At 36.9% G+C, this 259,728-nt stretch overlaps 11 protein-coding genes and 2 long non-coding RNA genes across 18 annotated transcripts; 6 read left to right on the top strand and 7 right to left on the bottom strand.

Moving 5' to 3' along the window:
* Nucleotides 1–56,994: 56,994 nt before the first annotated feature.
* LOC128885847 (unconventional myosin-XV) lies at nt 56,995–144,701 on the top strand. 3 transcript variants are annotated; one of them, XM_054140162.1, is made up of 35 exons: nt 56,995–57,402; nt 66,645–66,748; nt 76,594–76,704; nt 85,007–85,095; nt 85,163–85,226; nt 85,312–85,421; nt 86,014–86,298; nt 86,830–87,007; nt 87,081–87,359; nt 88,168–88,497; nt 88,744–89,031; nt 89,112–89,269; nt 89,533–89,910; nt 90,386–90,729; nt 91,162–91,833; nt 92,009–92,280; nt 92,349–92,525; nt 92,843–93,296; nt 93,551–94,341; nt 95,428–95,532; nt 96,335–96,810; nt 97,221–97,505; nt 97,591–97,802; nt 97,984–98,179; nt 98,405–99,047; nt 99,383–99,736; nt 99,949–100,191; nt 137,191–137,567; nt 140,485–140,788; nt 141,883–142,278; nt 142,624–142,808; nt 143,136–143,268; nt 143,479–143,683; nt 143,902–144,038; nt 144,471–144,701. In XM_054140162.1, exons 2-35 carry the CDS (start codon nt 66,728–66,730, stop codon nt 144,699–144,701), a joined length of 9,483 nt encoding a protein of 3,160 aa, XP_053996137.1. In that variant the 5' UTR covers nt 56,995–57,402; nt 66,645–66,727. The 3 variants fall into 3 exon arrangements, with proteins under 3 accessions (XP_053996137.1, XP_053996136.1, XP_053996138.1); XM_054140161.1 differs by having other exon boundaries at nt 93,533–94,341; XM_054140163.1 differs by lacking the exon at nt 95,428–95,532 and having other exon boundaries at nt 93,533–94,341.
* On the top strand, nt 119,981–121,614 carry LOC128885873 (uncharacterized). Of its 2 annotated transcripts, none has more exons than XR_008459684.1 (4): nt 119,981–120,291; nt 120,461–120,746; nt 120,844–120,873; nt 120,943–121,614. It is a non-coding gene; the product is annotated as an uncharacterized LOC128885873 (long non-coding RNA). The 2 variants fall into 2 exon arrangements; XR_008459685.1 differs by having other exon boundaries at nt 119,981–120,393.
* A 2,102-nt stretch (nt 144,702–146,803) lies between the features above and the next one.
* On the bottom strand, nt 146,804–154,037 carry LOC128885857 (uncharacterized). Of its 2 annotated transcripts, none has more exons than XM_054140173.1 (7): nt 153,761–154,037; nt 153,055–153,117; nt 152,462–152,588; nt 152,097–152,194; nt 149,950–150,169; nt 148,663–149,227; nt 146,804–147,131 (listed from the first exon to the last, which is right to left on the bottom strand). In XM_054140173.1, exons 2-7 carry the CDS (start codon nt 153,091–153,093, stop codon nt 146,810–146,812), a joined length of 1,371 nt encoding a protein of 456 aa, XP_053996148.1. In that variant the 5' UTR covers nt 153,094–153,117; nt 153,761–154,037; the 3' UTR covers nt 146,804–146,809. The 2 variants fall into 2 exon arrangements, with proteins under 2 accessions (XP_053996148.1, XP_053996147.1); XM_054140172.1 differs by having other exon boundaries at nt 153,055–153,228; nt 153,761–154,035.
* A 1,953-nt stretch (nt 154,038–155,990) lies between these two features.
* Nucleotides 155,991–158,873, top strand: LOC128885867 (probable RNA-binding protein 46). Its single transcript, XM_054140187.1, has 2 exons — nt 155,991–156,114; nt 157,242–158,873. Exons 1-2 carry the CDS (start codon nt 156,036–156,038, stop codon nt 157,763–157,765), a joined length of 603 nt encoding a protein of 200 aa, XP_053996162.1. The 5' UTR covers nt 155,991–156,035; the 3' UTR covers nt 157,766–158,873.
* Nucleotides 158,874–159,362: 489 nt separating this feature from the next.
* LOC128885856 (adenylosuccinate lyase) lies at nt 159,363–196,357 on the top strand. The gene is made up of 6 exons (XM_054140171.1): nt 159,363–159,629; nt 193,820–194,023; nt 194,368–194,650; nt 194,881–195,032; nt 195,166–195,564; nt 195,875–196,357. The coding sequence occupies exons 1-6, from the start codon at nt 159,474–159,476 to the stop codon at nt 196,136–196,138; spliced, it is 1,458 nt and encodes a 485-aa protein (XP_053996146.1). The 5' UTR covers nt 159,363–159,473; the 3' UTR covers nt 196,139–196,357.
* Nucleotides 160,341–163,341, top strand: LOC128885858 (uncharacterized). The gene has a single exon (XM_054140174.1). It carries the CDS (start codon nt 160,624–160,626, stop codon nt 161,986–161,988), a length of 1,365 nt encoding a protein of 454 aa, XP_053996149.1. The 5' UTR covers nt 160,341–160,623; the 3' UTR covers nt 161,989–163,341.
* Nucleotides 163,512–172,373, bottom strand: LOC128885850 (uncharacterized). The gene is made up of 13 exons (XM_054140165.1): nt 172,140–172,373; nt 171,980–172,070; nt 171,277–171,486; nt 170,566–170,741; nt 168,459–168,601; nt 167,996–168,131; nt 166,702–167,481; nt 165,753–165,836; nt 165,553–165,631; nt 165,000–165,077; nt 164,819–164,917; nt 164,662–164,757; nt 163,512–164,324 (listed from the first exon to the last, which is right to left on the bottom strand). The coding sequence occupies exons 1-13, from the start codon at nt 172,298–172,300 to the stop codon at nt 164,250–164,252; spliced, it is 2,208 nt and encodes a 735-aa protein (XP_053996140.1). The 5' UTR covers nt 172,301–172,373; the 3' UTR covers nt 163,512–164,249.
* Nucleotides 174,669–180,228, bottom strand: LOC128885869 (uncharacterized). The gene is made up of 4 exons (XM_054140189.1): nt 179,889–180,228; nt 178,135–178,346; nt 177,740–177,925; nt 174,669–175,036 (listed from the first exon to the last, which is right to left on the bottom strand). The coding sequence occupies exons 2-4, from the start codon at nt 178,222–178,224 to the stop codon at nt 174,806–174,808; spliced, it is 507 nt and encodes a 168-aa protein (XP_053996164.1). The 5' UTR covers nt 178,225–178,346; nt 179,889–180,228; the 3' UTR covers nt 174,669–174,805.
* Nucleotides 180,562–186,798, top strand: LOC128885874 (uncharacterized). 2 transcript variants are annotated; one of them, XR_008459687.1, is made up of 3 exons: nt 180,562–181,330; nt 186,461–186,551; nt 186,664–186,798. It is a non-coding gene; the product is annotated as an uncharacterized LOC128885874 (long non-coding RNA). The 2 variants fall into 2 exon arrangements; XR_008459686.1 differs by lacking the exon at nt 180,562–181,330 and adding an exon at nt 185,856–185,894.
* On the bottom strand, nt 188,348–189,873 carry LOC128885872 (uncharacterized). Its single transcript, XM_054140193.1, has 4 exons — nt 189,372–189,873; nt 188,688–188,778; nt 188,573–188,617; nt 188,348–188,479 (listed from the first exon to the last, which is right to left on the bottom strand). The coding sequence occupies exons 1-4, from the start codon at nt 189,516–189,518 to the stop codon at nt 188,367–188,369; spliced, it is 396 nt and encodes a 131-aa protein (XP_053996168.1). The 5' UTR covers nt 189,519–189,873; the 3' UTR covers nt 188,348–188,366.
* LOC128885871 (protein snakeskin) lies at nt 190,008–193,179 on the bottom strand. Its single transcript, XM_054140192.1, has 4 exons — nt 193,024–193,179; nt 191,285–191,491; nt 190,751–190,870; nt 190,008–190,526 (listed from the first exon to the last, which is right to left on the bottom strand). Exons 1-4 carry the CDS (start codon nt 193,072–193,074, stop codon nt 190,422–190,424), a joined length of 483 nt encoding a protein of 160 aa, XP_053996167.1. The 5' UTR covers nt 193,075–193,179; the 3' UTR covers nt 190,008–190,421.
* A 1,189-nt stretch (nt 196,358–197,546) lies between the features above and the next one.
* LOC128885870 (uncharacterized) lies at nt 197,547–207,507 on the bottom strand. The gene is made up of 3 exons (XM_054140191.1): nt 207,345–207,507; nt 201,709–201,871; nt 197,547–201,281 (listed from the first exon to the last, which is right to left on the bottom strand). Coding segments are annotated over exons 1-3 (486 nt in total). The 5' UTR covers nt 207,347–207,507; the 3' UTR covers nt 197,547–200,960.
* A 5,154-nt stretch (nt 207,508–212,661) lies between these two features.
* Nucleotides 212,662–238,971, bottom strand: LOC128886280 (mucin-19-like). The gene is made up of 14 exons (XM_054140989.1): nt 238,916–238,971; nt 235,873–236,244; nt 230,422–230,565; nt 224,619–224,764; nt 224,368–224,540; nt 222,167–222,437; nt 221,486–221,608; nt 221,241–221,411; nt 220,650–220,810; nt 220,310–220,563; nt 217,856–220,126; nt 215,520–217,504; nt 215,042–215,149; nt 212,662–214,817 (listed from the first exon to the last, which is right to left on the bottom strand). Exons 2-14 carry the CDS (start codon nt 235,931–235,933, stop codon nt 213,630–213,632), a joined length of 7,056 nt encoding a protein of 2,351 aa, XP_053996964.1. The 5' UTR covers nt 235,934–236,244; nt 238,916–238,971; the 3' UTR covers nt 212,662–213,629.
* Nucleotides 238,972–259,728: the final 20,757 nt, after the last annotated feature.

The raw sequence follows: 259,728 nt of genomic DNA, 5'->3' as shown, positions 1-259,728 counted from the left end.
TTGAAACGATGACTAATTGTAAGCTTGATATTTGCCGCCAAAGTTCATGGGAATATGTATGAAATGATGAATGAGTGGTGCACTGTATTTACATGTTTAAATGCGTTCCAGAATGGACGGTAAAGTGCGTGTAATAAAAATGTATGGACCCGTTTTAAATCAACGTCTAATGTTCTCCTTTACAGTATCAAATAAAAATATATGAATGAGTGTACTTACATATTATAAAATTAAGTGGACCTATAACATGGTACAAAAGTGGTTCTAGAAGGAACTTCCACTTTTATTAATTTGATACCAATAAGAATCATGCATTTTTAATAATCTCTCAAACACTTATTGTATATTAATTATTTAAATTATATTCAACGAGTCCTATACTATATCGTACAAAATAATTTTATTACTTTAAGATCGGAAGACAAAAAATTTCAGCATCACAAATATCATGTTAATTGTTACTTGTTTGCATTAGAAAATGAGTTTCTTCAAAGATTTCCTAATTATTATACATATATCGTAGAATTAAAGTTAGTTGCGCACGTGCGCCTTTTTGACAAGAGCCCGAGTCTACTCGCGCCACTTGTAACTCTGCGGATAAGTGATGATCCAATCAGCTTCAGGAATTATCGTTATACTGCCTGCGCACGTGGAATAAAGTAAGACATTTAGTGCTTGTTCTTGCGACCTGCTCGTTCCGTGTCACATTTGCCACACAACGATTGCTGCGTAACATCCTCATGGGTAAATAGGATAATATGCTTTCGTCGGCGTCGTTGAAATTTAATCGCAAAGATCAAAGTGATTTACATTCTCAATGGGGCATTAGTGTCTTCGTGGCGCACGTCTTGTTGATTCAACATTTAAACGAAAGAAAAATTCTTGAATAATTATAGTCGAGTGTCTTTTTAGAGAAGCATTCTAGTATTAAACATTTCTCTATTGTAATATTTTGTATTCTCTATTATTGTAATATATAGGGAACATTGGTAGTTTTTAAATATATTCAGCGATGGACTGGAGTGGTAAAATAATTTTGGAAATAAAACTTGCTCTCCAGATTAATTTATTTAATACAGTTTAAAGATCGTTATATTCTTCATAGAAAGAGAAGAAATATTATACGTAAGTATAAAGATTTTATTTACAATTTGATTTGTAAGTATACTTACACTTATACACATGTTTATTTCTTCGCAAATATTTCAAAAAATGCACGTATTTCCAAATCATAACTCTCTTAGGCTCACGTATATCAACATATATCACTCAAAAGGATATCCAACAAATGATAAATAATGCGTTAATAAATACGACATCGAAACTCGCGTTTTATGTGCAATATCATTCTCGCTTAATTAATCCCAAAGACTTTGTAGTTACATATCACTGTCACAAATAACAGCTTAAACGTTAACTTCTTCACGAGTGGTTGCCACACGTGAATACCAGTAAATTTTTAGAAAATTAGATCTTCCGTCTTTCTTCAACGTCTACGGAATCATTAAAATTTTTCTAGAAAACCATCTATCGTTGCATAGCGATTCCAACTGGAGGATTGTTTATCACGCGTTATTCGTAATAAACGATCATCGCAACCGATGCGGACGATCGAATAAAACAATTAATTTTCTCACCGAAGAGAGTCTTACGCGCGCCATAAATTGACTGACAGTCGAGTTACCTGAAGGTATAATTACACAGAATCCTTGTAATTAACCATACTGCGCAACGAACGTGTTATTAACATCCAGTAGAAAAAATATCGGTATTATTTCGCGCGAAGGCGAGGGCTTCACTTCGAAAGTTCTACAACGATGGCAATTTAGTTCGGCATTATGTTAATTATTGACACGTTGCTGGGGCTAATTAATTTCTTTGATGGTTCAACTCGTAGCAACAAACACAGGTTGCCCTGGATAGATCGTAGCTCTTCGAAAGGGGTTGTTTTTAATTTTGAATTTTACCTTCAAGTTGTGGTGACGAAAATTTAGCAACTGGAGAGGGGTAAACATTTGAGTGAGTGATACATAACTGAATAAATGATGTAAAACGAAAAGTTAAATTTTTATTTGTGCGCCTTAATTGTTTTATGCTGTAGTTAAAATTTCTATTTCTATTTAACGAGTAGTGGCTGGTATGATACCTAAATCTCCTAATGGTTCTTTTTCATTTTTATTGAAAATAATATGGAAAATTAATCCCTTTACTATCTGTTAGTTTTAACTAAGGATTAATCCGATGCAGAAAATAATGCCGAAACAGATCTGAAATATAAACTTTTATCGTAACAACGACAATTACCAGAAGAATATACAGTACATTTACATTCTAATATTATCTAATTCGATACGAATCTTTCCCGTTTCAGATACTCAAGCTGTTACACTTTAGAAATAGTCATTACCGTCGCACTGCACAAGAAAAAGAAATTAATTTTACACCTCGACGTGGAACAATTGGTTGGAACAACGAGGTGTTACCTGCTGCTAAGATTATGCAAGGTTGCTAATCTATCTACATATCTACCCATTACCAACCGTATCATTAAAGGATCATTTTCGCATCACGCAAGGAGTTTCCAAAACATTCCAATTTCGACACAGATCCACAATGCACGGCAGAATGTACAATGAATCAAGTTAATGACTAGCCAAGTCAATGTGTTAACCCTCGATGCTTTATGATTCCCGCGCGTTTTTGACGCGCGCACGGTGGATAAAAATCCGCACGGCGGATAGACAGCAATGACTGAATAATTAGTACGTGCGGACGATAGAGTCGTAACCTGTTGTGCGCCGGGTATCGGGTTTAAAAGCGAGGCTGCAAACACGCGAAATAAATGGAACATCTATTTTTGCCACGTTCGAGGAGTCGTTTTTTAAACATTCAAACCGGATTTACACGTTTCCCCGCGGCACAAATTACCGCTGACTGCCTCCTGCAAATTAGAGTTTCTATAAATCATTCTTCTAATTATACTTCTATAAATTACTCTCATTAATTATTGTTGGTTTATTCTCACCAATGTGCTCTATAACGGACATTTTATTTTCCACGCGCGCGCAAACAACTTCTTTTTTCGCGAAGGCGTTTCTCAATCAGGTGTTCGACGCCATCGACAGGTGACTGCTATTTATTTAACGGTTAGGGTCGTTAAATGTGGTTCGATGTATATGGATGATTCGATTAACGCGAATCAATTCCAATATATTCGAAATAATTTCGAACGTCTCGTCGTTACTGATGATTTCTACTGAAACCTAAAAAGAAACATCATTTTGTAAAAGCAATGCTTCAAGTAGTTTATTTCGAAATTCTCCAAACAGCTCAATTCATAATATACCATACACACGTGCAAATGAAAGAAGCACAATTACAGTGAAACAAGTAAAGAGAATGCATCGTTTTGAATACACAAATGAACGCAATTTTTATTTGTTTAATTTTCTTTCGCAAAAACCACGTGTGGTATAAGTCAGACACGTCGACTGGTGCACGGTCGAATCTCGCAACGCTTCTCGAGCCTCGAAGAGACTCCCTCGAAGTGGAACCCTCCTCAACGAGCGCCCGAGGAACGTCGTGACAAGTTTTCGAGTAGCCGCGTCGGGTCTGGAAGAGTGGAACAAAGTCGACATAAGGGAGAACGATGGTTTGCGGTTTCCCCGCGAAATTTATGATGATTAAACGCTCGGTCCAGCCCGGAGGTGTGCGACGACTTCATCGGTCTGGCTGCGTCCGTTGCGGCCTCCGCCAGACAAATTGGATTACGATTTTACGCTTACTCGCGACGATGCCACGAACCTAACCGCAACGACTATTGAGACGCAACTTTGACGCCGTGCCTGATCGTTGATGAAATAAGTGTATGGAATCTGGAAAAAGATGGTTTATATATAACTATGACGGAGTAAAATTTATACCTCGTGTAGAGTTTAAGTTCTGTAGGATAAAGAAACAATATTACGACATTTAACACTAAAATGATTAAATCAGTGATTCTTTCTGAAGTCACTACAATTATTAACAATAATTTTACTGCAAGTTTTAGATACAAAGTACTGTACCAGAGAAGTAATTTGATTTACTAGGTGGTCTTATTTAAAACTTCTCATTCAGTTGGAAATTTTTGTTATATTAAAAAAAAAATCTGTATAATTTGTATCTTATTTATAAATTTACAGGGATTACTTGAGCACTAAAAATATTCGTTCAATAATTCAGAAAACAGACACGATCTTTTACTTCATTCTTTTCCCATTGATTCGATAATTTATTAGAAAAATAATGGTTTTCATAACTTTATATATAGCTGCGATTGCTATTTGTAATAATTATTTTAGCTAATATTTTAGTTCCAATATCATGTTAATTATCCTCAATAATGTCATAAATAAATAAATATAGTTTTGGAAGGAACATTGTGACATAAATGTCAGAAATACATATTAAAATACATGTGTTATTATTTTGAACCCATTATTCTGTTCCCACAAATATGACAATAGCAAATGTTTACAGTAAAGCAACCTGTTGTCTTAGTTTGTAGAATAATATGTAATAGCTTCTTTGCTAATAGTTTAGAAGTTTAACGAAGACACCGCGCAGTACTAATTGAATCCATCCAAAGTTTCATCAATCTCGAACAAGATGTTCCGAGGAAATTGAAGAAGGTACAGAGATAGATAGCGCGGACGAATTCTTTGGTCGATAATGATAGCTCTGGGAAACCGAAAATTACTCGAGGAGAAGGGTCAGGTCGAAAATGGTAAGAGGGATGCGGAAAGTCGGAAGGGAGGGTTCTAGTTAGCCACTACTATCAGTTACACTATTATCCCCAGTAGCTACTAACTATGGGGAAATGCTATGATTGTATTTTCTCTGTTCACGTTATATAGGGTGTTTCAGGAATACTTTAGCACAACGTGTAGAATATTCATTGCACCTATCACGTATATAACATAAAAAGAAACGTAAACTAATTTAAAATGAATTCTATTCTTTCATATCAAATTGCATTTTTCGTTTTCAAACTTTAAGAGCTACCCAGCTTATAATTAATGCGTACATAATAGTTTCATGAGACCCATAATGATGAGAATTATTTATTTTTAATTAAGTGTTATCCCTTTAGTCATAATAGTTTATGAAACAACAGGGATCTAGATTAATGCAAACGTACAATTTATGAGTATTACATGGATACATACGTACACTTATTTATTTGTTCTGAAATGTACGTGTTTCTCGATCACAACTCTTTTAAGTTCTTAACAAATAGTGAAAAATGTGTTAATATCTCATATAATTAATCACAAAGACTTTATATTTGCATGTCATTATCACAAATAATAGCGTAAACGATAACTTCTTCACCCGACGTTGCCTCACGTGTATGCCTAAACATTTTCTAAATAATAGGTCTTCAAATAATAGGACAAAAGTCAACAAAGATACGATCATCGATCTCAAAGGGGTACTTTCTCCGCACTCCTACTTCCAACCCTTTAAGTAGAAGGCCCCTAAATAACGCCCTAACTCAAACGGAAATCGCGAAATCACCGTAGGCGACCTCTCGAGTATCCAAATTACATGATTTCTTACGGGTCGACACTGCGAAAATCTCATTAGTAATTTGCACCGGAACAGTTCCGCAGTAATTAACGTATTTGCAGAGGCGCACAGTTCGCCTCTCGCCGAGACAGATTCGGATATCATTTGAACGCGATCAGTACACCCGTTATAGGCGTACCTATGGCCGGGAAGGGATGAAGGTAATTAATTGCCATGGCAACGCCGAGCGGAGGCATTGAACGCCACCCCCGCACGCTTTAACTGAAATATGGCGGCCCGTACGAATTCCTCCTGCCTCTCGGGACATGATTTTCCTATAAACCGCGGCGTCGTTCTACGCGCCGATGCACCTCGCGAAATGGGACGTTCTCCATCGACGAGCAGCCTTTGACGATCGTTAGAAACCGGAAATATAACGTTCGAGAAGAGATTTAGAAGTCGGTGGAACGCTATCGCTTAAGAGGAGCACGTGGTTGGTGGGAAATTTATGGATTTTAGTTTCCGTACTTTTTCCGTGCGTAGTCACAAATACCGTTGATGCAACTCGCGCCACTCTTGGGGTTTACTTTCGGGGTAATTCGATAGCTCGCACGATCTATCAGCTTCGAATTTGGATTTGTGATATTAATTAGCAAAATAGGGGAGGAACTAGTGCTATATTATAAAAAATAATATTATCAGTGCTATTATTAGAAAACTATATTATAAAGTGATACGCTTACACTAAGTAAAAATATGAATGATTAGTCTTGTTCTATAATAAAAATTTCTTAAAACTGATTATGAGACTGCGGATTTTAAGCATTTATGGTATAAACTAATGCGATAAACACATACTAAATATAACCAAAAGATATGTACACTTATACAAAATGGAGTAACAACATTATTATATTTATCGTAGAATAATATATTCAACGTACATTACAAATATTTTATTTATACATCACACACAAAAGCATTCAACTAAGAAAGTATCTCTGCGTAGCTATTCAAAAGCAATAAAATTAGGTTGAAACATGATTAAACTGATTGTTTAGATAAATTGAATATTAACTCATCTTAAACATAACATCATAAATTGTTTCTCTTAGACAGTAAGACTATACCGAAGAGATGAAGAGAATGCCAATAAATGGAATTTAATTTTGTTGTTAAGAATTTTTGAAAAATGTTATTTCACCTTTGGTCGGGATTTCGTATCACTAATGACATTACTATTATGAGAATGCAATTTATGAGCGAAAGGACTTCCTTCGCATTGCGAACATTACTCAGGGACTTTACAGCTCCTTACAGTGATAGAACATTACCAATAGGAAACTGTCAACGTTAATGTTAAGGACACCCCATCAACTATCATAGAAAACATGGCATCTAGTCAAGCGGAACACACTAACATAGAAGTCTCACACTCTGATTCAATATTAATGCTTAGTTGTTTTTGTCTGTAAATACACGAAGTTCCTGTTTCAGCTGTCGTGAACAGCAATCTGAGTATATCACGCCTAATCATCATCTGTATACGTCAGAACTAATTGTGTTGTAGTCCAGGAAGCTTGCACATTGGCTATCGTGGCATCTGAAAGCCATTTGAATTCTAATCCACAGGAGAAAACATATATATATATTTGAAATCATTCTTCACGGACGTGGCTAATTATCAATGGTTAATATTGTATAATTTGTCTATACTTGTCCTGTCTACATCCAAACAGTGCTTGCACGGGTGATGACCCGTCTTTGTCAGTACAAAACACCTAATCGTCTCTACACATCGAAATTTGAACTGAAGTTTGCGGTATAACGTCGTTTCTTAAAGTAACAAAGCAATCACGAATTTCGTTTGTAATAGATAAAAAATGATCTTTGAATTTCATCCATATAAGGCATATACAAGAAGGAAAAGTATGCTAAATAATTTGATTAGGAAGTTGTAGTTCCAAAGTCCACAAGAGTTTACAGGATAGTCGATAAATACATTCGTAATTGTTACCTAAAATCATACTTTATTTTGCCTGATCAAATAACATCCCTCTATTTATACAATATTATATTCATTACAGGTCCCTCTTTTATTTCTGAACGAAGCTTTTTCTTTACTGCTAATGTTTCAACACTCACACTGTACAATACAGTGATTTCATAAGCACGGTGTATTAAGAATTTTCCAATAATCTTTCCAACCCCCAGGCAGCACCTTCCTGGTAACCACCCTCATTATCAATCCCCTCGCTCGGCAACACCCTTTTCCCATCCATCATTTTAAACGATCGATCAATCATCGCCAGCTCAAAATTTCGCTTTCATCCAGTCCAGTTCTAGAATGAGTCCCTGTACATATTGTCGAATCAGGCCACTTTTGGCGGATCCAATATGGCGGATCAAAATGTGAGAAGTGATTCAATTTGGATAAAACTTGGTACACGTGGGTGTTTGTGGTCACTGATTCCAAATCTAAACTCAAAATTTATAAATTCAAAATGACGGATCCAATATTTCCGGTAAAAATACGAAAAGCGACTGGATTTGGATAAAACTTGATATACAGAGGTTTTTGGAGCGTTGATTCGAAATTTGAAAATCAATAATGAAAAGTGAAACGTTTCCATCCTCTCTATAAGCGTATCGATCCTCTCCATAGTTGTTCGTGAAAATTGTCTTATCCGAACGCTCGCATTCCTCGCTTATGCAGTCTCTCAATTTGAGCAGCCGAGATTCCGTGAAAAGTTGGACCAACAGCGGTACATTGTCGGCGTGGCGGGCCATGAGAAATCCAACTCGAGCAGGAGAACCGTTTGGGGGCGGAGGATGTTGCGGAACGGGGGTAAACGGCGAAATGGGAGGAGGTGGTGGTGGAGGAGGGGAGAGAACGAGCAGCGCGTTGCCGGGACATAAAAGCTACCGTAGTGGTGCTGGGACGTATAACGTTTAACATTTAAGCCTTTAGAAGGTTGTAAGGTTGGCTCCCTGTAATTATCGCCGAGGCGCGGCGCCTTGAGGTCTTCATTATGGCGAGCATCCTTGTTATTTCTCTGTACCCGAGCATGTACTCGTGCGCGCGCGCGCGCCCGTCTGTACGTGTGTGCACGCCACGAAGAAGAAGGCTCGACAGAAAAAAAACGTTTCGACGTCATAAAGATGAAGAAGAAGCCGAAGAAGACGACGAAGAAGATGATGAAGAAGAAGAAGAGCGCCGAGGTTCTTAATGTTTCTTTTACCTGTCCGCGTCGTGTGTCCCTCGTACTTGGAACACAGACGATTGCTGGATGAAGACAGACATTTCGCACTGAAGAGAGAAAGTAGTTAAAGAGAAAGAGAGACTGCGATGCGGTGTTACAGGATTCAGTAGACCCAGATTTTTAAAAACGACTTTATCTCGCTGCAGTCTTAAGGCTAATTACTGGTAATCATAACTGGCCGGGTACTTGATTATAACTGACTCCATCATGACTCTGTTACTCCTTTTATCTCGTACCTTCAGCTTCAGAGAAGCTTCTCTTCAATCTTAATTAGCCTGGTTAGTTATGCGAGTTACGTTACAGGGTCTTGTTTTACTTTTGTGTTGTTGTTAAATTTTATTTCTGTAGAAGTGGGCAAAATTCTTATCTGGATAAACAATAAAAGTATAAAGTAGTATAGGGTGTAGAAGTACTACACTGTTGCCTCATCCTAACTTAAGTTATATTACTGCTATTACTTTTAGATACTTTTATCTGCAAGAGACTGATAATGATTAAAACCGTAATACGCTGTATTATTCGTGCAAACCACCTGACAAACGTTACTTTTCGTCAAATAATAAACAATCATCAGGTCACGCTGCTTTTGTAAGACACCTACCGTCAATGAATAATACAGCATCACCGAAAACGTGATCGAAACCACACGATCACTCTTCCAGAATACGTAATGTCTCCATTATCCAGGAAGACGGGCGCAGACAATCTTGCAGATCGAATTTAAACCTATAAAATTCACTTCAACCCTGGCTTGAAAGTGACGCTAACGAAACCGAATTGAAGATGAATAATTGCACGTCGACCGACCGAGCGGACGATTCAAGTCTTAAAATAACATCTGCCCGCGGAACAACCATATTCCCCGAGTGTGGTGAACCCGGAGAAAAAGGATGAAGAGGAAAACTATGAGGAAGAGGAGAAATAAAAGCGGCACAGCCGGACAGAACAAAGGAACGGCTGGCGGTACCGCGTACAGGAAATTAAAATAAACGGCGGCAAGAAAGCTTGCTTTTACCCTTTCTTCCTCCCTCTCGCCATTTCAGTCGACCCGCTCCACGAATTTTATTGTCGTATTTAAGCCCCTTCGCGGCTATGGATGACCGCTCGCAACTGCGATGATTCCACTGGCATTTTGCGAAACGGAGTTACTTCTGACCGAAGAAGGGAACAGCGTGAGTTTAGGGCTGATGCACAATTTATGAGTGATTAGCAGAGGAAAGTGACCAAAGTCGGACCCCTAATTGCTTCTTCTTGTATAACTTTTTCATATTAACGATAATATTCAATTTTCAGCTGGAGGTTCTCCAAAGCCTGCTTTGGCAAAATTCACATGAAACATTACAGTGGAAAATATTTTCGGATTGACGAAGAAGTGCTAGAAAGGAAAACTGAATATCCTTCTAACTTTCTTCTGAAATATTCAGGGGCCCAGACAGTAGAATTGCTCCAACATGAATGTAGAAAGTAATAGCTTACTTTTAATAAAAGCAGATTGAAACTTTTTCTTGAACACAATTTTTTATATACTTTGAGGATTATTAAAAGAAAACTCTTAGGTAACCATGTAGGTAGATGACAAATTAACATTATATCTCACTATATCAATTAAATTATTACCTTAACCAAGTCAGTGAATACATTATATACAAACATATTGTATACATACAAGGTTACTTAACAATTAATTAATTAACTTATCCTATACAACACAGGCGACGATTAATGAACGAGGAAAAGGTTGAAGACATAATAAAAGAAGAGGTTCGAATTTATGCAACAGGAAACACAATGCTTCGGCCAAATAACTCATTCACGCTCAACAGGATATCAATTGCAGGAGTAATCCATATTCCTCGAAACTTCGTCTTCCAACACAACAAATTAATAGCCTTCCTCCAGCGGCTATTCGATTCGCTTATAAGGAAGGGGGTAAGGGGCGAAAGGGAGTTGAACGCTGTAAATTTGGTGGATTCTTTAGTGGTTAAGTTACTCACCGACAAGAGGGGGAGCGTATCCGAGAAGAAAAGAGGTGGCCAGGGTAGAATGAAAGGATGCTTGTAACAAATGGTCGTTTCCTCGAGGGGTGCCATGCTCCAACTCGTCTAACAAGGTGTCGGACGCCCCGGGACGCTCGGCTTTCATCTCGACCGACCGGGAATCGACTTTATCTTCATCTCGATGCCAAGACTCACGCCGGGAATCCCGAGTGAATCACGTACTCGAATTGATATTACCGCTGGATTCCGTCTTCTTCGTCGTCAGGTGTCTCTATCGCGGCCGCTAAATTATGCCCGGACGTAATCGATTGTCCTTACACCTAGGCCATTATTGCGGCTTGATTTATTTCATAGCCGGATTAACGCTAATGGTCCAACACTGTTTCCCCCTCCGATGCAAATGCATTGTTTCGACGTCTCTCGTTTGAGGCGTTGATTACAATTGCGAGAACCTTTTGACGTTCGCTGTTCCTGCTTTCTAATGTTGCAACTTTCTAGCGTGTAATTTATTACATACACTTTAGTTTTTATTTTGCTTATCATGTCCAACGTCTTTCACGTTGGAAATATTTATCGTTCGATAAACGTGTCGATCTTCGAAGAAATTCAAAGAACCGCTACCCAAAATGTACGACAGCAAACGCGAGAGGCATACTTAAATGTATGCAGAGCATGTTTGAGCGTGTGTAACCATTGCTTTGATATAATCACAAGGGGCGAAGACTGCAGTTATAATCGCAGTCGCGTTTCACCGTAATTTGCCTTTCACGAAAATCGGAGATTACTTATTAATGTGGTAACTAGTGGTTTACGTAACGATGAAACTGCAGACTTCGAAATAATGTAAATTAGGGGGAGGGCCAATGATTATTTGCGGTCCATTGGAGTACGGGGAACGAATTACCTCTAGAAAAAAATCGTTTCTTTAATTTAAGAATTATACGTTGCACCTTATTAGAAGAACGTATCATTAAAAGAAGTACGAAATTGTTTGAAAGGAAAATTTTTAAATGTCTAAGTTCTAAGACGTTCTGACTCCAATCGTGATTTCAAATAATTTCGTAATTGTAAATATATACATGTGCGAAGTTTATTCACCTACATAATTATAATGAAAGAAATTGATTTGGAAACTTGAAGCCTATCATTCAAATTAAACTGTATAAAATCGTTCTGTAGAACCACAATCATAATCGATATAGGCCAAAACCTTTCCAATCAGAACCTTCATATAACAATTTAAAAATTCTATTTAAGAAGCTTCCCAACCTCTGAGTGCATATCAGTACCAAAGACGAAAAGCAGCGAAACTTAAGTTGATTAAGTTAAGAAGATTACAATTTCTAGCGTCAAACTATTGCTGCATGGACCTTGTATGGTCCTCGCGATTTTAGACAACCCAAAACCCAGCCCCTGAACGAACATGTGGCGCAGCTCGGTTCGACGCGCGTATCGCGGGGGTTGCAGCTCGGCCCATTCGGACAGGAGCCACCTCGTAAGTAACCTCGAGTAAATCAGTACCCAAGGTGGCCGTAAATCTGTCCCCCCAATGGAGCAGCGTCGCAGCGTGGGCAACACGATGGAGGAGAAACGCGTCGCGCACACCCCTTGTGCCGCGGCCTGTAAGGGCTCATAACGGCCGGCGGACAAGTGTTATGGTATGGCTTATAAGTGAATGCCACCCCCTAATCGGAAAATACGAGCTCGATTGTCGAGCGAGGGTGGAATGTCGGTTCGTCCCTTTCGCTCCTGTACCATGTATATACCGCACCCTTCTCCTCCCCCCCCCCCCATTTCTTCTCTATTCCCGGTTTTTTAAGCGTCTCCTTTATGAAGCTCGCTCCTTCTCCGTCTCTCCTCTGTTCGCCAATTTTTTTTTCCCTCCTTTTTCTAAACGGTACGCGTGACCCAACCGCTCCGAACGCCCTCCTTTTATGGGCGAATTTGTAACTTTAAATTGGCGGGCTCGCGCCACCGCCGTGCCCCGATCCGCAGAGGTCTCCGTGCCGTGAAATTTCGTGGTTTTTTTTACGGCCTGATTTACTGTATCGCCCCGGCGTAGGGGAAGGGAGAGCGACGGTATTCGAGTGCTGCGATTTCCGAGGATTTACGACGCAGCGTCTTGACGATCCTGAGGATCATTAATACGAATGCTGATCCCGCGGTGCGAGGAAACGATGTTTCGAAGAAGAGGAAATCGATACGGGAAATTTTTCAACCCTTGTCCATTTGTAAATATTTGTTGAGTTTTATTTTGCATTTCATGCGTCATATTGTACTTGTGGCAGGTGCTTTTAGCTTTGTTCGTATTGTAATATCTGTAATAATTGATTAGTTAGTCTGTGGTGTGTGTAGAGAGACTTGTGAGGATAATTTATAATAATAATACATGTATCATATTTACTTTTAGGCCCCAGTTTTCCATTCTAATATTATTAGAATTCAATATTAAAATATTAAAATTCCTCTCTATTTAAAGCACCACTCCGTTTCCTAGAAACCTATACTTATTGTACTAATAAATTTATAACATGTTTTCATTTTTGATCAATTATATAATCACCCTCGTTATCAACAATCTTTTGCCGTCTAGTGTGCAAATTTTCAGCACCTGATCGATAAAAATCAATTGGTATACAGTGAGCTGATAAACAAATATTGACATTCGCAGAAACGACTTTACATTCTGGTCCCCCAATATTTTACCGTACAATAAGCACAAATGCAATAACATCACGAATTATACCATGCATATGGAATTTAAGAATCTCCTAACAGAAATTCTCAGAACTCGAACCGATACATTGACCTGAATATAAAACCAGATTCATAACATGCGAGAAATCGCAATAAGGCAAGAGTGTCCCGACAATATCAAAAGCTACTCCGTCTTCGGTAAATCCTGGTAATTTGATAGACTAACAGACGTCATCGGCGAAAGGACGCCGAGGCCTTAAGCCTGAATTAGCGTCGATATTGCGAAAGAGACGACTTAGAGACACGAGACGTGCAAAAGGCACGGTTTAGCACCCTCGTTCGAGGCAGCGGTAAGCTGGTTGGGGTGATTTGCTAAGCCCGCTAACAAATAGAAGGATAGATGGCGGCATTCAAACCCTACCAGACGTCGGCAACCCCGGAACAACCGTACAGCCGTAGCAACCCCCGATGATACGACGAATTACACGCGGATCAGAGCCACTTTGAGCTTCGATTCGATACAGTCGACTATAACATTATGCCGCATCGAGTGGTCCAGCTCCTTATGGCCCCATAAATGACTGTAGGATAAAGGTATCGAAGCGGGATTCCTCGATTTTATTGCGTAATAGGGCAGGGATGATGTCACATTTTATATTACTGTTATTCTCTGTTATTGTCACTTTTCTTGGTATTGAATTGTAACGATATGGTTGCGTTCCTTTAAAACAATTTACAATTAGCTGAAACATGAATGTTTTACTACAGCGAACCTAAGTGATTTTTGATCGCTGGTTCTTTATTTACTTAGCAAACTTTTCTTATAAAATTTCAGACACTACCGCCATTTCTAAACGTTGATCCGATAGAATATCATTAGCATATGTTGAATATAAAAATTTTAAAACGAGAAATAAACAAGAAAAATCGTCAGAGAAGTCGTTGAGATTACCTCGCAAACTAAGAAGATACTAGAAAAATCGATACCTGGTAGACTACATGGTATAATTAATGCTAAAACATCCACAGAAAAAATTGAGAACGTGTTTTCTATTTTAAAATTCAAGTACTTTCATAACACTTTCCAACAAATTTATAAGTTTTTTATTATTTGCAATATCCCAAATATCCTGTATGATATAAATTCAAATAAATGTTGTAGAATGCATAAATACAGACGTAGCTTTCATCTAACGGCATATAAAATTAATAAGAAAAAATAGCTAAGAAATGATCGTCAGTAATGTTACAATTTTTATGTGACTGGTAGAGTTAATCGATTTGTACATCGAACGGCTCATATTTGTGTCCCAATACATTTTCGAGTAAACAATTTCCAATATCGATCTGCTTTCGAAGGAGTCAGGACTCACGTACGCACAACGAAATGACCGATCGAAGAACGGTCCCTCTAACACCGATCCTCGAACGTCGTCTTCCTCGGCTACGGCCCGGCGTGATTCGCGTTTTCACTGATCCTATCGCGTATGAAATATTCGCGGAAACCCTGAGGAGAATTCTCGCGCGTTCCTTCAGGTTCGCGTGCCCGTAATTGGCTCCTCGCTGGCTCCTCTCCTCGAGGTTGGAAACCGGTAACGAGGTGGAACTTTTTCGAGAAGGAGATCCTTCACTCTCGCGCCAGGGACGAGGCGAGAGATGCCAACGTCGAATCGGTTGCGGCTCGCTCTATTTGCGTTTCGGTACACGGCATTATGCGGCGCGTTTGCACGTAGAGGCGGATAATTTAATACCGGCTGGTATCACCGAGGGGCCGCCGAATCAACCGGGAATATGGAAATCGTCGACACGATCGTCCGGAGTATGGAAAACCGTTCACGTCTCACGGAACGAGTATGAATATCGTTCAGCGTACACCTTTAATGAGAAACGATTTCTTTCGAGAGTTATCGTTCGATACTACTTTTCATAATTTGTCTACTGACGTTTCGATCGTAACACGTTGGTCGACATGTTATTCAGAAATGGATGGCTTTTCATGAAGGAACTGAAAAAATTAATTCTGTAACTTTCTGCTGTCTTGCTTCTCTCATGCACTCTACACCTTACTTTAATTATCTCAATTATATAGCATCTTTCAAGTAATTCACCGTCTTTAACTCTGACTCTCTCAACAACTCCTAATCGACTAAAGAACAAACTAACCGCCGACTAGACGCTCTTCAATTACACCGCACTCTTAAGAGTCTCAACACATCGTATACCTCACAATTCTAATTAAACGTCAATCATAGATAGTCTTAAAATTTCTCCTGCACGGACTCGAGCTTCCATTCGCACCTAAAATTTAAATAAAATAACTGGATGTGTTTTTATTGCCTTTGGAGCAATCCAGGAATATATTTTTATTCATCAATGTCATCAACGAAGCATCGTTGTTGATTGTTCAAAATTTTAAATTAAATAAAATAGAAAATATTGAATCTATATCTTCAGCTTGAATATTTGACGACGAACCTACCATTACATTTTTCAGCTCACTCCGTTCGTTATCTACCAATGAGGACGATAACTCAAAGAATCATGGAGTGTATCAGCTCAAGACCAAAGATTTACCGAAACATAATGAGACGCACTAATTAATGCCGACACCGTCGTGTCCTGCAGCAATTAGCGCCGAAATTAATTAGCCCGTTATCTCGTAACAGGGTGGACTCCGAGGGCGACAGAGTGTTCTTCAGAGATTACGGTAAGAAATATTTGTCAGGCCCTTTTTTTCGTCGTGAAGGTAGAGTAGAGATAAGCTATACAAAATATGCTTCCTTTATCGATCATTTTTTTTTTCTGTAAACAAGAACGAGCAGCCATTTCTAAATGATAATCTAGATACAACGTGGACGAGGGAGAGAAAAAGTTACAACCAGGACGGGACAAGACAGGCTCCTAATTAATGCAGGGTGGGAGAAAATGATCGATTTGTTGGTAGTTTCAACACTTTGTGTTCAATTATTCACATAATATATAAAGGAGAAATGATTTAAAAAGCAAATACAGTAGATTGTAACTTTATATGCAAAAGTTCAAACATTAGAAAGGAGTGTCAAATACATTAATCGACATAACATTAAGAAGCGATTCCTATTAAAAATGAAATATTAGCAGAGACTATTAATAGTTGTTAGAGAAAAATATCTACTAAATATAATATTTATTCTTTGCCTTTAATACATTACCTCACATTTTACAAATAAGTTATTGTATAATTGCAAACATATATCTTTTAAATGCCTATTATTTTACTGCCTTGCTTTCTACAGTTGAATTAATTAATATTTTTTTTTACCCTCTTTTATCTACAAAACAGCATTCAAATTTTGAACGTATCTCTGGACAAATTACCTGTCATCTATTTTCTAAATAAATATAATTTCATCGAGACCAACAAAACGGAGTTTCCATGTCAATATTTCACGTGCTAGTGCTAACCGTGTTCCACCACTACCCTATCACGATTCGCGCGATATCTAAACGTTTCTCGCGCGGCGCACGAAACGCGGACATTATAATAATTAACACGAATATTTCCCAGCGCGGCGAACTTTCAATTACGAACACAAACGGGTGTCCCGCGTAAACGAGCCGCGGTGAAACGGTCGATGAAAGTTAATGAAGTGATAGAATTTGTAAATCGAAGCCGGCGCACGGAATTCCATTTCGGTGGCCAACAGGAAAAAGGAAACACGATTATCGTTAAGTTTTGACACGCCCCGGGCGTGCCGACCAAGCGAATTCAACTTGTGGAAATCCCAACAGATTGCCACGGGGTTTGTCGCCTGGCGGTCGGTCCCTTTTCATGGTGGTTTCCTCATAAATAAAAATAACCATCGCACCCCCCGGGGGGATACGTATACGTGATATCGCTTTCCGTGTCTCCTCACCCTGCCCGCTGGAAATCAGAAAGAATCGTTGCGTTTTCTTTCTTTGTTTCCCGCTTTCCGTCTTCGTTCCTCCAGCGTTACAGATGTTTTCCACGGTATATGTATACTACCCACGAATTCGTATTGATGGCCATGGCGTCCTTTGCTTCATGTTTTTTTCACGTCTGAAAAAACATCAATTTATGTAAATCTTGGTTTGCCAAATTTATAGAAAACTCTAAACTAGCTAGGCGATGAATTCTTGCGATGTATTGGAGATAGTATTTAATTATTGTTTACTTATCGACCCGTGAATAAAGACAATATGATAATGGAGAAAGTTGTAGAGAAAATTTGTTTTAGAATTAGTTTTTCGAACTTTCGAGCAGACTTCTTCTTATATACAGTCAGTCCCGTAAGTATTCGTATCCTCTATGTTTATTGAAGAACTCTGTCTAAATTAAATGATATGTTTAATATTTTCAAATAAATGATTCATTATGCATATGAACACAAATAGATTGTACACGTTTATACAATCACAATAAAAAATTTAGATGGAATCCTTAAACCTATCATTTAATTTAAACAAATTTTATTAATAGACCTAGATGGTACGAATATTTATGCAACTGACTGTATGTATGTTAGTTATTTCTAAACATTTTAATAGATATTCTAAAGAATTCTTATGAAAAAGTAAATGTTAGATAGGAAAGGTTATCACTTATAAAGAGATAATTGGCGAGGGTTTAATTGTTTCCTCTTTGGTTTTTATTATAATAATCAATCCTTGTTTCCAAATGTTCTTTTCCTTCTAAATGATTCATTACTCTGTCCTTGTGGAATTCTAGATACTCACATATTTCATTATGCTCTACAATAAAGTCTAATTTCATAACATCTCTACTTCATTTCATCTGTCCAATTACCCCTTTCTTCTTTCTATTCTTATTATATCCACGACTGGCATGTACGCAATCTTGTATATAAATTCTCTACATGATCCGATCGAACAATTATATTCCTCGACCCTTTCCAACCTCGGAGCTTTCCAACAAGATCAAAAGTATCCAGGACCAAAACATTCGGCCGTATAAAATCGTTTAAAAAGCAACCAGCCCGAACCACGGGGTTGTCTTTAACGCGTATGCACTTGTCCATATGGACCCGTTGGCTCGTACACGATAACAGGAAAGGGGACCCGTTATTCTCGTGGTCCTAGCGTCCCGGTGTCAGGAGGGTGGAGACGCTCCCGTTATGGGGCCCATGGGAATTCGGCCGCGGGCTACACAACGAATTCGACCCTCTCCCTCACTCTTTCGCTATGTAGATACACGTATTACGGGATTTTCGGGGTGATTCTCCACACGAACTTTTGCTGTCGGGTTCCACCTCGATACCCGCCCCCTACACCCTCGCTTGCAAGATCCCTCTAATCTTTTCGTTTCTGTGTCCATCTCTCTCCTTCATCCTCATCGCTTAGCGATCGAGATGTTCGTCCTGTCTCCATCCCTCTACGTATCTTTCGCGCTTGTCCCTCTCCTTTGTCCTGCTACGAATGCGTTTACTTGGCGGGTCGAACTCCTGTCAAGACCGCAAGGATAACATCCTCTAGGGAGAAGCGTCGACCAGGGGGTGGCGATCCCCGCGGTCAGCCACCGATACCGCACACCAAAAGCCAGAGAATTTGCCAACCTGGCGAAAATATGTTTGGGATCCGTGGCCCGCAATTCCTGAACACGGGGCTTGCTAGGGTGAGACCGTCACGAAATCGACTTTACGAGTTGGTAGATTGAACCATTTTCCAATGGTCAAGCGGATTCTCGTGCGCTTTAGGGATTGGGTTTTCATGAGAGGTTCGTGTCGGTGAAAAGTTTCCTCGGTTTCTGCGAGGCTGCTCGGTGTTTTCGATTTGTCGTAGGTACTTGTTTATTGAACTATGTTTGGTATGAATTCGGGAAATAGCAATACGTATGCTAATGAAGATATTTTTGGATTTTTTCACTTCTTTGTGCCACCGTGAATATTCAGTTTTTCAAAGAGATTGTATGCGATCACTTGTTGTCCGTTTAATTTTGATTATTTCCAACAAATATGAAACATGCATATTCTTAATATATGAGTAAATATGTGTGCAAACAAAATTATGAAAACTCTGAACTGGTAATGATAGAGACACCATAGGAAACATGAAAATAGTAAACTTCATAAAAATTGTGTTTCGTCATTTATTAAATAACATAGTAATTTAGTTTCTCAACTCTCCAGATATACAACTTTCATTTTTAGAACCTCAGTTATTATTCAAATAAGAATTTTTGTTGGTGGTGGGTAAATAATTGATTATCTATTCGTTAAAGATAAGTTTTCAAGATTATGCAATTCTATCGTTATTCATTTTTTATATGTTTTGAAGATTATGCTTAAATCCGGGTATTTCAATCTAGATATCACACGTGAAAGCTTAATACTGTTTTCTAAAATCTGTTACCGAGATCTCGCTATTTACTTGATGAATAACCAATAACCATTTAAAGAAGCTATCGTTCCAAATACATCAATCAAAAATTTTCAAGGAAGTGATTTTTATAAGAGCACTCTTACTAATGACAAAATTATGTGTATTAAATTCTTATAAAAGAATTTTATATCTACAAACGTAATCCTGAAAGTATGAAGAACGTGTTCCAGATTTGTAAAAACATGGATTGTCATAAAAATATATCGTAGTTATTTATACTGTACAGAATACTCACTTGTAAGTTTGTTAAATTTTCACGAGTTTCAGCTTGACAGTCAACGTGTTAAGAATAAACTTCCCTTCCCCGAGTGTCCAAAATTAGTCAACCTCAATATCGAATCCGGCCGTCCCCGGGAGTCTCGCGGGGAAGCGTGCAATCAAAGCAGGCATAGAAAAATTCATTTAATCTCGGTAGCACCGTAGTCCGCGGAGGCGTCGCTAGGCGTAAAAGTCGCGCGATCCACGAAAAGCAACGTCGCTGTGGGCGTAGTCGAGCCAATTTAAAAGGCTAATTCCCTGACGGAAGCCCGTGGGATCCTTTTCCGACCTCCCTTCGTCGCCCTTCTTCGTTCACCGAGGAAACTCGCCCCGGCCAGACGACGGGGTGGCTTCCAGCTCAAAAGTAAACCAATTTCGTGGCTTGTTTAAAGCCGAAGCCAGATAGGACGTCGACGAGGCCACGGTCCCCCGAGTTATTTCGCGTAGGTAACGCGCCGTGAAATTACGATGATACGCGAATCAATGGACTTCCAGAGACCCGCTCTCCCTGCCCTTTTCGCACGCGTGAGAATGGCTGGGAATTTCGATGATCGATCTGCGCTGGCCTCCTTCGGGGAGACGCGGTCACGGGTCGATGATCTGCGGGATATTTCGCGAGTTTATAGGGTATTTTATGTGAAAGCGCCATTCCCTTGCGCCCCTCTTACAGATAGGAAAATCGCGGGGATACCTGCGAGCGTGACTGAGTCCGCAATTTTTGTTGGCGAACGTGTACTGTGCGGAGCTCAGAAGTTGGGTAGTTATCTACGAACTGAACGAGGCAGGGACGAGGAGACTAGGATGTTTCTCTAACTCGTTTTCATCAGAGTTTCCCACTCTTAGATTTTTAGCAGTTACATAGTAGGATGTCCAATATTCATGGAAATGTTGGGGATTTTTCTGTATTAGCAAACTATAATTTCGTTTGTATATTCTTTTCAAAATTTAAAAAAAGAAATGAGAAAGCATATTTTACGTATATTTTTATTTACTAGTCAATACAAATTATATAGGGTATTTTTAATTTCGCGAGTTGAAATGAATTTTCTGTTTTAGCAAACTATAACTTCGTTTGTTTATTCTTTCCAAATTTTAAAGAAGAAATGAAATAGCACATTCCATCTAAATTTTTATTTACTAGTCAATACAAATTATATAGGGTATTTTTCATTTTACGAATTGATATAAATCATTTTTTAAATTTTCATGATCATTATTCTAGTGAAGGTCAATAATGAATTAACAGAACCAAATATAACGAAAAATTTCTTCAACATCCAAACAAACCCCGAAAATTATATTTTCATCCAACTTAAATTTCCTTCGAGTTCTTCAATAAATTGCAATAAAACTCCACTTCTTCGAACGCGTTTAATTTCCACGTTCGATTCACCGAGCCTCCCCAATTATCCGTTTCGCTATCAGGGCTGTGGCATTGAAGATGAGACGTCACAATTTCGAAAATCATCGTCCTGTCACGGTGCTCCTTTTTAACGCAGGAAATATCGAGAGGTAGGCCCTATTTTGGCAACAACGGAGGGTCGGGAGAGCCACTCGACTTTCCCATTTCCTCGACAAACGGGCATCGTTCGCGAGGCGCGCATCGCGACAATGGGCTGTCATCGATGTGGCCCACTTCGACTGCCACGTCCGACCGGAAGTCGAGGCTAATGTGTTTGATCAGGACGACCCCGGCACGAGCGGCGGATCCTCCGGTCTCGTTAGCCAGAACTCGATATCCGCTTAGCCACGTTTCTCAATTTCTCACGTTCGAGGGCTACCAGCAAAAATATGCCGGTGGAACGCGAACGGAGACAGTGCTGCTGGTGAAACGTGATCGATACGGTTGCCATAAATGAGGTGCCAGGTGGCGATTGTGGGACGAGAACGTGGTTGAAATGGAAATGTTCGTGACCCGCTTATCGCCGTAATTGATGAGAAATAGATTTCACTATGGAGTTAATTAAATCTGGACTTCGGTCTTTCTGACTCTCTAATCTTCCGAATTTAAATCTGAGTTGATTCGGATTGGCATTATCACCCCAGTTTCGTAAGGAACGAATACGGGAGACATTTCGCTGATTAATTAATCACTGTCAGAAAAATGTAATTATACTTACAAATAGACATCGAAAGTGAATGAAGTAGTAAGAGGTCCTTCGGAATAAATGAAAAATTTGTATATAAGATTTCTTTTAATGTAGGATGCGGTTGGGAGGGTGCCGAAAAAGACGGTTCGTACTCTAAAACTATTTATTAACAATAATAATAATAATGAATATGGTGAATATGTGTGAATTCTTTTCCCGTCACGACGCGCGAGGTTTCGATTCCCATTAACGACTGCCGATCACTTCCGATTATCGTCCTCTCACACACACGCACTCTCGCATACACTACTCGCTTGCACTACGCCGCATGCATCTACGCATAACATTCACTCATGTAGTTATCTGAAATTATAAATTGAAATACACCCCGTTTTATAATGTATAATCCACAAACGAAGAAGATATAGAATTGACGAAATGCATACAAGAATAAAAGAAGTCGCATACGACCTGTAAACATTAGTCTTCCACCCCTCAGTTAACCCTTATAGAGCAGAACTTCCTGGGCATTTTTTTCACCTTTTCTGTGGATGAGAGTAGAAACTTAAAAATACAAAATTCCCACCCCTTTGTTAGTGCTCCAAAACTTTGGAAATTAAATAATTCGAAATAACGGGGATCGGAGGTGAAAAATCGACAGGATTGCCTGGATCGAACTTTTTCCACCGGGATAGTCCGCGGAGAATCTCGTTTTCGCCTAACCGGAGAAGAATGGTGGCGATCGGCCGCGGACGCTCTAACTCCTTATTTATTCCCGTCTAAAATCTCATTCCGGCTGAAATATTTGCTCTATACCCAACGGTACGTGCATTCTCCGTATGATTTTTCATTAAAGTGTCTCCCGCAGCTGAGATATGGCCGGCACATTGAATGTAGCTACTCCCATGAGCGAGAGAGACGCGCGTATGGGAAATTCGCGGGTTGAAACGCGCGCGCACGATGAGAAATATAGCAAAAGCGGCGGGGAACAGAGGGAGAGAACGGTGTAGCCGCGTTTTGCACAATATTGCGGCGGTGATCTACGGCCCAGCGTGGTGTTCCCACGAGTGCGATAAAGATGGTGGCATGCAAAGTTATGCAGCACGAAGAGAAATGGCGGAATTGCCCTCCGCTTTTCTTGCAAAATTCGTTTCGTCGTTACTAGCCCGACGACCACTCCTATTTAAGCGCACTCTGGATGTTCGAGGTAATCAGTTTCGTTCAATTTTAAGTGTTACTTCTTTTTGTATTATTAACACTTCGATCGTGGCGCTTTTTTTTTTCCTTGAATACGTTCGGCCTATTAAAGAGATGTCTCGTTTCTATCTCATCACCTGTCCTCGATGTGTTAAAATAATCAGTAAAAAATACAGTACCTGCCCCAAAATGAAACTTGTATAGCCTTTCGACCCCACGTAGAATTTCTTTCCACTGTGACGTTTGATTAAATCCTCACTGTTATTCATACAATTCGTTTCTCGTTTCTCATTTATCCTGACTAAAACGAAAAAAAAATGGCAGAGAGTAGTTTTGCGTGTTATCCGGAGAAGCAAACGAGCAAATTGGCTATATCGATGTAAATTTTAATGTAATTTTTAATTTGCTCCCTGCAATTTTTACGAGGATGAATTTTACGACCAGCTGGGAATAATTATTCACGAACGCTCCACGTCTTTTGTTTCTTTTCTCGAGTAAAACCCAAAGTTACGCATGGCGAATCCCGAGGAATATGTCCCAATGATCGCTAATTAAAAATTTATTTATCGAACGCTCGCTCGCTACCGTTATTATCGGCGTATTCCGTTTACCAGCTAGATAATTCCCAGCGCGATATCAAATTCGATAAAGGGGGTTATTCTATTTACAGCTTACGTATTCGCGTATAAGGCCATCGCTTTACTCGCTCAGGAATATTGCAAATCTATTGAAAATAATTTTATGTGATCGCGAGAATAGTTTGCGAATTATTTGGTAGTTAAATAGATAATGCAACATGTCTCGTATTTTAATATTCGTTGACTGCAGATATTGTAATATACAGCATAATAGTTTATTTTTGTTGAAACTGTAATAATAATAAATCGCAGAATCACAAAGCTTCGCTTAATTACGAAGTTGGATCTGCTCGCTTAACATTGAAACCATTTAAGAGGTCACTTCAGATCGATAATTAAACTATTATAACTATATTCAGATATTCAGATCAATAATTAAATCTTCTTCGTGTTTTTAATTAGTTGCAAAGTAATTCTAAGGAGGTATTTCCTCTTTCAGCGGTTAAAGCATAACTTCGTCGAGAGGATACTTCAAGAAGTTAAAAGGACAAGATTCGTTTTCGCAGTCTAAGAGATGAGCGTTGAAGAAAAAATTTTCTTTAAAAATGTATGAAACATGAGCAATGAACGTAATAGAATATTGTAATAGACTTTTGTTAACCGTAAACCTAACTGTTTACACCCTCAACATGACGAATAGTTTCGTTTCTCGATAATTTAGCGTAATATGCCTGACCATCAGTAATCCCCATAGTGATATCACCATTTTAAGGTTCACATTAAATTCTCAAGAGACTCATGCATCCAGTTAATCGTCAATGGTCCCACAAACTTTGTTATACCAATACTTAAAGTACAATATCTCCAAACATCTAAAGAATTTTCAGGTTATTGCCGTGTTACCATTATACCATGGACAAATTTCCATGGCGTAAAGAAAACAGTTACCAACAAACTAAAATCGACCAAACGATGGCGCAGTAACAGCCAACTACACAGTTCACCGTCAACTATCAACCATCAGCCATCTTCCCAGCACCTCCCCGCGTCTCATTACCATCGTTATTACCATGGTACGTCACGGCGTCGTTTTCCAATTCCCCCCAAAAGGGCCAACGAGTTCTGACGCTGCGGCCAAGAAGAGAAAAATTAGCTTATCGCGCACAATAATCCCAATTCCCATGGGACGCTGGCTGCGAGGAGTTCTAGGCGTGCGGTCGCGGATTAGGGAACATATTTCGTAATCCGCGATAGATACGGGCGTGTTCCGCCGCCCCTACTTATGCAGCGACAACCCCATCTGCACTGAACGGGGGTGAACTCGAACAGGACGAATTATTATTACGAAGATCCTCATGTATCTCAATGACGCATCGCTTCGCACGGGACTTAAGGTTTAATGGACCGTCGTGGATTTCGCCCACGTGTTTTTTCCAGGCCCCGGCTATCCCCACCCTCTCACCGCTTTGGCTTCGAGGGAGAAGTCGAGGGTGAAAGACTCGCGAAACACGTGAAACGCGTGAAATCGTTGCACTCTCGCGACCGCGAAAACGAACGTGACGGGCCTGACACGTTGTCGAGGTTGAATCTGTAACGAGCTTGAGGGGCGATGTGAGACGAAACGGGTTCCTAAGGGGGCGGCTTTTGATAGGAGGGATCCGTGAGCCGTGGGACTATCGGGATGAATCGGGTGAGACGATTTTTTATGCGTCTTTCGCCCTGTTCCTTTTAATTAGATTTAACTGGGTGCGAGGATCGGAAGTAGGAGCAAATGCTGAGGTTCTCTTCGGATAATTTAGTTGTGCAAGAGTGACGAGGTTGATGTCTGTGTTATTACTAAGTGTAGGATTATTCTTGATTATACTGGCCCGTTTTACTTATCGATATTTCTTTTCATTCACTCCGAACAGGCAAATTTTATATCGTTTATCAATTTCTGGTTATTAATTACTTTCAATTTCATAGTTAAACTAACTATTTCGCTGTAACTATTTTACTCGATTATTTCTAATTTTAATTACTTCTAGTTTGTGATATCTTTTTCATTCTACATTTTGCGGTTAAGGTATTTACGTGGCGGCATCAAAACGTCCACAATCGAATTTTCAGAAGTATCATTCGAGGGGAAAAAATACCAACGTGAAACAAGCAACAAATAATCACGAACCAATTTCCGTCCCCTCGCGTCGCAATGCCCTCCAACGATCGAGCGTCCAATCTAAAAATTCGCGGACCGAGGAAGATAATACAATTACCGGTATCGTGTTAATCAGCGGCCACGGGGAAATGAAACGATCCTCTGGTTCGCCCAGGGAAGCCAGAGGGGCAAAGAAACGTTGCTGGCCGTTGGTATTAATCCATACGAGAGGCAAAGGAACACCGGAGCGACTACGCCGAGAGTCTGCGGTGCCTTAATTAACGAGATTTTAAAAATGCGATGACAATTTCAATCCAGCCCGACTAACTTCAGCTCCGAGGGTAATTCTATTAGGCAGTGGCGTAGCATCGTAAAGGGTTGAGGGTAAGAGACGGACCGGCAGACAAACAGAGAGAGAGAGAGAGAGAAAGAGCGAGGGTATATAGACGGAGGGAGAAGTTGAACACCGACGATAATGGCAGGGGTGTACTGCCCCCTGGGGCACCCTCACGCTAACTGGCTGCGACTGTGGCACGGACCCCTTTACGATTCTGACTTAATTTATGTATCATCCGAGAGTTAAGTAATTTTTCCTCACGAATTACCTCCATCTCGCTGACTGAACGAATTTCTTCTTCTTGTTCTTCTTCTTCTTCTTCCGTTGCTCCCTTCGTTGCACGATCTTCGAGACCGTCCTCTTCTCGCGCGCGGTGACACACGTGACGAAGGTCCGAATGCTGGTTTCGAAAAATGACTTCCTTTGGACGTTTAACGACGCTATCGATTGGCGTGATTAATTTACTTGGAGCTTATAATTCTTTGAAACTGTAATGAAAGGATCGCTGACGGTATTGGCGAGTTAATCGATGATGATCGTCAATGAAGAAAAAGAAAATAAAAGTATTTACAATACACAACTACATATACCTAGCTACGCCATGTGATTCAAATTAAATAGGTATTCCATAAGTAATGTGACATGAATTTTATTTTGTAATAGTTTGTAATAGTTTCCGAAATATTGGACCACATAAGTTATGTCCCGCTAGATCGCTGATCGCTAGATCACACTGTGCGCCCTATTCTTTATTCGCTATCCTTCTCTACCTTCATCGCATTTCTCCTCCACTTTTCAAGCTATATAACGGGACATATTTATTCTGTTACTAGAAACCCATTTCATCGCCTCACAGCATTTTTCACCATATAAACGGATATAAATTTCGGCTGTTCGAAAATAAAAAGATTTACAATCTTGAAACAAAATCCTCTTCGGAAAACCCTTCATTCTGTTTGCATTCCAAAGGTAATATCGAACGCGAAGTTAAAATCATTTAATAATAATTGGGAACCATGAGTAAAGCAAGATATTTTAATTAATTATTTCCTCTGCTACGTCCGCTGGCCTTGGGCAGTGAAAGATCGAAGAGGCGGATAGATTATTTAAAATTTCCTCGAACACTCAGCGTACGAATTCTCCTACGGCGCACGGTCGGCTAATTAAAACGCGAGAAACTTTCGCGACGGCCCCGAGGAAACGAGTTTAAATCTGTTTCAGACCAGTTTCCAACGAGCGGTGCCTTAGTGGCTCCCCCGTGGACCGTTTCCAACGTGACTGCACCCCCAGCACTTTATTACGAGTCTAATCTATCTCGGCGTGAACCAGCGGCAGCCGCTCGGTCAAAGGGGGTTGGTATTTAACCCCGAAGCTAATTGCTCCTTTCGAATTTCTCGAGACGCGAAAACGAAATCTCCGTCGACAGCTTCCGGCTGCAGAGTTTATTTTAGCACTCGTGTATCGTAATTGCGTTTCAATGTTGAAAAAACAAGTAATAATTACAGGACTCGTCGTGACTGTCCAACAATCACCATATCGAGTATGTTGGGAGGATCGATTTTATCGAATGGGTCCTCTTATACTTGAGAACATTACATGTAGTACTTAGAACTTTTAAATTCTAGTCTCATTTACTATAAATTCCACGTAGAAAAATAGTTTAATAATTTGAGGTGTAAATATCATATAATTTGAGTATATAAATATTAGTTTAAGGTCAAATCAGTTCTCTTTTAGCAGTTTTACACAGGGCAGATGAAACAAAGGGATCCAGGGGAGCACTTTACGTTCACCTGCTGGATTGAGTTATTTGGGGCGCGAGGTGGTGTCGTTAAATGATTTAGGCAACGCGAGATCGAGATCAAAAATTGGCGATCGAGGGTCGCCGGCTATGATCCACGAAACATGTGGCGAACGAGAAACGTGCTCGCTAGGGATGCGCCTGTTACGCTCGTAATTGCATCTTACGCCAATGAGCAACGAATTACCAGGTAATATATTACCTCAAATTATAGGTGATAACCGACGGGACATTACGATCGCCACTTCGGCCAGATGGGTCGATCGGTCCGTTTTCGGTGGCGATTCGCGCCGCGGCATATGGAACCCCCATAAATATTCGAGGGCTTCCTGCTCGTCGACACTGGGCCCCTTTGATCTCTCTCTCTCTCTCTCTCCCTCTCGTGAGCGGTCAGTGACGCTCAGAATTCTATAGACACGGAGTTCGAGTACTTGGCAAACATCTCGGTTACGTTCTTCGAACTTTTCCTTTCGTATTCTGTTACGAGAATTCGGTCGAATCGATGGCTAGGAAGGAAGGTTTATTTATCAAAGGAAAGTCGAACTTAAAAGAAAATAACATAGGATTCACGTATAGTTGTAAACATATATACTTTGTAAAAATACTTTGTCAAGTAGGAGACTCTCATGTTGACGCAAAGAAGAATGGAAAATTAATAATTGACGTGAAGCATGAAGTTGGTAATTTTCTTTAATTATTCTGAATAATCTTGATCAATTTAAACATTTATGAAGCTACGAAACGAAAGATTAAATTAATGTATAATAACGCAACAAAATTATCAAATCAATAGATTACAAAGGAAAATTATTTAAGTAACAGATAAAAAGGAAACCATTTCAAAACATCCTGGAATTTTCCCAAAACCCAGTATTTTAAAAAGTAGAAGATAAGCGTTGTTAATATTATCTTCTCAGAAAGAAAAATTACTTATTCTTCGACGCTCCTATTAAAGTATGCCCATTTCATAAAGTATCACGTATTACAAAAGAAGTAGATCGCGGTATTTGTATCACGCACCCAAGAAAAAAGTGTCTTCGGCGTCTTCAACGATGTTGAAAACTTTATAACAGACTCGTTAAAAATTCTTCAGCGTCGCTTCGCGCTTTACAGGCTTTCCAATTTCGTCCTTTCGTTTTCCACGTTTACTCTTTACAGACTCCGGAGGTAGTGGGGGTTAACTGCGACTTTATTACAGGACGATTATAGTGGAAAGCTAATTTCCAACTAGCCGAGCGTCCTCGGCAGAGCTCTCTCCCCCATTCCGTGGCTAACTTCGTTAATGTATAATCCGGTGTGGCTCCCCGGGGTTGCGTTGCCGTGATATAAAATCAGTAAGCTTTAGTAAATTTCGTTTAAACAATCCAGTAAACAATTTTCCGCCGCTCTGCACGGTAAAGTAACGGCACCCTGGTGGCACCTGTACGCCTGCAACACTTTCTACCCTGTGGCGTTTACCCCTATCGTCGGCCACGTTCAGCCACCCCCTTTTACACTTCGACGTCCTACTTCGTAGGAGAATGTTTCTGGGTATCTGTCAACCGGGGATTAATCTGGTTAAATGTTCCCTTCAAGTTCTACGCTTTGTACTGTTTTATCCGAATTCGTCGCAGATTTGCATACTTCAACTGGAATTAATTAATAATTCCACGAATTGGGATTGTTAGAAGTTTACTTTGTCATTGGCAAACAGAAAGTAGTATTAAATAGTAGTTGTTTTAGAGGAATAATGATTTTTCAAGAAGATTTGAAAGATGTACGTTGATAAAAATATTTTTAGGGAAACTACTCGTTGCAATCAGATTTTTTAAATCTGCTTAAAGAATGACTATAAATAATTCATATATATTTATATATATTTAATTGATGTTTTCATTTGAACAAACAATTACAACCAGTACCCACACTTTCATTCTCACGAAGCAACACTCCTCTCAGAGTATCCGCAAATATAATCTCTCGCCTTTCCCAATCCCTACAAAAAAATTCGAAGATTTAAAACGACGTACAACGGTCGGCGTCACCAAACATTGAAAGACTTCACATTTTCGCCATCCCCCGTGCCCGCAGCTCTTCATCCATCACGCCGATCTTCCTCGATGCGGCAATTCTCCGCAAATTTCCGTCTCCAATCGCGGCCACGTAAATTACGCCGCAAAATTCGTTTCTGCTGGGAACATAACTCAACGCCCCGCCTCGAAGCCGCGCAAACACCCGAATTACTATTTATTCACGATGCTTTCGCGCGGCGCGGGAGGATAGCGCTATCGGTCGGAGATAGTGATAAAAGTATCTATAACTCAACGAAAATAAAAAAAAAAAATGCCTCGGAAAAAGAGGTACAAATCATCGGTGGAGACGGTGCGGTAGGGGCAGGAGTGAGGGGGGAGGGGTGGTCTCCCGGGGGATATCGAACATGGTCATAAATCGCAAATCAAAACGTGTCAAACGGGCCGGCCGCGAAATTAAAAGTGACGGGCGAACGGCGTGTATTGTGCACGGTTGCATATCGACGCCGTGAAAACCGGCCCGCCATAATTGTGAGTTACGGTGATCACGCACCGGCATTTATTTATTCGCCGATGCGCTCGTTATTTATGACGAAAATGCATCAGAGGCTATATCTGCGGTACCGCAGGAGTCCCTCTGTACGCGTTCCTGTCTCGGTATCGATGACGCGCCGATATTTTATCGGAATTTTTAAAAACGGAAAACCGACGCGCTACCTTCGCGATCTAGCCACACCTTCGAAGGCAAATGAAATTCGAGCGTCCCTTGGTCGTCGATACCCTAGTCAAAAAGGTTGTGGAGGTGTGGAAGCTGATGAGTTGGATATTGATCGGATTTGTGATCAAGTGTCTTTCTTCGACACTACTCGTGTTCCTTCGATTCAAAATCATAATTTGAACGTCCCTTAGTCACCACTAAGGCAGACACTAACAGAACGCAGAAGATTCAAAATGGTCAAAAGATCATTCTTGGAAGATTTAAGGATAGATTTAACTGGACATAAGCAATTGGCGACTTCTTAATGAATTCTTTGAAGCATTCAACGAAATAGTGCGTTTAAATAGAGCAAATGGTTAATCAGTAATAGCATCGAGGGGAATCCAGCGCACCTAAAAGTTACGAAACCCGTTAAAACCGTCGCCCCGGCGTTGGCAAATATATTTTTCATCCCGAAGTTCGCCAGCAAGTTCCGATTGCCTCGCGTGTCTCCGAGGTCCATTGACCCTCGACGTCTTGCGACGACCTCGCCGTGTCGAAAGGTCCCCAAAAACCCTTTAACGAGGAAACTTTCCACGAAACGAGCCACTTGGACATTTTCGAGGGTAGCTTTAAATATTCGAAAGCACAGTTTTCCCTTCTTCGGGCGGTCCCTCCTTCACCCCCTCACACGGACGCGTCCCTGTTACTCTTCGAGTCCGCCATGACGGTTCTAATTTAACGCTAGCTAACGACGGAAAGGGGAGGCTGGTTGGCCCCGTCCTCCCCGCCGCCGTGGCGCACACGGTAACACACATTCGGCCACTACAATGTACTGTTTCGGGACAACGAATAAACAAAAAACACCGATTCTCCATCAAGTTGATTGGCAGCACGCCGGAGGATTTACGATGCGGACTTTTGGCGAACACGGTCCACCGGCTACTTTTTCAATGGCTCCACGGCGTTTAGACGCTCACGTTAAAATAATTTAAATTACCCGGCGAAAATTGTAATTAGCGTCCCACGTCCCGTGTAATCGCGCGTGCAGAAAATTGCGAGGAAGGAACGTTAATTATGCGGACGTGATATAATGTCCCTGAAAACGACTTCGCTTCGCTGAACGCGCTCGCGATTATTTTTAAAACGCGAACGCGTCCCGTAATACGAGACACCGTTTGACGAATTGCTCACGAGCATTGCGTACAGTTAAAAGCTGACGATAATCATTGTTAATCTGGGTTAAATGTGAACGGAGATTTTCGAAAGAACAGGATTTTGGGGGGATTTTTGATAGGGTAATCAAAAGGAATCAAAAATGGGATCTAGAGGTTGAAATTATAATTTAAGATTTGCTTAAGTTTGAGGTAATTATCAAATTTTGTTTATTTATTATGATAACTATTAGTTAAAGTTATTTAAAAGATTTGTATGAAATGCTCTTTTCATTGGTGGTCAGTCAAATTGTAGTTAGAGAGTATTGCATAAACTTTTTTAAACAAACTGATTACACCTATTTTACATACTCAGAATCTTCATTTATTTTACAAATTCAGAATTCCTTGACACTGTCGACTTTCAATTCGAAGATTGCAAAGTAACTCAGTTACACACAAATTCTACTGTAATACATAAAAAATTTCTATAAATAAATTATTTTCTAACAGAAATATTGGAATTTTATTTTTTAACAAGATCTTTTAACTTTCAATCAAAATAATAGAAAAAATCTATTTCATCCCATTTATATCATACTAGACAAAAATATCTTAAACTCCTTTTATAACACAACATTTTCAAGAATAAATTCTTGGTAATAAATGGTTTACACGAATATAGTTTGAAAAAATTACCTCGACAAAGCGACTTGACTTCCTCGTTACAATAATAAGGGATGAAAATGGTGTACCAAGAAATGGGTGTCCCTCCAGCACATTAGCAGCTGCATAAACCTATAACACGACGTCGTTAAATAACTGATTGAACTCGACAAACGATGCTATGGTCGAACGCGAAACGCATGCGTTGGGTCCGTCCACGTTAGCCATAATTCGTGCGAGCGTATTACGCAAGATTCGAAATTCCATTTCGCGCCCATCGAGGCGAGAAAGGTGCACGTACGCGTCCGACAATAATGAAAATTTTCGAATTTCACGCTCGATTATCCCCAGGGCCGCGTACGCCACCGCCATTTGGAGCATTTACAATCGTCAATCCCTTGGAACGTTTCACCCTTCGGCCGTTCGTTCATCGCTGCCGAATCGTCTCGATTTTACATGCATTTGAAAAGATTTCAAAATTTATGTACATAAAGTGGTCACATAATTTCCGCCTAATTAACTATGCGTAGGAGGTGTGGAAAGGGAATTTCCAAGCGACAGTGTACACGTTTGAAACAGTGGTTCCCAATTTTTCTAAGAAGAGCAGCCTTCCAATAAATAAATAAAAACGTGTATTGTTACCTAAAGTGTGTGTGTGTGTGTGTGTGTGTGTGTGTGTGTGTGTGGTAAGTTTCACACCTTTTAAAATTTTTTCAAAAATTAAATGAGTAAAATTTGAATTTTCACGTTTGTACAAACAAGTAAGGCGAATTAAATAAAATCACATAAAAATTGAAAACTTTAGACACGAGCTTCGACGGAATTCGTTATCACGGAAGTCATATCGTATCCAAAATTCGTTCGTTTAATCGCGCTATTGATTATTTCGCGTGTCGCGTTTCGCCAAAACCAATCTCGCTCTTCAATATACGAAACAGAGTGGCTCTCTGGGCGCGAGAGCGAATGAAAAACCGGGCAGAACTCAATCTACGAACCGTCACAGCCGGGCATAGTGAAGCTCGTTAAAAAATCATCACCGAATTAAATCGAGTCGCCTTTCCGCCGTGTAAACAACCCCCTTCGCGTATAGATTCCGAAGGGACAAGGGACGAGAAGGGGGGGAGGGGGAGCCGACTTTCGGGACAGCGGCAGCCTGACCCTCGATAATAGATGGCACCCCTGGGTACCGCAAATGAACCACGAAATGCTGCCGGTGCCCAGGACCAACCTGTCATAGGCCCTGCCCGAGACGCTGCACCATCTGTCCATCGCTCGAATGCAACGATGCACTTCGAAAGATAACGCGGAATTCGAAGCTGCGGGCGACGATCTCGCTTCACGACTGTGTTTAATGTCGTTTCGACCGATCGTTTATGATGGACGAGGCGATGAAGGGTGAGTCGTCGGCGGTTGAGCGATTAGGTGCACGCCAAATGGCAGTCGTTCGACAAATGTCGATGTGCCGTCAAGGGAACACGTTTATCTTTGGTAAGAAAGTAGATTGTATTTGTGTATATGGATGACGACTGTATTTGGATAGTTGCGACACGAGGAATCGACTTCAAGACAATCTCAAGAACAGTCTTTACCTTGATGTCATTTTATAAACACTTATATAATATCTTTGGTTTCGTGTAATATAAAAACATTCATATAGTATATACAGAATTATATTGAAAAAATTGTAATTCAACTGTTTAATTCATATTGGTTGGTCACAGAAATTGTCTGATTACTGTAAATAAATGATATTTTTATGTAATATTTATGTCATATTTGTTTGATTCGAAGGTTTTAAACTTGATTAGTTAACTCATAAACAGGTTACAACAGTAACACGTATTATTATTTATAATCTTCGAAATTGGATGCCATTTCATGCGTGTCACACGTTTTCTTTTATTTTTGTTAACGCTTTATTCACATTCATTGAGTAGGACAGTTGTAAATTTATCCAAATCTTGTATAGATGTATATTTAGTTAAAAAATACATTCTTCTTTTATTCATATTCTTATTGCCTCTTTTAAACATTTTATATTGTACGTGTATACAACGATTCAAGCTTTGTATCGATTACGAGTTACGACCAAACGTACCAAATTTCTAAAGTTTATGTCGATTACATTGCCCGCAAAAATGTTGCCTCGGAAATATAAAAGTCCATCCCGTTAAATCACCGTCATCGTGACGCCGGCCGCGTAATCGACGCTTCGTGTCACGTTCATTACCATCGGTGCTCATTACATAGGTATCCACTTAAGCGAATTCCCGCGGCAGGTTATTCAAATTTCCGCAAAAATCTTATCGAGGAACCCGCTACCCGATCAACGTCGCAATTTCAATCTCGGTGGACAAAAAGGAAGAAGCCATATCCGAAAACACGACGATCGCGGGCGAGATAAACGACAACTAATTAAAAACGAGTAAATTAGGGCAACCAGCTGGCCGAGGTAAGGTTCGTGTCGGTGTCGGTGCGACCACGTAAAGTCCCGGAACGCCGGTTCTCCGTTCTCCTTCGTTGTTGGTCGCACTGGGATTCTCTTGCTCCTTTCGCGGGCCTTTTTTAGCCGCGTCCCTTCCGAGGCTCGCCGCCGCCTACGGGCGTTTCATTAATCTCGCGTCTCTCAATTTATTTTGTACGTCTTGTTAGGTGCCCAGACCCCGTTCTCGGCTGGTTATGTCTCACTCAAGGAGAGAACGCGCGATCCCGTGCTGGGTGATAATGAAAAGCGGACGACGGGACAGAAGGAAGCTCGCGAGGAGGATGGGGACCACGTGGTAAATAGGAAACGAGAGTCGTGGTAGTACTGCCTGGGACGATCTGCACGCTAGGGTGGGATGCAGGAAATTATTCTGTGACACGGTATTTTGAGTGGAAATGTTGCAGCATTGTTGACATTGTTCTTTGTAGCAGGTAAGCTTAGTAATTCTCGGTATATAAAGCTCTAGATGAAATGGAGTGACTGAGTCTATATGGTTTTGTGCTTTATTTGAAGAAAATTCAGTCAAGATTATTTTTAAATTGTAGGATATAAGATAAATATCTCCAGAGAATTTGTCTGGCACAATTTTTCTAGTACAAATGATGCTGCAACCCTTTCATGACACTGATTTTTGTAAAAAGTGTCGCATTATATCTACATGAGGCTGAAAATGAAATGGAGTGACGGGGCCTTTTATGGAACTCCAAGAACTCTATATGATTTTGTGCTTTATTCGAAGAAGATTCAGTGAAGAATATTTTTAAATTGTGTAGCGTAAGGGAAGTGTCCAAATCAGGGTGACAATTCAGAAAACAAAAGGAAAAGAATAAATAATTTCCAAATCACCATCAACTAGTATATACAACATAGTTCAACGAATGGCGTTTAGAAGCCGTTATTACTAAAATCAAGTTAAGTATTATAATTCTTTTATTCAATAGAGACAATTAGTTAATTATACTTAAAAGTTTGCGTGTTATTTGTAATAATGTATAGATTGTGATTTTACTTTTCAATATTAACATCTGTTTTCCCCACGGATACCATATTGCGAGCAAGTATTCTTCAAATAGTAGGAAAATTAAAAAATTTCCAAATAAGGAGTTTTCGAAGGGTCTTCCTACACGAATGCCCGAAGCTACAGCTTTATTAGTACCTTGGCTGACCCGTTGCTGATGGTACCGACAATTTTCAGCCCCCGTTTTCTGAATTGGACGCGCAACAACGCGCAGATTACCGTAATTCGGCATGTAAGTGTTGTGGTCGCTTCAGGTGAGCCACGGCTCACCGTTATTTCCAACGTTACTGTTAGAATGTTTACCGGGAACATTGCGTAAATACGAACAAAGCCTCACCTCGGAACAATGAGCTCGACGACCAGAGGCTGCGAAACGTCCCCATCGTGGCTCTTCAAAGAGGGCCACGTCAGCGGTACAACACGCCAGAGTCCCCTTTTTCGGTCCTGTGGGACGAGCGCGGGCAACCACCTCGGAAAGATCGATGGGAACGATAAGAACAAGGTTTTTGATCGGCCGCCACATCGCGTTAGAAGATGATCACGATGATCGGACACGTTAATTACGCGATTCCTCCGATCGAGCGATCTCTGACGGTCCGACAGAAGCGTTGTTCAGGGTGATGTCTCATGTTGCGATTCGAGCATTCAGTCTTAGTGAACATTAGATGAATGGGTGAATGATGCAGGTGTGGTTGCGTTTAGGTGAATCTTGGACATTTGTTGTAGGGGTTAGTTCTCAACGACTATGATAAAGTTATCGATTGACTTGTTCGAGATAACTTTATCGCGCATGATTCCACGGTATAGCTTTGGAATGAATTCATTTCTTAGTAAAAGTTAATAGAATCCAATTCCATTTTTCTTTTAATTATACTTTGCAATCTTTTATATTTTTAAAATTCTGAACATCCTTGATTTTGTTAAGTTTGCATGTTTTTGTTGCCATCAATAAATAATTAGTAGATCGATTATCATTGGTTTAGTTATTCGATTCTTCGACTCCCACGAGGATGGTACACATTTGACGGTGACAAGGAATCGATCACTCTTAACTGCACTCGAACGTTTTCCCACTCTTGCGTTGATGACGGGTCATTTCGCAAGACAAATAGTCTGTCTTGGAAGTCATTTCACCCCTCGGTCGTAAAAGAAAATACTAAAATAGAAGTAACATGATTTCGATCGACGTCTGAAATTCTATAAAAGTTATTCGTTGAGTTGAACATGAACCAGCATCGTACGAGAAACCAATTGACATCTATACGTACACATGAAAATTGACACTACACAATCAAGAAATTAAAGAAAAACTAATTAAGTACTGTTTAGTGGTGCACAGTATTGTTTGTTACCGTACCAAACGAAATAAAATAATATTTCCTGCACGCCATGTTTTAGGACAAAGATAAAATAATTTATTTCGATTCAAAATAATACCAATTTCCAAAAATATCAGGAAAATATACTTAAATTTTATAGTAATACCAAAATTCTGAGTGATATTTGAAATATGTCTCTAATAACAAAAGAAACAATTGTTTTAAAGTACTTAATTTTTTTTTAGATTTCATTTGTCATCATTTTATTTAGTATTCTTTACAGTTTGACTAAAAGAGGACCATTCTAATCAACTAATTTCTATTAATCTCTTCAAAACACCAGAAACGTTTCTCTTTTCTCAAAGCGTACATAGATAAGACCAAATATTTTTTAGATAAATCAAGGTCCCTGAAACTCCTTTTTCCGAAGAGACAACAACACCGTAGGCAAGAAGTAATCGACGTTGCATCCCTTTTCAATTGGAAATCGCGTTAATTAACTCTGGCATAATTACCGGTTACAAGACGATCGATTCTCGGCCAAGGAAGACACGAACGTATTAATTCGCCGCAGGAAGACTGGGCGAGTCTCTATCACGGCGTTCTGGATATTCCATTTCCAGCTCGTTGCATGGTACCACGGTGATATAAATGCTAATTCGTGACGGGCATCTCCGATCGAGACTAGAGGAATCCGTACCTAATTTTCCTGCTGCCAAGGGATTCGCCGCGCATAGAGACAGCTGTTTCTCTGCGAGAACACGAGGAACACGTCCCACTTTTCGCGCCAAGTTTGACACACGCGCCGTGCGCGACGCTTTAATTGCATCCTCATCATTCCCAGCGCGATATCGTTCGATCGACTTTCATTATTCGCATTATTCATCGGTGGCGGTGTCCTTTTTCCATTGGTGACTTATGGGACCCATGGCTGAAATCGAAGATTCACAATTTCGGCACACGATGACGAGTGAATCGATGCGTCATCCTGCACGCCTGTGGTCGGGAATCTTTTTCGAATGTAGATCTGATTTCACGAAGAATACTCTTTTCGCGAATTTTTCGCTTGGATGGTACTTTTTAATATTTTAGTAAAGTTGGAGATATTTACGGAAGTAGGAACGACGAGGAAATACTGATTCGTACAAAAACAGTGGATTGACGAATGGTTTCTTCTTCAGTCGAAGGTAAGAATAATAATAACAAATCATGCCTCTCGTTAGAATACTTTATTTGAAAATCTTGTGCCTTGATGGAACATTTTAACACATTAATTGGAGTTAATAATCGAAGTAGAAACGGCAAGAAAATGAAATAGTGATTAATTAATTCAGAAAAGTATTGTACAGGAATAAAAAAATTATTCCTTTAATCAATAAAGATAAAACAAAAAGAAACTGAATTTGAATAAAAAACAATGGAAAGAACATCTTTCAGATTTTTATTTATCAGTATGTATCAACATTTGGAAATATGAGAAAGGGGAATATGATTTTTTTTTTCTTCGATGCATAAAACAAAAATGAAATAAAAAGACAAATAAGAACTGGCTGAAACAGGTGTGTATTGAAAACGGTACGGTGGGAACGAAAGGGTTAACTTCTTTCTGGAAGACATAGTTGCATATCAAGAAGGAAAGGAAACCAATCGCGGCGCTCTTATTGCAATAAGTCAAACAGGTTCGAGGAAACGTTCGAACCGTGTTTTCGAAATGGACAAGTTCGAGACACCTGCGATGAAACACGACAATCGGAGGAATCGAGGAAGGAATATTAAGGCGAGTCCACGGGTAATCTGTACTCCGTACGAATATCACGAAGTATCGCGTGAGAGAAGCCCTCTTTGCCTGTCGGTTGCATGAGCTAAACTCGTTACTGGTTTTGTCCACGTTAATTAATTACCTAACACCATTTGTTCTGTTTCGCAGCGAATAAACGCGTATACAAGTTGGTATACGTCAATCGGACGTATAGTTTGTTTCTTGAATACATAATAAATTTATGCTACTTTTTATTGAAATATTTCTGCCTTAAATTATATTTAACATTCGCAGGTAAAACATTTACTGTCGTTGTTATTGAAAAAAGAGCGTATCTACATTTTTATTACAAAATAGAGTAGTGATGTAGAGAGCGGTGGTAGAATATTTGGAGGAAATGGTATATTTCATGTCAATCATTTTTTGAGAAAGAATTTTTATGAGAATTACAATTAAATTACTAAGCACTTTTATAGTGAAATATGTGCTTCAAGTTCTGACCTCTTTGCTATTGTTTTATGTTATAATTTTAATGATCATATAATATTTACATTATTTGTAAGCAGGAGCCGTCTAAAATTATTAATATTATAATTTTCTACCATTCCCTTTCTTCTTTACCATACGAAATTACTTAGAAGCTTGATAAATTATAGGTGAACTTAATTAGAATCTATAATACTATTAATATAAACCACATTCTGACCCCTAATCTCAAACCCTCAAATGAGTACAAGTCTCCATCAAATTCCAATTTCCATCAATACATTCCATCAACACTACATTCATTAACCTTATCAATTACTTCAACTTTTTCTGAAATATCATCCTTTTCTCACATTTGAGATAGAATATTTTACCATCAAGCATAGAGTGATGTAATTTCTATGAATCGAGCAGGCTCCCATTGTGCTCTACATCGTCAATTCGACGGAGCTGAACGCAAAAGATTTACCAGTCTTTCCACGAAAACCGATTACCAGGAAACTTGTGTCCTATTATCGACCACCGGGGCAGGCAATAAATGTCGATATGCGCCTATCGGCACATGCGCGCGTTAATCGAATCGCCGTATGTTTCATCCTATCAGAGCCGTCGTAGGCAATAACACCACCGCCATACGCGAAGACTCCGTGAAGCATATTCGTGCGTCTTCTATCGCCGATGGAACCGTAACGACTCCGTTTGCAACTTACTTGCGCGAGTAAATCATTCTGACGAGTTTCATTTTTTATACGTTCTTACGATCCCAAGGAGCGCCCAGGTACGCTAGTGTTAATCTAATCGCGTGTCTCGTTTGATCGAGGCGGCCGAGGACGATGAAAGAAACGGAAATGAAATCGTAGATTGAGCGATTCGATGAAACGATGTATAACTGGCCGGAAATATACATGGACGTAATAGACTCAATCGAAGAAATCGTCAGACACGAAGAACGAATTAACGTTTCTAAAAAGAAAAACTTAACTGAAAGGTTTTTCATCGATGGTCTAACCAAGTCCCTAAGTATCATGAGATTGGCGGAAGCAAACTTTAATGAGTGAAATAATCAGAATTTACGTGGTTTCGGTATGAACTTAACGTCAGCAGTGTTGCGTGGATCCTTTTTCCTTATCTTGAGATAGCCAGTGTTGATCTGGACATGAGAATCATGGCACGTGCGTTGGTAGAAACAATAACTCCGCTCGAGACTTCTGAGTATGTTCACGAAATGGAAGTGGAAAATGTAGGGAAAACTACGATAGAATTGATGCTGATGAGATTAACTTGAGGAGATACTGCTACAAAGAGCACCTTAGTTGTACCCCGTTCTTTCGGTACAATTTTCAGCATATTGTTTTACGTATTTATCTTATATGGAAATTTTTACATATAAGATAATAATGTTCAATCTAGCCCTGACAATAATTTCAAATATTTAACGTCTGTTATTTAGTAAATACCACAGACCATTTAGAGATGTAGATATACCATACATTTATTCAGAGATACATATCCGTCTATACTATAATTCTGGATCTCTTATTAGCGCTATAGGTAATTTCAAGAGACTTCAACGTCAGTCAATCTATTCAATTTTGCGGTAATTGGGCTTAAAAACATTACACCCTCGGTAAAATGTCATAGAAGATGTTCATAACGATATATATTCGTTACGATTTAGTAAACTGAGAATGCAAATAGAGCGCTCAAAACTCACATAATTCAGTAAATTCCACGAAATGCGTTCTTCAACAGATGGTACCAAAATTTACAATCTTCTTTTTAAGAACATTTTACGACATCTTTTTAAGAAATTCATGAATTGGGAAGCCAAACACTAGCAACGATATCATGTATGTCTTTCACTATTTGTCTGACTAATGGCAGTAACAATCTCCTTCCACTCCATGTTTTCCATTTGAACGGTTCAAATTAGTTTTAAGAAATTTTAGCAAGACTTTTGTCATAAAATGTTGTATTTCTATAGTTGAAATTTACGAATTGAAAAGTCAAACACTGACAACAGTATAAATGTGTGTCTCTCACGACTTGTCTGACTAATGACAGTACCAATCTCCTTCCACTCTTTTTTTTTCCATCAAAATGATTCATATTAATTTTAAGTTATTTTAGCAAAGCTTTTGTCATAAAATGTTGTATTTCTATCGTTGAAATTCATGAATTGAGAAGCCAAGCACTGACAACAATATGAGGTGTATCTTCTCTATTTGTCTAACTAATGACAAAACCAATCTCCTTCCACTCAACAACCAGACTATTTTTCTTTCTCCACTCGAATGTTTCAAATTAATTTTGTAGATATCACAGCAAATCCTAACGGACATCTGAAACGACAACTGTTTATTCGATCACCTACCAACGACAGGGTCCTAAATCCTGCCACGCACCGCAATGAACGTGTTAAAGGGTCGTGTCGCGAAACGAGACGATTCAGGAGCCAGCTACGGAGGAACGAGCGTCCGTTTAATTTGTAGGACGAGTGGACCTAAGCGAAAGGTGGTAAAACTGAAAAATCAAGGGGTCCCGGACGCGTCGAGTCGCGCGCTCGGCCGCACCGGTGGGGGTAATAACGTGAAATTAGGAGCTAATGTGGATCGATGTGCCCCGCCGACGTCGTGGCTCGACTGTTTTAAGAACGATAATAAAAACGAAACGATTTCGCAGAGGCTTCGGGCCGACATGCACGACGAGGGGTACGAACGGCACGCGGGCGGAAGAGGCGTTTCCAACGAACAAGCGACTTCTTCGTTCAACTTTCGCTCCGCCTACGCCTCCACGTTCCCTGCCCCTCTTCTGCCTCCCACCAGGATTCCCCTAGAGAGAGGGGTAGCTCCCCACCGCCGAGGGTTTCGATTGCCAACCGACGCGGGCGAACCTTCGCCTGGCGCAAGTCGCCATGGAAACCGACGAAAAGCGTCGCCCGGGATTGTTCGAAACAATTATCCGGCGCTCAATTCCACTCGCGCTAGTTCTATATGTCTCTTTGGCCGCGGTGCCTCAGCCGGTTTCTCTTCAATCCTTCCACGACGAATAAAAATTCCTCGAGGCGACCGAGATTCTTGATGGTTCTGACCTCTTTTCCATTGGAAAAGATCAGGTGATCTAGTTATTGGAGCTAATCGTATTACTAGACGTGGAAAGATGTCCATTTTAGCAAATTTTTAACGATTTAGTTTGAACGATTGAGGCGCGATACTCGGTCAACTTAATCGTGTGATTTTAAGTAGTTCAAGTCAACGTGTTACAGACCTGTTTTGTCAGATTTGGGGAGATTAAAAGTCTATCTGTGTGATGAAATTGAAAGGAGAGTTATAAGGTTTAATGTCATATGAATTAGTTGATCTTATTCTAGATAGACGTAAATTGCTTGCTAATTTGTTGGATTGGTGGCGTTGATTCTGATCAACGTGTAATTCCAAGTAGTTCGTGTCTATATAACATGTTACAGATTAGGATGCTGTCAGTTGCTAATTTCGACTCCACTAATATTGTCACCATGGAAACCAATGAGCTAGTTCTGCGTATCTCTTCCTCATGTAGAATTCCAATTGCGCTAGTTCTATCTACTTCTTTCGTCTCGAAGCTTCTGTCTGATGCCTTTCCCTCTTTCTGTGACAAGAAATTAATAGTCTGGTATCTGTAATTTTATTTGACGTTGAATCTTGAATGGTTTGAGCTCTGTAGTTAAAAAACTATGCGACAATTGAAGAGTTTGTCCTGATTGTGTCACTGACTAATAAAATGTAGCTACAAGACTTCGAATTGGATTTATTTTGAACATAACTGTTAACGATCGAGATCGATCAGAGAGAGATGCTGCGTTGAGATGAATGATGTTATTGTATAACACATTTCCAAGGAGTTCGGGTATCCGTAGCTTGTTAAGAACGAAGATGCTGTGTCAGAGATGGAGAGTTTAAAAATCTATCGCGGTATGGCGATTGAATGATAAAGTGTAGTTAACAGGCTGCCATTTCACCGATGGTTGCTAAACCGTCAGGGCAAACAGTGCTTAAAACGTTCGTTGCGTGCATGGCTATTGACCTGATATCTGAATGAAAACTTTAATTGGTGTGTCCACTGGTTTATCTACGGAACATCACGATATGACTAAACAAAACTCTTGGCAGATGTCATACTTCAAATAACCGAGATACTCTCGAGATGAAAAGAAACTGATGCCTCATGCTGATGCTAAGTTCAACTGGCATGTAACGTTGGCCTATTTCAGTCTGAATGCTACTTCGACTAATGGTTAAATCTATCGACTAGCACATTGTATTTATTGTACAATATGTGAAATCACTGGCTCGGCGACAGAAACTGCCATAAATGGTATTTTCTAATTTCGTGTCTTTATTACTCGTTACTAATGAAGGCACGACTATTCCGTCAGTTCGACAGGAGGTATTATGGAGCAACTATTACAAGAATACAATTGAAGCGTAACAAATTGGTAAAAAGATTACAATCCTATTTTCCACGTTAGTGGCATATTCCACGATTCATCCCATCCTACTTTGAAAAAATCTTGAAACAGAATGTTTTTATAACCGGCTCAATAGATTGTACAAAATATTGCAACTCCAGATTTTTTTGTTTCAGTGCAGTTTTATCGAGTCTCGCTCGACATAAGACGGCAATGGGTTAAAGTAATACATAAAATTGCCTGAATAAATTAAATAAAGGAATGCAATTCTATCTTCAACGTTATTATCAATTTCCATAATTCATCCAATTTTGAAAAATTTCATCAAAGCAATGAAATTACTAAAAAGTGACAAAGCTGACAAGTGACAATTTGCAATTGCTTTCAGTCGTTTGCACGATTAAATTAATTATTCTTCGCAGTATGTGTCGAATAGATCATAATGGTGAGACAAATGTTTCGCCAAATCGGCACAACACCAAACGTAACGTTAACCCACGCTTTCTCGTGATATTTCAAACGATCCACGCGGAATATGGGAAAAAGTATTCCGCAAATGTTTTTCCGAAGAAGGCTGAATAGTAGAATGTATTCCGCTCGAGTTTTACTTTAGCACACTCATGGACGAATTCGTGGTGTGTGTAAGAGCTTGCGTGGTTAAGGGTACCGCGATTCGAGCAAATGTGTTTCACGCTCCGCTAAGCGACGGCTCGATTGGAGATCAGAAAGATGTACGGCATCGCGACTGCCTCCACGGAATATAAAACTTTATGTACAAGCGAAATGAAAAATTCCGTACACTCGTATCTAAAAATCGAAGCCATGGGTCACTGGAAATCTCCAACCATTATGGTTTCATCTGTCGAAGTCTTTTTGTAGAGATTCTACGGATAATGGTAAACTAATCTGTGTGTTCGCATGATGTTAATTATATTTTTCAACATTTTTCTACACTAGTTTATCTTGTTTTCAATATTTGTATATGTTAACATATGTCTGATAAAGCTGGTAACTTTGTATTTTTCATTACACACAAATATTATTTATTTATACTTCAATTGTTTGATTTAGTGTCATCTTCATTTTTTATATACTGATTGTAGTAAATTCTTATTACTCCAAAACGTAGAGTGAACATGAAAATGAATAATAGCTTGTTCAAGACTGCAATTCTTTAATTTACATATATACAAGCTTGTCTGTATATCAAATAAAAAATACAGAAAATATTCATATTAAAAAACAGAATATAGAAGATGACTACATAACTGATTAAAAATAGAAACTTATTAAGAATATATTTCTTCGAATTTAATACAAACAAATGACATTACTTTTCGGTCCCGCTAATATTATTTAACGCATCGAATTTTTATCTAGATAAGAATATTTTTCATTTCCGATCTTTATCCATCGAAAGCAGAAGAAACGTTCCGTTGGCGAGGACGATACGACTTTCTGCAAGGACTGTATGCGAATCCTCTGTTATTTTCGCGTACATCCAGATATCGTTTCCGCATCACGTCTCCGCTATTCGCCTCGGTTCACCTGGAAATAAATATGTTTCCCTTATCGTTCCCAGCCGACCGATCGGGGAACAGCGATTCCTGGGGGTTCGGCGGGGAGGCTAGGAAGAAGGATAGGCGTCAGAAAATTCTTATTACAGCGTGCAGCAGATAGGAAACAAAAGGCTGAAGCGTATACCGCACACCTGGACCCTTTGTTGTTGGACACCGAGAACTTTTGACCCGACGAAATTCGCAGCGTCACGCTTTTTCGCGAATGAAGTTGTAATTACGTTTATCTGAAACGAATCAGACGCGAAGGGGACGATAATTAAGACAACCGCGCGTTCGCCACGTCGTTTTTATCTACATCTCGCTCTTTTCACGTCGGCGTCAATTAATAATTTCGGGGGAAAGGATTGAAGGTTGAGGATCGATCTCGCGCGATGATCGCGCTGGTAGATTAGGGCTGTAATTAATTACGCGTCCCTTTGCCAAGTGCGTCCTCGTTTTTCGTAATTAATTGTCGCGTTGCAGGAGTTCCCAAAATATCCAAACTGCAATTCGCGGTAATTAGAAAAGCATTAAAGCTGTGAGTACTTATAATTATGTCTTTTTCTAAATCTACCAAGTAATACTCAACACTAGATCTGTAAGAAAATACTGTGACTTACTGAATTTTTATACAGGATATCAGCATCAATAAAATCACTTGACATTCGAGAGAGGAAAGTGTTAATACCGGTGCTAAAGCAAAGAATATGAATTCAACGGTAATTCCGTGAGGACGACGGCATCGAATGATTCAGACGCTCATTGCCATGAAGCTGCAGTAGGTACCGTTCGGACATCAATAACGTCTAATCACCCTGACGTAGAACCGATCCTGCTTGGTCCTGCGGTGCAATTTCGTCCTCTAAGCGTCCGCCACAAATCACACCGGCACGATTTGGAAGCCTTCCCCCGTTCGACATTTAAACTCGGCCCGGATTATGGTCCAAAGCCTCTTGCGCGACCGATAATTAATCGCCCAGATCCGTTTTACGATCGCCTCTGATCACGCTCACGGAAAGTGTTTAAAGAGCTCGAAGCGCATTTCCCGGAGATTCGCGGAGAGCTAATTCCTTTTTCAGAGACCATCGAATCGGAATAGCCAGAGTTCCGCGTGAAATTAAACCACCTCTGCGGTTAAGTAGTAACTGCGAATTTGTAAGTGATATCAGCTCGTTAGTATTCCTTTCGCGGTTTGAATAACATTTTTGAGGGAAAGATAAATTTTAGTCTTTGGATATTCCAGAGTAGTCTCTTTCTTCGTACGATTTGGATACAATTTTTCAGAAGCGATAAATTAATCGTTGGACTTTGCAGAACAATTTTTTTTTCTTTGCTAATGCAACTTTCATCTTTTGGAGCAACTCAGGAATTTCTAAATATGATATTGCAGATATTAATGAGATTGCAGATATTGATTTAATAGATTAACCCTCTCTAAAAGTGAAATATGCAATTTAAGTTACATTAGGAATACATAATAAAATATCAAATATCGAAATTCATAAATAATATTGTATAATACGAGATAACATTGTTTAAGTTTCGATATCATTACAGAAGTGAATAGAGGTCATAGAGGATAATGGTAGAAATTATAGGGAACTACACAAAGAATACATCTTATGTATCAAATTTAGAAGAAAATTGGAAAAAATATTAAACAAATAATTATTGAACGCGTAGTGATTCAAAGAATTCTGTACTTTTATAATAATTAACAGTTAAAGATAATAAATATTGATAAATATCCATGACAATTCTATAACATATGATAACACAGTGAATGAGTACAAAATTTCAGCTCACAAATCTTTCCAATTTCAATTCCTATTGTCCATGTTCAATATTTCCACAATACCACATGGCAGAGTATTATATAAGCAAGTAACAAATTGAAACAAATAAAACGCCGTGGAACAAAAACCTCGTTGTTAATCCACTACTAAATTTATTTATCGTTTTCAAATTCATTTTGTCTATAGGTATTTTAGAACGAGTGACAAATAAAGTTCTTATTGTGCAATCCGTTTTTCCACGTTCTTTCGATCGTGGGCATACGTTATCCGAGAAGTGCCTATAATTCCCGGCCATAACTTAATTTTGGGGGTGGTTTATAGCGAAAAAGAAGGATGACGTTGCGAGGCTGGATCGTACCTGGCCGATACCGGTAACGTTCGCAATAATTCTCGTTTAACCATGTGCCGGAAATAACAGGGAAATAACGATGAAATAACGACGACGGAAACGTCGTCCATAGCAACGCGAGATAAATATGCGCTTAATGTGGCCAACGATCCATTTATAACCGGTGCCGGTTATCTCTGGTTATTTCAAAAAGAGACTCTGTCGATCTGCTGATTCTTTCTCATTACCGTTATCAATCTGCGTTACGCTAAGCGAATTAATATATTCGTTTACAGTTTTTTGCGAATTGCATAACGATTACTTATTTTTCCCTTTCGGGTCAAAAGAAAAGATTTGCCGAGTGATTACCTTTTAGTGTTAAACATTTTAGCCCTTAAACAAAAAAGACAAAATTGTCTACATTACCTACACATAAACTCGACCAAAGATTAAATTTTGAGCATTATAAGGAATAAACGACTCCAAAATGCCACTAAATAAAATTACCTAAGAACTCAGACCCAACCGAAGAATGAACTAAAAACTAACCCCTCAGTGTCAGAGATGCTGAAATTACCTTTCCAAGGTGAGCTAAAATTGCCTTCAATTAGCTCCTCAAACTCGGACAGGTTCATATTCCGCTCTCATCGTCGGTAGCTCCAATAATTCTACGATACGGGCGACCAAGAAAAAACGAAAATAAACTATTTGCCCGTTTCAATCGACAACAAGAGAAAGAAGCTCCGTAGCGAGCTGCGCCGGGTGGCTGGACTCGATCAGCCAACGAACAGCAAAAGAGGGCAACGGAGAGAAGAAAAAATAAAAGCGCAGTCGATAAAGTCCTGGAGCGACGCTGGCAGCTTTCCGAGATACGTGCCTCGGATTTCCGAACGTATCTCAATTACCCGGTGGACTATAATTAACAAAAACATTGGTGCACGCCGGGGCTATTTTGTTATCGAGCAGCACAAAAACGGTCGGCGAGTGGAACCGCGCAATTACCCGCCGCAGAATGTACAGCATTCGGAATAGCTGCACGCGGAATCGCGGTACAGATTAATTGTAACTGCATCGTGGCTACCGATTTGCCTAATTAATTCGGTTACTAATGGCCGCCGCGGAATCCTCGACTTCGGAGGATCGAACGTGCCCGCAGCGCCATTCGTGTCCGACGCTATCAATGGAATCGAGAGCGGATCCGAGCAGGAATTGGGGGTGGTTTCCACGGCTGCCACGAGCGACGACGGAAACTCTGCCACGGAATTAAATCGCCAGAAATCTCGGGGCTAACCTGCACCGTCTCGTACCTCTGAGGTCTCGATTAATTCCACTCGATTCCGACGACCTTCTCTGGAGCTCCTTGATCTCCGTTCCTACGTTCCGATTGCTTTCTTCGGGATTTACCATAATATCAATTGCATTCGACTAAATGTAAAGAGAAAGAGAGAGGGAGAGTAGATGCCCGCTGGGCATGTTTGTAACGCGTACGAACTCTCGGAATTTATTCCTTATCAAATGAATTTCGTAGCGTGGTTCTCGATAGGAAATATTGAGTGGAAGTAAGCTATGTTATTTTAACAAACTCAATAGAATTTTATGAATGAATGTTAAAAACGCGATCATTATAGTTTTTAATACGTTCTCGAATATTGCCATGGTAATCATTAAGACACCCTTAAGACTTGTTCCTTACGAATTTGTTTATAAAATAAAATTATACTTATCATTGGATGTTATGCTGACAAAAAGGTAAAAAGTAATTATTATTCTCGTAAGAAAATAGAAGCCTTTGCTCATACTTCATAAAATTCTCTATCTTCTTAAATGTAGACAAAAAATCTAGTATCAGATAAAGCGATGATTACCACATTGGTAATCTACAGTTCCTTTGAAGATCGAGAAAAACTTTAGTTATACATCCGATCTCCAGGTGTTAAAACCCATAAAACAATATCGCAATTGCCATTCCCTTATTCTCTTATCTTATCTGTAATTCCATACACTGCCCAAGGCATGGAACCCATCGATCGTCGCAATCCGCAGAAAAATCCTCGTCGAACGAATCAATTAAAAACCCCGGGCAACATCCTATCGCCAACAGCGGATCGTTCGAGCGGAAACAAACAGACAGCGCGCACCGATACCTTGCATCTCAATTTATAATGCAATCGCTTCTTCCTCCGAGGTTTTCAATGGACCCGCCGATCTTCTCCGAGCAACCATTTACGACGTGAAACCGCGAGGCCGACAATTTCACCGAAGAGGAAAAAGAGAACGAGGAACAGAAACAACTAAAAATAAAATAAAAAAAGAAGGAGGAACACGCTTGTCCCTATCCGAGCAGGGATCTTTTGTGGTGGCTCCTGGTCTTCGAAGCTCCGCAACGTTCAAAGCTGATATCTTTTGATCGACTACCTTCCTTTCAGCGAGATAGACTTCTCTGACGCGTCCTCCTTTGCCTCCCTCTTGCCTCGATTCTTCGCCCTTTTCACATTCCTCGATCATGTCCTCGCGGTTTTGTTCGGTAAACAAACCTATGATTGTTGCGGTTGATCGCCGTTTATCCGGATAGCACGGCCATTTCGCGGTCGCTGTGACGAATTCATTAACGTAACAAATTACTGATGGGGAACACTTTGAAAAGACGACTATAAGGCTGCTGGGAATGAGAGAATTATAATAACGGGTGCGAAGAGACGTTTGGAATAAATTATTAGGTTGGTCGTTAAAATGTTCGAAAGATTTTTACATTTCTAGGATGTTTTTAATTGCATTATCTGTATATAAGTCGTTATATTGAATTTGAAAGTATTATTGGTTTAATTATCAGAAACGTTGTGTTTCCTGTTTATGAATTAGTAGGGATGACAGCATTCTTTTCATCTATCATATCATCATTTTTATAAAACTATATTAAAAAGGAAGAAGTGGTTGTAAGCTTCCAATGATTACGAGTTTATGAATGAAGTCTCGCTCAAAGTTGAACATCTTTCAAACCAAATCATCATTCAAATATAGTAATTTCTCACCTGTGAACACCTGAAAAAGACAAGTTATTTTTAAACATCGGATATCTTTTAAACGACCGCATCTTCGAACTGTGGACATCCTCCAAGTAATATCCCGCTCAAATTGCGACATCATCCAAATGGAATCATCTTCGGACCACGAATACATCCCAAACAAGCTCGCCGTCAGCCTTGTACCCAAAATCAGTACATCGTTGGAATGTTGGCACACGATTTTTCAGAAACGTCCATCGGCAAAAGCGGCTCGGAGGTACCCCGAAAATGAAAATGAGAGGGCGGCGTCGGCGAAAGGATAGCGTGTCGCGGTTAATACGGGCCCTGGAAAAATTAAAATAACGTCATGATTTATCGTCGAAGTTCTCACGGTCGAGGAGCGAAAAAGTTTCGTCAGGACAGGGATGAGGTATCACGACGGCCGTCGTCGTCGTTGCCACGAGAAAGGAAGTTTCCTCTCTTTCTCGGACCGGTTAGCACCCCCTCCGCCTCTCGTTCGTCCGGCGCCGTTCTTTATTCAAAGTTGTAATAACGTTTGGCAGATGTTACTGATATAGTGGCGAAGCCCAGGCCCGCTTTATTCCGCGAACTTTTATCGAGTCAATTTAAGTTGCTGCCAGAGACTGGCGCGCGTCTGCTCACCTCCCTTTTCTCTTTCTACTGCCACCCCCGCCTTGCCCCTCGTGTCTCTCCACCCAACGACCGCGGCCCGCTTTCTTCCGGAACTTTGTATTCATATTCGTTGCGGCTTCTTTCCGCCTGGCCTCATCGCAAATAAAAAGAAGAAAAAAAAAAAAGAAAAATAGGGGAACACGAAGTTTCGGCATCGCGGATAGATTTTCTTAATTTTACGCCGGCGAGCCCCGCGCGCAACTTCGGGATTAGTTTGGCGTAACGTAGGTGAAACGTGGCGGAGGGTTGAAGGCGTTCTTCGACGCTTATTCGCGAAGGTAATGCTGACTGCGTGGCGGATAGTGTTTTCGTGATGGCGTTCGAACGTGTTACCCAAGATTTTTCACGCAGTTCGCAGCTGAATTTTTTGCGATTATTGGGGGGACTGTGATCAATTGTAACACGGACGAATTAACCCTCACGGACGGCTTTCTCGGAGGTGAAAAATGTTGTCTCGATAAAGTTATATTAAAAATAGTCCTGTGAATGTCAGTCCACCGTTGAAATTCCGAAAGTAACCCTAGAAACTCGATTATGTAGGAAATATATGCAAAGAAAACCTAGTTTATTATTATTGGTTACATTTAAATTTATTAACGTACATTGTTTGAGTGTTAGTAGAAACAGCACATGTAATAAAACTTCTATTTTGTTTAATCTTTTGCTCGTCATACATGAATTAAAAGGAGCGCGAATAAAAACTGTTCAATGCATACTTTTATGTTTATATATAATTGCAAATGTATATGTGTATAAATACTTTAAGAAAAAATTACGTAATCTTTCGCTCGTTGCACAGAAGTAAAGGCAAGATCGAATAAAAAGCGTAATCGTATTCATTGCATCGGATAATAATTTTATGCATGTCGTACACTAGCTTCCTGTAACGAGCGCCATATAAATTCTGCCACACTTATTATGCCAAACTGGTATCGATACGTAGGGCAAGCAAATATAGCGGGGGCTTAAACCTGCCGATGTAACTTTATTTCAGCTCACGTGCGAATCCAATCCAGGTATGATTTTCCATTTCAAATCGAGCGTATATCAAAAGTCGGTGCCGTCTCATCCATATCAATCGAAGAAGGGTATCGCCTTCTGTACTAGAATTACAATTATTCTTCGTATCTATATAAAAATTGTCAGCCTGCATGAAATATACATGAATGGAGAGACTGGATGTATTCAATTTTTAAACAAATTCTATTTTTTTGTGGTATCTGAAAACAATCCATCGGTGATATTACTTATAGTTTATGTAGGATCGTTTAATTAATTTCATAGGCAAATAATTGATGTGGTGGAGGATAATATCGATCAACTTTAGAACCGTTAAAATAATTTTGGCCACTTTACGGCTGAGTGTAATTCGATGTTAATTTTATCGTCCCATTTTGTGTGCACGGCTTTCCACTAAAGGGTTATTCAATATTTGAAATGCCCCTGATAAGAGATTTTGATAAACTTATCGCACGCTATATTATTTTTGGATAGCACTAAGCTTACTATTTAAATTGGAATGAGTTTTCCTTTTCTTGCTTCATGTTTTTGGAGTAAATGTAATAGGTAATGCAGCGTACATTAAATACATGAAAACAGGGAATATTTCTTTTTGTAACATTTACTATTGTTATTGTAAATAACAGATATCGTTTCTGAATACAAACATTCAATACGTTTCATATTCAAAATTTTCTTGAAATTGTTGATGTTCCAGTTGCAAAAAGTTTGAATTGTATAAAATAATTTCCAGATTTCTTTGTCTCAGCAGTTGTTAATCGTGCCATATTCTAGGCCCCTTCCTTTCCAACAGTCGCTTGAAATTCAAACCCTCTTCCTTTCCAATAGTAGCTTGAGACTCTAAGTCTCGTCTTTAGCAGTAACCGATAAATACGTGATCTACTTACCATGTATTCATCTTGCAGATTCCTAGTTGAGTATAGATAGATAAAGTAAGCTACAATCATTTCTGCATTATCAACAATAGATACAACTACGTACAAACTTTTCACATTTTAAAATTCCTTTTTAATTGATTAGATCAGATAGAACACAAAACAGGAATAGACAGTCTCATAATATCATTCTGAATATAATTAAATACTCGAAATTCAGATACTGTCACCTTACAAGAACTTGCACGAAGACTCTTTTAATTAACGCAGCATGTCCATTAACACAACTGTATTCAGCATATCATTCGTCCAAGAGATAGTACGAACGGCGAATGGAAATCCGTGATGCATTACTCGCATACCAGCACTAAGACAGCGCAGGTGTTCGTATTGCTGAGACGTGAGCAGAACTACGAAGCGTGCATTAACATAAAATAAAGTGATATACCAATGCGTTATTAACCTGTTTGAAGCAACACGCGTGTAGGTCGAATAATCATGTTAAACGCTTAGGTATTCATGGAATTGGTTACGGTATTTTCAACTCTTGTATTAATCACCTATTTGCTTGTGAAATAATGCCTAGTAGACGTTGACAATTATTTCGCAATTATTTGTGATTGAGTAAAATCTTAGGATTAGTTGTGAAATAGCAATTTACCAAATCCTTAACCTTTCACCATGATACTTCTATTTTGGTATACATCGTTCATTTTTTAAAAACTTGTAGAGAATATGCACGAGATACTTTCATGAAAACGAGATTTTACATGAAAACAACCACAATCTGAATTTATTTGTATTTATTTAATTTTCTACGTTCGGGCTTTGCAAATAGTGTTTTATTATTATAATTGCTTTGAAACCATGAAAAATAGAATCAGACTTACCGACATCGACCAAGACTTTATTTCAAACAACATTGCCAACAACTTTTTCATCGGAATAACTAAACTTTGACCTCAGTAAGAGGCTGATAGGTTGTTCAATCTGTCTTGAATAAATTCATTTCATCATCGACTTACGCAGGTGGGATTCGTCAAATAGTTTGTCGCCAGTACAATCTGTCCTAATCTTAAAAAAGAAAAAAATGAGCAATTTTAACATGTGAAGCAAATACATGAAGTTCTGAATACTCCGAGATGTTATTTCAAACCACACTTCCGACAGCTTTTGTATCGGAATGATAAACTCTGACATCAGTAAGGAGCTGATCGGTCGTTCAACCTGTCTTGAATAAATTCATTCCATTATCTACCTACGCAAGTGGGATTCTTCAAATACCTTGTCGTCATTAATATCCTGTCCTAAACCTTAAAAAGAAAAACATGTACAAGTTTGATATGTAGAGAAAATATATGAGATTTTGAGGATTGAAACACTTTACTTTAAAGAATACTTTCAGCAACGGAAAATCAGGATAATTTAAATATAATCTTAGCAAGGAACTGACAGATTCACTAACCACTATTAACAATTAAATGACCAGGTTCAATGTATGCCAGTTCTAGATACAACTATGTCTTTGTAATTAAAGCGAGGATCGAACTAACTTAGTAATCAAATTAATTTTGTGTTATAATCATTGTCTTAAAATATTATGGTAAAGGAATTATTAATAATTGTGTGACCTTAGAAAGAAGTGTAGGGTACATGAGTAAATTCTGAAGACAATGGATAAATTAGTGTTACATGTAAAGGAAATGCTGAAAATACCAATGATTTCAAAATTTTAATTCGAGGCATATTCGAGCAATTTTCCTAGGTATCACATGGCATCAGCAACGAGCCACTGAATCGTTCAACCTTTCTTGTGCAAATTTCTTTCATTTCTAGACACGCAAATGGTATTCCATAAATAGTGTCTTGCCATTAAAAGCTGTCCTAAACCCTGAAAAGAAGAATTCCATTCCACGTCTCATTAGCATTACCCATTTCCCTGGTTCCAAAGAACGAGACCCCTCACCGTTTCGTCCACACGTGCTCGCAGGAGACCCGGTTCGAGCAAAAGTGAAAAGCCCTGGATACCGACCACGGGGACAATGGCCGCTGATTAGACGACCTCTTTGGTGTACTCCTCTCGCAGACCTGCCCCGCGTACATTTGGAAAACGCAGCTAACGTTGCCAATTGTACATTTTTAAAAGTACACGTGCTCTCGCCGAGGTATTAGATGAACGTACTCTTACTTTTCCCTCATCGAAGTTAAATGTACTCTTTCTGAAACGAGGATACGAAGAAATCAAATTATTCGCAGTCCACTGGTGTCGATGTCGCGGAATACATAATTTGTAGCACGTCAGAGTTCAAGACTTATTTGTGGAGGCGTAATCTAGATTAACGAAGTGAGTTCATGAATTTTGAATTATGAACGTTTATAAATTTTTATGATGGATCACTTTTAATATGTATCTTTATATTCACAGATTCATAACTCTAATTTGAGTAGTAATATTTACTTGTCATTTTGTTACGTTACGGACCTAAATACATAACCCAAGTCTCAACCTGATGGACATTACAACATGTGACTGATGAAAGATTAAAAGTTGTATGACACGTAATTAATTTCTACATCTAGTAACAATTTTCTAACCCAAACTAATTCCTCTTAATCCTTAATTCTACCCCTCGTCGTTGAATTTCTGATCGCTCCGTCTAGAGATCACCTAGGGCTCGCACCATGTCAAATTTTTCTTGAAGTCTGCAGGATTTGAAGGCGGCAGTGAAACAAAATAAAAATGTCGAGAATTGATGACGTTAATGTAGTAGCACTATAAATAATAATAATAATAACTGAGTGCTATTAGCGGAGGTGTAACTTCGGCCATTCTTGTAACCGTTTCCACTACGATTGCGCGCGATAAATTAGTTATCCCAAATTTCTTTTATATAGAACTCTAGAAACTTGGAGTTATTAGTCACCTAGAGTTATAGAATTGGTTTTTATACAGAACTCCAGAGACTGTTAACTTTGTACTTTTGCATTGCCATTGAACAGTCCTGCAGGCTGACAAAATACACCTTCATTCACAAACGCATCGAGTGAGCAGCCCTTGGTCCCGGTCCTCCACTGGAGGACCTCCAGGGATCTTGTACACTCGTTTCACATGGTTCAGAGCTGGTAACCCTAAACGTGGATAGAAGAGGACATGCACCTGCGCACACCTGCGCCCTGCTGGTCGTCGGTGAGACACGGACGAGATCCCAGGCCAGGTACACGGCGACATCGACAGATCGCGAGAGGGGACTCGAAGACACGAGCCACCTGTAATGCGGTGTAACGGTACAGAGGTGCGGACGGTGGCGCCGATCGCTGGCGACGCGAACTAAAATCTCCTTAGGCGAGGTCGAGCGACCGCATACCACGTTCCGGAATCGCGGCTTGAACGCAGTCGGTGTCCGGTCGTCCGGGAACGCTCGAATTGCGAAGGTAAACGCGGTGGTAACCGCGTCCTGGAACTCGACCCTCCAGTGGACAGTTAAAAAGTGACACTCGTGACACTGTGCGACACGAAACGCGAGAATTCTCTTCATCGATCCTCCATCGATCCTCTTCACCGGCCGTTTCACTTCTCCTTTTCACCTTCTCTTTGTTCACCGCTCCCGAGCATCCTCGTGGCTCTGCCCGTGATCGCGTGCACCGTCGTGCATCAGTGACCCCTGGCTTGGTTCGAACAGTTCCCTCGAGGTGACGTCGTTCCAGCCTAAGAAGGGATCCACGGGACCTGACCTCGACGAGGACCTGGTACCGCGAATTCCGGGAAGGGAGCGTCTCCCAGAGTAAGTGGAGATTTCGTTTGCGCGTGCACGCCGCGCCGCTCGGAGACATCAACGCGCGGTCGGGGCATGCGCTCACGGCTCGCGTTGCACCGCTGGCCAGTGATTCGTGTATACTTTGTGGTTGCTCTTGTGATGATCGAATGTAATTGTTGGATTATTCGTTAATCGCAAGCTACTATTGTAATCTGCGATAACAGATCGACGAGTTGTATTATTCGAGGTTCATCGCGTATCTATTTTATGGATGCTTCTGTGATAATCGTTTGTGATTGTCGGATTAATCGCAAGCTGTTATTGTAACAAGCAATTGTAAATCGATATACTGTAGTCTGTCGAGGTTTTCTGTGCCTACTTTGCGGTTACATTTGTGATAATAGCTTGTAATTGTCAGATTAATCGTTCATCACAAACTGTTATTGTAGTCTGTAATCCGTGTATCAACAAGTTCTAATCTTTTGAGATTAATTGTGTCTACGTTGTGGTTGATTTTGCAATTCTGGATTGTAATGAAACACAAGCTGCTATTGTAATCTGCAAATCAATAACTCATCGAGGTTGATCTTGTTTAATTATTCGGTAATCGTCAATCACGATTGCTAAATATACGATAGGCTGCAGACTTTTAGTTTGCAGAAGTCTGGTAGGTTCAGTTCGCAGAGGCAATAGAAAGCATTGTTTTATGGCCGAGGAACAGGCAGGTATACCCTCCCCCGTAGACCCATGCCTTTTCAATAAAAGGTCCTCGAACTCTTGAAAGTGACAGATAAAACGGCAGAATTCTTATCTACAAGGTAAACACAACTCGATATCCGTTACTCCTCAAATAAAAAATTAGAGTTTGAATTATGGAATGACATTCGATCTCAAGTTAAACAAATAATTATTTGAATAATTATCCAACCAAATAAGTTTCGCAAATTGCATGCTTGACTTGACTCGTTAAGTATTGTTTGAGCAGTGTTCTATGCGTTTCTCTCGGTGAATATTTAGTCGTGGAAACAGCGGCGCGTGGAACCTTATCGCGACGATCCTGGTAGATCGTGGAACTCGCGGTGGATCGTTCCCATCGGTCGATCGATTTTAAAATGGCGCGGTGTACCGTGACACTCGCAGCAACGTCAAGTATTCTCTTCGTCCGGATGCTGCGAGCGGACGAATGCCATTGGACGTGTCTCACAGGCTCGTATCCTTTCCCTGACATAAACATGGAGTTTCGAGCACGCTCCTTCTGTCACGTTGTCGATCGAGGCAGACCAGTTTCTCGTCCGTAGACGAATGGAATTCTCACGATCTCGCGCACGCGCGACTCACCTGAAGCCTGAATTCACTCGTGGCCGCGACAAAACGTAATTGATTCGTTTCGGTGAGAATTGCACGTTGGGAAATGTACGATAAGTGACTCTTTTAATATTTCTGAGCGTTATGTAACTGTCTGCATTGTATGTCCAACTTTATCAATGAACTTTACTGTAATTGAAGTATTATTAGATCTTTTAAATTGTTTGCTAAATTTGTCGATGTTAAACAGGCAAATATAGTATAGATTTAATTTTAGTTACATTTTAAAAAGACAAATATTTGTTTTCAATAATTTTATAGTTTGGTGAAACTTCTTGATATATTCGAAGGGGCAAAGTTATTTATGAATGTAGGATTGTTGAAGAATTAATAACACAATTGCCAGAAATAATCTCTGAGGGGTTTGAATGAAAATTAAAAACATGAGAAACAAAGGTTTGAAAATCATTAGTACAGTGAGGTTTACAGAAAAATTTTAATACACCTCGATTAAAGTATACTTTGTGAACGTAAATTGAAGAGGAGTGAACTAGACAAATACCTGACGACACAGGAGTCTCAATATGTGAAGATTAAACGGAGATGAGTAAATGAGACAAATGTCTCTAAGCCAAGTACCTTATAAAACAAGGCAGCAGATGTGAAGAACCCATCCATTCGAGGATAGGAAGCGCGTAGATGATGGCGATGGTGGTAATCGATGTAGAAGAAATGTTTCTTGCTATGTGGTGGAAACTAAGGAGATAGCATTACTGCATTATTTACCTGTAAGTCTTGTGAGTCATAATAATGGACCGTGGTCATGTTTATTTATAATAGTGCGTGGAACCTGGCAGATTGAATTTTTTTTTATCGATGGTTTCCGTCGACGAATGGTAGTTGCAAAATTTGAATCTTTAATGGGAATATACTTTGAAGGCATTTTGAATCTCTATTGCGTTGTAATTTACTCAATTAAAAAGATAAGTATATGACAGAAAATTGGTGAACATGTTCGAAAAATTTACAGGTGTAAAAATAGCGGAAGTATTAAAGTATCGACAAACAGGGATTAATATATCGAAGGTTTATATTCATACATTTTAAAATTTTTTATTTACTTTTTATCATGACATTTAATATTTAATTTGCGCATCTTTGCATTCAATTTCTTCGGAACAAGATCCATACCCGACGTTCGATCTAGATGCCCGATTAGGCGAAAGTATTCAAGGACAGTGAATCGTGTGACCTCCCGCTGTTGCTGGAGAAAGATACTGTCCCGTTATTAACGTTCATTCATGTCACGCAAAACGGTCGACCGCCTTGGCAAGCTATTAACGACGAAATATTTAATTAATCGCTATTCGATGCAACGTTATAACTGAACGTCTAAAGGACACGAAATAATCTCCTCTATTTGCGCACGAAATTTAAATAATTTATTCATACACCCTATTTTTGTTTGTAGATAACGGTTTATACACGTGCAGGAAATATTAGGCTCTGCGTCACTAGTTAATTATATATATTATTGATCTTTGATATATATATTTTTGATCTTTATAAGAATTTAATCAAACGGTGATTATGAAATTTTAATACCTATCAGTTTATAAAATATTACGGCGCTTTTATGCATTTCTTTGTTACCATTTCCACCTTTCTGTACATCAGGTATGCTTTCTTTTAAAGATGTCTTTGCTAAAGAATTTAGTTCCTTTTTCTACTTCGGGAATGATTAATCTTTATGTCAGAAATACATTGTACATATATTATTATTATTCATATAGTTCTTACCAATCTTTATCATCGTATTTTCTAATTTTCAGCTAACATAAACTTCAATTTTATTTAATATCATACCAAATTTCAGTGACTAATTTCCAATTATCCAGATAATAATTTTTTAAATATTTAATGATGACGTCACCCACAACCCGGAATATAGTTTAAATATATTTCGTTCTCAACTTAAAAAAAAATGATTAACATTCTTAACAGAATAAAATAATTTCATCTACCATTTTATACAGCAGTTTCCTGCTGGATAGCAAGTTTCATTCATTCGCAATATGCGCGATCATATCCAGTTTACGTAAATGGAGAAATCAGTACAAGCCTGCATCACTAATTACTAACAATCTGAATATTTCCTGCGAGATCATTTGTGAAACGTGTCGCTTCGATCACTCCGCGGTGTTGAGTGATAAGGGCAGATTTATAGCATATTGTCAGCCATGATTAATCGCCTTAACTATTACGCCTGTCACTTTTGGCGGCTTCAATCGGTAAGAAAGTCGACTTTAGGAAGTACTTTCATCGTTTTCAACTGGTTTCTTATCTGACAAATGCAATCAAACTTTCAACGTCAGAAAAACTTTTTCCAATTACAGCCAACTATTAAGCATTTGCACAATTTCGAAAACACTTGCGAAATAATCCTTTTGTAGTGGAAACCGTACCTACGATTTAATTGCTTACAACTCTTGGTAAACAATAAAGTGTGCTAATTGGAAATCGCTACTTTAATTTATTCGATTCAATTGGATACGAAGTTTGACACGTGATATTATTTCATACAAGGAATTATTTACAATAGAACACATTGGAAGTTATGAGTTGCTATACAGTTAAAATTTGTGTTTTACGTGTTTCTAGAAGAATTACATTTATATGCAATAATAGTTACATCATTAGATTATGATTATTAGTAATAACTATACACTAATCAGATTATTACATTTGATTTTGGATAGCTTCTATGTATTATCTGTTATAAAAATTTAAAAGGTGTATTTTTTTTATTTAAGCATAATGACTGCAAGCATGAATAATGTTTGTTATTTTAGTACTAGTTTGATGTAAGTGTGTACACTTGGTACTTACGAGCATGTTCAGGAAGATAATCTTTTGCGTTTCTTTTGTTTCGATAGAGAGGAGAGGCGCGATTATGAATTACATAAGATCCTTGTATCACCGTAGTCGAGCTGCTGCTTTCTCTGTATGACCTCGATACTTGCTCGACGAAACCCCGATTCTCCTCAATGTTACATTCGTGCTTCCACCTTAGAAAAAATCTCTCGTAGATTCATCTTCGATATTAGATCTACCCAACGCGATTCTCATCTCGCACAAAGCCTTCCATTATCGCTGCAAATCTTTCAATCGGTGTCTCCCATTCTCTACTCTTTCATTGTAACAATTATACCGATATGATCTATCTGTAAATATTGAAAGTAAACATTTGTTACGATACTTACACCTATTCGATTGTATTAAGGTAACCAGCGCCAAGGTTCTCAATTTCGCTGCATATTGCTTGGAGTTTCTTTAAAATAAAACTCAATTAGAATGTCTCATACGTAATGACTATTTTAAAAATATATAGATCGCTGGAGATTTATTACTGACTTGATTAATGATCACTAAAAACCATTACTCCTCCTTCATAATCATTTGAATAATGAATTGTCGGTGATTTACGTACGTATGTTTTATATTTTATCTCACCTTTGACTTTAAAAGCTACAAAAATGTTCCTGTTTCGTAGATTCAACAGCAGATGATTTATTGATATGATCTTTATCTCAATGTTCCAATATCCTGTTTTATTATTGTAGTTATGGATTCCATACCATTAATTTTATATTTTTACAATTTATCTAAATAGGATCTTCTAATTTATTTATTTATATTTATATTCAAAGTTCAAAACCACCCTTCACAAGGGTCATTATTCCTAATGTACAATAAATATTCAAAATTAAATTTTCTAATATAAATGAATGAATGTGTAAGAATATAAACATATTCTACATTCGTTCCTAGCTGTAGTTAACTATGCTCTAACTCTAGTTGACTATATGTAACTCTTTCTGGTATTATTTATCTAGTTTTTCTACCAAACGCTTGACTCGTTATAACAGGAAACCATCCATAATAAAGTCCTGAACATTATAATAAATATCTCTGTATCAGGAAGCCCAAATTCCTGAATTAATCCTCCCATAAAAACTACCACGATGTCAACTCGAAGATCCGTTTTCTCCATCGAAAGAATTCCTGAATGAGTTCCGTGGTTGAGATCCTGAAAATCTACACATAAAACGTAATACATATTCCTTTCCTTCAAAGATAAACTTGTTCAGTTCACATCGATATTCGATGTGCGTTATACTCGTTAGCGGAGCATGTAAATCATACCTCCGCAAGAGGAACTGCTTGTCATCGGGACTTATGCAGATTAACCGACGAAACATTTCAACGAAGGAAGAGGGAAACGCCATCGTACGAAACGCGTAATAATAACGAGCGGCTACCGCGAAACAATGTTGTAACGAACGACGGTACATTTTTCTTTCCTCTTATTCCGCGGCGTTTCAAGTTTTGCGACGCACAATTTGTCTTGCTGAACGATTTGACAGGAGCAAATTATCCATTTCAACGAAACGGAAGGCAATTTATTCGGTGCCCTGAAAACTTATTTCACCGTATCGTACTAGCAATGACGATTTGTCGCTGTAATTCCGTATCATTTTCTGGGACGCGCCTACTGTTCCTCCTAAAGACCTTTTCATTCTAATGCCGTGAAATCACGAACTTTGAAAAAACGTCGGTAGTTTTCTTCCACGATTTGCAGCAGCTTTTCGCTCGTCTTGTCAAAGCAAAACGGTACAAGTGAAAATTAAATTTGTACTGGTCAGTGTTTGCGTTACGAGCACAGTTTTACTTAAATTTCTGGTGCTATTATGAGAATCGAGGTATTTATAAACATATGCACAAATGTATGTATTAATAATAAATAAATGAATATGTGTATATGAAAATATATATATATGTATGTATGTATATATTCATAACTATATTTATTAATATGTTACATATTTATTTATTATATGTATTTTATACTCATCACGTCAGGTTGATTAAAAATGAAAGGAAGTGTAAACATGAAACATTGGATCAATTTTTGTTGAAATCGCTTTAGTGGTCCCTCGATTATTGTACGCAACACAAGTTCATCTCAATATGGACATAAATGGGCACAATAGTCACTCCACAACCAGTGAAACTGGAGCAGAGAAATAAATGATAGTTCCAAACATAGGTACTGAAGACATACCTAACGAGTGAATCAAGACCTTTTCTTAGCATTGAGAAAAATCGACATTTATATGTACAATATTGTATAACAAAATTGAGGACAGAATAGAACGGTTATCATGTGCAAATACCTTTATACATGGTGTTTCGTAACTGGAATAATATAGTCACTTATAGTCACTATAACTAGAATGTACAATTGATTCTTATTATTTACTAACATGAACCACAATATTCTCAGGTTTATTTGTTAAGTAAATATAGACTCATCTTTTCGTAATTATGACTGCAATTGAGGGGCTCCAAAGGTGTCCCTTCTTGTTGGCTTCATTACCTCGATCATCGCAAGAATTCACGGTCCTATTTCCTCGCAACAATCAAGGTCCCACTATTATTCACTTCTCGAACGGAGGAAACGCTCAAATATCACGACGGTGAGATGATTCATTCTCCGCTCTCAGCAACCAGATAGAGGTGTACACGCCTGCGAGCATCGATCACACGGATAAATCCTCGAGTAAAAGTACCTACTGGCGTCCTTCTGCTGTGCTCACGATGGAATGTATTTCGCAATCTTATGCTAATTTGGTTAGTCACCCTCGGTAAGTCGGCTGCGTTCGTGTACAAACACTGTTGTTCGCGGTGTGTTCGTACCGGAATAGAAGAGGCGTAGTTGAAACGAGACGACGGAACAATGGCTATGGCAATTTGGCCTTTCGACACCATCGATTGTTCCCTATCCTTTCGCGACTTCTTATCCTTAAACACGTCCCATTGACTGCGGGTAATAGCGAAGATTGGTTGGGCCGACTCCTACAATGGGCGCGTCGCGTTTACGGTGACATTGAAATGTTTATAACGGTTCGTTAAAGAAAAGTGGTTTTGGGATAGTTAGGTTACAGTCTCGTGTTGTTGCGGAAGCTCATGTCTTTGTACTGGTTTTACAGAATTTTGCACCATACATTGCAGATAAATATCAGTACAATTAATAGAATTTTCGTAGGTGCATATTGTAACTTTTTAATTGAGGATGATGTATGCACCAGTATGTGCGCACTAGAAATATAAATACGTGTGTTCTACATACAGTCAGTCCCATAAATATTCGTACCCTTTGTTTATTGAAGAAAGTCTAAATGAAATGATAAGTTTGATGGTTCCAAATAAATTTTTCATATTTATAATGAAACATTTATTTGGAAACGATGATTATATTCATTATATTAATATTATATATAGTATAATTATTATTCCACATAGAAATGTGTATGAATAACCACAATATATTAATTCTAGTGCTCACTCTCATACTGCCATATTTAAAATAATTTGAACACAAGGTACACGCAATCGCGTATATGTACGCATATATTGTTTAAAATTTAATGATTAATTACGTTCATTGAATTAGAAATTATCTGAGATGCACGAAGAATACTCTTTCGATTCAAAGGTACATGTGCATGTATGTAAGTACATGTTTGCTTTTATATAATGTTTGTAAAAAGGTTAGAGACCAAAATGGCGTCGTATGCCATTCATTAAAGTGCATTTCCTAAAAGTCCTGTTATTTTTACATCGGTCTATGCTTCGTTGGTCCATTCTAAAATTATATACATTGTGAAACGTTCTGAATGAAAGATTCTGGCTAGTTCTATTAAAGTATCCTGAATATCTCCTCGCGAAATATGAAAGTATCGGACACACGGGGAAACTTGAACGCTGAAATATTCTATAAGCGTATCAAAATTTTACGCATCGCGGGTTAAACTTTTCTCCCACTTTCTCTCGGGCAATAAGCCAGCAGCGAAGGTTGCTGATCGTTCACGATCAGCGGCGCTCCAGGAAAGAGAGCAACGATCGCCGTTCCTTCATCTCTCTAACCGAAGGAGCGTTTACTCGCGACAGTTCTGGTATTCTAAGAACGCGAACCAGTCGATTTCAATGGCCGTATCGTTTTCCAACCGCGTCGCTCGAGCGCCAGGAATTTTTCGTTTTCCGCGTCTCGTTGATCCGTTCTGCGGCAAGGAAACGTGAATCAGACGAACGCAATGTGATACTTCAATTAACCGAGGCGAGGCATCGTTTCTTCGAGCAAAATACAGAACATTTTGCGACACTTCCGGTATTTCCGAAACGCCGCGCGATCGGTATCAAAGGCTATCCACGCGAACAGCGCAGGTAAACCTTGTATAACGCGGTGCTTTTATTGGGTTGTGTAATAAATCGGTTCGTATCTTATCGTTGGGGTATTAAATTTTATTTGGAACTTACCTAACGAATAATGCAAAAGCCATTTGATTCTATGACCTTACAGAGTAAGCCTTACACCATCTTTGGGTAACATAAATATTCCTTTGGTAAACAGTGTCAAACGACAAATAATTTTATTTTTTCCTCGCATCTCAAAATCCATCTTGAATGAAAGATTTAGTTTTGAACTTCGATCGAACTTTTCCTGTGGAACTGTCTTTGTCGTGCGTAGGATGTCGTTAACACCGGAAGTCAAATCAGACGTTGCACGTTGCTTCCGGTTAGACGTCGCGATTCACTCTTTCCGATCACGAAGCCTGCAAAGATCGTGATGTCGACCCGATCGTTCGTGATCCGATTTGTGTCTTGAGTGAATTATTACGCGATATTAGGTCCATGACCATTAAGCTGAAACATAAATTATAGTGCGACTGACTTTCTTTATTACTAATTATCATTTAAGGGGAGAGCATTCAATCAGTTGCAAACATCAATCGATTCTTCGGGGGAATATAATCAATATTTATTTTTGGATAATTTCTTTTTTGTATTTTTCGAAATTTATTTCTATTAGCAAATTAATAATAGTGTCGATTCTTTTACAGGAACCAAGGAACAACAATCTAATCCGCGGTGCAAAATGAGGGTAGCTCATTCTCTTCGAACGGGACTCTAACGCTATCTCAAGATGTACGCCGAGTGGCAAAAGGTGAGTAATAAATAATCTTGCCTACTCTTTCATCGTTAGTACAAATTTGTCGCTTCCATAATGTTCTCCTTACACGCGTACCAATCTGTGACAATGGTCCACAGAAATGGTATTACCTGCTGCAATATTTGTTTATATTTATTAACATCGAACAGGAAGATTATTACTTTATTAAAATTAATTATTCAATCTCCTGAAATAAAAAACATTTTGTGCCGCTCGAATAACCGAAATCCTACACTCTTAGATAAATTATCAAAGTATTAAAGTAGATTATCAGTTATCCTATGCAAAAAGAGCGCAGCCATCAAACGATTTCAACCGCTTATGTTCTCTCACTTATTATTCTTTCTACTATTCTTTCATTTTTATACGAAATTAAATCATTTTTAAAGCTGTGCTAACACATTCTGTATAAATATTCATTTATACGCCCCAGAAACGTTTTCGTTGCAAACGCTGGCAAACTTGACACCGAATGGTTTTTAACCTTTTACACTCCACTGGCGCCGCTACGACGACGTATGCACGTAAAATCTAACACAAGCCAGTTCGAGTGGCATTAATGGCAACGCAAACTCAATTCATTAGATTAATGAATGGAATTTAAATAGTATGCATTCACACATTTTTGTCAGAAAAAGGACACTTTTAGATTTTAGAGATGATACCACAAAATTGCCTTGCAGTCACTTTGTATTAAAATCAATTCTTGGAATATAAGGGAGTTCAATTAATTTCAATGAGTTCTTTAAGCATAATTGATTCACAAATTGTTACCAATGTTTAGGAATATTTTTATTATTGTCCATAATAAAAATATTGCATAATGTTTACGTGGTAACAGTTCTACCGTATTAAAAAACATTTTTAAAAATGTATGGAATGCAGAGAGTGTTTGTTTCAAAGAGTACTTCAGGCTCATTTGAACCGTGAGTTATTTGACATTTCTTGGGCATATTTTCATTGTCATACGATCAAGCTTTCACAGAGATTAATATGTCATAATAATATTTGCATAGTTAGAATCCTGCCGTATTCATAAACAGTTTTGAATATTCTTGAAATCCATTGGGCTAATATTTTAGCACATTTCTAGCACATTTTTCAAGTGCAAAGGATTAATAATCATTAATAATTATTAATAATACTTAAGATTGAAAATTTCTTGGGAATATCTTCATTATCGTACAATGAAGCTTTTACAGAGGTTAATGTGTCGTTGCACAATGTTTACGTGGTCAGGATTGTTCCAGGGATTGTTGCGTGGTCGGAGTCAATGATCTGTGCACACGCAATTGCGTCGTCGCGCAAGTCAGCCACTTTCGAATGCTTCTGCGCTTCGCGCTGTTTCGTTCGGCGACCTAATCGCACTCTATTCGCCGTGCATGCCGCATTTACTATTTTCCTTTGCGCTTCGCTGCTCCAGGGATAGCTGGAAAAAGTATAAAAAATCGTTGCGTAAAATCTGGCACGCTTTCGTACCGACAGAACCTAAGGAAAGAAAAAATCGCTAATGTAATATTTAATTAAACTATCACATGACAATTAGACAGGTTATTAACCATTTCATTTAAACTTTAGTCAAAATTATTGTAGACTCAATAAGGCCTCGATTATTGCAGAAAATCGAACCTGAAGGCTTTCGTATTAAGAAGGGAAACAGCTATAGGAGGCAAAGTATTAAGCGTTTTTCGTGATATTTTTTTGTACAGAGAAGAATTTATGTAATCTTTTTATCTTTAGGAATGTTTCAGCTATGATTTAAAGTACATTTAGTAATTTTTCAATTCACTTCACACGGAAATCTTTGAGGATGATTTGTTTTGACGATTGTAGAAAGCTGCAACAAATACAAAACTCACCGTCGTTAATTGTTCGACCGTGCGTTAACTTTCAAAGGTTTCAGTTACGGAACAAACGAAGGTCAATTATTTAATGAACAGTCGCGTGTGATCTATTCACTCGTGTGAAATCGTAATTGGACACAATGCTTCACCGCAGAAAACTACAAGCGGTTCTTAACAGTACCGTTTCATGCGAATGATAAATTATGCAGCGCTGTACACCAATTTGAGAACCACTGTATTAGAGGAAGAATTTGCGAAATCCGTGATAACCCGTACTATTTCCAATTACCACAAAAGGAAATGTGGCGCATTAATTATCGAAGCTTGAAGCGACGTGCCTTATATTACTTCAATTTTCTGTAATGCCAGTTACTTTACCCGGCGACGATGTCTTCCTCAATTATTCTCGAGCTCATTACTCGTGATTGGGCCCGCGTAATACTGACTCGAGTAAAAGTGAGAACGAATCTCTTTGAGACTGGGAAGCGGTTGCAAACATTTACTACGGTTACGTGTTGCAATCAAATTTATATCAAAATAATCTTGCTTCCCCAAACATGATTTTACTAGACTTTCCATCACACGTAATGCAATGAATATTTAAACAATTTTACATTTCGATTTTCTTTAAATGAATTTCGGTCTAATTTAAATGGATGCTTCATGTTTCAAAATAAATTTGTAATTGTAAATATATACATGTGTAAAGTTTATTCATGTACATATTTATAATAGAAAATTCATTTGGGTGCATGCAGCCTGTCATTTAAATTAGACAAATTTCTTCAATAGAAATAGAGAATACGAATACTTATGGGACTGACTGTATAAATATACATTTAAATCCAAACACTTCTTCAAGGTTTGCTCAACTTCCCTAGGATTCAGACCACTGTGCACCGCGCAGATCAATAAAAACAACGCATAATTCCAGCATTCGCGGAGCTTACAAATACCAACCCCTTTTATTGTTACATCTATTTAAAAAAAATCAAGGAACGATGCAATCCATGGCGAAACAATTGCCCGATCCCGATCAGTCCCGGCAGACTCGTCTGAAGGCGGTTCAAACGGTTCTGCGAGTGCAATCGCTTTTTACCATCGACAGCGGTGGCCTCTTCTGCAACTCGCCACGGTGGCTAGTTAGAGAATCGCTTCCCGTTCGTCGGCGGCCGCAACCTATATCCAGCCTAGCTCCATGTAGTCGTACGCGTATTTAGCGCGTAATTTATATAAGAAGAGAGGCACGCTTGGTTCCACCCCAAAGCACTTCGATCCACTGGCGCCAGCAACTCTCGTTTCACGTTTTCCATGGAAAGCGGTCGAATCGTTCGTTAGAACGTCTTCGTTTCGCGACACTCGTGCTTGTTCTGTGGATCCACGCGTTCGTATAATCGACAAACGTCAATAACAACGAAAGAAACGAAAAGGGGAAGCTCGAGGGTCGATTTCCAGGCAACGTGGTGCAGCGACCAATTAGCTATCACCTTAATTAAAAAATAGGTACGCCACTGCGAGCACGTAGCAATTGTTGCGGAGAGGAGGCGTATAACTTCCAGTGTTGCATCGAACATCCTCGCGTCCGGATCGCGGAACTCGATTCCTCCACGTCGATGGCAGCCAACTGCCTTTTTTTTGTTACGTGCCGATTTTCGTCGCACCTGTAATTCGTCTACGCGTCCTTCTGTCGTTTGGAACGTGCCCGTCCGAATTTCCGCCTGACCTGGTTTCGGTTTTCCGTAGAAGTGGCACGGACTCACGGAAACCCGACGTCTCTCGTCGTAAACGGGATTTTTCGTCGAGTCCACCTTCGTTGGCTCCCACGTGCGGCGTGGCGATATTTTGTAGTGTTTATTGTCGAACACGCGAGGACACGTTTGTGCGTGAAAGCAGCTTGCGAAACGAGTCGAAGGACAACGAGATCGGGAGAAGCTACGCGGAGAAGGAGAGGACAGTCGTTGAAGAATTCACCACGCGAACAGAAAACACCCGAGGCTGCTGGAAACCTTAGAATGCAAATTCTCGTCGGAACTGTAATATTCTTTAAAAAGGAAACAGCGGAATCCAGGTTACCGCAAAGACAAGAAGTTTCTCTGGTGACCGATAAGCGTAAGAACACGCACGCCTAAGAACAGCCTAAAGACCCGCGAATTGAAATTCTCGATGAAACATTCGAAATGATCGAAGAAATTCAGGTTCTCGTGAAGACAAAGAGATTGTCTAGCAACCGAACTGAGCAAAACACAGAGTGCCATTGAGCGATCGAACGAACAAGCGTCGCTTAATCATTGCACTACCAGCAACTCGAAATGCTTTCTTAGTATTCTACTGCCACGAATGCTAAGCTTACAATTAGATTGACTTCGAATTGAAATCTCTATTTTGAGATTTGAGAATCGGGTCACTTTTGCTTTACCGGCAATCATTTTATTGACACTTGGAGTCCCAAAGAAACGAAACCTAAATCGAGTGACTCGAAGGATTAAATTCAAAGAAACAGATGTAGAAAGGACCCCAGGAACCCGACAGCGCGATCGTATTCCCGAAACGTTTTATGAAAGACCGTTAACGAATTCGAGGCGACCAGCACGGATTTTTCGAGCCTGGTGACCCAATGTGCCGGATAGTAAACCGTCTCGGCGACCTCCTAACTCCTTTAAACCGAATTTAAAATGCGTAGCAGTGTCGCGTCGGACGATTGTCTCAAATCTCGACCGATCGTGAGCCGATTCCCAACTAAGGCGTGCTCCTGTCGTTCGATAATTGCTGGACGTTTAAACAGAGCATGTTCCCGCGAAGATTGATGACCCTTCGCAGCTGTCATCCTGTCCTTGGTCGGTGAAATCTTCGCCGATTTGAAAAGATAGAGAGCTACAAGGATGCACGGTTACTCGAAGGAGTGTCCGTTCCAAGAAAAGGCTAGGATCAACGTCGTGTCGCCGGCACGGAATGAAAGCAGAGGTCACTGACACATGGATTCGACTAGAGGAGGTCTTCTCTCGTCTTCATCGACGACTTTACGAGCCGAGTCGTGTTTGCGCGGGCTTTCTGCAAATAGAAAGAGCATCGATGACCGGATGAGGGGTGTCTGGTGCGCGTTAACCTTGAACCTCGAAGTACTTTGCAGCCTGTGACCACGCGAAGAGACGTAGCGCGCTGAGTACGGCTCGAGTCCGTTCGAAATTCGAATCGTCAGCGAAACGGGTTTCGAATTTAGGGAAAATTCCCGGCTGCTCTAGTTTCTAGCAGGTAGTGAACGAAAGTTGTGCGATAAGAGCCCGTTGAAAAATGTTTTCGACCGGATCGTGATAGCCAAAGGTGACACCGAGACTCGGTTTCTCGTCGGACAGGAAACTGGTCTCTGGCAAAACTCGTACCATTCGAGCAACAATGTCAGGTTCACGCGAATTCTCGGTACTCGGTGTTAATTGATGTTAAACGGAACCGAAGCTCGCTGAAAACGACGCTAGTTTTGCTGAATTACGCGCACCGTGGTTTTTTTGTGATTTAATTGGCGTTCCCGTTAGTGCAGTGCTTAAAACTTCAACAGTACATTCCGTTGTGCTGTGGAATTCCTAATCACGGGTTTTAACGAGGTGTTTACCTATGGCGAGCGTTCCGCGAATCGCCATCGGTTAGGGTGAACGGGAAGTGGAAGAGTGAGTGGCTGCGGAGGGGATACTGACTTTAGATTTTTCAAATTACGGACAAAAATGAAAATCTGATAGAGTGGTGTTTAGGTTGAGTGCATTTTTAAATTTCATTCTCCTAGGTTTGGGAGAGCAACACCTGAGTGACTATCTTCGGATGTCGATGCAAGATATATCATTGGAATCGAGAAACTTTTACGATTCTGATTGCAATGGTAATCTTATGCAAGTGGGGCCAGAATTTAGAAAATCATTCAGGAAAGTAAATCCGGAAGATTAGTTAGATCGAGTGTATTTGTATTCTCTACAATTCGCACCTGAATAACTTTTGACAAGTGTTAGCGCCAGATACAATGCCAAAAAGTAAATTTCCAACTCTCGTTGCCTAATATTCATACCTGAATGACTCTCAACAGGTGTCAATGCAAGACGCCATGTCATCCGAATCAAGTAACCTGACGCGCAACATCTGACGCAACCCGGCGTAGTCAGCGTAAAAATCGACAATGCAGATTAAAATCGAGCGTTGACCGATGCGCGCAACATGGAGTCCGCGGTAGCGTGCAACAAGAAGCCGGAGCGCAGGTCTACGCGATCGTCGACCTCGAAGAATCGGTTTTCCTCACGAAACACGCGCTCGGAAGCTTTCTACGCCGACGTGGAACCGTTATCCGTTCGACGCGTATTGCATAATTCCGCTGGCCCAGACCCAGATACAAATTCCGCTCCAAATTCCAGCGGATCGACGGAACGCTCTAAGAGATATCACACTTCCGGTCGCGCGAGGCACTCGGACGTCAGAAACGCGACGGAAATCGATCCAAGGGGTGGAAGGCATCCTCATCAAGAAATATTTTACACGATTCCTCGAGACGTGGCAGTCTCGCGGAAAGAAATCCTCAGAAAGTACAGCATAGAGAAGGAAGACAGAGAGTCTACCTCGAAATATGCCGACACCATGGGTCATCAATGGAAACGGACGGTGGATGTGGACAAAGACCAACGCGAAAGACCCAGAACCCTGCCCTCGATAGCCAGAAGATCGCACGGGGATTCGGAAAATATTACCCATCCTTCACAGGCATTCAGGAAGATCTCGAGGCAGGACATATTGCGCAGACGTGCCAGTGTAGACGGTCCGGTTGCTGTGGCTCGTGGTAGGAGTCATTGGAACGGGAAGCTAGAAAGTTCAGAGGCGAAAGGTGGCAGCTCATGCAGTTTCCCGAGGAACGTCCCGAGGCCGAGGAGCACTAGGTGGGGCAAGGAGGATGAGAGAGAGTCCAGGTCGGCCTGCGATTTCCTGACAGTCACTACCAAGCTGCAGGACATTAACAGCGGCCTTGTGCCGAGACCGTCGACCTTGCCCAAGATTGTTCACGCATCGAGGACACCCCGGGTAGTGGAGGAGTGGACTAGCCAGCCTAGGCTAGCTAAAGATGCGGTGAAGAAGGAGCCTCCAGTCTACGGAAGGATACGCAGGAGGAAAACTTCGCTGCCAGCCAACGCTGGGACTCTCAGAGGGTCTGCGTCTTCTTTGAACAGCCTCTCCAGGTACTCCAGGTCGGGTCATCAGCATTTCAGAGAGAGAGCCGTGGATGTCGAGTTCAAACCGACCACCAGGCACCTTCGAGATCCCGTTTCTGACGCGCCTTATCACTTGGCAACTCTACCTCACGTTGACATGAGAACGAATCCCCAACGAAATGCTATCTTCACCAAGGTGTCGGACAGAACGCCTAAAGGCTTTCGAAGTCATAATAACAAGGCTGATTCGAAGGAATCGGGCAAGCTCGAGGCAATAGACGCTGGTCAACGGACGATGTCGCGTAGAAGGATCATTGACAAGGTGAAGGATGCGAACGCCTACGAGGACCAGAACAGTTCAAGGACCGAAGACTCTGCCGACGTTCCGTCAGAATATCAGTCAGAAAGTCAATCGTATCGGAGCAAGGACTCCGAGGTATACGGAAGCAATGGCGATGGCGATGCACATCGGTTGAAGGATACGAATGGTTTGTCAAAGGTGGTCGGATCGAATACGTTCGATCATCGACATAACGGCGTTTGGGGTAAATCCATGGAGTCGACCAAGCAAAGGTCGAAGTCGCAGAGCAGACTGATCGAGAACTTTCGCCCAAGTAATCGCGATATCGGCGCGGTGACCAGGCTCGCGACCACTCTTCCAAGTTATGTGAAAAGTTCGAGAAAGTGTTCAACCGAGAAGCCGCCAGGGACCGAGTGTTACAGGAAACTGTCCATGGAAACTGGAATCTCGACGAAACAGAGCAAGGAGAGATCGAACTACGTGAAGAAGTCCGCTGCCAGGAACGTAAAAGCGTATAACGAGGCGAACAGTCGCTCGAATTCACCTGTGACGACGTCCTCGATTTTTGGATTCTGCACAGGGAAGAGAAAAGTGCACACGTCGAGTAATGATGCAACGAAGGTCGAGAGTGCGCCGTCCTATCCGTCGTGGAATGTGAAAACGGTTAGCATTGATGCAATGTGGTCTGATAGAAAAATCCGTGGTGGGAGGTATTGATCTGTGATCTATTGTTTGGGTGATCTAGATGTTCGTGTTGTTTGATAGATCAGTGCTGACTTGCGTGCAGTGAATGTCGATATTTAGGTGTTTTGTCGAATATGCTTGAAAGGTTAAACCATCTTGGAGATTTGGATTGGTTGTTGTTATTTAGGAATTAATTGCAGTGAACGTACAAGTTCGAAAATTTTGAGTTTGTAGTGTACAGGGAGTTTCGTTTAAATTGGAATGGTTAAATATCTCATTAGTGGATGAAGCTATAAAAATAATGTTTTCTTTTCGATAATTCATCTTTATTTCGAACAGTGACCTCATTTAGAACGATGCTTTCTCATAAATGACATAATAGTGTCGATGATTTGTGTCCTCCATCGAATGTTTTGGTTAAAGTTTTCTCACATTACTTTCATAGGAGTATCATTTTTTATTCGACACTTTTTTGTTTGTGAGATTGTTCCTCCAAGTATCATCAAAATCCTTCATCGACCTATAATGAATTTGATTATAAAATTCTAACGAAGATATTAGAAAAGAATGTTACTGGTAAATATCTTCCTCTACGTGCTTCTATAATACATTAGATGCAAATTAAGATCTTAAATTGACTATCTACCGTTCTCGAACTATAAACTGCAATTCAATCTCTCATTTGACTAATATTATCATTATTGAACCAGAGTTTATGCCATCAAGTATGATCAATATCCCCTTTCATCTAATAATAGTCTTGAATGTCAAGTACACATGATACCAAGTAAGTAACAAAGAAGAATTGCCTGTTCTTTATCTGCAAACTGCAATATAATCTTTTCTTTGATTACTAATATCGTTAGGAGTAAAATCATCAAGGTCGCCGATCATCTCATAATGGACTTTAGGTGCGATTGCTTCAATTAAAAATATTTATCAAACATTTTTATTTTATTTTGAAGTTAGGGTTTTAGGAAAATGAATAGTGTTCATTATCCGTGTAAAGAAAGTCCAAGAAGTGACAGAAACCAGGAAAAATGATAAGATCAAGGTTTGTTTTGACTGATTTTCATTTTTCTGGAAAAATTTGTTGTTTTTCTAAAATTCTACTGATCAGCTCAGATGGCATGTTTCCATTATTAGAGGTATAGGGTACACATGAGTGAAAATTTTCATAAAAAAAAATTCGAGCACTTTGGTTTCCATGTCTGCCAGAGTCCAATTCCAAAGATATTGTAACTGAAACAAAAACATTTTTAAAATGTTTAAGACAGGAGAAGTTATAGCAAAAACAAATAGACGAAAGGATTCTACACTCAGCCGAACGAAGATTGATGTATTAGACGTATTGCATGAATATTATTATGTACCTGGTATATTGAATACCAACCAAATTACATAAATGAGTCTTACGCATAGATGCCTTTCTCCACATTCCTCTACATTAACACTTAACCTGCATTTATGTGTTACCTGTGGAGAACAAAATATTCCTTTTTTAAAGCGTTTTTCGTTAACTCTTTTACGTTAGATTCGATTTAGATATTACGTACAGACTTTTTATTATATCAATTTTTGTAGAAATGTATAATATTTTTAATATCACTATTTTATTTAAAAACCTAAATAAAAATTACTTTATTATTATCCAATATATCTATAGGAAACACCAGTATTCAGATCATTCATTAAGACAATTGTTTTTGATCAAAAAATTCTTGAATGCAGCTGTAATTTTCACGCGTCCACGGTGGCTTAGCCCTCAAATCGTGTTAAATCGAAATGAAAATCCAAAGTTAGCCATATATTTATGCCCAACCCTTTCTTTTTCAGGGTGAATTGGTGTGGTTCGATCCTGGTGTCGGCCACGTGTTGCCGGGTGAAGTTTTGGAGTATCACAGAGCCGCGAACGTCCTCTCTGTCCAAGCGGTGATCGCTGGCAAGGTATGAAAGTCAATTTATTCTTTCCCGCGAGAAACCGGTGTCCTAATGACCCCTCTCGAATCCAAACGACGAGTAGAAAGGGGACACCGCACGGCGTGTAAATTACACGCCATTCAAACGATCGGTCGCATGAGTTACGCAAGTTCCGCGGTACGTCTTCGCTTATGATGCCCGATACCCGAACGCGTCCTCTTCATCGACGTTCGACTGCTCGTTTCATCGCTGGTTGAATAGGAATCGGATATTTACCGTTCGTTTCCATAGACAGACTAACAATGAAACCACACCGTGTGTTATTATCTCGAAAGGGATAGAGGAACAGGATAGAAGTGTGTTAGGCTATGCGCTAGTCAACAATACGGGTCCACTTCGAGGCCAACTAACAACCGGTTATTCTGCATTTCCTTAAGACGACGCACGATGCGATTGGTCGGTAAACGTTCAATGTTCCATTGATTTTTTGTTGAGACAATTTGACATAGACATAACAGGAAGGGATAGTTGGGTGGGAGTACTTATTACAGCCACTCGAGTGAAGATGTAGCAACGTTATGTTAATGTATGGTTGTCAGAAAGCGTTTAGTTATCAAAGTACTATCGGAGATAATAACTTCATTAGCAACATCAGCATCAACATTTTTTATGTACGTTTCTCTTTATCACATATTCTATCATCCCTAATTTATTGTCTTTTGGAGCACAAAATAATAGTAAAGTAAAGTAATTCCATTCAATTTAATTATTCATTTGCAGGATATTGATTTCTTATGTCATTGTTTTATTTCAATGCAGTACTTAGTTGTTATTAAATTTGTTTCATCATAAAAAAAAAGTCTATTTGAATAAGTATCGACAGCATTACTTCAAATAGGATTGACTTTCCATCTCATGAAAGCATACTACTTTTCTTTCGGAAATTTGCCTATACCTTTCGCAGCAAAAATCTGAAGTACTTGTTTAAAATAGACCACATTAAATGCAAATTCTTGCAATATCGAAAGCTGTGTAATTTCAGTGTCTAGAGAGAACGGTACTTTATCGAACCTCCTTTCTTTTCCGCAAACGGAAGAAATAAGTTGTCATTCTGGAAATGGTAGTATGGCAATGTCTAAAGAGATTAGTTAAAGACTTCTCAGTATTCACAGGCTCGTTGTATACCTTTCAGACTGCATTTCTTGTTTCTTTCTGTACAAACTGATTCATTTACCGAGGCAGATCTACATGTATCATGAAAATAATGAAGTTTAAGGACCTGCGAACAAACAAAAGAAATTGATTAATAATTCTTTGATAGAGAACAGACACTCGTACATGCATGCCTTAAAACTGACCAGACTAAACTATAAGGTACCCACAAGCAATACCAAGCTACGATAACTAAGGAAATGGTACTACAAGGAAGAATAGGACGGACGCAAAACACGGACGCGCGATCGCGAGATCCATATCGACCGATGGATCGTCGAAGAATGAGCTCTAGCCCCTCGTAAAGGCCACCGTTTAATGTATTTCTTTCTTTGATACGCATTATTGTCAACCGAACTTATGCGTCATCTTCCAAATATTTGGGGAGAAATTATAAAATTTCACCATTGTTTCTAAGATGTTACACTTATTTATTTTTATTTAGTATCGTTTTTATATCTATATTGTATTATATTGATATAAAACACATATTATATCGATTCGATCTAGACAAATTCGATGGATCGCGGGATGACAAGTAAACAATTATCGAATGGGAACAAGATTCCCGTTGCGGCCACCCGACGAAGTAGTCAAATGCATCGGGGCCCGGATAGAAAGTCGAATACCACGCATAGTTCGCGAAATACTTCCGCTAAGCCGGTCCGCGATGCCTTGGAAAATTACTCCACTGTAGCGACGTGTTGATCCCGGCGTGAAAGTGCATATCGAAAAGCGGCAGCGCGCCGGCTACTTGCAACACCTTCCTGCACTTTCAAGCTCCAAGGACATCGTATTGGCAACAATCGTGTCCCCGTGTTTTTCGCGTTCTCCGTCTTTCACTTTCGCGAATTCGCGACTCTTCTCTTCACGCACGTCCCCGCGAGAATGATGTGTCGATTCTGACGCTTCTGACGCCGATAAATCAAAGATGGCAGGAGCTATTTGTCACGAAATATGGATGGAAGGCTGGAAGGGAAGGGGTTCAGCATTTTTGTGTTTTCTAGGAAAAAAGGGAGGATCAAATTACATTTTATTAGGTTGTCCCAAAAGTTTCTTTTGTAATTTGCGCTCAATTATTATTGAGCGGTAATGTTTACATAAATAGATAATCTAATTTCTTAGATGTTGATGTTGTAACAGTAATGGAGCAAAATGAAATTCATTTAATGAATTGTACACAATTCAATAATGTAACATTAGACATAAAATATTGTGTATGTATTAATAGAACGAAAGAAATTTGTAGGACAACCTAACATATTCTTGACAAACCAGACCGTTTTCAGAGAATAAAACAATTTTTCGGTATACTTAGTTATAAGAGATAAATTAAAAATAATAGCAAATAAAAAAGTTTTGATGGCCGCTTAGAAGCATACGTGCTTGCCAGCATATTTTATCAGCGTGCTTAATTATTGAAAGCACATTAAATAGGGAAATTTGTATCATTAGGAAATTCCGTAGGTTCTGTGCCATAATGTCTAAACTCACTAATTATAAGCATAGCGTTGAAAAGCAGTCTTGTGCTGTACTTTGTAGTGAACGGGTGTTTATCTGTATAGTATGACTTATATAAAAAGGATAAACAAAATTTGTGTATTTATTTTATCAACGCTAAAAATTGTGAAAGTTGTGCGTTTTAAATTTTATGAACTTTAAGATTATCGCGAATTAAAAGGACGAGAACAGATTACGGGTAACGGAATTATGTACGCCAAATAATCTGGAGGAAATGACACAGATGAACTTCGAAAAGCGAAACGAAAGGGAGATTACACGATCTGGAATAGCTGATTAACCATAAGTATAAGATATTATTTATTTTTCATACATAAACAAACACGATTTTCTAAAACGGTATTAATTGGGACAACGTGTCATTTTTAAATGTTGATTGAATGAAAATAATATGTTTCTTCATTGCTCATAGTAAAATGAACTTAATATCGTCAACGTTTTTCTTTTTAAATTATTATATTATTATAAACGACAATTTTCACCATGTAAATTGAATACTTGATTTCAAAAGGCTAATAAATCGCATGATTTCCAATAGTGGAATCTTACTTTTCTATTATATTTCTAGGTATAAACACTTTCATTTTTCACAAGAAACTTTTCATACATTTTATTTGATACTTATCAACCAACTGCAATTTATTTTGCCAGCGATGGGGAACATTTCAATGAGTCGTAACTAATGAAATTTCTTTAGAAACAAATTTATATTATTGAAACTTAACCGAACCAAAATTGTTTTATGGAATAGATCATATATTTTGCATTCTAAATATTTTCTGAATAGCGAAACATTCATGAACCCTCTTAAGAAATTTAAAATTCTGTTCATGACGTAACTGCAAACTTGGTTCGCAAGCAAGAATTTGATCGATTTAAAATATTCCTGAAAAATTCCATGAAACCGTTTAGGAACGTATCGTAATTTCTCATTAGAACTAATCATACGTTTACGATTCCGTTATGAGAGTTAAATATAGATCTGAAGATATAGAACTTGATGTGTCGAGTTGATTTAAATTTAACGAGAGGTTTATAAGTTTATATTTCCACGTAGGATGTAAATACTGTCAGAGGGGTTATCTTCAATTTATTAACTATAATTTATTAGTCAGTATTACGTTAATATTAGCTTCATAATTGACACCTGAAGTCGGAGATAAATAATTACACGCTACAAACTACTATCATAAACAAAAAAATACATGTACCGTTGTATAAAATAATTCTGAATCATAATAACAAAAACTTGTACGATTATTCAAATCTCAATTATATATTCATACACGAATATTAATAGTAAACGATTAACGAAGCTATTAAATTCGACTACATTATTACTTTATGTTTAATGCAAGGATTTCATTGTGTCGTTACGTATCGTAAACTTCATTTTACTTTGAAATATTATAGAAGCATTACAACATTAAAACTTTGTAGTAAATGTATATAATTTAGAATGGTTCCTTCCTCGTTAATGTCTTTTAGCAAAAGTTATTATCAAGGATATATAGGAAGGTAAATGTTATTATATGTTATTGTTGTGCCTGTAGAACCGTGTTCTAGTAAAGACATACTAGAATATAAATAGAAATATGTAATATTTATGTGTTAATATCAAGAAACTGTACAAAATTATAATACGATAAAATTTATAGACGAAACAATAGTATGCGCATGAAGAACTCACGGGTAGTCTCATTAAGACGCGGAAAGTCTTAATGAGTAATTCATTAACAGTAACCGTTACTGTATATATGTATTATTTAACTACCTAAGGCATTAGTGCTACTATGTCAATAGGTCTCTCCGTTGTTAGGACTTTTATATTTGTTTATCTATGGACATTTTTTATCTACGCACTATTACCTCATCTAATAAACTTATCATTTATAATTTTTAAGTGATTTTTACTAATTCATTATTTATTATAATATCTATTAATACACTTGTAAAAAGAGAGTTGAATAGTCGTATATATCTACAACAAATTTTGAGAAAATAATTTTTGCTCGAAGATATTATACTAAAATAATGCATAAGAACGAGTAATTAATTGAATGTTTAGCAATTTACTGTAGGATATTTTTAAATGACTGCATTTCTTTGTGATCTATGTAGACATGTATTTTGAGTTAGGTGTAATTGGTCACGTAACATTTATTGACGAGCTTAGTTAGCAAATTCGCTCGTGGTTTTATTTTTATGAAACTTCGTCGCGCAAGCTTGACTCTAGCATTTGATTACTTTCTACGTAGTAGTAACGTCTTATGTTCGATTTCTCGAAGCATTGTCGTGCATTGGTAGCAGAGTGTTGTTCAACGGTGTCCCATTATAGATGACGATGCACACCGGCGTAGAAATAAAGGATTTATTATCGGGTAATCTTATTATTTAGCATGGTATATTTTATTCAGGAATATAACTATACTTTAGCCATGCAACTACCTGGAAAGGAAGTAAGAGAGAGTAAGATTCTGAAATGAATCCGAGGCTCGTGGTAAAAGACCTTTTATAAAACAAGTCGTGGAATACTGCTACTGATAACTACACAAAAAGGAACATTAAAAGAACATTGACACATTAAGAATCAGTGTCCTATTTATTCTAAATTAATCAAATGCATTGTGTGACTATTATTAAAAATATCAATATTTGAGTAATAACCAAAATTTAAGTTGCTCCAAACATCCTAGCTGTTTAATTTCCATTTGCATTTTTACTTTTTCTTTTCTATCGAGGACAGGAAACTTTCCCACAGCTACTATTAATAAGGAGAAGGATCGTTTAATAGATCCCTGGATTTACCAACGCGTTGTTCCGCTCGAAAAATTCACGAATACATAAATAATGACTACTTAATTACTTCCTAAAATCATAAAATAAAATGAACGCAACGGAGGGTTGATACGCGAGGCCGCGTAACCTTGGAAGACTTTCAGTCGTCGAATCAGTGAAAGGAGCTCCTAATAAATTTTCAACAATTCCACGAAGGACTGGGACGCCCATTAGAACCCTCTAACGGGTTCGATTTCTGTTTACTACGGCGAATCGAACCGGTGCAACGATATGCGAGTCGCATTCCCCGCAATCGCGCAGCGGCGACGCCAATGGAATTGCAACTGCAAACTCAGGCAGCCGGGTATCCGGTTAAGTCTCACATGAGTGGCTTTCGCGTCTTATGTGAATTCGCGCGAATCTTCCTTTTTTAACGCGCATTCTCTCTGCGGAGATCGGGTCGCAACCGTCGTGGAAATCAGGCAAAAAGCGGCTGGAAAAAAGACGCTGACAAGGAAGTCTCAGTCGGATGCACGAGTTAACAAGTCCAACCTCAGGAAAGTTTACTCCTGGAATCCATTGGGCCACGGAAACTCTTAGAAATGCATCTAAAAATGACGGAGGAATTTGCCTCTGAACGTTGGATCACGAAGCACCGACCAAATCCACGATTGCTAACAAGGCTAACCTTTAGAGTGTTCCTCCTGTAATGTTCTGACGCATAGACACAGAAATGGAAGAAATTGCCGTGAGCGTTAAACCGTGAAGCATCGACCGAGTCCAGGATTGTTAACGAGACTAACCTCTGGAAAATTTCCTCTGGAATCCTTTAGTCCAGAGAATCCCTGAGAAAAGGATCTAAAAATAGAAGACGCTGATTTAAAATTAAGATCACGAAGCATTTATCAAGTCTGTGACTGTTGAAACGAGCAACTTCTGACATCGTTTGTCCCAGAGAATCTTAAGTTCGTGTTCGTATATTTTGAAGAATGATTGATATATCAGTTTTGCTATTGCACTTAACACATATGTTCATAGGTAAAATGAATGGTAATCTTTGATCCATGTATTTAAAGATAAAAGAAGAAGTGATTCTGAAAGTTACACCAAGAAGTAACAATCAGGTGACTGTTAACAAATCGGTTAACTCGGGGAGTTTTTAACAAATAAATCTAAAAATATATAAAGGAGATACTGTGAGAGCTTGATCACGAAGCAACGAGTGAATTCTAGGACTGTTAATACAACTAACTTCTGCGGGTTTCTTCCATGGCTCAGTGAATTTTCATACATATAGATTTAAAAAAAAAAGAAGTTGCTCTGATAGCTAGATCACGAAACATCACTCAGGTCCACGACTATTAACGAGACTCTGATAAGTTCCACCTAGAATCACTTAACGCAGGCAATCTCTGACGAATGAATCTAAAAATAGATGTCGACTTGAGAGTTGGATCACAAAGTATCAACCAGGTCCACGAATATTAATGAGCCTGACACCTGGGAAGTTTCTTGAAGACCCCATTAGCTCAGGAATCTCTAAGACGTAGGGTCTCAAAAGTCCAGAAGTGTAAAAATTCAAGTGGCATCTCATAGCATCGATCACTGACAACAATTTCTCTAAAATCACCAGAAAATAATTCATCGATCCACCAGTCTAATTCCACAAAATGGCTAACACGGTTCACTACGACGTGCCAATAATTGGCCAAGGATCAACAGCTTCCTCCAAGGTACCTTCCCACTGGGTCATCGCGAATTCATCAGGATCTCCAACTTCGTCTGGCATCGATACGTTTCATCTTGATCAGCACGAGCCAGACAGATGTTTCGAGCCAAGCCAGTGTCGGAAATCCCAGGCAGAGCCGTGGTACGAAGTTCCTGTTCAAAAGTCAAGGTTACGCTCGAAAGAAAGTGTCTTCGACCTCAAGGACGAGGAGGTGTGTTCGTGCGCGACGCAGCAAGACTTCGTCGAGTGCCATTACAAAACGACGAGATCGGTGTTGAAGAGCTTAAAGCCGCTTCTTGGTGGTTTGAGCTTCGACGACGATGGCGACGACTTTCGTAAAGAATTCCTCGATAACTCGCCGGACTTCTCGACGACCTCGTCGACGTCCTCCCGCGAGTTCTTTCGCGTATATCCGAGAGAAGACGAGGAAAGCGACTCTGGCAGCTATTCGAGGAGGCAGGGTACCATCACGAGGACGATGCCTAGAGATGCGACCTTGAGGCCGAAATCGAAGAGGTCACCGGAGCCCTTGACGTACCTCTGCGTGCGCGTAATCGACGAAAATGTAATGTGGTGCGAGAAATTTTCGAATTTTTTTAGGACAGTGGTTCTTGGATTGTGGTCTGCTAATTTTTTAGTCGTCCGGGGATATTAGGAGTGCACACGATTAATAGAAACTTAGGGAGTTCATGAGAATGAAGCAACATGTGTGAAAGATAGTTTACTTTATTGAATTTTACGTTTGAGAAAGGGAGCGTTGTTTTTGAAAGTGTTATTGAATATTAATCGACGAATCACGTAAAATTATTATTAAATATTGTGAAATAAATGACAAGAAAAATACGAGATCGATGGAAATCTATTATCTTTCACAAAATTTATTTTTATGCGTGGAATAAAATTGCATTTTTCAACTATGAATTATTTTATTTGAGAAGTAATTTTATAATGTGGTAAAGAATAATAACTTTATTATTCTTTAAAGGTTCTTCTATATTCTTTCTCCTTATACACCAAGAAAAATTCAGAAGAATTTACAATTATATATTATAACTAAGACAATAACAAATGGGATATTTTATGTTCCAGCCTCAAATCTTCACCCTCACTAATTTGAGTGGCGTGAAACCGAGGCAGGATCTTGGACAAAATGGAATCGAGGACATGATACAGTTAAAGTAAGTTTATATCCTGTTATTCTAATCTACTTATAACATAAATCTAAGTGCAGTATGTAAATTACAGCGACCTCAACGAGGCATCTTTATTATGGAACTTGAAGATTAGATACGACAAGGAATTAATATACGTACGTTTGTGTTCTTTCTACTTCTCGTTAATGTCAACGATTCTTACCTGATTAAAATTAAACTGTTACTTTTTGTTAATAACAGACATACACAGGAAGCATATTAGTTGCGGTGAATCCATACAAAATGTTTGACATTTATGGCTTGGACCAAGTGAAACTGTACGAAGGGCGGATACTCGGGACACTGCCACCGTGAGTTTTATTTCATTTGAAAGTAAAGAACTATAATACGCATTCGTCGGTATTTTTCAAACTTTAATTTTTCGTGGACCCCTTAGAGTAAATTTTTATTCATTTATTATTCTAAATGAATATGTTTATTGTTTTCATATTTTTATTTAAAATGAACACATTAGTATGGGTATTCTGAAGAGCCATTTATTATTATGTCATGATAAATTAATTTCATTTCATAAATATTATATTAAGACTCATTGCTCGCTTCTCAAGTAAAGTTGATTTATTGCAAGACAAACATAAATTAATTAAATAAGATGAATGATGTTACTTCAATTTTAATTTCATATAATACAAGTCAAAATTGAATTGTATCAAAACATACACCAGTCGGACATTTTGCGTAATTCTATAAAACTTGTTCCTTCCTCGATGCCTATAATAATTGAATCTACGACCGTAAACTAGTCTTTCAGTAAAATTAATCATTCCACCGCAAAGGGTTGAATTATTCACAGTGTAACTCCTGCAATTCCCCATGCGATATTTTCACGCAATGTACCGTATTAATACTTTGTATCGAAAAAATGTTACCATGCAATTCCAGACACCTGTTTGCCGTGGGCTCGTCTGCGTACAGTCAAGTAACCGCTGCAAATAACGCCAGCGCGAATCAGGTGGTCGTCATTTCCGGCGAATCCGGTTCAGGAAAAACGGAGTCCACGAAACTCGTAATGCAATATCTAGCGGCGGTTAATCGAGCGCCGAACAACCTGGTCACCGAACAGATACTCGAGGCGACGCCATTGTTGGAAAGCTTCGGGAACGCGAAAACGCCACGAAACGATAACAGCAGTCGATTCGGGAAATACCTGGAAGTTTACTTCAGAGAGTGAGTGTTTACCGCTAGAAATTACTGTAAAATCAAACGCGATAGCCGTTGAATTACTTCCGACGATTCGATGGTCAATTTCTGATAATGGTGAACGATTCAAGATACTTTGGAGGATATTTGAGAAACGAAGTTCTTATGGTAGTAAATACGTCCAAATGATGAGCAGTTATGATTGTGTTGATGTTCAAGAAAGTTTCTTCCGACTGGCTATGGAAGATTAAAGTTATCGTTGAGAATGATTCGGCATTTTTTTAGGCTGGATTACTAATCGCGATGAGCATTCTCGGTGTTCTAGAGAATGATATATAAATGGGAAAGAAATTTGATATTGCAATATAATTTTGACAAGAATTAACGAAATTTGACAAACGAAACAAACTTTTAAGCTACTGAATATCTCACTCGAAAATAATTTGAACAATCCACTAATGATTTTAAGCACTGTACATTTAAAAGTGTACGAAAAAAAAACGCGTACTACTAAATTCTGAGCGAACAAAAGAAACAATTATAAATCGTTACTTTTAGCGGAGTCATCGTCGGTGGAAGGATCACCCAGTACCTCCTAGAGAAAAGTAGAATAGTCACCCAAGCGTCAGAGGAGAGGAATTACCACGTGTTCTACGAGCTCCTAGCTGGCCTCGACCAGCAACTCAGGGATAAATACGGGTTGCTCACGCCAGACAAGTACTTTTACTTGAACCAGGTGATTTGAACGGTCGGAATTACGCGGAACATCGTTCTCAATGCGCAGATGAAGTTACAACCTCAGCTTTCAGGGTGGGAACTGCGAGATCGATGGCAAAAGCGACACTCAGGACTTCAAAGCCTTGTTATCCGCCATGCAAGTGTTGGGGTTCACGTCCGAGGAGCAGGACACTATATTCAAGATACTCGCCAGCGTGTTGCACCTGGGGAACGTGTATTTCCATCGTAAGCAAATGAGGCACGGCCAGGAGGGCGTGGAAGTTGGCTCTGACGCGGAGATCCGTTGGGCAGCTCATCTACTTCAAGTCAACTCCGACGGGATCATCAGGGCGCTCACGACCAAAACAACAGTACGTGACAGAGAAATATAGTTTTAGTTTTAGTTCGTTTATTTTCTTGAAGTGCGTAGTCAATAATCATAGACCATTACACTTGATATACTTGCATGGAAGGTTTATTACAAGAGTGGTACGAAGGTAAGAGTATAAAAATAAATTGTTATAAATTCAGTAATAGATTTATGGAAGGCACTAGAATTCAACTAACAATATATATAGTTCATTTATAATACACATACATAGTACCTAAGGTAAAGTAGTAGAAGCATTATTTTTATATTGTTATCTCTATGTCATATTTTTAATAACTTTATTATATATAAACGTATCAAGTGTAATAGTTTGAGTTGTGTATATCTATATATATTGTTACATTTTTATTTTTTGATATTTACTATATTAAATATATTATTAGTCATCGGTTATTGTGTTATTGAAAATATTAATAATCCAAGGGGACCATGTGAGTGTAGCAAGTCGTAACTCCATTAGTAGTCTTGTCGGAGGAAAATATCAAAAGAATACGAATGATACAAAGAGTACTATCTTTGCATCAATCTTGCAACCTATCTTGCATTTATTTCTTATTTTTTGTTTTGATATTTTTTTCTAACAGCACTGGTAATGGAGTGTAAGATTTTTTACACTTCCTTAGTCTACCCTGTACATTGCTATTTGCTTCTGTCGTGAGAATTGACACGTTATTATTTAATAAATATCTCACATTGTCTGTCGTATTGTGATTGTTTGACAGAGAAATATAGGAATCACAGTTACTTCAAGTTTTCCTTGATCGACTGGTAATTAAATTTGTTTACAGGAGGCAAGAAACGAGAGAGTCTTCACTGCGTTGAATATCGATCAGGCTCTGGATGCCAGGGATGCCTTCGCGAAAGCTCTGTACAGTTCTCTGTTCTCCTGGTTGGTCGCTCGCGTTAATCATATCGTCTACAAAGGAACCAAACAGACGGCCGCCATTTCGATTCTCGATATATTCGGCTTTGAGAATTTCACGGAGAACAGCCTGGAACAGCTGTGCATCAATTATGCGAACGAGAACCTCCAGTTCTACTTCAACAAGCATATCTTCAAGTTGGAGCAGCAGGAGTACGCCAAGGAAAAAATCGATTGGACGACTATCAATTATACCGTGAGCAGAAATTCAATTTTTCTTATTAAAACGAATAGACTGAAGATTGCAATCTATCATTTTTTAACTTAATTAATTTTCAAGTGAATGGATTGTAATTATAGTAGAATGGAATTACCACGAACTGCTAAAATAAGAGTTGTTCTATTATGAAAAGAAAGCATCCGATTCTTTTATGCTGCAATTACTTTAGGAATTTATTCGCAATATATATACTTAATTTAATTGATGAAATTATTTTCTCAGGACAATCTGCCAGTGATACATCTCATCGCAAAGAAACCAGTCGGTATACTTCACCTGCTGGATGACGAGAGCAATTTCCCCAAAGCTACGGATCTCTCGTTCCTGGAAAAATGCCATTACAATCACGCCTTGAGCGAACTGTACTCGAGACCAAGAATGAATTCAGCCGAGTTCGCCATTAAACACTATGCTGGTCAGGTTTGGTATAACGTCGAAGGTTTCTTGGACAAGAATAGAGACACGTTGAGACCGGATGTAGTGGAATTATTAATAAGCAGCAAAATATCCGTGAGTTTCATTTCCTTTAACGAAGAGAATGTTTTATCGTGACTCATGGTCATTTGTAGTAATCTTTGATTCGTTTCTAGATGGTCAGTAAAATGTTCCAGCATGTAAGGACAACTCACGAGGCTAACAAAACTATGAATAAACCCAATGGTAGATTCGTCACCATGAAACCGAGAACGCCAACAGTGTCTGCGCGGTTCCATGACAGCTTACAGCAACTCTTGGATTCGATGTCTCAGTGAGTACTCGAATCCCTTTTCAGGAACGTTGTTTATGATTCCAATTAAACTTCAAACAAGAATTGATCGAAAATCTATTATTCAATATACTAGTTTAAATTAGTATTTTTATTTTCAAACTATATATTATTTTAATTTATATTGAAATACTTTGCCTATAAAGAGTCGTGAAAGTTGCCATCGAAAATATGAAAAAGTAGAGTACCTTTTAAAAACTGTTCGAAGTCAAAGCACTCGTTACGATATTCATTGAACGTCTCAGATGCAATCCGTGGTTCGTGCGATGCATCAAGCCAAACACGGAGAAGGCGCCAATGAAATTCGACATGCCATGCGTTCTCGAGCAGCTGCGCTACACAGGAATGTTGGAGACGATACGCATTCGAAAGACTGGTTACCCCGTTCGACTCGGTTTCGGACACTTCGTGGACCGATACAGATACCTCGTTTCCACGCATTTGCCCAGAGGAGCGCCCAACAAGGAGCTTTGTCGCATAATTTTGGACAAAGCTGCACCGAAGGAGGCTCAGTCCCAATACCAGCTGGGGCTCACCAGAGTGTTCTTGAGAGAATCATTGGAAAGGACTCTGGAGTACAATAGAGCACTGATTTTGGAAAGGGCAGCTATAACGGTTCAGAGGTAATGGAATATTGAAATATTCTGACTTATTAGGTGAACCGAAAAGTAATGTCGTTTCTGTGAATCTCAATACTTCTTTATCATTCATCAACTCATTGATTTTAACCATTTAGTATTAAATATTTGCACACTAAATGGAAAAAGGTTGTTGATAACGAGGATAATTACATAATCGATTAAAAATAGAAATGCATTATGAATGTATTTGTCTGAATTTAATGTAAAAGAAATGACATTACTTTTCGGTACACCTAATAGATAAACTAACACGTTGAACGTCATGTCACCCATATATGAAAATCTTGTTTATTTTATACACTATATATTTACAACATTTACATTTCCAAACATATTTTGTGACTTTTATCCTCGCCTTAACGATACAAATTTTCCATTGTCCAGCTTCAGAATTCTATTATTTTCTTGATTATAATCTGCCAGCTACTGATAATGTTTTTTAATCGTATGGTTGCAGATACACCAGAGGATTTCTTGCAAGAAGGAGATTCCTCAATATCTCACGAAGTACGGTGTTAATCCAAGCCGTTTATCGCGGGTATCGCGAAAGGAAAAAGTTCCGAGCGCTGAAAAAGGCGACACTCATGGCACAGAAGATATACAGGGGGAAGAAACAGCGCGAGAGGTTTAGTGTTCTGAAGGAGGAGATGGCGAAGAGAGCAGAAATCGAGAGGGCAAGCAAGGAACGAGCAAAAGCGAAGCAACAACGAGAGGAACAGGAGAGAACTTCAAGAGCTGTGGCTGGTGTCAATCATTTAGAAATCCCTGCTGAACTTGCGTTCATCTATAGCAAACTTGACGGTACTTAATAAAATAACGATCAAACATAAATTATTTCGAATAGTATATAAATTGTTTCAAAGTTTATGTCAGATACTTTGACTATGAAAAAGTAGAGTACCCCTTAACTTAACAAAATAAGAAGTACTTAACAACACATATTAAAATTGCAATCGTAATTCAATTTTATGAAGCACTGAGAATTTAATGAAAGTAACGACGAAGAAATACTAACACTATTTCAAGTTCTTCGCTAAAAATAAAATTCTCATCTAAATCTTCAGAAAGACTAATTTTCATAATAAAAAGAACTAATCTTATAATTAACAAAATGACTGTTTCAAATTTAAACAAACTGTCTACATATTTAATTGTCAGCCATACTAGATCATATCATATAAATTAACATAAAATTGATGTTTTCAATTAATTATTTTATTCATTATCTCGCAGACTGGCAGCCAACGCACACCGAAAGGAATCTACTGAAAGTCGTCGGTCAGGTGATACCCATGCATCACAATTACGGCCTGCCGCCTGACATTGACCAGCATCAGTTCTCAAAGTTCACGAATATCTACTTCAAGAGCCACATCTTCGGCATGAAACGGGAACCGATCAAAACACCTTTTCTGGCGAAGGCTCGAGACCAAGATTACACGGACTCGTTGATGATCTTCAAGATGATCTTGCGCTTCATGAACGAGAATAATTTAAGTGGCAAGAGGGAGCAGGCTCTGGGCGATTACATCGTGAACAAAGGGATCGTCAATGAAAAATTGAGGGACGAAGTTCTGTGCCAACTCGCAAATCAAACTTGGAAAAACGAGAACGACGCGAACAAAGAGAGAGGCTGGTTATTGTTATCGAATTGTTTGTCAGCTTTCCAGCCTAGTCCGACTCTGTTCAAGTATTTCCTCAAGTATGTATCCGATCACGCGTACGACGGTTACAAAGCCTACTGTCAGAGGAAGCTTCTGCAAGGGGAAAGAACGATATTCAGGATAATGAACAACAATCAACAAATCGTTCAGCACGTGCCGAGAAATTACCCGCCATGCGTGTTGGAATGGAGAGCGAACAGAAATCGCGTTAACATGGCGCTAAGCGTGGGATTCTACGACGGTAAGTGCTTTGGATCTCTTTCAAATATTTATTCAGCGATAAGGTAGCGCATTGTTGGGTCTTTCAATAAGAGCTAATGAAATTATCTTCTGCGAGATAAGAATTGGTAAAAGGGATAAGACGCGAAACAGAGCGGAGTTATCTCGACGAAATGGTTAAATCGAATTACTTTTAGGTGAGACAGTTACCTGTGCGGTGGATTCGTGGACGACGTGCGAAGAATTGGCCAACCTCGCCGTTCACAATCACGGCGTCGACAATTCTGGCTGGACCATCACTCTGTGGAATCAGTTGGACGGTCCAGATGCCATCGTGACGGAAACCAATGGTTTCGATTACGTTCTTGATCTGATCTCCGAGATGGAACTAGCTCCAGCCTTCCCAGCTGCTAAACACATGTTCCTAGAACAGCGAAAGAACAGTTTCCCTCCTATTAAAAAGAGAGAGGTAAGTACAATTGTCAAAGATAACGATATCAGTGACAATTTACGTAATACGACTTGGCGTGATTCCAGCACACGCAGATCATTCGAGAGTTAGAGCAGGAAATAGAGCCACCGGTTCTGAAGACATTCCAACCTCTAGAACGAAAATCAGTGCCGAAGCCTGTGGACAAACCTGTCGAACCGGAAATTCAGTCGCCTAGACGACCTGTCGTTCCTCCGCCGCAGCCACCTGTGGCGAAGCCATCGGTAAATTAAATTTCTTTTCAAAGTATCCCAAGATCAACGTGGAGTTTTTCAGAGTAATGTTAATTCTTCAAAATAAAATTTCTTAAATAGCAGTTGTCGTGACGTTACAATCAACTATTTTTCCACTTTTCAAATAATAATGATTCTGTATTCTTATATAATTTATTTAAACTTTAAACTATAGTAAAACGTACCCTAATACGTTATTCTTCTTCGCTATTTTGGTACATTTATTTAAAATGCTTAAAACTCAAATTATATCTAACAATTAACTCAATCGTACATTTCAATTTTTATTGAACGAGTGCTCCTTTCAGGCGAGGAAGCAATCCCACGAGGCTATGCTAGAAACAACAATGGAGACTGGTCTATCGCGGAAATCAGCCCTGAACGACAGATACTTCGAGAACGAGAAGCAACGCAGTCGTAGTCTGGATAACCTGCTTCAACCGGAAGTGGTGCCGTCCCCAGTAAAACTGGCGAACCTTGGATTATCGTCGTCGAAACTGAACGAACGGTACCATAGTCTCGAAAGGATTGGAGAAACATCCGCGGTTAGCAATGTCGAGTACATGACGAGGAACGAAATCGCCCAAGAGAGAAAGTACAGCAGGATAACGAGGACAACGGAACCAAACATCGAGGAAGAAGACTTAACGATCGACTTCGAGTATCCCGATATTCAGTCGGTCAGTCAAACCGGACGATCGGAAGATGACAAGAGCAGCTACATCAGGTCTCAAACTAGGTTCATCAAATCGCAATATCCTAGTAAGTGTCAAGGATTTGATAAATATCACAGTAATCGTAGACCCTCAATTCCGTATAGCATCTGTGACATTCAGAGTGATGATATTGTCAGATTTTCTTGCGTTTCTTTCTTTCTTGTTGCTTACTGAAGCTAACGTTCGCTGTAACTAATCGTAAATCGTTCCTAATAGAAAATCTGAATATTTCATTCTGTACACCCGTCATGTGTCTGTGAACATTCTTCCCTGAATCTGAAGGTAAACGAGCACTGCCAGGTAGTCAATCGAGTCGCGCCTACATCGAAAAGAGCGAGTACGGCGTGAAATCCTCCGCCATGTCTGACACGAGCGAAGCACCTTCCCTGGCGTCGCACGTGAGACGAGTTAGGGTGCCTAGTCAAGCTTCGGACGTGGATCAGTTCCTGGACGAGTTGTTCATGCCGGTTCTGGACGGAAATTTGGACGAACTGTCGGACGCCAGGAGTCTGGCGGCTAGCATCAAGGGCACAAGAGACGATAGGTCTCAGAGCGATGCTGTGATCCTGGAAACTATGAGAAACAATGACATCGAGGATCAGAATGACAGAGGGAGGATAGAAACAGTCGACGACTTCATGGAAATGATGCTGAAGGGGTCTGAGACTGAAACGATCACGGCGAAGGAGTTATTAAAGAAGATCAAAGGAGGAGGCAACATGGACATACCTAATCAGAATGCGAATTTTAACTTTGGCGCCATGACACCTGGCATGATGTCACCGCCTATGATGATGCCAATGTTCAGTTCACCGCAACAAGTGCCTCCTGTGCAAAGTAACAGTATGAACATGGGGCAAGGTTTCATGCCAATACCGATATACAGCATGCAAGGGCTCAGTCTTCCTCAGTATCCCAATTCACCGCCGAATCAAAACAACGATATGATGGCTTATCAGCAGAACCTGCAGAGAGCATTCTTGCAGAGTGCCATGGCGCAGAATATACAAATTCAGCAGCAACTGTTGGCGCAGAATCAGGCTCTTCAGCAACTGCTTGTGCAGAGCCCTCAAAACTCTAACCAACAACCGGTGAGAAATTATTATTGTTGATCGGTTACCGAGAATAATTACCAGACTGCCGATGTTTATGCATGTGCACATACAGCCAGTCCCATAAATATTCGTACCCTCTATGTCTATTAAAAAAACTCATTTAAATTAAACGGTAGGTTTCATGTTTCCAAATAAATTGTTCATTATATGTACACAAGTGTAAAGTTTATCCATGTACATATTTATAATGAAAAATTCGTTTGGTAATATCAAAATTATTATTTTATTTAATCAAACTTCTTTAATATACACAAAGGGTACGAATATTTATAGGGTTGACTGTATACTTTATATATAACTGTTATATCTATTTTATTTTATATAATTACAGTGTTAAATTAATATATTTCATTAACAAGGTTCGATGCGAAAAAAGTGGCAATTAACACGTTACATTAATAATGACTGTGATAAGAACAACATGCAGACAAGATCTAATTTTTTTTACACAGTCCCATATTTTTCCTGGTTATGCTTTTTTGCATATTTTACATGCATGAATATCCGCAGTCTACTAATTACATTGAAATCGTGGGACACGAGAAATCTCCTCGATTATCTTCTTGGGACGATAGACGTCTTGCTTCTCCTTGTATGATATGAACATTAATCGTAGATGTGTTCAAGACTACGTCTACTGGAATTTTCTCATTAGAGTTAACGACGATCGTTTAACGTTCCAATGGGTAATCGTAGAACAACCGCACATCTCGCCACACGACAATCAAGACACTTTGTAAAAACAGACATACTTTAATTCTTGATTGAATTCTTTTCTCCGACACTGCGTTACCTTACCGCACAGTAACACTCACGGTGTCGTAACGACCATAAACAGAGAATTGCATGTTAAATGTCATCACAGTGAACGGGATTGCCGTCATTCGGCGTGTCACTTTCACGATTCACGATCACATAACTAGTACTAACACGATCACTCTTGCACAACACTGCACGAGAGCAGCTTCAGTGGTTGCGATCGCTCCCGATGGAGGGATCGCGTCCCTTCGGAGAATCCTGTGGGCTTTTGAGCCGCATCGCGGCATGGGTGTGTGTTTCCAGGGCACGGTGGTGTCCGCAGGCCCCTCCAGTATGAATCTTGTCCCCCCAGCCCCCCCAAACGGTGCCCAAATGGGGCCCAATGATTCTATTGGACGCTACTCCAAGGTATCTACCGATTTCATCTAACAAATAAAATCACTGAATCATTCGCGTCAGTGACAGCTGCGTTCTACTCGAGCGTAACGATTAATCTGTTTGACGTTAAATAAACGTGTATAAATATTGTAACATACGTTGATTAAATTAACTGGTTATGGGAACGAATTTAATGAACGGATTCGCGAAGTTGATTTGTACAATGGCGTGAGGGAATGTTGGCTTGAAGAAAACAGTTGCTTAAACATCCTGGTAATATTTCACAGCGAAGGACAGTAATTATAGTATAGTAACGATTACACGAGTGGCCAATGACTCACACAGTTTGCGAAGATTGGTCTGCGATTATTTATTACTCGTAATGAAAAATTGTGTCATTTGCCTGAAGGACGCAAGATCTAAATCATGGGAATAATACTTGAAATTGTCTTCAATTCTCTCGAGCACAAATTATCTACACTTATTAAATGTTACTTTATTATACTGTATATTGTTGGTATTAAATTTCAGGTGAATAATTTCAATATAGAAATCAAAGAATTAATAAAGAAATTGTGTCAGAAATTCGATTATTATAAGTTCATCGTGTCCTTCAAGCACAGAAAACATCGCGAGCCTTCATTTTTTCACGACACTGTGCATAGCAGCAAAAGTAAAATCACTCGAAGCATGTTTACAAATTGTTCTTTTGTAAAATATTTTACATGTCACCCCGAACTCAACTGCGGATGCCTTCAGCGAGTTTTGACGTTATATCACTTCGAATATCGATGACGAATAAGCCCTGTTAAGTAAAATCCGGCATTGTTAGGTATCATTCAGGGAACCAGAGGACGCTGAACTTTGGTCAACGGAGAAACAAGTTACGCAAGTTAAAGCAGCGACGAACAGTCAGCGTCAAGAAGTGACAGTTAAAGCTCAGATCCATCGATCTCAGAGCCCACCCAGGAAGAACTCTGAGATCGTTAGGAAGACTAGCGTCGAGTATGCAGTTAGAAAGATTAGCGTCGATAGAAAAGCGGCCGACAAGAAATCATCCGGTCCGACTGATGCTAAAAGGACGAATTCCAATAAAAGTAACGTGCAAAGTAACTTCACGAACGTTCTGAGCGAGTTGAAGAATCGTAAGAGCAGCGTGGATAGCAATTTGTCCAGTTCGAGTAACAACAAGGGTGTGCCACCCCCACCACCGATGCCACCACCCTTGGAGTCGCACGATCCTTCAGAGTCGAGACCATTCCTTGATCCTTACGGAAGGGCGAAAACGGTTCGAATTGGCAAATGGAGGTGAGTAATAATTATTATTTTAATGATCAAGGACGTCGTTAACTCCTTCATTAACATACTGTAATCTAGTTACGTACTTTATACATCATTATGGAATTACAATAATGTTGAAAACCTGAGTTCACTGTGTTGCTTTTATTCTATACACAGTATTTTCTAATTATTCGTTTTCGAGTTCTATTAAAAATGGGCTCACAGAGAGTAGAGCACCCTCTTTAGTAATAACATTTTATTTCGGAAGAGAAGGTGACTTATACATATAGATCAATATCGCAGGGATTGAATCTGAACATGAAATATTAAACCAATGATGATACAGAATGTCCTGCCTAAACGTCACTTATTTATTTTCTCCAGCTAAAACATTTCAAAGACATACATGAACAAATTCCTGCACTTATACTCCTCAGATGGCCACCACCGAGTGACTCGAACGAGAATCAAAGCCAAGACAGTTTCATAGAGTTCAAAATGCGCCAGCAGCACCAGCAACGTAAGATTACGCCGCAATATCAAGAATACAATCAGGGCGACGGGGAGCAGAGCACAGAAGGAGTAGTCGAATGGGAAGAGTTCGAGATTGAAAATATCGTTGGAAACGAGGAGAGGACGATAATGGCCCACGCGTCAGTTTCCGTGACTAAACACGAAAATGGTTATAAAGAGGAAGGGGAGAAGAAAAAGAAGAAGTCAAAGTACGATAGAGTATTCGACTGTATGAGATATAGTCATTAATCAGTGTCGCAATTTTATTGTATTCTTTCATCGGTGCTTTCGCAGGTCCGCGTTAGAAGTGGGTGCGCAGAGGCCATCCCCAGGTAGCATTGGAAAATTGAAACTCAGTTCGGAGATGCGACAAAGATTAGAAAAGGTGACGGCGAATCACAGCGTTAGATCTACGAAAACTACTGAAAAACCAGCTCTTCCGAGGGAAGACGGTAAAGTGAAGCGTTTGGAGGACAACAGGAAGCTTCTTCTTGAGCAACAATTAGGTAACGGTTGACGCAAATACGCATGAAAATATCCCGAAACTAATGTATTAATATAAAGTCACAATTGTTCGATTTGTTAGAATCAGTGGATTAGATATAGCGTGATATTTAATTGTTTCGACCCTGCGGCAATTACAAAGATAACAATGAAGATTTAATAATATTACTTGGTGTTTTAAAGGAGGCCGATGGGACGATTACGCGTCTACGGCTGACGACACACAAAGCGTTACTTCGAAAGGCACGACCGATATGATGACTCAAGCTCAAGTAGTCAGAACGCAAATCGAAAGGATGGAGAGGCCTGTACCACCTCCGCTTCCGGTGACCCCACCACAACCCCCTAGTCCAAGAGGCGGAAGCATGTACAGTAATAGGTATTCCTTTCTATTCTTACATTTCATTCAATTGTCTTCGTTTGATATTTTGCATATTTTAAATTAAAATGTCTTTTTTAAAACTACTATTACTACTTTTTCCAAAATATATATATATATATATATTTACCTGTTTCACGAGTATTTGATACTCTACCTAAACTATTCAAAAACAGTCGAAACTAGACAAATAAACCTAACTTACAATATCAATAAAAATTTCAGTCAATCAGGTGTACCACAACCAAGGTCGCCGCCAGCCCCGATCGAACCAAAAGCTCGAGACTCCTTCAGAACGTCGCCAGACTCGGAGACTTTCGAGCATTTCTCCAAGAGCCAGCGCGACATGTTCAGCCACAGTCGGGATATATTCGCGTCCCAGCAGCATTTGCGAGAGAGTCACGAATACAGAAACGATTTCGATAAATCTCGCTCGCAGGATCAGAAATCCAAAGACTTCTATGGAAAGGACAGCACGGACATGGCCAGTTCCGCCAGAGACAGAAGCTCGGACTTCGATTCCCGTCGCGACTTTAATTCCGACATTTTCGATCCAAAGTACACCAGGGATATTTTTGAGAACTCAAGTTCGAAGAGGGACCCGTTCGGGATGACAAGGGATGTCTCGCCGAAGTCCAGAGACAGTTTTGGCATGCCATCGCCTCGAGACTTCGGTGTGATGCCTAATACGAGAGAGTCCTTCGCGGCTGCTCGTCAGGGTTTCAAGAAACTGGATCGCGAATCTGATAGGAGGTCCAGCGTCGCATCGACCAATCGCACCGATAAGATGGAGAGAATCGAAATCGAAGAATGGCCCGAGTTTCTCAGGCCAGTCCTGCCGCCAGCGGAGAAGCCAGAGATCGAGAAGGTCTGTTGAATAAGTAGACTAAGGTTACATTCGTATGTTTGAATTTTAGTTGTCCATGTAGATGTTAATGTATTAATTATTTATTTTAAACGTGAGAAATTATCAATTATTAATTTTAAACATAAGAAAATAATTTTTTGCAATGTTAGTCGATCGACTTCATTGTCGAAACCATCAATCTTTTTTCTAATTCTTCTTCTTGTAATCTTTCTTCTTTTTTCGACTAACTTCTTTCTTGGACGTATTGCTGCTACACTCTCAACATTTTTTAATAAAGACATTAATTGCGTAGATCACTTTAAAAGCCATTCACAAAATTCTTCATCCCCATGAAGGTCCAAGAGGTGATGAACACAAAGCTGTATCCTCAAACCTCCACGGCACACTTCACGTACAACAGAGTAACGTGGACTTTGAGGGTGAAGAAAGAAGTGTTCGCACCGAACGAAACATTGAACAGTCCTCTGGCGCTTCACTTGGTGTTCTGTCAGGTAGCTTACGACGTCCTCGCTACGTCCAGCATCAGGATCACTAAGGACGACAGGCAGAACATGCTGAAGATGCTGGACAATTATGGTATCACCTTGGACAACCTGCAGAGCACCCAGCACAAGATCACGATCAAGAAGAACGTCGTCGATATGGCGAAACAGTGGCCTCTTTATTTTGCTAGGATATTTCCAGTGTCGGTGAGTGTGTCCTGCAGATATTAATTATATTCGGTACGTTATTTTTCGTCCTTTAATTTGGAAAACTTGCCCAACTAGTACTATTTTTCGTTTGTTATCATTGATATCAGAGGTATTAACCGTTTGCTGTCCTATGTTGTACGAGACTCGACAGAATTTTACTGAAATCAGAAAATCTAGACTGCGAAGGGTTAAATTGGTTGTTTAAACAGATCGGGCCTCAACATCCAGAAACTCAGCACGTGGCAGTTTCCCATCACGGTCTTCGACTAATCAAACGTACTCCGAACGGCGACCTAGTCATCCTGGAGACTCTATCTCTGGAAGACATCGTTTCTGTGAGTTCTCCCCGTGTTGGCGTGTGTGTCATGCAAATTTCGTCTGGAGTCAGGCTACCGTTGCACACTAATCGAGCGCCACAGTTGACAGAAATGATCAGCACCTACATCAGACTGGTGAGTGGCAACTATTTAACTCCTGTTACTGATACGAATTGTGTAACAAGATTTGAATCCTCGACTTGAAGGATGGCATTGAGCTGACTCAGCTCATTGAGACTATACTTCAGAGTCTCCTGGGCTATATTCTCATAGGAAGATTTTAAACTGTTAGGATGAATTATTTTCGGTTTTCACACGAAAAATATAATTCGAGCACTAAATTAGGAATAATTATTTTCAGTGTCCATTTTAATACTTAATTTAAAAGGCGACTTCAGTTTCTTGATAAGGAATTTTCGAAAACAGAATGCTCAACATGCAAACAGTAATGACCTACTTCTCTTCTACTCGCATCGTTATCATTTCTGGGAATTTTCTGATCAGGAATATACATACCGTACAGTCAGAAAATATTTGGTTGCTTATTTTTGTCAGCATGCATCTAGGTTATAATTATTTCTTGACAAATAGGACGCACTCCAGGGAGTGTATAAAGAGAATTATGCGCGTTTAGAATTTCTGAGATGATCCGTGATTGGCCAACTTCTGCCTGTCGTTTCCTTCAGCGATTTCTAGGCGAAGTTGATCGATTGCTGTGTGTAACCGTTAGCTGCATCAAATTATTCGATTCGAACCAAGCTTAAAAGAAATATTCTAAATAGTAATAAATAGTTCACAGCAGATTTATTCATATCGATGTTTCGAGTGTAAATGGAGACCACCTTCAAGATAGTTTTACAACTTATTCTAGAATTAATCGAAATATGACAAATACGTTTCTTTTTTAATATCGGTATAGATAAATCTTTGGATTTTAAATTTAAAGTAACTTCAATTTTTTTGTCGATATAAACTTTCTTCTAGCTTATCTATATATTACAAAAGGAACGCCTTTTATCATAGTTTCGTTCATTTTAGGATATTCTTTCATCGAAATACTGTATATCCATTTCACAACCAAGAGAAAAGTCTTCGTTAATGTTTATATTTGCAATTCATCTGATATTCCTACGATAATGTTAATTTATTACACGCAAAAACATGGAGCATTGAATAACAATTGCACGAATCTAGGCTGAATCCCCAGGAAAGCTATTGACACGATTGTTTACATATTTATTACTTAATTAATGAAAAATGTACCATACATTCACAGCTCTTTTCCTTGATCTAGTTATCAAATGAACATTTACATTCCAAACCTAGTATTAAGAATGCAAAAATAATAAAGAATCTGGTCAACAACACGAAACATCGCAGACCCAATTATCTCAACAGCCTCCATTAAATCATTTCCATAAAATTAACGAATCTAGACTACTCGTCATTTATTTCATTGATAAGAAATCTCGGTATACCTAGTGTTAAAACAGTTCAAAACAGTTGTTCAATCATCGAAACAGTTCATGCTCTTTACTTCTACAGTTGGAATTCTCAAATTTTCAAAACCTCCATTCCTTTCAAACACTTCTGCTAGCACTTGCTTCTGAGAGATCTTCTAGATCCCTCCTTATTCGCCAGTCCTCTATCAGTCATCGGTCATTTCATCTCTAGAAGATAGATAAAAAATATTGACGTCGAGGTGTTTGCTTTTATCGATGGTTAGCCTCGTCTTCTCGCGTGAAACTGGTTGCAGTAAGCAAAAGCTATCAAATTACCAAAACCAATCGGTCAGATGGAATCGATTACCCTGTCTTGCTGACAGTGATGGATTCAAGTAGTAGAAGATTTACAGAGATCTAAACTTGATATCAGAACAGTTCAAAGCATCCAATCATCGAATCAGTTTATGCTCACGTCACCTAAAGCTGGAATACATAAATTCTCAAAATCTTCTTTCCTTTCGTCCCATTTTGGTAGCCTGTGCTAGAAATCTTCTAAATGTAGAGGATGTTGAGCATAGGATAAGTATTACTGAGCATCGAGGATGTTGACGTCGATGTGTTTGCTTTTATCGATGGCTCGTTTCATTTTCTCGCGTGAAACTAGTTGCCCCGTGCTACTATGCCGCGCGTACCAGCAAACTTGCTAGGATCCTCGAAGGTCGGCAGCTGCGCTGGATCTTGCGCAATCAATCGCGGACACGCAGCCGACGTAACGTGATCGCACGTGTGGAAATCGGTACACGGCTGTGTAATAAGCTGCCACAGAAGGATTACGACGAGGAGGGGCCATCGTTCGAGGCGTGTACGTCCAGCACCGACCACAGACAACGCATTCCACCGCGATAATGCGTGGGTAGCGGAAAGCAAACCCACGATATCCTCGTGACAGGATGATCCTGGCTATGCCGTGGGACGAGTCTGCGTGTGTCCTTGGCACGCTGAAAAAACGAACCGTGACCTCGAATTAGATAAGAGTGTTCTATCGGTTGTTATTGTATTATAAGTTTCGGTCGCGTTAACGTGCATATTTCGGGAAACATTTCATTTTAACGTCGTCCGTGACTAAGTTGACAGGCGTATTTCGTTAATAAGCATTCTTGGGAAATACACACGGTTTATGAGTAAGCTTTGTTTAATAAGATACAAAATATTTTATTCCTTATATAATAATTACATTATGTGTATTTTATAATATTTTTCTATTTACCGATGAAAATGGGATCTAAAAATTGTGCATATTAAACAATTTTCCACCGTGATCTTCAACGACGCGGCAAAAATAATTGCGATTTTGATTTGACGTTTTACCCCATCTATCTTTATCCACTATCCATTTTGTACGTTACACATTTTTAAAATGGAAAATCATTCTATCTGAATTTCTTTAATATACGAATATTTTCATTACCCAAAGATGGCAAAAGATCATAAAACAACGTAGCCGTAACCGTGACTACATGTTGTATATCATTGATCAGATAAGTCCTATGTAAAATTAACAGTATTTAATATTCCCACAATAAAACGCAAACGGACTTACAGCACCTAACAGTTAACTCCGTTAGGACGTGTCCAGTTCCGCCTAATAACGCGGACAGCGACGAGTAACTGGGTTGATTAAATGTTTCCAGATCGAACAGGTTGTTCCTCCAGGTTTTCCATTTCCTCGTTATCCTATCATTAGTTCGTTCGGATCTGAGGATGCTATTTAGGCGTACGCGATTTTATGGTCGCTTTGAGAAGCGGTTTACTAGGTGGTTCCTAAGTCTCTTATGTTCGGTGAAATTCCGAAGATGCCATAGAACCTGATACTCGGGTTTCAAGCAGTTAACAATTTACTAGGGTCGGAAACATAATTTTCTCTGTAAACGAGCACTGGGGTCTGTGGAAAGGATTGGGTTGTTCTTCGAGCCAATGCTCGTCGACGTCTGATGGAATTCTGTATCATTCATCTGCACTCTTTTGATGTATCTAGTCCAATTATTACCACATCATCTGTTGTAATAATTAAACAGTTATTTATAAGGAAGTACTTTTTATGTTTGAGACTAAAAAAATATTACAAATGAAACTTGAATCTCTCAAATTCATTAAGTACAATTACTTTTACTGTTTTATTAGCAGAATTTATTTTTATAAGTATAATTCTTTTTCTCATTCCTTAAACAAATGAACGATTCGTATATTGGATTTATTAAAAATTTCTAAAAATGTTTAACATATTTGGATTTAGAATTACTGGCCTGGCCAGAACCAACCCTTACCCTTATTTTATTACCTGCACTGTATAAGTTTCAATAATTTGAAGTATTGCGTTATTGCAAAGGACTTGTTCCAATCGGTCGATTAGAGCAATAATTGAATATCTGGAAGATAGGTTCCAGATGATTCTCTTTCCTCGTTCACTAAATTGCTTTTTCTTTCCATCTACATCTGATAGTATTTCTTGCATTATTCTGTAGCATATGTTACATCCAGCAAGAACTCTAATAGTGTTTGATGGCCCATAAAGCAAAGTGGTGTACGTTCATGAAAGTGGATTGGGAAATCGAGATTTCGTGCTCGATTCAACTGAAAAGGCTGTTCGTGCAAGTGTGTTATAAGTCAATGACCAAACACGATATGGGTAAAAGAGGAACGCTGGGGTTAATGAGATTCGTATGGGTTCTGAGACCTCTTAAACCACGAAATCGATCGGGTTATGGGAGGAGGACTCATCGTAAGGTATTTGGCATTCTCATTATTTATACAGATTGGCCTTAAAGAGAATAGTATATTTATAAATACATTCCACAGTGATATTTCTATAGTAATATTAGAAAATGGAAATGTCACTATATAGAGCTTTCCATACCGGATAATATTTTGAATAATCTACCTGCAAATTTATTTATCTCCACATTAAACAAAAATGTTGTCCAATGAATCATCTGACAGAAATTTAATATTACTTAAATGTCGTATTTATTAGTCGACAAATAATCGAATTTTTTGTAAAATGGTTTGTGTACCTAAAAATATCACTGTTACATGTATTTATAACAGTAATTCTATAAAAGTTCTAACTGTCACTTGTCTAAACTATTCCCGATTATACATTGTTAATTTGTAAAGTTTGTTTGCATTTCATGAAATATTGTTAGAGACCTTAATCTCTATCATTTCCTATACTAATTCTAATACATCGCTAGACTTCCAGCTTGCATCATCGGTGACTCGAAGATGCATCGATACCATCAATATGTACTGCCTCGTTATGTCTAAAGGAATTCCTCGCAAGAGACAAACCTACTTTACCTTCTACCCTGGCCGTCTTCGCGAAACTATTTAGTAAATCGAAAACCGTAAAAAAGGCACGATAATTCGCTACAGGAACTACAGTTGCGAATCGCAAACTGATCGTTCCAGCCTCAATCAATCAGGGCATTAACATTGTAACCGTTGATTTCTAACCGAAGAACCGTAATTCTAATCAGTTCTACGATTCACTAAACTGTTAGGTTCTGCTTGGTCGGCGTGTCAAATTAAAACACAAAATTTTTTTTTGTTTTTAATGGTTCTAATGGTCTTTTCTCGTCGCTTCGATTGCTCGGTCATTAGCGATGAATTTGACTGAATTATTACAAAATTCCCGTTGCAAAATGTTCCACGTAGTTCCCAAGTAAGGATTATCATCAACGTTACGAAGAAACAAATCGCGATGAGAGTATTGGTACCTGTGGCACGAAACTGTACGCAACAATAGCTTGTAATCTTGTCAGCTGTGGCGTGAAAGGACTACCGATTATTAATCATAAAGGAAGACTCGTAGATCGATCGACGATGAAGACTATCGATGCTTCGTTAAACCGTTATTTCGACATCGTTTTCGACCCCGACCATTCTTCGATCGTGAATCTAATTTGTCTCCAACGAAGATAATCCCCAAAATTGAAATTAGCTCTAATTGCAAAGATGTAGTCGAAAATGAGCCGTTCATTGCACAAATCGATTAACTTCATACAACAAAAAGTTGAGAAATGCAATGAAATAATGTAAATTGTTTTTTTAAAATTCCCTTTATAATATAAATTCAATTAAATATTGTAGAATGCATAAATATAGATGTAGCTTTCATCTAACGGTATATAAAATTAATAAGAAAGAATAACTAAGAAATAATCGTTGGTGATGTTACAATTTTTATGTGTACAGTGAACGACTGATATATGATAGATTTTAAACGACTTCGGTAGTTTTAGTGTCAATTTTATTTCTACCAAAGGAAGGACTTCCTGTCTAAGAACTAGAGTGGAAACTGCGTATTTATTTACGTCCGTAATTTTTCGCCCTTAATCTCCAGGTGTACCAATGTTGATCGCCGAAGAAATATGATTCTAAAGAATAGCCTGTATCCTTTCCTACCCGAAGGTATAGCTTGTCGTTGAACAGTAACACTCGTGCCACGATATTCGTGCGACACTTCAACCTCTACATTGAGTTTCATGGCGTTCGATGCGAACGTGGGACCAGTCAATCGATCAGCCCCTATCGTTTTACTTCTGCGATCAATGGCGTAGCGAAGCTACGACGGACAAGCGAATTTCTCTCGATAAAAACAGAAACTATTCATGGTTCCTCAAGCATGAAGTTCGTTAGAAGGTTTTCGACCTTTCAATTTCGGTCCTCATTAGCGACAAAAATATGTTTCTTGAAACTACATGCAAACAATTCAGGAAACACAAGCAAAAGAAAACGTGACACGAGAAAACATTTTAATAAATAACTTACAACACATAGGAAGTATTAAAGTTAATGGGAAGTATACGTACATCTGAATTTTTTGGTTTTGATATTTTTCGATTTTTTATGTTCTATGATATTTAGCGCGTTGAGAAACACGGGAAAACTATTTTCATTTTAAAATACCACGAAGTAACTGATAATCGGGTTTTCCATCGTATCGAAAGTATACGAACATATGTAATTTGCTCTGCTTGTGCTAAGTTTTGAATATGGCCGATGAACGTATTTTTTTGTAGCGTGTTTAAAAATTTTGTACGGTCTCCAATGAATTCAGAATTGCATAAAAGTAAGTAAATATACATAATTAATATATGACCTAAACTGTGAATTATCACAAAAATGAAACTAAACTATCGACCTGAACACACGTAGAAAAATACCTGAAGTAAACGTTAATGCCCCGGTTGCTCGATAACTCGAACAAGAAATGAACGAGGAACTCTTTCAGCAGTGGATAATAATAGTTAGAATTTCTCTCTAACCAAACAGGAACAAAACGCGCGAATAATTGTTGCTCTCTCAAGTGCGTGCCTCAACTTACTTCTTTTCAATTAAACACTTTCGATTTCCTCAAGATTCGTATCGCTTGCTTTCGTTTCACCGAAAAACAGCCACTGATTGCGGGTGAAACGGCGATATAATTGGGGAGGAAGATACCAACGAACTCTCAGGAATTTCGTTTTAATGTGTCCGAAGGTTGCGAGCTGTATTTGGAAAATAGAGATAGTTATCGGGTTATATTTTATCGGAGGCGATCAAAAACTGTCTACGCTGATGATAGGTCGTCGATGCGTTCCTCGAACGGAGGAGGAGAGGTAAAGGAAGAAGGAGGCATTGGCCAGCATATATGACCACTCACTGGAAACGCAATTTACACTAGGCGTTGCCCGAGGTTGCCTCGTTGCGTTACAGTGTATCGTGCTGTTAGAATTTCCTGGCCGATCGTCGCTAATTGGTGTCGATCGGTTGCGGTTCGATCGTTTGCGCGGAACAATTTCGCGAGCGCAGCCTCGCGAAAAGTCCGGTTTGGTTTCTGCTCAGCTATAAAATGTACCTGCGCGTGCCATCGGAAATACCTTGCGACATATTTTTCCGGGACTCCTTTTACTCGTCCTTTAATAAAAATGTACCGTACACTAAAAATTACATTATTCGGTATTAATTTCAAATTATAAAATATATTCACATTATTAAATATTTTATACGACGTCCAACTTTAGTTTTACAAGTTATGATGGATTTATAGAAATTGCACTGTCGAATGTATTTAATTTAAAAAAAAAAATTGATTGCGGGTATCGATCACGTATTGCATCGATTTTAGACCTTAAATTGTATGGACGTACCGTCGAGGATGACACATTGGTTATCAATTATAGAATCTCCGCTGCCGTTTAACAGGTGCTTCGCGCAGCGGCATTTATAAAATATGGCGTTCGAATTATTCGTCTCGGGAACGACGCGATATTGAACGAAACTTTCTTCCAGTGATGAATGGTTCAGGATACATTAAGAACTCTCGAAGGGGCTTTGCAAATCAGAAGAAAGATTTGCCGCTTTATAATTTTACGCAATCTCGCCATTCTCGTGTCTTCATTAATCAAACTTCTGTAACAGAGAAATTGTGCAGAAGGTAAACTGTGCTCAATCATGTATCGTTAAAAATATTCTTCAAACGAGACGAAGCAGTTTTCTTTCTTCGTGAAGTACGTTTACGAAGCAAAGTAGAGAATGTAGGTTCTATTTGTTAACCATTTGTATCCATGTAGCCGTTTTATCGTCATTCTCGTTAGTCATTTAGTTCACGTAACGTTTTTAATCTGAATCTGGGCCTTCCTCTTTTAAGAATAGAAAGTATGCAGGATCAAAATCAACGTTATTCCAAAGAAACTTAATACTTGAATTGTATATTTTATTCTCAAGATCTAATTACACCAATAATCATTGTTATCTCTTGCATTTTCTTGTAAACTTCAAAAAATGATTGAAATTCATCTTAAAGAGATTTAAATTCTACATTAAAAAGATGTTTAGGCTCTTTAAGATTTTAGATTTATTTATCTAACGTTTTCTAATCCCTGTGTGAACCTTCCTCAATATAAAAAAAAAAACCTATAACACATCAGTAAGATCACTGTAGCCATATTTTACCTGTTTAGGAAGATTGATAGTGTCAACTGTCAGTACTCCTACCTAACACAGATTATAAAGAACGTAATCCTATCGCAATCCCTCATTTCGTAGGAATGCGCGTATTGGCGAGAAGAAACTGATAGGTTAGCGACCGTAATTAAATTCATTAAATCGAACAAGTCGGATCTCGCGACAAACGTTGGGAATGGAAATGTAATTGGTTATTATTATGCGAGATTCGCGTAGTTCGTATAAAAAAACGTCATTTAAAACCTTCGACGACGCCGACTTCTTCCGGCCAACTCAGCCATTATGCGCGACGTCAAGCTTCGTGCACGATGTCGTCACTTCTCTCGTGACAAAAGAGGCGAGCAACAATTTGTTACCGGTTTTTCACCTTTCGAATGCCTTTTCCACTAACTAACAAGCGTGGGCTTGGAAAACTTTCGCGTTTCACTGTGACTCTTCCTCTGTCGTTTCGCTCGTTTCGCAATTAGAAAACTTTGATATTCATCGCGTATTTTGTATCGATTTGGTGCATTGTGCATTATAAATGAAGATTAGATGACTTTGTATAGACTCGTTTTGTTTATCTATGCTCATTTCGCGTAATAATTCTCTGATAGGAGGTTCTTGGAAACTATTTTATTTTGTGTATTCTATATACTTTATATATTTGACGTATCCTTGTTTATTATTGCATATTTACACTTGTCATAAATGCATAAATATCCGTAGTCCAGTCACGAGCATACGGATTTTATGCGTGTTTGGTACAAATGAATATACCATCACTTATTCATTTATGCAAAACGAACTATTGAAATTGTTATATTAATTAACAAAATGTATTCTACATATGTTTATATTTTCTATTTTCCGTGTTAATGTACGGCAGAGATGCATAAAATCCGCAGTCTAGTCGTGTATACCATCCTGGCAAAGGTGTTAAAAAGTAATAACACCAACTTTGATTGGAGAGAGGAAGAAACGAATGTATCCAGTCTCTAAACTATTGCACAAATTTTACAACAATCTCGATGTAACGACGTCTCCGAGTATCTCTCCTCGGATGGAACAGCGTTTACGACCCCGAATACCGTTCTACGGTTGCACAATTTACGATGCTCCTCGCAGCCCCATTTATACACCAGTCGCATCTTTGCATTCCATTACGCCACGAGACAAAGGGAAAAGGAATTCCCGTCAACGCGAGGGAAACGTCAATTCGTTTTGCAGCGACATCGTATCCAGTTTCTCTCGTAGCCTGGCGTAACCGCGCAATAGCCAATCCGCCGCGATTGTAAACGCTCGGTACCCGCGCACAGGTGCACAGGGCCCAAGGCGCCTCTTGAAAAATCCGATCTCATCGTAGATTTCTCTCCCTTGTAAAAAATCGTCTTGTCACACCGTCGACGCAATTACGCGACGAGGAAATGCGCGACCGAGCCGGCTCGGGTCAAACCATCACACATGGGAGAAGAAAGTTGCCTCTTCGTGCGTTCCGCGAGCATAATCTAGGGAGTATTACTATTAGGAAGAAGTAGCTATCGGAATCTTTTTCGATGAATATTTCGAAGAATGCAAATTGTGATCATTCGTAGACGTATTTGTCGATTGCTAATTCGAGTCACATATAATCAAACGAATTGGGTACGAGAGGCTTCATCTCGGAGATCCTACCACATTCTTATCTTCCACGGAAAATACTGAAACATAGCTCAAATTCTGTGTCTTACCATCGCTTTCAATAATATCATTAAATATTTGGATAACGTTCAACTAAATAATAATTATCTAAAAATAGGATTTCCATTCTTTAAAAGTATGTCAAGTGATTAATTAAGTTTTGCTCGACGACTAAAAACAATGTGTTACATATCGAAAGTGAATGAAAATGTTAGGAAATTTTCACCAAGAGATATTGGTATCAGCGAAACATAAAAACATATTAAGGGCACACAGTGAATTCTAGGTAATCAACTGCAAATAATAGAAATTATGCAGTCAAACGTATCATTTTCAAGTTTCATTTAAATGTTCATGTATATACATACCTTATATCCAGTCGAAACCCTGATATTATAAGTGTATCAATAAATGCATTATCACACAGTGTATTATGCTCTAAATACGGGTATTTCGAAAAAAGCCTTGTACAACGCCATTTTCTATTATTTTTTCGATTTGTTGGGTGTTAGGGTTCCTATACTCAGTCGCTATAATTTTATATTCAGTAACATAGGGTCTATATCAAAACTTTAATTTCCTCTTTTCTTGCGAAGCACTTTTGCGGATCCGATCCACACCGGCGCATTTGTGGTAGGCTTCTCGAATATTCTGCAGACGAAGAAGTCGAAGCCACGTAACGTTCAGGCGCACGGCTACTTAGGCTTCTTTCAAGCGATTCAGAGTTCAAGCAACTCGTGTTTACCGGAGGCAACACCTTCTTTCGCGCGTACACTATACCGGGGCATGATGGCCGGAAGCCGTTTGAATTGCTAATGGCCCTGGCAACGATCGTTATCTCCTTCTGACACTCGCCGTCTGGCCTAAATTCTCTCCAAGTGTCCTTCCCGGTTTCAGAGCCATCCTCAACAGTCGGGTGTCCCTGCTAAATGATCTTCAAACCTTTTGACCCAAGCCAACTATTATAACTCTAGATTGTCAAGGTGTCCAATTTGTCCCATGTATTGGATTGTCTAGAAAGTTGATGCAAATTTTTAAGAAAAATTCAAAGGCATATTTGAATTTTGATATATATTTACTAATGAGAAGGTTACTAATTATATTGGTAAATTGGTTTGCATGTACGCCCTCTAAATTTAATGATGTGATACAGTGTTTAATAGGTGCATAGGTGTCGATAGTAGGCGATTATAGTTCCAGTGTTAATCACGAAAGTTCTTAAAAAAGAAAAGAATGATTGTTGCTTGTCATATACTTGTTTAAAATAAGAACCAATATTTCACAGTCTGTATACAAAAATTATGCGATAGATGTGAGATGGTTAAGCTTCTTTTCTTCTATAGGTATACTTTCTCATACCTTTTTTGATTATATCTAAATTGAGTGAACAAGGTCATTGTTTGAAAATAAAATGTATTTAAGGAATATAATATATGTGTAATAAAATGTATTTGATACTTGGTGTCTGACACAGTTAATTAATAACTCTGAAGTAATGAGAGCAACCTTTAGAATATATGGTTCGTTTACCATCGTATAGGACGTCATCTTTTTCAGTTGAAATTTATTATGTCATAAAAAATGAGGTCACGAGAATTTCAGAAAGATGGACTTTCTGTATTACGTGACATTCTTCTGAAACGGTAACGCTTGACGTAAGCAAGAGGTTATATTATTTAACGGTCTGGAAAACAAGAATTCAGTTTTTGCAATTAATGCTTGATCTGGTACCGCAGACGAGGTCGTTTTTGTTTCGTTGAAATCGACTATTTTAGACAATATGAATAGAGAAACTCAAGGCAATTACTAAGTTTATGTTCTAATTAATTTGTCCAATATGTGTTGCTAAGATTAATCTGAAAATAATTTTGTAAGAAGACTAAAAACAAAACAAAAATTCATGGGGAATTTTCATAAATGGTTTATTTTTAATTAATCTTTCGATCTATCGTGTAGGCCTTCTTGAGAGAAGATGTAGAAAACATAAGGAAAGTCCAGATTTGTAAGCACAATTAGTGGTAAACGAAACATGTGAAGAACAATATAAAGGATTGGAGATGTATAACCTACTAACTCAAATTAGAGAGTAAGTAATGTGGATCGTGGATTGTTATCCAAGATACGTAAATATTCTTATTACTCCAAGTAGTGTTATTCAAATTTATTCTATGTGAATTGCTTCCTTTGAATTTCTAATTACAGGATGTTCTAATTAGAACATTGATAAAGTTATATTATATTTTGATAAGTGCAAAAATAAATCCATAGCACTACACGAATGTAGAAATATAGGAAATATAAAACAACAGAAAGATAAACAAATCTCTTCCATCTTACCTATTAAATAATATTCTCTTAAAACAATACTGCTAGCCATGAAAAACGAATCATGCAAAAAATTGGAGCATTGAATTGTATAATCAGAATTTTATCACCGCGTCCAAGTACGATTTCCCAAGTCCACGTAACGAATATAAATCTCCTCATTTTGTCTTTGTCGCACGAAGAAGGCAAGAATTCGACACCTGCGTCTTATTTTCGCGTGACACGGGCGCGTAACGCCGCGGAAAAAGGGAATTGCAAAAAAGTGGACGTCATAAATGGAAAATGTGACTCCTGTTCGCGAAACAGGGAGAGTTTTCTTCGAGTCGACTAGTATTTCCAGTCACGGCGAACGCCTTTTATAGTGCACGATCAAGCTCGGGGAAAAGATTTCGCCTCGATCGCCTCCTTTTCGCGACGTTGGCATGTATTACAGCGTTCAAAAAGGCTCGAAGACAAATGTCACTAGTTGGATAATTACCTGGTGGAAAAACGACAGGCGAGAAAGCGTTGAATGCGTTTCACAAAGGGTCGAACTGGATCGAGTTTCTCTCTCGGGTCTCTTAAATTCGTCAGATCATTGAAACTCCATTTTTCGATTCTATGTACAGTCAGTCTAATTAGTATTTTTATCTTCCATGTCTATTGAAGAAATTTGTCTGAATTAAGTGATAGGTTTGATATTTCGAAATCAATGTTTCATTATGAATTTGTAAAATTTTATTTGCAATCAAATAATTTATTTTAGACTAATTTCTCCAATAGATATAGTATATACTTATGGGTCTGATTCTATGTACCTTGTAAATTTCGCAATTTCGTAATTGCTAAATACACGAATCTGCCGTAATATTTTTTCTTCTTTCTTCATTAGATGTGGTTCCCTTTAAAAATTATATTTTTGACTACTACGCTTTTAACAAAAATTGATTTTAACATTTACAGAAGTATACTATATTTGGAGCTGAAAACATTATAAATCACAATACGTTATAATAAAGAGCTCCTCAAAAATATTTTAAATAACAAACTTCAAGGAATTACTTGTATATGAAAGTACATTGCGCTTTAATTTAGAAACAGAGAAAACTCTACATTTAGCGTACTTTCTTCGTGCAACGGATTGAACAACTCGGCAATTTCTCCAGATATTTTTCATATAACAGACTGGAAATACTGAAATTAATAACTGAATAAAAAATTTCAATAACGTTAGTTTATGATACATGGTTAGACGTGTAGAAAGTTTCTCTAGCTTTAGACGATTACGGTTCGAGTTGGATAGGAGAACTAGAAGGATTTCGAGTTGGAGATGACGGATCTGAAACTTAATTTGAATGTCCTTTTAATTGAACCGTCGCTTAAATATTTCGCACAGTAATTCCAATGAGAAGCTTAAAAGATTGACGCAGCGAATGAAGCTTCAATCGCGTTCGTTCCATACGTCGATTGCCTATATATTAACTGGTGAACTGCATAATGGCCGGTGAGCTCTCTGTCTCATCGCGATTGCTAAATCATCAATGATTTCATCGAGCAGAAAAGGAGAAAGATAGAGGTCGTAAGGTCGTGTACGTAGAACGTGGGAACTTGTCTTGTGCTCGTGTGTGGAGGGATCCTTGTTACTTCCGGCGGAAAAGGTTGAATATCATTGTTCGTGTTTCTGGAAAATTTTGGTGATACGTATATCTGTGTTTAACGTTCCTTGTGAAACACTTAGTCTACAATAACTGTTTGAAATTCCGTATGTAGGTATTTTGTACTTTCTATTTAGAAGAAATTAGAAGAAGAGTGATTGTTTTGCAAGGTTTTCGTGTTTGAAAGTATGTATGAATTGTTTGCTTGCTATTTTTGCCAATACTAGTGTCCGTCAATAAAAGTGCTATTAAAATTTAAAAATGAACTTTGGCTTTATCGACATGAATTTTTAATTTTATTAAAAAATTGAAGCCACGATCATTGTCACTAATTAAATCTTCTTAGACTTGAGAATTGAACCGTGTCGAGATTTTTATTTAGAATAATTTAAATGCTAATTGGGAGAAAGGGAGAAGATATGTCGTGACTTTTGGAAAATGGGAATGAAGCCGTAGTTTAACGATCAGACTTCACGACGAGGCTCGTGTATTATGGGACCCTGAAAAGGGCCCCAAGTGTAATCGGTCGTTTCCGTTAACGACAGGTGCGCCTGCTATTACACATACACGCATGAATCACGCACCTTTTGTGTAGCTTCATTTTCGTGTGGCGTCGATCGAGAATTTTAAATTATGGGAGGCCCTGTTCGTGGCACGACGAATTTGTATTGTTTGCGATGAAAGCTTCATAATGATACAAATTCTATTTTTTTTTATCGTTTTTAGAGTTGCTTTTATGTTCAGGCCTATAAAGGCTCATCAAATTTTCATTTTAATTTTGAAACTAAAGATTCTAGTTTAAATAGGATTTATTAATATTTATAATGAAATTTATGGATTGAATAGAATTAACAAAAATTGAAATTACGAGTTTAAATCTGAATACAATTCGTAAGAGGAGGAAATAATAATTTACTACAAAATATTTTAAAACACATGTTTCCATAAAACTTCTATTCTACAAATTCTAAAATATCTGATTCACACAAATTTTAAAAAAATGTTTAATAGTGTTATAATAATGGTTCCATCAAATTAAAACAAAACTCAATATTCTTTAAAGAAGAGATATGTTAATAGCTAATTACTATCTGAAGCATAAGGAACGTATGATTCCGCACTTGTAAAAACCGCAATGATAATAATAAATGCGCATACTTTAATATCGGTGGATACGTAGGTTACTTTCACAGAAAGAAATTTTTATTTTCGCTGAATGCATTCATCAAGTAAAAGAATTACAATGTTTTTCAGTAAACTACTATCACTTCCGACTTTTCCTGCGCCTTCCGGTTCGGATTTCTATTTCATTGCGACCTCCCTGTCTGTGTTGTCCTTATAAAGCGCTATTACGTTCACTAATCCTGAAGCAAAAATACCACGAGCGAGTTACTCGAATAAAATGATAATTTCCTGAATAATAAATGATTTCAACGTTTGCTTAATATAATAATTTAAAATGTTTTTCTTGTAAAGAAGATTAGCATCACGGTAATATTTTTTAGTAAGGTACATTTCCTTTAACAGAATACTTTTTAAAAGAACATTTATTAAGCAAAGCGTGACGAGTACCATTTACCAATTTTAAACGCTAATGTAAATTCTTACAAACGTCTAGATTAGAGTAACGTTCCTTAACTGCACATTGATCTAGAAACTAAGGCATTTATCAACTCAATTAATGTATCTTCGTGTAGATTAATTTACTTCCTGCCTTCTCTTTACGATTTCTCTTCCTCCGCTTAACGTTTGCTTATTGTCGAGAGGAACGGCCAGTAACCAGCTGTCGCCAATAAGAACTTATACCAATTAGAAGAACTATCTCTTTGACGGAACTTCAATATTTCTCAGATTATAATACTTTTTTTTTTACAAAGCTGTTTTGGAACACGTTAAAGAATAAATTATTTAATTTTACTCGAGTTAAAGATTAATTAAATGTTGACATTTCTAAAGGGTACAGCACTTCCTTTTCCGATTGCAAAAACCGGAGGCATTGAATCGGCAAGTATTACAGTGATACGTGAGCCGAATATTAACGAAACCATGTTACGTGTAACTTTCTGTTTCGAGATGAATAAAATCATCGGTGTTTAATGAAACAAGACGACCAGGAAATTTTCACTCTCTGGTTACGAAATGAATGCGCATGCCTGCAACCTCTAACTGGAACTTTTCCATTCCACATTCCTTGTTTTATAACCTGCATGCCGACGCAGGGCATTTCTCATTGGTGTTCGATGAGAATGCTCCACGGTGGCCGATGAACGATTAAGTCGGTAGGCTGTTATGCGTGTGGAATACTAAGATCTCGGATCGAATTCGTAAAGGTCTTCTCTTTGAGAGGCATCGTATGACTGACACATCCCTAATTTTATTCATAACGTGAAGCACGCAATTAAAACTGAATAACAGAGATTTCTATAGAGAATAATCGAGTCCCTTGCGTAATGTATAAGATGTCATCTTATATCCATAATTATAGTGTTATATCATCATCGTGCATTCGGAATAATGATTATTAAAATTCAGATGTATTGCAGATCGTACCAGACATATTAAAACATCTCCAATTCTAAGTTTTGAGAAAGAAACTAAATTTTGAGAAAGAAACAGAATAATGGACACATGTCTATGTAAAAGTATTTATATGTAAATAGTGACAAAAATACTGATAATAAAAGACCCTTAAACTTGTTATGCGATGCTCAGGACCCGTCTAAATTTTTTATGATTGGCAACGTACTGTCTCGTTTGCATAACCCAAGTGTCTCCCAGCCTAATGAAAGCAATGTATAAAACATCACGCATCCCGGTTGTAGTGTCGACTCGACATTGCAAATTACTACACTCTGGCCTGTTTAACATAAGCCACGATACTTTAAATTGGCCCGCGATTAAAGTGTCAACGTCTGAAACTATTAAGACGACTTCGACGTTTCAAATTGTAATTTAAAGAAATTACTCGTTTGCAGCGGAGCCAGAATGCGCGCGCCTGAATTCTTTTGCATTTAATTCCCTCAATTGGTATGGGAGAACCACGTCGAGTGTACAGTTTTCTAGTTACGAATGCATCATGCGTGCTGGCGAACTGGACGAGTGTTTAGCAGCCAACGGAGGGACGGTTAGCTTAGAGGCCAATTAACATAGGTCAGTGAAGCTTATGACATAACAACTAGGTTTCAGGTGTTTCGATTATCGTACACTTCGAGAGGCACGTATCTCCTTCAATTTCACGTGGACGCTCAGTATTTCGTATGCAAATTGTGGACACACTGAGTGTTCGAGTGTCGATCGTTTTAGACGTTCTGAGAAAAGTTTAGCACTCCGTGTTTGCAATGAATGGAGACATTAGATATTTTCATCGTTTCGGTGACGAATACCGGTTCGGATACCAATTTAATGTGGAAGCTCGATATTTTGGAAACACAATTTTTTCTTTTTTAATTACTTTATTTAAGGTCACATCAACTAAGAGGTTGTTATCAATATCTTGACTAATTTGAGTAATTCGTTTGTGTTGTTCAGGATTGTCTACATATTATTTAAAAGTTTCAACTCTATTCGATCGTTCGAAAAAAGTGGATAGTGCATGAATATGCAAAATCTGCGAAGATCCCAGAAGTCCTAGAGTAAACAAATTCTTTAGAAATCGAGAAATATTGTTATTCCAGTCGTTTCATTTATTAATTACTATTCAGGAATTTCTCTGTCAGTCCATAAGGATAACGTCTGAATCTCTATTACGATATTCTTCGTCGTTTCCCTCTGATAACGACGGATAATTTTCCCAATCTAAATACTTCGACCTCTCCGATTATTATGATCGCTCGTCTCGAGAGTTTCACTCGATTATCTTGTCGTTCCTTGAACAGGACTCAGGGAAAACGTTTTTACTTCGCATTCCTCGACAGTCAGTATGAGCATTCCAATCATAGTGTCCTTCTACTCTTTCTCAATAATTTAATATTTACTATTTATTTACGTTGATGGGTGAGTATTTTAATAGTTTAGCTTGAAGAGGGGCACTATATGGTCTGAAACTTCCTCTTTTATAGATACTAATTATTTTATATTTATTGCTTTGAGAACTCAATTATTTATCATTTTAACTGTTTGAAGCACACGATTTGAAAGATAAATAAAACTCAAGTTGCTCAGAGGAACAGTGTCAACAACTTATTAATGCGACTAGACTTCTATAAATTTCTGTTTTGATAACTTCATTAATATTTAGCGTTAGTTCTCAGAATTGGCGACTGGATGAAAAACTTTAAATGAAATATTAACGTTGAGCACTATTAATAAAGCTGTGGAACAGTTTTTGACGCACTTAACTCATGGAAGCTTGAAAGTTGGGAAGTATCGAACAGCATAAAGTTAAATCAAGTAACTGGAAAATAAACTGTACAACCGGATTCTTTTGGGTAATGCAAGTCGTGTCCTCGATTCTTCGACTTCGCAAGAATTATTACTGATACTAAAGTCTCAAGACTATAAAATGAATATCAATGCCAAACGAAGGTCAGACAAGCGATTTTTTGATTTTATTTAGAGGTTATTGCAAAAAAAAATGTTTAAAGCTGTTTGTATGAAATCCTCGTTCAATTCTTCAAACATTCTCTTCTAATTTTGATTAATTCTGATCCTAATAAGTTAGAATAAACTTGATGTTGCTTATACAGTAAGTGTAGAATATATTCGTACACCGATCAATTTACCAACATATTTTTATGTGAAATTGTAGTTCATTCACTTCTTTTTTTATAATCAATGATATTTTACATATTCTCAGGTGTCTCTAAGATAGATATAGTCCAAACAACATTTACTAGTTAATGTAATTTGTGAAATTAAAAAAAAAATGCGAAAAGTGGATAAAAGTATAGAAGCAATAAGTATTTGTACGATACTTATGACGAACCATTTACTAAGAAAACTCATAAAAAAAAATTTTAAACAACTTATTTATCAAGTTAACTTTAACTTTATAAATAAGTTGTTTAAAATTTTAATATTTACTATTTATTTACTATTTTTTTTCACCCAAAGAACTCGTTCTTTTTCTCAAACTTACAGTAATTTCACATTCCTCCGTTTTTGCGGGTTTTTCTTAGTTCACATAGAAGAGAAATGTATGAAAATGAAAATTTCTTTTGGTTTTTTTGTGTCAAACCAAAATAACGACCTGCATCTGTCCCGCCGATAGGAGATTTTAACTGTGAGGTGCTCTACAAATGTGCGTCACAGTCGACTCAATTTGAATATTCCTTGATGAAAAAATTTGTACAGACTACTCAAATATGTATGAAAATAGGATAAAAAGTTCGATAGAATTAATTATTTTTTTCTATCTTGAAAAAATTCACGAAGAACCGCTTTTTTTAGACCTCCTAATTCAGGATACCCCCTTAACACGTTGATCGCCACGTCACCCATATGTGGGTGACAGTGCTTTTCACTGAAGAACTAATAACATTAATTCTGAAAGTTAAGCTTCACAGGAAATGAATTTAAATGAAATTCGTGTATTTTGATGAAGTTACAAAAAATAAATACCACGACGGATGTTTGATTACGTAGCCTCTAATAGTCTGAATAATATTTAATTCTAGCAGAAATTTTCAAGAATATTTCTCTGGCAATCAACGTGTTAATGCTCAACCCTATCCTGGTCGAGACCAGCGCAGCCCCTAAATTACTCTGCCCCCTAAACAGCCTCTATAAGGCAGGTAATCGGTAACTCCCCCCTTTTCGGCGATTGATTCACTCGGAAACCCAAACGAAACCATACGTCGAGTGCCCATCGTCGCCGAGGAACGCACTCCGGCACACATCGGTGGAAAGGCTCGACCCAGATATCGGTGCTTCGATGGTACCGGCTAGCAGAGCGCAGCCAGTGGCGAACAGCGCTGTCTATCGGAAGCCGCACAGCTCTTCAGTTCATCGACTGTCGTCGTGCGGTGCGCTAACTCGCAAAGGTGCACACCGTGTTCTCCGAGTTACTCCGTGTGGATCGCATCATCCGCTTCGCGATCACGAGCATCGGGCACGGAGAGTACCACGACACGCGCACCAGGTGTTCCTATCGTGTTGATAAGGTGGTCAGTGAGTGACAGTGGCGAGATTCCCGCGTAGAAGTGTCATGTGAAGCATTTCGTACGGTTCGTTTCCCTACTATCCCCTTTTATCTTGAATGTACCGTGCCCTGTGGGCGATGCAAATTTTTTTGGGGGATGTTCGACGATCGTAGGGTGATCTAACGAGTTGAGTTGACAAATAAGTAGGAATCGATTGTGGATTATTCGACGGGTTTCGTTTTTCTTGTTATAGGGGTGGCTTTTGGTTTGTTTCTTTTTAGTCTGACGATGAGAAATTTTAAGGAGAGGAATACGGAACCCCAGGTTGATAAAAAATGAGATTTCTGGTACTCTTTTCTGTTAAAATTTAATCGATGTTCAATCGTAAGCTGCTAGAAAAATTGGAGTCTCGAGATTTATGCTCGTTGATTTCTTTAATAAAAGTAATAATAACAAGAATAATAATTAAATCTGAACTTGACAAATTCTAAATTGAGTATTTCTTCGATCTGAAAGTCGATAGAGACTTTTCATTTTGGGTAGGTATATTTATCAAATATTTCCTAAGATACGACAAATTGTATTTGAAAACTGTGGTTCAAGAACCGGTAATTTTCATAAATGAAAATTTTTCAGGAAATAACTAAAGCCGTTTTCTTTTACATGGTAGGATATACTCCAACTCAAAAATGGAAGCGATTAGTGGTTGCACCAAAATCTTCGTTTCTGTTTTAGAATATGATTATGTTACTATTTTTGTTGGACACCGTCTGCTACGCTTTCCGCATACTTTAGCAGAGTAATTTCTCTTGAGCAAACTATATCAGATTGCATAATGACTGCTAAGCATGGAGACCTTTGTTCATAGTTAGATCATTGGGTGCCGGATTCTGGTTATACCTGCCCGATGGAAATCGGAGCGGAAAGAGTGTCAAAGAAATTACCTAAGTAGCCAGAAAATTCTATGTATGAGTTACTCTAATTGCGAGAATTAAGAAATAAAGAAATACTAGGATTGCTTCGATCTATAAAGACAAAGATAACTGTCTCTGTTAACAGTGACATCCTATTATGGTATGTCATCGTCTTCATCTCACTTTGATTGATTTATGCCATTTGTCAATTAAAATTATTGTTTGCAGAATTCGTAAGTAGTAAGAAAATATGCAATTAAATGGTTGTAAAATTCTAGTCTATTCTTAGTTGCAGGAAATTAAACTGGATTCATTTATTGTATATTTCCGTGTTTATTCGTTAGGAAGAATAGTAAATTCTTCCTTATCTACTGTGATTGCTTGATAAAAATCCGTGTTTATCTGTGTGGCTGAAATGGGAAGTTTTTTCTAATTTATTCTGGATTTCAGATTTAATTAAAATGCAAAGATAATTTTAACACGTGAGAATATGTAATTACTATGTATTTTACCATATGTGTTGCATATGCAGACATAAATTATTCAAATGAAATGATGGCCAACTCTGTTCGTGAGTCAACTTTCGAAGGACTCTCGTTATTATTTTTCCACGGGACTCCGAATTCAGTCTATTCTCACGCCGGCGAGGTAGTGCTAGTCGCATTGTCCGTAACTATCGCTTTCCGTCCTTAAACAGAGGAACTCGTGAAACGAGTGCTTCTCTTTGTTACTCGTCATTCGATTACAGATTATTATCTTCGAAAGCAAGCGCTACGTGCGAAGGATTATAACAGTAACCGTATGGTAGCGTGAAATCAGCAAACGGTCTAGTAATTAATAGTGCATGACCTGGATAGTAAATCGTCTGGATGATACTTAGTAATACATCTGTCCTCTAATTCGAATAAAAGAATTACATTTAACTGTGTTTGATCAACTTTGAAAGTACATAGAGACAGAATTTTTGTCGTATGTGTCCTGAAAGTGGCTTTGGGCCTTAATAATTTAAGAAATAAATATTGTCTTCTAATATTATTATGTCAGTATAAAATTAAAGACAAATAACAATTTTCTGCCTAGACAAAATGTTCCATAAGAACCTATTACTAGAGATATTAAGAAGACCATATTTCGGATACATAGACAGATAGTATCGATGATAATAATCAGTGTTGATGTGTGTATATGAATGTTGGTCAACACACAGGTCGGTCGAAGATGGTACTCGTGATACATTCCTGCTAAAAACATTGTCGATGAAACGGTTGCTGATGATTCCAAGTAGACCTCATGCTGACTCCATATTTTCTATTAGAATGACTTGCCATGGTGGGTATATTATAACTTAGATTGACATAAAGAGGCAGGCAATTGTAGAACTAGTTTTGATTAGATACAAAAATCTCAGAGCCAATCATTGCATAGTAAAAGTTTCCATAAAATATAATTTCCTATACGTTTGCTTCCTTGAATGAGAAATACTTCTTCTTAGCCTTTTCAGGAGCAAAATTATTCCAGAATAAAGAAAATTTAAATGTGATATTTATATTTATTTAATCTGATACTTGTGATTGCCAACTTATTGGAAATTTAATTACGAATATTAAATCGCAATCGTAGTAATTACTTCTACATTACAGTATTTAATAGACAGTAGAATATTACAGGGACGAAACATTTTCGATACATGATTTTTTATATTTATAATCGCTCGACAGATATGAAAAAGTTTAACATTTTAGTAGCGGATATAATTTGTATTGTTAAATAAAATATATAGCTACTGCACGTATTAAAAAAAAAGACAATTTTCTTTTAAAATTAAACGTCTTAAAAGAAGGATAAGAAAACTTTTTCTTTCGCGTTCCACTTTAACCAACAAAATTAAACATACACGTGTGCAGCAGCATCCCTGAAGAGGTTAATTCAAGAAAGTGCCGATGTCTATGCAGCAGAGCGTGCTCCACACATTTTGAAGGAGATCGGGGTACGGTGAATGAACTGGCCTACACAGAGCCCAGACCTGAATTCCATTGAGAATCTTTGGAATATGTTATGATGATGCCTTCGAGCAAGAAATTACATGCCACGAAACTTCAGAGAGGTGAATGGTAAATCCAGCTACCTGGACCATGAACAGAGATAGATGAAATTCTCATCTAAATAAAAATGTTTAAAAACGAATGAATAACAGATTACTCGAGTAAATTTAAAACTCCTACTCGTACGTATATTATTCGAGAATTCCTACTCGTACGTATATTATTCGATTATAATTCGGTCCAACGCTGACCTTGAAGAGATGGTAAATTCGAATCAGAATACGTTTCGAAATAGTCACTAGCTGCGGGACACAATTTTGGAGCGTAAACATTAAACGAGAATTGTTTGGAGCGGTTTCAGGTTGCGGGAAATTATTGTGTATTTTATGAAATTTAACAAAATTATAGTTATTAAATTTAACATTTGAGAAAACTGTAAATTTACATATTTGTTGAGCTAAATTGTACAGAATGTATTCGAAAAGTTTTCTTGTAAAGACATCTACTAGCTCTGCAGATTCAGCCACTTACTGTTCAGTAATTAATTAGTTAACTACTGTTAATTACTTCGTGAAAAGATAAGTAACCAAAGCATAATTTCATATTTGAAAGGTAAAATAAATTTCATGTAGTGGTATATTAAGGAAATTAGTCAGGAATGCAAGTGCTCGTTCAAATATTTTCTCGCTCTTAAAATACACACACTTGTTGCAATTATTATGAAAATATAAGTCTATAGAAATTTTCTAAAAATTAGTGCGGTTACTAATTAACACATTCCGGTAGATGTGACCTTACAAATCAAAGTGAATAAATAAAGTAACACATATTAGTGGTAATTTGCTTGCTGACATTTAAAAAAACAACTCGTATTTATTGACATTAAGTATCTTTTCCGCGTATCAAGTGTTATATAAATCGTCTATACTTTCTTTCATGAAACAAAAACTTGTTTACGTTATGAACGCGTATTCATGAAATAAAAATAAAAATATATAAACACAAAAAGATTGACACTAATGTCAGTTAATGTCACTAATGTCAATACTAACCGAGCAATTTTGTAACATTTTAAGTAACAAAAATTAATTTATACTTCAACAATAATGCCTAACGTGACGTTGAAATAAAATAAATGATAATCAATGAAAGTAAGCAAAATAATTTCTAGATCATTACACATACTCTGCGCTTAAGCACATTACTCACAATCGAACAAAGCCATACCGAAACTCGATAAACCTGCGAAAGGCAAGAAAACTTCCAGTCGTTTCGATCAGCGATCGATATCGGCTTATCGATCGCTCTGAAATAACAAGATCGAAGGCTAGGGCACGTTCCCAAGCAATGTCACACATCAGCCTCGACTTCGGTTTCTTAACACCGCAGGGAAGAATGGTCTCGATCTCGATGGCGATTGTGGCGCAATAAATCGGTTTCGCTGCGCCAGTGTCATGGCGAAATCCCGGTATTCGTGTCGCGACGTTCAATTACGACTAGCAATGTTGTTTACCTCGGCCCGCCGCCGCCGCAAAATGCCCCTCGAGACCCGTTGGGAAATGTTTCCAGAACGACGCAACACGCCTCGTTTCCAGAATGCGCAACACGCCCCGGTAATTGGGCTCGACGAGACGCGATGGAGCCCCGAGCTTTCTGAAAATATTGATTACGTCCTCGAGCTGGCATCTCGGACGCAAACAAGGGATGACGTGTTGCGAGGTGGTGATCGTCATTGTTGCCGGATGATTACGATGGAATCCGGATTCCCTTGGTCAAGTTAATTCGAATTGGACGGTCCCAGGGTCAGGATTGAGGATTCGTGGTCTTGAGACGGAACAGGATATGCTTTTTCATGGTCGTTCGGGAGATATCTATAGCTTCTTCCTTTAACTCTACTGTGGCCTATTGAGATACATAGTTCTTTGCTTATTTGCAAGTTTAGGTATTGTATGCTGGTCGAAGCAAATTAAAAGTGTTAAATTAATGATGATAGGTGAAATTATTCGATAATGTTATGACTGATATTCTAGAATTCTCTGTTTTTCAAATATTATTTATTTAAACATGTACGTTTTGTAAGAAACTGACAAACAGTGGTCTCATTTAATTTCCATTGATTATTTGTACTTATATTAAAGAAATGGTTCTATTAGTATTACATACACTATTCCAATTTTACAAGAATCCAGCAAGATTCTATGCAGCAACCCAGTAGAAAGAGTATGGCGTATCGCTAGTTTTCCATCGACGTTTCTCGATGAAGAAGCCACCTCGGGGAACGGAAAAATAGGCGTGTGATCGTGATCTTCCTTACGCAAGCCTTCTGATCGCATGCAAGATCGTTAACAATCCCTCTGTACGCAGGTTTACGCGTTCCGTGGATAGTTGCGCAGTGCTTGCCAGTGGTACCAAGCCAGTCTCGGTCCTAGATATCGATCTTCGATCGAGCTGGGAATAATAGCCACTGATTAACCATAAATTCGTTTCAACTGCGCGCCGGGCGATGTAAATTAACGGTCGACCGCCATTATCATCGGGACGACCACACCGCAGAGAGAAAATTATTCTCGCGGAACGAACCTGACCGAGCTCTATAATTAAAGTAAGAACGAAATTGTTATTTAAGCAGCCTAAAAGTGACGACCACTTGAACCTGTCTCTCCTCGAAGACTTCCTTGAAGGTCGAAGAAAATTAATTAAATCGGCTAGTTTAGAAAACTATAGCATTAATTGTATTACATACAAAATATTTTCACGACAAATTCAAACATATATAGTTGAACAAATTGATCGATATTTTTCAATGTTCAGTATTTTCTATAATAGTACGATTTGTCAACAATAATTTTCTTACTTTATAGAAGAAAGTAAAGCGAAACAAGTAGATATCGAGAAATTTTCGACCTCCATTTAGATTTTTCGTCGAATCTTTGTTCGACTTTTTGTAATCAGCGGCAAGAAAGTAACACGTAACCTTATTAATTACCGTGCAGTCTTGACAACTATCTAATCGGCTTCGAAACCAGTGACTTCTATAGGAACGTCTGTTAACTAAAACGGAGTCTAAGCAAAAGAATAATGTCTTTTAATTAGCGCCATGCAACAGAGCGGAACAGGACAATGCTAATTAGCTGTTTCTTCGCCGATCGCACTGCATCCCTTCGCGGAATGAATATTCATAGAAATTACTTCTTCTTTCCCTACCAGACCAAAAGAACGTCGATTAATTAAGCGTCCTTGAAATCTTGTTTTTTATATTCGATCGACCGATTATTCGCAACAGCGTCTCACCTTGGAGAATATTTTAACTTAATCCCAAAAAATTGTTCCCGAGAAGCATGTCCCGAGTGACGCAAGATAAGATTAAAGTAAATTACTCGGAGAGACGAATATCCATGTCTTCGACTTGATCCTCGACGAAAGAACAGCACTCGTCGCGTAGCCTGTGATAAAAGGAAGCATAAACATGGCGAATTATCACTCAAGGCTAAAATTATAATTTCAAATAATCCTTGGGACAAGATTTACGTGACAAAGTTACCGTGGAGAGATGAATCGAAATCATCTGCATCATTCATTATACCTTCGCGTGTGGATTTGCGAGATGAAGACGTTTCGTGAACCAAAACCTGCTGGTTCCATTACTATAGCCGCATACTAATTATTTACGATTTATAGAAGTACTCTTTCTACTTCTTCCTCGGGTCAAGTTTTCGATTGTCGATCCTTGTTCGAATCTGTGATTTTAATTTCTACACTCTCCTCTTCCATGAGTTATACGCATAAATTCTTGAACTGCTGAAAAGGAGAACTTGACATACAAATTGACTTCTAAATTGATCAACTGCTTTGAATACGAGTTATTTCAGGTCTTGTGAATCAATTTCATAAAACGACCACTTTTTAAGATGGCACTGACTAGGTTAGATAAATATTCATTCTAGGAAAATATTATGGTATGTTCGAAGTTATGTTGGGAGCACTTTAGTTGAACCTTGCTACTTTTGTTCAATTGTGAGTATATTAGTACATTCATGTATATGTTTATAACTCTGTGTCAAAAATCCACTACAATGAACTAAAAATGTCGACTGTTAATCTTATCCTTTCAAACAGGACATGAATTGCGATTAAAACAGAATTGTGTTTTGGTACCTTGTCAAAACCCACTACTTGAGCTGTGACTAAGACTGCTGATTCACTTTTGATAATATTTATAATCCTACTCTTTCGAAAAGAAGAAGTCACTCGTATCTAAAAGAGAATTCGTTTCATAATTCTGTTCTATATTTTTAGCTGTGACTTGTATTGTCAATATACTTCCTGCGCTATTTGAATGCAGCAAACGTTGTAGATGATTATGTAGCAATCTACATACACACTATTCAGAGCAAACAAGTTGACTAGCACGTCAGATAACAGTACAGCCTCTTAGATTATACTATAGAATTTTATAGGATAGCGTAATCCGGGAGATTATACTGTTACCAATCCTGCTAACCAACTTCACATCCCGGAATAATAATTAAAACGGCGCTTTAAACAACCAAATAAAACTACCTGATCTGGTTTTCAAACCTGTAGTACATTTTAACTGTTTACACGTACTTGTATATCTAGCTATAAAATTGTATCATTCAATTCAACCTTATAAATTATTTCGTCAAATTGCTATTTAAAAATTAATGAATCACTGTTTACTTGTGTTTATTTAAAATTTTGTCCAATTTTCACTCGCCTTTATGAACTATCAAGGATTGTAAATCTCATCAGTAATATGTCTTACGAGGATATTAATTTGAGATGTATTGTATATCACTTTTATAAGTGAAGTTTTTACCCTCGAGTTTTTAGTAACAACGAAAAGAGCCCTTTTCAATGGTGGTCATACGATTAGGCGAGTTTCCAAGAAAGCAGAGGCCTTTCTAATTCGCTGACGGAACGAAGGAGAGTTCGTTAGCGCGAGATAATTGCAATGAAAAGTGTACATTGTTCTTCGGTCTCACGAGAGGCTTCTTCGTCGATCTTCTCACGGACCCCTGAAGAAGGACCTTCTTCCGTGATCCACATCCAACATTATCGTGCCACGACAAGGACAACCCTGCAATTTTCCTAACAAGTCGAATATCTTATCGAAGAATGCAAAGAATATCAAATGGTCACTAAAACGCAGGCATTGCAGAATCTCTACTTTCCCTTAAAGAGCCTCGCGTATTCTTCTCCTGACTCTTTAATAATTCGCTCAATTCCATTCTACGAATATTCATCAACGTTTCCCACGATTTCTTTCTCCTTTCTCCTTGGAATTTAACCGCTCTTCTTTAGTTCTCTCGAAATTTTATTCACAACTCCGAGTGAAAATGAATTTTTAGAGACGCATTCGATGCGTTCCTAACGAATCGAATTTCCGTTTGCTTGATCGTCCTGTGTGTAAAAAATATTTTACAATGCAAATGTATGCCGACCTTTGCTGCTGATGATTTTCATATATAAAACAGTGCTGAAATTCAAACTGGATTTCTGTAAACTGTTTACAATATTCTGAATTTATAAATGTGTGTATGTATTTTGATGCTTACCTTACATTTCATGAAAAGGTAACAAAAACATAATTAAATTTAATATGTTGACTTTTATATATGTATCAAACATCGATGACATTACATTTTTTATAACAGAATTATATTAAATCAAATTCGTTTTTTCTTCCCAGTCGTAAAATTGTTCTCCACAAGTTCAACTATCAAAAGCAACGAAACTAAGTATATTCGAAACTGATACAAAGGAACTTTCGCAACGACATGGCCCAGTTTTTTTTTCGAAATTATTGCAGAAGAAAGTTTATCCAATCAATCGACATTTTCCATTCAAGAACATCTTGTCTTTTCATTTCCACGCAATCGAGAGTTCATGAAACATAATTTTCACGACAATGTGCGTTGATAATTCATTCGCTTCGCAAGGACTCTTTTTCTTTCGTTAATTATTGAAGAAGTACTTTCAATTCGTAGTCGAGGAAAGTTCACGGTCGCGCGTAAACGATTCTTCTATGATTCGAAGAATCAGGGTCAATTGTATTCCTCGGGATATAATTTCCATACATATCGCTTCCAGGCATTCGTCGTGCTCGATAACGCGTGTTATGCGAACTGTGCTTCGAAAGTATCCTTAAAAGACGTTATTCTTGAAAGAGGCTATTCGTCATTTATAGAACGACGTATTTCAGCATTCATCGTCATTTCAAGTCATTGTTCCTTCGTATCGCAAAAGGCGAACACGACTTCTGTCAGCAGTTACTTTTTGTGTCACCGAGATCAAAAGGGAATTTAGCGAGACATTTAGTAGCCGATAAATATTTCAATCCACGTCATTCCTGGATAAATATCAGGCCATAATTTTTTACCAGAGCGGAAGATTTCTCGGTGAAGCCGTTCGTGGAATGCAAATACTTCTTTATGCAAAGTGTTTCGTCAACTATTTGCCAAATGCAACGTGGACGTTAAAACTTGTTATACAGGGTATCTCGCAATTTATGGGAAGTATTTCAGGAATCGATTCAGAACCTAAAACAATGAAAAAACTTCACATGAATAGGTGTTCAATTTGACCTAGTTTTTTGTTGTATGTTTGAGTTAGATTGTGAGATAGTTTTCTCTGCTAAATTATACAGTTTTCGATCTTTATTGTAAATAATGTTTTTAAATTATATATATATATATATATTGTAAATTGTAATGTATTTAAACAAAACAGTTTGTAATTTCTGTAACTAAGACAGAAATTTGAAACAAATTTCAACAGAATTTTCAATGCTTGCTCTTCTATAAAATCCATTTTAATTACTAAATAATATCAAAACTTGCTATAGATTAAAATTATATAATAAAGCCTGTGCGCACGGTACATTCAAGAATAACTTATATTAATTCCCCAAAACTACCATCTTTACTAAAACAGTATTACCTCGCTAACTGATCGAATATTTATTTCAATTAATTCAAGAAAACTAATAGGTAATATACAGTCAGCCCCATAAGTATTCGTACTCTCTATATCTAGAAACAAAGTCTAAATTAAAGGATAGGTTTCATATATCCAAATAAATGTTTCATTATAAATATGTACATGGATAATCTTTACACTTGTGTACATATAACGAAAAATGGATTTGGTAACATGAAACCTATCATTGAATCTAGGCAAATTTCTTTAACAGGCACAGAGAGTACGAATACTTATTAGACTGATTGTAACTCTATATAAGTTCCTAGTCGCCTTGTAATGTAAATACATACTTGAAACAGCAGCACATAAATTAATTAGCTATTTCTCTTTATCATTATCCCTGATGCTCTAACCTCTCCTCGTCGACAAATTTCAATATTTATCCAATAAATTTCTTCCTGTCCTAACATCACGAACGTCCACAACACAATTGGTTAGCAAGATAATAAGTAATTACTTATCAATCAGATCAACCTGTGACGCGCGCGAAATAACAATGATCGTACTATAAAGTGACTAACGGTCACCGAACTCTCCAAATGTGTTCAACGAAACTCGCCAAAGAAGTGTACACCGTCAACTGACAAAAATGGAAAGGGAGGTTTCGGACACCGAAGGAGTCTTTTCGAAAAGACTCTACAGCAACTGGGCCGATTTGCCGACGACCCTGAGGAAGAAGCAGAAGCACCGTCCAGAGATCCTGTCTCAGTTCTTCGACCCTTCCGAGCCCCCAGAAATCGATTCCCGGAAGAACGAGCCGAGAGCATTCAACAACGTGCAGCGAATCGTACGTAGATCCGAATTTCTGCGTAAATTGGACACGAACGAGAACGGGAGGAACCTGGACTACCGAAGGGACGCGAGGATCGAGAGGAGATCCACGCCGGACTACTTCTGCCGCGTCGACGAGGACTATAGAAAGCATTACGACGATCACGACGCGAAGCTTGGTCCTCGAAGGAAGAGTTTGAACAATCTCGTCGGAAAATTCGATCTCAAGAACTTCTCCGACGAAGATCGGAAGACGAACTCTCCTGACAGCTTGCTGGTGAAGTCCTCGGAGTCCGAGCTGAGCAGCGACGAATACGGGCACACCGACGATTCGGGGGCCTTCCTGGAGAAGGCCTCGAACCGCGAGAAGGGCTCGAAGTGCGAGCAGAAGAACAGGTTCATCAAATTCTTTGCAAAGGATGACTGGAGAAGGAAGAAAAAGCAGGAAGAGAGGAAGGTGTCTCCGGATTCCAGCCAGCTGGACGTAAACAAGAATAACGTGAAGCAAATCTCGAGGAGCCAAGAGTCGAACAAGAAGGACGCCAAGGTGCCTACTCAAAAGTTCGAATATGAGAACATACCGAGGATCGACGTGTCCAAGCTGGAGCAGAAGCCTTTTATGAGCTCGATAGCCTCGACGATTAATTCCCTGAACTCCAGCAATTTCGATCGGTCTCAAAGTCAACCGACGATCGAGCAGCTGAGATTAGAAGAAGGTTGCCTGCTGCGAGGTCAGCCTGGACCGAACAGGAACAATGACACCCACGAGACCATGTATCGAGCTCAATCCCCGACTACGCAGAGACAAGAGGATCAGCTGAACGAGCTGATCCAAGACTTCTATGACAGCGATCAGATCTCGGGTCGCATGAACGGGGACCGGAAGATGTCGAAGATGGAGACGATCACGGAGGAAAACGCCGACGGGAGCAAACTTAGTGTGAGAGAAATCCTGAAGAGGTTCGAGGAGCTGAGGACGCAGAACGAGGCGCAGGTCGAGGAGAAGTCGAATGACAAGACGCTCAGCACCATACAGGAGACCTTGAAGAAACTCGACGAAAAGGTCAAGAGCTACCAGGTCATGATCCCGATAAAATTCTTGTCCTCGATTAATAAATACTCGATAAATCTTGTCGGTTCCCTTGGCGAGATTCGATGTCCTGTTTACAATCTGCGGCGGCTTTCTTTTTCTTGGTTTTACGCGCTTTTTGATGAATGATTATGAATATTCAAATTATTTTTGGTCCGGGGGAACCGTTTATTGCACAAATCGATTAACTCCATGAAATAAAAAGTTGAGAAATACGATGAAATAATGTACATTGTTTTTTGAAATTTCCTTTGTAATATAAATTCAAATAAATATTATAGAATGCATAAATATAGATGTAGCTTTCATCTAACGGTATATAAAATTGATAAGAAAGAACAGCCAAAAAATAATCGTCAGTAATGTTACAATTTTTATGTGACTGATGGAGTTCAATTTGTGCAGTGAAGAGTCGGCTAAATTTTAATTGAAACGAAGATAAGAAATAATTATTTCAATTTATTTATTTCGTTCTGTTATTTTCAACACAGTTGTTTGAAATTAAAAATAATACGTTCGAATAAAATAATAGATTTCATTTAACCATTAAATATAACGAAAATTTTTTGTACACAAATCACAAAAAAACAATCTATAATTTGTTTCTTCCTACATTTTTAAAGATTCATTGATTTGGTTACTTATTATGAAACATAGAAAATGTTAGATCATTAAGTTGAGACAAATTTTTAGTTATCAAATTACATGTCCATAGCCTTCGTGACTGTTTTGCTGCCAGCTAATATATTCTGAATTAATTGCTACACGAATAGGAAGTTTATCGAGTTATATAATGCAGGCATTATATAAACAAGTTTTTTAATTATGCGACATAATTTACGGGAGAAGCCAGAACTTACATAAAATTAATATTCTCGCGAAATGCATACGATTTTCAATTAAAAGTGGCTCGGTGATGACAATACTGACAGCTGAATTGAGTTTTCTCATGCGAGACACGCTACCGATTTTGTACTCGGAATTGCAATTACTGGTGCATATATTAATCTCATTCCTTCTTGTGGAATCGTTACAATTATATTGCAATCAATAAACATCTGAACACTTTCTTATATATAGTCCTAGTACACAAGTTTCGAATATTTAAAACATTCATTTCCAAAATTTGGACTTGAAATAGTCTATTTCTTAGGCGCACATGGTTAAAGTAAATACGTCGAAATTAGTCTTTCCTGTTCAATGATTCTAACTATTTTTAGTATTTGTAATATAAGTAACTAACAAAACTGAATAGACCTAGAGTATAATATCACATATATTTGTTAAAAATGATTTCGTGAATTCCTGGGAGAAATTTATACCTTATCGGAGACTTTCCACATGCACGATTTAAAACATTCAGTTAAATTAAATTCACCGACATTTCCGTTCTGTAACAGACTTGTGGATAATTTACACGTAACTCCCTCTTCGCTTGAATTTCGAATGCATAAAAATAATCGTTCGCTCGTTTTACAAAAATATTTTCCGTCGTCGAGTGTGGTTTTCCTTCGCGGCGATTTGCATACGTCGCGAAAGACCGTCGAGGAATAGGGTCGTCAACTTGTACGCTTTACGAGCGATAAAGTTTCATTTCCTATTAATCGCAACCACGGCGTCCTTGATGATGCCGAGGTCTCGCTCGTCTCTTTCCGTTTCACGGTTCGACGTCGCGTGAAAATCAATTTTCAGACAGTTACTCGGCCAGCAGGCCGCGCAGCATCCGATTTCTGTAGGCGAGAAATCGTCGAATGAAAAAGCCTTTACCGTTGTTCGGACGATACGATGTGTCTCACATGGAATGCAGCGGTTGCGTTCAACGCATCCCGCATAATCAACCCTGTTTGCATCGCCACCATTCGCGGTTATTAAATAGTAAAACATCGGCGTCGCAAGGGTACCGTAATTGAAGGCTACGTCGAGTGTAACGAGCGGAACCATTAAAAAGTTTAAACAGAATTAATGGTGCCACCACAAGATCCGTTCTTCATCGGCCAATTAAGGTTAACGAAGAACGAATTACGATTTCATGACATCTGAAATGGTGCATTATTTCCGTAACAGGCATTGACATTGCTTGGGTGTCTTAATCTTTTGTCGCGCTTTATTTGGCGCTGCTGAACGTTTTCAGTTGAAGTGGGTAAAAAATGAGACAATTACATCGTTAGTAGTGACATTTAATAGCACAAACGTTTGCGCAATAATATGTGTAATTACAATAATATTGTGCAAATCACTGTACTATTTATCTACTTGAGCTTGGAGATGATACTGTTACCATGCATTGAAATCACTCGAGTGGAGTTCTGGTTAGAGAGTATTCTCGCTTCAAAGATAACTGGAGAATGAATCATTTCATACTTTCTGAAGACAAAAGGTTGTTTAGATTACGTGTATAAAAGTATATCCAAAAATTTACGAAATTAACAAAATTACCATGTTTTGAATAAAGTCAGGATTTAAATAAGGTTTACTGAATTTCGTGTTAAATGAGAACACTTCTTAATATTGCGATTGTATTTATAAATCAATTTTAAAAACAGATTTCGACACAGTGGAAACGAAATTCAGTTCGTAAACAAGGTCGAAGAAAATCGGGTAGATTGTTCTTATTAATACCGTACCGTAGCTATGTATGATCACGTCTTCCACTATACCGCGATGGATTGACGATTAAGTAGGTCAGGGTCAACATCTGCTTATCCCGCTTGTTCAGGTACAATCAGGTTTTGTCAGAGGAAGCTTAGTTATCGATATATCCTGTGCTGTCTTAATATACTCTTGAAATACTATACAGAATTCTTTAAAGTCATTTCTGTAAATTTTGAATGAATATCTACTAATAATTCTTCTCTTGAAAATGGCATTGTTTCAAACCACCGTCTCAAAAATAAATAATTTGAAAGTTGCTTATCATTATATTATTATGAATAAAAAATCCAGCTGCATATTCTTTTTAGAATCCACTCGATCGTTTTTTATTAAGATTACCACAACTTTTACGTCTCCTTCTGTAGCTTTCTCTTGAATGAAAGCCAAAATTAGGAGTGTTATCTATTAAAATAAATACAACACTATTATTTGTAATTTTAACTCGAATGTGGGACGCAATCTACAACTTTCTTGCAGCAATGAAAAGTCAAATGTGGGACGCAATGCATAATTAAGATGCAACAGTCATTTTATATTATAGAACGAGAAAGAAACGTTACTATCCTTTTTCACATAATTCTGATTTAAAGTGGGTTTCCCTGAGGCTCATAAAAATTCATAACGCGATAAATATTTTTTTCTTTCACGTATAATAGGTGGTATTTCCTTCGGAAATAACAGTAAATTGAGGGTCACGTTATGGCAATATCATTCATGCAATGGCAGCATGGGCCATGTAGTAAGGAGGAACGAAATCACAATTTACTAAATATATGTCAGAAGCGGCTAATAGAGGCAATCATTCGAGTCTATAAACTTCAACTTTCACGAGATTACGAATGTTTTAAGATTGCGGACGAAGAAAAAATGGTATCGATTTTCAACTGCGACTTCTGTAAACCGTTACTCCTTCATTTATATCTACAATTTACCCTATAATTTGTTGCCATAAGAAACACCATTACGACGCTAAGCTAGACAATTTCTTTTTTCTTACGAAATGATGATTTGGACTGTTAGAAATAACGTAAGAAAGATCTCAGTGTAGTTGCTTACTGTGCAAAGAGTTAGAAAATATAATGAACAAATTTAGATAATGTTTAAATTGATAAATATATTAATTTAAAAAAAATAGTGCACAAGTATTTCAAAGTAAAATATTTAGTTAATTTAAAAACAACTATTGTATGAGTATTACATATTTTAACTTTAAAATTCTTTATAGACAGCTACAGAGACCTAAACACAATTAAAAATGACGCTGTTTTGTGATGAAAGTAGTTTCTAGGTCGACATGAAAGTTTACATCAACATGGAGAAATGTCAAACGACGATCGTTCGCCGATAATTACTTTCTTAATTTTATCGAACCGTTTCGTTGAAAGAAGCAAAAGGAAATAAAATTGTATTCGGAACTTGCTACCCGTCTTGTTCTCCGCGTTCCTGAGTTTGTTCTCGATCGCGTGCAGGAAAACCCGTTTTCTCGCCCGCGAGATCGATCGAAGGATCCAAGATATACGTGACGGCGATGGTGAAAAGCAGGAAATGGACGCCGAAAGAGAAAATGAATAATAGGAAAGGTCGAGAAACCTTCGTGTAAATCACTTGCGAAATCAGGGCAACGTATCGCTCACATGCGAGGATCTTACACCAGTAATTTACTGACTCGCGTGAATTATCACGATCCCCCGATCATGATAATGAAACGGAAGAGACATGTCAACGAAAAATGAAATCCTATCTTATGACGTCAATGGAAGTAATACTTAGCGTACCATTCTCTCGGATTGTTTTACGATAGTGCAATATGATTCTCTAACTACCAAAGACGTTTAATTGTCGATCACACGCAATGTGTTAACGTTTATTTAAGGAATTTATGGAAAGTAGTTCCCGTTTAGATAATTCTAACTCTATTAGGGAAGAGTGAAACGTTTTTCTTTGACCTATGGTTCGAGGTTTTTTTCTCTTGGAAGTCGTGTGAAAGTATAACTTCACCCGAGATTTTCCTTGAGGACTTTCGTTTCTTTAATGGTGCTAGTGTTTATAAAAATAACCAATTTTTTGTTGAAGTCAAAGATATTCTTATTGGAGACGAATTTGCAGAGCATCTAACTCGAATACGTAGTATAAAATATAATTTTTCTAATTATTGACAAAATTATTCTTAATCCTTATATTAGAAAATAAGTGAATCGATTTAGGGCACAATCACAATTTCTTGAATCTGTGTACATGTACTAAGGTTTATTATGAGAATTATTAACACGTTTACAACATGAATTTTAAAATATGTAATAATTCTTTAATATGTTACACTCTCTAGAAAGTCTACATAAATTCCATTTGGAAAACCACTGTATCAGTTAATAACTAGCAGCAAAAAAGGAGAAACGAATTTTCTTTTATTTTGTACGAGAAAATATATTACTCGTTAAAAATAAGAGTACTTGGTGAGACTGTCCAGAAGTTCGAACAAAATAAATAACAAGTCCCGTTCCGTTTTCAGATCGAACAGAAGCCGCTGCACAAGCCGAACCATCACGAGAATCACGTGTCCCAGATCACGAAATCGATCCAGTCGCAGGCGAATCACGGTTCTCTGAATCACGTCCAGTCCCACGGTCAGTCTAATCACGTTATCTCGAATCACGAGAACCACGTGTCCGCGAGTCGTGTGCCTAACCACGTGTCGGCGGCGAACCAGACGAACCATCAGAAAAACCAGCAGAACCAGCGGCTCAGCCCTAACCAGGAATGGCGGCAACCGGAAGACAACGGCAGGTTGCAAGAAGATGGTATCTACGAGAGCGGACCGGTGGTCAACGATGGAAAACACTCTCTTTTGCAGTATGCCATGCTGAATTTCAGGCAAAGCACGGAGAAGTTAGTATTGCCTCGGCGTTATTCGGTTTCTTTTGCTGTGAAATTCGTGAAACTTCAGCTGAAAATCTATCCAGGGTATTTATTATTTAAGAGAGGTTAGGTGTTTTTGAAGAATTTGTGAGAATGCATGGATAGGAACGATTGAAACATAAAGCGATATAAGAGTCACAATTATATTGAAATAATAATAATTCACAGTAATTCACAAATTTAAATGCAATTTTAGGCAGGTTTCGGAATTTCTATGAGACACGAAATCAGAAAATAACAATTATAATAATCAGAATATAAAAGTGTTTGATTTAGTGATTTTTGTTTTGATACTCTGATGATATAATTATTATACAGGCATAGTTTAAACGTGATATATTTAAATGTTTCAATCTCAGAATACACGTGAAAGTAGGAATATTATAAATGTAAAGGAATGATTAGTATGAAAATGAAGGTTGTTGACTTGTTCATTTCTCAATTAAAAATAATAGCAGAAAATCTTTCATAAGTCAACTTAATGATTTCTTTAATGTTATGTTTGATTGCTGAGTCACTTGTTGTGTCATTGCAGACCACTGACCGCGATAAGTAGGTTGTCGACTATTGCTGTTACAGTATTGTTTCTTACGATATACCTTGACAGATTTTCAATCGTCATTAGTCGGATAGTTGTAGATGAACTTTCATTACGTATTATCAATTTATGTTGTCAATTATTTGGTAAGAAAGATTCAGTATCAACCATTATGAATTAATCAAACAATTTTTCGTACATGAGAATGTACTCTTCGGATGAGCAGGAGCAATTTCGTGTAAAAAATACTATACAATTATAAAATATTTTCATAACATGTTATAAAGTTTTCAAATCAACATTGGTCTTTGAATCAATATAAAACTAGTGTGTTTTTTCGTATTTCTTACCAACATTGCATTTAAGTTTCTTCACATATTGCATTTGCACATCCTTCAACTAATCTGAAATATTATCTTCGTTACGAAATTGTTTTCGTCACCCATAAAGGATCAAGTCCTCACCTGTACAAATGATAAATATGTACTGCAGTTTTCCTGCTCGAGATTATCAAATTCAAAGGACATTTACATTTACCTTCTATACGTATAAGAACCCTCACAAAAAATTAACAAACAAGTTTAAATGCCACGTTTAACTCCTTTCTCTCGCCAAATGTTACACGCTGCCCACTCTAGGCTCTGACCAGTAAGTACTCAAAATGTATCTGATATCGCGAAACGCGATCGGACGTGCGCCTTCGAGATCCCGGCTGTGACAAGAACACCTTTACCAAACCGCGGCACCGTAATAAAAGGGAAATTAATGTTAAAGACTAATTGGCCTTTCTTACGCAAGAAACCCGTGTCGGCCGTGTTGAGAAAGCATAACGCACCGCGGTTCTCAGAGTAGCATCGACCATCTTAGCGAGCGCGCGGTTAACCGGTACTCCTCGTCTTCTTTGGGCATCGTCCGGCAATCCGCGAGTTACCGTTTCACAGTGTTTCATATCGTGGTTGTCGGGATTCGATTTACCAAAGTCGGATTTGTTCCACCTATTACGAGAATTAGTAAACGTAAATATCCGTCGTTGACCAGTTGTTCGGCACAGAGTGCAACAAGGTTATAGAGAGACCTAGCTAAAGTAAAAGGACTCGAATGCAGTTATTCCGCAATAATTCGTGGATGATGTACTAAAGTCCAAGTAGTTTGACGTCAACAGTGACCACCAGCTGGAATCACGTGTCTGTAAGAATATAGTTCAGAAATCTTAACATTATGAACTAGTTGAATTTTTCGGTGCTATTTCTTACTGTTAACGTCGTGATCCAAATTGCCAAATGATCCAAGAAAACGATTTATTAGTCTTGAGGCAGTGGATTGTCAAGTGCTCAGAATAAAGATTTTTGGTAACTTTTAACATGGAGAATCTGATATTTCAACAATTACTAAAGATTCGAATCGACTTAGGGCTGATTTTCATACAATAAAATCATGAACGTAGTCTCGATGCTAACGTTGCGTGGGTGACTTCAATGCATGGTAGTAATATCGTAATCGAGCTAGGTCTTATTATTTTCTTGCCTCATCGTGGATGATGAGGAAACAAGACATTCTTAGAATCTAATGAACTGCAGTTTCACATGAGTTATCCGTAATCTGATCACAATTTACATGCTTGGAATATTCTGTCAAAAAATGAACGGTAACTTTCTGAGAACTGTAGAATATAGACTGCAGCATTGTTCTGCATTTACGTTTATAAGTGATCGATTATGTTTGAAAAAGTAAGGAGTATTATTAACTGTTGATGTTACTCGATTATTGTCAAGTGTAAATATTTCTATATGATAGAATTATGCAATGTATACATACTCAATTACTTTATTCCAATGTAATAGATTTGTACTGGAATTATTCTATTTTGTCTTAATAATTATTCAATAACTTGTACAATCAAAAATACTGAAAATGTTTAAGATAATCACTAACAGTAAACAGCAGCAGTTAGAGTATAAGGAAAGCCTTGGCAAAAGCGATAAGGAACCAGCAAGATGCGGGTAGTCGGGTTGAATAAGGATCATTAGAACACCTAACTAGAGTGCGGATTTCCTAAACATGACTTTGACAAGTGACGACCACCCAACCAGTACTCAACGGGACTTTTTCTTCCTCTGTAACAACGTCCTGCAATGGAAAATCCGTTTACGGGCTCCTGCTCCTCCAACGAGACGTTTTCCCTTTTGGAGGACCATTACCTACGTCACTTCCAAGTCCCGTTCCTTCGTTTAAATTGATTCTAACAGTCCGTTCGAGAAGCACCGCGCGATTCGCCGCGTAGATAACGATAACGCCGTAAGGAAATCCTAATCGAACAAAAGTCTCAAATGATACCGTCCCTTTCGTCAGGTTCGAGATGCTGAAGACTGCCGACGGGTCCATAAGTGGCTCGTTGAAAGTCATCGAGTCGTTGAAGAGCAAAAAGAAGAACAAGAAGAGCAAAGGTCAACAGGACGGCGCGGAATGGACCTGGAAGGAGCAAGTGGACCTCGTCAAGTACTCACCTGTGCCTATCGAGCAAAGTCTTTTGAGGCTGGATGCGGATCTGAGCGCCTTAGCTGTGGAGTGTTTCGTGTGTCTCATGAGGTACATGGGCGATCAACCGTTGCCTCCAGACACCAGCGAAGTCAAGTGTGTTTACACTATTTTGATGGTGAGCAACAATTTTTGATTGGCAAATCTATCGAAAGCTGATATAAGGTTTCGTGATTTGAAATCATTTAAGTAGAAACAGAATTACTTTAAAAATGTCACAATTGGGCTGTTGATTTTAAAACTTCATTTTATGTTACTGCTAGGTATTTTATTATTTATGTTTAAATAGACAACAAAATATTTTTAAGCTGTAATGGACTAATTTTATATTTCCCGTTTTCGTATGTATTGGCTCACTTTTAAAAGCAATAATTAGTTGAAAACGTTGATTTTCCTCCAATGAAATATAATTATAACAGCAAAAAATGATTTATTTAATTTACTAAAATGATTTCATTGACGTACACATTTTGCATATTTATTTAAAATTATCTATTTTTTTCATATTTTATTTGATATACATTTTTCATTAGAAAAGTAATGAAACAGTAAAGAATCATGGGATATAATAATGATTTCACATCGCAGATCCAGGAAAATAAATCGTAACTTAATCGCACCATCTACTTTTACACTAAAGTGAATTTCTCTTCAATTACCCCCTCGAGCTTCATAATTATTTCTCGTAAGAAAGAAAGTATTTCGATTATCTCATTAACGATGCATAAAAATCTCGTTACACTAATAGCACCACATTCCAAATGCTATGAAAAGTAAAGGATCAATCCTTTCATTTTTATCCGAATTTCGTTTGCTACGAATTATCAATTAACCCAATTTATTTCTCCCAAACAATCAGATCGCAAATCTTTATCTAGATTCAGTTTTAATTGAACGTTGGGGTATAAATTATCGCAGAGTACGAGACAATGTAACACGCGTTAAATTGCACACCGCAGAAGTTTTCATTTCTCTACCGGTGATAATTCTTCCGTTTTCATTCATCCCACGGGAGATCTGCTCTGCTCGAAAACAGAATTGGTGTCGTCCACTGCAATTACCCCCGGAGCGTTAATTCTCCAAACAATTACCGAGAGGGAAACCAACGCTTTCACTTCTGTTTCCCGATGAATCCCCGAGTAACTGGAATCGTGGCTACATGCCATTTAGAGAGACGCAGTCTTCATTTTCACTTGGCAATTTTGTTTCCAGCACTGTCACAAGTACGAACACCTGCGAGACGAGGTCTATTGCCAACTGATGAAGCAGACCACGAACAATAAGAGCCCGAATCCCGATAGCTGTCAGCGGGGTTGGAGGATCTTCAGCATCGTCGCTGCCTATTTCACTTGCAGCGACGGTCTGAGGCCTTACCTCACCAAATATCTCGAAACGGCGGCGTACGACAAACGAAGAGCTTATCACGGGACTGCCACGGTGTGCCTGCAAAACCTCAGGAAGACTGTTAAATATGGCGGGAGGAAGAACGTGCCCAGCGTTGATGAGATTATGGCGATCAGTGCTGGCAGAAACGCAAAGAGACAGATTTACCGACTGCCAGGTGGAACGGAGAGGGTTATCAACACGAAATGTACCACGGTAGTGCAGGTAGGCGATGTCAAGGATGCTATTGTATCGAATATTAGGCTGAGCCATAAGTTGATCGCTGATGTTTATGGGATCCACATATTTTTACAGATGCAGATGATGAATTGAAATTGAAAGAAAATAATGTATTAATTTCTTAACAGTATAACATGTACTTTATTACTGATAAATCTTCATTAAAATTTGTTATAAAGTTGATATAAGAAAATGGCAATTACTTATGAGTGAACCTAATAGTTGATATTCTAATTAGTTTTACAGAAAATATGAAAATTATGGAGTTCTTCTAACGTTATTCTAATTATTGATTTACATACTTAACGAGTGCTTTGTCTCTTCTAACAGGACGTTATCGAGGAGATGTGTAATGTAATATCCGTAAGACATCCTCACGAAATGGATGAATTCTCGTTATACTGCATCGTCGACGGTGATGCGTTCACCATGCCATTAGCTAGAGACGAATATGTGCTGGATGTTACGACGGAACTCTACAAGAATCATCAAGTCTTCTACTTAATATTCTGCAGGTATTTATTTAAAAATAATGTACATATGAAATAGACATTCAGAAATAAGGCCCCAAAATTATATTTGATTTTTATATGTTCTTTACGCTAACTCAAAAATTTATATTGAAAAAAGTTGAACTCTCTAGAAGAATGCTTTTCTCCTCAAGGTTATTTGAAGCCCATTTATGGCTCAATGTATAATAAACGACGGGAAATAAGTAAATAATATAATATTTTATATGAACAAATGTTATATGATCGTAAAATTTTTACAAACGGACATTATTTTTATGCTTCTATATGTAAAGGTATTCTACACCTAGATCGAAATTTTGTTTTATCTAGATCCGTGTGGTACTACCCTCTTAGACTGGACGCTCCACTGTACATAGAAGTAGTGTTCAACCAAATCGCTCCGGACTACTTGGAGGGTCTCCTCCTGGTTCTACCCGGAGAGCATTTACCTCAAGAAGTCGTGGTAAATTTCTCTTAATATCCCACCAATTATTTAACGCTTGCGTTAAAATAAATAACGTATTTATCAAATAAATTCAAACTTTTTATTTAATATGGTTGAAACATCGACGGAAGATTATTAAACATTCGTACATAATGAAGCAATTTTGCTATTTCATTGCGTTTCTCGTAACGAAGAATATTATTAGTAAATTTTTCATTTCCCTTCCAGTACGACATGGCGCAGATAGCAGCCCTTCTCCACAGAGCAGCAGACATGGCGCACGAACCAACCACCAAGGAAATTAAATATCTACTACCGAAGCCAGTGCTCAGTTTACGGGAGCCACGGCCTCAACAATGGGCAAACATGGTCCAGCAGGCATGGAACAATGTACAGCACACCGCGGTGGCTGCCTGTAAAGCACAGGTTCTTGGTAAGCATTCTAAAATTGCATCTCCATTTCTTCCATTCGAACCATCTATCAAACGAAAGGCTGAGGATCACAGTGGAGCTAGTAAAAGACAATAAGCAATTAAAATTTCCAGCGTTTTATAGAATTATCATATGTAACCTTGGCCCTTTATGGTAGCGAATATATTAATATTGAAATCAAGGTTTAAAGAAAATAGTATATTCCTGTTTCTGTTTCAGAAATTTTGTGGAAGTGGCCGTTATTTGGATCTAGCTTCTTCGCCGTGAAAAAAGTGCCTGAAGGAAAGGAGAAGGGTGGCGATCACATACTGGCTCTCAATAGACATGGAGTGCACTTCATTGATCTAATCACTCACGTAAGTCATTTACTAACATGAATATTTATACAATTTTACATTTATGAGTCATCGAAACTAATCCTTGGTACTGGACAATCATACAAAGTTCTTTAGTCATCCTGTAATAATTTACTTCTGGTTTATTTACTGAACTATGCAACGTTAGCTTGTATTCAATTTTTATACATTATATTAATCACAAATTTTTGTCCCGCAATCTTAATAAATATTTTAGTTCCAACAAATATATTGAACACTAACTAATGAAAAATGAAATATCTATAGGAGTATATATTTTATATTTTCTATCATATATTTTTGTGTGCTTTCAAGAATATACAGTGTATATACCATGAAAATTATTTGAATCTAAACACGAATAATTAGTTGTATTTACAAAAAATGTTTCCTATATGAATTAACAAAGTAAAATACTTGAAAAATTTGCAGGAGACGCTGCACCACTATCCCTACTCCGAGGTGATCTCCACCCGAAAAGTGAAGTCCGAGGAAGGAACCCTCTATCTAGACATGAAATGCGGCAATCTGATGCAGCAACGTATCACCAGGCTTCAGACGGAGCAAGCTCACGAAATCTCGCGACTGATTAGACAATACATCACCATGGAACAAAGGGCGACCAACAACCAGGGCGCTGCTATTGGGTTCGGCATGAGATAAGATTACCAAGCTACGTTTTACGTTCGCTCGTCGTAGCGTGGGCGAAAATTCCAATTCTTTTCATCGAGTGGAACACAGGAAACAGGAAACACAAGATGAAAGATCTGTCCCCGAGGAGTCTGTAAAATACAAAAGCTTTAAATGCTTTATTTAGGGAATATTTTCTATGTTTTCAAGAGTCACGAAGAAAAGGAATAAGTCGGCCGAGCACTCTGAAATTTAGAGAAACACGAAGGAAGATAGTTTTCAACAACGAAAAGAATAATCGATAACGTTTAATGATCGTTTTGTTAATTGTTATCGAGGATAGTCGTCAACGACGTGCACGTTTTACTCTTTTATTATTTATTTATTAACGAAGGAGGCGATTGTAAAAATTACGTAGAAGAATTTGGATAAGATTTATCGGCAGGTAACGCGAGTAAAGTGAAGAATTTGTTCCAAGAGTCTTTCGATTTGTAAATATCTCCAGAAAGCTTTAGCAGCGAAAAAGAAGAAATGTTTCCGCGAGAGGAAGACAACAATGAAGACAAACAAGAACATTGTTACAGAGTCATTGTAACTTTCGTTGAAATAATAGCAAAGTGTTTCGCACATTTTGTTTACGTTCATAGAATATTCTTCCATCGCCTTTGACCGATGCAATAAATAATCACCCTAACTCACTCCACGATGCAAATGCAAAACAAAAAATCGAGGACGTTGCGTTTAGGTGAACGACAGCGTGAAAGAGTAAACCCAAGAATATCCGTCCAATGTCCAAAATAGAGTTTCATAATATAGTAACATGATCTAGTTACACCGTGTTGTTTTCATGTACGAGCGGTTTTGAACATGATCGTCATCCTCGTCGAGGTGAATCAATTGTTGTACGTAACACTGAACGTTGATGTACAGAAGAATGACGAAGAAGAAGAAGAGGAACTAATGCTCAAGTATCTAAGCAATTATTCTCGGCTCTGTAAATACGCGTTTAGAAACGTTTTAGAGGAAGGGAGAATTGCGTGAACGATTGAAGGAAAGGACGGTAGGTCCTGTGAAACGAGAAATGTTTATAAGAGTCTCGATTGTTGATTACTAAGGCTTAGTTAGTAGGACACGTCGATACTCTCGGTGGCGAACTGCGTTTTCCGGTTGATTTCTCTTTCTTGTTCAAGTCCAGATGGTAAATTTCTTCTTTGTCTATGAACTGCAAAGAAATTGTCGATCGATCGTTGAGAACGGCGAATTAAATAACGATGGAGTCTCGATTTTCGAATAAAATCGTTTATTTATACAAAGTGTAAGAAAAAGAAACAATACGGTAACACGAAAGATTTTATGTAAATCCGATTACAGACTAATCTTTAACGAGTACGTTCTGATGGAGACTAACAAGCTGCGGTTACATGTTATCACAAGGAGACATTACTATTATTAATAATTGTACGTATGCGTATCGATGTGAAAAGAGGTGTTAAACTTTATATTAAAATTTCTACATGTACGAAAACTGTGTGCAGTTTTACATCCGATACCTTCCTCCTTTGCCAGAATTAATTACAGAATGACAAGAAATAATAGCTTTTGTTATAAATATACATATTCTGAAAATGAACATAGGAAATTTAATTTTACATATAGATTAATGTTTTTTTTTTTCATTTTTTGCGGGCAGTATGAATATACGAAGACAGCGAGTGAGAATAGTGTTCTGTGCATGAATGCAATTAAAATTCTAACACTGAGTTGCGTAAGTCTTTGGGAAACATTTAATCTTATTAAGAAACAACACAATAAAATAGTTATTCAAGTTGTAAATAAGCAACCCTTTTTGTTATATTTTGAGTAGATAAATTATATTCAGTGAATATTTAAAATTGATATTTTAAAAATGAAACTAAAGGGATTATTTATTTACAATTTGAAAAATTAATTAATATTTTTCTCCGCAAACAAGAATCAACCTTAAAGTAAAAATAAGAGACATATCAAATCGAAGTATACAAAACTTATACATATATGCAGATTTATTAAAACTATGTGTGATACAGAGTAAAGATGGTAACTGAACACGTGGTTTGGTTCTTGATTTTAGTTTCCAGTACCCGATAAGATCCCATGTTCTATCAATTTCTCGTGTGATTAGGACTGGAGCCAGGTGTTTTCGTTTTCATTTCCTGAGGCCAGTTGCTGGCAGTGTGTCGAACGTATCCAGGATCAGTCGGTGAAGATGGCATCCGTATCGCAGGTGTTTGAGTACCTGTGCTCGTGGTTCGAAGTGCATTGAAACACTCTTCCAGCACCTCGATTTCATCCTTGTCATGGTCCTTGCCGTATCCTTTCGGTGGCGATGGAATATTGAACGAGACGTCGCGATTCTTCTTCTGACTCGACGACGTTCCTCGCATCCGAATTGGCACGTTGTCGTACTGACTCATGTCAGAATATCTGTTAATATAAAAAAAAAAAGAAAATAGGAACGAGGACAAAATTTTCCTAACGGGAATGTGCTTTTACTAAACTTCTAACGAAATGCTTCATTGGAATTGGACGATATGATCACTTATAACAGTGGATGTTTTATTATTTATTTTATTTATTTGATGATTAATTTTGAAGTTGAACAAATAAGAGGACTGCATTCCATGCAGCTTAAATTTTATTTTTCTTTCAAATCGTATATGTCAAGCTTCGCGGTTTCAAATTATTGGAAAAATTAATTTAAACAAATTGTACAAACTACTATAAAAATTGCATAAAAATTATTCAGATTATCGAATCATGAACTAATTATGGAAACATATGAATCTCTTAACTATCGTCTTTGTATAAATATAGCTTGTAACAGTGCATAAGTATAGTTATAACAAATATAGCGAAGAAAACAATGGAGAACGAATAGCACTTGTAAAAAGGGGTGAAGTTTGAATAGGTACAGTCAGAAAAAAGAAGTGCCGTAGTCGAGACAAATTAGCCTTCGCAAACTCTAGCGCCCACTTGAAATTCCACAGCTGAAGAGTTTTTCCTCGCGCTCGGCATGCCACGTGACGTTCATGGAAAGACAGCAAGTGCGTAACAGAGTCAAAGCCGTGTCAAGAGGTTTCCTACACACAGGACTAACGTCAAGACTGCAAAAGGAACAAATATAGCGATCTGGTCTAGCCACATTCGAGTAAGCCGTTAAATTATGGACGTCAAACTTACTTTGGCCAAAAACTAAATTTTCACTTTAACCTCGTGTAAATCGCAGTCATAGAATTATTTTACTGCAACGAAAAGTATTTTAACTATTTTCGAATCAATGTTAGTCATGACAACCCCATATTAGTAATAATGGATCGTGGGCGTTCGAAATAAAAATAGAAATCAGCATACATTCGAGAACTGAATTTATTTATTCATATAGAAACGAAATAAGTAACAAGTAGTTTCGTAGCTGCCGCCTGTGCGAAGAGCTGCATCGAGATTCATTTCGTCCAAAAACATAGTGGCAGTGATGTTAAAGCGGCGTTAAAACTTATTTTAGCGCCCAAAATAGATTACTCCAGATTCGATCCGAACTGTTTCATACCTTATATTTAATGATAGTACCATCTTCGTTTCCTACAATTTTTACGAGATCGTTATATTTATTCCATGCATTTTACTGTTATGCTTCTATGTGTAACTGTCACAGCTAGGAATCTAGTTGGACTGTTGGAAGGACATGAATACATTTAGAGATGGAAGTGAGAAACGAAGGACATGCAGTTAGAGTGAAAAAAGTAATTATGAGACAGTTCCAAGAACAGAAATTGTGGAAATTTTTAGAAACAGTATTGTACACATTCATTTAATTTTACAAATTTTAAACAAAAAAGTGAGGGCATTTATATAAATACATATAAACATAGTTGTACTCTGTATGCATTTGTACTTAAAATAGGTCTTTGAAAACATCGTATACCCACATACCACTATGTAAATCCATCCAACATACCTGTATGCGTCAAAAGCTTCGTCGACATCATGCTCGACCTTCATTATCTTCACACCAGGATTGACGATCTTTGCGAACATGGTTTCACTTCTGCCGTTCGTTTCAGTCGGAAAACGAGGCGTGTCCACTTCATCCACAGGGCGCTGATAAATGTCTTGACCCTTGTAGACCACCGTAGGCATCTCCATTCTGTGATCGACTTTGTACGAATCCCTTTTTCCATTCACTTGAGTCTCAGGGCCGCGATACATCTGCGAGTTTCTGAGGACCCTTCCATTTTCAAAGTTCTGCGTGTACTCTTTCTGTTCTAGATCATCGCGTACGTAACGTTCGTCCTCGTCGTTTCTGCGCCCGACTTTGGTGAACTGATTCGAGGAATGATCCGATTTCCACTTTCGAGGATCTTCGGATGATTCCTGAGCGCTCGTTTGATGTCTCTCCTCCATCTTTTCAAACCCGTCGTTAACGGTGCCGTCATCGTCCTTCTTTGAAACTTTTGGACTACTTGCTTCTGGGGATTTCGTTTCTTTCTCGTTGACTACGCTTGTCGCTGCTTGGTTTTTATCTGTGGTATTTTAGATGAAAGGTAACTGAAGTCCTTGGAAGAGACTTTATCGATTATGTTTGTCTCTTATTTAAGGGTAATGTGACGATGGTGGGTGATGGAGTAATCAAACTTTCGAAATATTTACATTCTTAAATCGTCCAAATAATTGATACTCAAGTATCAACATGTATAATTTCAAACTTACTGAGTATTGTGATTTTTTATCAAATTGATTGCCTTGACATTTTAAGTATTCACGAAAATACATAATAAATTATAAAAATTCATATTTTTATATTTTTGATTAAACTTCATTACTTAGACGTTTTCTACTTAAATAATTCACACTATGTTGTGTGAAAACGAAAGTAGAGTTGATCATTTTTTATCAAATTGATTTCTGATTGAATTGATAACGTTGATGGTCTAAATTTTCACTTAATATTAAATTATAAAAATATGAATTTTAATATTTCATATCTACTATATATTTCTACGTACATTTCATACCCCGTATATATTTAATTCTAGTCACCTACAAGTTCCAATTAGTTGCAAATATTTTTTTTCCATTTTCTCTTTATTCACTCAATATTAAATTATAAAAATATGAATTTTAATATTCCATATCTACTATATATTTCTACGTACATTTTATATCCTGTATATATTTAATTCTAGTCACTTACAAGTTCCGATTAGATGCAAATATTTTTTTTTCCATTTTGTCTGTGACTTACCCTTTTTCATAGTTAAATGTTTCGCCAAGGCTTGTTCAAGCTTCTTCTTGGGTGTACTCATTAATAAGTCGCCGATGAAAACCAACGCCGTCAACAAACACAACGCCCCGAAGACGGCAGCATTGTCCACCAAATCTTCAGGAACGTTTTCAATAGAGGCCATGGACAAAGCGCCAACAATGGCGAAGAGAATAACGCCAAGCCCCAGAAAGAATATTTCCTTAAATAAAAAACAAAGAGTGTATTCGGATATATGGCAACAATGATCGTTAAATTATCCGTTGCCATACAAATACTTCGATATTCGATATCGAAATATTCGATAGCCAAACAAAGCAACGACTTCCTTCGTCTACCAGCCTTTATTATCCACGAAACCGTGTATCACTTCCGTTCTTATACTAAATCTGAGAATAAAGACGACAAAGTTCTCACGAATTCGAATATTAAGAAATTTTGTTTGACGAAGAAGTGAGAAAATGTATTTCTTTTCAAAACCTTTCAAAAGTGACTGATACGAGTCTCCTTACGATTCTATTTTTATTATTCTCCCTCTTATTATTATTAAACGCCTTTGTAATGCACATAGGAACAGTACACATACATTGTATGCAAACATAAATAATTCATAGAGTATTGAGATACAATCAGAGACTGAAATAAATATCTCAGAATTGAATTTGATAAATTAATGCACACACAGATATTAAAATTAACACTGGAATATCAAATTATGCATTTTAAATAATATAGCAAATAAATAAATCTTATATTTTGTCAGTTCCATTTTAATAAATAACTTTCATTAAACACCCATTTTAATTACTTCCAATTTACATTGTTTGTGTGAATTAAAAATTGATTAAAAGAGAAATTGTTCATGTGTGAATCTTTGGCAGTTTCATTCTAACAACTAACTTTCTTATCCACATACTTTAATTGCCTCTAATTTACATTGTTTGAAGTAAAAAGGAAAAATAGCAATTCGACTCGATGTATTTTTAAAGCAAATTTCCCATCTAATGACCAATAGAGGCTGATCTGCATACAAGAATCGCCATGATCCGCCTAGCCTCAGCAATGACTCATTAAGTAAGTCACAGTAGCGCACGCATTACGTGGCTGAATTGCCACACGCCAAGGATGCAGTTACGTGCTTCATCTCGTAAGGCTGGTTGCATGAAGGATACCTTTAACCTTGGCAATCAATGACAGAGCTACCTGGACACGATACGCCACCGATATTCCCACGCTATCGTTGAAACGCATGCTCTAATTTAGCTAGTTTCTCGATCGACGTGCCGACCTGCATATGTCTAAGAAAATAGGAAAAAGCATCCTTGAGAAAGAACTCAATCAGCGTTCAACGGCGTATCATAATTGAGTTTATTATGCCGATCTGCTGCGCCTAACGAACGAGGCGTGTCTTCGGGAAAACGATTCACACCAGGAAGAATGTTGACAATAATAATAATACGAGATTGCCATCGTGAGAGCGTGAAGTAACTCGCCTAGGATAAGTGGTTGTTCCTGATTTTAAATGCAAGGTAATCTGATTCGTTTAAATGGGAGATAATGAATATAGTGATTGAATCTCTTTTAATTCTTTCAATATTTTTACCTCTTGGTGTTATTTGTATAAATATAAGACATATACAAATTATATTGACACGTACATTGAAAGTAAATAAATGATATTTTTCTATTTCATTGTTAGTATAATTGCTATTTGTATTTGAATTGTATGTGAATACTCGATGAATTAAAATTTCTATTATAGACTGAAATGACTATAACACATTAAGTTTTTTACTGATGCATCACAAAAATCTGAAATATCAAGTAAGCATTAATGAGCATAATAATCAAAGATTACTTCGATAACTAAAATCTCCTGCTGCTTTGTTCATTAAAAAGAAAAAATACATCAATGTTTGATAACAATCGGTGTCGTTGAAGGCCACCGTGTACCGTAAACGAGAAAGACTATCTTGAATAGCTCGAACAATGGAACTATTAGGGAACCGCAAGGCCTTGCATAATTGTCGAGGAAGAAGAAATTAAGAGTTCATAGAGCGCACGTTGAATTCCTTTTCGTATTGCAAGCGAGTAGCGTATGAAGAAATAAGAATGCAAAAAAAACTTACCGTCTTCCGACCAGAAAGCTCTCCTGTTGCGGCAGCAATAAGAAGCCCAGTCGTTATTATTATGTAGCCACCGCTGGTTGCTGTTGCTAGAGCAGCACCTAAATTAACAAATACAGATACTGCATATTTTACATTTACTTTTGACCAAGGTATAATGTACTATATTTGTACATAGTCACATTTATATTCATTACATTTATTTTTATTATATATTGTAGCTATATTTGTATTATATATTATGCACACATAATATTCTTGTGATACGTGTTAATTTATGCGGTATAAAATTTTAATAATTATTTAGGCTCTTAGTTTTTCTGTAAACAATAGAGAATAAAATGGTACATGTGTAAATATACTCGTACCTATTGCACCCCATGTCACGTTGTTTAGCAAGGACCATTCTCTGCTACGACTTCTCAGGTAATGAAACACTCTTCGACTCTCATCATTAGTTACTCTAAGCGCCACAACACATGCAATGCACAATATCTGCAAATTAAATGCTTCATTAATTAGATTTATTCAGTGAACCCAGATGAGTAATACAGAAAGAGAACAAGATTCAATGTTTTTCCTTTCCTCGAGTCATTTTTCTCAATGTATGCACAGAAACAATTATAAATAATTAATTATGGGAGCATACGCGGAAGTCATTATCATCGTTCCATGGGAACAAGATATTTAAACCAATTAAAAGAGACTTGTTAAACCGTGGAGGCTGCTTTATACAGAAATATTGCTCATAACTGGTTTAAAAATGTTAGCGTTTTATTACAAAAATTGATATTAAAATAAAAATTGGGATTTAAATTATAAATTGAAAATTTCACTGTGGGCAAATAAAAATTATTCTGTTTAATTGAATAGAAGCCACGAATTTAATTTATTACAAATTGTTTGGTTGGCTGATGTTTCTGGGTTACAGTAAATTTGAAACTTATTGACTGCCACGCACCACTTCGATGAGCCTGATGAACACTTTCCGGTTCCACATGTTCCAAACGGGAGAACGACCTCGCTGCACAAAAATTTAAAGAAAGAACTGCTGCTGACCCCTTTGCGCAATTTTCACTCTTGTTCGCCGCATTACGAGAAGTCACAGGCTATTAGCAAATTATCCAGCTACGAGCTAGACAGTTAGAAGTCACAATACCGTGATTTTGAAACCAGTCATTATTATAATAATTCACCGCGATGAAAAATGCACTGCTGACGTTTCAAAACTTATAGTTTCAAGAGCAAGTTTATACCGAACGGAGAGTAATTGAAACCCAAAGATCTTTAGCTCAAAAAATATAAATCGTAGCCTTAGGAACGGATATAATTCTAAGTAATAACGCTTACACCGACTACCTGCCTTTCTAATCAAATTTCATAAGATTAAAAAAATAATATCTCGTTCTTCCCACTTAACACAAATTCCACTTCTTAATCGTTAATTTATCCTGCAATAATTGTTTTCCACTAACTATTCCTCATTCAAAAAATATACACTAACGTTAATCACCATAGAAAAACTCAAATGCAGAACCCATTTCAACACAACCCGCATAAAAAAAAAATGTTCATTGCACTCAGACGCAGTTAATTCGTTAACGCTGTCGAAAACCAGGTGAAAATAAATACAGAGTAATCAGAAAAAATCAATTCGCAGCAATTACCGTGCCTCTCGTGCATTCTGCAAGAACACTATCGGAACTAAGATTGATCGTTTAAATGTGGGGTTGAAGAAGGCCGACTAAATTCATTCCGATGTCCAGTCGAAGACGAACAAAATTAGCAATCGACGAAGAAAGGAGAAGCACAGTGGGTCTTGTCTTTCTCATTAGCCGGTGCCCCGATCGGAAGGATTGCGAAAAAGAAGACTCGAATCGCGACGCGCTCGAACGACAACTGAAGAGATAGGAAGGCTCGTGGTTCAAGTTGCACTAGCTAACCTGTCGCGTAAGAACGTCTGCGTACTGTAGGTAACAACAATGCTATTATCGCACGGTGCATTGGCGCAGGACGGTGTGAATTTTCGCAATGGATACCATGGAAGTATTTGACGAACCCGCGGGTACCTTGAACCGGTTCGATAGTCCTCGGTTGAATCACTGAAGACAATAAAAATGAGTATACAATGTACTATTCTTTTGATATTTATTTCTTTTGCTGAAAAAATAATTGACATATGTATCTAGAATTTAGGGCGTTTGTTAGTAAGTACGTATACAAGATTCTGTTAAATGTGCAACTGTCAATTATTTTCGAAGTTAGAAACAATACTCCACGTCATGTCAGGCAGAATCGTTCCAGAATGTTAAGCGGTTACTATTTTATTTCTTTCAGTTTATGGAATAGTCTATTTTTTTATGTAGAAATATCTATTATTGTTACCCAAAATAAAAAAAGTATCCCCTTCAAGTTTCATCATTAAGCAAGAATTTTTTGTTATTTTCATGAATTTTATAAAATATTTCAACATGTAATTTCAAGTTGTTAAAGAAACATATTTTTACACATTCCACAGTGATCTATAAAGAGCTAACAGCTCGTGAATAAAATAACATTAATTATATTGAATACCAATCACATATTTATCTATTTATCAATCTGAATACTGTTTGCTGTGTAAAATAATTAATTTACTATCAGTTAATTTCTGAGAACTTTCGTAAACTCTATGATGTTATAAATTGCTTGCTGGATATTCTGCTACTATTATTTTTCTATTGATTCATAGTGTGAGTCACTTGCAGGCATGAAATTAAGTAGTTGACTATATTACCGGAAATGAGTCTTCATTCGACAGAAACTCTAATAATTGCACTCCCAATTAAATTTGTCATTTTCACAACTACTTTGATTCTGTTTATGAACAGTCGCGACAAATTGTGTTAAAATATAATTGAAACTCCACAAATCCAATTTTGAATATTACTTCTGAAAGGTATTAAATAGTTAAAAACTCTGAATTACTAAAACAACAAATATCTTGAAAATCATATTATACATTTAAAGAATTTTGTGTTTTAAAAATGCTTTGAAAATTAAACAGACTTGCTTTTGTTCGTCTGTGGCCACCCGTGTGGCACGCGTCTCGATTACTCGAGGACAGTCTGAAACATTGTATGACGAATTCGAGCGAAGAGGTCATTTATCTCTAACTTCGAGTGGAGTGGCACAGGTCGATATCTACTCGGGCAATAATGTAAACTCAACGAACAGAAAGTTTGACGTTCTCCAGTCATCATCGATACTAAATTCAATAGTTCATTTCAACTTGTACCTTAAATTGAATCGGATTCGTATCTTAATTTAGTAAAGAAAACTTTTGGTTTTTGCAGAGAATTCTCGGAGATCTTGTATTTCTTTATCTAAAGTAAACGTGTTGTTGAAGTTGTAATGAATTATTCTGTTTACAAACTAAAATTTCCAAACATAAAAGCGCCATCTTAGAGAGTACAGGCCGTATTTTACTACAAAATTAAGAACTTGGTACTAATAACGGAAATTTCCAAGGACGTCGTGTCTGAGCAATCACAGAAAGGAAAACAGAAGAAAGAGCTTGAACATAGACGAAACAGAGAAACTTGCAGGTCGAAAGAAGAGAAGAACATTCCCTCCAAGGACCGATTCCAGCAGGCCGAAAAAGCGCCATCTGACCCTACGCAGTTGACCTATAGCAAAGCTCGTAGCTTACTGCATCAGTCCCATTCAAACCGCGGTGGTGTGTTTGTCGATCATCGATTTCTTATTCTAAATCAACTTTTATTGTCTTTGTCTATTGACTTGTCGAATCCATTTGACCGACTTGATGTTTTAATTAAAATAAACTTATCATGTATTAAACGGAAGATAATTTAACGAAAGTAGTGAATATATATTAAGAAAATAATTAAGATGTCGATCAACGTTAAGGATGACGAGATTCAGGGTTGCGAAAAAGAAGAAATGACCTTTGACTCAAAGATCGAAGAATTAACTCTGGGCTCGAGTGAAAAACACAAGGATGATAATAAAGCGTACTTGGGTGAGTGTCTATTAAGAATATATGCATACTATTTTTTTTATCTATTTAGTATTTATTATAATCTGCTTCAAAGAAAAAAGAATAATTAAACAAAAATTAACATGTAGATATTTCAACCTCTGGTTCATCTTCTTGTCTAATTTATAATTAGTAAGCTCTTATTGTATTATAAGCTTTATTTCACTTTCTTTTTAAAATAAGAAAATAATTGATTGTTGTAAAAGAATTTGTTATAATTAACACGATAAGAAATGATTATTCCATGATGATTCGTGCCCGATTATGAACACATACTTTTTCTATTGTGGAATGTTAAAATTACCGTTGGTGGGTTATTGTTGCCTTCCTGTCGTCTCTTGTTCTGGAATATAGAAGTATGGGTGAAAGTATCCGCGTTCACACAAGTTAAAGATCGTATAAAATGCAACTGATATCCTAATCATGAATTAGGATCATAAATTTCAATTGGATTCATAAATTTTAATTATGGTTAGGATTAAACTGATTAATACGAGTTTTATTCTAAATAATGTTAATTAAAAATATTCATATTTATGAATAGAAGAAGAAAAGTTGTGTAGAGAAATATTTGGAAGTTAATATATGTTTTTCATAGCATTATTTTGAAACTCTGTAATTTACTATTTAATATGTGATTTGTGCTAGGAACAGTAGTATTTATTACTGGACTAATAATAGGAGCTACCAATAACTTTTCTTGCCAGTATTTAAACGAATTTCGGAATATTTCATCGATGTAGTACATAATTAATAAATTATTCTTTTAATTTTATACAATATACAAATTGTATATGAAATAGCTTTTGAAATGTTATTTGCTTGAGAAAAATTATAATCTGAAGACGATAACGAATATATATTTCACTTTGAATGAATAAAAGCTTTTCAAATAATTATTTGACCGATTAAACATATCAATTAAGTGCATAGTGATTGCATTAGTCATCTATTACTCGAAGAAAATTGTGTAGTAATTAATATTTCATTAAATGCGCACTCGATAACGTTTACAGAATGTAATGTTAAAGAAATGACTAATACATTTTCTACATTTCTCCCTATTTTTCAGTCGTCATTATTATTAATATTTTTATTATTATATACAGGAAATCAAAATGCAATTCCACAACTGCAAAGTGCCGACAGAATACTTAACGCGAAGAATCAAATTGAAAGTTGCACAACGTTGTTAAACTTTCTAGCCGATTCCCAGTGGACGTTGACGCAAGTCAACGGACAAAGAAAGCTTGGACCACCGCCAGGATGGACAGGACCGCCTCCTGATCCCAAATGCGAAGTTTTCGTCGGAAGTATCCCGAGGAATTATTCCGAGCCCGAGATCGTCCTCATATTCAGTACTGTCGGCCAAATTTACGAGCTGCGACTGATGATGGACTTCTCCGGCACGAACAGAGGGTACTGCTTCATTATGTACACCACCGAGGAAGAGGCAGCTCGCGCCGTGAAGCAATTGGATCGGTACGAGATCTACCCTGGCAAAAGGATCGGCGTGGTGGCTAGTACTAACAATCGTCGACTTTATATCAATCAATTACCTCAGAACCTTGACTCCGAAACTATTATCAGGGTACGTTTTTTACAACATAATATTACGTCGTTGATTTTTTGAACGGAGTGTAGGAAGTGATGCTTAAAATTGTGTACAGTCCACGCTTTAATCGATTCTCATCTATTTCTATAGCGTCAGAATCAAAGCTTCCTGAAGAAGGATAACAAATGGAGTAAAAATTTGTTTCGATTTCAATTTGATTACTGTGATTAATCAATCGTGAAATTATTTATCGACGGAATAAGTTAATAAAGTTCAGCTTCATAAATGTTCCAATGAATTTGCATGTGCATATATTGTTGTTTTTATTTTTATTTTGTGACTTCTTTTTTTTTTTTTTTTTTTTTTTTTGAATAATTTACTTATAAAAGATTCTTCTCTTTTCAGCGCATGTACGAGATAACCGAGGAGGTTGATAGTGTTGCCGTTTATCGAAATATGAGCGGTTACGTAATGTACGTGTTGGTTTCGTACAAAACACATAGAGATGCTGCTATGGGAAGGAGAAGGTTGGTGCCCGCAGCGGCATCCATTTTTGAAAATTGCGATGTGAAGATAGAATGGGCTAATCCAAATATGACTCCTTCCAACGTGGTAGGTATCTGAGTTTGAAGAAAATAGTTTATTTTTATTTGAAAATATTTTAGTGGAAATGATCGATAATATTTATTGCATACTTAATAGTATAACAATAGGATTTTAATAGTAGAGAAAATTGAATCACATACAAGTAAATTTTACCATTTAAAAGTTAAATATTGCGATTGCTAAAATTATTATCGGTAAGTGTTGACCGAGCAAAAAAGCGAGGCAATGACAGAAATCTGACGAAGGGAGGTTAATTTTTGCAAATATGCGCCAGTCGCAATTTACGGTTCTCCTTTCGTGTCTAAAGAACAATGACATCGGTCAGTTATGGTCCCACGTGAAAATGGAACGTGGGTATTTTACCCGGTTGACTTGTCTCTCAGCAAATGGCATTACGATTTGCAAGAATACGCAGGATGCCTTGTACGTAAAGTCCAAGCGATGATCACATTATGAAATCGGTAGAGATCGCGTTCTTGTGATTTATATCTTGATAAATTGTATACAAGAATTATCACACTTTTATTAATGAGAGATATTTGAACGTGATTTCGTCCATTTGAATAAAATATACCTGACTTATCAAATAATTATTATACTTCAGTGATCAAATGTCTTGTAACTTTAATCGAAACAACTTTTATGGATTTTTATTTAGTCAATTAAAATATTTAGAACTCTGGCAAATACTATTCGAGTTTAGTTGTATAGAATAATTCATTGTTTTAATTTTTATTTCGTTTCTAATTCTAGCAAGTAATTTTCAATATTGTATGACGATACGTATTTATCTCCGTTAGTTTTACTCTATCTTCAAGTATTTTCAACCGTTACCTTCAAAAGAAAGTGAATATTAATCGACTAAAGCACCACACTAAGTTTCATTGGTATTAAAAAGATTTGTTTAAAAATTCTTTCTATGAACGTCGGAGTTCCATTCAAAATAAACACGTTACTCTACGCGCGAAGTAAGGTAGTATACGTAGTAAGATAGCATGAATGAAACAGTTCAATGTTTCGCCGACGAGGGGCACTGCGAGTTCCGTGGCGGATTTTAATCTTTAGTGAATGCGCAGCTGCACGTGAGTCGAGTCGATCAGCTGATCGTGTGCTTCGTCGGTCTAACATTTTCGGAGTACGAGTCTGAATTTCGTACGGTTCAAAGATTAACTTAGCAAAAATGAGCGTCTCCAAGGTAGAAAACAGTGAATACAGTGATTATCGTAGTCCTTTAGCGACTCGGTACGCCTCGAAAGAAATGCGATACAACTTTAGTGAGCAACATAAGTTCAGCACGTGGCGGAAACTCTGGGTATACTTGGCCAAGGCGGAGATGGTTCGTAGTTGTGTATTGATTCTCGAACCTTGAATGAATTATCGTAACTAGTTTACATGTATCACGGCTTCTTATCAGATGCATTATTTCTTTTTGTATTGCTAGTATTATTTATTCGCTTATATTTATTACTTATATTTTATTAACAATACGTACTGTTTACGTACTTTCGTTTCCCTTCTTTCCCTTTTAATTGTTGCAGCAGAATTCTATTTTGAGTTATATTTTATTTAAATTGGAGCAACTATAGATTACAGCCACACTAATGGAGTGTATTATTACAGTCACAATAATGGAGTACATTATTATTATATTTTGAATGAAAATTTCAATATTACTCAAGTGCAATTGAACGCATAAATAAACCATTAAAAAATATGGTACATGTTCAAGGGGTGAAAACTACCCTTAAGAGGGTGAATGAAATATTTATTTAATTACATTTCTATTAAGATCGAGAGTACCAGAGTTAGAAAAATGTAAATTTAAAGTTGAATATAAGAAATGTTTATAAATACAAATTATAATTTTAAATTTAAATGAAAATTTTTTTGAATCATAGATCGCGCTATTATATCCAAATATATTTATTATGAAGGTTGTTCCTAATTGTTCTCAAAAATTGTTCGGTATTATAAGATTGTTTACTTATGAATATTACATCTAAGACATCTAACACTTAAAAAATTGAATATTAATGGAAATGAACGATTAAACTATACAACAAGAACCACTGTCATTCCAGCCAATATTTGCAAACACAAAACGTCTCTTCGTCAGACAAAAACTGAAACTACAAAATCAGTAATAAATATTCTAAGCATCGTAACGGAATCGATAAAACTTTCGTTTAATTCGACGCGTACAACACTACGCTGTAAATACTGAAAGGAACCGAGTCACCAAACCCTTCGTTTAATAAATACTTAACGAATTATAGTGGGAAGAAAGCGGAATCTGCGATGAGCACGGCAAGGTAGAAATAAAGAAAAAAATGATCGAGCAAACGAAACCCAAGAAATCCGTACTTCAAACAAAGCATGGAACAACGAACTTGCGATCCCTCAAGACAAACAACAACCGAGGACACAAATCATTCGATGCGACAATCCAAAATCATTCAGCCACGAAATTTCCATCGGAAAACACGAACATCCCTGATCATTCGTTGTATAATTACACGCCTTATAATTGCCTTTCGAAAAGCTTGGCGCTTCGAAAAAGCGCGAATTTCAGCTCCACATCGGCTTGGGACATCAACGGAAACCTCAGAAACAACGTGGATCGTCCATTGTTCCCCAAAAGCTTGAAGAAGAGTTGCTCTCAGCTGAACCAATCAAACGCGATCCTTCCGTCGATCAGTTCGTACTTGAACAGAGCGAGATGCTGCAGGAGTTCGAAATCGAGCGAAGTTCAAGCATGCACAACCGATGAAGCTCGCAGAAAGCTCGATAGCGTTCAGTTCTTCGCCATTAACCTCCCAGAAGCCTCCCATGGCGTGTTCGATCAACGATACATAACAAATTGCCCGATCAAGTGTCGATTGCATAGCGTTGGTAACTCGGGTTTGAATGCGTTGCGTTCAAACAACTTGTATTCTGTCGACCACAGTGGTTGGAACTCTGTGGAGGAATTAGGTTTGAGGATGAACGAAGTTTTCAACGTGACGAACGAAAATTGCAACGGGAATTGCGTCAGCTATGATCCCAGAACCATTTACAGAAACCAGCAGCATATTCCCACAGGAAACAACATCGATACGTCCAGACTAACTAATCTTCAAACCCTGAGCGATTCTAACCGGCAGTTTGTCAACTGCATTTCATGCGCGAATTGTTATCGATGCTTGGGGGTTAATGGAACGAAGCAGAGCAGAACTCCTGTTCCATTTTCTGATCAGTGCAATGGTTTGACGGTTGGCCCTGGGATTCGTCAGCAAGCGAGTTATGGACCCTTCCCTCAGCAGCTTCTTCAGAATGGTCTGAAACCGGGCGTCATGAGTCAACAGTTAGATAGTTGTTACGCTGAGCCTTCGAGCAATCAACAACCCTGCGTGGAAACATGGCGGATTCCTGGATACCGCAATGGGAGTCTAAGAAACTCCAATTATTTGAGCAATCAGGCCACCGATAGTTCTCAGAAGGTGCAAGGTGCCTCTTACGAGGATCGAGTTGATCATTGGTCGCGTTTGAACCCTTCCCTTCCTTATGAGAATCTTTTGAGAGCAATGACCTATCCCAATGGTGTCTTCGTGGAGAATGGACAACAACTTGAACAAAATGCTCAGGATGGTGCCAAGAGTTTCATGAGGCCAATCTTGAAAGGCTCCAATAATGCTAATATCAAAGTGAATTATTGATCTGTGCGGAAAGTTGCTTTTATCCTCGTGTATGAATCGCTGGGTGGCATTACATAAGACTGAGTCGAAGGAAGAGAATCGGTTGGTTGTTTCTCGTCTTGCGATAAGTTGAGCTCATGCGAATAATCAACGGAAATATCGCGACCTCACTGGCTGTGCTTATCTTTGTAAACAAGTCGATTGAGGAACGACAGAAATCTTTTTGATGGAAATTTGCTTAATATTGAGTTAATATTGAGGAGGTGGTTACAAAAGATTTTGCTAATCAGAATTTGAAAGCTTGAAACGATTAGTGATAGACTGTCTTTCATAATCAGTATTCTGCATCTTGTGACAGATTATTCTTTGAGTATACAGGGTAAGAAACTTAGGGCTGACCGTTTGGAAGAACTTATTTGCTTTTGATGAGTGTAAAATATATTTCGAAGTAATTTTGGATTAGTAGTTTTTTTTACATGTGGAAGTGGAAATATAAAGGATATATGAAGGTCGATAGTAAATGCGATAAAAAACTCTTTATAAAAAGACTCCATTTACTCCTTCGTGCTCGTGATATCATTTTATCAATCTACTTTATTATTATTACATCAACTGTGTTTTACTTTTAAAGATTGTGATTCAAGATTAGTACAGTACTTGAGATCATGTTCAGTACGATTTTTCAGCATAATAATAAAACAATTTTTTTCTACTAAATTTAATTAAAATTTTTCTATTTAATTTAAAAATTTCATTGAATTTAGATGTGATCACTGTTAGAAAAAAGGAAGTTGACTTTTGTTGTTTCCATAAACCGAAAGCAAATAAATTTTTCACTTCGTTAGGCTTAGATGTCACACTCGGCATATTTATCATAATTTCTAAACATTTAGTTTAAGTATAGAGAATAAATGGTAGTTACTAATAATCGCGTTACTAAAACGAGACACCTTTCACAAGTCTTGTGTAAACCAAAGTTCCTAATAATTATTAGTAATAATTTTGTAGGATAAAGTAATATTTTATTTTACACCAAAGATCAATAGAGTGTATTAATTAGATAATTGTGTAATCGTTTTCGGCTATTGTTGCAATCGTATTAATCCATTTGTGGATTGAACTTTATATAATTTTATTTTATTTCTTACCGTATTTGCAAGATCGTTTTCAGTTTCCTTTTTCTGAATCCCCTAGGTTTCGGCTCTTTATGATAATATTATAAACCGGCATGTAGACTTTTTAATATCTCGCTTATTATTGCATGTTACTATATTAATCGAATAATTTATACCATCGTGACGAATATTAGCCAAAATAACATAGAATATTAAAGCTTCGACGAAGTTAAAATTTATTACAAACACTGACAACAAGAAAGAGTGCTATTTTACATAATATATTACAATCATTTCAAATATTGTTTTTACGATCAGCGATTTGCCACTTTTTTTTTTAAGAAGCAAATTATGATTTGAAATATGTTGGAGTATAATTGAAGTAATTTGATTAGGTTACTTGTTAATTTTTTCATGTAATAAATTATAGATAAATTACTATGAATTGCTAGTGTGTTAACAATACGATAACTGTTGTATAATAAGATGTTATATCGCATTTTTCATTGCGTGATATATGTTCCTCGCAAGAAAGTATTGACAATAAATTTATATTTATAATTACAGTGTAAATTATTATCGAAAACGAACAAAAAAACTCATACTTTTCCTACAAGCAAACCATTTTCTTAGAGAAATAGAATTATTCAAAATATATATAATCTTAAAGCACTTTAATGCCTTAGTTCTAAAAGTCTAGACAAGTAAGAAATTTTAATAAATATCATATATGGAAAACTTTCTTTATGATCTACGTAACCACAGCCTTTAGGAACACCCTGTGTACACATAGATCTCAGAAGAATCCTAAATAATAATGTTTCGCGTCCACAACTGGTTGCTGACCTGTGTATAGTACAGTAATCATTTTTATATTTTGAGTTTAAAGATACATATCTTAAAAGGTAACCAAACACTTTTTATGTCATTTCGTTATTAATATTGTAGGAAAATTCAGATAAATGTTATTAATAACAAAATGATTATATTTTTTTTACGTTTAGCGGTATATGTATTATTTCCATTTTTTAATTCGCTAAGAATATAGTGAAAGTATAACTGTAATTTAAGTGATTCGACACTTACCCTATTTTGTTGATACTTATGTCATTTCCTTAGTAAATTATGTATCCTCGTAATCTGTCGTTTACCACATTTCGTAAGGATTTATTTCATTACAGCTAAAGGTGCACGTGTTTGTAGTTGACCACATTTCGGACAGCCGGACTTGCTTCGAAACATCTGAATATAAAAACAAGTACAATAACGAATTCTTAAATGATGGACAAATTATATTAACACTGGAACTACCAAATCGGTCAATTTGACGCGCGTATTCCAAATGTCTGTCTAAAGTCACACAGTTATTAATAATAACTTTGGTCTAATGTTTGAGTACCCAAACTTTCAGAAAACAACTACAAGACATTCTAACAACTTCCAAGTAGTTTACACTTAGAAGTGCAAATTATGCATTTGAAAAAAGATTATGAATAATTAACAGTTGCGCAATAAAATATGCGTGCGTTGACCTCTGTAGTTTTAGTGTTAAATATATTTCAAATAAAATTCTTTTTACAGGCGCATCGCTCTGACTGCTTCTCACGCGTAAAAAGTTTCCACAGCCTGCGCATTTCAAACGCTTCTGCTCACTTCCGTCATCTTTGTACAATACCTAAATTAAAATAACTGATAATAGACGTTTATACGTGATATATAGTGATCGTTTAACGTACCTTAATGGTATTCGCAGTAGCACAAAATTCACAATACAGCCTCCCACGTTTATCTTTATATACACTGCAGAATCGATAGGAACTAGAAGCTAGAGGGCCCTATGTGAATTTTGACAGAAATCACGATGTGTTGAATCATTTGCAAATTCGTAATTAGAAATATCGAAGCAGTAATATTTACCTGCAGCCTTTTGCAAGCATAACAAATATTTATATCTTTTTCGTCTATGAAACCTCGCTTTTCTCCTACAAACAATCTCTATAAAATATTTCATTGAAATGTACTATTTATATTAAAGAAAGTAGAAGCAAGCACTATTCATTTATTACATTTTGTCTTTTGGTTTCGAGTCATTTGCAAGACTCGCAATTATGATAATTAAATTTAAAAAATAATTGTATTTCTCTACTGTTTTTTAATAATTTTATATTTCTGAGGTTTGAAAAAGCCATGATACCATGAGTCGAGAGATAATAAATAGTGCATGCTTTGAATCTGCCAAATATTAGCCTATGTTTCTTACACGTACGAGCCTCTCTATTGTATATGATATTGATATTATATATAATAAGTTGATTAGTGAAATGTAAATGTAGGCTTAAAAGGAATGGGATTCCTTATTCATTGTTACGTCTATGTATTAATAAAAACGAATCACAACTTTTCTGTTGATTTCGTTTTGCTCTAGAAATTCATCTTAGGTTTAACAATTTTAAACTTTATTTGCATTTACCTCGAATTCTGATTTACCAGTAGGTAAACCGCTATCGCCATCATCACGGATCAAAGTTTGAACGTTCGTGTCAGCATGCCTAAATATCCACATTTTGATGTATATGGCTACTTACTTTCGTTATAAAATACAATTAATATATCCAACAAAGTAATTTTGTTAATTTTAATTCGTTCCAGTGAACGTATACTCTTGCTTACTTGAATTCACCAGGTTCAACTTTGTTTTTCTTTCGAAGAATGTGAGTTCTCTTTGATTTGGCCAAGGAAGCATCTATGACAGTTCTAGAATGTCATACGTTATCTTGAAACAGTAAGTGAGTGTAATTTTATAAAAATTTGATTTCTATAAGCTGCTTCTAATAAGACAATTACGAAGTTAAGAAGTGAAACTTGTCTATAACGTGTTATTAGTTGAATTGCGACGTTTTTATACTATTCAATTTCTATTCGCGATTTACGAAGTTGGGTAACACATGAAACGAGTTTCAACCCAAGAACCGATAGACAAATAGACCTGCAAAGCAATTTCCGGTTTGCTATAAAATATGCATTGCGGCCAAATGAGATTAGAGACACGCAAAGTTGTTGCACTTTAGAAAGTACACTGCCAAAGTTGGTAGTATTTCTTTGTTTGAATAAATTACTTCATTAATTTTATCAGAAACAAATACATTTAAAGCATTATTTGACTTGTGTTAGGTCTAAAATATATTTGGTAATAATATAGTTTAACCCATTCACTGCCATCTACAAGATGTCTCGTAGTGCAAATTACTCAAATTACTCAACGAAAAAGTTTATAGCCGTTCGAGTCACGAATTACTGCAAAAGAAGATCGTAAGTTTTCTTTTTAAAGCAATAAATTTAATATCACTTTTTATTATCAAAATAATAACTTAGATTACACATCTGTATTAAATCATGGTGCCCATTGCAAAACGCTTTAAATTTGTCTGGCAGTGAGTGGGTTAAAAAGAAATTAATGAATTCTTTTTACAAGAAAGATTTTCGTTTAGCGGTTTAATAATAAACTTGAGGAAATACTCGTGGATAGAATTCAAATTTAGTAATGAAAATTTCCGAGAAAGATCATTTATCATTTTGATGAAAAAATAATGTGTATTAAATAATCGAATAAAAAATCTACCCTTGCGTTCCCGTGTCAGGTTTAGGCTCAGGCAGAGTGCCTTGATCCACCTTTGCGCCATCTTCTTGCTTCGTTACCGAATCGTCGAGCTTCCCGTAGCCGCTTTCGGATTTATCAGTGGAAAAGCTACTCTCTCTGTTCCCCAAATTAAATTCGCTCACAGTTGTAGCATTTGTGACAGGTTTTGTTTCCGATTTCTTTTCGTTTATTTTGGCGAGGACCTCAGGTTTTTGTCCGAAACTCGTTTCATCAGGACTGCTTCGTTTGTCTTTCATTTGATGTTCTGCAGCAGCGTTCACTTCTTCTTCCTTTTTCTCGGGTTCTGGTAATTTTGCCATCGAGTCTTTTATGGTTGTATCCACCTTGGGTTTCGGTTCTTCAGTTGTTACCCCTAATTGGTCCATTTTGCTTCCTTCCAATTCTTTCAAACGATCTATTACCTCCGCCATTTGTTGCACTGGAGATACTGGCTTCTCGTTTGTCGATTCACTTTGTTCTTCTAAAATAGACACTGGTTCCACTGCAGAAAATTCCACGGACTTTCGAAGTCCCTCTTTCTTTGCGGAGGATTTGATTTGTTTCGGTGCAAGAGGACTTATAGATTTCCTCGGTGGAGGTTTAACGGGTTGTTTCGCGGCGTCGTTTGTTGTTTTTGTTTTCTCTCTCTCTGGTATCAAAATTTCGTTTTGTTTCTTCGTGGGCTTCTTTTCTCCCGGTTGTTCCCTTTGAAGCGCGTTCACTTTTGATTTCTTTTCTTCAGACGAGGTAGGCGTGCTTTTGCTGATAATATATTAGGAAAATTTTAGTTTGAGTGCTCACTTTTTTAAATAGGAAAATTGATATAGAAACGTGATATTGTTAATATGTGAAAATTAGGTGGACACTTTTTCGAGACTAAAATATACAAATTTGACGAATCAAGTGGTGAAGATTGTCTTTTTTGTTGGAGATGAAATAAATTGTTTATGTTTTTGAAATCAAAGTAAATGTCTAACTTTATTAGCTCACTCTGTATCTTCTTCAGTAACATTAATTAACCTAAGTAATTCAAAAGAAAACAAACTATAAAGTCCAGATATGAAAAAGAAAAAAATTATACAAAAGAACTACTTCATAATAATATTACTCTGCGTTTCGTAGATCTAACATCCAACGATTTAAGTGGTTTAGCAACTCTTATTCGATATTTTTCAATTAGTAAAAGGAAACGAATTATTCAGATAATCTGCTTCAAATGCCTCACTCTGTACATGTGAAACGATGTGTTTCGAATTGTACAATAAAAAAACCTTACCTTGTCTTCGTATCGTCGCCACCAGTTTGACTCGAATTGTGAGTTTTCTTGCTGGGTGTGACAGAGTAGGATGCAAGCGTGAGCTTAGTGATCGTTCCCGCCATTCCCGTCATTTTTGGCTCTTCGTGTTGTCCACCTTCAAAAAGGCGAACGTCGAAACGTAAGATCTCGGCGAATCAATCGTTCAATGTAAGTCTTAGTCACGCGTAATTAGAGATCTCGACAAATAAATTGCAGTGTTCAGAAAGTCGAAGAAATAATCGTTTAACAACTTTTCAATCGTATATTTGTCACATTTGTTAGAGGTTTTATAATGTTGAAGGTTCACTGCGGTTGTAAGGAAACGCGGTAAGTACGTTACACCGATCGTTGATCGACGATCTTTAACTAAGGTCCAAATAAAGTCAATTGTGTTTCAAGTTATCGCCTGTACTTGCAACCTGATGAACTGGAGCTTTCTCACTCGTCAACATTCCGTAAGATTTTTGGTCCTGTTGCACCCATTTCACTTGATCCTTGGCCGGTTTTTTATCTTGATCCGATCGCTGCGTTTGTTGCTGTTGGCTTTGCTGTGGAACTTGAACTATACCTGCCACGCACCTGCAACTACATTTCAAATAAGATTAAAATCACGAAATTGAATAAATTCAGCTTTTCAGGCCAAGAAATGAACTCGGTTACAAATCTTCTAACACACATTTCACATTCTCTCACATTCCTCCACTTTACCTACTAATACTTCATTTAATCTAAGTTCTAACCTATAACCTTATTTTTGGTCTTTTGCTATCTTTCCTTACTTTCCAATCCTTCTCTTTCTCTTTTTCTCCATCTTCCTTACTTACTCTGCCACCCTCTCGCCCGCCCACCTCTCTATCAACATTTTCTCACATAATTACAAGAATTCTAAGAATTAGAGGCCAATCATTCGAAGCTGTATCAGTAGAATTTTGTGGGGTTGTGCAATCTTCGTACTCACTTGCCGAATTATTACTCAATATATGTATAGCTATTGGTAGAGAGAAAGAAACTCGTGTATTGGGTGAACTATTGCCCTTTATTTTGTTGGATCTCTTGACGAGGTTGTACGAGAACTGACCGGTGTTGCGTCGTATGTTTCTTGAGGAAGACGATCGGGTGTATTCTGAATTGATTTACAAAAGACTGGGTGTGTCGAAAGTAGTACGGAAGAGGGGTGGCTTTACACCCTCGCTGGCAACTACCTGCGGACTCAACGAGACCGAAGGTATCCTTTCGATGGTCACCTTCGCGTCTGGTGACCTGCTGTGGTATATTGCTGTTGCTCGAGGCTGGTAATAAACCAATCCTTAATCTGCGTATTATGCCTGTTACCTGCCGAAAGGTTCGCTGCGCGACTTTCCTAGGTCTATTCGAGGATATTTCAAAAGCATAAAACTGCCTTGAGTCTCTGTTTACGTTTTGTGTAAAGAACAGGCAACTCTTCCGAATTCTATCATTTTCAACGAAAAATTGTTTCTCGAATAAATCAAACTGTATTTGTGACATACCATTCAATTTAATTAATTTCTTTTAGTTTGTGAGTGGAGAAACAGTGGTCTAGATAAAGAAAAAATTAGTATAATAAGTTCATTCACCAGAATGATAAATACACACTAAAATTCAAGTTCATAATACATTGTAGGTAAAACTAGGTGAAAGGGTTGGAACGGTTAGGTTCAACGAATTGATGTTATACAACCTGCTATCGTACTAACTGTTACAATATTATTATTGTATCATGTTAAATTTAAAAAAAGATGATAGGCGAGTCAGTTTGGCATTGTACGCGTTATGTAACTCAATAACTATGATCATAACTCTAGACACTAGGGAGTTCCCAGGCGTACTCTAATGTGGGTCACAGAGGCGTTTATCGTGCGATGAGTCGACACGACGACGTGCAAAGATAGATTTACCGACTTGTACATACATCCTCTTTCCTAAAGACGTAACGACCTGTCGTTCGAGAAATCTTTCTGATAAAAAGTGCACTTTACCCTAACGTTAAACATTAACACCGACATACCGCTATTTTGAGGCTAAAAATGAACAAAGAATTCCCTCAACTGGTCCCTAAGCGACCATTAGATTCCGATTAAGAATTTATCAACATTTCCGAGTACGACAGGCTGTAAAACAACCCCATGAATTTTATAGATTTATAATTTATATGGTTGAGCCATACAATTGAGGCGTACGATTGTCGATGTAGTTCGAAGTGTGACTAATCTGACAATAAGTCCTTACATCTGACCTGTATTAGAATAATCGCCTAAGCAATCGTATCAAAGATAGCCCTGCAAATTATTGCACGATAAACAGTTACGACTGTGACCTCTATAACCGTAATCAAGCTTTCATAGTTTTGCCACTCGTTTCTAGAATACCTTGCGCTAGATTTATCTACTGCACCTTTGCAGTTCCCTTTTTGTCTATAATATAACGCTTCGCTTTGAATAAATTCGTTTTTGTGGTATCGCCGTCTGGTTTCTCCTCAATTTGTATTATTCAGCGACGCGGGATGCTTAAGATGGAATTACTATGCTAACCCTGAACAACACGGCACTCCTCGGATAAGCTGCACGAGAGCAGGGCAGGGAGTGCATGGCGCTGATTGCATTGTAGCTTGGACGTCCGCGGTCGTCGAAAAAATTTGCATTTGTTGATTGCACATCTCGCATCTGCTCACTGTTTGCACTGGAATCTCTTTTACGCTCTGTTGGGTCTGAGAAATTTCTTATAATCATCGGAGTTATCCAGTTCGATAAAATTTTCCAACAGGAGCTTAATGGTTTTTTTTTTCAATAAAATACATCGATCGAGTACCTAACATTGTTCCATACCCAAGGATGTAACAGAAATTTCTTTTTCAAACTATGACAGAATATTCCGTATCAATAATGTTTATCTTTCAAGAAATGCAGAAAAATTGATTTTATTTGTCAATGATAATGTTGTGCCTCCTTAAGTGTCTGACGCTGATTAGTGTACTTTGTTATTGAAAAACAAAATCCTAAAGCTCCCGTTGAAAAATCCCTTGTATAATCAAAAGTGTATCAAAAAGATTAGCGCTAATTGTAAATAGGACTGTTGCATTTGTTAGGTAATTTATATGCATTTAATTTCATGCATTTAAAGACAAATTAATCCTAGTCTAGTGGTGTCCAACAAATCCCAGTCTAACAGAATACAGCGTACGGTATTTTGCAATTACAATATTTATGTTTCCTTGTTGATTAAATTTTGCTCTTGTGACTCACTTGGCTCTCTATGTGGAATGTCCTTCGGGGTTCTGTTTGAACTTCAGCAACGTCGACTTTGGACGCTGATGGAGCACTCGTTGGACAATCGACATACTGCCGTCGACGTCCGTATCCGACTTTTCGGTAAGTGTGGTCAGGAGTCGCACCCTCTTCTCCAGAAGGTATTCTGAGGCTGCTGATGCTAGTCGTCAGGTCGTATTTGACCGTCTAGATTGCAGAGAGACACCTTAAAAGAGACGTTGGTACTCCAGGAACATAGATTACTTCGAATAAATTACGTTAATATTGTTTATTTTTACTGTATATTAATAGTGGTATCGTCGAATTCATTAATGATTCAAAATAGGGGTAGAGAATCTTTTGAGGGGTGGGTGTTACTTCAAAGATTTTTTATTAGACTGCACTTCTCGTATACAATTAAATTTTTACGAAATTCTAATATGAAGTTGGTCGAACGATTACAATTTTTAATTGAAGGCAGTTGTAACTTTCCAGACATTTGTAATATTTATAGATAATAAAGACCTTACACAACAAATTCATACTGTACAGAAGTTTTGAATAGTTCATTTCGCCCATTTTAAATAAATAATGGACTCTCGTTCGTATAATCTTGCAATGAAAATTTAAACAACATTATTACTCTAGCACCTCCTGTTTCGTTGTTGTTATAAAAGAAACAGGTGTTAGTTGTACTTACTTCGCACAAAGGATGACAAAAATTCTTCTTCTGGTACAATATTTCAGCCTGACTCGCGCAACAACACTGGTTGCAGCTTCGTTTCCAAAATCTGTCACACAACACGTGATGCTTCAGCGACATAAATCTTGCAACTACATTATAATAATTAAACGCTTACGCGAGTATCATTGCGGCGTCTATTAAGAAGAGGACTGACAACAGGAGACATAGGCACAGGATTGTCATTATGTACCAAAGTACAGTGGCGGTGTAAACAAATATTAATAAAATTCCAGCAATTCCGAAAAATATTACACCCAGAAAGGAGAGAAGGAACATCTGCAATAAAAATATCCCAATTAGAAAAAGTATTCCAGGAATTGTTCACAAACACATCGTCGGGGCCAGTTTACAGGTAAAATAATCTAATTGTAGATTTCACTGCTCTAGTATGTGTGCAAGATAACTGTGGGTAACTTGTGATATTTTCTGGATGTCTCTAAGAACTTTTTTGAAGTTGGTCTTTATTTCCCCCAAAAGATCACAAATTAGCCACACATTCAACAATGACAAATTAAAAGATATTCTTCTGGGAGGAACTTCTTTATGTAGATGCGTACCGAAACTGCGACCATTTCTCCGCCACTGAACTGGCTGATCATGTCGATCGTCAGTATGAAAACGTAGATCCCCGACAAGACGATAAGTAAAATGCATGTCACAGACGATACTTTCGTGTTCCCAGCCGCAATCGTGTAAATCACAAGCACGAATATTAGTAGCACCACTAGCTAATCACCGAAAATGAATTAATAATATCATTCGTGTATCGTTGACGAAAACGTCATCGCACAAGCAGAAAATGCCAGCATGGTATAGCAACGGTTTATTCAATTTTGCGTTCGATACTCACAAACTGGAATATTCTAAGAGGTCTGATAACCAATCTGACACAAGTGCTAAATCCTTGACCATCCGATTTCGCTTTAAAAGGATTTAAACGTTCGAGCCAATTACTCGTACCTGCTGTGTAGGAATTGCAATTTTTTATCATCCCGTGATATAGCGATAAGAAAAAGTGAAAGATATTTTTTTAATTTGTTAACCTTCGCGTGTCATGGTTCACTTGCTTTTACAGGAAATATGTTTTTATTCCTTTTATATCATCAAACAAACCTCCAAATAATTCATCGAGACTTCAAGTGTCATCCAATTATTTTGTTTTCTGCATCTCGAAGGCTACGGCGTTAAATTGTCACATTCGGATAAATTCTCGACTTATATTCATTTATGATCGACTTTCAGAGGATACGTCGTCAAAATGAAGGAGATGAATTTATTTATGTTAACTAAAAACCATATTTGCCCTTCTTCATTTCTTCTTCGTCATGAGATATTGAATCATTCCGAATTAAACGAAACACCCTTTCTGTAAAAGTCTAAGTTTATAAATAAAATAATTCGTTGCGGATTTTAGAATTAAATATCGAAAGTAGGCTTAAATTTATTTTTATTGGTTTCGTAGAATGCACAATTATATAAAATAACATGAATCGTTTATTTTCCGTAATTCTATTCGTATTATAGTATATGTACGTTATAAAATTTAATTTTCTTTTATATATTTTCTTACGTTCCGTACGTATGGAAATATAATCGTTATGGTAATTTGTTTTAACATACGTCGATGTAGTCCTAATATTAAATTGGACGGAATTGTTTGATAGAGGGACACGTCTAAATCGATAAGCGTATAATCGATTAGAAATTGTTTTTTTTTGTCTTTTTATAGTTACAATTAGTACTTAATAAGAAAAAGTAAAACCATTACTTTAATTAATAATATTCATGGCAATTCTGAGATTGAATTTTACAATCATGTATAACGTATAATACACTAAAGAGGTTGCTAGAAGTAATAAGCTATTTAATTATAGTTTTAATGCACTTAACAGGTTAATCGTATAATCATACGAACTTTGGATCGTAGCATGATGTGAATCAAAATTCATATTACTCTGTGGGTCCTATCATATCCTTAAAATATAGGGTATATTCGATCATGTTTTAAAGATCTTTGGGTGTTAGTTATTAATAAAATTCTTACACTAATGCTAAAGCTATAGAGAACGCATTGCATATAAAAATTGCTAAAAAAGAAAACGATTAAGTAACAGTTTACACAATCTAATATTCTACAATACAATTCAACATATCATTTAATTTGTACATTTTCTAAAAATGCTAATACAAATGCTGTACTCTTCGTTCTTTATGTGACGATACAATAAAATTAACTCTACGTAAGTGCTACTTTTATTTAGATTGGACGGCGACAGGGCTTACACCTAATCTTTGAATATTTGGCTCAAGAATTGGTTTTCAATTGCATACAGATTTTGCTTAAATATATTATAGACTGTCGGTCGGTTTCAGGATTATTTCGTGCTCAATGAAATTTTACGAAATCTTCCTCTGGCATACATCATCTGGAACACATTCGGTGGAAATCTTTTCTGTCTTATTTGTTTCGTTTTCTTCGAAACTCTAAACGCTTCCCTAAACTCTGTTTTTCAATTTTCTCCTCTCGAAGGTCGTGAAAACGATTAGCTATATTATACTAACATGTATCTGACTAACTGTCACTCATGACGCTATCGACTCGGATATTAAAATAATTTAAACGGTACTATTATACGTTTCAGAAATATATATATATGATCATTTATCGCAAAATTCTTTTGGTTTATCCATTTTTACTGGTCATTAGTACGTACATAATTCTCTGGTTGGGTCATTACTGATTTTTCTGCTTTTCGTAAGAGCTACTTCCTTCTTTCCTCTTCACTCCGAGTTCTTCGACGAATACCTTATAGTGAGAATAACTTCGACGATGAAAACCAACGCGTTCACGAATGTGAACACCGCTGCCGATATGAACATGTCCATGTACTGTTTGCTCGGGTAAAATTCGTTGTTGCTGTAGTAAGGGCCGACGATCTTCCTCCAATTATAGACAATAACGCTTCCAGCGACGATGTGTAGAAGCGCGCCCACCGAGGCGAACATTATCAGCTGGAATCAGAGCAGATCAATGTTGCTTCAGAATGTATTCAGATCAATCTGTTACATATTTCAGTCTCTTCGTTACAGTCTAGCCACGCAGCGTGGAGAAAAGCTAACATGAAATAAATGAGGCAAAATATTCATAAAAAAATGATGTGATTTCTTTCCTGGCTCTATTAAAAAACTTAATTTATTGGTTAGTGTAAACGTATACTATTAAAGAAAACGTTTGCGACTTCTATTATCGCAGTCCTCTTCGATATAAAATAATTGCATAATCAGGTTAGAAGTACTTAATAAAGGAACCTGTGGTCATACACATTCATGTTCAATTAGAAATTCCAAAATAATTATTTAAGCATCTCAGGATACAATATTATAATTATAATTATTTATTCATATTTTATAATTAATTTCAAGAATCACACAAAAGATTTATTTATTTATAAGATACAAGAAAACATTTTGTAAATGTTTCTCTTGCAAATTCTCAAGAATTTTTTCCATCGTAAGAAATATGTTTCTAAATAAAAAGAAAATGAGGGTTTGAATTATTCGTAAATAAACTTTTCGACTGAATGTACCGAATACACATTTGTAACGCTAATCGTTAACGCATTGTTCTTAAAAATTGTTTACACCGTAAGGGGGACATGAAGTCGTTCGCTTTCACGACAAAGTCTCTAATTATTCTACGTGTTATCACACCGGTGTGATTTAAACGACAGCAACTGTCGCTATTTCTCGAAATAACGAGTCCTCGATATTATGAGCACATAAACGTCGCAAAAGTAGGTGATTGATAAAACGTATGGGAACCTGAACGTTGATAAGTTATGAATTTTAATCGAACTAGAACGGGACGCATAAGTGTACTTTAAACGTTTCGCTTGAACGTGGCAATTTATACATTTAGAGCAACTGAAAATATGAAAAAATGTTGGAGGGTGTGGAAAAATTCGAAAATATATAAAGTATCAACAACAAAATATATCTTATACTGTTTAAACGATAAGAGATGCTTCCATTTAAATTCCATTTCTTTATCTACATGTATAGAAATGTGAGTTACGAGAATTATCTAGGAAATCAATTAACAAATAAAACAATTATCTAAACCGAGAATTGAAACGTTCAACGTTTAATAAAGTTGAACAGTTGCGTGCAATGCTAATGGTTTTCTTCATTTACTTTCCAACGAAACGGACAAACTCCACCACTACTATTAATTGATATTTCACTGTGATGAGAATAATATTTATGGTGGATATAACAGCAAGCATTATGTCTAATTATCGTAGTAATATTTCAGAGTTTCGTGATAATAACGTGCAACTGATGATGGTTATTAAATTGTACTCAATAAGGTCCGTTTTATGATGCAAACGAGCTAATAATAGTCATTAAACTAGAATTAGTGTAATGACTTAAATTTATTAATCTAAAATGTAATATACTAAATTACAACTACCAGATCACATCGATAATTAGATCGATACAGTTACGTAGTGGTTATTCGTAATTTCCAGTGTCACTTACGAACTCGGAAAACAAGCAAACCTTCATGTGACAGCCTTGAATACTTAATGAGGTCATTCGTGCAACATTTTTTCTATGGACAATACGAATATGAAATACTGTTAGTTTCATAAAACGAAGAGAACGAAATCGATATATACATAGGAGTTAATCTTCCTTCGTCAAAAGCAAGATAAAGTTTCTTTTCTCAAGAAAAGTTGACGAAAAAGTTGCACAGTGATAAATGATTAAAAGAAGTAGCATAAAGCGTAAAACAAACTTCTTCCTTTCCGCTTGAAGGAAAGTTGGTCACGATACCGATCAATAGCAACTACTCCACAAAATAAAAGTTTCTTAGAACTATATATTACAAGGTGAAGATATTATGTAATATTTTATAAACGAGATACGTATCGACAAAATAAATAAAAATATTAAATGAATATCTAATAAAATTTTTAAAAACAATTTCTTCTGATTTTCCGAAGATTCGTCAGTCGTAATTGTTCGTGTAGTTTCAACATCAATAGATAATCATTCTTTGTCTTCAAAAGTGTTTCAGAGCTCAGCTGTTTAGAATTCCATGTTTCATACTTCGAATATGAAGCATTCCTATCCGTAGAAACTAATCACTAACACGATCGAATATTCGCGTATAAATATGAAAGTGAACAATGTATTCGTGTACGTCCGAAGGACGTGACGCATCTGTTAATTATCGAGTGCATGGTATATACGACGACGTCTCAGCTGTGCAAATGGGCTAGGCTTCTGATCGAAACTAGCGAAATGCCAGAAATTTGAGCCTTGCCAGGGCGTATGTCCAAAATACTCAATCTAGGAAGTGAATCTAACACGACACTATTCCTTTTGTGTTCGTCACGCGATCCTTTGGTTGTGTTACTTCGTCAATTTATTATCGTCAGACACGCCATTTAATTTAGTCCCTAGTCGTAGGATTCTGATCCGAAAACTTTCATTTTCCTTTTGCTAGTAAACTACTTTAGACGCATGTTAGGAGTCTTTGCCTGCCTTTGATCAATATTTCATTTCTTGAATTATATACGATATTCAGAACCATTCAATCATTATCGATTGGATTTTTTCGGATTATTCTATCCCTTTGAAGTTATGTTGTTGTTTAGATAATTGGTGAAGTTAAATATGTAAAAATACGTTGGATTTCCGACTCACCGTTCGCTTCGGTATTCTGTCCCCGAGGAAATGGCAAATGATAAAAAGGGAGTTGATTATGATGTAACCGGCGATGGTGGTGTAAATGATCGCAGCATCGTCTAGTTTGAACCTCGATCTGATCAGGATTCGTTGGAACGAGTTGAGTGGATCAACTATTAATCCGATTGCAAATACAGACAGAACCTATCGAAATTGGAAGAAAGTTCATAGTAAGTTTTGCAAAATTGAATATGTAATTTATAAATAAGCAAGATGAACGACGAATTCTTAGACTGTAATTTTTATAAAGAAGTAACACTTAAATACAGTTAGTGTTTAGTAATACTTGATCACGGATTCTATCCATAATAATTCTATTGTACATTTTTCAACAAGGGGGATGATTTACTTACAACTTCCACAATTTTCATGATAAACGGTAAGTGTCTGATTATTTTTCGTTCCTTAGGGACGCGCTGGTCCTGTGGATTTTCGTCTGCCATTCTGACTCGTCGGTGTTTTCCTTTTCCGTCACCCAGTTTGGACGATTTCAGGTTCACCCTTTGTCCGCGATCAATTCTTCCCGCTTTCTAATGGTAGTCCTCTCTCATCGAGCACATCGACCCTAGCGGTGGCAAGTAACGCGATAAACATCAGAATAAACGTAGGAAGGTTGTACGTCACCCCATGAACTGGGGACAAGTGCAGACAGCAAGTGATTTGAATGCGCTGATATACGTTCTTGGCGCCTTCTGTGCTTTCACTTACACATTCGATAGTGATTACATGAATTTTTCTTTGTGTACAAGCGTCGTTCTATATTATTCATATTTCATAGTTCATATTAACTTACAGCAGAATTTTGTTATTGTAATTAATAATGATATGAAATTATATAAAATGTTGTTGTTATTATTATATTCTTATAGTACATATTATATCTATTATATTATACAAAATTAAATATTATATTGAATTATGATATACTCGAGTATAATTCTCAAATTACCAATGTTATGGAAATTACTAATTATATTAATGAATTAATTTGCTTCTTCCCCATCGAATATCGGAGATATAGTAGTATGTTTAACAGATTTGCAGTGTCCTCGGTAGCTGTAACGTTTTTTCCTTTTCTTTTTCATTTACATTAATTGGTATGCATTTTTATTCACTTCCACTTCTGTAATTCCTGAATGACTAACAAAACTTCAACTCACTCGCATTCTTCCTTGAATATTTTACAAAGAATCAATCCGAATGGAACTATGTATCTTTTATCTCTCATATCGTTCTAATTATACGAAACTTTTATTTTTTATTTATATTATGCAATACAGGAATTCTTATTTTCCGAGAGAATTATAATTCTTAGAACACGTACATGCACATTATGCAATCAGTCGTGACTCAATGACACTGTACTCTGCACCTCGTCTCTACAGTGCCATCTCTTTCACTGTGAAAAATTTATATAAATACTATCATCAATTAAAGTCTCAAGATCTAAAAGTTTCACGAACATCGTTCTCATTAACGTAATCTACTTTGCTAAATATACGCATTGTTCGTATTATTAATTCAACAACCAGAACTACCAAACAACTTTGACCAGTGTACACTGAACTATTAACATTAGGTTTACGGAGGTTCAAAGTATCTTCACTACATTCTTTTAACACTTACATCAAATTATATACAATTCTGTTTGTATAATTATACTCTTATAATATATAATTAAATATATGTATAAAATAAAATATTTTCAAAAATTATAATATATAAGAGTATAACTCTTAAACTGCTAATTATGTTGATATTATTTCAAGTAACAATTTGATAGAATAGCCTTAAAAAATTAAAATATTACAAGCTTTCGGACTTAGAGCATTTATTCAAATAAACGTTTCTGACTTTCAAGGGTCCCTTTAGATAGAATTAAAATTGAATATATTTCTTTTTCGATGTTTACTTTTAATGAACTACTTGAAAAAAGTCTCAGACAAATATAAAGTTGTATATATGCCTGTCTCTTTATATAGCTGAACATTACCTTTACTGATTAATGAAAAATGAAAATATCTGTAATTTCCCTTTCGATATTCGCAAACCTATTAATATCGATCCCCACGTTTCCCAATTTTTCTGTTGTTACGACGGTACACACCTTTTTCCACCACGTAATCGCGGGACACGGTCCACGTGCAGCCACTCTGTTAGATCCCCGAAGATCCTTCCTGCTCACGTGTTCACCGAATCGTATCGAAAAACCTTGTTATTGACACTTGTCTGTCAAGTTCTCGACCAAGAGAATGCCACCAAGTTTTATTCAATGTTATTGCAATCGAGGCGATTCACCAGAACGCGGAATTTCCGTCGAATCGATCGATACGATCGCGTCGGATCGACTAGCGGAGGACGTGTCGCGACAGGTGGTCAATCACGCTGATCGTCGCTGAACGATGCGGAATCGAGCGTAAACCGTGCAGTTCCACACTGTGCCGCGGTACAACTTAAACTGGAACGCCAAGCATGATACAGACCGTGCCTACGTCGTAACGTGCAAGTTGCGCAGGCGGTTTGCTGGCTTTGTTAGCCAGGTTCACCGTATGACCATGTCGTACTCACTTAGGTACGATTGTGTCACTGGCGCGCAATTTTTGCGAAAAAGGGTCGCGTGCGCCCTCTTCCACGAGTCCCGCCTCACTCGCTGTTCCGCAGTAGAGTGAATCCACTGTCATCGAGGATTCTTCGTTCATGTTCCATTCTGTAACACAAATTGTTGATATGAATTTATGTGGAAGAGTTGTGGGATGTCTTGAAAATTGACTGTGGGTAGTAGGCGATATTACATCTTTGATGTTTGATTCAGAAGACTCGAGATAGAAATATGTACTTTCTTGAGGAAAAGTAGGATAGTTTAGAAGATTTGAGAAATTTTGTAATTCGGTGACCGTTGAGGAATGTTTAAAAATTGAGATATTATCTATGAGACTACAAGAGAAATAGTATAAAAGAAAATAATATTTTGAAATTGAGAAATTATACTTCATGAAGCAATTCATTGTACTTCTCAACTTTTCACGTATCAGTACTCGTGCTTCCTTTCTTGTTCGATGCAGGTAAATCCGACGTAGCCAAAACAACTCACGGAATCACGCGAGCTGCGGATTTCGAAAAAGTCGCGTAATTGGAGCCTGGAACGAAGGGCGAGGTGACCGAGGGATTTAATTCACGGGCACGTGCTGTTGGTGCGTCGAAAAGCATGCATCGGAACATGTTGGACCTCACGTGACTCACGGTGTATAATTTGCGTGGTCGTATTGCGGATGTATACACGTGCAAAACCTTGGAGCACAGGCCGGCACGGCGTCTTGTTTAAACATGCATGGACGAAAGTAGGATTGAGTCGAGAGCACCCGCAAAAGCGACACAAATTTTCTTGCTTAACTTCCCTCATGCCGATTCTCTTTTTATGGACAAACAAACTATTTGCTCGCCTCAAATTATTCTGGGTGTGATATTGTGTTTGTGTATTTCTAATATGTACTCTAATTAAAAAATAACGAAATACAAGTGAATTTGTATCGCGATAATACAGTGGGTGTAGTAAGTATTCAAAAAGTCCATAAAGTCTAGAAATTCTGAAGGGATATGATCAATTTTGGGATAGCATGTACCCTCGTCCTCGAGTTCCATTATTGTTGAACAATGTTGCAAAATAAGTGATTGCTGTTCCTTCCTTGATTCCACGCAGTGTAACGTTTTTCACACGTGCCGTATTCTCTTCTCTTCTACAAATATTTATTGTCGTGGAGTGACATTTTTCCACGAGCATTTGTATCTATTGTGACGAAACATAATATCGAGACTTTCAATTAGTTTTTCCTTTGGAGGAGTGATTAAACTCGAAAGAATTAAAATATATTTTTTTATACTTAAAGAAGTATTAAAGTTTGATCACAATTACTCTGGAGAATTTTGTTTCAAAACAAAAACATGTAGGTGGTAATTGCTCTGAGTTATAAATTACTCAAGCCAGTTATTTTTATTAACAATGCATGAAATAATTAATGAAAGGAATTGTTGAAACGATGCTTAGATAGTACAATTTAATTTTGCTTGAATTGGAATGGTTATTTTCACTTCAATAATTGTAGGTACTAATTCGTTAATAAAAAAATTGTTAATAAAGAAATTGTGAGTAGAATTTTATATACGTTAGTTCATTGCACAACAATTGACAAAGTATGTTACAGAAAGTTGTAGCGCTTCGACCATGACATCGCAAACGTATCGCAGTCTAAATATTTTAATGGTTAAAAATATGTCAGTAATTCAGTACGTATGATAATTATGGATCAAGTACAAGTCAGCCTCGGGAAAACCTATCTTCTTATATCCGATATCGACCATGAGTTTATAAGTACAGAGTATAATTTCGTGACGAATAATGAGGGCACGCTTGCTGCATATGAAACTTCTATGATTTTCATTTGCGTTACGTCGTTGCAACCAATTTTTGTCTTGACAGGTGTGAAATTCAATTCTAAATTTGACAAATAATTACTGTGAAATGTAAATATTAAATTCTGCTAAAATGCATTAAGATTGTGTATTCTTTATTTCGTAAGAATACATGTAGCAACTGTTTTTTAAGGTCTTCAATAGAGAATGAAAATATCATTTTGAAAATTTTGAAATGTTCAACATTAATCGAGACAGAGAATCTTTGTTATTAATAATCATAAATATATTTAGTATTTTGGAGTGCAGTACACAACAAATAAATATTAATTTTAAAAATACCAATAATTTGTTATTTAATGGATTGAGAAATCACTTCTATAGGCCAATGGCACATTAAAAAAAAAAAAAAAAAAAACTATCAAAGCATAATAAGCGATTTTAACTAGCACGACTCGTAGTAGCATTATTTTCTAATTGCGTAACAGCCTAAGCACTTCGCTACTCCTGTTACAGAAAAACAATTCTACGTGCACGTATTGTAACGAAACACACTCGTTCATACAAATGTGATCTGTGACTACTATCGCATTCATGAACGTGCGTACGAAAGATCACATGTGCACTGGGTCAGTAGGTGCGGCCTGATCTTCAACGATGATCTTCCTACCGTGAACTACGCATGGTAGCACATTGCTTTCCGTTTCAAACAAGTCATCATCGAAATGTTTTAATTATTTCATTGTTCTCAAACTCTTTCTCAAATGATTACATTCTTTACTTTACACGTAATACTTCTTATGAAAAGAGATTTTGCTTTTTGTGTCCACTTATTATGAGTAACAGTAACGAAAAAAATTACATTTCTTGTTTTCCCAATTTTTAACGTAACATGACAATTTACATACTGATAAAATACTTATAATTGTATTAAATAACAGTTAATTTTGTATTTGTTGCTCAAGAAAGCAAAATAATATACAAATAATATAGAGATTTTGTGTTCATCTAGGACCTCAAAATTCTTTGTTAGGTTAATCTTACCGTTCTTCCGTGAAAAGACACAAATGTAAAGTATAATCAGTAATTGAAAATGAAAACAATTCTAAACGATCACGTTTTACTCGCTTTTTTCTGGTTAGTTAAAGAGCCTAGGTTTTCAAGTCGAGCCTGAAAAGGTTAAATTACCGCCAGCGCTCGTAATTAACGTGATTATGTATCCGGATCGTGGGTGTGGGATTGTACCGGTCATTCACGATGATTACGAGGTCAAGTAGACTAATTGATGCATATCGTGGTCGCTTTGTGACCCTCCTCAAGCTTGCTCCCTCGTAGATTGGGAAAAAAGCATGATAGCTTCGTTTAAGTATCGTATATGCTCTCTTCTTTCGACCGACTATCGAATTCTTTGACTACTATTTATAGTGAATTGTTTTTTATTTTTTTTTATCATACTTCGTCGAAAGCTTCAATTTTTTCTAAATTTTGTTTATTTACAATGCTTTACTAATGCTATGTTACATGAATCTCTTTGAAAAGAATATGTGTTACTGATTTTCATTTGATGACGAATGCTGTTGAATAGAACGATGAACCACAACAGCAAACATGGACACAGAATTAACTATTAAGGTGATCATAAGGACGAACTCGGAGAAACTGAAAGAGGATTATTTTATCAAACGAGTCTGAGTAATGATCCTAAAGAACATTGTTGATCTTTCTTAGATTCAGGAAGAATTATACAAATTTAAACTTGCAGAAAAAGAAAAATAAGTAAAATAAATAATTTAGTCCATTCATGTACATATTTCTCTTTAATTTTTGTTTGTTATTTTTTTTCATCTTTCTCACAATTTTCCTTTGACTACTTTTAAAATTTACAAATGAGATTAACAAATAATCAATAGTGCTATCGAGTCGCAAATTATCAACCTGAATGTTTGTTACAGGTGTAATCAACTATTTCAAGAAAATAATAATGATTATTTCTACTTCGAATTCTTTTTTTTTTTAACGTACTTATGGTCGGCGTCACGATCACTGAAGGTGTCAATTACCCACAAGATCCACTTGTACAATTCATAGATGCCACATATCATGCTACCGACTGCGCCAATCGCAGCGAGGCATATTTCCTTAATGAACATATACCAAATACTTTTAAACTTTACGTCTCTCGATAGGGAATTTTTGATGCGCTAATTTATTCCTTACGTTTTCACTTAACTCACGAGAAAAATATATTCCTTGTGCGCGAATAGCACGAAAATGTCAGAGGAATTTATAATGATGTAACCAGTTAGAAAAGTGGGCACCAGAATTCCAAAACATGGATGTTCCAAATATGACTCCAGTGGGCTGCAGTATACTGCGGTGCCAACTATGCAAGCTGACTGCAAACGTATTAATAAATAGCGAAAATTAGTCGCAGATTCACATATCGTTAAATATTTCTTTTAATAAATTCATTTTTCATTTTCATAGTGAAACATATTTGATACAAACTAGATTTCTGTATATTTTATATGGTACCTACATCAGAGTGAAGGATATTTTATTTTTTTTTATTATACTTCGTCGAAAGCTTCAATTTTTTCTAAATTTTGTTTATTTACAATGCTTTACTAATGCTACGTTACATGAATCTCTTTGAAAAGAATATGTGTTACTGATTTTGATACAAGAAACTTTATTATTAGCCATGAATTTATAGTATATAGTATATTTATAGTATATATAGTATATATATAAGTATAACTTATAATCATATACTATAAATTCATGGCTAATAATAAAGTTTCTTGTATCAAATGCTAAAATGTATAAAAATCATTCAAAATGTGTTGTCCTTCTTTTCGAATTGTTCTTACAGTTAAAATATAATTTATTAACTTTGATCAATCTATGAAGTGATAGACTCTTTTCTAAAATTGCTATGCGACAGTTAAAGTACAATTTCTTAATTTCTATAATAGTTAAAATCTCCTCAATTATCTAATATTGAAATTATAAGAAAGAATTTGCAAACTGATAAAGTAAATCTTTCAAAATCTGAAATCCACAATCCAAAACAAACCAGGGACAATGTTTTCCATATCAACAATGTCTTGTCAACATTCCACGTCCTCAACCCCCAACCGTGGAAAGGTATCAGTATATTTCCCATTTCTTTTTCGGTGGACACAAATTTGACGAACCCGCGATATCTACAGAATCTTTGATAGTCGAGATCAACACGCAACTCAGTGACATTTTTTTTTTTTTTCAAATGTTTCCTTTACGTCTGAACATGCTGAATACTTCAACGTTCAGAATGCCGATTATTTTCTATCGATTGGATCGATTAATAAGACTGACGCGTCACCGTTTCTGCCCAAAAGAAAGATAACTTTATAAAAGTGATCGTTGGGCAACAATTAAAAAATGAAGGGACTCGGTAAACTCATCACGGATATTAATTTCATTTTGAGATTGATCGAATTCGTAAGCGAGTTTAACATTGGTCAAAATGTGTAGAATGTTTAGAGACCTTTTAAACTTCTTTTTTGCGTTTGGTTATGTTACTTAGGTACTGTGTCTCCTGGGAATAATTTTCTATACCGAACGTTTTGTGTTTCTGATGGTGCTCTCCTTCCATGGGTGGCTATATTTGTCTTTTTTCTATGTCGTATCTTACGTGTGCGAGGAACCGGATGTGTGGGTGGTATGGACGTAAATTTAATTATGTAATTCAATCCTGTTTCTTTAGATTGCCTCGACTGCCTCACTGGTGATTTGAACAGTTACGATATTTGACATTGTTCTTTAGTGCAACTTTATTCTTACTTTTCTATTAAATCGTGTATCGCATTAATCTAAGAGAATAGAGTCAATAGTATGAAAGTTGAATTCCACATAGATATATACTAGTAAAACTATATATAAGAACAACATGAATGAGTAAAGAGTAATTTATTCGCACTGTTCTTCTATGCAGTTTGAGTTTTAATTTTTCATTCAAACAATTATGACAAGAAAATTTCTTTCGTAGTTTTCCTTGACCTTGTATATTATATTTTCTTGTTTGTATAAAGAAGTTTGTATAAAGAAGCTTCTAATTGTTATGATTTATTTAAGTCACACTGAAGGAAATCTAAACTATATTGACTATGAAAACTACATTTTTTATTTAACTCCCTTATTTCTTATTTATTCTCTCATTTTTTCTGGAGCTGTATTTTATTCTGTTTAATTTCACTACTGGAACTAACCACGTGACTAACTTTACAGGAAGTTCTGGCTCTCGGAATGTACACCGTTCTCATGTTAATCAATGGTATTTTGGAGTCGTCGACACTTTGCATTATGCCTTTCGCATTAGGTAACGGAACAAAAATTTAATGCGCCCGGATATGATGTCATAACAACGACAATTCACTTACCCAGTTACAAATGCAACGCCAAATTTAACCACACGATTTTGATGTTTTCAGCTGGTTTATTATTCGCAGACTTGGTGGTCCTTATCGTAGTCAAACGCTAAGTAAGAAGATCAAAATACTAAACCATACGGAAAATGGACCTGTTTCTATTAAACATTAAGCTAGTTCTCGAATTGTGCAATTTTTATGCGAGCCATAATTTAACGTAAATGGGCGTTACAAATGTTGCTTGACATCTTCGTTATAACTGTACGAGGAAAGTAAAGACATATGAATGAAGAACGTTTATTCAATTATCGTTTGCGTTTACAGTGGCAGCAGTCGCTCGGTTGGCTTTCCTTATGTTTGCGTATTCCACGCAAGCCATGTAGGTTGTTTCGCAAAATAATATTATGAAATTCGCTGGAAAATATAAAATAATTCATTGCTCAGAGGAAGTAATTAAGATATACCCATAATCAAGTTTGTATAGATGAAAAATTATTAAATGTATCGTTTGGAAAAATATAGACTATTATTTATTTATTACAAAGAGATTCATTTAAACGCGCACCTAACAGCAGGAGCCCAATTTTAAGTTCACTGCGATTTGCTTCGTGATCTGCCAAAGTTGTATCGTGAGCCCTTTGAACCCCTGCTATTCCACCTATCAAATTGAAGATCACTCCTATTGAGAAGTACGTGAATTCCTAGAATCGAATTGAGAAACGACTACAGGAGTTAATAAAATAACGTATTTTATCGATGATGTTTTACTATAATAAAAAATTCTTATTGCCCTTAGTACATTTAGAAAACGAGAAATAGGCGAAACAATATGTCAAATAGGTTATTCTAGCATGGAAAAGATGTTCAACGTATTCTTGTACATATAGAAATTTATAATTTAAACAATTTGTATTTAGTAGATGCAAAGATGACTCGAACCTGTGAGTCGAAACGTTGTATTAAATGACGATTATATTGAGACTAACAAATAGCGATCTTTACCTCTTTTATACTTAATTCTGCATTGATAAACTCTTTTTTACCTAGGAAACTTTAATACTAGCTGTAGATCCAATAAGAAAAATATCGACTACCTCGTTCGAGTTGCCGAACCTCTAAATGATTTTGAACAGTGTACAAGCATGGAAAGAGATCAAGTTAGTACAATTAAAAATACGTGAATTTCTGTTTAAACTAACTGGTAGTTTGCGTGGCTTCTCAAACACATGTGTCATCGCGATAGAAAAATAGATGATAGAGTACGTCGACGAGTCGATGCAATAAATAATCCAGAGCCATCTTGGTATCAGATACTCGCTATATTTCGAGAGTTCCCTGAGGCAAATGACAGCTATAATCTAAACAACCAACAAACAGTTATGAAATTGTGAAAATACGCGCAACTATGATAAGAGGATTTATTTTACCAGCTCCAGGACTTTCAAGAGGAAGCTGAAGTCTCTCAGAAGCCGACGTGCAAATTCGAACATGTTTATTGATCTAATCATCAACTGCCTCGAGTTTCGAAAGCCAAATGGCCGAATATCGCCGATGATCTTTGCAATTTTCGGCCATACAATATATCGATTAGGTTGAAAAGTGATACTTTCACTCATTCGTTGAACATTATATATTATTCTTGCAATTACAAGAAGTTATTATTATTTTTTTTTTTATCACATTGGCTTAAATTATTTGTTTAGTTTATTTCGAAATGCAGAAGATACATTTTAATATTATCATTCTCGTCGTTTTAATTGGAAATTTTAATCGCCTACGGTTTGCCTCGATCTGCCTGAACTTTTCATGAAGCCTGGGCTCTTTCCTAAGGCTTGCATTATAAGCAGAATGAAGTCGATGATGAGTAGTACGAGCGCCACTGTTAAAGGAGAATGGAAATAGAGGAGTTTGCCATTGTTTGACACAGTTTATACCGGCGTAAAAGTAAATAGCAACGGGTATATGTACTTACCCAGGGTCATTACAATGAAAACTACATATTTGTAATGCTCGTATCCTAAAAAGCCGATGTTATTAATGCATTAATATCTTACAATTGTAAATTCAATGGATTATAGTAAACTTACTATGTACTATGTACATCGATTCGTCGTAGCGGACGTAAGAAATAATCGTAAAGATCATCATAACTATCGATGCACCCACTATTAAAGTTTCCTGGATGGAAAAAACAAAATCAATTAAAACAACAATTTTATATGAAATATATATTAAAATTATGAAGAAAATTGTGCATACGACGAAATTTAATTAAAGTTCAATATTTAGTTACTATATACTATATATTTTACAAGTTTCATTCAATATTAAATCAACGATAATTAATTTTATGTGTATGTACGTATAATTTTCTTCAATAAAAAGTTTATAAAAGACTGTTATCACAATGTAGTTTTTCCTTGGAAAAACTATTCAACGTGATGTTTTACATATGTGATCTTCTAATTGTACAAATTTGCATTCTAATGATAGTAACTGTAAGTCTGAAGATTACTCAATTCACAAGTTGAAACATTTATAAGAAATGACGATAACATTGAGATAGTCAAATGATTTAAAAAAAAAAAAAAATTTTTTTTCAATATGATTCCTCCAAGTACTCTCATACTTTTTCAGTATATTATACTAACTGTTTGACAGATCAAAAATTCTTGTATATTTTAGTAGAATGTTTTATTCAGAAAGCTAGAAACAGAACAAAAGATCGATCAAAATATAAGTTTTAATGTGAAATTGTAAGATTCAATTACCAGAATCGGAGTTGAGTCGAACCAGGTGTATCCATACAAAACGATTACTAAATATGAAAGAGCGATCAAGTAATATCCTTCTAAATAAGCGTAACGATAGTATTGTTTCGTGGTCACATCGAAGACTAAAAATTCCACGAGCACCATGAGGCACTAAAAGAATAGGAACTTTATTAATTATATTGCTTTCAATGATGTATCAATTTAATAAAATTCAACTTACAACTACTATAAATTTTAAAACGTAGTGGACGTTTGTCCAGAGCTCTATGCATGCTCGACCCATTCTTGCACTTCAAACTTGTTTATATTTTACTTTAAAGTTCTTCTTAATATTATTAATATTATTAATATTCTGAACGATCTTCTTGATATCGTAAAATTAACGTGCATGTACACCATGAAATTATCGACAGATTGTTTGCATTTGTTTCAAATCGATAATACCTCTCGATGATCAGGTATGAGTTCTTAATGGAGGCAAAACAGTACAAATTTAAAATATTAAAATTGAAAGTTTATCGTTCAAATTGTTGTTTTCAAAGTGGATACATTTGGTGCTTGAAGAGTCAAGTGAAGTGTAAAAAAAAACGTTTATGAGAAGTTTGTGTATCGTACATAAGGAAAATATGATGATAACGATATAAAAATTATTTATTAATTCCTATATTTAGTAATACATCTTACTGATAATACAACTAGAAAATGTTGTATCGTGTGTCGTTACATGTGTCGCACGAGTTGCTTGTTAATAGCGTTACGAATACGTCAGAATGTGTTCGTGAAGGTTTATGTCATTTAGAATGAACAGTTTACTTTAAGCTGAGAAATTAAACAATTGTATAAACGGACTTGGACTCCGATAATCATTAATTAACTAACATTTCGATGTCTACCACTGGATGAGTTGTTACATACACATGAAGAATACTTTAAAAGAATTGTCAATGCAATAACGAAAGGTTTTACTATCAATTCCTGTTTGTGATGTAGACTTCACTGTTTGGAATCAGGCGTGACGAGATGATACTTAAGCGTTACGTGACTATTCTAATACTCATCGCGGGCTTTCGCGAAATGCAGAAAGCTCAGTATCAGATCCACGAGGTATGCGGCACCTTCGATGACACATAATGATCCAACAGCTAGACCCGCCTGAAAAATTAAATAGATTTAATGCAACTGGTACAAGCTATGTAGAATACAAATGTACGAACGTGAAATAAAATCAAATCGAAATGTTACCAAAGAGGAGAATAATCGACACAGTTATATTGAACTCTTAGATTGCAAGCTTCATAACGTTAGTTTTCTCTAAGCCCTTTTAATCTTATCGTTTCTTGACGATCACACGTTTCACACTAGCGATCTTTTATTACCTGTCTTTCCTGAACGATGGCATCGAATTTATGTTCTGATTGGTAACCGTGCCAATAGTGAAGCGCCGTACCACCCACAGCAATAAACATAAAGGTTCCAACGAAGTTCATTATAATTTCCTGAAAAATAACGCTTTTTTAGAAGTCGTCAAAAATTAATATTCGGTACCGGTACATAAATTTTTTATTCAATTAATGAAATATTGTGCTCTGCAAATACTGATAATTTACATACAATTTTTTCTATCGATTTCATAAATAAAAATTACGTTCAACAAAATTGTAATTAAATATTAATTATTATTTTTGTTAGTAGTAACTCAAAGGATCATATTCTTGGACATCTAAAAGAAACGAGACAAATACAGTCAACACTGCAATTATGTCAAATATACGTTATGCATGAATTACATGCATTAAAAAACAAGGTTGCAGTAATCGAAACGTTGCACGGCAGCGTTGTTAATGGAGATTTGCATTTTAGAAAAATTCGAATAAAAGTTTGTATATAAATAATTCAAAATTTCGTCTTACAACAAGTGTTTTCTTATGGTTCAGGACCCCAAAGCAGTAACTGATGAGAACTACGCTGGTGTAGATGAAGAATCCCACCAAAACGCCAGAAGCAACGATTTCTGCGTCTGGATTTTTGTCTTCGTTCAAATTCCATGTTCCTCCGACTCCCAGGAATTCCCCATTGTATCCTACTCGGTACAGGATCAGGATAATGAAATTAATAACCTGAAAAGTTAAATAAGAGTAGAGTGACGAACGAGAAACATTAGAAATCAAACATCATATTTCTAACTCGAATCTATTATTTTTAGCTTTTAATATTTCCAGATGAGATATAGTTCTCTCAAACCCTCTATAACATAAATTGTGCGAGACGTATATATTAATTCTGTGGCTTTCTAAAGCAAACATATCATTATCATGTTCAATAGAGGGTTAATACAAAGGGTAAACGTGGCACGACATACTTTTACAGATTAACACCTGATATTTCCGGAAATCAAACGTAATAAGAATCTTAGAAGCAGACGTACGTGTTAATTTCTGATAATGTTGACATTTTAGCTCGAATAAATTGTTAGGAAAATTTGACTCTAGCAAGATGTAGCACGCTCATATCGCAATACCGTACCTACATGGAGAAGGGCGTCATATCGCTTTGCAAACAAAGTTCCTTATCGTACACCGATAAGGACCGAAATGAATCATAGAATCGTGTACAAATGCTTCTTGAATGAGTCTAGTTACGATGATTTATCGACGCAGGTATTGCACTAATTGCCGGAAATTGGCACAATGTGTCACCTGGTCGAAATATAACCGAATCTTGATCAGATTAATACAAAGGATAATCGTGATTGTTATTTAAATTGCTGTGAAATCTTCACGTCACTATCAATAATTTTTTCGTAGCATGGTATCGCCGTAAGATAACTCGAGGCAACAAATATTTTCAATCGTTTGTCGATACAAAATATTTCATGTTTAAATAACGTTGATGCAGTTCTAGAATTTAACAGTGACCTGATATTTACTTTCACTTTTGTATTTTAATATGAACGAACAACAATTGTCTTTCTGCACAAAGTATTTTTATATTGGTGCTCAAACAAATTCGATTTCTATTTCGGAGAAATATTTTACTTTTGACATTAGAGCTACGAAGTAAAGAAATTTTATTCGTGTTAGACGAAGTTCTTTTTAAAATTAATCAATTGTTAACAACACTTTTGCTACTATTTTTAGTATTAATTATTAGAAAAGAATTCAAACTAATTATATCGATGAATTGCATATTTTCCCTCTAATTAATAATAATTAATACATGGTAGTTTGATTAACAGGCATGTCCTCCAAAGATTTAATATCGATTACCAAATTTTTTTCTGACGTGATTGATAGGTACTATAATTAAGCAGAAAAAATTAGTCACAATACACAATGTACTTTTGTATATAGGCTACAATGTTAATGAAATCACTATTCTAGCCAAGATAAGCATTCTATACGTTAACAGGATTATTGTACAGTCTATCATCTTCTAATTTTTCCTTCTAATCATTTCTATCTAATTTTCACGATAATAATTTCCTCACTATTCGTTATTTAATGCCGATGCGTTGATTTTTGAACATAAAACTAATACTCCTCGCTGCCTAATCACTAACTGACACATTTTGAACAATTTCAATCGAATTACGAATTATCGACGAAACATTTTGTTAATTAAACATGAATAGATGTAGAATCCCTCTCACCAACTTGAGAACTTTTATCACTATACTCGCAACAGTCTCTAGGGACACCATGTCTACACTTTTGTAAAATGTACTTTTCACAGTGGAAACGTGCGCACGGAATGAAATTCACGGTGTTTCGAATGCCTTCGACCCAGTACCAAGCCCTCTTTATCTAATCAGATGATACAGCGTACGCTGAAAGAGGGATAAGAAGTATAGAAAGCACCTGTACATTTATTGTATTATCTCCAGCGATAATTCAACTCGATGCCATCGAAATATCCAACGTTTGTTGTTATTCACGTAACCCAGAATGGATTCTTCCTGATTTATGTAGTTGATGTCGACGACAGTTTGATAGCATCGATGCAGTTTTCATTGTCTCGATATCTACGGCAATATCTTTCTGATTATTTTTGTCAAATTTCTTTGACTCCGTTCGATTAAAATGCATTGCCACACTTTAATGTAACAAAATATTTCTTTCTTTTATTGAATATTCACCTCAAGTTTCTAAAACCTTATGGAACATCGAATAAACAAAAATTATTTCATGAAGTATCATAATATGCATTTCTATTTTTATATAAAATCTATACTAGAAAAAAATACAAGAAAATAATCGAGTTATAAGCATGATTTGAACTATATTTTTAGGAAGTTTCAAAATTATTTTGTAGTAAATTTTCACAAGAAAAATAGACATCTTACATAAAAATAAATAATATCGCCTAGACAAATATACATTCAACAAATATATTCCCTTATTTGTCTACAACTAGATAATATAAACTTGTTCATTAAATGATTTTAGGAGTTGGGCTTAGCTATTACTCCAGAACAAATAGCTGAAATGGAGTCTCACATTGACGACATCGACTTTGAAGCCGCTGCAAAAGAAGAAAAGGCAACGAGACACGACGTTATGGCTCACGTTCATGTTTTTGGAAATCAGTGCATGACAGCTGCTCCCATCATCCATTTGGGCGCAACCAGTTGCTATGTCGGAGATAATACGGTAAATTTTAACGTATATTATCCAAACAATTTTTTAATGTAATATATTTATAGTTGTTAATAGATTTCTCATAAAAGAAAAACCTTCAACTATTATTGCAAGAATTTCTCATCAAATGGTTTTCCAGATAATTTAATTTAACGTTATAAAAAAAATTAATATAAAGTCAACCGTCTTGTTCCGATTCTCTTCAGTATATTCAGTTATATATTTCTATTTTCTTTGACGCTTACTTCCTTGATTATTATCACAATTAGCTCACCTTCGTTATACCTTCACAATGATCGTTCCTGGTGTTTTATTTAATATTTACTTACTGAATAACAATTATGTTTCTTTCATAGGATCTAATAATCCTTCGTAATGGATTCGACATATTGTTGCCAAAATTGGCGACAGTTCTATCACGTCTGGCGGAATTCGCTTTGACGTATTTCGATTTACCGACGCTGGGATTCACTCACCTCCAACCAGCTCAATTAACAACTGTTGGTAAACGAGCGTCCCTCTGGCTTCATGATCTCTTGTTAGACGAGAGAGCTCTTCGACGTGCTAGGAATGATCTCAAATTCCGCGGAGTGAAGGGCACCACTGGCACTCAGGCTTCATTTCTTCAATTGTTTAACGGTGAGTATACATCATAGATAAATAAACGACATTTTAAATATCGTGTTCAGCTCTCTATCTGTTCAAGTAATTTTCTTTTATTAAAAAGCATTGTTAAACAATTGAACTTATGATCTATAAGATATTCGGAGAAGAGCTTAGACTTAAAGTCTTCAAGTTGGAAAACATCGTCTTTATTAGAATTATACCTCGAATTTTCTTCATTTTATCTGATTTATTTATTTTATCAGGTGACGAAGAAAAAGTGAAGCAATTAGATCGCTTGGTGACCAAATCGGCTGGCTTTGAGAAACACTACCCTGTAACAGGACAGACTTACAGCAGGAAAGTTGACGTGGAGTGTTTGAATACCCTGAGTTCTTTGGGTTCGACTGTTCATAAAGTAATTTCATATTCCGTTTTTATTTTTTTCTAGAAATTAAAAAACCAGGTCAGGGTTGATGGACCACAGGCTTAATAATTCTAAGTAGAACTTAGATCTTAGATTATTAATAAACATTTGTTTAATTTTTTAGATTTGCAGCGACATCAGACTTCTAGCAAACATGAAGGAAATCGAGGAGCCCTTCGAAACTACCCAAATAGGGTCCAGCGCCATGCCCTATAAAAGGAACCCGATGCGTTCCGAGAGGTGTTGCAGTATAGCCCGTCATTTGATGACATTGGCCAACAACGCTCTGCAGACGGCCGCGACACAATGGTTGGAAAGGACACTCGATGACTCGGCGAATAGAAGGATCACTTTGTCAGAGGCGTTCTTGTCGGCCGACGTGATTCTGATGACCCTTCAGAATATCACAGAGGGCCTCGTTGTTTACCCCAAGGTCATTGCCAGGCACGTGGCCCAAGAGCTGCCATTCATGACCGCGGAAAACGTAATAATGGCGATGGTGAAGGCTGGCGGCGACCGACAGGTAAATATACAGAATATAATTACTAGAATTATTGGAAAATATCATTTTACTATTGACCAAGATTTTGTATCTAACATAAAAATGGGTTTCATGTGTGAAAACGTGAGTTTTTCTCACCTCCTACACTTTTACACACGAGATTAACTGTAAAGTAACGTTACCTACCCTTTTGCTTGCCGTTCTATAATTCAAACGAAATGTAAAAAATATTAAAATTTGGACCTTTTCAAAAAAGAAATATAATGTTCTTTATACTGTAATCACTGCAGTATACTGTACTTTTTACTTAAAAAATATATTTTTGTAACAGGTGTGCCACGAAAAAATACGAGTTCTGTCACAAAAAGCCGGCGCCGAGGTGAAGCAACACGGTCGAGACAACGATTTAGTCGAACGGATCAAGAAGGATCCTTACTTCGCGCCGATCCTGGATCAACTGGACAGCATTCTCGATCCGTCGACTTTCGTCGGTAGAGCACCCCAGCAAGTAAAAGAATTTCTGCAAGAGGAAGTCTACCCCGTTCTCGAACATTACGCAGGACTTTTAGGTGGTCACGTGGAACTCAGCATCTGATCTATCGCCGCGCTAATCAAACGGGACGATAAACTTTTATTCAGGGAGTCCAGAGGGGATGATTACTCAAGAAACTTTGGACGAGCTTGTTCAATGCTTTTATAGATCCTTCGTTCTTTTCAGCAATGAAAACAATGATAATGCTTACAGGTTACTTATAAACTTTACAAAGATCAAATAAAGACGTTTAATAAACGAAACGAAATATATATATATATATATATAAAAAACACACTGTTCGCAGCCACGCGCACGCTCATTTCCACGCTTGAACGTCTGCTCCTTTCCGCAAGGTAGGTTTTGCTTTTTTACTGCATTTTTCTTTGCGATTCGATTAGAGACTTCTCGACAACGTAACTGCTGTGATAGCGAATGCAGATTAGAGAACAGAGTGGAGAGACATACGAAACGAGCCGTCGCGTCGACGAGGGGCTATTGTCGTGTTGATATCCGGATAAAATATCAGAACACAAGCGAGAGAGATGCGAGACAGGTAGAGAGAGAAAGGAAGAGTAGAATGTTTAAAAAGAAAGACAGATATAAGAGCCGGATCATTTATTGTAAACAGATAGATTATGGTAACAGTTGCTTGACCTTCGGTTAATTTATTCTTCCGATACGAAAAAAAGGAAAAAAAAACCAAGACGTAATTTCTAATCCACTATAGGACATCGAAACATACGTGACGCGTTAGCGCGTCAGATATGTTGCTTTGCAAGAAAATTTTAGGTTCGTGCAGCAACTGTCACAGGCTTACAGAGCAGGTTAAAAGTAAAAGTTCACCCTGATACAGGAAATAGTCGGCTACTTTTATCGCGAAAGATGGAACGGTGACGTTAGCAGAACAGAAACAAGTAGCAGCAGCTGAGGATGCCTTGGATTTGTACGCTAACGTCTATAGCACTTGAGAATCACAGCACAGTGGGAAGGAGTTGCACAGATAGGTGTTCGCATTATTCTTTCGTAAAGTAGAGCTTTTCTGTAGCATAGATCGGACAACGACAGGTGAGAGGACTAGACTAGAGGTGAGAAAAGCGAGGAGGAAACGCGATTTTTTCGAGATTGAGAGCGACGCGAATCGTTTCCGTTTCGCTGCGCGTTCTTTTTCGTTGGTTCGCTTGCAGATCGATGGAATTTTCTCAGGGTGTTGGGAGAGTATGTACAAAATTCGTGGGAATTCGTCCGAGGGATTGAAAAGAGAGATTTTTGGCAGAAAGTAGAGTATGAGGAGAGAAGTAGCGAGAAGATTTGCAGGATAGATTTTGAACTGCAGAATAGAAGGTAGAAAATAAAGCGTAGAATGAAAGAAAATATTTGAAAAAAATAGAAAGAGGAAAGAATTAGAGAGACACAAAGGCTTCATTCTTGAATACCGTGTAGCAAAAGACTTTTTCCACACTAGGTTCACTGAGCACGGTCATTTTGAATCATTCCAAATTTCACAAGGAAAGTTACAGACACCATTTATATTTTTGCCAAACACTTATGCTGACTTTTATGTAGTAAAAGAGATCGGCATACGTCTAAATTATTTCGGTGATAGACATAAACGTGATCAAAGAGTTCTTGCAACATAAATGTTAAAAATAAAAGAACACAATGAAAGGTATTAAGATCCTCCGTAAACTTAGTGTAAAGGAAAAAGAAGGAAGCAATGTTTTGCGTAAGAGTAGAAACGAGTATAGCAAGGTACTTTTCAAGACAAGTGAAGAGAAGTAACACAGAGGAAGGATGGCAAGAGCAATATGAAACGTTTCAAAAGAAATGGACAGAAAGACGTATCTTACGTAAGAGCAGAAATCGAGCATAGTGAAAAGTTTGTTTAAACCAGTCGCGAGAGGGAACACAGGGGAAGAACAGAAAGATCAATAAGGGACTTCTTAAAAGATATTGACATGTTGACGTATCTTATATAAGAGCAGAAACTAAACACACTAAAAGATTTTTTTTAAGCCAGTTGAGAGAGGAAATACAAGGAATAGCAAAAGCTATAAGAAAGGTTTTAAAAGAAATTGGCAGAAAGACATGTCTTGCGTAAGTGGAGATACAGAACATAGTAAGAGACATTTTAAAACAAGTTGAGACGAAATACAGGTGGAGAATAGATAGAACAATAAGAGACGTTTTAAAGAAATTGATAGGAAGACGTATCTTACGTAAGAATGTAAACTGAAACGATTCTTTTAAACCATTTGACAAAGAAAATATTCAGAGAGGTAGAATAAAGAATTAGAGAGATATGAAGGTATAGCGTGTAGATTGAGAGGAGTAAGGAATTTTTTGAAGTAGATAGAGTAGAAATATTTTGGAAAGAATACATAGAACGAATTTCTTATACAAGACAAATAATAGAGATGAAGAAGTATCTCATATAAAATAAAATGCACAGCATTTGGAGATTTCAATTTTATAGTCGTATCGATAAGAAGACTAGAAGCGATGTCGCCTTTTAGCGACACACGTTTTTTTTTTTAAATTAGAATGAAATTTATATTTTTAGACGACGAAGATTCGAAGAAAAGAGGACAGAGGAAAGTTAGAGCTGAGGGAAAGCTATGTAGAAAGATTGAGGGTACAGGTGATAGAGAGAAAGTTGTAGACATATTTACAAAATTGTAAAAAATGAATGATAGAATAAAGTAAAGAACGCTTATAGAAGAGTTTCGGGAGCAGAAGCAGAAGATAGAAAAGAATAGTGAAAATATAGCAAATAAAAAGCATTTGAGAACAAAGAAGAAACCGGAAAAGTTTAACAGAAACTCAAATATGTATGTATTGATGCAGACGCCTGAACGAAGTAAAGAAGTGGTACGGTAATAGTGTAAAAATCGTACAGGACTAGAAACGCGAGTAAAAGAAACTTTCTAGTGAAGTTTCATTTAAAATTGAAAGAGTGAACAGGAGAAAGTGAAAGCAAGAATTAATAAGATATGTACGTAGGCAGTAGAGAAGTATTTAAATTTTAAATTGTCGGAAGAATAGGCAATGAGAAGACAGTAACAGGAAATAGTAGTATTCGGAAGAAGGTAAAATATAGAAGGAAGCTGATACAAAAATCAGATTAGAATTTCAGCGAGAACTTTCAGTAAAAGAGAATAAAAAGAAAAAAAAATAGGTTACGAAGGACGACAGAGATAAAATATAGAAGAAAGGTAATTTTTACAACAGACTCTAAATATAATCGAAAGGGAAGTGTAGAAAGTTGAAAAATCGAAAGTAAAGGCAGAAATAAGAAATTGAGAGTAGCTATATAAAAGTATAGAGAAGAATAGTAATAGGAATGATAGCAAGATAGAAGTATAAAAAAGGACAGTAACAGGAATACCAGTATACGAAGAATAGAAGAACAACATCGTGAAAAAAATAGGAAAAACTTCAATTAAAATTCAATTTACATAAGTAGTTCGTAAAGACGATAAGATCACAGAAGAGCATAAGAATCTAAGAAAAGAAAAGAGAAAGATAAAATTATTTTTTGAGAGAATAGCATTCTAATTAGGATAGAAAATTAGAATAGCTTAAATTAGGATAGAAAAATAGCACTTAGAGATTTGAAGTGTAAAGAAATAGTAAAAAGTATAGAAGGTTTGGAAAGGAGCTCTCATTGACACAGTAATAAAGGGACAAGCAATGACGAAAAAAAAGACTGAACAATTATAACGTGTGGATAATTACAGCATCACAATAGACAGCGAGAAACATGAAGAAAGGTGTGCAAGTCGAGGACAATTTAAAAGAGTCAAAGTTGAGAAGAGAAAGGAAGATAGGTTTACGAAAGAGTATTGGGTGACAAACTCAGCAAATTTTGAAATTGTAATACTGATAGGTATGTAAGAAAATTGTACAGGTAACGGTAACAACAAAATAGTTGAGAGTAAAGGAGAGAGATTGGAAGTGTAGAAAGATTGAGTATTAAAAGATAGGAAGAACATAGAGAAATAGAGCATCAGAAGGTAGAAACAGTAGAAGTTATGAAGGAGAATAAAAGATAGGGATAGGTAGATAGTTCATTTTTACAAAGGAAGAAAAGAAAATTTTGGGTCAAAGTAAGGATTAAAGTAAGGAAATTAAAAATGAATTTGTACTTGTTGATGGAATAGAGAGAAACACGTAAGGGGAGATAGCAAAGAGATAGATGAGATATATGTAGCGACGAGATGGAAGATAAAATAGAAAAGATGAAGTGGAAGATACAATATATCGATCACAAATTGTGAATAGTTTAAGGCATATCCTCGCACTTTCATTGATACGTGCCGATGCGATTCCATTTAAAAAACCAATGACATCAATGAAATTGCGAGACGGGAAAAGAAAGCGATCATAGGAAAATGGCTATCACAGAGCATTAGGTTCGTGGAGAAGATTGAAACCGCTCTGATCGAACATTTCCGAATTAAGAATTCGAACAACTTGGACGCGAATAATTTTCAAGCGATTCATCTTAACTATCAGATATAAACAAGAAAATGTATAACGAATTCACAAGTTCAGTAAATTCGGATCGAACATTGAGATTTCTCAATTTTGCACTCTTCAGTATCAGGTCGATTTCAGGTAACGATGATAATTACAAAATCTTAGCAGAAAGACCAGTAACCAGCCTCGGAACATTTTTGATGATTGGAACCATTTTTCGTCGATTAGGAATTGTCGATTGGATGGCTGATTACTGAAATTATGGTCTCTTGAAAGAACAACTTTACGTTTACGTTGAATCCCGGTTAATCGTGGAATTTTCCGTAGTCAATGATCTTCCAAATAGCGTTTGGAGTTGTCAGATGGTACGCGATCGTCGTGGTCGGTTTATCGAGCGAGTCGGTTATTTCTTGGCGATTCGGTATCCGGAGAACGAAACACCGTCGGCTACTTTTCCGGAATCAACGAAAACGGCGACGTGATCTCCAGCTTCGAGGTCCAGCAGGACCAGATTGGAGCCTCCTCCTGGACCAACGCTGATCACTGGTCCCCAACTGTCGGAGTTGTTCAATTTCTTTTTCAAAGTGAGTCGAAGATCGGTGCTGCCGTAACCGGCGAAACTGAATTGGTACAGGCCCGGGCAATGAGTGATGAAAATCCCTGTTTGGGCGACATAGCCCACTCCTTTGTCAACCAGCGTCTCGGCGAGAAGGACTCTGGCATTCTGAGACAAACAAATCAATGTTGAACTATTACATTATTATTTTTTTTTTATTAGTAACAGAAAAAATGGATTTGAACCATCGCTGGTCCATAAGTTCTTGTACCATGTTCAATATATAATATATTTAATATATTATGACTTATTTCTACAAATGTTATATTCTAAGATTGCTGGCTTTCAGGAACTCAGTTATAACTCTAAACTATTATATTATATTTTTATGAAACTATTATGAAACAATTATGTATATTATATTGAATTATTATCGATTTGAGCTTGAATTTCAGATGACTTATGATACATTTACAATGGTTTCATGACCACCATAATTTATACATCAATTCAAGCAATCGTAATTGTCGTTAGAAGATTGGCTTAAAATTTTAATATTTTTTTCATTGTAAATTAATATAAAGTCTGAGCTCACATCGATAGATCCCTTAGTGGCAGAAAAAGCGACGACACCAGCACAGTCCGCTGCTGTTGCCAATTTCAAAGACCCGACGGTGGTGATGCCGGAATTTGGCGGGTTTGGTACTGCTGCTTCCGCCAAAATGGCTGCTGCTAGTATTAGCACCGACCACACCACCCTAAAAACAATATTCTTTTATTAAAAATGTAATAAATCCACGAGACATTAACATTGCAATACAATTATATTCAGCATTACATTTCTCGAATTCGTTCTAAAATTCCAATTATCATTTAACAAATAACGCATAAACAGTTGATCAACTTTTATTCTATTTTTGAAATGTTTATCTAGATAACTATTTCAATGTAGGTAGTTAGTTTATTACCATTTCAATTTTATTTATCACATGTTTTACGCAACACATATCGCGCTATTAATAGAAAGAGACACTAAATCCATTGCGGTACTAACGCAATCAAACTCAATATTATTTCCGCAAAAGTTGCATGAAAATACGACCAACGAAACGATAAGATTGCGCCATAACCCGGCATCGCAACCTCAGCAAAATGCTGTTCTGGGTTTTTATCTCGATTTTTTCCTAAATAGTGGAAGTTTTAAAATTCGTTAACGACGAAAGAAACCGTGGAACAACTTCTGCATCATATTAAGAGTAATCGTCAGGGCAAACATACTATTGCAGGTCGCAGCAGAAAATAATGAATAAAAATGACCGAATAATAAAATATACAACTGAAAAATATAATGACTCCTTACTTGTCTCCAAGAAAATAAGAACAGGATATATTGAATATCAAGTAGGAAACCGTGGTACGACATTTGCGTCATATCGAGAGTGATCGCCGAGGCACACATACTAACGGGGGTCGCAGCAGAAAAATAAGCCGACGACTCGTTCTTACGTAAGTGCGCAAGTAGGCGTTCGGGGTATTTTTGTAATTTCATCTCGTTTATTTTTTCGTTCGCATCGCGTTAAATCACCCAGCGTGACCATTCTCGGCAAAGTTCAACCCGGTTTACGACTTTCACTGCTCCGGGCTACTTCTCCGTCTGGTTCCCCTACTTATTCTTTTTTTCTTCTCATCGCTTTATTTGCTCCATCTTTCTTAGCCTCGAAAAGCTTTCGTTTTCGGTTGGGCTCTTTTTGTCCTTCTCGGTGAAATCCGCCTTATGTAGGCGAGATTATTCAGGTCCAAAGTGAAACCACGAGATAAATATGAACCAAATTTTGCCGACCACGATTTTCATCGATAACTATTATTTCTCAACCGTAAAAGAATCCCATTTCATGTCTAATGCCATCTAAGATTTCTTACAATTTTTGTAATAATTGTACTACTCTTTTTATCATTATTTCTTTAAGATTATTGTTGACAAGCATGTAGTGTTATTACTGAAAAATATTCTTCTCAGTGGCAATTAAGATGTATTTCCTTTATTTATATATGTATATATGTAAATGCTTTTAATGCAGTAAGTTATTAACATCATGTAGCTGATTTCTGTACATTCTTTTTATAATTCATTTATATACATATCTTGTTTTTCCCCACACAACATTTGTAAATATACTAGTGTCATATGTACTATCAAAGTATTTCATAGTTCTCATACTGTATGTCGTATAAAATAATATTTCGAATGTTACTGGGGATGTGACAGGGCATGAAAAGTGTCCGTGCAACACTGTGCAAACGATGGAAACAGGAAAGCAAGAGATCGTATGTTGATGCCGGTTTTATGTTTCTCGTATACTCTAGTCTCCAGCGATTCATAGAAACGAGTCAAACTTTACTACCATTCGTTTTGCTCTGTTAATCGCATACCGTGAGCAACGAAAGCAACAAGAAGCTTTTACACTGTCAAATGCGATCAACCACGCCAATGGAGCCTAAACTTTCTACTCTATGCCGAGAGAAAGTCGTCTCTTATGATTTTGTTATAGATTGTATCAAATTTTTTCTTTATGTTAGCCTCTTTGGCACACTTCTTAAATTTCTCTCTTTTGCTAGCATTCATTTCACATCTTAGTTCTTAATGTTCTTATCTGACCAATCAATATCAGGTATATGAAAACCAGTTTAATTTCATACTTCTAAATTTTATTAGAATTAACATTTTCTCTTGAAAAAAATCGGTTCACTCGGTATGTTTTTGTGGAAAACATTGACGGGACGTTATGAACATTTTTAAATATTGTTTTTGTTGGTTGAGATTTCAAAATTTTTATAGTAAACGTTCCATGAAATTCATTTCAGAATTTTTGTGGTAGACAGTTTTAATCATATTAGGTTTATTTGTCAATGTAATATCATATTATGTACAATACTTTATGTTATCATCGAAATCAATGCTTTGACATCTTTGTCGTAAAAAATGTAACAGTTAATGAAATATGCGATTCCTATTGCTCGTTTCTAATTATCAAGCGTCGCAAGAGGTCGTATTAAAGTTCAGGAGTGACCTGCATATTAAGAACGAGAATTAACAGCGTAATGTACTTTTAACCCCTGAATCGCATTTACTTCTGCAAGATAAAATCAGAAGTCCTTTCACTTTCACGGGCTTCAAGGCGAGGATCTCACGTGCGACACGTTTCTGTCGCCTATGCGAAACAAAGTGACAACGGTAAATGAAATGAATCGTGACCGTCGAACGATCAATTTGCTCGTTGAATCGAGCAATAGCGAATGTCATTAAAAATGAAGATTACCTTAAAATTTCAAGTACACTTACTTAATTGCGAAAATGGATAAATGAATGAAATAGTTAGCATTGCAAATAATCTTCAATTTGAAGTAATGCAAGTGTAGTAATGTAGTTATGTAATAACTAATAAATATTAATATGAAGTACTATGTATAATATGTAAACAGATGATAAAACCAATGCATAATATGATAACGGGATACATAGCGTGATGAAGAGAGTTGCAAATGTAATTTTCATTATCATATTATGAATTTTACTTTTCATATTAGACAAGTTATACGATTTTAAGAAAAATTGATACGTTTCAAAAATAATAGAAGTATTCTATGCTTGAAATAACGACCAAATTGAAGTTAATTTGAACTCCTCCATAAGTATTTTCTACATTTGATTTGTCATTGCAAATAATTGTTTAACTCTATAAAATATTAAACGTTTTGATCCTCACTTTATATTCTCTTCAGTAACTTCAAGAAGAAATATTCTATTTCAGGGTTAATTAAAAGTTTAAAAATGATTATCGAAGAGTTCAACGTTTAATAAAGTCAACTAATTATTTGTAATTATGATATTTATTTTAATATACATATTTTATACTTGTTTGATATCGAAGTTGTCTGACGGGTATCCTGCGCGAATTTTGTTTGTTATGCGAAAATGGCAAGGCCACCGTTGAATGTCGAAATCAACCCGGAAGATCCAAGTTACGTTTGGAACTTTTATCGCTGTTCGTGGAAACAATCTTAATCGCTTGGTTGCGCAAAAACTTTGCGTATTCAGGTTTTTGCGTTAATGGAAACAGAGATCAATAATCTCGGTACAATTTCAAACCTAAATGGACGATCAAGAGTTTAACGATCCTCTGCATCATATTGGATATTTTACTATTAAACGATTCGTATCATTCTTATGAAAATAATGAGATTGTTAAAAACAGGTTTATAAATTTTATATCACCGTTTTAACATAAAATAGGATTCTGTTTTTGTTAAACTTAAGGAGTGACTCGATAAACAAACCGAAAATTCGATTAATTCTTAATCATTTTTTGTAATCGATCTTTCATTAGTCTAGTTGCAATTGATCGAATTAATAAAATACATCAAACGGAGATTATTTTGAATTATTTACAATACTTAAAAATCATACATTTTTTTATATCGATTAAGAATATTTATTAAAATAATTCACTAGATTTCTCAAAATGATATAAATTCACAAACTTACAATTTTAATAAAATTACCTAGAATTTTTTTGACAACTAGTAGTATCAGAATTTCAAGTAAACCGTGGGTTTTACTTCAAACGTGCAACGAATGTTTTTATTGTTTTTAAGGACATCACGAGTAGGTAGTGCCGTAATTTACACAAACCTCAAGATTACGTTGAAACATAATACTGTCCATCTTATGCAACATCTGCACCATAATTCCATGTACATATAGTGTGATCCACTTATCGTTGAATCTAATTTAACGCGATAAACCGCGTTTGCATGACGTGGAATGCTTTTGATGCATTGAAATGATTTCTTACCATTATTCAATAGAATTAACCAAGTTGAAAAGAATGTAAATAATGTTTCCTGTGAATTTATTCGTTCTCCCAAGATGCATTATACGTGATAAATGCAACTCAAAGTAAGTGTAATTCAATGAGATTAAAAGTTCTAAAAGTATATAAAGTATTCATATTTTCCACGTAGATAATAAATATTTATGAAGCTATTATTATTGCTGAATTGCGTTGCAGTAATCGATTCACGTTTCTAAGGAGAATTTCAGATTATGTCAGTTAGAATGTTCTTGATAAAAATTGTACCAATTTTACTGTGCCAATAATGAAATATCATGTTAATTTCGATTTTCATCGGATGTTTAAAAATCATTTAACTATGTGAAATTATGTTATTTGTTTGGAGAGGAGAAAATGTATAAAATTTAAGTATATTCAAATGTGCTCAAAAAAAGAAATTAATTTTAAAATTTGCTTCGAGCATAAAATCGCGCTAATTTGAAATATACGCCTAGATTAGATTAATTTGCATAAATGAAAGTAACTGAGGTAAAGAATTTGAATATCGAGTTATGCATAACAAGATGTAGAAAGCTGTCATATCAAGAATCTTAATAGTGATAAATTATGGATTTAATTAACGCAATCGCAAAGTAAAATTATTCTTGAAGAAAGAAACAAATGTAAAGTTTCGTAAATTTTAATGAACAACAACAATGTTAAAATTTAATAGCGTCTAACATAACTGTTTATATTTATAACCACAATCACACAGATAAAACTGAAGCCTTTAAATCGTAACTTAACTCAAAATATCAAATAATTGAAATGATAAAATTAAGCACAGTAATAATTTCATACTTTGTTAATAGAATTATGATTTTCTGAATATTAATTTCGATTTTAATTACCAATAAAACATCAGGTAAAAAGAATAACTTAAATTTCAATATCCTCGTTTCTAGTTAACAAAATTTAATTTATAATTGTAACTATACATATTCTCTAATTAATATTCAAATCCAAATAATATTTAAGTATAAATAATATTTTAAGTCCCTTCACTGTGAATGACAACAAAGGAAAACAATGACGCATAGATTGGCAGGCTTGTAACAAATGGCAAAACTATCTCCTGTAATCCTGTAATCATTCTCGTTAATTTTTAAAAATTTCATTAGTCAATATTCTTATAATTACTCTACTCATTATTCCTTTCGTTTCTCCTTGTTCTTAGTCCATGTTTAACTTGTTTTAGATTTAAATTAACTACCGAAGTGGACCCAAGCAGATGTCGAAATGGGATGTTTCTCTTGTCAACGCTTGTAAGCGTTTACTTAAAATAAAACTAGGAGAAAATTAGAGACACTGAAATTATTGATTCTTTAAAGGGACTCACATGATGGTAGAAAGTGGTGTGGCAGTGGCGGACTTCCTGACCGTGCTGGGCAACGCAGCTGTTCGGTGTTCCAGGTAAGTTAAACCAGGTGAAGTCGACGTACGCCTTTATATTACCTTGGAGTCCGAACTGCTTGGTCTTGACGCCACCTCCAGTCTTCACCTCCCTAGTCGTGTTGCCTTTCCTTTCCTCGTGTCAAGTGCTGCCCCCGAGTCCCCACTCCTCTGGCATTAGTTAAGGACAGTCGAGTAGATAGCGACAGTCGGATTATTGGCTGCCCCGACAGGCAAATTTTCTGATAGGACGCTAATCGGTGTCCTGGATGGAAATTTCAAGTTTGCTTTCTAATACAGCCTCCGAGTTTCGTGGAATTGCGAACTCTGAAAATAAATTTCGAAAATTGCAGGAACGCTTGAACGAACGAATTGTGGTTTTAAATGACAGATGGGAATTTGAGTAAATATTTGTTGCACTTCTGAAAATTATTGAGGGATTAATTACTAGAATTTTTTTACTCTTTCATCTTTATTACTTTGAACAGTGGAAGAGAAATTTGTGCGAGTTTATTGAATCCTAAATCTAGTCTAGTATTTAGAACATCAAATTTGTCTAAATTAACTTGTTCTTCCTTCGGGGTAATCATCATTCGTCGTTCAAGTGACGTCTTAATGAGACAACGTCAACACAATATCGTGTCTATTATACGTAATACCAGGTGTCAGGGAATACCTTATGATTATTTAGAAAACGGATCCTCTAAACGCATCATGAATGGAAATGAATTTTCTCTTTTGGCACACAATGGTAACCAGAACGGAGTAAAGTAATTAATCGCTCACACGGCGAATAATCCAATTGATAACAATCATTTTACGAAATGCATCGAAGCTGTGTTTTAATTTAATTGTTCCCTCATCAGCGTCTGAAGCAATAGACTAATTCTAATTAAATCCTCTAAACCTCTACTGTGCATGTTTTAATACACTTAAATAGTAAGCATTAAATACCATTAATTATTGATTGAAATTAATCAAATTAATATGATTAATCTATGATCGAAGGAAGTCAAAGTAATATGATTAATCATTGAGAGAAATAAAGTCCTATTCTATAATTCAGATTTTTCGTTCCTGTCATGGATAATAACTTTCACTTTGGCTTTCGATTTGCGTTATCACAAGCTGTCTATATCAAACTGTTGCTCCGGTTTATAGTGTCAATATAAAAAAATAACAAATTTAGTTGAACAATTATAAAGTTCCGTTTAAAATTGTATAATATTGCTTAAGTTATGGAAAGTTTTAGAAAATGTAAACAAAGAATTAATCTTCTTTCATTTTTAAGCAATACAGACTTCTTAAGTAAGAATTACGGTACTGTAATTGATTGACATCATAATATCTACTAAAAATATTTCCTTTCGATTGAGACAAGTTTATGCGTGTCTCTATCTCGTCGAACAACTGCTCTTTCCCGGAGGGAATGTACAAGTTTTGCGCAATCCATGAATTACACGAGAAGGGACCCTAAACGACGCATGAAAGTCATAATAGTACTTATCAGTTTGGTCAGTTGTTCCAGTAAACCCATTATTAGAGTAAATTCTATAAATTAAGTACGTCACTTTTCTTCCTTGTTCCTTTTGAAAAATTGCTTGCTCTCATGATATGATAGTAGCACATTTTTATTGAAATGTGGCAGTGTGATATCCATTAATTAATCAAAATAACAGCAATTTCGATTGACGATATTTTTAAAGAATTAAAAAGGCTGGTCTTACTAACTAATAATGTAGTACATTGCGTCTGAATTTCATTGATGATCTTTACAAAATTTTAAATATTTACCTAATAGGGATTGATTAATTATCGAAACAATATTCTTTCTCTTCTAGAAATAATAAATATACATTTAATGTTAATTATGATGAATTATATATTTTTCTTTACATTTGATAATGACCAATACATTTTTATATATGGCAAATTTATTCAAAGGTAATTAATATTATACATTTATAAATGTATACATTGCTGCTGAGATCTATCTTCCAGGTAAATTTATTAATTAAGTCTCTTGTGGTTATGCACTCGAAGTACTAAAAATTTAGAGAAATAAAACGAAGATTACGGAGATACTACCCTATAAGAAGCATTGAAAATATAATTCTCGGCAACCAAATACGCGAGTTTTATTCGTTCCAGGAGAATTATGTCACAATTAAAAAGAAAACTTGTATGATTCTGTTTGTATGTCGTCCTCCCATACAGAGAGGATGAAAATGTACCAGTGGGTCACCGGAGACAGAGTTTATTTCCAGTGACCCCCTTTTTCGTTCCTCTTCCTTCGAATCCCCCATTTCCTTTTCCACCACATGAAACATCTCGAAAGTTAAAAGGAGCAAGATGAATATCCCATATCATCACGTCTCTTGTCAGTTTCATTTTGAACATTGATCCTTGTCTGTTTTGTAATATAAAAAAGATGCAGGATTTCATAGCGCCCGAAATATATGTTTTACTTTTTACATAAAACAAATTATTCATTTTACATGTACATTCTTAAAGTATCAATGTCCAAGTATTTGAGTACGTGAACAATTTCACCAGACTGTTTTACTAATAATTACATTAATGAAATGTACCTATTGAAAGTAAAATATTAACCGAGTTAGTTTCGAATTTTATTGCAAAAAAAATTTCTTTTCTATTACACCTCAAATAATTTCTTGTAAGGACCCAAATCATGTTCACATAGTGTTCTAAAATCGTAACGATTCACTTTCGACTTTTGTTTTTTAGGTAGCAACAATAATAAACGCCAGATAATTATGAGCATTAAATTTTAAAAACACATTAATTATCACTATAAGTATATTTACGAGCAACCACGAAGAAAAATGTAGGTGCGCGTGTTGGCAGTAATTTCAAACTTAGATAATTTCTCTCGTGAAACGAAAATTTATGTTCCAGTGCTCGTTTAATTTTATGTAGCTAAAAATGATCGCAGCCTACCATTTTATGGGGAATTCTTAACACCGAAGAAACTCTTTCTATTTACCATAACTTTACGATCTATCGCAGTACTCTTTTTACTATGTTCGCCACTAATAATCGCTACCTCTAATGAAGAAAAGTGTGAAATTGTCAGAGAGTGACATAACTTTTTTCTGCAGTATTAAGCATAATTCTATCAGAGGTATGTCGAAAATTTTCATAGTTTCGAAAACTGAAAGGGAAAAGAGTAATGGGCCGATGAATTATGTTCGCTAAATACCAAGTAAATTATTCGTGTTTCTATTCAACGCCTTCTGAGAAACTTGAGTTACGGTTGTATAGTGAACAAAACTTTCCACCAATCGAGGCTACTATACAGAATTGCAGTACGAAATTATTCAGCATATTTCATCATCGACGACTGATATACAAACGAGAAACTTGTTGGTGGCAAATGTATAGCTAGATACGACAAAGATAGAATGAAAATGATTGAATTTCAAACGCCACTTCAAGAAAGAATTCTACAATTTTACTTTCTCAAACTTTATGCTATTTGAAGTATGAAACGAATAAATGTTATACAATAAGTATTATATGAAGAATTCATTTGATATATTTTTATAATGTATTTATCATACATATAGTATAGTACCAATTGTATGTAAAAGTTCTATCGATAGTTAAACTTAATTAACTTACACGTGTGTCTCGAATGATTCACCATCTATTTCTATCAATATATTAATTATTTTTCTCAAGAGGTCAGAGTTCTTCCACGAACGTCTTCATCATTAAATGGAAAGTCACTACGCCTCCACAATATGGAACAAACGAAAGTTTAACCTCGGGCTACACGAAATAAACAACAAATTTTCATTGATTTATTTAGTATCACAACAGAATGTAGCCTTTCATTTGTTCCTTTTATTTGTTACTAGAAATTTGGTATCAATATAGTAATTTTTCTTGACTCTGCTACTGTCCGAACTCTATTATTAAAAATGCATGAATTAAGCTACCAGAAAAGATAACGGGATTAGAAATAATATAGTAAGGCATGTCTTATTATTTTTGTACAATTTCATATTTATTCTAAATTCGTAATATTACATTAAGTAACCGCGGGAGAATGGCACGATTATCGAAGCTCCGTCCTAAGTTGTGCAAGAGAAACTTATGTACGTATAAAGAAAATCCTTATCGGCGCAAAAAGATGTTCGCGAACGATCGCTGATTCCGCGAAACGTTTCGTCGCGACGGATCTTTAACTGCTACTAGTAGCACAAGCGGCAAAATAAATAAAAATTGCGTCGAGTAGAAGCAAGAGAGTAGAAGTAGAGGATAGGTAGGAACGAAGTGAACACAGAATTAAGGCAAGCTTGGGTAGCGCGCAAAGAACATTCAAAATAAACTTCCCGCGTGTGCGAGGAAGTACGAGAAACCCGGAAAAGAAAGTAAACGAATTCAAGGGATATATCAGTTATGCAAACTGCGTTATCGGTACCGATGCACGTACACTCGATAAGTATATACAAAGTAACCAATCGTTCTTCTTAAATATCGATCAAAGAAATTTTCAGTTCGAAAGACAAGTTAAGAACCCATAATTACGTGTCAAATTAGAATTACAGGTATATCGAGCTTAGGGAAGTCGATACTTTCTGCGATTGCAGAGGAGGGCTAGGACTGCTTGTCGAATTTTCCTGAATTCGAGTATTCAAATACTTCGCTGATTTAAATGTGAGTATAAGTCAAGTGCTTGAGTGTTGGTATAAGTACTCGTTAAGTGCTTGAATAATTGTAGTATTTGAATAGTGCGATGTGAAGTGTAATAATTCTGATAGAAATAATATACGTGCATTTTTATATTATTGTATACTTGCTTTACTCTGTTATGTGTCTTTGATATATTTTTAAGGAAAGACTTATTCATTGAATTTTTCAAAACATACGATAATATAATCTCGTGTAGATAAAATCAAATAGAATAATCATCCCATATTTTGGAATTCCTCTAGGAGTGTATTTAAATTTAGGCTAATACATGTATCAATGTAATATAACGTTCTAGAATGAATTAATATTGAATACTAAAATTAATCAAAATGGTCTCTTGTAAAAAAGAAACATTTAAATTATTATGCAAAATATACTTAAATCCATTTTGCTGTAATATTCGAATATTATTACTCGAATACTGAAATTTTCAAAGTATATTTGCAACACTTCGATACTTATCGAATATTCGAAGAGCCCTAGCCCAATTTTGGACCCACTTTCTTGCTGCGTCGATTCTCTCATTTCATCGTCGATGAGACTTATTTTTTTTTTTCCTTTTTTGCCAGAGGGCAGCGAGTCGGTATTTACAAATTTCGAAGAGCAGAGGGGGACGTTATTTACAATGATTCCCGGCGACATCGAATCGGCGCACGCCATCGAGTTCCCGCGATTTGGATCGGTGAGCACAACTTGACTTTCACTCTGGACAGTGTGCTTTCGCGTCGCTGTACCTCGATCGCCTTGGATCTTTCTTCTTCTTTGTCTTGGCCCTCGTTACCTCGAGAAAGCATTCTGTTATACTCATTCCGCGGGCCTCGAAGGTATGCAAAGAAATTGAGCGTAAACCGTTACCCCGTTATAATTAAACGTTATCTCACGCCTAGTTTCATTGTCGAGGAATGCGTGTGCTTAGAATGGTGAACGCGCAATTATTAAACAAGTTTTAGAAAAGACGAGTCGTAAATTATAATAATTATAGAAAACCACTTCATTAGGAAAGTTCACATCGAAGTAATGGAATTAATTTTCTTTGTCTAAACTGAAGAATACATTTCTGATTCAAATGTAATTCGATTTTCGTTGAAGTAATTAATGGTTTAAATTATGTATATGGCTTTAATGATGGCAACGAATTTACCCCAATTTCTTCGACGCCTCGTAGACTTGAGATGCAATCGAACTTCCCATTCTTAACACGTTGACTGCCAGACTGACATGTAAAAATTCCTACGAGAATACAATTTTGTTCTTACACAGTTAGATATTATGTAACCCAACATTTGTGCTTATTTAGTGCTTATTTTTGCAACTCCTTTAGAATTTACCAATCCTATCCAGATTTATATTCTTTAATACATCACCTTCAGAATTAATTCATTTAATTCTTTGATGAAAGTCCTTGTCACCCTTATGTAGGTTACGTGTGTTCAACGTGTTAAAGAAAATGGTATACAATAAAATGCCGCAGTGTCAGCGATCGATTGGCTGTCCGTTGACAGCGAACCACCTAAACTAACAAATTATCGTCCTGACAGGCTGGCCCCATGCTCGGCCAATTGCAGGCGCTGGCGCCGTTGTCGAACGTTAGGTGAACCGGACAGTTGAACACGTGAAGCGTGAACTTCTTCTTCCATTCGTCCCAGTGGCAAGCGTAGAACTTGTTGCAGAAGTTAGGATGTCGGAACAAGCCAGGCCTGGCGCAGTTGGTGGCACCCTCGAGGACCTCTTCGGAGTCTCGAAGTCCTCCAGGTCCGTAGCGATCGAAAGAGGCGCCGCCAGTGCTGACAGAGTTCGTGGTGGCTCCATTATTGTTCAAACTCTTACCAGACCTGAAATTGCTCGCTAAGCCTCGACTGGAAGTTCCTCCGATGAGGTTCTGCGGTGATAACGGGACGTTAACACGGAATCCCGAGTTCGGAGTCACGCTTGGCAGATAAGCTGTCGAAGGTTTCTCTCGAATCTGAGAAACTGTAGAGTACTGGAAGCCAGGAGCTGGCGTTTCCTCCGTCCAGATTTTAAGTGGCCCTTTCGACGAGGACTCGTAATTGGTTACGTAATCGTCGTCCTCGTAAGACACATCCTTCTCGAGATCCACGTAGATCTCGGAATCGTCGTAGTTGGAGAGGTCCACTTTGCCTCTGGACGAGTTTATCAGTTTGGAGCCTGGTCCTCGGAGATTGGCGAAGGGATCTCCCTTGCAGGTGCACTCGGCTCCGAGCTTGCCAAGAAGAAGAGGATGAAGATCGCTCCACTTCACGATTACCTTACTCTTTCCTACGGCTGTGGACTTGGCAGTAGTTTGGTATGAAACGATGGTAGAAGGTGTCGAGTAACCACGCGAGAGAGACGACTGCGATTTTCCGAATGGTGCCGACGTCGATGAGCCGTAACTTTGTCCGAAAGTCGACAAGGAGGACGTCTGACTCTTGGAGAAATCTCCTCGAGCGTTCAAGGTACTTTGTATTGGCGTGTACACATCGTATTGGCTTGGGACGTACTTCGTGCTGCCTCTGTAATTTGTGACTAATTTTCCAACTTCGTCTCTGGATATGTCCACGCTCGACGGGGAACCACCGGATTGAGTCACGGGTGTGAGCGGTGTTGATTGCTGATAAGTGATGTCAGGAGTTGTGAATGGTTTTCTATAGGTCACTCCGACGCCTGGGGAGTTGTAATCGGTTGGCAAGTATTGAGTCTGAAATGGAAAATACATTTCATTGTTTATGGGTTTCATTTAGAGACTTTAATGGGTGTTGAAGGGGAAACATTCTAGAATTTCCTGTTTCGTATGTAAAACATATGCAAAGTATACGTCTATGTTTTACATAAAGCACATATAAGATATGTATGGTTTACAGTTTATGGTTTTAATTAAAAAAAATGTATCGGCTATTGAAGGAGAAACTATCTAGAATTTACCTGTGGTTTCAGTGATTCTGAAATACTGGCAGGTGTCACCTGATCGAACGAGGTCCTCGAAGTCGACTCGACGTATTCAGAACCAAACGTACTAGAGATGTAATTAGTCTGGAAAATTATGTTGTAATGCGTAAATTATAAATCCATATTCGTTAGTAAATCGTGTTTTTAGATGTGATTCGACACTTCTGATTCATGACACGTTGATATTGTGAGCATTGTATAGCAAGGATTATTTTAACGTTCATATTTATCATTATTAACATAGATTAACATAGATAGAATAAATAAAGAAGTAGAACATATTAGGAATCAATATTAATATTAACCAAAATCTTTCTGTTACTTGTAATTATTACTTGTAACCAAAACCACTTTACTCAAAATAATAATTATTAATCCTACATGTTTTTGTTTCATTGATTATCACTGGTTTTAAATAACTCCCTCTATCTAAATAATTACAAATAAGTCATACCTGTGGTTGCTCGGTGACGAATGGACTTGAAGTGCTCGTTCCAAACGGCCTGGGTTTAATAGAATACGTCGACGATCCTCCGAACACCGAAGAAGGCGTCGTGCTGGAAACATAACCATTCTGCCCTCCACGTTGAGAGGTTCTCGTTCCAAAATCGAACTGACTCTGACTAAACGTATTTCCATCCTGAATATTTCCCCTAAATTTATCGTGATTCACTGTCGCAGGCCCAGGCGTCGACGACACAAGAGTCTTATACCCAGTGTCAACTGCCGTCTGAACCGTGGATATTATAATCGGAATTTTCGACGATTCGAAACTAGTGGCCTTATAACTGTCCAACGATCCAGTTGTGTAACCCGCGGGTGTAACAGTTGAAATTGATTCACGTGTGAAGCCAGACGGAACTTTCCCTTGGTAGTCTCCGCCTGTGGGTCCACTGAAAGTGCTCACAACATCAGATGAACCCGTGAAACCACCGAATTTCGGTGACTTGTACATTTCAACGCTCAAGAATGGAGTCGGCGTCGTCACGGTAAGAACACTGCCTTGGGTTGGAGCAATGGGAATCCCCGCGGAAGATGTTACACCAGTTTGGAATGGAATACTTGGCGTGGGATACGAGTAGCCTGATTTCGACGGACCCAAGGTAATCTTAGAGGTATCGATATGATTTACATCCTGAGATTGCGTTGAGGTTTGTCCTGAATAAACCTGGATGTTGCTTTCAGTTGACGTCTTCGTGTAACCCGCCACGTTGCCTTCGAACGCCTTCGCGCCAATGTGGTCGGCATTAGTCGCAGGTCGAGGTTTCCCCGTGCTGATCACGTAGCTACCGTGACCACCCAAGGAAGCGGTCGTGATACCTGTTCTGGTAGATCCTGTTTTTGTGAATCCGATTGGCACTTGTGTTCCGGGAACACCTGTGCTATGTCCTGGAGGGATGATCGAGTCTGGAGGGAAACCTCCACCTGGCCTGTAGTCTGGGATATCGTTTTCTGTGTACTTTGTAGTCACGTCTCCGTTATTGAATCTGATAGTACCTCGACCTCCGTTATCATGGTACTCGTTGGTCTTGTACCCGGTGTCGTGAGTCACGGGTACGCTGCCAATTCCTGTTCCGTAGGTGGAACCTGTGCTGAAGCCTCCTTGATGCGAGAATCCTGTAGAAATACCATGTCCAGTCGAGCCAATAATCGTTCCAGGTTGGACAGATCCACCAAGCGTCACTCCAGGTGCTGTTTGACCAGTTAGGACAATTCCAGGAGTTGAAGCTCCGTGTAGAACAGTTCCAGCATCAGGTGGTCCTGTCAGTAGGATTCCAGGGGCAGGTGTTCCATAGACTGAGGTTCCGTGACTGCTTGAACCAGTGTACACAGTCTTGACCCCTCCGCTAACTACGTAGCCTGGTGTACCAGTGACAGACGTGACGTATCCTGGATGACTGCTTCCAGTTACTATGGTGCCTTGATCGGAAGATCCTGAGATGACTGTGCCTTGAGTGTCTCCGTAAGTGATAACACTTCCTGGAGAAGAGTCTCCTGTTAAGATTGTTCCTTGAACGCTGTTTCCTGTTATGACAGCTCCAGCTCCAGGGGTTCCTGCTGTTCCATAGGTAACAGAAGGTGTACCGAACCCGTGGTACGTTATGCCTCCGATGGTAAGTGTATGACCTCCAACTAGAGTGGTATTTAAATCCCCAGGGCCTGGAGGTCCCTTGTAGCCACCTGGATATCCATTTGCACCGTGGTAGATAGTTGTGCCGGACGATGTACCTCCGTATCCCTTAGTTCCAGAATTGCCAAAGTACGTTGTCGATACTGATTGTCCAGGAAACACTGAACCGGTAGAAACACCATGAGTGGTAGAGTAACCGTTTGTATTATAGGACTGACCACCTGATTGCTGAGTAGACCCTTGACAACCGAAGCTTCGACCACAATCGACGACTGGCCCGTCCGGTTTTGGTACGTAAATCGGTCCAGCTGTGAAACAAAATTTTAATTAATTATGTAACTTTCAATTACAGAGCTGTATAATCGTAAATTTACAAAGGAAATTTGGTACCCAGAAAATTTTGTTGTAATTGTGCATGCTATCTCTTTATTCCAATCAGTTTGTTATACCTATTGTAACTAACATTTCTAAGGAAATGTTTGTCTCTTAGATTTCCAAAGTAAATTTCTGTTTATTGCACCTAAAGTTTCGTCAACTTTAGTTTGAATAGTATACAAAAAAAGTATGGGTGAGCTTGTATTTATTTTAAACTCTTATAATTATTCATAACTCGTAATAGATGCAAATGCAGCCAAGAGTGTTTGACAGAGGATACTCACGTCTTTGTCCACCTCCACCTTTTACTCCTGAATCGTCATAACCGCCAGTAGAAGCTTCTACGTAACTTGTTCCAGTTGATTCTGCATGGCCGCCACTAGTGGATCCTGCATAACCTCCAGTGTAACCCGATCCAGGAGAGCTTGGATGAACATTGCCCGATCCTGTATATACTCCAGGAGTCGATCCCGTATAACCTGTTCCAGCAGATCCAGGATGGACACCAGCTGATGATCCTGAGTATCCTCCACCCGTAGATCCTCCGTAGTCTTTAGTGCCAGATCCTGTGTAACTGGTTCCAGCGGATCCAGGATGAACACCAGTCGATGATCCTGAATATCCTCCACCAGTAGATCCTGCGTGAGCACCACTGGACGATCCTGCATATCCTCCAGTGTAACCCGATCCGGGAGAGCTTCTATGGACATCACCCGTTGATCCTGCATATCCACCAGTGTAACCCGATCCGGGAGAGCTTCTATGGACATCACCCGTTGATCCTGCATATCCTCCAGAGTAACCCGATCCGGGAGAGCTTCTATGGACATCACCCGTTGATCCTGCATATCCTCCAGTGTAACCCGATCCGGGAGAGCTTCTATGGACATCACCCGTTGATCCTGCATATCCACCACCGCTAGATCCTCCTTGTCCTTTAGTTCCAGATCCTGTGTAACTGATTCCAGTCGATCCTGAATATCCCCCACCTGTAGATCCCGAATATCCTCCACCTGTGGATCCTCCGTGAATACCGATCGTAGAACCTGAATATCCTGATTCAGTTTCTTGACCAGGGAAATGGGATCCTGTGCCAGCTCCTCCACTATAAATTCCGTTTGATCCTGCATGCACAGTAGCTCCTGTTTCTGCGTATCCTGAGCCCGTGGATACTTGACCGGTACCGGTTACTCCTGAATATTCGGTGCCTGCAGATCCTGCGTGACCTGAGCCTGTGTATATTTCATTCGTTGATCCAAAGTAGCCAGTATTCGCGGATCCTGTATATCCTGAACCAGTCGAACCTCCATGACTTCCAGCAATTGATCCTGATCCACTATAACCTCCAGAAACAGTTCCATGTTGACCACCAGTGCCTATGTGTCCTCCTGTCGTTGTTCCAGAATATCCACTTCCAGTTGACCCAGAGTACCCGGTTGATCCCGATCCACTGTAACCTCCAGAAACAGTTCCATGCTGTCCACCAGTGCCTATATGTCCTCCTGTCGTTGTTCCAGAATATCCACTTCCAGTTGATCCGGAATATCCAGTTGATCCTGATCCACTGTAACCTCCAGAAACAGTTCCATGCTGACCACCAATACCTATTGTTCCAGAATATCCACTGCCAGTTGATCCCGAATATCCAGTTGATCCCGATCCACTGTATCCTCCAAGGCCAACTCCATGTTGACCACCAGTGCTTACATGACCTCCCTTTGTTGTTCCAGAATATCCACTTCCAGTTGACCCAGAGTATCCAGTTGATCCCGATCCACTGTATCCTCCATGGCCAGTTCCATGTTGACCACCAGCACCTATGTGCCCTTCTGTTGTTCCAGAATATCCACTGCCAGATGTTCCAGAGTATCCAGTTGATCCTGATCCACTATACCCTCCAGGAACACTTCCATGCTGACCACCGGTGCCTATATTACTTCCTGAAATCGATCCCGATCCACTGTATCCTCCAAGACCAACTCCATGTTGACCACCAGTGCTTACATGACCTCCTGTCGTTGTTCCAGAATATCCATTGCCAGATGATCCGGAGTATCCAGTTGATCCTGATCCTGATCCACTGTATCCTCCAAGACCAGTTCCATGTTGACCTCCAGTTCCTGTATGACTTCCCGCTGTTGATCCAGAATATCCACCACCACCTGTTCCAGAGTATCCAGTCGACCCCTGATCAAACGATCCATGACCTCCAACGTTAGATCCATCGTATCCAACGCCAGCTGCTCCAGAAAACCCAGAATGACCCGAATATCCTCCAGTCGCTTCAGTATTGGAATAACCAACACCAACTGTCGTGCCAGTGTACACTCCGTTTTGGAATCCTGTTGTACCTCCATGTCCTTGAGGCAACGCTCCAGTAAAGTAACCACCAGTGCCAACGCTAGATTGGCCACCGGAATAGTCGTATTCTGGTCTTGTATAACCGCTATCAGAGTAACCTCTCACTAACCAAGGCCACTCGCAAACAAACTTCTCTTCGTCGAAGATCAATCCGAATGGACAACGGAATTCGTATGCCATCATTTGGGGGCCTCCTACAATTATAATTTTGAATTATTTTAGAAAAATGGTTGGCATTAAATTAAAGGAGTACTCTCTTTTTTACCAGTTTCGAGTTTTACCAATTTTGTTTGCATCCAAAGTCTAAAGAAATCTACTTTTTTATATAGTAACAAGAGAGTACCCCGTTACGAGTTTACGAATTGAGAGACAAGAACCTAAATCGATGCAGGCGAAGAACCAACGAGGATTTTGAGGATCCGCATAGTAACCAGGCTTGGATGGACATTCGAATCTTACTCGAGCTACAGGTGCGATTTCACTGCTTCCAGGACACGGGGATCCTTGTGGCAGTGATCCTGGCCAAACGCAAACTTCTGTGCTCTCGTCGAAGGACAAACCCGCTGGACAGTCGAACTCGAAGACCGAATAGTCTTCTACTTCTTGATTAAATTTAACGCAACGGTAAAATCTGTGAAAGAGGCCAAATTGTAAATGCTGAATAGTGTCCAAAAAAGAATGCTATATTTAATTGATTAATAATTTGATTGTAAGTACCTGTTACAACTCTTAGGATGAACGAAGTAGCCTTGTCTTGAGCAAGTGAACTCAGTTTGAGTGTTCTCGCGGGCTACTCGAATATGTCCTTCGGTGTCGACTACGCGAACAACTCGAAATTCGGATGATTTGACTTTAGTCGGATAAGTGAGTTGAGTTTGCTGCAATTTGAAACAAATTTATAATAAATATATGAATCGAATCATTAAAGTAAGTAAAAGATCCGATTATTTCAATATTTCAAAATACTGTCTAAAAATAGTTTCATGTTTAATTTTGCTAGTTTAAAAAATCTGAGCACTTGTTAGAATTGAATACGTATCGCCATCTATCGACACACACTGCCAGTTCAAGACTATAGTGAAAGGTAGCGTACCGACGGATATTTAAATTCTATAATTTCGAAATAAAAACGATAAAATTAAAAAGCAATCGAACTCTGATGTGAACAATATTAAAAACGAATAAAATGCCGTTGGATAGGTAGCAGTATTTTTTTTAGGATATAAGCCACTAAAAAGGATACCGTACTTAACGATTGATGTTAACTTTCCAATAAGAACTATCGTTATCATCAGTATTTTTATTTACATGTAAATCGTCTTCCAAAGCATTCAGAACAGCAGCTCTTGATTTTCTCTTAAAATCTGTGAACGAGTGATGAATTTCATGCGTAAGCGGCTTGCCGCACTTAGTTTCAAAGTCGTTCTGCACGTCTCGTATTGCAAGTCCTGGCAAGTTCCGGAGCAGAGCATATTTTCCCTAAAATCAAGAAATCGTTATTTTTTTGCTAAACACAATTTTATAATAAAGCCAGATGTACGATGACCACATACTTTTATTGCAATGGAAATTTTATCCTCGAAGGCGATCCAGGTTTTATTCTTGAAGGCATATGGGGCAGTTAAGTCTTCGTCCCTTTCAATCGTCCATTCGCCTTTGCTCATCGAATCGCATAGCTAGAAACAGAAAACGAAATCAATAATCAAGTATAACCTTCTTAATACATTAGAGCCGATATGTCGTCTTTTAATTTTTAATGCAATTATAGTAGCTATACAATGTAGTAATTTCGATAAAATATATTTCTTTGGCAAGGCTTATTTGTGTTGAACAGTTATAAAAACTTAATAATAATAATATATATCCTACATAATATATTTTATACCTATTATGAACTTTTCATTTATGTTATTTTATTAGAAACTATTTTCATTTTCTCAAAAATATGATAATGTCTATGCAGTAAGGAGAATTCTAGAAAAAATACGTTTTAGTTTCGGTGTTGGTACAAACTTTAATTCACCGAAAATATTCTTTCTCGTTTTCTTTTATAAAACTACATACACTTTACAATCAAATAAAAGATAAACAGAAAAGTAAACTACATCACTTTTAAAAGATGTCTTCTAAAATGCATATTAGCTCTCACACTAATTACTCTAATCACACGTCATAGTCATCATATTCGATTCACATGTCATTGAAGTTCTGTAAGGCTAAGGTTGACTTCACACCTGTTTCTGATCAATGATAACCGGCTGCCTCTCCACAGTCGATGACCTTGGAGTATTGTCATCTTCATCCTTCAAACTAAACTTGTAGGCACTGGCTGGTACCGACACCAGGATCTTTCGTTTAGGCGCTCCCAATCCGCTGATCAAGTCGATCAGGCTATCCGCGTTGAACATGTCGAAGAGTCCCATCAATCGTGACGGATGAAACGTGTGATAGTCCTCGTCATCCTCCACCAAGTAATGCGTCGGGACCGTGAATAGATCCACGTATCTGATGACAAATATGAACGTCTAAATATATTTGTATTAACGCATGTTTACGGATACGAACAAAATAACCGCCACCGTAATGAATTCCATGAATCATTGTTGAAAATAGGCGATACGAGAACTGGGAGCAACGTAATCATCGCATGGGACGTGTTGCTTGTCTCATAAAAACGATTACGATTGTTATAAACCGTCCATTTGATACCGTATTCGGAACAGTGTCGATCGCATATCAAGAACTGCCTCGAGTACGCTAAATTCATCCATATTCAACGAAATATGCCGAGTACGGCTGATCCATAATGCGAATCACGTACTGACTTTGGCTAGAATTTACTCTTGACTCACTTCGCTAGCTTCAAATCGTCACTATGACCTATATAAGTGTATAAACTTAAGAAACGTGATAGAACCTAAATTATTTTTAGATCAAGTACAGTACAACAGCAACTGATAAATTATGAATTGGAAGGTGGAATTAAATGAATTAGTTTTCTCAAACTTTCTATTCCTTGATTATGAGTCATACTTAATTGAACTATTCGTAAAGGAAATCAACATCTATGCCATCCTTGTTTCTTAGAACTACTTACTCTACCTCTTAAAGGTATCGATCATGTGTTCAGTGCAATACGAATTTATTTTTATCAAATAAAATTGCATGCATTTGATAAAAAAATTCTAATTAAAGTTTACATTCGGAAATGTTTCTGTTCCGTACAAATTTTCGGTAGAATGAATACTAATCGAAATATTCGCGCAGACTTTCTCATCGTTAACATTCTACAAGGATGAGTGATAGAAAAGATGATGGAGTACTTCAATCACAAAATGCGCTATATCTCTCTAACTGTTGCGTCTACGTCAAAATCGTAAATAATAAAAGTGATTGCAAATTAAATTTGGAAATGTTTGTGGCCTATACAAATTTTCGATAGAATGAATAGTAACAGAAATATCAACACATGAATACTTCACGAGGATGAGTAATAGCTCAGCCGTCCCTCGGAACATAAAATAAAAAATGTTGCATGCCAGGAAGCGTTAAAATAATTTCTGCAATCTTTGCACAATCACTTGATGTAGTGTTCGTTTACTCTTGTCAAACACTCGGATGACACCTCTCGTTCTCGTTCGCATTCCTGCCAGCATCACTCGTACTCTCATCCATATTCAACGTAAAATTCCAAACCGTTCTACGACAGTTTGCGAATGATCCACTAATTGTAAAGGCGCGTCAATCCGCGGACAATCGTTCAGTCAACTGGTGCATCAGATTATTACGGCACTCCTGACGCGGACTACCGACTTTACATCTGGCACAAGGTTAGGCAGATACACCGAACATAGATGAGTATTTTTTACTGAATCTGTTCTCACTTACTCCCTTGGTCAATAATTCATGAGACAGTTGAGCCGACGATGCATTGACGTTTCTATTGAAACCTTAACGGTTTCGCAAGCATTTAATGTTGCTCTATTGATATTTTGTGAAAAGTCCTATTGGCAGCAGGGATCGAGTTCCCAGAAAATTTCAATTTACGCGTTCGAATTTGTCTTTATGTTTTATGCATTACTCGACCCAACATTTTCTTTTAAGAAACACTTTTTTTTTGTAGTGAAACTTTTCTTTTGGTGAACATGTCAATTCTTACAACTTAGGTTGTTGGGAAATTTCGTTTTAACGTTTCACAATTTTACTTGCAACCAAACTATTCGCCCCATATAATTTGTCCATTTGAACCAAGTAACTTTTGTAATAATTTTTGTTTGATCTCATGAGATATTTAATCATCCCGATTTCAGCGAAACACCCTATATATTATATATACACATAATTGTAAAAGGTATGTATGTTAATGTATATATTAATATTAACACATATTTATCAAGAACCATAACTCCAGTAAAAAAATCAATTGAATTCTTACTTCGAGAGTTCCTTCAAGTCAAACTGCTTCGCCAGATCTTCCGGTTTCGTTGGCAAAACCAAAAAGATCCTCTTGTCGTACGATTTCCTCACGAATTCGTCTCTCAAGCCCTTCACGAAGTGGACCAAACGTTCTTTCGAACCTGCTGTCATGTTTAATTCTACTCCATCGACCTGCACGCATGAAGAAACGTTGTCGAATTACAGACTACTAGATTTGATTATTTAAGTTGTTATAGAAATGTGAATTACCTCTTTCAAAATTCCCATCAGACGAGCGATGATCTCCTGACGGACTGTGCCGGAAGTTCTGAGCGTATTCCCAGGGTCATCCACGGAAATCATGAACTGAAGAGGTGGATTGATCCCTTTCAAGGATTTTTGAAAGCTCTCGAAACCTACAAAATATTTATTAGAATGTTAGCTATAATTTATGAAAACAGAAAACTCGATTAGTTACGTATTGATAGAATTAAATATTCAGGTTTAACGCTCCTATGAACAATCGCTGTATCTTCTTATTTATCTCGTGTTTACAACGTTCTCACATCTACGTCTCGTGTAATTACATAAGAACCGCTATAAAACTGAAACACGTGGTAAATGTACATTTTTATCGCAGCACACAATAACGTTTGCAATTTCTTCGGTAATAATGGGGTACCATAATTTCACATCTTAGTGTTCTTAATTTTGTTTATAAGAGAGCTCTGCGTTTCGTACGTGGGCCACTTAGAATCGGAAGAATTTTTACGCGCTTCCTGGAGCTGTATTTTTATCTTAATTGTGTAGTAAATTTCACGATAACTAACGGTCACTGGTAAAAGAAAAAAAAAAAGAAAAAATGGCTGTAAGAGGTTCCGCCTTCCATTCTACGTGATTGTCAATCTCGAACACGACACACGATGCCGTTTGGTGAAACGAAATCACAGTCTTCGTGCAATTAATCACAAACTTTCGCGCACTCTCCTAATTGGCCTTGATCTCTACTAAAAATTACAAATTGTCTTTTCCATGAATTGGTATTGTTACTATATTCAATGAAAACAAGTCAATTGAAACACAATGAAACTTTATTGCCTGGAATATTAGTTGCATGGTTTAAATAACGTGTATAAATGTGCAAACGATCTATTTCTTTACAAAATTTGAAATTCATTATATTAATCATTGAATTGCCATAAATTACGATTATAAATAGCAATACATTTTTCAGTAAAATTATAATTTCAATGGGAGTCAGATAATGATCTGATTGCACGATGGATTACATTACACTCGACTTTCTTTCGAAGTTACGGTTGCGAATTACGGTCTATACGAAAACTGGTTTGACAAAAACTCCACCTTTTACGACCAGTTGCTTTTTTCATGCAAAAGTTCCCATAATTTCGTCCAGGAGCAATTATGTTTATCCTTGCATTTATCGTATAACATTTAATGTTTAAAGTCGAATAAATATTTACGTCTTTGTTCGCAATTCTTTTAATAATTCTTTCGATTAGATTAGAATGTTTAATATATTCAAAATAAAAAAAATGAAAAAATATATTATAACAGCAGTATTTTAAGCAATGCCTCTAAGTATTTAGTGAGAACGAAAGGGTCATAAAATATTTTATAATTGTGCAAGTGCTTATCTGAGTTTCCTTTAAACCAACAATTTTATGTTCAGGTGTATTTCTTCTCTCCGCCAACAAATTTCGACAGCCATTTTTGCTCATTCAATCTCCAGTTACGTAAAAAAACTTGTCGAACTTGTTATTGCGTATAATCGCTGTCCTTAAACGTAGGGAATTGTCAGGATGGCGTGTTCTGTACTCATTATTATCAAGAGATCGTTCAAGCGAAGCATTTCGAATTGGAATCGAAAAACGCCACGGGTCCGTGCCAAAATCGTGCATGGGTGTGGCTAATGAAACGCGAAGACCGTTGAAAGTGGTTCCTACAGATGATCCAGATGTAACAAGTATCACTTTCCCTCGCGCGCGGCTAAATCATACTTAGCGAGTGTCCATTCTTTCTTGACCGAGATTTAATCTTGACATTGGGAGTGGAATGTTTAAAACGGTAGCAGTTACACAACCAAAGGGAGATTATGGGGCAGATACCCAATAAAAGTATCGTATTGCCTCTTCCAAACAAAAGGATTGAAACAATGTTTAATATTTGGTGAGCATGAGAATTATATGTAAACGTATTAAACTTAAGTCGACACGTTCATGAAGAAACATTGCTTCGCTAAATATGAACACTTTTACAGAAATTTCTTAAGCATTGTTTGTAGAAACAATGGTTTTTCATTTGTACGTGGTCGCTTTAAAAACGAAAAGAAATTTAATCATGATGGATTGGACATTTGCTGGAAGTTCTTGAAGAACTTGGACAAGAAATAGCAGTATTTTTCGAAGAGGAATTTCGATGATAAAAGTGTCATAATGTGGGGAGCTTTTTGTTCCCTCGGTGCTCTACTATTGTCGTTTTCACCGATCCGGATGAGTAGTGATGATTACCAACAAGTACTTTCTAATAATTTAATATTGTTTTTTCAAATATTTTCGCCACATTTCCCTAACGTTTCGTCATGATAACAGCAGCGTTCAACGACACTCAGGATTATTCTTGGTAGAGAAAAAGATGAGTATTTCAAGATAGCTTTTTGGGCTAGTTGCAATATTGGCATTGCTAGTTCAAAAGGAACCTAGCAAAATGGAATAATCATAATTTTGACACTTATTAAGCGTCTACTAGCTTCACTACGATGGATATTCATTAAATAAAATAAACCTGACGAATCCCTACCACCGATTTGATAATAATTCTTAATAGAATTCGTCCTAGTAAATAATTTAAAAATAAAACTATTTCATTTATTTTAATCGCAAATATTCCACGTATAGTTTAAATAACAGTAGTCCATGTTAATATCATCCACTATTTTTTGTAAGACCTTGTTTGCTGAAAAAGACACCCACGACTGTTTCGGAACAATGAGAAATGAGAATTCATTTCTGAGTTGTTAATCTTGTAAAAAAGATTTATGCACACAGAGCAGACCATATAAAATTTTATAGGTCTCTGGGTTATGGACACTCAAGTCCACGGTAATATTTTTCAACGGAATAAAGACTGTTCGCTTCCAGAGGGCGTAAATACACGCCCTTCGTAATTGATTGTTCACTTTCAGTGGGCGTATATAAACTCCCTAAGTGACGGAAAAGAGAAAGAAGGTTAATTCTTAATAACAGATTGGTGGAACGGTCATCAATAATATTAACTTTAATTTTATTGTGATCAACGGAACAATTTATTATCAAACCTAACAGCGAAGAAAACACCGTTCAAATTATTCTATTATTAGTTTAATCCTAATCGTCATAGATACACGAGTCTTCGACGAAGAAATATTTCTTCTTGAAAACAAATATCATCCGAGTGCAATCATGCGTGGCAAGGAACGAGGGCAGGGAGAAAGAAGAACTATTTAGGAGCTCGTTTTCGCACGATTATGTCAGAAATGCGGTTTAAGCTGGCGCTTCTGTCCTAATTTTTCTTGTAACACGAGTTTTCCCCTCTTTTTACTTTCCAATCTGTATACAAGGAAAGTACTGTAATCTAGCAAAATTTCGACAACATTTTTATCTCTCAAAAATACATTTCAAGACGTCTTGATCAGACTTTAATTATTTAAATAAAAAAACGCATACTTTCTGAGTATGAGTATGTTTGATAACAAGATTACGTTTAAAACTTTGACTCCTAAAAAACAACTTTTAATTTATTTAACATGTTTCAACACTTAAGCTTGAATCTACTTTGGTAATTATGATATTTATTTGTAAATTACTTTACATTTATCCTCCTTACGTTAATCTTCTTCCTTTTTTCAGTTGATTTACGTTAAATGAATTCTATTAATTTTTCATACCAAATTTGAACATGATGTGTCAGAAAGTATTATGACGCATTCGTTTCTGTTTATTTCCACGGTACAGTGAACATCGAATTTTACACTTGACGTATAATCCGTTGGGTTGGTATAATCTCTCTTTTATGCAGAATGAATTGATTTCGACGGTTTCGCAATCTTTTCGGGCTGTTTATAAGGGGAAACTTTTTTTTTCTTGCACAACAAGTAACTTTAATGACAACCCAAGATCTGGCACGTCCATTGCAATTATCCGACACAGAAACTGTTGAGATTTATGATGGTGAAATGCGTAGGTTGTTGTCAGCTTGAATCTTCAAACATGACGCGATAGATTTATGAAACGAAAAGTGTGATATAAACATATATAGATCTGCGACACACCTCCGATTGTTAATCGAAATATTTAAGAGTCGTTAAGACTATCGATGAAACTTGGTAACAAACTCAAAATGTCGCTGAAACTTGCTTGACATGATTAATTAAAACAGCGACGACCGGCCGTTAATCGCGATGTTAAAGATAGTTTTCACGTCTGGAAGGTAATGACATAATTACGCGTAGTCGGTGACATAGTAAGCGGGTGCAATAATTGTTGTGGACAATTTCAAACGATAGCAAACTTGAAACGGCGATGTCATTTGCTAACGTCTATTAAAACATGATGATCAGCGTGTAGAATTGAAGTAATAGGGTCAGGTGAATAATAAGTGAATAATGAGTTTCTAAGAGTAGTATTTGCTCACGTATAAATTATACATTTCGGGTCTCGACAAGTTATTATATTTTATCCAAGAAACAAAATGAGAATGTTAACGTAAATTAACGTGCTATCAACAGGAATGACTTTTATCAGAATGACAGTTAAGCCTTATAACTCTCTTCAATACTTACAAATTGTTGAATTAGAATTTTTGTAGTAAATTTCACATGAAATTTTTTAGATGGTTTCTCAATCAGTCATATTATACAATTGGAAATTCTGATAATATTATTTAGAAGTTCAACGACGAAAAGTGGAATTCAATTACTCAGGTCAAAAAAAGGATGATCGTAAGAATATACGTTTATTGTGGTTATGTCTCGATATCCTGTTACAAGTTCAAGGATGTGGTTGCATCTCTATAAGTGTGTTGTTTATGTAATCGTGATAAATCTAATCTCTTACATCTTACAACATTATCGTAATTTGCGATGTTATTACTATCACCAGTGAAAATCTTTAATGACGGTGAAAATGATAATATCGAATTTTCCAAATATTGCATTCAATACGATAAGTAAAGACATACTCTAAAATATCATGACAATTATTATTAAGCAATATTTGCAGTTATTTAAAAATTATTTATAGTAAATTGGAAACGATCGAGATAGTTTTCAAAGAAGTATGATACCCTTGCATTATACTACTTTCCAGTAATATAAACCTTGCTTTCGTTCACGCGTCAGTTTGATTAGTGGTTTCTCGCAATTACCATTAACAAGCAGTTCCTACTGCTAATAGTATCTTAGAAATCAAACGAGTTAATGATCCAGATAACTTGCATGAAGGTCATGAGGTGAATATACTCTACCATAACACTTCATTCTTATATCCACGCTAATCAAATTTCAACAATACTTATTATAGATTGATTGCTCAATAAAACTTTATATTTGTCACTATCTTCGTCTTTAGAAACATTATAACTTCACTATAATGTTTTCAATCGTAATTTCAGTCCTTTTTAGTAAATCACATACTAATCTGTAACAGTATTATTGCACACAAATTATATATAAAATACTAACATTCGATAGAATTTTAATGAATGCAGATGCAACTGCCGCATCAATTATTAAATACATAATTCAGTCACGGAATTGATTGATACTCTTCAATTTTGTAACAGTATGTTTCCAGGAATTCTAATTACAATTTTCCGGTTATTCTATAATTATATTCCCGTACATCCGATCACGACGAATTAGAAATCAGCTGACATAATCGCCTAGCTTCGATCGTCGCGATTATCGCGAATTGTTTATTAAACGAACGCCGCTTTGCGTCAAAATTAACGCATTAGGCTTCCTTGCGTACGTTTACCGATAATCGTTGCGCGATGAATTATGGCGTGGACTTACCAGAAGTCGAGAGATTTCGCACGTCATATCCTTGATGTACCAGCGTGGTGCATCTGCAGATTGTATTCGTCAGCTGTTCGACGTCGGAAACGGAAGTGTAACATACGACTTCTCGCCCCGGAGACGTCTTTTGCTTTGGGCATTCTGAAATTAAATAAATATATTTGTTATTTTAAGAAAATCATGCGAGGTGCTCTACAAGGTGCTTTTAAATATAAACTAACACATTATAAAGTATGAAACAAATTTTATCATGGAGTCGAGAAAAGTAAAAATTATTTTAATTATTTTAACGCAAGAAAAATATTATTTGAATTGCAATACATTTAGGTGTCAAAGAATTTGCAAATTTGTTAACAGACATTAGTAATTTCTACAAAAATCTCTTACACAGATATAAATTACACCATGAGATTTATTATTTTAAGAAGTTAATTATTCTGTAGTAGAGAATCTTAAAGTCCAACAGTGTATAGAACATCTGAAGATATCAACAGTAGTATAGAATTCGTGCTTCGAGATAAACCGAAGCAACAAAACCATACGCAAAACAGTACCTCGATTATCTTGCATTGCCAACAATAATTGCATAACTCGGCTATCTTTTGATATCAATTTTACGGTTCTGTGAATGGACACGCTCGAAGCAAATTTACTACTCAGAAGCCGAGTGAAAATAACGGTACCGATCTGTAATTTTCTGTGTCCCTGAGACGAAACGTTACAAAAATAAGCCAAAAATTAGCAGCTTCGAATAACCGTTTGTTATGTATGTACATTGATTGAACGTTGCCGTTGACATCATCCTTCGTACGCTATGCAACCGTTGCTATAATAATCGTTTACATAGCCGTCGCAGCCTTGCCATTCTCCGACAAGAAAAAGAAGAATCATGCAGGAGATGCTCTGCACAAGCAAACAACTAATGGATCAGGGTGCGATTTTTGTAAACAATAAATTTTTAATTAGTCGTCGAGGATATACTCGACAACAATGGGGACAGAAACCTCATGGTGAAGAGCGTATATCTATTGTAAGGTAACAATTGTCTAACGATAGACTCGAGCAAAATGGACTTCAGATGAATGCAGAGATGAGCAACATTATATTCGAATAATGGATAACGAATAAAACGAATATAATTTTTATTTAACGAGCAATGAATGAGTAGTTGTTTAATTTTCATTTGTTATTTCGAATTTGTATTTATGTATGAATTTTGGTTAGCTGGGACTGGATGAAAAGAATTTCACGAATTCTATTCCATTATTAAATGACGAATAAAACGTATAGAAATTTATCCATGACGATTAGTTATTCACTAATAGTTTAATCGATTCAATAATTAATGTTATATGTATTCATTGTAAAATGGATTGCTTCAGTTACAATTATAATTTTTATTTAACGAGTAATAGATAATTAATTGTTTATCTTTCATTCATTATTCGAAATTTTAATTTGGATAAGAATTCTACTCATGCCTGGCTGAACCAAAAAAACAGTTTTGCGAATTATCTATATTTATCGAACTTCATCATTGACGGTATAAACACATGGAAATTAGAGACTAAATGTTAGTGTGGACGCGATTGTTAAATAATGATGTCAGGTAGCTAATTCATCTGTTAATACAATCCTTTCCTCCACAATTTAGAATATACTTTTTTACACGTACATGTATCGAAGCACATACGAGACTGTACAATTAGTTATACATAATTTATATTAATAAATAATCAAACACGATTAGCTAAAAACAAGTATAAATTACTAATTTTGCTATGATTTTATCTTTACATGCGATGGACAAATATGTAGATATCACCTACTCCTAATGAATAGTACCGATGTCTATTAATCACTCCAGTCCTAGATTTCTTTCTCATTGGGTAAGAGAAATATTAAATATGATTGCAAATAACAAGTGTAGTTTACGATTACTGATCAATGTGACAATAGTGAGTGATTATTAGAAAAGTAACCACCAATTAATCACTAACTCTGAATATATGTAGTATATATGACCTTCGGGACTAATTTTAATTTCGAAATAAATAATTAACACTTCTGCGTTTACTTATTTTCAAATAAAATTATGAGAATCGATACATGAAAATATAACGTTTAAGAATAATGTAATAATTTCTTGGTCGGAGGAAATGTTCCACGCAACAAAATTCCCAAAGATCCCCTCACTTTCGCTTGCCCTAGGTGCATGAAGTCCCTCAATCGAGGACCGAACTTTCTTTCTCCTTGGAATATCGATGCACCGCCCGAGAGTGGAATGTCTTCTTCGAATTTTTGCACGTGTGATGGCCGAAGATCGACCAGGTTTAATGACGTAAATGGTACCGTCCTTGCTCGCGTGGATCGTTGCTCCAGTTGCCGGTTGCGCAATCTAACCTTAGAGGAGAAGACGGTCCCGATACGAGTTAAACGATCGTGAAAGCGCGTGAATCGAGAAGAAGATCAAGGAGTGATAAGTTTTCGATTAAACGACGAAATTAGCGCTCACGTCATACCCATTCCGTAGGTGTTAACAACCGTATGACTCTTTGTAGAAAATAAATGGATATTTTCTTGTAACGTGGGATACCAATCGTCATTGAATTGTATTTGTTTTGGATCGTATCTTTTACGAATCATCCAGGTAAAGAAAATGTAATTTTTTATTTCAGAATTTTTATCTGGATAATAATGACGAATAAAAATAAACACTTTGTATGTATTACACGTTGAATAAAAATTCTAGAATACAGTGTTTTGTACCGAACAAATGAACGTGTAACTGTTTGGTTAAGTAAATTTCGAAATAAATAAAAAATCAAATAGATAAATAATTCTGACTATTTATGATCTTTGGACCTTTTCAAAGATTCAAAGAATTGATTAAAGAAAAGTTAATTGATTATTCCATGTGTATCTCTACTATATACGATATTTAGAATTATTTACACAAACTGATCCCAAATATTAAAATAAAACTAACAGACTAAATTGTTATTTTATTAATTTTTAAATGATGCTTTGTCGATGTTTCAAAAGACCAAATAAAAAGTGTTCATGATGTAACAGTCGACTTAGTTACTGAACCGTAAAATTTGTCGAACTGTACAATCTTGACGTAATAGCCGCGAGGATTAACTTCCGTCTGCAGTTCTTAATTTTTACTACCTAATCAACACCTCCAATTCTCAGAAAATTCGAAAACGTTGCATCAAAATGAATCTTAAAGTTAGTTTTCTGGTAGTTAGGACAACTGAGAATTTCAATGCAAAATGGTTAAAGAAGATTCTGTGAGAAATTTTTATACATGTATTTGCGATAATACTAATAAATGCTCATTTTATTATTTTAATAATGAATTTGATAAAATTTTCCTATTAACCACAGCATTCAATAAAACACTCTGTGCAATGCAAATGGTTATATAAATGTCAATACATTTCATAAAAAGTTCCAGCATACTACGTGAATTATTGTTGAATGATTTGTAATGATTAATTTCGTCGAAGCCTTGCGAGGTGCTGTCGTGATTTTTCAACCGCGATTATAAGCGTTAAACAAGCATGTTCTACGTGCCACGCAACTCTTCATTAGACGTTCGCCATTCATCACCCTCATTCATAAGTCAAACGGTGTTTCTTTGAACCTGACAGAAGCGTATCAGATTCTACTCTTACTCCTTGCACAACGCGTTTACTCTAAACCGCAGACTAATTTAAATTCCCCCTGAAACGGTACGTAAGAAAGTAATGATTCCCTTTAGTAGCTTTTAAAATCTAGATAATGTTTGATATCATCAGGCCAACTATACGTTGTGTCATGTGTGGACATTAAGATTATTATTTGATAAAAAATCGTTGAAATGAAAATAGAAATTAGTTTTTATGCTTGTAAACCGTTTATTGCGCTGTAACAAATATTATGCTTTTTGTTCTTTGATAATGAATTGACATGTTTTTTACTTATCTAGGTTATCTTCAAGTATATAGAAATTATTTATAATTTTAAAATGACAAGTATAATATAAAGATTCAAATTTATAAGTGTATCATATAACATGTAATCTTAAATGTCTATATATTTAATTCTTGCATAATATATTTCTATATAATCTGTTTTCACTTGTATGTAAGTTTGAATTATTGATTATAAGTCACTGTTGATTTAAAAATGATAAATGATCCATACTGATAAGTGATCTATGTTTCACTTTTTTCATGAGAAATAGTAGTAATAAATATTATGTCAATTATCAAAAATTCACCTGCATATTGTAATTCTTTAATTCAATTAAAATTCATTGAACCTTGAATAACTTGAGTACACCTTGAGTACACCAGAAGTATATATAAATCCTAAAGATTAAAACAAATAAAAGAGAACAAATGAGAATAGATAACACTCATAGATACAGAAATGTCACATAACAGTTAAATTAAAGTGACAGTTACCTACAAATAAAAACACTCGTTAGAAACTACAGGAAAAGTATATTTCTTAATGTCTCTCACAGAGATTCTGTTCTAGATATAAAATCTCATTACGCACTTAAACTTTCAACTACTGCGCCCGAGTACTCCAGTTACTCTAGATTCTTAAATAAAAAATCAACTGTTCGACTTACATAAATAATTCTGTAAGATTTCGAGTTAACATTAGTTGAAGAGTTCATGAAGAGCTCTTTTTTTATAATTCTTTAATAAATTGTTTTTATCTGTTCCTTTGGTAAAGTTATTTGAAACATTTATATTCTTTTAAGTTAATTCTAATCGATTTTTTACATTGCCAACTTGTCATTTTTTAGTTTGTATAAATACAAGCTTGCCTATGAATAAATAAACTGTTCTATTAACCTTTTCATGCTACCATCACAATATAGCATTTATTTCTATCTCAAAATTGTTTAATAGCAATTACGTATCATTGTATTAAAATGTCGCAGCTAATTTGCTACAAATCGTCTGTCAAACTTAATTTACAGTCGTCGAAAAGAAAGTACACAGTCGATTTCATAATAACAGTATAAATTCTCGACAATTTACCTTGAAATCGAATAAAAACGATACCATGTACACGAAGGGGTTGAAAAGAAATATCACAGAAGAAATCACAGAACTCTACCTCGTCAGTAATTCCACCCATTCCCCAAAAATGAGCTATTCACTGTACAAATCGATTAACTCCGCTTTTTGAAATATCTTAAATTTAAATGTCAAAGCACTCAATATAGCCATAACTTATTATATTTATAATAACTTTCCGGAATAATAAAGATTGACACCATCAAGCGACAAAATTTGTTTGGCTATTGAATAATAAATAATTAAATTAAATAAATTTTATTTCAGAGTCCTTTCCTTCGTAGTTCTCGACTTTTTGTTTTATGAAGTTAACCGATTCGTGCAACGAACGGCTTAAATATCAATCGAATATCAAACTCACGTAAACCGTAGCTCAGTCCCAGCAGTCCAAGTAGGACAGCCACGATGATCCTGTCGATCATCCCGTCGACGATCGCGTATCCCGTTGAGTTTCTAAGATCCGCTAGATGAATAGCAGCAGGTCCGACAGTGGTGGCCGAGGAAGTGACACTCCAGCCCCGAGATCGGCGCTCATCGAGATTAAAGAACGGATCGACGAGTGTGGTACTGTTGCCACTGGTAGCGAGAAGTTCCACCAATCTTCAGGCTAGAGAAAGCCTTCTTTCTCTCTCTCGGTCTCCGTGTGTCTGTCTTTCGTTTTGCCTCTCAGCCGAGTGGGAGATCAAAGGAGGCGAAGGATCCTTCGAGTTCGAGAGCGCGTTTCGCACTGAACCTTCGGAGGATTCGTGGTCTCTTAGTAAACCCTACCGATCGGATGGAAGCAACCGTGGAACGATGCTCGAGGGAGATGGAGTTACGGGACAGAAATCGAGGGGGAACGAGAGATCGGATAACACGGCCGTCGGACACCGCCGGATTACCAGATGCCGCGGGTGGGGTACACCCGGCTGGCCCAGATCGGGACACTTTCCGTGTTACGCGTATGCCACCAGGTTAAAAATAGGATGACTCGGTGCTCCTTCGCGATTAAACCGATGCGGCGAGCGTTAGGATTACTTAACGCCGATCCTTCGGCGCGTCTTTTTTCCGAACGCCGCGGAACGCACTCGGCGGCACACGCGTTGACTGTACCGTGTCAGCGGATCAAGGTGAACGCCGCAGACTGAAACGAGGTTCGATAGAAAAATTGCTAAGGAATATTTTTGGACGATGCCTGACTATTGACTGTACTGATTCTACCATTTAGTGGGGCTTGATTAGTGGCTCTTGCCGAAAAAAAGTTGTTTTCTTCGTAATTCTTAATCCTTCTCCTTCCCGAGAAATTTAGTCTGCGGGTGGTAATGAGATTTTAGTGAATCGAGTGGATGGTAACAGGTACCTAAAGTTAACACTAAACCTACCGACGTTTATTTGTATTCACTTCTACCGTGTTTAATTAAATGACATATATATTTAGCTAGACACTTGATAAGAAAGATAAACATAATGAATTTGTTTCTAAACAAAACTGTTTGTGTTAGAATGAAATGACAATTTTTAAAATTGAACAGAACGTTTATGACACTTGCCGTGGTATTATATTTTCAATTAAAAAACAGATGATATAAATTTTTAAAAATAAAATCACTATATATCAACTACATCAACATATATTACAAATTTATTTGGCATTTTATTATAATTCTATCTTTAAACTTTTCTGTGACTGGTCTTAAAGACACTTTTTTCAAGTGTATGCAAAGATATTTTACGCGATACTAAATTCAATAGTACATGAAACAATTGGATATAATTTATATATATTACATATAAGATCTGTACACAAAAGTTGGAGAACGGTCATTTGACCAGTCGTTGTAGGTTTAGTGTTAAGGAACATGTGATGTGGAGTGAAGGAAGAGATGATGAGATTTTAGTTAATTGAGTGGATAGATCTTTAGATAAAGTTTATATGCAGACATATTAGTCACCTCTCGTAATTCCTAATACATTACCGAGGTTGCGACATAATAGGTACTGGATTAAATGCAAATGAAAGGATCAAATTTAACTTTTCCACTTATGTTCGAGCCCTCATCATAAATTTCCATTAATTTATCAAGCTATAAATGTCAAATGGGAACGAGTAAGTACGTTCCACCTAAAGAATTGAAAGAGATGATGCTGTCTAAGCAAGAGCACTTATAAAATACTCCAAAAAGATAACACTACAAAAATGTAGGTGAAGGTAAGTGACAGCCACGAGAATTAAACTCGTTCTCCTGACTGAAATCATTTCAACGATGTACTAACTGGAGACTCGTGAATCTAAATTTTGAACCTACGCTGGCGCTGTCGAACGAAAAGAAACGTTTCTGCGGCCTTTACGCACTTTTGCAGCCATCGTTTTCACTTTCGATAATCTCAAGCTTTGGTCTATGCTCCTGATCAAGTTTCAAGGGCAGATCTCTTTTCTCCAATGGCCCTCCAACTCGCATTATTTTACACAAAGCCTACAAGTGTCCTGAGCGGTAATATTCAAAGAAAAGTTTTATTTTCAGATTGGAAAATGGCAAATATGCTTCTCGATTATGGATTCAGGAATTGAATAGTTAGTGATTGCATCGCTTTGAGGGGTTATACATATATATTTAGCTAGACACTTGGTAAGAAAGATAAACATAATGAATTTGTTTCTAAATAAAACTGTTTGTGTTAGAATGAAATGACAATCTTTAAAATTGAACAGAACGTTTATGACATTTGCCATGGTATTATATTTTCAATTAAAAAACACATGATATAAATTTTTAAAAATAAAATCACTATATGTCAACTACGTCAACATATATTACAAATTTATTTGGCATTTTATTATAATTCTATCTAAACTTTTCTGTGAAACTTTTCGTCGACATACACGAATTAAAAAATTAAATAACTTTAAATAGTTTGCTTAAAAGAAATTCTTGAAATAGAGCTTCATTTTCTAACAAACAATTACTTACAACCGTCAAATACGATTTTTCACTTGAATCATTCCGCACTGCGACGATCACGAAATTGCGTTGCGATGGGTACAAAAATCAACACTGTTTCACCCTGGACATAAGTGGAATATTATTCTAGTACACTCGATTGTTATTAATTTACATGTGTGTTTAGCGTTTCATTAGCGACGTTAGGTAGTGACAGCACAGCCTGACATATTCGACACATTCTCTGACACGGTGTTTACTTTGTCATTGATTCACTCTATAGAGAATTTTTTAATCTCAAGTTACGAATCTCCAGGTGAATCGAGATACCTTGCACGAAATACGGTCCAAGGCGTTGGAGAAGAAACGTTTCTCGATGATAGATGAGGAAGCATGTAGTATGATGATGATCCAATGCGAATGGTTGATGTTTTATGTCGTTGATCTACCCCTTTAGCACAATATTTTCGAAGACTATGATCGTACCTGGCTCGCGGCTGATCAGAAGCACGCGCTGCGGCCGACTGGTTCGTACTACCATAAGTAATTCGAATCCTCATTCTCATGATACCCTGCACGTGTTTACCCGTTTGTCCAGTGTCCAGGATAAATTCTACTGATGCTAGATTAATCACTAACGTATGCTAATCGATAATGGTCACCGTTGTATGCACTGATGCTGTGTTACGTCAGCGAACGTCTCGTACATTATCGTCACGTTAACGTTACTATGAATTTCAGTACGTTAAATTGTCTGTACGAGCAGATACGAAATGTTTCGACACTTGGGATTGGATTCTCTTTCCATTTGTTTAGAAATTATCATGGAAATACTTATTCTTAGTAGCATGAGAACCTTTTAGAAGTCAAACTGATCATTTCCGCCATAAATTTCTTGATTTAAAAAGAATATCAGAAAACAGTGATAGAGTGATACTTATAACATTAGTTTTTACTTATTATGAAAATTAATAGAAATATTATAACATCGGAAGAATACTAAAATTGTAAATAAATATTTGTATTTAAATTTTTGTTATCTTATCAGGGTAAATTTCTGTTTACTTCCAACAATTATTCGTTTCCGAAAAAAATAATAACTTGTTGCAAAATAATTATGTTGCCATTTGAAGTTTATGTATCAGTACGCTTTAGAAATTCGATAGATCGTCTAGATGGATCCATCAAGGTGATAACCGAAAAAGGGTGGATATCTGAGCTGACTAGTCGTCGATTACTAGAAGGAGATCGTCATCGATGTCGTCACTGGATCGTGAGAACACTTCCCTCATAGAATAGGTGTACAGTGGAAGCTCGTTACGGTCAGCCAATGCTGTTTTTCGATGGCTGATTTATAGATACCACTAATGAAATATTAATCACTGAAATTCCATGCAGTCTTGGAAACTCTGGAAATTTCAAAGCTCCAGATAGTACTATAGAGATTGAATATTAATAAAGTGTCAAAATATTTGTTCAACCCTAGATCAGTATTTATCAAAGAAAATATTGATATTCGTAAAAGTCATTTGTTTTTATTTGAAGGAATTATCATAAAAAATCAATTCAATAAGATTTAATTTCCTTGAATAAATTAGGAAAGTATGTTGAAGCTACATTCTATTACAGCTAAATTGATACTAATATTTGCGTTAAACAAAAATATATAATTGTCAGCATTTCTTCTATTGTAATAACCCTACACACGACTCATCCATAGTCCTCAAAAACCGCCAATTTCACGAAGGATTTAAGAACAAAAGTCCGGCCTCACAATTGTCCAACGCAATAAATAAACAAAGGGTAGTGCGAAACTGTAAAACAGTTGTGATTTATTCCAGTCATGAAAAGTGATTCCTTTTCAATGATTACCTCGGGGCCCACACTGAGAACAAGACGGATGATCATGTGAATCATCGTCAATAAGGTCGTCTCGCGAATATCCAGGTCTTCGCGTTATGTGTTTCACGCGATTGCAGTTTCTTCCTACGAATTACGTCACGTACAAGAGGAGCGACAAAGCGGTCGTCCTGTCGCGGCGCGATTTCCGTGGCGGTTGTTCGTGATTGCCACACAGAATCGACACACCTCATACGCAATAAATTTTGAATGAAGTATTGCACTCTGACGAAAGAATGCTCTTTCGGTGTTCACGACCATTTTCGCCAACGCGCAGCAGTTCGACGAGATTCCGCTTCCACCGTGATTACTTTTATTTACGATCCTCGAACGCACTCGATGCGGAGATCTGTCTTCGAAAAAATTAAAATAAAAAAAATTGAAAGGACAGGGAATATTTAATGTGTCACGTGTCAAATGACGTCCAGGATATTTTAGGGTACTTGGTAATTGTTGGGGACTGCGGAAAGGTTGTTTTTAAAATTGGGGTGTAGTGCAGGGGTCAGCAAACTTTTTTGGAAAAGGACTGAGTAATAGATATTTAACTCAAGAATTTACTTATGCATATAAGCTCAATACGTAGACACGACATGGTTTACTTCCAAGTTAGTATTTTGATGTCTAGGCTCTTTGGCTCGAAGACATATTTGATAAGACTAGGAATGTCAAAATAAAGGTAATTGTGTTAATAGAAATAGCTATGAGACCATATGTGAATACATTTATTTTATTGTAACTACTATATATCATTTTATTGTGTTTTAAGATTGAGATATAATAATCTTGCAATGCAACGATTTATACACAACCAACAGAGGGACACTTTTTTTTATCGTGTAGTATACAACTGAATATAACAAATATTTCGTAAATCGAGAGGCCAGTATGCTTCGCAACAAAGTGGTCTCCGATACTTAGGATCACACAGTATAACGACCCCATCGCAACAGCCTGTCATGCATCAATTGAATGCAGTTATCATACGCAATTTAATTTTCCTTCTGGCAACAAAATCTCGATAATCGGACAGGTATCGATAGCTCCCGCGACGGGAGACCGCTTCCCATATCCGAGACGACAACGAAAGAAAAGCGGCGCGTTCATCATTCGCGCGCTTCGGGCGATCTGGTGCAACTGCAACAATGCACGTACAGACGCACCGAGGGAAAGGAACCGTTTAGAAAATTACCGCCGGTAAAAAGACCGCGCGGTCACTTGAAAAGGAGACACTTGTCTCGTAGTGGGCGTCTAGGTGGTCGAGCCGCCTTTTACAAAGTCTTTAACTGTGTCGTGGGTTTCGTTCGTGACGCACCGGTAGCGTGTTCCGCGATGGAAACGACCGGTTACGCGATGGAAAAAAAATGTTTTCCGCCTGCTGGACCCATCCGTGACGTTTTCCAGCGATTCAATGGAAATTTGAATATTCCCCGAATCGTTGATGAGGATAGAGGTTTGATTCTGCGAACGTTGAACTTGTTTTTCAAGAATAAATTGTTTGGATTTGTTCGATTTATTTGGTCAGTAATGATTTTTCTTTGAATTCAATTTTATTTCTGTAAAAGAAACATGCAAAATATTATTATCACATATTTTGTATGATAGACAAACAATATTATTGTATATTGTATGAATAATATATAGTACTCTTAAAGTATTCCTTATCGTATGACTTTGAGATTTACCTAAATGTACAAAATCATGGAAATTGTATATATGTATATGCTACGAAAATATCTTAATGAATATAATTAGATGACGGTGAAGGAGGAGTCTATCACCTACATGTTATACAGGTATAATTAAGTAATGGGTCGAAAAATAGTGTGACGTATTTTTCCCTATTAATTGATCCTTCTGAAAATTTCTTTGCAGTCTTTTAATTTTTTAAGCGAAGGTGTCAATAAAATGTTACTCCAGGTTTGCGCATGATGTTTCATAATTTATCTGATATTCGAAGAGTGCATTGCATCAACCCACATTCTGCTAGTCACGTAAAAATACAGGTTCTGTGGATCGCCCACCAACTTCCGGACACGAAAAAATAAAGCGATATATCAACCTGTAATAAAAAGTAACTCGTTTTTCCTTGAGTTCTTGCGTACAACACGTGTCTTCTTCGAGTGGTGCCATGTTCAAAGTAGTCCTTTAACAAGAATCAATTCTTAACTTGTCAATGTTTTTCCTTTTACTCTTATACGCAAGTGTACTATTAATAAGTATAACAAAATTGAAATTGAAACGCAATGTTTCGACATTTTATAGGTCTTCATAAGAATTTTATGCAAATAAAATCTTGATATCATTTAATTAAGACTTGGGTGGAGTCGGAGCGTTGCGTTTAGATTTTCATGGTTATAACGTCATAATAGAAATACGAGTTAAAGCGGAATCCCTCGGCACTGGTAACGGACCAAAGTTTCATTCAAGAATGCTACAATCGCGGATCTAGGTTTGGAGGTGGCTAATGACTCACTGAAATAGTCTTTCCGTGTCGTGTAAATTTATCTCGAGACTAAGGTTTGTACTTCCAAATGCAGAGAAGACGAGTCTTATCATACCAATGATCTGTCAAAACACAAAAGCCGGACAATGGAATCGCTGGCTTTCATGCGTTGCTCGTAACCACGTTTTCGTAATTTACACGCGAAACGACCTTCGTGCACCGCGAAGTCGCTTGCCAAAATATCAGACGGTGACCAATAAAAAGATTTCTGAGACGTGCAAGGTCAGTAAAGCGGACCTACGACTGGTTGAATTGCAGGATTATGCGTAACGAGCACTGACGCTCCGCTTCCACGCGAATAAAGTGTCGTGAGCGTCGGTTTAACCAACTGTACTTGCTTGATTTTGTTCCATAAGAGAGCGAGGTGTTAGGTCTGGACCATGGATGGGGAGAACTTTATTCGAATAATATATGATGAATAAAAACTCTCTATAGACATTTATTTGCAAGGTTTGGTCAATCGAGTAATTACTGAAACAGGTTTTGTTCATTCAATGTCGGATATCGGTGAATAAATTCTCATTTTTGTTTAATTTGTGATTATGAAATGCTGTTTATGTTTTATTTATTATTCGAAGTAGTTAGATGAGAATTTTACTTGGCACTTACCAAGAAGATCGAATTTGTTCCACGAAATTAATCGTCGTACTTAGAATAATATCAATTCTCACGATCATCATAATTGCTACAAAATAAGAATACAATAAATTATAACGAGCGATCAAGAAAAAGGTCTTTTCGGTGACATATAAAGGAATGAGTAACAGTGGCCTTGCATCGGATTCTGTTTTTCGACACCCAAGATCGACACTCAGGGGTACAATTCTGCTACAATTGGATCGATTTCGTAAGTCGCTGTATTTCAATCATTTTTCCCCTGTCTTGTACCATAAACAACCAACTGTCTCCTGTCATGCATTATTTCTTAATAAAAAAATTGATAATATATTACGATATGTAGTGCAATATTTTTTTTTAAATCAACATTGCACGAGACGTACCTACATGCGCATGCATGTTAGATTCAGAAACTGCATCTAAGCTGCACCTCGTTTCTTTGCACACATTATTTTCTTGTACAATGTTTACCTTACATGTATCTTGCCGCGGACTTTGCGCAACACAGATGCCGAATAAAATAAATAAACTAAATAAACGTTAAATGGCAGCGGTACATGGAGCAGTATTTTTTAGAAAGCGTTACGTATCGGTATAATCGGAATATTTATTTGGAACGGCCGGCATGAGCATCGAAAGGGCATAAATATTCAATCTATCGCATTGTCCGTAGATTAAAATCTGTAAAGGAAACGACAAGTGCCTGTTCCTGTTCCGTTTCTCGAAGAAATACGTCTATATCATTTGAACCGTGGGGATTGATCGATCTTCAACGATCAATCGATAAATGAAACTTATGTGGAAAAAAGACCACGCCCAAGTACCTGAGGGCCATCCGAGCCAAGTATAAAGTTACCGATGTTGCGTAAGGTGTAACAAAGGCACACCATAAACCATGTTTTTAACCATAGATTGCCCGGTGTATAATGTAAAATATCATCGGCGTCATCTTTCCTCTCTTGTATGCAAATTAACTTTTAATTACGTTAATTAATTCCCAGGTGTGGTAATTATTGGGTTAAAAAATAAAATGACGGCAGAAATATTCGTGAAAAAGAAATAATATTGTAGTTTCTTTTTCCTGTTTCGATACAGTATCAATTGACCAGTTGATATAATACATTATTTAGTTGGCTATTTGTAATCTATCGTTACTTTCTTTTACAATTTCTCATTCAGAAAGACCCTTATCAGTGACCAAACGTTATCTCGTAACTATTTCTGCAAAGGAGTCTTTCTTGTAATTTATTTCTACAGAAATCGATCCAAGAGATTGATCTATTTCGTATAAGGAATCAAATTAGTCACAGATCTGTATTTTGAATTTAAAAATTCGTAGAATTTCCGTGTCTAGCGAACGTGTTTGGCGGGGTATACAATTTATACTTCTTGACAGGAAACGACGAAGTCGTAAGTCCTGAGATGTCGACAAAGGCACGTAAGAGATAAGCCCCAGGGCTCCGAACTACTTATTTCAGGCAAGTGAATTCCTGACGAGGCGATTCCTTGGTGGTATGAAAGTCCTCGCCAGGAGAGAGCTTATTTGCATTCGATAATACCTGAAACGAACGACGAAAACAGGATCACACCTTTAAGAAATGTGTCGAGACTCCCTCTTCCCCATTTCAAAAAACAATTTCTATAGAACAACGTTAATATAGTGATATTTCTATTGAATGTGTAACTGACACGTTGACAGATGACGCATTGAAGCATTTCAAATATTAGATAGCTTGCTGAAGTATCAAGTGATTTAAATAAGCGATCCTCTAATTATTCTAAGCAGTGTATTAAATATACGACTTGTTTCCTGCATTCAGCGATCAAATTAACTCTTCAGATTTAATCTTGAAAATTGCCACTATTAAAAGGTCTTTTGTATGTAATATGAAATCATCAGCTACATATTGTATGGTGTATTTCAAAACATATAAACATTACCAATTAATCGATTACAAACTAATCATAAATATTAATTATAAATTTCATTTTTAAAGATTGTATATTTTTATAGATACAGACAGGTTCTGTATCTAGATGTTTAAAGTAGTATACATATTTATTTGGTATTATTCATTATTGAATTCGAGATTTCAATATACAAATACATTCTGTTATTAAATAAACGTGTAATTATAGATTAGTCATCGATACTGGCAACCCTCAGCGACCCCGCATTGTCAAGGTCCTGACAGCTCCTTCAGTGATGCAATCAGCGAAGAATTTCGCAGGATAATTTACCTGCATCGTAATGCACGCAAAGATTATGCGCGCTCGAACCTAAGCACAAGACCATAATCGGCAAAATGCGATACTCGTTTGCACAATCGAGATATGATTGTAAATTATTTTAAAATTGGATCATTGAGCAGTGATCTGGATAGTTACAGCCTCTTAAATGTATCGTTTCATTTGAACTGTATCTTGTAAGGAAAATTAAATTAAAATTCCTAATTTGTTTTAACAATTTAATGCATTCTAATTCCTATTAATGTACACGATTAAATGAATGATTTTACGAACATTGTTCACATTTAATTTGCTTGTCATATTAAATATTAATATTTTTCTTATCTAACTTTCACTTTTGAACTCTTCTAATAATAATTCATTTGCTATATTAATAATTCATGCTTTCCAATAACTGGTTTTTCGTTTTTACATTCTAGACTGATACTTCTATCGATGACTTATTAGTTAATCATCAGATTTTGGATTATCGAACAGATACGTACCGTGGAAAATTTTATATGAATTTCTGAAATGTCACGTATTACGTACCACTTTAAGGAACGCGATGTTTTTCTAATCCTTCGTCGAACACCATCGGTTCATTTACCAATAAATGAATCATAATTGTGTAAAAAGAAAATTGTTCACGATTCTCAATCAACATTAATGTGTCTCAGATAGTATTGAGCATTTAAAAAATATACGAAATTATACACTTATTTCACAAAGTTATCTATTAAATCATACATTCATTTCTGATCACTAATTTATTAAATCATAAATTCATTAAGAAAATTGATGTATTAAATCATAACTACAACAGACAATTTAAAATGTGACGATGTATCGTCTTCTTATAATCCTTGTAAAAACATGTATGCTATATTTGACGATCTCGTTACTTTTAAACACCCTTATATTAAAAAAATGAACTACAATAAATCATACTTTTCTACAACTTGCATCGCATAAATGAAGTAATAATTGGATATAGCAAGACCTGTGCTATGTTCTAGTCATAGAATTATAGTTATATATATAATAACGACAAGAAAGCAGCAGAACGTCCATCTTTCCATAACGCATTCTAAAAATAAACAAATTGCATTATAACAAAAGGAGCGAAACTCTCCATTGTAAAATTTCAAGACAAGCACAAATTAAAGGCAATTTCATGTTTCGCAATTCGAACTGTTGGTTGCAATTTTATCTGTGCAAGGCCGTCGGTTAAAAGGAAGCAATTAGATTTGAAGAGGAAGGACAAAGGTTTTTAATAAAGTCATTTTTTTTCATAACGGCGCACTGTTGCCACTCGAAGGACAATGTTGCGAAATTATTAGGTCTCATCATCGCAGAATCTTCCGTTGCACGCCAGGAATTTCAACTTTCATTATTTCCGTGTGAATGTGAAGGAAGGAAAACCAGCGATGCTTTCTCGATTACTCATTCCCTTCCTAACAGTTGGAAATGTAATTCATCCTTGTTAAAAATATATTATTTTATTAAATTACAGTGTAAAGTGTTTTAGTAAAATATAAAACTACTTCTTGAATTGCTACTAATTAATACTTACTAATATTAAAAATACAATGTAAAACGAACAAGCATCCCAGGTATTAGTTAAAATGTAAAGGAGTTAATTTCAGTTTTGTATCACTCCGATGGTTCTTCGAATTAAGACGGCTCCAGTTTCTTTCTCGCATAACCATGCCTGATTATAAATCGTCGGCAGTTCCACGTTTGAAACCGTTTTACGTAATCGATTCGTGATCCACCTTCGAACGCATTTCGTTTTTTCGCGTCTCAATACCAGACACTGGTGGCACCCGAGATGCCCGTTCGTAGGTCCATGTTCTGACCGTACTTTCTCCAGAATTGCGTCACACGTGCGCCACGACACCCCATTTCTACAGCTGCGGGATGCTTTTGGTACTGGCACAGCCACGCGCATAAATTTCATGTAAATGCTTTCGTGCGACGAATTTGCTCGACGTTAGCGCCAGTTTATGCAATTTTTAGAAAGTGATGCACGCTATGACGTATGGTAATTGATGAAGAAAATTATCGATAGAGATGTTTGATAAAAATATCGTTTCTGATAAGTTAAATAATTGTATTTTTATTGTTTCTTCAACCGTTACGTAAACCTATTACGCCATTCGTGAAGATTCGTTTTCGTACAGTGAACTAAAATTAGTTTTGTTTTTGTCAATATCTGTCCTTCATGCGTCAGATATCATTTAAACTATTGTATCATGGAATACCAGCGGAGAAATTTAATTAAAGAGGTTACGAGGCCTTGAATCGCACAATGGGAAGATACACTTTGTGCCTGCTGGTGAGATCTAGTGATCATTCAGAACTATAGATAGATGAGAAAGGGAAAGAATAATTTCACTGCCACCAGAGGTTACGACACTCGAGTATCATTGATGAGACGTTCAATAATATTGCGAATACGTAACCTATACAATCTTAATGTTCCATAGTTTCTCTCAAATGTAAGGCTCCATGACTTGTGGCTGAATGTGTAACGATAATGAACTCGCAGCTGCAAAAAATTTAATCATCGGATGTTATGAAACGAATAACTGTGCTCTCCAAAATTTAGAGTCCAAAGCGATCAGAAATATTTACACATTATACCAAAATTTAATTGATTAAAATTTTCATATTACAGTTTAATTCGATTGCTTTAAATTCTCTCAGGATATACATATTTTTTATTTAACTAAGACAAATTTCATCATTCTAAGAAATAGTATCAGACGAATAAATCGAGTAATTTGTATACAAACTTCATTTTATATTTATATCAAGTAATATTTTAAATAACGTTTAGGAAGTAAGAAGCTCCTTTTTATATTCTTTTTTTTACAAAGTATTACCAATCTAATAAATAGTGCAATTTGTGAAAAAATGTCTGAATTATTTTTCGGTCTCTCCTAGCTGACTAGATTGTTTAATTTCTTCTAAAGAAAAATGAACGATTCACGTCAATATTAACTCTTGGTTTCGAGTAACTAATTTTGTAATATCAAGAAATGTTATCAATAGTATTTTCACAAGCACGACAAATTCGACGAGGTTGCTATTTCTAGTCGCCGTGAAAATATCTTTTCTTCGGAGATCAATTACATTTCTTCCTTTTTCAGGCGCTGATTAGGGAGCGACCATGTGAAAAATATCCGAGTGGGAACTCCTGCGATCTTAATTGACGTCAGCTCGAGTTGACGTTCGGCAAAAAGGAAATGAAAACAAAACAACGCGGAAAGAATCCAGTTTTCAATAAGCGAAATGGACAGGAAAGAAAGTTGTCTTGAGTCACGCGTCTTTGCTCCGTTTAGAACTTACGGAGAACGAATGCTCTAGAATGGGAATGAACTTGTAATCATCGGGCAGAGTGACGCAGATCCATGTCCGGTTAATCGATCGAAGTGGGATCTTTCTTGAACTTTCGAGAATCTGAGAAATCGATTACGAATGTAGCATTTATAGAACAATAGCTGTAGAGCAATTAGAAGCGTTTGCGCATGTGTTCTTTTGTTTCACCCATATATGTGGGTTTATTTATTTAATTGAACGCTGTAATCATATTATCCTTCGAATTAATGTGAGAAATAAATTAAATTGTATCTTAGAGATTTGAATCACCTTTAAACGAAATCTATCATAGTTTTCGATTGAAGGATTTCAATAATAATATTATAAACCAGTTGATGAATCTCAGCATATTAATACAACATAATACACAATAATACTATTCGTAAAACCTCAACAGACTGAAATAATATTGTAGCCTGAATAAATTTATACAAACTCTATATAAACTCTTACGATACACATTGAAGCTTTCACATACTGATTTGTAGTACCTTGGCACATTGAAATAACATTATACAGACTAATACTATAAGATACCAATACACTCCAATAATACTGCAAACAGTGATATTGTGACCTATATAAACACTTGTGAAACACGTTAAAGCTTTCACATATTGACCTGTAGAACCTTAACACATTGAGCCGTCATTCGTCGATTCTACAATGCAACCTGCGTTTCAACTGGACGCTCTATTCGGGACAGTATTGCAGACTCATGTGCAATAAAAGCGTAGGTTGCCGTTACAAGGTACTTAGGAATCAATGCATCAGCTGAGCCGCGGACCGAGTTCGCTGGCCTTATCCGTAAACTTGTCCAAAGTCTAGTGCAATCGATGCCGTGAATCATTGCCTAGTAAGTCACGTGTATCCTCGCAACTGATCGTCTAGGAGTCTAGCTTTCTTTCGACAGCAACGGAACCAGTCCCGCCGAAAATGGAGATTGATTGCACGGTGTCATCCCGAAATTGAATCAACAAAATATTTAATAAGAAGATGGTCATTAATCAAACCTTTCAGTCGAAACGTTGGATGATACACGCTTTCGCACGACTCATGAGACCGATACGATGAAGCATCGAATGTTTTGTAAGAGACACCAAGGGACAATAGGTGCACGAATACAGTGAAAGTAGATGACGACGAAATGCGTAGACATTTATGAGCATTTACGTAAAGAACGTTGAGTGTATGTTCTGATGAATGGAGCAATTATTCTTCTGTTGCTTTACTTTTAATTACTGAAATTATTTAACTAGGTGGACGACATGTTTCAGGTGATTAATTAGAATCGTGCGTTGCAGACACGGGAATTTATGTGAACTGAAAGCGAGGTGCCTAAAAACATTTAATTCTTGATCAAAACGTCCAGTGTAATAAAAATGTACATTTGCATTTAGAGAAACTTTGCGAATACTTATTTTATTGTTGATGTTTTTCAATCATTTTTATAGGAATGTCAAATAAAATTTCGATCCTTTTTGTTGTAAAGGTGGGGTAGTACATTAAATTCTTATATTGGCGATGTACTTTTAAATGACGATTTGCTTAAAACTATTTCTCACGGCCTGATAAGCCAGTATTTCTTTATATAGAATTCATCGTAACAACTGGTCACGTCTAAGGAGGATTGCTGAATCAGCCTTACTAGAAGTTGTCCATCAGATTCCTTGGAGAAGATGTTACGATTTTTGATTTTTGAACGTGATGCAATTAATTGTTCGAATAGCCTTCGATATTACGAGATGGCACACTACACGTTTCGAACCGTACATCTTTTTTAAAAATATCCTTTGGCTGAGTGAAATAACAGTGTACTTTAATCAGGTCTCAACTTCATATCTTAAAAATGACATCAGTCTGTTCTATCACAAAAATAATGGTGGCAAAATTAAAAACCATACCAAGAAAAGTTGCACTCAACGTGATTACAAATAATGTATAAGCAGCCTTAGAGAATAATCCACACACGAAAACAACACCAATACTAATATAATGGTTTTGAAAAATGTGTCTGTATCGAAAACGAAACGGTGGGGTTAAAACACGTTATTCTGAACGTTCTCTAAATAAGGTACTACTACTGAATGAATAAAAACAGAAAAATTCTCAACATATTCCCTTGATCCCGCGCAGAATACTTGATCGTCACGATTGAACAATCGCCACGGTAAACAGTCAGGCTCCATGGAACACCAGTGTCAACGATGCAGATATCAGTCACTTTAATCCGTAGTGACACGTGATATCCTTAGGACTAGCGAAATCACCGAGTACTGCATCGTTGACTCGCGACTTCTTTCCCTCGTTACATAAAAGTAATTCTCCAAGGCAGTGCGTAGAAAATCGTCTATTAGTCCAGGGAGAGTTAAAATTAGTCTTTCCGACGACCATTAGTTTCTCAGCCGAGACTAGATTTCGAGAAGGAACGACGACGCGTTTAGGTACTTGTAGACGTCTATTCTTTTTACCTAGTTACACGAATCTGGCCGAACATGGCCGCTGGCCATCATGGCGAAAGTAATTGTTCGCCTGGGGGCGATTTACAACACTACACCCTCGCCTTTCGTTGTTCCTAGGTCGACGAACGTCAGATTTTCCAACAATGGAGATGTTGAATGGTATTACCAAAAACTAGCAATTGTTATATATAAAAATTAGTGATCAGAATTTTTGACTATTGGCCAGTGTTGACAAATACAAGATACATGGCAACACGCACTCTAATTCAAACAGTATTTCACCATTACCACCAATATTTCATCATTTCCTTCACCTTTCATCTAGTTCTATCCATCTAATTCTAAAGATAGCAATTTTCGTTTGAAATTGAACAGTACTGACAATTAGAATTTAAACATTGACAATTAAAATTCAGATTCGCGTGTGTTTCGTTATTATTTAAATTGCATGTGTAGAATTAGTTGTAAATGAAATGTAAATGTCTTCCCTTGGTTTCTATTTTATTTAATTTATTGGTCTCTACTTTCATTAATTTCTGTTGTCGTTCGACCATACTGCGTAGTAAGTCTCTAACATAACAGCCTAAGGGAACAGTCTATGTCCGGTAAAAAATTAGATCAACAGAAGGAATTGACATTTGAAAGGAGAATGCCTACGAGAGTCCAGCTTGTTCGTAAATTACTTTTCCTATGGTTTGTTACCTCACCATGTTTTTTGGTGAAGTACCAATATAACAAGATTAACATAAAGTTACATACACGGTACAAAGTGTAATACTATTGTTCTTCGACATAAACGAGCTTTTCAGAAGCGAAACTCTTCAACTACAGTTCCTGTAAATTTCTTAATTTTAATTAAATTTTTAGTTCAAATTAACAATGGTGTTACAAAATTTGTAACATCAATTCCCCCTCTAATTTTTATCTATACTTAATCAATTTGGTTTCAGAAAGACTCAATGACGGTACAAGTGTCGAAGAAGGTATATTACGTTTTTGAAATGTTGTAAATTCCACATTTTTGCAGCTGCGTCACACTTGTATCTACATGAATTCATAAGCTACCTATTTTCAATCCTAGAATCATGCACAAGTGTAATATTGATGGGGCAGGTATCCTGTTTCTCGTATGTACTTTGTTCTAAGAAATATCAACAGGCAATTCCTATTTCTTGAGTAGAGGGCATGCAAGTTTATCCTTTTACATACTGAATTTGTTATTCAATTAGTACATTCAAATTGAAAATGTTGAAATCCGTTTAAACGCTTATTTGGTTATACTACCGTAAACATTGATGCTGACATAGGTATCCAAGTAAAAAGAAGTACTAGCAACTAATATTTAATTAGTCATTCACTCTTATACTTTTGCGCACTCAAAAATTCACACTTTGCGACATAGTAACATGTAAATGTGCTTGAAAATTACGAACATTTGCATACAGGAGTTATTTTTGATGGGAAACAATCAGGGAACATTAGGTTCCCATTCTGTTATATTACGCAACAGAAGGTTTAATCATAGTTTAAGGTCTGGCTTTCTCAAGTTTCACTAAGTGATTAATTCAATTAAACTGGTTAATATACTCCGCATATTATGTCAAGGATTAGCCTTGCGTTTCGAACAGGAGGAACTATTGTGCAGATGAATTAAAGAAGTTTATTAAACGTTCTACAATATGCAAAGCCGGAACGAGCATAAGGTGATGTTGCAACGCGCACTGGCGCCAGATTTTCAAATGTGTCCTCGTTTCAGTAACCCGATTGATCGCATTATATCGACATTGTCAAATCGACAAGGCCGCCCTCTTGGTGAGACCTAACCCAGACCTTCGACAGATAAGTCGAAACTCGTTTGGTCCACGTAAAAGGCTTTATGCATTCTGATTGCAAAACGAGGCGTGAGAATTATAGTATCGCGTACCATTTTTTTCAGCGTGTCTGTATTGTTTACAAATTCTATTCGAAGGTTTCCCTCTATATCTGGTATTTTTAGATTAAAGCTGACGGCCAATACATTAAGGACGGTTACCGCAGTCGACAGCTTCCGTTTTTAATTTTCAATTAGCGCGTTCCTTTTGATCGTTGAAGGACACCTAAGGATTCATTAAATGTCTAATGGCTTTACTTCTACGTGATATGGAACTAATGCTCAGTTTTTAGATCGATTATTTTTAATAAACTCATTCTTTACTAAATTAATTAAATCTTAGTTTTCGGATCGGCTGAGTTGTTGGGCATTAGTTTATTAAGCATTCTATACTTTTTATTTAGTCTAATACATTTTGTTTTGTACATTGAACAGAAAAATTGCAGATATATATAGCAATGAAAAATGTCAGGTATCAATGTTAAATGAAATCAAATTTTGTTCAAAGTAAGTGAACATTAGATAAAGTTTTATATTTTAATGACAATGTTATGTGCAAGTTAGTCTGTTTACCAACGTTAGATACACCAAATTCCTTGTATGGAACAAACGAAGTTTATTCTCACCCTTGAAACTGCGTGTTTCGTAATTTTCAATTGCAAGTAAGTGGTCACTGCGCGAAAGTCCTTCGGACGTTGAGAATTCTTCCTACCCGTTAATAGGTGAGGAATGAAACGACCTAGGTGCTATTTCGATTACAAGGGACGTAGAAGGAACAAAGTAAAAAGTCACATTACATACACTTCTTTAAATTAAGCCCGATTAATAGCTTTACATGATTTATAATCATTTATTTACAATGTTTATCCATCCAAAGAGTTATATTTTCACTAGGGAATATTTAATTCCATTATTCAAATTGATAAATAATTGTTTATCTTTTCTTTGTTGTACGAAATTCGTATTTACATAAGAATTCGGCCACCTCCGGGTTATGCCACGAGTTGAACGGTTGAGCGAAAATTTGGCGGGCCTCGGTGGAATCGAAAACGAAAGGATATACCTGTGGAACAATAAACAGAACCAACGCAAGCGTGTCGAAACGTGGTCCACCTACAACTTGAGTTAATCATGTCAAGGACCCAACGAGCCTTTTCTCTGGTTCGTATAATACCCTCTTAACCCTACGTATACAAGCGAATCAGTGTTATTCACTCCTTGATCATCCATTTGACGACAAAGAGTTTAAAAGAATTCAGACGCATTCCAACACCAGTAGTTATATTTTGATATCTCAAGGCTTTAGAGAGCAGACACCGGCGCTGACGTATGTTCAATTTGCATTTTAGATCATTTTGGTCAGGTCGTGCTGCTAATATTAGTGAAAGAATTTCTATAATATTCTTTAGAACCATAACATTTTTCTTTCTATAATATTCTTTAAAAAGAACTTCTCTCTTCAGTCAACACGTCGTTGTACAGAATTTTTCCAAGCGGGCTTTAGAATTTTGTTTTTTTAATAAAATACATATGCTATAGATTGTATCAGACTTTTCTATTGTAAATTAAAAGTAGCTTAAGTGCTGGGAGTCGTATTTTGTCTGTAAAACGAATTTTTTAATTGTATATTTATACACGTACATTTGTCACTATATTAATAAATATTCAAGCGTGAAACAGTCCTTGTGATCCAGATTATTGACTTCATCGTACCTGGAAATGAATTGCTTATTGTTCCTACATATTCGTAGAAAAGAATTACGCGTCCTTTTCTACGGGCATGACCCATTCGTAACACTCACAAGGTAAATATTTAGATCACCGACTATAATCGAAGAACAAAGGCAACGATGTACCGTCTAATTTTACAATTGCGTAATGGGGTAGAAATGATCGACGATCGGTATTCGATTAACTCAGTTCGACCGTAAGGCTATTTCACCCATGACACTATAATGTGATGCAGCGATCGCTATTCTTACTTCAGCCGTGAGGCTTCGACTAAGAAATTCGAGCAACGTGCACCTGTAATTTTCCAGGGATTCGAGCACTGGAAACTTTTCCACCGATTCTTTCACCGAGTCGCTGGTAATCTCTCGGAAAAGAAACAATCGATATCACTTCGTTAAAGTAATCAATTAACTTGTTTAGACAGAGATTTAATAGGTCTTTCTAATAAAAGAAATTCCTCGTGTTTGTACTCCACTCTGACCAGTTCTGCTAATGAGTTATTTATTTAAGAAGGAAAAGTGATTCGTTTTTGTTAGGGTTTGAGAGAAAAGAAAAGTTACTTGTCTTCGGGTTAATAAATAATCAATAGATATAAGTGTTACACATGGCATGAAATACAACAGAATGAGTCACTATTATGGATTTAGAAAGTAACTATAACAAGAGATCAATATCCAAAATGATACACATTATAACACTCCTAATCTCCAGACAGATCTCCCTCAACGTGTTACCGCGTGATTTCCATTATTCTTCACGTGATCACGCTTACAGCTAGTTTATTATGACGATTGTCTCATTACTGTGATAATTTATTATGCATTTCACGAGTTGCTCTTGTTCCTATTATAAGCTTCAACCAATTTACGTTCTTCAAGAATATATTAAACAGACAGCTACCAACAATTTTTTATGTTCCTATGTCTTACGAGATCATGGAACCATACGTATTAAAAACTTACTACATATTTATAAGTGTAGCTTCGTGTATCTAAATATAACTATTAGCTATCAAATTCTAAGCTATCAATATTTGATTCTCTTGTATACACAATGCGTTCTACTCTTGAATTCCTACATCAATTTTGCACTCTTTAAAATAAACAGATGATATTGGAGCCAAGTTTTGGGTTATAAAGCTTCGACTTTCAAGTACAGATTATTGAAATGAAACTGTAACAAGAAGCAGTAGTTTATGATTAATTATTAAAAAAAGATGCGTACAGTGTGAAGGTAGTTCGTGCAATTGTTTTAGGTTCCAAGGGAGCAATCTATTTTTCTGGATTAAAAGTTCACGTCAACTATTACATTTTGCTTGCAAAATATTATGAAAATTGCCTTGAAACTGAAAAAAAAAAACAAAGAGTGTTAGGAACGTCTGCCTGGGATCTCGTAAAATGGCGCCCACGCGTCTCATCTGCCCTGTCACGGCTCTCTGTCATTGATGCCTCAAATCATCGCGCGTTCGTACTTCGATCGCCACGAGTCGCGAATAAGACCTCCATGTACTCGATGATACAAAGCCTAACGTAATCGTTTTACCGTATCGTCGTTGAGATAAAGTTTAAAGCGGCTTAAGGCGCCACGGGCAGCTATCGCCACGATCGGCAGCTCCAAATTCCTCGGCGACGACTTGCAAACTTTATCCACCGGGTTCGGGATCGGCGTCTGTCACTGCTCTGCCTCGGCCACGACTCTCCACTTTCATTTTTATTCCTTTATCTTCCACATTCTGTTGCAGAGGCGATACATCGCCCGTGCGTTTCGTGACTCGAGGGGTCAAAGGTCACGATGGTAAAGCGTGCCAATTTTTTGAACCTGTCACTGCGGTCGATCAGATTAGATTGGAACCGCGACATCGAACGCCGCAAGCTGGGAACAGTGTCACGTAGTTCGTGGCAAATATAATTTTTAATCAGATTAAATGACTGACAGTGTCTCGCGACCGAATGGAGAACATTATAATTCTATGGAAAGCAACAAGTGTAACGACTCTTATATACAGTGGGTGTAGAAAGTATTCGTACATCGATCAATTTCCAAAAAAACTGTGTAAAATTGTAATTTATTAACTTATTTTTTATAAACAATGACATTTTGCATGTTCTAGGAAATCTCTAGAATAAATAGATAACAACAAAAATAGCTATTTATGTAAGTTGCGAAATTAACAAGAAAAAAACAATTAATCGATAGAAATATTGAAGCAATAACTATTCGCACAACTGTTTAAAAGTACCTTCCTGGAAATTTGATGTTTTTTAATTCGCACGGAGCAATAAACTAATGTGTTTACGTTACAAACTCTGCTGTAAATGATTCCTCATAAGAATCGTACAAATACTTATTGCTTCTATACTTTTATCCACTTTTCGCATTTTTTTGTTAATTTCACAAATTATATTAACTAGTAAATGTTGTTTGGACTATATCTATCTTAGAGACTTCCGAGAATATGTAAAATATCATTGATTATAAAAAAGGAAGTTAAGAAACTACAATTTCACACAAAAGTTTTTTGGTAAATTGATCGGTGTACGAATACATTCTACACCCATTGTAGTTACTTCAAAAAGTGTCAATGTCATATATTTACTCTACTTGAATAATCTCACGGTTAAAGTAGTTAATTATATCAAGTATGCCTCATATAATGAAGTATTTGTTAATTGTTTACTTTTTCTCCGAGACCCTACTAGTACAAAGGAAATATTTCTTTGGCAGCAAGAACTTCTGAAGTGGCGCAACCGAAAAAAGTTGCGCCTTATTAATACGGATAACGATGGTTCTGCTGCAACTACATCTTGAATTACTTGAACATGTTGCGTAATGGTTGTCTCTAGCTGTATTTGGATAACGAATCGATTGTTAAGCTGTCACGATTCATATAAACTTTCGCAATCGTTCGCAAGTAAACAATAGTTCAGTGACCTGCTAGTGAAGTTGCAATGACTACAATGACGAGCAGAAATGGTATGGCATGGACCTGAGATGACCATAATGCGACTAGCGAGAAATTTACGGTGCCATTCTTGTAATTAACAGACCGTTGCTTTTTTAACTGAGAAGTGTTTTATTATAAATGAAGCAACTGCATTTGGTCATGGATTCCATGAAGAACATTAGAAATGTGACTGCATATATGAATTAAATAAATATAAAGTATCAAATTTGAACATATTTTTTTTTTTTATCAAAAAATTAAATATTGAGAGTTTATGCTTGTTCCTGCTTGAAAGTTATCTGCTTGAAGTTTCAATTTAAATGTTGGCAAAATCCACTTCGTGAATGCAGTTCTCGAAACTTGTTACCTTGACCACTTCTGATATAACCACATATCAGTTTCACGTTTGTTTATGTTTTTTAATCTTCGAACGCCTCGTAAGTCTTTGCATTTTCTTGTCTATGTAATTTTTATTCTTGAAAAATGTGTACTTTCCAAACTTTGGTCATTTAAAATGTAGCCTTTTAATATCAGAGAATTTTAGAAATTATGTTTAAACCGTCTATCAAATGAAGCATAATATTGTATGTACTTTGTACTAATTACAAAAGTACATCTTTGTTTATGTATCATTGTTCGTTTTTAGATTGAGTTACAGGAGTACTGAAGTTTTGATATTCTTGCGCCACCATTGAGAACAAAAGTATAATTCTACGATTAAAACCATAATTCACTCCTCATACAATTTAGACCTTGCCGTGTCCAAGTATCATCTTTCCCGAACAATGGCGCACTTTTTGTGCGGGAAATAATTCAACAATGATGACGACGTCATCCAAAGAATCCTCCAAGAACGTAATTAATTTCAAAATGATCGCAGCAAACAATAAATCACCGCATTTGAAATTATATTATCTGGTAATTCTAACTTACTGAATAGAAATTTTAAAATCTTCATATTTTAAAAAATCATATAGAGATCATCATAGAGAGGTCTCCATAAATATTGTGTTTCAAAATCTTAATTTATTAAATCACAATAACTATAAAATATATGTAATTTCTAATAGTGATACAAATTATACTTAGAAGTGGGTTATCAGTCAGGAAAGGTTGAAAAACACTGCTTACAAAGATAATACGATATTAGTGTAAAATAAAGTTACGAATTGTGAATTGAAGATAGAAATACAATATCTCTTCATATCGTTTTCTGATATGCCGAGAATAAATGATTTGTATGATATATAGCTTTTATATATCTGTAGGCCCAAACTTTCCATAAATAAAAATGATTCAAACAAGGCAGACCCTGACGAAATTACCTGCTACTGTTACCGTCACTATGTACGTTACAATTTTTCTTATCGCTCTTATCTGTAGATGTCAAGCGTGTACGTGACGTCACATGTCAAATACATTTTTCGTTCGATACTTACTGTAAGTCTAGTCTAAAATTATTCCTGTGCCTAGAGCAGCTCTTCATCATCGGTTAAAATACGACCCTTGCGTAGTTCACGAAATGATCAATAGTGATCAAGATTCAGGCGAGCCTGGGGCCCTCTTTAGAACGCGCACGGAATCATTCAATGCGACTACCAGTTAGCTTTACCTGCAATCGCTGCACTGCGTGATTTTCATTCAAATTACTTTTAA

The sequence above is a fragment of the Hylaeus anthracinus genome, unplaced genomic scaffold, assembly GCF_026225885.1.
Source record: "Hylaeus anthracinus isolate JK02 unplaced genomic scaffold, UHH_iyHylAnth1.0_haploid 11982, whole genome shotgun sequence".
Taxonomy (NCBI): Eukaryota; Metazoa; Arthropoda; class Insecta; order Hymenoptera; family Colletidae; genus Hylaeus; species Hylaeus anthracinus.
Note: the sequence above shows the minus strand (reverse complement) of the source record. Positions and strands in the feature narration are given on the sequence as shown.

Bases quoted from the DNA above. Each gene is read 5' to 3' on its own strand.
- LOC128885847 (XM_054140161.1), top strand. From the start codon at position 66,728: ATGTACGCCGAGTGGCAAAAG. The intron at 89,270-89,532 runs GTGAGTACTCGA...TGAACGTCTCAG, and splicing joins CTCTTGGATTCGATGTCTCA to ATGCAATCCGTGGTTCGTGC. The intron at 93,297-93,532 runs GTAAGTGTCAAG...CTGAATCTGAAG, and splicing joins CATCAAATCGCAATATCCTA to GTAAACGAGCACTGCCAGGT.
- LOC128885857 (XM_054140173.1), bottom strand. From the start codon at position 153,093: ATGTGGAACCGGAAAGTGTTCATCAGGCTCATCGAAGTG. The intron at 152,195-152,461 runs GTACGAGTATAT...TTGTTAATTTAG, and splicing joins CGTGACATGGGGTGCAATAG to GTGCTGCTCTAGCAACAGCA. The intron at 149,228-149,949 runs GTAAGTCACAGA...AAAATACCACAG, and splicing joins ACATTTAACTATGAAAAAGG to ATAAAAACCAAGCAGCGACA.
- LOC128885867 (XM_054140187.1), top strand. From the start codon at position 156,036: ATGACCTTTGACTCAAAGATCGAAGAATTAACTCTGGGCTCGAGTGAA. The intron at 156,115-157,241 runs GTGAGTGTCTAT...TATTATATACAG, and splicing joins TGATAATAAAGCGTACTTGG to GAAATCAAAATGCAATTCCA.
- LOC128885856 (XM_054140171.1), top strand. From the start codon at position 159,474: ATGAGCGTCTCCAAGGTAGAAAACAGTGAATACAGTGATTATCGTAGT. The intron at 194,024-194,367 runs GTAAATTTTAAC...TTTCTTTCATAG, and splicing joins GCTATGTCGGAGATAATACG to GATCTAATAATCCTTCGTAA. The intron at 194,651-194,880 runs GTGAGTATACAT...TTATTTTATCAG, and splicing joins ATTTCTTCAATTGTTTAACG to GTGACGAAGAAAAAGTGAAG.
- LOC128885858 (XM_054140174.1), top strand. From the start codon at position 160,624: ATGATCGAGCAAACGAAACCCAAGAAATCCGTACTTCAAACAAAGCAT.
- LOC128885850 (XM_054140165.1), bottom strand. From the start codon at position 172,300: ATGTTCCTTCTCTCCTTTCTGGGTGTAATATTTTTCGGAATTGCTGGA. The intron at 168,132-168,458 runs GTGAGAAAGCTC...GCCTTTTTGAAG, and splicing joins ATCTTACGGAATGTTGACGA to GTGGACAACACGAAGAGCCA. The intron at 164,325-164,661 runs GTAAAAAGAATT...TTTTATATTCAG, and splicing joins GCAGTCAGAGCGATGCGCCT to ATGTTTCGAAGCAAGTCCGG.
- LOC128885869 (XM_054140189.1), bottom strand. From the start codon at position 178,224: ATGGCAGACGAAAATCCACAGGACCAGCGCGTCCCTAAGGAACGAAAA. The intron at 177,926-178,134 runs GTAAGTAAATCA...CAATTTCGATAG, and splicing joins TCATGAAAATTGTGGAAGTT to GTTCTGTCTGTATTTGCAAT. The intron at 175,037-177,739 runs GTGAGTCGGAAA...CTCTGATTCCAG, and splicing joins ACAGAATACCGAAGCGAACG to CTGATAATGTTCGCCTCGGT.
- LOC128885872 (XM_054140193.1), bottom strand. From the start codon at position 189,518: ATGGTGCTCGTGGAATTTTTAGTCTTCGATGTGACCACGAAACAATAC. The intron at 188,779-189,371 runs GTAATTGAATCT...TTTTCCATCCAG, and splicing joins TCGACTCAACTCCGATTCTG to GAAACTTTAATAGTGGGTGC. The intron at 188,618-188,687 runs GTAAGTTTACTA...TCGGCTTTTTAG, and splicing joins ATCGATGTACATAGTACATA to GATACGAGCATTACAAATAT.
- LOC128885871 (XM_054140192.1), bottom strand. From the start codon at position 193,074: ATGGTGTCCCTAGAGACTGTTGCGAGTATAGTGATAAAAGTTCTCAAG. The intron at 190,871-191,284 runs GTAAGACGAAAT...GTTATTTTTCAG, and splicing joins ACCATAAGAAAACACTTGTT to GAAATTATAATGAACTTCGT. The intron at 190,527-190,750 runs GTAATAAAAGAT...TTAATTTTTCAG, and splicing joins CCATCGTTCAGGAAAGACAG to GCGGGTCTAGCTGTTGGATC.
- LOC128885870 (XM_054140191.1), bottom strand. The intron at 201,282-201,708 runs GTGAGCTCAGAC...TGTTTGTCTCAG, and splicing joins CCACTAAGGGATCTATCGAT to AATGCCAGAGTCCTTCTCGC.
- LOC128886280 (XM_054140989.1), bottom strand. From the start codon at position 235,933: ATGATCGACAGGATCATCGTGGCTGTCCTACTTGGACTGCTGGGACTG. The intron at 221,609-222,166 runs GTGTGAAGTCAA...TTCTGTTTCTAG, and splicing joins TTATCATTGATCAGAAACAG to CTATGCGATTCGATGAGCAA. The intron at 215,150-215,519 runs GTATGACTTATT...ATAATTTTCCAG, and splicing joins TCGTCACCGAGCAACCACAG to ACTAATTACATCTCTAGTAC.